Source organism: Canis aureus, chromosome 7, assembly GCF_053574225.1.
Source record: "Canis aureus isolate CA01 chromosome 7, VMU_Caureus_v.1.0, whole genome shotgun sequence".
NCBI lineage: Eukaryota > Metazoa > Chordata > Mammalia > Carnivora > Canidae > Canis > Canis aureus.
In genome coordinates this window covers 14815151-15103508 of record NC_135617.1, presented here as the reverse complement: position 1 = coordinate 15103508, position 288358 = coordinate 14815151, and the positions used below count along the sequence as shown (strand labels likewise).

Sequence of the window (288358 nt, the reverse complement as noted above, 5' to 3'; positions counted from 1 at the left end):
AATAATTGGTCAGATTTCTAGATAGGATTTCAAACATCCTAAATGTCTCTATGGGTCTTGACATGCCCTTAGGCCCCGCTGTCTTTTGCCATTCATTGCCAGGCGTGTCTGGGTGGAACACTTAGTGACAGGATTTGTATTTCTAAAGCCCTCACTGCAAATCTATGACTTGAGCACATCTTAGCCACTTTACCCTAATCTACCTTCCCAAGGCTCCTTCGTCATCTACAAAATGGGAATCATACTTCATTGAAGAGGTACAAAAACTAATTTAGACACTATCAATAGAAAAGGAAATTGCTCTGTCATCAGGCCTAGTACCCCCCGTGAAGGTCTTAACATGTGTCCCGCTTCCACCCTCTCCTTTTCTTCTCTCTACTAGTGGATATCACTCCCCAAAAGCTCTGAGGGGCACACTGGGCAAGAACTAAGGGCAGGAGGGCACCTGGGTTGCTCAGTCGGTTAAGTGTCTGCCTTCGACTTGGGGTCATGATCCCAGAGTCCTGGGATCGAGCCCCTCACCAGGTTCCCTATTCAGCCAGGGGTCTGCTTCTCCCTCTCCTCTCAGTCACTCTCTCCGTCTGTTTCTCTCAGATAAGTAAATAAAATCTTAAAAAGGAACTAAAGGCAGGAGAGGGGAGGATAACATATTCAAAGACCTGTTTTTCTACTTAAAAAACATTCGTTTGAAATTCTTATCCAAAAGTTATATGGCTAAAAAATTCATTACCTATGTTTTAATTATACAAGAGCCTTACAAGGAAAAGATCTTCCCAAGCATCTAAGAGACCACCACTTAACAGTATGTTAGATGCAAAAATTTCAGATTTTCCTCCTGAGGGTAACGTTTAAAACATTCAAATTTGCAAAAAGAGAAGCAAATGGGAATAAAGACATTCACAGCAAAGCTATTTCATAACCACTAGTTATCATTTACACATCAAATACATACAGCATTGAGACCAAATGTACAGAATTTCCACATTTATATACAGTAATCAACATAGTGCACAATTCAAATCTATCTTACAATCAAGTGTACAAGTTTAAATATGGCTTTATAAACTACTAACAATAACTGTGCTAAAGTAACTCATAGGTCCAGAAATAAACACTGGAATGCCACCTCCACACGGAGGCCCTTTGTTCAGCAAGACGCTATTTGTGTTTGCGAAACAGATGGTTCAGGTAAATGCTTCCAGGCCGGCCGTGTCCACCCATCAGCCCCCAAGCAGTTGAAATGTGGGTTCAAATTATACCAACATCAGTCCTTCCTATCTCAGACATCTGAAAATAAATCTGTGCATCTTCCACACATTTGCAGACATGGGGTTACAAACAAACAGAAGAAAGATATATAATCAGTGAGATGATGGTTACCAGGAATTAGCAAAACATGCTTTTCAGATTCGTACTGGAATTCTCAAGCAATACATCCCATATTTGCATTGTTTTTTTCCCCTCCTTTCTTATTTTGCTTAAATCCATGGACTGTGAAATCTTTCAGAAATTTCCGAAACATTCCAGATCAAGTGGTCCCAAAAAACAGGATCAAAAATGGCTCTTGTAAAGGGGATATCTATGTATTCACTATTCTCTTCCCCAACTAAAAATGTCCATTTTAAGTAAAAATAAATACACGCAGACATACATTCCTTGACCTACGATCATGCGCCCATGCCTATTTTACATATCACTTTGCCGCAAATGTTACATACACATTCTTTAATCAATGGCAGCCTTCTAGGTGCTACCCCTAAATACACCTTGCCCTGTTCCCTAAACTCTTATTGAGTGCGGGAGAATATGAAAATTTCTATGTTTGCCATGGTTTTTCATGTACGTATCAGTACAGCAGTGTGAGCAGTGTGTGTGTGTTTATAAATAAATATGCTAACGAGCATGCTCAGAAAGTTTTACTGTGGAGTGAATGAGCACAAAGGTTTGGAGACCCCTGCCTAAATACCGATGATTTGGGGTGTCTCCATTTAAAGGACATCAACGAAACAAATAGACATTACTTTGTACATTTTATACGTATAAAATGGAAGCCATATGCCACAAACCCTTTTGAGAAACTAGAAGGAAGTTCCAGAATCAAAGGAACTGGGTGGAGTCCAACACTCTGCTCTTACCTGCTCCCCTACTTCCTTGGCTTTAGGTGGGACAATCCTGGAGCTCGAGCATATAAATTAAGACAAAGATCAATGTTACTCCAATGCTTCCTTCACCGGTCTTCTGTATATCCACAAACAACCCTTCCCTACAAATTGCATTTGTTTTTGTTGTATAAACCTGGATTTTGTATTGTGTTACTAACACCACCACTGAGACAACTTTTGACGTGCCGGACACATCTCTAACACGGCCATACCACGTGGCTGCCTGAAGCCACCACATCCGTCGCCCTTTTCTCCTCTCCTCCCACTCCATGAAATCCTCATACCATTAACTGAAGGATTCAGACCCTCATCTTCCCAACCATCACCACCGTCTGAGCTGTCAGACACTCTGCAGGATGCACATCTCTGGGGAAAACACATGTTTACAATAAGCATGATCCCATGAGACTGATTACTTGAGGTAATCATTTTGACAGGAGTAACACAAACATGTCGCCCCTACTGAAGCAGAGATTCCTCAAAAATTTGAGCACTGTTTTTAATCTTATTGCTGCAAAAGAATTCAGATACAATTTGTTTAAAGTAAAAATACAATCATTTGGACATGGTTTGTGTTTGAATAAGCCAAATGTGATCTCTTACTGAAGAGAGAGAAGAAAATATGACACAACACTTCTAATTCTGAACAACTGTTAAAAGAAATCCACAGATCTGTTTCGTTTTGTGACTGTTAAGAGGAGGGAGGTGGCAAATATCCAAAGCATTGCATTTCTCTTTCCTAGCCCTCCACTTAATTGTATTCCTTCTGCTTTTTAGCCACAGCTAATTAACATGAAAATTTAGGAGCTGAATCCTATTGTTTTTAAAGCCATAAGTAACTTTTAAAAATACTAAAGAAAGGAAAAGTTTTAAATATTATTGATAAATGAGTTGCTCTATTCCAAAGTCACAAAGTAAAAAAAAAAAAAAAAAAAAAAAAAAAAGATGTTTGCTGTGGTGGGGGCAGGGTGTAAGTTATTCATATTTAATAAAATTAGCCATTATCATAAATACATATTGCTCTACAATTAGTGGATTGCTTCAAAATATTTAAAGCTACTAATAGGGACAACAATTTTCAAAAATCCAAGAAGGCCATGAAGTTCATTGCTGATGTTATTTAATTGTGTACAGAACACTAAAGTCTCTACCAATCTTTTATTCTAGGTAACTTGTTTCTCCTACTAAAATGATCATGAGTGTTGGTGCTGGGTAGACCACATTCATAAGTTAGTTTATTATTGCAATGGGCCCCTTTATTTATCTAAAGGTTTTACAACTTGGAGCAATAATCTTGAATTTCGAGCATCCCACTTTGTCATAATCTAGCCAGCAATAAGTTTCAGAGGGCCTTGTTCTGGGGACAAGTTCCCTGCCTTGGCAAGAGCCAGAATGCCGGAGGGGATCACACTGTCAGCCCCAAGAGAGCTGAGTCACTTTCCTTTAAGCTATTTTTCAGTTTCCTCTCTAACCATCTCTAAAGACCAGGTCAATATGTTACTCATCCCAGTTATCTTATCCTAAAGGTTAAGGAATCTTAAATAATATCTTCCGGATATTCTTTAAAGTCAGGGACTAAAAACTCAAGTTTCTGGTAAGGAATTCAAATGACGAAAACATTCATGATGTGTTTGCATTTACTCCCAGCACTAGCAAGAGTACTCCAGGAAAGTGGGACCTCCTGCCCCACCCACTAAGGGGATCCTTTCAAACTTCACCTAGTTTCATCCAGACCACCGGAAGCAAGTGAAAGAAGGTCAAACACTCCACAATCATACATAATTGATGGCTGGATCTATTAAAGATGGGTTGCCAGAGTTCAGCATTCAGACTTCGAAGTATTTGTGATCGAATGTACCTTCATCGGTTCTTGTTCAACTTAAACAGCACTGCACATAACGGAAAGCAAAGGATCTTGGATCATAGTCAGGAGCAATGAAAATAACTTCACCCTGTAAAAAAAAAAAAAAAAAAAGAAGACGACAAAGACGACGACAATAAAGAAAAACCTGAGTAGTTACCTATCAACAAAGGCACCATCCTTTTATTGAAAATACACTCAACAATTATCCTATGAATGAATTCATGAATAAATGGATGGATGAGTACAGGAAAATGTGACTGTGCACACCTTTTTCCTATAAGGAAAAATCCAGCCTCTTCTCTCCTATCTGAAGCCCCCAGCCAGTCACCCTACCCACGCAGAAGTGGTGGATTCAAGGGCTGAAGTGAAGCTCATCTGGCCCTGAATTGATTTTGATAAACTAACTTTTGGATAGTTTAAAGACAACCGACAATGACAACAATAAAATCTTGTCAGTTTCGAAAGGTCGAATCTGTCAAGACAAAGACACTTTATCAATTAATGTTAGACTGCTCTTCTTCCTTCCTTCCCTGTCACTCAACACACACTCGACATGGACAATAAGAGATTGCTTTTGCACGTACATCCCAGACCAATTTTTCTCCTCTCTGAATACATCAGAGGCAAGAAAGAATGAACACTAACAACAGTAACTTTTAAAGACTTTCTAATAGGCTTATTTGGCTAGGGTCTGTGAGATCCCTAAGGAATCCATGAATGATTTCAGGCCTCTAAAACTGAACTTATATGTAAAATTTTGCATATTTGCATATATGTATTTTTCTGGTAATAAGGTACAGGATTTTCATTAGATTGTCAGTGACAGCCCCAACACAAAAAATTTAAAACCACTACTTTTTAGTGTATGGCCTGCTTTCTGGGCATACCTTTCCCATGTAGCCATCATGGAAGGAAATGATGAGTGCTGTGTTTCTAGAGAAAGGAGAGATTATAATGGGCTGGGAAGTCTTGCAGAATGGATGAATGGGCCTCAAGAGCTGGGCATGAGTTGGACCAGCAGATAGGAAGGGCAGGCATTTCAGAAGAGAGGCTAGCATAAGCAGAGGCAGAAGAGAGGCTAACATAGGCAGAGGCATAAGCAGAGGCAGACAGACACGAGGCCTATTTAGGCAGTGGCAAAGAGACCAACCCAGATGCACTGGATGGCTCACAATGGAGGAGCCCTAGGAGACACAACAGGAAATGAGATGAGAGAAGAGGTGAGAATACCATGCCCCAGGGAGTGGCCCTCATCCTGAGGCAATATGGCAGCCCCTCAGGGCCAAGGCTTTTTAAAAAAATTAATGGTGGTGGGTGGAATGGATCAGGGAAGCAACCAAGCATTTAAAAGAAGCTTTCAGAGAAGTCTAGGCAAAAAAAGGATGCCCTAAAACAAGGATGTCATGTCTGTTCTGTTCACCTCTTTATCCAGCATGGGTCCTAGGGCCAGGCAGAGGGTAGGTAGATGTTCAGTAAATACATAATAAGTGAACAAACAGGTATGGATTCTTTAAAGATAAATAACAAAGGATAAGGAGTCTTGGTGACTTAATGTCTTTCATAGAGTCTAGCAGTGTCTTGCACAGAGTAAATCCTAATGAAAGATCTCTTGAATTGGTCTGGATGGACCTGAATAGACATGGAGAACAAGAGTGGAAGACCCCAAGCACTCTTTAAGAGAGGCGGGGACGTTCTGGTTCCATAGGCATGGAGTGATTTCTCAGGGGACATGAGTTTTAAAAGGAAACCAAGTCAAAGTGGTATAATGGCAAGAACCATCTAAAGCAAGGTCAATGATTTCAGTTCAGGTCCTGCCCTCCAAATGAATGTGCATGTGACATAGAGCCAATAACCTCAGAGGCTCTCCTGTAAGGGGATTTCTACAACTAATCCATGGCCCCGCTATACATTGCTATGATTCTATACTTTCTCTCAAATAATCTAGGCAACACCCATGAAGCTAAAATCCCTAGCTCTTCCTTTCCTTGAACTCTTAACTATTTTAGGAAAAGATATCCTAATTTCTAACACCACAGTACATACAGGCAGGGTTCATTGGAGGGCCAGACTGCAGTTGTGATTCAAGTCCAAGTTGTTCTAAGTCTATGATCAGTCACCTGGGTGGCCTCCGTAGCATCACTGTTCACAATTCATTGTAACAACAAAATGGTAAACTCTGACAATATAGTTTACCTCTGCATAAATTTATATTGCCCTTATATCTATTCTGCCACATGTAGATTAAATCACACTGTTGCTGCTCTTCGATCCTGATGAGTGGGGATAAGTGACAATGGGAGAGGGATGGAAGAGCAGAATTTATTTTTACAATGACAGGTAAAAAAGAAACAAACAAAAACAGGTGGCTAGTGGGTCTTCCGATCAACCAAAAAACATCTGTTAACATTAAAGATCACACTTCCTTAAGTTACTTTCCAATAAAAAAGAAACACAACTTGAACAAGTAAGCCAGATAACCAAAATATCCCCTAATTTCTTGTTATTTTTTCTTATAAGTAGCACCTGTTCACCATATTGGAGAACATTTCAAATCTGGGGAGCTTAAGAATGAAAGATAAAAATTAAAAAGATAAAAATAAAGCCATCCCATAAAGACTACCCAGGTCATCCACACCACAGCGATTCTCTCTTGGTCCTTTTGTTTCTATAATACACATTGGAAGGTAAAACCTGGGTATATTCCAGGGTTCCAAATCAGGTTACACCTACAAAATGCTGTATAGTCAGTCATGAGCCATCAGGCTGGTACCCAAGACTCCAAGTGGTAATGTCCATTCAAGCCCCTGTGACAGGTACCTAGATAGAATGACTTATTTTACAACTTCACAAAAAAACATTGGCTCTCCATGTCCTTGCCAAGCTATGCACAATAAAAAAATATGTGACTCTACACAGGCATAACTTAATCATTCTTGAAGTGAAGATATAACACACCTGGTGCTATATAGTAAGAATAAATTGTTGGCAAAATTTCAAACACAACTCTTTCCAGCTAAGGGTGGGAACAGGGCAACTCGGTCTTTTTGCGGACAGGTCTATAGTCCATCTGTTTATTTCATTCACATTTTCAAGCCCAAAATTTCCCTAGTCAAAGTATCCCTAGTCACTCAGAACTACCACCAGCTGACCCTGGAACACACGTTAGAGACAGAGATGACCAATCCTCGCACACGACGCTGGAGATAAAACACGCTCATCCATTCATTTCTTCTCCACCACATTTTCATCAGGCACAAACAGTCTCCTCTGGAAGATGAAAGGTTTTAATAAGATACTACCAATTGGGTTTCCTGTGCAACAAGAATTTCTAACTCAGGGCATCTCCACATTTCTTCCCAGTTACATATATCCCACACAGTTGCTTCAATGGTAAGCGGCCTCAGCAACTCTCCCCCTTTACCTCTTTGTGAATCCACCACATTTTAGGGTTGTTTTTGCAAAAGCCATATTCAAAGAGAGTCTTTTTCAAGCAAAGTATGTGAACTTCTCAGCACAAGTTGCTGTCTTTTAAGCAGTGCGTCTTTGGCCCTACAATGAATAACCATTACCCAGTGAGTCCATTGTGATCGGAAGCAAAGCAGTTCTGTTTGCAGTAGTAAATCTTAACACCGACCCTCCTAGCCCAAATCCACGGCCATCACCCCAGCATCTTCACCCCATATTTCACTGGAAAATGTTTTAAGTCAACAAAAATAATGTCTTCAGAGATGCCTTGGTAAATAGAGTAACCCCAAGGATCCATGTGCTCTACGGGGAAGGAGAGGGAGCACAGGGAGACTATGGGAAATCCTTAAGAAATATTAAGATTTGTCCTCAGCATTGCCTTCCTCTCACGGGGCAATGGCTGAGAACACCAGAAAGGTTGCATTAGTAAAACTGCATAGAGTCTACACTGCACAAAGTGCTTTGATATCAGTAACAGGATCCTCTTCATACTTCATCTTTTCAATACTTCTTGCAAGGTTTGTTTTCAAAAAGACATTACATGTTGGTAAGCGACTGCTTAGAAAAATCAGTCAAATACCTTCCCCTTCACCCCTAAGAAACCTATCATATTCCTGAGCTTTATTCCCTTCAAATAAACCGAACACAGGCAACTTAACACTCGGGAGTCAACAAAGGACGACATTCCAGTGTGCGTTCAGGCAACAAAAGAAAGACTTCTGCAGGTCCACAGAATTGAAGACTGTGTGTAGCTGTTGATGATCTGTAAAAATATTTTTCAAGGCTCTTTCAACAAAAGATTTCGATTCAAGCAAGATCACAGGGAAGAACGATGACAGAGTCCTAGCTGTGCCTTTGCATGTTTCGTCTGCTCGGCTTTTGCGAGTCGACTGTGGCTGCTGTTGGCTGGATATGGAATTCCTCTGCCCTCGAATCTTCATACGTCGGAAGCACAATCAAGAAGAAAATGTTGCGTTTATGTCACACCCCTTCCAAGAGGTTTAAAGCGCCGAATGTTACCACGTGAATCCTCACAACACCCCTGTGAGGTAGGTAGGTGGAGAGTATTGGTATCCCCACCTTACAGGTGGGGGAAATGAGGCACACAAGAATTAAGGGACTTGCCCGAAATCACACAGCTAGTCACTGGCAGGACAAAGAAAACTTATACTGATTAGCACCTAACACAGTGCTTTGCACGTAGTAGGTGTTTCACTGAATATCTATGGATTTTATTTGAATTATCTCAACATACAATATACACAAATAAAATACAAGCAGCCACCATAGAACATCTGTCTCCTACATTTCTCCTGGCGACTTGTCTCATTGACTCTGAACCCAGGTAGATGCAGGATGTTCAAGACTCCATCTCACAGCTAAGCCCTCCGGTTGAAGAGGATCTACGTAAACACGATCCATAGACAACCTGCTCTGGCACCTGCTCTACCACAGAATGTAGTTTTCTAATGAAAACAAAAATGGATTTCAGGAACCATGCTGACTTTTTTTTTTTTTTTTTTTTTTTTTTTGCCTGTTTGTTTTAAATGGAGCCATCTGAATGGTTCTGTGTTTTTGTTTTGTACAAAAAGAAATAAGGCTGCTATAGTCCAGTTAGCTTGTGAGAAGTGTGCCGAGCACGAAGATCTCCTCCCAGCTGAGATGGATTTCTACCCAGGACGTCGGGCCAACCCCAGGGAGTGGCAGCTCTAGCAGAAGAGGGTCAGCGAGGCTGAACATCACTTGCACTGTTCGTGGTCTGTGTAGTCATCCATGTCCACGTCAGAATCAAAGAGCGAGTGTCCAGTGAAATCTGTATCTGGGGTTCTGGAAAAACTGTTCTCTGCTCCCTCATCTTCAAAGGTCTCTGTCCTTGAGTAAAAGCTGAAATCCAGCAGGGGCGTGTGGGTTTTGCTGCCCTCGCTGCTCTCCTCAGACTCATAGATGGTGTTGTCATCATCGTGGTGCCACTCGGGCCAGAATTTCCTCCTTATCCTCTCACAGTACATGGCAAGGTTGATCAGCTCACCTGCAGGGAGAGGGGGGTGGCAGTAAGGAAAGCCAGGGTTAATTCTCAAAGGCAGCAGCTTAGCTTTATGGGGGAATTGGGAAGAATGTGGTGGGGGAGACATTAACAATGTTTTTCTCCATGGGGACTATCAAAGATTTAGATGTTCATGCACATAAGAAGAAAGGTGAGTGAGAAAAGTTAAATCATAAATGGGCTGAGCGAGATATAGGAGAGAGTCTTATGGTGATGATGGGGGGTGGGGGTAGAGTATCCACAATGGCAGCTAAACTACCATCATTTGGCTTTGTAAAGCATTTTATTATTTCATGTTTGCTTATCAAGAGAACTGGTGCTTTGACTGGTTCATATTTAAATTAATTTATAGCCCATGAAAATACACCAACTGTTAGTTGGGGTAAGTCAGCCAGAAGTAATCATTCATTCTACAAATATTTGCAGTGTAATTAAGGTCTGGGTACTAAGCCAAGTAGTTGAAAAAAGTTATGTTAAGATGTTAGTTTTGCCCTAAATAATCCTAAATAAAATGGATAACTCAGAATTGTCTATGGATGAGTGTGCCCACAGGCACTTTTAAGTAAAACAGGTATTTTGTTAAAATTTTTTAAATTAAATTGAAACGTTATACCCATAATTAGGTTCCTACCCAGTCACTGGGCTACTTTTCACGTGAATCAAAGGAACACTTTGGTTAAGTCACTAAACTTGTCCAGGTATTGGTCTGAAACATGACACAGAATTTGACATGCATTTCCTAACTCCCAGGGAAAAATGAAGAGGGTGAGTTTTTGCCTTTGATCCACCAGATGGCAACATTGCTTACAAATACATAATTTGTCACTATTCCTTACAGGATCTCATTGCCCTAAGAGTATTCTTCGGATGTTTGTTTTTTAAAAGCTCTATAAACATCTACTTGTTATATAGGTAATCCATGTTTTATTGTAGAAAATTAGAAAATGTGGATACGCAAAAAATAAAAGTTACCAATAATCGCATCCACTGTAATAACATTTTTGTTTATGTTCTTCCAGAAATGTATATACTTCCATATACATTTATATATATTTACATTTGCTATTTAGCATATATTATATATTGTTTCCTATGCTACTTTTTTCCACTTAACATCCTATAATGGAAAAATTTCAATTTCACACTATCATCTTGATAGCTGCACAGCAGTTCATTATTTGGATGTACCATAGTTTCATTTTGTTTTTTACCAGCCCCCCTTTGTGGCCCTTTAGGTTGTTTCTATATTAATGAGTCTCTTGATTATAGCCTTTAACTACACTATTTTATTTTCTATCAAAGATAATATACTCTCATTCCGGAAAATTAGAAGTCTGTATATAGAAATGGTATAAATAGATAAGGAAGAAAACAAAAGGCACCTATGCTCTCATCAATCCAAGGTCATCACAATTAACATTTTGGTGCAATTTATTTCTGCATATTTTCTATTTAATTATTGTCATTGTTACCACTTCCTGTTACTTTGCATAACATCATTATATGCATTTTCCATGAAAACTTTTCAAAACTTGATTGCTGCTCTGCTTCAATAAGCACATTCCCTACAAAACATAATAAAGTTTTGTCCTACTCCATGGAGTTAGTCCTACTCCATGGACTAGTATTGGTTCCAGGTCACCATTTTCAGTTGTCTCAGATCCTAACACTCCACTCATATTACGGAAGAGTCCCTCCTGATTCCCTACTCAAGGATTTTACATACATACCCAGGAGCCAGAAGCCAAGGAGCCAACATCAGTGCTCCTTGAAAAGATGCAGGCAAAACCTTCCCTTAGACTCTTCCTCAGGGAAGCAGTCATGAAACACCTCACCAGGTATTGCTGCCCTTCACAAGTAACCAAGACTCGGACAAAGCTGTGGAGGCAGCACCAAGGTTTGGAGAGTGGGGGGGCGGAATCAAAGATCATGGTCACTTCACAGTAGGGTCTGGGGACAGCTGTGTTTGCCTCAATCAACACCATTCCCTATTAACAGGTTAGTGAGCATCTAGAAAGTCAGAATCTAGTCACAGAATCTACACTATATATGGTTCTATCTGCCTCTTGTGTGGCTGTTTCTCTACTCTCGGTTTCTTTGCTTTTCTTCTAGGAGAGCTGCCCTGCCTTCATAGTGTGTGACATTAATACCATTTCAGTGTGCAATAATAAAAATTAATAATAATAGTAGCAAACATGCATATAGTGCTTACTGCGTACCAGGCACTGTTTGAAGTGCTTTATTCATGTGTTGAATTAGCCCTTGCAATAATCCTATGAGGCAGGAATTTTTATTATCCCCATCTGTCATGGGAACACTGAAGCAACAGAGAGGTTAATTAACTCGCCTAAGGTCACATAGCTTGAAAGTGGCAGAGCCAGGATTCAAACACCAGCAGTCTCCAGACACCATGCACTTCGCCACGAATCTGTTCTCTCCCTCTCTACTGATGAGCTGACAACCTGGCTTGGGAAGTACTAGCTGCGCACTCTCTGTCACAGAATTTCTTCCTGTAATTCTTCCTGGGGTCTCAAGAATTATGAGGGGACAGGTGCCGCCCCTCAAAGATAAAGAGTTGTCAAGAAAAAGTGATGATTCCATCATGCAGTCCAGAAAGGGACTGCTTTTGATACACAAAAACTAGGAGCCCACATATCCATCCTCATATCCTGCCACCAATAAAAAGAATGGACTGAAGAATGAAATTTTATGGTTGAGTTCTATCCTTGTCTGGCTTGGCCAGTCTCTTCTGTGCCTAGATTCTCCATCAGCTAACCCATTCAACATGCCACCAGCCAAAAGAATAGAAAAAAGTTGGCAATAGAAATAGGCTCTGTGTATATGTGTGTATGTGTGTGTCTGAGATATGACTGTGTTAACATAAAAGCCTATGTTGAAGGTGTAAACTTTGTAAAATTATAGGAAAACTGCCATTTTTTTCAAAGTGTACTTAATAATCAGATAACGATTTCGTACATCAAACCAGTAAAAATTAAAGTCTGATAATATCCAATGTGGAGGGTCAGGCATTGTAACTACATGTCTCATGGAATTATAAATTGCTATACACTTTTTTGGAAAGTAATCCAAAATCTCCTGTTGAAATATTAAATGTATATATCTGTTGGCCCAGAACTCCACTTTTATTTCTCCAGTCTACTAAAAGAAAAGCACCAGTATATAAAGATATACGGGTATGGATAGCAACAGCATTGTGTCAGTAAAAAATAAAGGTGAAAACAGCCTGAATGTCATCAATAGGGATTGACTGAATGAATTATACTGTATCAATTTTATATATTCTGTAGCTGTTAAAAAGACATAATATTGTATTAAGTGGAAAAAGCAAGTTATAATGTGTATAATACAGTTCTACTGCTTAGCTTAAAAATAGTAAAAACAAACCAAAACTACTATATACACATATGTAAATTTGCACATGAAAAAGAAAGGCACAGAAAGATTCATCCCAAATTCTTAATATTGGTTATTCTATGGGAGTGATATTGGACATGGATGAGGGGGACAGCATAAATCTTTTAAAATATTCAGGGCCAAAAAAAAAAAATCAGGGCTGCTTAGGTGGCTTAGTCGGTTATGCATCTGCCTTGAGCTCAATTCATGATCCCAGGATTCTGGGATAGAGCCCTGCATGGGGCTCCCCACTGCTCCCCCTCTTTCCTACTCACACTCTCTGTTGCTGTCTCTATGTTTCTCTCAAATAAATAAAATATTTTAAAAAATTGTTTTAAATAAATGTTTTAAAATTTTCCTATATAATTGAACTTATTATGACAATCATGTATTTTTAAATTTAAATTTCCAATAAAAGGGGCACCTGGGTGGCTCAGTGGTTGAGCATCTGTCTTGGCTCAAGTCGTGATTTTTTTTTTTTTTAAATAAGAATATACACAGCTACAGTCTTTCTAACAAGCAATTTAGCCATGTAGACTAAGAGCTTAAACCTTTTAAGGTAGAAATTCCCCAACCAGAAATTTAGCTTAAGGAAATAACCAGAAATAAGCAAGAATATGTATTTATACAATATTCACTATAGAATACTGGTTTAAAAAAATGTGAAATAACCCACAAGTCCAGAAAAAGAAGATTAATCACATCAATTACAATGTAGCCATGGGATAGAATATTATGTTGTTTTAAGGCATATTTAATGACAAGGGAAATGGTCATAATACATAGTTCATTAAAACTATAGGTTTATAACTGTATCAGCATCAGGATCCTAATTTTTAAAAATATACACATACATGTACTTCTTGAAAGATGAGGACACATGCTACAATATTAACAGTAGTTCTCTGTGTGTGACAGGGGGCACAAGTTATTTTTTTTTAACTTTTCTACTTTTTGAAATTTTCTCCAGCAAGAAAATAATATTTCATATATCTACATCTATCTATATATATATATATGCAAACACACACTTATGTATATTTTAAGAATTGCTGAATATTCAAAGTCCCTCAACTTACTCACCTAAATCAAGGCAAATTTCTCACTATTTTAGATGGCTCCAGTACACTGTGTGGCTAGATACTGTAACTAATATCTAGGACCAAAAGCTAATATTTACACATATGCACTCACACACTCACACATGCAGTGAGGCCAACAGTGCCCTGGCGGCTCCAAAGTTAAGGCAGAAAATTGCTTCATCCAACCAAGCATTCACACTCCTGGTTTTGAGCCAGTTCTAAATCATACAGGTTCTTAGTTGTTTCTGCTTCTCCTTCCTCTTGTTACTTCTTAGGGAAGTCTCCACCACAGGAAGAGCAAAGACGGAGAAAGAAGTAGAGGCGAAAGTAGTAGTTTCCCTTCCTATTAGCAGCTCCAGTCAGAAGGTTTAGAAGAAGAGCATGGAACCAATGACCAAAATGTGATTTGGAGACTCTCTAGGGACTTTAATGATTCATGCGACACCATTCCCCAGGGAGAGCTGGAAGCTGCTAACTTGTTTAAGAATCAAGTACATGCAACCATGTGCCAAAGTCCCTCACGGATGATGGTGTCAGATTCCCTCAAATGTGTGGGCATTGAGTGGGACTCAAAATCAATCCTTCAAAAAGGCTGACCCATTTCTTTAAAAAGAACAATAAATGTCTCGAGTCCTTCCAGGAAGTGAAAGAGAGAAGGGCCAAGTCATAAATAATTTAATAAAAGATGGTTCATCCCTGCAAGAAAGGATTCCATAGAATTTGATAGTTCTACTTATAATGGATACCTAAATGCTTCTGAGTAATAACAGATGATGTCAGTTGTGTGTGCACATGCACGCACGCGCATGAGCAAGCACTTGGTACAAATACAAGTCTGTGTGTACAAGTGAGTGTGTATGGAGTATGTACATATAGAAGTATGTGAGTATAATACCCAGTGCTCATTACAAGTGCCCTCCCTAATGTCCATCACCCAGCTACTCTGTCCCTCCACCCTCTGCCCTTCCAGCGACCTTCAGTTTGTTTCCTATAAGACTGATGAATCACTGAGCTCTACCTCTGAAACCAATAATATATTATACGTTAATAATTGAACTTAAATTAAAAAATTTTTAATCAGGGGATCCCTGGGTGGCTCAGTGGTTTAGTGCCTGCCTTTGGCCCAGGGTGTGATCCTGGAGTCCCAGGATCGAGTCCCGCGTCGGGCTCCCAGCATGGAGCCTGCTTCTCCCTCCTCCTGTGTCTCTGCCTCTCTCTCTCTCTCTCTCTATGTCTATCATGAATGAATGAATGAATGAATGAATGAATAAATAAATAAATCTTTAAAATACTTTTTTAATCAAAAATTAAAAAAAAATAAAGAATTATGTGGACAGATGTAACAGTCTGTGTACTCACCAGTGTGTAAAAGTGGTGTGCTGGGGAAATGGAGGGAGGGAGTAGGAAGTAACAGGAACAGAGGGTACATATAAAACATACCTCTAAATGAACTAAAGGGAACCAATATATTTTTAGATAATTAAAATGAAGAGAAACTATGTTAAATGCTACAAATGTCACCATTAGGATAACATTCAATTTAGGTAAGTTTTAACATATTGTAAGATAAAGAACATCTCTGTGCTGATTATTTAGGAAATTAAGTATCAGTGCATACTATCCCAGGCCTCACTCAGCTGAAGTTCTGGAAGACCTTCAGCCAGTGCCTGACCCATTCCAACCAAGTCTGGTAATGTAGCTGAAGCCCCAACCCCTCCAATAGGAGGATCTGGAGAATGACTTCTGTCCTTAGCCTGGTCTGAGCTTCTGGGCATGCACATGAATACACACACACAGACACACACACACACACACACACACACACCAGAGTGCCATAGCCTTCACCAACCTTCCTATCCACCTACCTGTGACCACCACACAGGAGTATTCACCTGCGTCATGTTTCTTGTATCATTCTGCCTTGGTTGGTTCCCAACCATCATCCATCCAACATTAAAAGCATTCTATATGCTATTCACTGGTGACCTCATCTACACTCCCAGCCTGCTCAGTCAGGGCATAAATACCCTGGTCAATTCTGTCACTCCCCTTCTCAAACCCAAATATTGGACTTTGAACCCTCTATCCCCAGCCCCCAGGCACTTGCTTAGGTACTTCTTCAAATTGGAGAGGACTCCAAACAGTTCCCACCCACCAACACAGGGGAAGCCTCTCCCAGGGGCCCAGCTTCCTTGTACATCCCACCCCTTCAGTCTGCACCCCTCAACGTACACACACGCCAAGGTCTGGTCCTTGACATCAACTCACTTTGATCTGACTTTCCCTGCCCCCTTGCTAACATGAATTTTACTCTTGGCTTACCACCCCTACCTCCACCCACCCCCACACATATATTCATTCCTCCTCTAGGTCTGGTCCTATTCACCCCTACTTCTACTCCTCCAGTCCATAATGAAACTCTGGCAGGCCTTACAGCCAAGCTCATACTACAAAAATACAAGATTGTGTTTCTTAGGCAACATACACAACTACTACAAGTAATAATATCTTACATTGTATCTGACTTACGAAGCATTTGTTGACACTTGCCCCATTTTTCACAATCTTGAACTTTCTAGCTCTACTACTCTCAATATATGACCTGTAGACACCCACTGGAATAGGAGAAAAGAATATTTTGAACTCCAATGATGTAGAAACGTATGTACTTATACCTACACGTGAAATACATAAACCTGCTCAGACTCAAAAACAGCATGGAGATGGGCAGTGAGTCCATCAGCCCCAGCCTACCATGTTTGCAGCAGCATTAGATATATCAGAAAGTGGTGAGCCACCTGTGTCCCAAGGAAATTAAGAAAGCCAACAAAACAAAAGCACTAAGTGGAACTCAAGCTCTGTATCAACAAGTACTAAGTCCACTACGTAGGAGTTGAAAGAAAAGCCCTGGTGTGATACACAGTACAATTTGTGTCAACTTTGTTGAGAACATAGTCTAGGCAAGATTGCAGCCTGGTCTCTCCTCAACCCCTAAATATCATGAGCACAGTAAACTGACCCTGGCCCTAGACACCACAGCCTGGTGTCACCATGAAACTTAGTCAAGTTCACAGGCATTGGCCTAGAATACTTCATTGTGTTACCCCTACACACCCCTTCATCCCACAGCAACTCCCAAAACCCGAAGAGGTTTGTAGGACTTGCCTTTGATCAGCCGCTCAGGTCTTGTCCCAGGTAAGGTCCACATTGCCTGTGCCAAGTGTCCGAAGACAGTGGCATCAAGAGTAGAAAGCTTGGGCCCCATGATGTACTTCTTATCACCTGCAGCAGACAGAGCAGAGAGGTTATTGGGCTGGCCTGCACTGCCCCACATGGCCACCATCACATAAAGAACAAATTACATGTCCATTTAACTGTGTGTCAAAAGCTTTGCAGAGACAAAATGCATGCACCCTCTTTTTCTTAAAAAAAAAAAAGAAAAAAATATATATATTAGAAACAAAAGTAAAACAGACAATTCTGTGGTATATCAACCCATACAGCAGCAAAACAGAGAAGTAACTGGGAACATATCAAGAAAAGCAGGTGAGGGGGGAGGTTCATGGGGTGAAGGGAGATGTGATCACCCACAGACCTCTGGAGGCACCTCCTCGTCTCAAACTCTGGTAACTAAAACTTGAGATGCTTAAGAACACCTGAAAATTTGCTTAAACCATCTCAAAGGTACCCCACACCAAGCACACCAGCCTCAGGCACCTACTTTATTAAATTAATACATTTCCTTGGAAAAATTCAAGAAGCCTAAGCTAGGTGGCAAGGTTTTCCATGTTGCACCATGGTCTTGGCAATGGTCTCACACTGAGCACCAGCTTCTGAAGGAAGAGCTACACAGAAACTATGAAATTACAGGCCTAGGGATTGGGCTCACATACAACGATGTGTTGCACTTCTGCTCCCATCTCTCCTTTTCCATCACTACCGAACTACTGGACATCTGACCTATTAAAATTGCCCCAACTTGTCTCCCGAGCTAGTGTCAGGCGCTGTAGCATACAGAGGCAGCTCAGGAGGAACTGGATCCACCGTATTCAGATCCCAGCAACATCAGTAATCCCTGTGGGAGCCTACTCAGTACTTACCCTCCCAGAGCCTCAGTTTGCCCATCCGGAAAATGGGGATGACATAAACAGTGCTCATTTCTTAGGGCTATCATCAGGATGAATGGCATAATGCACATGAAGTACTTAGCACCATATGTTGGTACCTCAAGCCTTCGCTTTCATGATAGCAGCCCCTTTGTTTCTGCAGCACATTCCTATCCCACCTGACTTAAATCACTAAAGTACTCTTCACCATGTCACTCCCCTTCACAACTACCATCAATGGGCTATGATATGGGTTATGAAATAAAGTCCAAACTCGGAATTCAAGGCTCATTATGCTCTGCCTCCAACCCATGTTCTGGCTTTATCTGATGCTCCTTCCTTACTCTGGCAAGTCTGGGGGGGACCCCCCCCTTCCCAGCACACTTCATGCTTCCCAAGGTCCCATCTTTTCTTATGCTGTACCTACCCCTTTCCCTGCCCTCCACAGTCTGTATGTGCTCCCCACTTCTCTCCATCTGGTAAATTCTATCCATCCTTCCCGGTCCAGCACAAGCCTCCTTCCAAAGCTTTCTCTGTCTATTCTATCTGGTGGTAACAAGAGTCTTCAGTTCAGACAGTCCTGAGTTCAAACCTTGCTATTAACATATGACCTTGTAGGACTGTAAGGCCTTTTATGCCTACTAACCTCAATTTTTTGAACCATAAAATGGGAGGAATTGCTGGTAGTTTAGACGAATAAGTGAGGTGACTTGAGAGCACACAGCAGAGGCTCTTCTCACCCAGCCTCTTGGGTGGCATTTCATCCATAATGAACTATGTGCTGGTTGGGTATGTTTTTGTTTTTATTTTGTTTTGTTTTGTTTTTCTTTTGGTTGTTTGTGCATTTTATCTTTCCAATTAATGATACGGTCTTTGAAAGTAAGAATAATTTCCTATTTTTATTAAACAAATTCTAATGAAATATTTACTACATACCAAGCATGCTTCTAAATGCTGTATGCTACAAATATCTACCCATTTCACTGCTCTTGAGTGGCAGGCTGACAAAATTAAGTATCTGATGACTGTGTATAAACAAGCTAGAAGGAGAAATGGCTTGAGTTGGGAATGCAAATTAACAGACCAACACAGCACAATATGAACATATGGAAATGTATCAAATCAATACTCTGTACACCTTAAACTTACATAATGCTTTATGTTACTTATATCTCAATTTTATAAAAACAACCCCCCAAAAAACAACAACAAATGGAGCTGGAGATCATCTTTAAAAAATTCATTTCTACTCTATATTCTACTGGGACCAAGAAATGCCCTAAATATGCCCTAACCAAATTGTCTACTTGGTGAGGACAAGCAAGTTAGATGTCCATACCAGAGGCCCCTAAGGTGTTTCCCACTGTCAACCAATCTCTCCATTATTTGAGCCTTACCCTGGGATCTAAGCCCTCCATCCATATACTGGGAATACACAGGAAAACACTAGACAAAAATAACAGAGCGAACCTGGATAAATCATTTGTTCTCAAGAGTGTCAGTTGTTTCCGTGGGATGCCTCAGTCAGTTAAGCATCTGCCCTCAGCTCAGGTCAAGATCCTGGAGGCCCTGTATTGGGCTCCCTGCTCAGTGGGGAGTCTGCTTCTCCCTCTGTCCCTTCCCTCACTTGTGCACATTCGTTCTCTAATAAATAAAATCTTAAAAAAAAAAAAATCTCTCTCTCTCCCTCTGCCTCCCCTTCTGCTCCTCCCTACTACTCTTTACTTTCTCACTCTCGATCTAAAGTAAACAAACAAAATCTTTAAAAAAAAAAAAAAAGTGTCAGTTATTTCTTAATGCACCCTGCTGGCTCCATGCCTTGGCCTCATGGAGTGGCTGGCATTAGTGATGCAGGTTGGCTGAGCGACCCTGACCCAGAGCTCTTGTGCCATCCTACAAGGGCAGGAGGGGTGAGCCAGTGATCCCTATAGGACTATGCCAGGGCTTGGCCCAGTCAAGGCCCAAACATAAGGAAGCCCACAATGCAGAAGCCATGAGACAGTTTTAGGGACTACTGTGAGAAGGCCCACACAGTTTCAGAGAGAAGAAAAACAAGACAGGACAGCTGGGGATGCCTGGGTGGCTCAGCGGTTGAGTGTCTGCCTTTGGCTCAGAGCATAATCCTGCAGTCCTGGGATCGAGTCCCACATTGGGCTCCCTGCATGGAGCCTGCTTCTCCCTCTGCCTGTGTCTCTGCTTCTCGCTCTCTCTCAAGAATAAATAAATATTTTTTAAAAAAGACAGGACAGCTGTAGTAGCTTCCTGCTTGAAAGAAAAAAAAAAATGTTGATCTCTTTGATTTAAAAAAGAGAGAAAGAGATTGTCTAAGGGAAATGCCAGAGTGAAGTGTATAAATTGACAGCTGTTGTAGAACCCAAAGACTTTGGAGACAAGAGGAAAAAATACAAAGGGATAAAAATAAAAAAATAAAATAATTTTAAAAAAACCAACCTTAGGAACCTAAAAATAAGAGCACATGGGACTTTGATAAAAAAAAGAAAAGAAAAAATTTAATAAAAAATATAATCATTTGAATCCATACATCAACTAGTACATGCAGTATTCAGCCCAAATTTCCTATTTGGCATGAGAACATTAACACTAAAAATTCACAGAGTTAGTTAGTAATAGAACCAGACTAAGAAGGCTGGCTCCCAGGTCTTCTAACCTCTGGCCTTAGGCTCTCTGCTCTGTGTAATATGCCACATGGATCATCATCCCAGAGATTAACACCCCCTGGAACAGCAGGAGGGTTGAGCTGTGATCCTTTACCAAAAACAATGCTTTAGAGAGGAAGGAATTCTGAATATAGGAAAAAAGAAAGAAAAAAAGCCTAGGGCTTTTTAAAGATGCTTCCAAAAAAACCAGGACGGAATTCGTGGAAAATGATGAACGGTAGATACAAAATTACAAGTGTATACACACACACAACAGTCATAAATTTAAAGAATATCAAAATATACTCTGTTATTGAACAGTCCTCAAGTACCAAATAGCAGGAAGCCTTTACAAAAATTTTATTTTGAAATGATTTTAGACTAACAGAAAAGTTGCAAAAAAAAGGAGCTCCTCTATACCCCTCAAACAGCTTCTGCTAATATCAGTATCTTATACAATCATAGTACCTGTATCAAAACTAAGAAATTAATATTAATACAGTACTGTCAACTGCACTATAGACTCCATTCAGACTGTATTAGTTTTTCAACTACTGCCCTTTCGTGTCCCAGGATCCGATCCAGGATTCCATCTAGGATCCCACACTGCATGTGGGTGTCATGTACCCTCAGTCTCCTCCAATCTGAAAATTCCTAGTCTCTCCATGTCCTTCATAACCCCAACACTTTTAAAGAGTACTGGTCAGTTCTTTTGTACAATGCTCATCAATTTGAGTTTGCCTAAGTTTTTGTATGATTAGATTAGGTCATGCATTTTTGGCAAGAATACCACGGAAGTCATAATGTAACCTTCTGTGATGGTTAATTTTATATGTCAATGTAATTAGGCCACAGAGTGCTAAGTTTTTTGGTCAGTTTATTCTGGGTTTTTGTGAGGGTGGGTTTTTATGTTTGTTTTTTAAAATGTTATTTATTTATTCATGAGAGACAGAGAGAGAGAGAGAGAGAGAGAGAGGCAGAGAGAGAGGCAGAGGGAAAAGCAGGCTCGCTGCAGGGAGCCTGATGCAGGACTTGATCCCAGGACCCTGGGATCACGCCCTGAGCTGAAGGCAGACGCCCAACCCCTGAGCCACCCAGGTGCCCCTGTGAGGGTGTTCTGAATTAGGTTAACACTTAAGTGTCAGACTGACTACAGCAGATTACTCTCTCTAATATGAGTGGGCCTCATCCAATTAGTTGAAGGCCTTAATTTTTTTAAAAGGTGGGGGGAGGCACCTGGGTGGCTGGTTAAGCATCTGCCTTCAGCTCAGGTCATGGTCCCAAGGTCGTGAGATGGCCCCACCTCCACCAGGCTCCCTGCTCAGCGTGGAGTCTCCTTCGCCCTCTCCTTCTTCTCCTCCCTCTGCTGTGCTCTCTCGCTCTTCCTCACTCTCTCTCAAATAAATAAATATAATCTTTGAAAAAAAAAAAAAGGGCTGACTCTCTCCAGAGTAAGGGAGGATTCCTTCTGCTTAATTGCCTTCAAATGCGGACATGGACTTCTTCCTGCCTTTGGACTCAAACTGAAATATGGCTCTTTCTAGGTGTTGAGCCTGCTGACCCAGCTCTCCTGGGTCTCCAGTGTCCACTCACCCTGTAGATCTTGCAACATGTCAGCCTCCATAATACAAGAGCCAATTCCTTATACTAAACTTTTATATTAAACATATACATACCAATGTATATATTTACCTACGTCCTATTGATCTGTTTCTCTGAAGAAACCTGACTAATATACCTTCTCAGGGCAACCTATCAGAGGATCCATAATTTCCATGTGTCTTCTTAGTTGTGATGTTAACCTTGACTATGTGGTAAAGGTGGTGCCCACAGATTTCTTCACTGTAATGGTACTATTTTTCCTTTGCAATTAATAAACTTGGAGAGATATATTGAAACTCTATAAATATCATATTTCTCAGCAAACTCTGCCCCACTGATTTCAGCATCCACGGGTGGATGTTATCTGAAATAGTTACTACTATGATGTTTGCCTCGTCAGGATTTTCTATTTTTCTCATTCCTTCTACATGTATTGATTGGAATTCTACTATTCCCTACATCCCCTATTTACTAATGTATTCAATTATTTATTTATGTAAGTATGTATCCATCAATACTTCTTTTATTCCATGGCTTATAATCCAGTACTATTAGTATATATTTTCTTGCTCAAATTGTTCTAGCCTTGGCCTTTTGGACATTGGCAGGAAGTAATTTTAAGAGGGAAATTGAATTTAGATTTGACTCTACTTAGAGACAGAGGCCAAGCTAAGGTCTCAAGACTGGAGCACTCCCAGCTTTCACCAATTGGTTCCAGATCTTGCGGTCAGACATTGCAAAAACAAAACACTAAAGGCACTTCTGAAGGGCACTGAAGGAACAGGCTTGGGGGACAAGGTAACTCAAGCTTCACTTTCAGTAGGTAAACTATCCCCACTACTTTCTATAGGGAGGGACTCAGGTGGCTAAGAGATACCTGAGCACCTGTGACCCCCTGCCAGCTTCCAGGTTGGGAGTGTGGACCAGAACCACTGGTGAGGGCAAATGAAGGTTGAAAATATCAGAATCCCTGGGAGGTGAGGGATACCAGACTCCCTGAGGGATGCTCCACCAGAGGTCACTTTCCAAGCAGATAGAACACCTCCATTAGTGTGCAGAGCCCTTCTGATTGTGAGGGTGAACCTGCATCGCAAGAGAGTGTGGAGTATATCCAGCCAATGAAGGCAGGGTGACTTCAGGTGCCCAGGGTGATTTCACAGAACTCCATGCCCGGATCTTCAAGTGGCCACTAGGGAGCAGAGACCAGTAAGGAAATGCAAGGACGGTGAGCAGCCAGCCAGAGAGGAGAAGCCATGAAGAAGAAGGGCCCACAGCAGGGGCAACAGGCGTTGGCTCCACTGAGGGCTAGGGAATGCTAGCTGGTCCTAGACATTTCTAAAATCTGATCCTACCTCTCTTGGGTGGTTTGGGCAGCTCTTCTCCATGGCAAAAGCCATGACACAGATGCATTAACCACTGGGGCACCCAAGGATGTCACAAATTGAGTGGAGGTTGCTAAGTAAAGAATAACAAAACTGTTCCAGAACCCTATAGCATATTTGCTCTTGAGCTGTGATTGGATTTTACAAGATCACTGGTCAAAATCCTAAGCAACCCCATTAATCCAAGGCCGCTTATCCTGACCTTCAAGCCTGATCTAGCTCTTGCCACCCTATCTTCCACTTCTCCTGTCATGAACAGCAACACAGAGCTGACCAGGAGACACCAGGACACAACAAAGATGAAAGTATATGAAAGAAGACTGACCATGTTCGTTAGGTTCCTCACCCCCATTAAGGACTGACTGAGGTGATGATGGGTGGATGATGACGGAGAAGGGTGAATATGGAGAGCAAAGGAACACGGTTGTCCAGAAAGAACTAAATCAACATGGAGTCTGAGAAGAATGGTCAGAATCCAAGCCTGAAGATTCAGGCCAAACTGAGAGAACAAGCTGTATAGTTGAAGCAAGCCAGGCGTGGTGGGTAGGGGAATGAAGGGAAGAGGAGAAAATAGAGCAATAATGGGTCTTAAAAGTCCCACTTAAAGGGTGGGACTATATAACAGCGCCAACTAAGAGAGTACTCCTGGTCCTAGGCTGTTTGCCTGCTGCCTGGCTCTCAGCCTCCTCCTTGCGGGGAGCTGCTAACTTGCCCCCAGTCCCAGGCAGGACAAGCCAAGGTCTAGCTAGCATGAATGTTCTACTTCAGTCAAACATGCTGGGTGCTCACCCCATCCTCCCTGGCCTCAGATAACCTCCTCCTATCCAACCTAAGCCTTCCCTCAGATCAGGTTCTCCCTCCTCTACTCAGTGAAGATCACCCTCACCGTCCCAGCACATGAGTATCTCTCACTGCCCATTCCTCTGCTAAACCCCTGAGGCACAACTGCTTAGAGCAGAGCTGCTCAAAGAGTCTGAGCCCAACAGCTAAACAAATTCTCAGGTTCCATCTACTGAATCAGAATGCCTGGGAGTGGGACTAGAAAATGTTTTAATAAGCTTTCAGGTCAATAAAAATCACCTGGAGAGCCTGAAGTTCTTGGGCCATATTTCAAATAGCACTGTTCCAGATGTAATTTTAATATATATATATAGTAAACATATATATAGTAAACATATATAGTAAACATAAATATAGTAAACATACATATATATATGTTAACTAACTAGAATTTAAATAAAAACTTGAAAAAATTTTAAGAAAACAAATAGCACTGTTCCAGGTGACTCTTAACATGCCAGAGTTTGAGGAGTATTCATCTGGACTAGATCCGTGGTCTTAAAATTGAGCATGCATCATAATCACCTGGAGGCCTTTTGAAAAACACTGATTGATACCCCCACCCCCCACCAGGAATTTCTGATTCAGGAGGTATGGAGCAGGACACAAGAATGCACTTCTATGGGGCACCTGGGTGGCTCAGTCAGTTAAGCTTCCAAACCTTGATCTCAACTCAGGTCTTAATTTCAGGGTTTTTTGTTTTTTTTTTTTAAGAATTTATTTATTTATTCATGAGAGACATGAGAGACACAGAGAGAGAGAGGCAGAGACACAGGCAGAGGGAGAAGCAGGCTCCAGGCAGGGAACTCAACGTGAGACTCGATCCTGGGTCTCCAGGATCACATCCTGGGCCAAAGGTGGCGCTAAGCCACTGAGCCACCCAGCCTGCCCTTAATTTCAGGGTTGTGAGTTCAAGCCCTGCATTGGGTTCCATGCTGGACATGGAACCTACTTCTAAAAAAAAATTTTTTTTTTAAAAATTTGCATTTCTAGCAGATCCCAGATAATCTAGTGTTGCTAGTTCAGGGACCACCATTTAAGAACCACCAACCTAGCTCATCATCAAGTATTTCACACGTGCTATCTCATAGTCTGATTTGTGTGTATGTCCTATCTCCTCAAGCAGGTCTTTGAGGGCAAATAACTCTCAGTTTTACTTTTCTGTCCATCTGGTACTTATCACAGTAGAAATTGTCAATTAGGTGATATTACCCTTAATTATGTTTAGTCTCTGTCCTTTCTTAAAATGGAGAGCTACTGTGACGATTAGCAGATATAATAATGTAAAAGTACTTTGCAAACTAGAAGGTATAATAATGTAAAAGTACTTTGCAAACTAGTACTTTGCAAACTAATGTTATTTTTAACATTAGAAATAATCTTCTACTCATCACCAGTAATGAGAACAAGTAGTGACTGTGGACAGAACCAGTCCAACATCTCTCCCACTGTAGACATCCCTTCTCCATCCCTTCTCCCACTTTCCTACTACAAATTCCCCAGCGCCAACCCTGCTAAGGACGTCTCTATCACTTCTTGGGCAGGACAGACTATTCTACAGTTAGTTCCTTACATTGAGACAAAATAGAACACCTTAGAATTTCTGCCATTGATCCCAGTTCTTTCCGCTGGGATCACACAAAGAATTTATGGCCATATTTATCCGTTCCTGGGAAAGTAAATCTCCACTAACATACTTCTAAAGCAAAAGCTGACCACTTTGCATATATATCACGATGGCATCGTGGATAGAAAGTTTACTGGAGGGCTTTGGAAATAGCTACAGAAATGAACTTCTGACTCACATCTATTCCCTCCCTTACTAATTTTGTTCCCATTTTGCAGTGGTCACTATCAACTCTCCTGCCATTTAGTTAAATTTCCTATAAGTGGCAGAAGAGAAAGGGCTTTGCTAGAAAATATAAGTTCAAGAGAGAAATTAAAGAAAACAGTCAAAAAATGTTCAAGCTCTCATTTTTCTCTTAGTCTAAGAAATAAAGGGTAATTGTGTATTTCAACTATGGGCTTTCTTATACTCGAGCACTGATATGACTTATAAGCAGATAATTCCAGTGAAGTCAATGAGGACATCGCTCGTATTTCTAGTTGTCCTTCCCTCGCCTTTAATTAACTGGTAATTTGAGGAAAATTGAGAAACAAAGATTTTTAATACTTTCCCCAAGGATAGCATAGGTCACAGAATCTTACCAGCCAACTTCAAAGAATACACGTTAAGCTCTTTTTCTGCATATGAATTACCAAGAGCAAAGCTGCAAGGGAAAATAAAATCTACTTTCTGTTCTCTTACACTCCTGATCAGACTCTCTTTGTTGGGCCACTTCCTTTAAAGAGCTCTTGTTCACATTCCCAGCATATCCTAAAATTGCCATGTATGTGATTCTTTCAATTATGCAGAAGAAAGGGGTTACTATCCTATTTGTGAGGTTATTAACCATCGGGAGATAGACCAGAAGAGACACCTGAATTTAATCCCTCCTCAGATTTAACTCTGGGAAGCAACCAGATACTCCTGCAATTTTCTGTAAGATTCCCTAAAAGAACACACGAAAAGAGTTTTTCTCAGCTTGTATGAACTATCTTGACCCTGTCCCCACTGACCAGCCAATCATCTCACCTCTTCCTCTTTGCTGATGCCCCACCTCTTCGGATTCCCTAAGACGAGACACAAGTACATCCCTTCCCCACTACAAGGAATGAGTCGCACTTGCTCTTTTTTTTTTTTTTAATATTTTATTTATTTATTCATAAGAGACACAGAGAGAGGGGCAGAGACACAGGCAGAGGGAGAAGCAGAGTCCCTGTGGGGAGCTCAATGTGGGACTCGATCCCAGGACCCCGGGGCCACGACCCCAGCCAAAGGCAGATGCTCAACCACTGAGCCACCCAGGCGTCCCTGCACTTGCTCTTCTATACTTCAGCCCTCTTAATGTGTCTGAGCACCTTCTGACCTCTACCCACCCAAAGCCTCCATGAGCATAAACTCTAACTTTAGAAAACTGGGATAGAGGATTTGCACCGGTTGTGGGGGAAAAAAACTTCCCACGTGGGAAATTCAGAAAAAAAAAAAAAAGTATTCCTCAGGAGGAGGCAAATGCCAGCTCAGACTCACATCATAGTTTATTATCATTAAACAGCAGCTCCTGGAAGTCAGAAAGAACTACAGCTAATATCCCTAACGGTGATGTAATGTTACCGACTCACCAGTGATTGGCCTAATTTCTCTCTTCTTGAAGTTGCTGCAATATTGTTGCTTCTCAGTTCTGCTACACACTGGACTGAAAATCTGAGGGGTATAAAAGTCACATGGGTTCCCCAGTCGCCCCTTCCCAAGTATACCTTCTGAGGGTAAAGAATATAAATCACTCAACTCAAACTACATCCCGGGAGAGTCTTTCCCCTTAATTTCATTTCAGTCTTGGCTGCCCTGTATCTGGGCAAAGGAACCAGTTGTTCCATCTCTTTATCCCATAAAGACTATCTGGTAGCTCCCACAAGTCTGGTTTGGTCAATGAAACAACACATCAGGCAAAACTCAATGCCACATCAAAATTTAAGTTCAGGGACGCCTGGGTGGCTCAGCAGTTGAGCGTCTACCTTCAGTTTGGGGCGTGATCCTGGTCCCAGGATGGAGTCCCACATTGGGCTCCCCGCAGGGAGCCTACTTATCCCTCTGCCTGTCTCTCTGCCTCTCTCTGTGTGTCTCTCATGAATAAATAAATAAAATCTTTAAAAAATTAAGTTCAAATCCTTTTATAAGGAACTTTTACTTATAAGAAAGTTGACTAGTAATAGATTCTCATGGTTTTGTGTTTGGCCATCAGGGCCATGCAAGCAAACTCCACAATCCTGAAGAACTTTGGTCATTTTACGGATCTCAGGTTTCACCTCAGTTGGAATCCAGGCTCCTCAACCATTTTTGAACATCAGACCAAGCACCAAAAACTGGTAAAGATCTTTAACCTCCAGAACTGTTTAGGGCCCACTCAGAGTGATGAATCTTACTCAGATTCACGCACTAGGCACAGATCCCTGGGGGTGAAATCAAATTGCTACAGGCTTTACCTTTAAAAATGGGAATCTGGGGGCACTTGGGTGGCTCCATCAGTTGATTTCAGCTGAGGTCATGATCTCAGAGCCATGAGATCGACCCCCACGCTGGGCGTGGAGCCTACTTGAGGTTCTCTCTCTCCCTTTCCCTCTGCCTCTCTACCCCTCCCTTTATAAATTAATTAATTAATTAGTTTTTAAAATGGGAATCCTAAAAAAAAAAATGGGAATCCTGTACATCCTTTTTTAAATTTTTTAAATTTTTTTAAAGATTCTATTTATTTATTCATGAGACACACACACACAGAGAGAGAGAGAGAGAGAGAGAGAGGCAGAGACACAGGCAGAGGGAGAAGTAGGCTCCATGCAGGGAGCCTGACGTGGGACTCCATCCTGGGTCTCCAGGATCAGGCCCTGGGCCAAAGGTGGCGCTAAACCGCTGAGCCACCAGGGCTGCCCTCTATACATCCTTAAATGATATACCCATGACTATGCTAAACATCACATCAAAATTCTGTGTGATGCTCAGTGCAGGACTGAGTCTTTATCCTACTTTAGAGGAGATGTTATTACTCCTTTACTGAATGCTTTTGCCCACATATCCTGGCCATTAAATGGGTTTAAATGTGCCACATAGCTCTCTCCCTAGAGAGACTGCTTTCTCAAAGATCACTAAATCCAGAGACAGAAACCTCCCGTGTGGCAAGCTCTATTACTTTGGCATTGATACAGATTTCTTCAGTGCCAAGATGAAAATAATCCTTTAAGAATCAGAATGGGCAATAATGATAGCATCTTGAGAGAAAGATAAGATTCTACTTCTAAAAGATGTAAAAACCTTTCATTTAAATAACTTGAGGCAACTGAGATCCAATGCCTGCCACCTACCATTGCAGGATAAGCACTCTCCTCTGCTGACAACCTGGCTTCACTCTTCACAACTCAGCAGCAGCTGAAAGAGTATCCTATTCGGGTTAATAGGATTGGAGCTATGTAGGTGTACTTATTGATTGCCGAAAAACCGTTTACCCCAAAACTTAGCAACTTAAAACAACAAACACTTATTTACCTCACAGTTTCTGTGGGTCAAGAATCCAGGCAGCCTCAGCTGGGTGCCCCTGGCTCAGAGTGTCTCACAGGATATAATCAAGAAATTATCCAGGGTGGCAGTTATCTTTCAGAAGTCTTTTTATAACCTCGTTTTGGAAAGGATATCCCATTGCTTTTGCCATATTCTATTTGTTGGAAACAAATCAATAAATCCAGTTCACACTCAGGGTTAGGAGATTACACAAGAGGATGAACACCAGGAAGCAGGGAACACTGGGGGGGCATCCTGGAGGCTGTCTACAAGGGAGGAATCTATCAGAGCTACATTCAAAAGTGCCTGGAGGTTAAATATCATGGTATCTGTAATTTATTCTATAATGCACACCAAAAAGGAAAAAAAGAGCTGAAGCAAATATGACAAATTATTAACAACTATGAAATCAAAGTGATGATTATAAAGCTATTTGTTGGACTACTATTGTACTTTTCTGTGTGTCTGAAAATTTTCCTAATTAAAAAAAAAACCAAGACCACCTGATCTTGTTCACTAACAATGGATCAAGGGGGAAAATTGCATCAACTAAGCTAACTCGTATGTTAATGTTAAATTATAGCACTTGGCAGATGTCCCTCAATATTTAAATGGCCCATACTCACCACCCTCATCTAACAGGTGAATGAACTCAGCTACTTTGGGCTTATTTGGTTCCTAGAGGTCCTGACAGTATCACTGGAATGGTTCCTTGTGACTTTGTCCAGATTGTGAACTCAGTGAGAAATCATACTAGACGATGAGCCCTACTTCAGTGCTAACACAGTACCTCCAGTACCCAGCCCAGTGCCCCACACACAGTAGGTACTCAGTAAATATATTTTTCAGAGAATGGCAACTATTTTATAATACCTTGCCCTTAAATCTTTTGGACCAAAGTTATCCCTCCCATACCTGATGGCACAGAACTCTAGGATCTAGAACTTGGGCCCAACCAAGGGCTTGTATAGGTATTTGAGCTAATAGTTGTTGGTGAAGAACTGTTGTGGCCCAGTCGCAGGCTGCTATAGCTCACTGTTCCATGGAGGCAAGATGGCCTTCGAACCAGGGATCCCAACAAGTCAGGGCCTTAAGTTCTCATGAGAGAACATCCAAGCCTGGATCACCCGGTTTTTAATGCAAGGAGAATTCTTTTTAACCAACAACATGGAAGAACTATAATCACCATAGAATTAAATGTAAAATAGCTGACTCAAGCAAGACTAGCTGAAGTTTGCCCTCAACTTCTCCGCTCCAAACGAACTTATACTAAACAGTGGGTCTATGGTTGTAGGGTAAGCTGTCAAAACCTTTAGGCTTTTCAAACTCCACCCCTATAATAAATTGTATCAGAAAAAAATATATATATATACATAGGAACTACAGTAAAGTAGGTCCCCAGAAAAATGCCTGGGATTTGGAACAGCAATTCAGTGTTAACCCTTGAGCTTTTATTAAGGAAAACTTTTACAAATGTTTACATTCAAAACCCTGTCTATAAGGGGCTCAGTCCATTGAGCATGTGGCTCTTGATTTCAGGGTCATGAGTGCAAGTTTCCTTTTTTATCTTGGTAGCCAAAAAACTCAAAGTTAAATTGGGCCCAATTCCAGGAATAAACTCACTCCAAGAACATGATTTTTTTCACTTGGTTTCTAAAAGTTTTATGTGATGGTTGACTATCCCATCTCTTATCTCTGGATTACCTCAAATTCCTTTTGGAAGCTACTACCCATTCAGCAAACAGTTACAGAATGCTTACTATTTACCAGGCCTTCTGTTAGGTACCAGGGCCAGAGGGAAGCCAGTCAGCCAATTTCTTCAAAATAATAATGTTCTCAGGTAAGGATGAGGGAAAGCCCAGGTGGAGGGGCGGGGCATAGAAAGAGCCTAGACATGTACAATATAGTATTTCCATGAGGGAGGTCTGCATGAAATGAAACAGGAGAGAAAAGAAACACCCAATGTAGGTAGTGCCAGGGGACTGGAGGAGGTCGAGGAGACCATTAGGAAAATTTCTAAGTAGAAATAAAATTTGAGGGGCATCTGGTTGGCTCAGTCGGTTATGTGTCTGCCTTCAGCTCAGGTCATGATCCGGAGGTCCTGGGATCGAGCCCCACATCGGGAGAAGTCTGCTTCTTCCTCTCTGTGCATGCTCTCTCTCGCTCTCTTTCTCTCTCAAATAAATAAAATCTTTATTTGAAAAAAAAAAGAAATAAAACTTGAGAATCAGTGGAATGAAGCAAGGCAAAGGAGACCGCAATCTGAAGGCATAGAACCGCAAAACAGCAGCGTGTGCTACTGCGATCCCAGGGTCATTTGGCGTGGGAGAAATAAATGTGCGCGAGAGGGAGAAGTGGGAAACCAGGCGAGGCTAGAGATGTGAGTGGAATTCAGGTTGTAAAGAAAGGGAGTTTAGATTTTAGGCCACGCGATCGGGAGCCAACAGTTCTGATTTACATGTTAGATTAAACACTAGTAAAATTAAAAAGGAAACCTGGAGGCTGGGACATCAGCTAAGAAGCTGTAGCAAAATCCAGACAAGAGACATGGGGTGCCCCCTCCTCCGGCTGTGGGGTGGAGAGGCCGCAGGAGAGGAAGGTGCTTGGGGAGCACCCCGGTGATGAGGCACAGCCATTCCCTCGGGGGGTGAACACGAACAGCCTCAGCTCTAGAGACCGATGCCTGGGTCTGAGCCTGACCCCATCCTTTATCAGCTCTGCGGTCTCAGGCCGGTTGGTTAACCACTACGTACCTCAGTTTCCTCACTGGCAAACCAGGCATAGTATTACTGATGCTAATAACAATACACCTACCCTCCAAGAATGAATGAATGAATGAGAATAGTTCCTGCCTCATTTACTTCTCACCAAATCATAGGAGCCTAGGTATTGTTATTCCATTACTGGGAGGATACACACACACACACACACACACACACACACACACACGCATACACATATAAGTACATTATATATTATAGATCATAGATATTTTGTATCATATATGTTAAATTATACATTATGTATATAATTGTGAAAGTAGGGATTATCACATGAGGGTAAGTAATATATATATTACTATTTGTTTAAGCACATTGGCAATGCTCCATAAATGACAGCTCTTGTCAATATTATTTTGATTATATGCAAGACAGCTCTGGATGCTTGGGCTACAGGGACTAACAGAACAGACAAGGTCTCTGCTCTCCTGGAGTTTACATCACATGGAGCGATGATAAACAAATCAATCAGTAAGTGATAAGTGCCATGCCGAGAATTAGAGTAAGGTGTCGTGCTAGTGGGTGACTGACAGCTGCATTAAACAGCTCTGTTGGTCAAGGAAGGCTTCTCTGTGGAGGTGGTATTTACCCAGAGTAATGAATGTCAAGGAGGATCTAGCAACGCCAAGATTTTGAGGATGAGAATGGTAGGCACAAGGAATGGCTCAGACAAATGTCCTATGGTAAGAACAAGCTCGGTGGGTTTGTGAAGCAGAGAGAAGACCAGTGTGGCTGGCATATAATAGGCAAGGGTTTAGAAATGAGATTGGTGGGGTGCTTGGGTGGCTCAGTCAGTTAAATGTCCTACTCTTGATTTCGGCTCAGGCCATGATCTCAGGGTAGTGAGATCAACCCCTGTGTCAGGCTCCAGCTCTATGCTGGGCATGGAGCTTGCTTAAGATTCTCTCTCTCTCCCACCCTCCCTCTGGCCTTCCCATCCTTTCTCTCTCTCCCTCTGAAGAAAGAAGGAAAGAAAGAAAATAAAAAAGAAAGAATAATAAAATAATAATAAATAAATAAATAAAATAATAAATAAATAAATAAATAAATAAATAAATAAATAAATAAATAATAAAATAAAATAAAAAAGATTCTCTCTCTCTCTTCCCCCCTCTGGCCTTCCCATCCTTTCTCTCTCTCCCTCTGAAGAAAGAAGGAAAGAAAGAAAATAAAAAAGAAAGAATTGGAAAGAAGGTTCTGCAGTATAGGGCTTTGAAAGCCAGGTAGGAGACAATGGACAAGGAGAAATCTAGAATGACTTTTTAGCATCCCATCTGAATAACTAAATGGATGATGATGCCATTCCCAGGGAGGTCACAGAAAGGCATGTTGGTTTGGTTGGGAGGGTGAGGAGTTCTTTCAGGATGTGCTGAATTTGAGGTGGCTAAGGGACATCTAAGTGAAGATACAGAAAAGAGCTGGACTCTGGATGGTGGGGGATGGAATCCTAGGAACTATTGCAGGGGCCAAGGGCAGGCTGCCCCAAAATGTGCCACTTTGGCCTATTGATTATTTTGTATAACAGTGACCTGAGACGGCCTGTGCAAGCACACTCAGCCCCTCCTCCTCGGCCCCCAAAGCAGGAAATAAATCTCCCACGTGGAAGGCATCCTCCTTGAACCAGAAGCTAAGGAGAGTGTCTCTTTCCCACCAGAGGCAGGAAATTTAGAGCAAGAGGGCTGTGTTGACAACTAGTGTTTTTACTAATCTATGACCTCAGCCCAAATTCTGTTTAGAATTCCTTACTAAATGGCGCTCCCATGGTTTTCTTTTTCCTATCGGTTCCTCAAAGATTGATTGTCTCGTTGTCTAAAAAGTATTAAAAACTGCCTGCCTTGGTCATTTCTTTAGATCTCAATTTCATTACTAGGTCGCTCCGCACATATAACTTTTTCTCTTCTCTTGCTAATCTATCTCAAATAAATTTAATTTTTAGTCCATCTAGGAGACCTTAAGGATAAAAAAGAATAGGGCAGCCCTGGTGGCGCAGCGGTTTAGTGCCGCCTGCAGCCCAGGGAGTGATCCTGGAGACCTGGGATCAAATCCCATGTCGGGCTCCCTGCATGGAGCCTGCTTCTCCCTCTGCCTGTGTCTCTGCCTCTCGCTCTGAATAAATAAATGAAATCTTTTTAAAAAAAAAATGTAAAAAATAAAAAATAAACTCCCATTCTTATATATATATATATATATATATATATATATATATATATATAAGGATAAAAAAGAATATCTCATGCCCTTTGCCATCAGTATTTAAGGAACCTGTGAAGGAAAAGCAGGAAAGAAGGGTCAGACAGATCCAGTAAGTAAGGTAAGGGCTAAAACGGTGTTCAGCAGGGGCCTCTGGCTTCTCCCAGATGACTTAGTTCAAATCTAAGCTCCACCACTTACTAGCTGGGTGTTCCTGGGTAAAGTACCTCTTTGTGCCCAAATTTCTTCATTGAGAAAAGATCATTACAGCTCCCTGCTCTGCGGAGGGTCTGCTTCAACCTCTCCCGCTCCCCTTGCTTGTGCTCCCTTACTCTCTATCAGATAAATAAAATTCCTAAAAAGAAAGAAAAACAAACAAACAAAAAAACTAACTGCCTGCTCATTTTGGTGGGTTATAGCCAAGAACCGGGGCAGCACCTAAAACAGCAAGAGACTGATGGCCCCTCACTGGGTGCCTGGGAATCTATGGAGTTGAAATTGGAGGATGAAGTCTCCAGAGACAGAGAGCTTGAATCCCTTGTTCTTTTTTTAAAGATAGATAGATAGATGATGATAGATGATAGATAGATAGATAGATAGATAGATAGATAGATAGATAGATAGATAGAATAAGATAAGTGATAGATTTATTTATGAGAGCGAGTGTGCATGCGCACAGGGGAAGACTAAGGGGGAGAGAGAGGGAAAGAATCTTCAACAGGCAGAACCTGGAGCCCAGAGCCCAGAGCCCGGACTCCAAGGCGGGGCTGGATCCCAGGAACCCAAAATAGGGATGTGAGCCGAAACCAAGAGTTGGTTGCTGAAGCAATTGTGCCACCCAGGCCCCCCTATTTTTTGTTCTTCAACACACCCAAGACCTGGAGGAGTGTTTTTAAAGAAGGGAGAGGTTTATATTGGTAAAGTAGGAGGAACCTGTAAAGAAAGTTGAAGAGAGAAAAGAAAGAATGTGAACCCAAACTTCCTGAAGAGGGAAAGAAGGGAGGGGGTGGGACTCCGCAGAGCGAGGCTGACCAGGGGGACGGGAGCCCTGCTGGATGGGGAAGGTGAGGGGATGGGGGATCCTACGGATGAGAACAGCTTCTATGATGGAGCTCAGAGGAGGCAGAGAGGCAGTGAGGTCAAATAGGGGGAGGGGGGCTGACAACGTGGTGGGGTGGGGAGAAGATGAAGGAGAAAGGAGGCTGAGGCTGAGAGGCAATCCATTATCAAGTGTGGGAGTGAGATGGGCTACCCAGGCTGCTCTAGGACCTTCGGAGGTCCTGGTCCGAAGTCAATAGTCCCAGGTGCCCCCTGAGTCTGGAGCTGGCCTCGGGGAGGCGGTGGGCAGCTCCATGGAAGGAGCAGAGGTCCTTCCTCTGCAGGGTTGGGTTCGAGGCTGGAAGATGTTGGACAAACACCCACATGAGCACTGTGGATGCCTACAGTAGGGTCAGAATGGACGAGGAAAACCATGAATCAGACTGTCCATCTGCATGCATCTTTAAGATTCCAAGCAAGACTGAGAAAATATTTGCTTCAAATATCACTGAGTAGATCTGTGAGATATAAATAGATCAATTACATTTTAAGGAAACCTCAAATTCAGTGGAAAAATGGACAAAGAATTAAAACGGCTAAGTCACATAAGAAACAATTAGGACAAATAAAAAACCCAAAAACAATTAGGACAATTAGGGAAAATAATTCTTACAGGTGATTAAGGAACCAGAATACAGAGGAACCTGAAGATAAGAGTTCGTAATGAATAAAGTGGTAAATGATTTTTTTCTTTTTTCTTTTCTTTTTTTCTTTTTAAGGAATCAGAACAGTTACTGGTAAGCCTTCAGTGAAACTGGGATCTCAGTCTTTTACTGGTCCCTTTGTAAAATCTGTGCTTCTCTTTTGGAAAACACCATGGCAATGCCTAGGAACAGACCTAACCATGTTCATAAACTTTCATCTAGTAATTTTACTCCTAAGTCTATTTAAAGTAATAATTCCTCAAAAGTAAAGCACGTTTAATTTTGGCATTTGCTTTTTAAAAAAAAATGAACAGAATACAAAGAGATGTGTACATCAGAAATGATATTTCCTAAAAATATGCATGTGGGAGATACAGGGAAAGAGAAAACTGTTACTGAGTTAGGTGATACAATGATGAAAAATATCTACATTTTCCCCCAATGTTTTAAATGCTGATTAGTTTTTTTAATATAAATTGAAAATTTTATGGGGATCCCTGGGTGGCTCAGTGGTTTGGCGCCTGCCTTTGGCCCAGGGCTTGATCCTGGAGTCCCGGGATCAAGTCTCGCGTCGGGCTCCTGGCATGGAGCCTGCTTCTCCCTCCTCCTGTGTCTCTGCCTCTCTCTCTCTCTATGTCTATCATAAATAATAAATATTTTTTAAAAAAATTTTTTAAATTGAAAATTTTAAATAAGAATGTTGGTGGGTTCACCAAGGACTTAATGCATGATACATCAGGTCATCATTTATCTATAATTCCTCCCTGAGTTAGACAGTCTGATTCCATGAATTTTATGCAGGCAAATCAGCCCAAACAGAACACAAATGCAGAAGGGCTTCCATATCTGGCAACACTAGGAAATGATGTGTACTGTAAAGATTTTAAAAGCCTGTTATCTAAAGGGTGCTATCTTGTGAATTTTTCATTCTTCTAATCATTCAGGACTGGAACCCTGAAATTTTAAATGCAAAGTCAAAGACACTTCTCCCAGAGGAAGAAACAGCCAGCATGCCCCCAGAATAGAGACCAGGTCGCTTCTGTCACAATTATACCAACCAGTTTGAGTTGTGAAATAAGCTGCAAAGATTTCTAAAAACTCAGTACTCATTAGCATTTAATTTTATTTTGCTAAGTCTTTTTTTTTTTTTTTTTTTGGTCTTGTTTTCATGAATAGCCAATGTATTTGTACCCACTGAGATAGCAACAATGAGAATGGAAAAGAAACAAGCCACAACCTGGGCCCCTGACTGCCTAGTTCCCTTGTGGGTGCAAACACCATGAGCAGGACCCAGCCCCACTAGCCCCTGGCTAGCCATTCCTCCCTCCTCCCTCTGAAAATCTAGATTGGAGAGGATGCCTGAAAAGAAGAGTTGATGCCATTAGTGGGCTGCAAGCAATTCAGAGTTACTGGATAATATGTATAGCCCTTTCAGAGTAAATCACTTCCACTCAGGAGGTGAGTACAGGATTCCTTCCTATAGGAGCTTGTAAAAAGCTTAGGCACTCCCTGGAGTCAATATAGGTAAGAGTAGAATTTATGGTTTCCAAGCCCAGGATTACTGTCCCTGTGTGTGATCTTAACAAGCCATCAGTGCAAACATTCCAAAGTTGTACTAGAGCCAAAGAAAAGCATCACCATTAGCTGAGCAGCCTGAGACCCACTTCCTCACCTCTCTGACCCTTGCTGGGCTTTCTTATCTGTAAAATAACTTGCTCTCAGGGGTGTTGTAAGATATAACATTTTGAAGATGCTGTCAAAAATGTTTAGTGTATCTGTCTGAAAGTCCAGCACCATGTGCACAGACCCAACCAGGATTACCCTGGAGACAAAAATGAATAGGCTCAGCTTGTTCTGAGTTTTCTCCCTTTTGATATCTGCCTAAACCAAGGCCGAGTGCCTTCTTGGGGCCCCTTCCATGATCTTTACCCACCCAGTCCTCTTCCCAGCACCTAGCACCCAGGCCAGCCCTTCTGACCTCCCCAGCTGCCCAGATTACAGACATATTTGAATCACCTGCTCAGTTGAAAAAATACCTTTCCCCAGACCCCACTCCCAGAGATCTGAATAATCTGGCCTGGCATAGGGCCTGTGCAACTGTGTTTTATAAGCCCCTGAGGTGATCTAATGAGCAATCAGGGTTGAGAACCACCATTATGCTAGGGAGGTGCCTGTAATTTGGAAAGGGCTTAGAACCCCCATTAGGAAACACTGCTCTGAGGTTCCAAAACATTCCTTTTAGCGTCTATTATTTTCTTCTTTTATCTGTGTGTTTATCTTTCTAGCTAGATTGACAGGCAAAATTACTTCTATGTCTTTCTTCCTCTTCCCTCTGTTCACACTCAACATATGCTAAATGTGCTCATGTGTGGTAGATAAAACCTAATGTTTCTCGTCTTTTTTCTAGTGCCTAGTCCTGAAGGCTTCCCCGCCCACCTCCCACCCTGTCACTTTCACTGGGCGGCGCTGTGTGTGGCTGCTATGTCCCAGGCGACTCCCACCCTAGGCCAAAACACCTACTGTAATGCAGTCAGTGCTGTTTGCATAATATAATTAAACAGGGTAGGAAGAGCAGCTATTAAAATAGCCTATTCCCAAGCTTGCTTCAAAACAAAACAAAGCAAAATCCCCTCCAAAAGCCTTTGAGTGAAAAAAAACTTTAAGAAAAAGAAAGTAAAAAAAAAAAAAAAAAAAGTAGAAGATTGGAAGAGAGGTTTATAAAGCGCCGGGCCCTCAGAAGGCAGGAGTGGCAGCCTAACATAAATCACAATCCAAGAGATCAACCAGAGCTCGAGTGATCTCTACTTTGGCCTCTGCCTTGTTTTGTAACTTGGAAAGCCATCTCTGCTCCCCTCTCTGGACGATGAATATAAAATCATGAAACCATGAGAACTGGAAGGACGTGCCAGAGACCATCCCTAGTTAAAGATCTCAGCACCTGTGATGATGGTTGATCATGGCAGATGGTTGAGGCTGATGGAGGTCATCAGTCTCACCTTGGAGTAATTCCGAAGAACAGCCACTCCTACCACATCACAAGACAAGCCCTTCCAACTCAGAACCCATCTGTTTTAACGTGCTCCCTTACCCTGAGTCGTAATCTGTTGCCTTCCCCCACATACCCACCCCACACTCTCCTCTCCCCAAATACATCCATCATCTGCCACAACACCTAAATCAGTACCCACTTCCAATATTTGAAAAAAGCTGCTAAATGACCCATACATCATCACTTCTGCAGACCATCCTCCCCCAGGATCCTCAAATTCTTGCATAAAATTATTTTGAGATGAACCCCCTTCCTAACCACCCTTCTCTGGATACACCCTGGTTGGGTCAAGTTCCTTTAAAAGATGGATCCCAGAACTTAACATTTTGTTGAACTCCTTTGTTCAACAAACACTTGCTTAGGTACTTGGTCACACCCTAGAGACAGAAATGAAAACACCAGGCCTGGCACAGTCGAGCTGAGGAGACTGCCAAACCAAATCATTAAAAGAAGGTACAAGGAAGGAAGGAAGGAAGCACCAAGTGCCTCGGGGCAAGGAATAGGTTTGCCTGACACAACGAAAGATCCAGAAATGTTTCCTTAGAGAAACAAGTGTTAATTTGAAACACTGTATTGTGTTAAACAGGCTAGGTTTTTATTAACTTCTTTGACAGCCCATCACACTGGTGACATCCTAAGACTGAAATCCATCATAATCCTAAAGTCTCTTTTTCACATGTCTCTCCCTCACCCTATATTTGTGCAATTCAGTTTGGAGACCTAAGTACAGATTTTGACATTTCTCCCTATTAGGTTTCTTCCTGCTAAGATTCAAAGCTTTGATTCCTAATTTTCCCACCCAGTTGTTTAGCTAGAAACATTCAAAAACCATGCCTTTGAAGTTGTCAACTGGTCACTGAGAAAAGTCAAGAACAGAGCCCCTGGAGAGCTCTCTTTAGGTGATATCAAGCCATTGATTGGCAGAGTAAAGATACAGTCACTCAACCACAAATCCACTAGTTAATCCGGGGACTTTCAAATTTTTTTCTTTTGTAGGAAAAGTTCTCTATCAAATCAAAATGCAATAGATGTCCAATATATAAACAGGTAACTAGGGAGCTGTTCTAGGTAAAACAGGTGGAGAGAGTCCAAACTGCTTGGGCTCCCTCTCGTCCCTATTGGAGCACTCAAGGAAAGTTGGTGGCACCATATGCCCCCAAGAAGCCCCCTTTGAAACCCAACCATCTTGCCCACATGAATATCATGAGAAAAAAAAATAATAATTTAAAAAAAAGAATATCGTGAGAGATGGTATCCAAGGATTTGAATAAATCAAGATATAGTCTATCCAATTAGTAAGTCCATGTCAAGAAGACACAGTAGTCACTTTTTGGTATGATTCTTTCACAATAAACCAAGATAGTTCTTTGTGAAAACTAACCATTTATTTAATAATTTATTCTAGTATTTTATTTCACTATCAGAATCTACTTCTTCCTCCCTTTTTGGAAATAGGGACAATTCCATCTACAACTTCTGACATGCTCCTATTCTTCCTGTTTCTGAAAGATTACATTCGAAATTCCAAGATCACATGGAAAATTTTTCACATCTTAGGACATTGTTAGGGCTGAGAGACTCGAATGTTACTGGTTTATAAGCTTCTTCAAAGTAGAGACCATTCTTATTCATCTTTGTTTCCCAAGAGCCCAACATTCATTTAGTGTGTAACTAATACAAAAATAACATTCAGGGGATGCCTGCGTGGCTCAGTGGTTGAGCATCTGTCTGCCTTTGGCTCAGGGTGTGATCCTGGATCAAGTTGTGCATCGGGCTCCCTACATGGAGCCTGCTTCTCCCTCTGCCTGTGTCTCTGAGCCTCTCTCTGTGTGTCTCTCATGAATAAATAAACAAAATCTAAATAAATAAATAACATTCAAATAATTAGTTTGCTTGTTAGTCTTTTAGTTGTTTGAAAATACCGAAGTGCTCTTTTGCGACCTTCTCACCTAGTTTAGATTTCAGTTCTTACCTATATAGAAGCAAATTATGAATTGAGTGCTTTGACCTTCTCCGTGTTGTCATTTAACTTTGTACCCTTAAAATAAAAAAGTTTTAGCTGTCCCAAGCTGTTTTACAAACTACAAACCTCATTCCACTGGACTCCCACCTCCTGACACCACAGCTCACTGCTTCGCCCTTTTTTTTTTTTAAGATTTTATTCATGAGAGATATTTATTCATGAGAGACACACAAAGGGAGAGGCAGAGACATAGGCAGAGGGAGAAGCAGGCTCTGCGCAGGGAGCCCAATGCAGGACCTGATCCCAGGACCCCAGGATCACGCCCTGAGCCAAAGGCAGATGCTCAACCACTGAGCCACCCAGGCGTCCCTACTGCTTAGCCCTTTAGAAGATCCTCTGAAGTAATAATAATTTCCTTAAGTATGTCTGTGACCAAAGAGGACTGATGAAATGATACCATTCTAGAGAAAAACGCAAATTACTCACAGGTGAGCACCTCAAGATACACTAATTTATATGTGTCCTGTCTTGGTTAAACCTTCAGAAGCCACCCAGCTGAAAGAAGGGAAAGTTGACAATAGGAGTGGAGAGAAGAGGATGGGAAAGACAGCATCAAGTGCCTAAAGTAACTTCAGTCTCCCATTACCATCACAAAGACTAGGGACCCCAAACAGAAAACCCACATTATTAATAACTGTTAGATTGCAGTGTTTGGGGAACTGGGGTGGCTCAGTTGATTAGGTGTCTGCCTTCGGCTCAGATCATGATCCCAGGGTCCTGGGATGGAGTCCTGCTCAGCGTGAAGCCTGCTTCTTCCCCTGCCTGCCACTTCGCCTGCTTGTGCTCGCTCTCTGTGTCAAATAAATACATAAAATCTTGGGAAAAAAAAAACATTGCAATGTCTCATAATCCTGTTTATAAATAAATCTAGAGACACCATGCTGCGTTAAATAAGCTAGGTTTTCATTAGCTTCCTTGATAGTCCATCACACTGGTGACAGAGAATGAAATCCACTATAATCCTGAAAGTCTCTCTTTCACATGTCTCTCCCCCCACCCTATATTTGTGCGACTCAGTTTGGGATCCGAAGCACAGAATTTGACATTTCTCCCTTTTTCTTCTTGTTAAGGTTTAAAGCTTTGATTCCTGATTTTTTGAATTATTTAATAAGTAAATATGTAAAATATTATGGCTTTTGAAACTGTGGAACTCAACTTCAGGAAGTATGTACTAGTTTTTTGGGTTTTTTTTTTTTAAGATTTTTATTTATCCATTCTTTTTTTTTTTTTTTTTTTTAAGATTTTATTTACTTATTCATGAGAGACACAGAGAGAGGCAGAGACACAGGCAGAGAGAGAAGCAGGCTCCCTGCGGGCAGCCCAGTGAAGAACTTGATCACAGGACCTCGGGGTCAAGCCCTGAGCCAAAGGCAAACGCTCAACCGCTGAGCCACCCAGGCGTCCCTGTACTAATTTTTATTCCTATCAATAGAGTATATCAGCGCCTCCTTCACACCCCCATCAATGCATCACATTAAAGGAAAACAAAACAAAACAACTTTGCCCACCTGGCTGACAGAGTGGTGCCTCATTTGTTAACTTGCATTGCTCTGATTACTAAAGAGGCTGAACATCTTTCATGTATTTATTAATCATTTGTGTTATCTTTGCCAATTCTCTTTTTATGACTTTTGCTCAGTTTTCTCCTTCAAGTATTCACTTTTCTTACTGATTTATAGAAGTTCTTCAAATGGTTAATTAATTCTTTTGTCACATGTTGCAAACATTTTTCCATCTTTCATTTCCATTTTAATTTTATTTATGGTCATTATTGACATCCAGGTGGCTTTATTTTTCTCAAGAAATCTAGCAATCCAACTTTTCTTTTGTCACTTCTCCCTTTGGTACCATATTTAGAAAAGCTTTCCCAAGTTCAAGATTATATAAAAATCTCCCATATTTTAACCTGATACCATTAGGGGTTTTTTTTTTTCCATTTAAATGCTTAATCCATTTGGAATTTATTCAGGTGTATGACATAAAGTCAGGGGGACTGTACTTATTTTGTCCCAAATGGTTAGCCAGCTGTCGCAACACCATTTACTGAATTAATCTGTCTTTTCTGTACCAATTCAAAAGGGCACCTTTATCATATGCTCTGTCTCCACTTGTGTCTGTCTCACATGGATCTGAGACTGCGTACTCCCACCTGAAATTCATGACCTTCCCCTCTTCTCCAGCATTCTCCAACTCTGAATATTTCGTTTACTAAGTGTTCATGTCAAGAATTTGGTTATTCCTAACCCCGGCCCTCTCCATCACTGCCTCTTCTCCCCACACACACATCTATCAAGTTACCAAATTGTAGTCAATTCTGCTTTAGAATATGGCTCTAAACCATAATCTTACGTCCAACTCTATCACCATAGCTTATCTTTCCTGGACTGCAACAGCGTCCTCCCTGGGCCCCCAAATCCACATTTGGCCCCTCCAGTGCATAAACATAAATAAGGTCATGCTGCTGCCCTACTTTCAACCTCTGACAGCTTCCATTCTTGTTAGAACAAAGGCCAAACTTATTTAAGCGATATAGAAGACCTGTGTGATCTAGCCCCTGCCTACCTCTGCCTCATGCCACACTTCAGTTCTCACATGGTTTCCAACACACTAGAGCCATCTTTTCCTTCTGGTTGCTTTTCATGTTACAGCCTTCATATGTGATGTCCCTTCTACGTTCCATGCTAGTCTCCTGTCCCACAACGTCCCTCCTCCTCGCACATACACCTGCCTAATTCTAGCTTTTCTTTCAGAGGCTGGAAGTGTCATCTTCTCAAAGAAGCCTTGCAATAACTGCCCCCCACCCCACCACCACCACCATCATCACGCTAGTCTCTCCTGCAAAAGCTCCTTCCTTGCACCTAGTACTTCTCTACGTGGTACTTCTCACAAGTCTTCCCATTTTATAAATGTTTGTGACTATCTCCCTCAGGTGGTAGCTCTAGCAGCTCAGGGCTGTGCCCAACTTGTTCACCAACTTCTCTTTTTACTGTTTGTGTAACTGTGGGCAAGTCACTCAACCTTTCCATGCCTCAGTTTCTTCATCTGCCAAACGGGTGGTATTGCCACCACCATGTACCAGATTCCATCTTCTTTCTTACTTCCCCTATCAAATGATCAGAGCCGGAGATCTCTGTAACTCAGGACACACAGCTGTATTCTTATTTTCTTATATTCATTCTATCTTATTTCCCTTCCACGTCAAATTCATACCTATAGACTCAGGATTAATGGTAGAACAGAAATATATAAAGAGGCAAGGCAAAGCAGGGTTTTGGCTGATGAGTTTTGTGTCAGTTTTCACAGCATCAAGTGTGATACCTGGCACATGGCATTACATAGTATAGAAAAAAATATTTGCAATATATTGAGGAAAAGACAGGTTGGAAAATTACGTGTATGTGTGCATCTACAGAAATATATGTGTTTCAAAATTACACATAAAAATATTGAAAAGAGGGGATCCCTGGATGGCGCAGCGGTTTAGCACCTGCCTTTGGCCCAGGGCGCGATCCTGGAGACCCGGGATTGAATCCCACGTCGGGCTCCCGGTGCATGGAGCCTGCTTCTCCCTCTGCCTGTGTCTCTGCCTCTCTCTCTCTCTGTGTGTGTGACTATCATAAATAAATAAATAAATAAATAAATAAATAAATAAATAAATAAATAAATTGAAAAGATGTGTACCAAACAGACAATGGTGGTTAGCAAGCAGTAAGTTATAAGGTTACGGTGACTTAGTTTCCTTCTCTGTGTTCTTCTGAACCTCCCCAAGTTTCTACAATTAACAAATGTTAAAAATCAGAGGAAAGGTTTTTTCACGCTTTTTTCTCAGAAAACAATGTTCTTGATTGAGTCCTGGTACATACAAAACTTGTGACCATGATAATGATAATAGCTAATACTTCTCAGCATTTTTTATGGGCCAAACACTATGGTTAAGTACATTACATAAATGCTCATTGAGTCCTCGCACTCTATGATGTAGGCATTGTTCTCACATCCATTTTGTAGATGAAAAAGTTCAAGTTGTTCATGGGAAGTCACAAAGCTGCTAAGTGGTGGAGCCCAAGATGCAAACCCCGAACCCTGGGGATCTGACTCCAGAAATCCCTCTCTCCTGTGGCCACAAGATTTCCTGTCTCCAGCCACACTGCTTCTCAGAAACCTAACTTTTCTGTTCTTGATTTTTATGTCTTCTATGCTTTTTCGATTCTTATCCCTTGGGGAAGGGATAGAAATAGGCAATATATGCAATTCTCACACGAGGTGAAAGGCATCCACTATGTGTGGTATCTCTGCTTCAAACACACACACCTGCCCCAAGGAGACGTGGGAACATGCCCAACTGGAGACTAGGCAAGCCTACGCCCATCATCAGCTCTCGCAGCACCACAAACCTCTGCTTCCTGCCCTTGTTGCAGTTGTGTTTTACACTTACTTGTTACTTGATTGCTTACTACCTGCCAGGCACTATTCTGGGCACGTTACATGTGCTCTTTTTCTTTTCAGCATTTTACACATAAGGAAACCCAGGCCTAGAGAAGTTAAGAAACTTGCCCAAGGTCACAGAGCTAGGAAGTGATGGAACTGGGTTTGATCTCTGGCTTAGAGGCATCACTCTCAAATGAATGAATGAAAGTATACTCTCTATTTTCTTTTTTTTTTTAAGATTTTTATTTATTTATTCATGAGAGACACACAGAGAGAGGCAGAGACACAGGCAGAGAGAGACACAGGCTCCCTTTGGGGAGCGCGATGCGGGACTCGATCCCAAGATCCTGGGACAATGCCCTGAGCCAAAGGCAGATGCTCAACCGCTGAGCTACCCAGGCGTCTCTACTCTCCATTTTCTAAAAAAACTTTCGATCTCTTATTAGGACTACTTAATTTTATTTCTGTAGGGCATGAATATTTCTCATACATCATATTTCTAATATTTTAATATTTCTAATCATATTTCTAATATTTTAATATAATCATATTCTAATATTTTAATATTTCTCATATATCATATTTCTAATATTTTGATTTTATTATTATAAATGGAAATTTCAAATTATATTTTCTAATTGGTTATTTGCGATATCAAGATTTACATGTTTGTAACTTTGTAAACTTTTCATCATTTTATCTTATCATGATGCATGTACTCTTTAATCCCCATCCCCTATTTTCCCCCTCCCCCACCTACCTTCCCTCTGGTAACCATCAGTTTGTTCTCTATTGTTTTTTTGGTTTTGGTTTTGTTTTTTAAAGATTTATCTATTCATGAGAGACACAGAGAGAGAGGCAGAGACACAGGCAGAGGGAGAAGCCTGCAGGACTTGACCCCAGGACTCCAGGATCACTCCGTGGGCCAAAGGTAAACTGCTGAGCCACCCAGGGATCCCCTTGTTCTCTATTGTTAAGAGTCTGTTTCTTGGTTTGTCTCTGTCTCCTTTTTTGTTTCCTTTGCCTGTTTGTTTTGTTTCTTAAATTCCACATATGAGTGAGATCATATTTGAGATTTTATTTGTCTTTCTCTGACTTATTTCACTAACCATAATACTCCCTAGCTCTGTCAATGGTATTTCAAATGGCAAGATTTCATTCTTTTCTATGGCTGAGTAATATTCATATATATATATGTTTGTATACACACACATATATACATCTCATATCTTCTTTATCCATTCATTTATCAATGGACACTTGGGCTGCTTCCATAGTTTAGCTATTGTAAATAATGTTGCAATAAACATAAGGGTGCATGTATCTCTTTGAGCTGATGGTTTTGTATTTTGGGGGTAAACACCCAATAGTGCCATTCCTGGATCCTAGGGTAGTATATTATTAACTTTTTGAGGAACCTCCATACAGATTTCCACAATGGCTGCACCAATTTGCATTCCCACCAAAGAGGGTTCCCCTTTCTCTACATCCTCACCAACGACTGTTGTTTCCTGTGTTGTTGATTTTAGTCATTCTGACAGGTGTGAGGGAATATCTCATTGTGATTTTGATTTGCATTTCCCTGATGATCAATGACACTGAGCATCTTTTCATGTGTCTGGTGGCCATCTGGATGTCTATAATTTTGTAAACTTACTGAACTGTCTCATTAACTGTAATTTTGATTCCCTAGTATTTTAGCTATATAATCCCATAAATTCTATAAATAATTTTGTCTCCTCCTTTCCAACATTAAGATATCATCTTTTTCAATTAATTTTTTTGTTTAAATTTAATTTTTTATTTTAATTTAATCATAAATTTTTAAACTATATCTATAGATATGTACTATTTTCAGTATCTCTTTACCACTTGCCCACTCAGGCCTAAGCCATCTGCTATGACACCAACAGAGCCATTTTTCTAAACCACGAATATGGTTCTTTCTAATACTCAGAAGTCTGCACCACCTCCATGTTTTCTGTATGAAAAAGTCTCTCAGCATAATTACTACCTTTGATAATATGGCCCCAAACTACGTTTTAACCTTCATTTTGACCACGATTCCAAAATGCCCCTCACTCATAACTCCTTTTCTTATGATTTGCCCAGACGGTTCCTCCTTATTTTCTTCCTTGGGACAACTGTTTACTTTCTGAGGCCACATGACTGCCGCCTCTTCTCTGGCCCTCCCAAGCTCTCCACCCCATTTCACCCCTGCTCCTGCCATGTCTCCAGAGCACCAAGCACAGATCTCTGTCAGGGAACCTGTCACAGCCCAACCTAAACATGGGTACTCATTTAGAGCAGAGGTCAGCAAACTTCTATGGAGCTTTGGATGATAAATATTTTAGGCTTTCTGGGCCACATTTGATCTCTGTTGCATTTTTTCCCTTACATTTTAATAATGTAAAAATGATTCTTAGCTCATAGGCTCTAAAACAAACAGGCCACATCTCTGATGTTCAGCCAAAGAGCCTCTCCCTCCCCAAAGGCAACAAAAGTGCTTCTCCTATGAGAGCCTAGAGTGTTCTCCAGGCCCGCCCATGGAAGAGAACTCCAGCAAACTCCTGCTTTTCATGTAGCCGAATCAATGTCTCATCTCAGGAAACCATCTAGACTTGATGGTGTTTGGAATACTTGCCAGGTATCCAACCTAGCTACTGACAATAATCTATCTCCCATCTCGCCGTAATTGGGGAAGAAGCATTTTGCTAAGTCATTAAGTGTCAGAGAAACGTGGGCAGTTATCATTGTTCTTTTCACCGTCCCCCTGTTCCCTGGTTCTCCCAACCAGAAGTGCTCCAGAAAAGTGATGATCACCCCTCCCTGGTTAAGGAACCAACACTATGAAGTTTTTAGAAAAAAACAGCACTTTACTGGCATAATCTCTGGCTTAACTTTGAGGACTCAGTATCTGGCTTGCCGGGGCTCCCCACAGTGTGAGCTGGAAAGGAAGCTGGGAGCAGATAAGCTGCTCCCTAAGGAGGAAATGGCCCACGTTCTTGTGAGGCTGCGAGTCCAGTACTGTTTCCATGGGAACAAAGTGAACTTGAAGCTAATTCTACTCACACCTCCTTCAGGCAGGCCCTTTGGGGCCTAGAAAGGCAGAGCACCAGAAGGTCTGGATAGCATCAACCCCATCCCCACAAACCAAAGCTGGCCGAGAGCTAGATCTGCTGTTGGGATCTCCACCGGCAGGCCAGGGCTCAGGGGAGGACACCAGGCCCAGTAAGCATCTGGAGTCCAGAATAGGGAAGGAGCCAGTCAGAGTGAGTCACCCTGAAGGGGGCGGGTCCTACCTAGCACAGCTCCCAGTTCCTGGAGCACTACATGGGTTTCAACAAAACAAACCCCAAATCCCACTCCCTAGAGGAGGTGAAGAATACAATACGCTCTAGAATGGAAATGAGGATGCCAAAAGATAGCAAAAGCCCACCTTCCCCAGGAGAAATACGCGGTCCCAAGGGGCCAGGTCACATGACTAGTCTCATAGAGGGCTTGGCTCCCTGCACATTAGTTGTCCCCAAGAGAAACCATCATTTCACACACAGAAGCTCCTGAATTCAAGTGATGTATTTCTGAACTGACAACTAACAGCTAAGACTTGAGCTCTGACCAGCACAGAGTCACATCGGCCCGGCCACCTCTAGCCAACAAGGTGAGCAAGGACACCTAACTCCGCTCTCGGTAGCCTTGCCCACCCGGACACAGGCTGCTCCAGGCTTCTCTTTGAGGGGCTTCCCAAGCACAGCTAAACCTACCATGGGCAATAAACACAAAATCAGAAGACTCACAACGTGCTAGTTAGAAGACGACTAAGATTACCAATGGAAACGTAGGGGTGAGAGATGCCAACGTGGCACGTGCGCCCGGAATGGGTCAGAACCAGCACTGCCAGCCTTTCTAGCAGCTCGACGTCCATGGATACACAATCAACTCTGCAAGCAGATGTGTTACCAAGCAGCCCTTTCACCCTGGCCTGTGTGAGGAGAGCTTCCTTGCTCAGAATCACCCTTGGCTCACAACACATTCCGAGTGGCCAGCAGCACTTCCAGCCAGGCAGTCAGGCCGAACCCCGTCCTACGTTCTCCTGGCGTGGGCCTCGACACACTAGACTGCCTGGCACTAGAGATCAAGAGGAGAGACGCTTGCTCCTGAAAACAGGGGACTTGGTTAAATGGTGGGACTGCGACCTACGTGTGCAAAGAAACCAACCCAAATGAAACTTTAAATCAGTCAACTAACAGTGCTTTACTAATCATGCAAAAAAGTAAGGATATAAAATATAGAATAGAAGGTGTGGTACATTACCCAAAAGCCCTGCCAAGGACCGCATGTCCTTCTCCATCAGCATGTAAATCTCTTCCTCTGAGAAGCGGCCAATGCCGTGGCCGTGCATCTCGCGTTTCACAATTCCTTTCGTTATGTGGCACACGACCCACCTCAGCAGGTTACTGAAGGGACCGCCACCACTAAGAGAGAGCATCTTCCGGGTCTCATTGAGATTGTCCACCCACTGGCAATAAGCTAACGTCCTGGAATTGTGTGGAAACAGGTTACTACTGGGCATTAGACACACGTCCGCTCCACAGAGTCCATTTCCAGTGAGTGTGTCAGGAGGGAGCACACTCTGGAGGAAATGAGCCAGAGCAGCTTTCACAAAGAGCAGTCTGCATGGCACATGTTACAACAGTTTCTGGTCAATGCCTAGGCTTCAGGTCTGCAAGAGAAACTAAAACAAATCCAGATAACGATGCCATGCTACAATTCCACCAACCTCTCCTGGCACCCACCCTCAGATCCACGCCCCCACCCCCCCACCTCCCCAAGGCCGAGCTCCTGCTTCCGCCTAGGCAACCCCACGGAAAACAGTAGAAACCCACTTCAAAAGGTTTTTAGGCAGAACAGTGCATACCTATGGGGACAAGAGGAAGGAGGCACAGTGACTGCAGTGCTGGCTTCCTTGTCTTTTTTGATCTAAGTCATGGTTATGCAGGTATATGCTCTGTGTTAAGTAAAAGTAAGCTGCATTTTTTTTATTTTGGACAATTAGTGAATGTGGGGTTTTTTAAATGCATTTTATATTTTACAACATCAAAGAGCTTTTTCAAAAGGTTTTTGCCTTTTTGACAGAGGAGTAGGGAGGAGATATACTTGTCTGTGTTTAGTATAAACTACACAAAGTGTAAATATTATGTATATTATTTGCTCTCCAGAAAGTCTGGAGAACTGTTTCAGTTTGTTCTCCAGAACTCTAAAGTGAACACAAATACCGAAGGAACTCAGTTGAGTCATTTTTCCCATCTGGGTGGTGCTTGCGGCAAACTCTCCCGGTGTTCCCATGGGACATACACAGATAGCTCAGCAGCTCTTCCCTGTTTGCGTGGTATGCTGGCTACAGAACTCAGGCCTTGACTGATGTTGGTCTCTGTACCTGTGCAATTGCAGGAATGTTTCTATGGCTAATAGTGTTGGTAGACAGAAGTTAAAAGGGTTTTCTCCTGAAGGCTGAGAAAAACGTAGCTGTAGGAGTGCCCACATAAGATATTTTAGTTTTTCCCCATAATGAGCAATAAAAGATGTACTGACAGTCATCTCTCCTCCTATGTTGGTCGATATAGCAATAATGGCCATTTTGAAAAAATCAGAAGAGTGAAAAACATTTTTACAGAGAGAACACAAGGAATTACAATACATTATAACTACTTTTCCACCTCAATTTTTTTAAAGAAAAAAAAAGTCCCTGAAATGTTGATCATCTTATATAGTTTTATTCTTTCCAGTGTTCGTTCTTCTACAAAAAATAAAAATAAAAAACAGATTTCCCTAAAAATTTTTAAGCATTCCTGATTTAGGATTCCTGAAGTCCTACAACCAATTTCAACATAATTCTCTGTACTGTACCCATTACTCTTATTATTTTTTAAGATAATGCCTACAAATCTTGTTAGAGAGCTTTATACTTGTTTTTTTATAAATCTCTCAAAATAAAGTCTTGAGTCAAGAAATGAATTTTGCTGAAAATAGGAAAAAGTACATCGCAGTGGTAACTAATACATACAGTCAGAGAAGTCAATGGATCTTTTGATATAAAAGATCTCACATTTACTCTAGTAAATTCTTTGTAAACATGCAAACTAAATACTTTCCTGTTTGTTCTTCTTTCTACACCTGTAGTAATTAAAGTATCAATTTTCATATTCTATTAGAATAATTCAGCTCTTTGATTCTAATTGTACTAGACTGAAAGGCACACAGAAAAGAGCTATCCCATCCTTGATTATTCTGCAAGTCCATGAACTGAGAATAAAACTAAATTATCCCCAAATAAGCATAGCTAGGTCATAACAGCATTTAGGAAGCACCAAAAGAGTAAAAATGAGGAATGTGGTGGCTCCAAACTGACAGGTTGATGTGAAAAATATATATGTATTCTTCGTAGATGGATTACACAGATTTTATCATAATCATAACTGATCCCAAAGGATGAGCAGAAGCTCACCAGGCAGAGCAGAAGAGGAATGGTATGCGTGAGGAGCACTGGCTGGGGTGGGTACAGGATGCCTTGGGAAGCAGCTAAGAGTAAAGGCTGGAAGGGTGGGCCAGGACCAGATCTGGATGGGCCTGAGACAAAGGGTGGTGAGCTTTAACCACTGAAAAGTGATAAGGGGTCAAGAAACATAATCAGGTTTGTGGCAATATGAAGGAAGGGCTGCAAATGGAGAAAGCACTGGGAGGAAGGCTGCTTGGAAGACTATGGCAAGACCTAAGGACAAGGGCAATAGTAGAGGTGGTGGGAGGGTGTGCAGGGAATGCAGAGGAGAAACTCTGAAATATGAGAAAGAGTCTACTGATCAATGGATTAGGTATAAGGAGAGATTAGGTATTTTCTCTCAGGCTGATGACTTGAGTGGATGATAATGCCATTAACCAATAAGGGCAGACACACAGATTTAGATGATGAAAGACACATCAAACGGTTTCATTTGAGGATCCCATGGAACCCCCAAGTGAGAATTTCCAGAGGTTGAGGACTCAGGAGATAGTTTTAGACTCAAGATAGAGAATTTGCGGGTGAGGGTTTGTCAGTGTGAGTGCTAAAGCTGTCAGAGGAGAAGGGTCACGTCACCTAAGGAAGTTTCTAGAGTAAGGTGTGGTGTTAGGTATAAGGCTTACACAAGTCAAGGGCAAATTAGAAGGTGAGAAGGCAAGGCTGGAAGGGCCAGCATAGAGAGAAATAGAGACGCCCCTTGCTCTGAAGAAGAGAGGTGGAGAATGTTGTAAGAGAAGGGGCTGCAGAGAGGTTCAGAATTCCTGCCTAGTGACTCCGGTTTCCACCATCAAGCAGGAAATGGGGGCATGCGCACAGGATGAGGATGCAGTGATGGAGAGAGAGCTTTGCACAACTAATGAATTCAAGTAGCAGATGGGGATGGAAGAGGTAGCTGTTCTGGGCCACACAGCTAAGCTGGAAGAGACCCCACCAATACAATGGTGTAAGGTTCTCTACCTGCATTAGTGGGTTGAATGGAGGGCACAGAAGGAGGAACACTAGGTTGATCTGGAATTTTGCAGCTAGAGGTAACCTAAGAAACTGTCTGAAAAAAAAAAAAAAAAAAAGAAAGAAACTGTCTGGTCTTCCTCTCTTCTCTTTGCCACCCTGCTCTTGACTTCTTCCCTCTTTCACTCCTTGTGCCTAATCCTGAGCCCAGTGTCAGGGAAGAGAAGCAAATGAGGGCCAGGCAGGCTGTGTAAGGGTCAACCCCTATGAAGTGTACAACCCCTATGAAGGGTACAAACTTTAAATACCAAAGAGAACAAGTAATTCGTGGGATCCTAAATCAATCACTACAGGCAGCAAACCTCATTTACACACACTTCCATATTCTCACAACCAAGAACCCACCTCCTTCCGTGACCAAGCTTCCAGCAAACTATTCGTACTTGACCAAAACTATTCTCATCCAAATCAATGACACCTCCTTGTTGCAAAATCCAAATAAACATTCCTTATTTTTTGTTTTCAAGTAGGCTCCATGCTGGGCATGGAGCCCAACATGGGGCTTGAACCCATGACCTTGAGATCAAGACCTGAGCTGAGATCAAGAGTCAGACACTTAAAAAAAAAAAAAAAAAAGAATCAGACACTTAACTGAATGAGCCATCCCAGTGCCCATAAACCTTCCTTGTTTATTTATCTTTCTTGAACTCTCCTCAACGTGTAACGCTGTTGGTGTCTCTTGTAGAAGAGCTCTCCCCTGGCTTACTCTCTAAAGCTCTCTACTGCTTTTCCTGCATGTTCACGCAAGTTCCCAAGATTTTCATCACCATTCTTCCTACTTCTTACTCCACCGTCATGGCATGATCTAATTCACACCCATGATTTCAAAGTGATGACTCCCAAACCCATACCCAGCCCAGACCCTTGTCCTGACACCCAGGGATCTCTGTGAGGGGTCCTTGGGAACTGCAAAGCCTATATCCAAAACTGGACTCAATGATCTTCCTTTCCTTTGAATCTGTCTCTCCTCACCCAAGCCCGTAAGAACCCCAGGATGTGTTCTTTGCTGCTCTCTATCCCTCACTCCTGACAAGCCAGTCACCCTGTGAATCTGCCCTTTTCTCTAACTTGATTATCATGTAGCTCAGGCCTCCATCATTTCTCAACCCCTAAGCACAGCAGTCTCCTAGCAGGTCTCCTGACATCCCGTCCATGCCCTTCAGCAAGCCATTTGTCCCAAGGCAGCCACAAAGATCTCCTAAAACACAAATCTAATCCCATCAGGCTGCTCCTCAGAGTCATTCATTAACTCCCCATAGCCCGTTAGCTTGGCACGCAGCCCTCCTACAGTCTCACCCAGGCACGGCTGGCCATCCCCTGGCCCCATCCCCCTGCACTGCCTCCTGTGTACCTGCCACACAGAACCACCTGTGTCTCCCCAGGCTCCTCTGTCTTGCGTCTAAACTTTGGCAGATGCTGCTCCCTCTGCCTAGATATCCTAATCCCCTGCCACCCAGCCCCTTTCACCCAGCCCTGACAGTCCCCAGCTTCTGTTGGGGTACCATCTCCTCTGGGAAAGCCTTTCCCCCATCACTCCAGCAGGTGCTGGCTGCCTTTCCTCAGGTCTTCAAACTCTTCCCCCAGCACCCACCATTATGATGGGTCAATGTCTCCCTCAGCCTGTGAGTCACCTGAGGACGGAGACAGTGTCTTGCTTCCCCCCATCCAGCATGGAGTATGGCCACTAGGAGTCATTCATTAAGTTTACTGAAAGAATGAATTATTGATTGAATGGTAAAAAAGCTTTACTCCTGAGCCAGCTACTGCTAAGTAGTGTTTCTAAGGGCTGACAATATTTAAATAGGACGAAGGAAAAACAGAAATGCCTTTGAAGAATGAAGAAGGGGCTGACTGTTCTCTTCTGAGGCCCGCGTCACTCTCTACTGGGAAGAGCCCACTCCATGAGGAGTCGTGAATCATCAACCGGCAAGGGCAGGGAGAGCCAGTTTGGAAACTAGACTAAGCTGAACAATTAATTCATCATTCTGAGAACCTCTTTCAGAAAGTTGATTCTCATTTCCTTTATCACAAATGATGTACCGGATCTCTTCTGCAAAACGGGGTCAAGGTTTCTCTTAAAAATTGATTATCCTAGTCAGAACAGAAGAATAAATACTGTTCAACATTTTTAAAGGAGATCAAGAGTACAGGAAAGAAGCGCTGACCCCTGATGTTTCAATGAAGATCTCTCTTGTTATAACCTAACATGAGGCCTGGCCCATAGCAGAGATCATGCTAACATGTGGAAAACTGCAACCCTCGGAATCTACTGTTTGATGACTGAGTCTCAGCATGTGGCCTTCCTGACCACAGATGCCTTTCTCCATATCCTGCTACATCCTGTCATCTTTCGGTTGTCTTCTAAATGCATGGGGGTGCAAGAGCGTATGATAAGCTTCTATGATTCCACCGAGTTGCACAGCCCCTAGACTAACCCTTCCAAGCAGGACCTTTCACTACATCTGAAATCAGGGGGCAAGGGGAACAGGGAAGAGGGGATCACATTAATCCAGTTTTAATCATGGAGAGAGACTCCAGGCTTTTAGACAAGATTTTGGGTAAGTCATTTTAGTAAGGACTCCACCTCCCCCATTTAGTGAAACTATACCAAAAGCCAACCTCAAAATTGAAAAATCATGGCCAGCCTAGATGCAAATTTGTTCCAACACCTATATTTTAATGGGTCAAAGTGGTATGGCCTGACCACAGTGCACTACACACTTCCTTGTGGGGCTATAAGACTCTTGGCGCACTAGTGTGTCATATAGATGAAGCTGTAGTGTCTGTTACCAGAGCTCAATTTCATTCCACTAATTTGACCCCGTGTCTCTCGTATTTCCCTTTATACCAACTTCCATGCGTTGGATCTAACTTAAGCACTCAGTGGAACAAAGAGGATAGAAACCTGTCTTCTCCATGTTCAATCATAGTTATGCAAGTGGGACATACTGGTATGGATTTCAAGTTCAAGAAAAACTCGTTATAGCTAAGTGTGCTTATTTGACCAAACCTGAAGCAGAGCCCCAGGATGATGTGATGGTATTTACGTAACAATGCCAGCTTTCCATTGTCTTCGCTTTTCAGAAATATCACACCTGGAGCGTTCTTGCAATTTTGGACCAAAATAAACATTATCTGAAAACTCCAGATAATTCGAATCAATTGATTCAAATAGTGGATTTCATCTCCTCCGCTGTAAACACAGACACACCTTGGAGCTCAGATTGTTAGAATTTAACAAGCTCTAATGAAAATCTCATCCTGTAATATTTTCCTATATAGGGTGGTCCATTCCTCATGCTGGCCCCAGTTTCCATGGGTGCACATTCTGTGTGTGGCCTCTGAGACAAGAAAGTGGGGAGCAGGAGAGGAACCTGACAAGGAGTGTCCACAAACTCTGCCTCAGGCATTTTCTTACTGGAGGGACAGGTGTCTTTTCTCGTTTGGGATTTAGAGCTCTAGGGAATGCCTGTTCAAAGTCTCCCCAAAGCAAGAAGATAGCTAAAGGTTAGGAAACCTTATGAAACAGAGGAAGGTTTGCTTTTCCTTCTGCTGCTAGGGACTGAAGGGAATTGAAGGAATTGGGAATTTTTCTTTGAAAGTTCACTGGAGGGCAGCCCAGTGGCTCAGTGGTTTAGTGCCACGTTCAATCCAGGACATGACCCTGGAGACCTGGGATCGAGTCCCACGTCAGGTTCCCTGCATGGAGCCTGCTTCTCCCTCTGCCTGTGTCTCTGCCTCTCTCTCTGTGTGTGTCTCTCATGAATAAATAAATAAAATCTTTAAAAAAAAAAAGAAAGAAAGTTCACTGGATATTTTTATCTCTATGAAGAAGACCTGACCTCCCACCTTCATTATATTTTCCTCAAAATAACCTTTGAGGAGACACAAATGAGACACAGTAGCTAGCTCCCGCTCTGAATTACAAAATGTAATTAAAAAGTGGATTACAGATACAAAATTATCCTTAGAAAGGTCTATGTACGACCTAAGCAACTCCCCCAAGCACTTGTGTGTTTATGGTCCATAAAATTAAGATTCTTCCACACCAGGATACCACCTCCCAACTCTCCCACTCACTTCCCACCCCCCAATACCTTTCCCTCCACCACCTAGAGCTGCCTCCCATCATGTATTAGCTGGGGCTGTTGAAGGGAGAGAAGGGAAGGGAAAGAGCAGAAGATGAATTTCTACCAGGGAGTAAACATATAAAACGTCTCCACACACCAAGAGAAAAAATCAGGGACAGCTGGTACTTGGGAATCTTGCTGGATCAAAGTCTTTCTAACTGGAATGTACATTTTATGAACCACTACAAAAATCAAGAGTTGTAGCGCAAGTACTAATGAAAATGTAAGGTGACTTTCAGCTTCTTTCCATGCAGCTCACAAAGCAAGAGCTCTCCACATTAATGGGCCCATCAATCAAACAAGGTAGCACTTTGGAGGGCTGCATCAACAGAAGGCACAGAGGGTCAGGGTGGCCCTGTGCTGGTTCTTCATTTCTTTCAATTGCTGCCAAGTGGGGACTAGAACCTCTTAAGAGATGAGATGGGCTCTGTCCCACAGGCTTTTCCCTGAGACTAAGCACACCACATGCAGTCATTCACTTGGCCCATGCTGTAACTCCTGCGCTCTTGAAGATAGGAGCCCCATCAGTTCTCCACAAGTACCATAAAGAAAAGACCTGGGTGCTTTCCAGGAACACAGAGTCTGTGATTACTACCATGCTGATCTGCACCCCTGCCTCTGCTCTCTGCTGGGTTCCCTCCTTGCCCCCACCCCCTTCACCCCTACAGTGAGAGGGGGGAAAAGAAGCGGTGCTTTGGATCTGCCCTGGGATAAACGGGGCAAGGACTGTGAGCAGAAAAAGAAAACAGAAATAGAGAGTCACTTAAAATCCAAGAGAGGGAACAGCAAGTTTTCCATTTAGAAAGAACAAGCAAGTTTCCATGTAGAAAGAGAGCTGAACTGATGAAATAGGACGGTGATAGGGAAGACCTTCGACAATCAACCCCACACTGAGTGTGGAGGAGGCAAAAGCTACTGGGTGAGCAACTGACCCCTTAATAACAATTAATGCCCAAAAAAGAGGGCTTAACGATTCTTAATTAGCTCTTTGGAACAAGATAAGTCTAGAGAAATCATAGAGAAAACTCATCTACTGGGGTGTATAGAAAGGTGCTAAAACTCCAGGAAATGGATGAAAGACAAAAGGAAAAATCCCACATGACGATGAGTTTATAAGCCAAGAAGCCCTGTGCCTGTTTAACTCACATGTCACAGCCAGCACAATGGCACATGCAGAATACAGGCAACTCATCCACGCAGTGTGTGAGGCTTCAGACAAGGGATGCAACCTAGGGGTCAGCCAGGCGGGACAAGAGCACTCAGAAAGCAGAAGTACACTTTACTTCTGGAACACAGAGAAGCTCTTGTCGTCTAAGGAAAACTGACAATAATTTTACAAAGCTTGAATAATTCATTTCACTTAAAACTTCTAACCTGACTTAGTCTTCTGTTCCCTCCTCTGGGTGTCTGATATAATAGTATTTTAATTCAGCAGTTTGGACTAGTAAAGAGCAGAGTCAGTTGAAATATCCTCTTCACCTCAGTGAGGTGAGGTCTAAATCAGGGGTCAGCCAAACACAGCCCATAGGCTAATAAGTTTTTACATTTTTAAATGGTTGGAGGGGTGCCTAGATGGCTCATTTGGTTAAGGGTCCAACTCTTGGTTTCGGCTCAGGTCATGATCTCAGGGTCATGAGATCGAGCCCCATGCTGGGCTCTGTACTCAGAATGGAGTCTGCTTGGGATTCTCTCTGTCCCTCTTTCCCTCTGCCCCTCCCTCCACTCACATGCACTCGTTCTCTCTCTCTCTCTCTCTTTCTCTTTCTCTAAAATAAATTCATTAACTAATTAATTAAAAAATTAAAAATACATTTTTAAATGGCTGGAGGAAAAAAATCAAAAGAATAACTTTTCATATTAAATGAAATTCAAATGTCAGTGTTTTTATTGTTTCATTGAAACAGAGTCATGCTCTTCATTTCCATGTCATCTATGGTTGCTTTTGCACTACAATGGAAGAGTTTAAGGAGTTGCAACAGATCCATGGCCCCACAAAGCCTAAAACATGTGTTAGCGAGGCCTCTACAGAAAATGTCTACCTTTTTTCTAGATACCTAGAAACTTATCGGTTATAACTTTGACCCCTAAGTCGGTCAGAATGTAGAAATTTTTGAAAAGGCTGGGGAATGTCTGAAAAGTGAAACAGAACTTGGGCTTACTCCAAAGGCTGGGGACAGGCCCTGGGCACTCACCCAACACGCCTGGGGGACTCACCAGTAGAAGTGCTCCTCCACCATCTTGGTCACTGCTCTGGAGATGGCTCTTTCATGAGGGCCAAGGTTTTTGTTTAAATTCACTCCAAGTTTCTCTTCCAGAAAGTCAATTATGAATTCTGTGCCAGAAACTTTTTCATGATTATATTCAATCCAAGGCATTTTCCCTTGAGCAGAAAGTTTTCCACCAAAATAATTCTAAGCAGAGTAAATTTTAAAAAGAGAAAAGCAATGTTTTATTTAAATTTCACTGTATGGTTAACAGAAAGAAACATTCCAACCCTTTATTTGATAGTGACTATACTGTTCAAGTGAATGAACTCAGCACATAAACTCTTTAAGACAATAAATAGTTACTCTTGGAGAAATAAAAATACCTCACATGAAGATATTACTTTACTCCCATAGATTTTATCATGAGCCCTGGTATATTGTTACAAAAAAGACCAGAGAGGAGAAGTAGTGTTGAAATGATCTTGGTAATAGTTGGTTTAGTTAAAAGGTTAAGAACAAGCCACAAATGCAAAACAGTGAAAATAAGCCATAATGGGGCTTGCACTGGTGAGGCTACTAACCGAAGATCTCATCTGAAACCCAGCAGCTTATGCTTGAATAATGCTTAATACCATGGCAAACAAGCGGCCCCATAAATTATAACACTTAGGTGTAAGAAAGTGCATCCAACAGACTCAACTCTAGTGTTGGTTAAAATGTAGATTCCTGGGCCCCAGCCCAGACCTCTGCATCAGAAGCCTGGGAATGGTGCCCAGAAATCTGTGTCTGTGCTAAGTTCCCCTTTGATTTACACCCATGCTAGAATCTTACAGTGTCTCAGAGGACATGATCCCAGATGGAGTGGAATGGGGGTGTGGAGTCATACACTTTATGAACACTGGGAATTAGAGTGACATTTGCTGCCTCCACTCCTTGGCCAGGCACTACACATTCCCCTTGATGTGGACCAGAAGAAATGTTACAAACCTCGAAAAGTTGTTAGTACATCAGATATTCTTGTAATTTGTACACTAAAGATGTAAATTTACCATATAACATAGTACCTGTTTCAGATTAACTCTTGATATCACCCATATCAACCTAACACATCCCTTTCAGGACTTTTGTCATTTGCAGATGGATTCTATCCTACACACTGACATCAGAGGAAACTGTTTGAAATGCAAATGAGATGCAAGATCTCTATGGCTCAAAATTATCCAGTGGTTTTTAATGGATCTATTCTAACCCCTTTCACATACCAGTCTAGACCTATACCACCTAGCCACTGCCCACCTACCCAGCCTCTTTGCTATCAATCTCTCCAGTCTTCTGAATTCCAACTGCACACATCCGAACACATCAAGGTCTTTGCCACCTCTCTGACTTTGTGCACTCTTTACTTTTTATAGGAGTCTCTTTTCCCAACCTCTGCCAAGTCATATCCATCCTAAAATATTTAGTTCAAAGTTCACCTTGTTGGTGAACAATATTTCCTCAAGGTGCAACCATTACTTCCTTTCCTCCATGCTTCCATTGTACAGTGTATATTCCTCCCATCTTATAATATTACCATTGGTACCTTTGCCTTTCCCTCTAGGCCATGCCCCCCCCACCCAAGTATTTGGTACATTTTTATCTAGACTCCTTTTAAAAACTGGAGTAACAAAAATTAATGATTGATTCTTTTTTTTAAAGGGATTTATTTTATTTTATTTTATTTTATTTTTTATTTATTCAGAGAGAGAGAGAGAGAGGCAGAAACACAGGCAGAGGAAGAAGCAGGCTTCATGCAGGGAGCCTGACGTAGGACTCGATCCCAGGTCTCCAGGATCACACCCTGAGCTGCAGGCAGCGCTAAACCGCTGTGCCAACAGGGCTGCCCTTAATGATTGATTCTTATGGAAATGAAAGTTCTTATAGGTTTTGTCATCAAAAATGTTAGTTTTAGAGGCAGAAAAAGTATTTGACAAAATTCAACATCCATTCATGACAAAAACTCTCAATGAAATGGGTATAGAGGGTATATACCTCAACTGAATAAAGGCTATATATGAAAAACCCACAGCTAACATCATACTCAATGGTGAAAAGCTTTCAGCTTTTCCTCTAAGATCAGGAACAAGACAAGGATGTCCACTCTTGCCACTTTTATTCAACATAGTACTGGAAATCCTAGCCACAGAAATCAGACAAGGAAAAGAAATAAAAAACAACCAAAATGGTAAGAAGTAAAACTGTCATTATTTGTAGATGACCTGATACTATATATAGAAAACCATAAAGGCTCCACCGAAAAATCTATTAGAATAAATGAATTCAGTAAAGTTGTAGAAACAGCATTAATATACAAATATCTGTTGCATTCCTGTACATTAATAATGAACTAGCAGAAAGAGATATTAAGAAAACAATCCAGGATGCCTGGATGGCTCAGCGGTTGAGTGTCTGCCTTCAGCTCAGGGCGTGATCCCAGGATCCGGGATCAAGTCCCACAATCGGGCTACCTGTGAGGAGCCTGCTTCTCCCTCTGCCTATGTCTCTGCCTTTCTCTCTGTGTCTCCCATGAATAAATAAATAAATCTTTAAAAAAAAAAAAAAGAAAATCTCATTTACAACTGCATCAAAAAAGAAAAAAATACCTAGGAATAAATTTAACCAAGGACATGAAAGACTAAAAATCTGAAAACTACAAGACACTGATGAAAGAAATTGAAGACAACACAAATAAATAGAAAGATATACCACAATCACGGATTGGAAGAATTCATTAATATTATTAAAATGTCAATACTACTCATAGCAATCTATAGATTCAACTCAATCCCTAACAAAATAATGTTAATATTTGTCAAATAACTAGAATGAATAATCCTAATGTGTAGAGAACTATAAAAGACCCTGAACAGCCTAAAGCAATCTCAAGAAAGAAGAATGAATCTGGAGGTATCACACTCCCTGATTTCAAACTATACAATACTACAGTAATCAAAATAGTATGGGTACTGGCATAAAAATAGACACACTAATCATTGGAACAGAATAGAGTGATCAGAAATAAACCCATAGTTAAATGGCCAACTAATCTACAAGAAAGAAGGTAAGAATATACAATGGAAAAAAGACAGTCTTTTCATTGACTGGTGCCTGGGAAACCTAGAGAGCTACATTAAAAGAATGCAACTAGGGATCCCTGGGTGGCGCAGAGGTTTAGCGCCTGCCTTTGGCCCAGGGCGTGATCCTGGAGACCCGGGATCGAATCCCACGTCGGGCTCCCGGTGCATGGAGCCTGCTTCTCCTTCTGCCTGTGTCTCTGCCTCTCTCTCTCTCTCTCTCTGTGACTATCATAAATAAATAAAAATTAAAAAAAAAAAGAATGCAACTAGAAAACTTTCTTATGCTACACACAAAAATAAACTAAAAATAGATTACATACCTAAATATAAGACCTGAGACCATAAAACTTCTAAAAGAAAAGATGGGTAGTAATCTGTTGGACATCAACTTTAGCAGTATTTTTCTGGATCTGTTTCCTCAGGCAAGGGAAACAAAAGTGAAAATAAACAACTGGCACTACATCAAACTAGAAAGCTTTTGCACAGCAAAGGAAACCATCAGCAAAACAAAAGGGCTACCTACCAAATGGGAAAAAAATATTTGTATATGATATATCCAATAAGAAGTTAACATCCAAAATAAATAAAGAATTCCTATAACTCAATACTTAAAAAAAAAAAATCTAATTTTTAAAAGGTCAGAGAACCTGCACAGGCATTTTTCCAAAGAAGACATACAGATGGCCAACAGATGCATGAAAAGATGCTCAACATCACTAATCGTCAGGGAAATACAAACTAAAACCACAATGAGATATTATCTCACACCATCCAGAATCGTATAAAAAAAGTCAAGAAACAATAAATATTGGCAAGAATGTAGAAAAAAAGGAGACCCTCATGCACTGTTGGTGGGAATGTTAAATGTGCAACCACTATGGAAAATAGTATGTAAGTTCCTCAACAAGGGGCACCTGGATGGCACAGTTATGTGTCCAAATCTTGGTTTCAGCTCAGGTAGTGATCTCAGGGTCATGAGATTGAGCCCCCTGTTGGGCTCCACACTTTGTGTGGAGTCTGCTTGATTTTTTCTCTCCCTCTGCCCCTCCCACCATGTGCTTGCGTGCCCGCTCTCTCCCTCAAATAAATAATAAATCTTTACAAGAAAAAAAAAAAAAACACCATACAATCCAGTGATTCCTGTACTAGGTATTTACCTAAGGAAAACAAAACACTAATTTGAAGATATATGTACCCCATGTTTATTGCAGCATTATTTACAATAGCCAAGGTATGGAAGCAACCTAAGCGTCCAGCAATAAGCAAATGCACAAATAAGATATGGGATGGACAGATAGGTAGATGGACAGACAGACAGGATGCAATATTACTCAGCCATAAAAAAGGATGAAATGTTGCCATTTGCAACAATATGGATAGACCTAGAGGGTATTATGCTAAATGAAATAAACCAGACAGAAAAGAAAAATACCATATCATGTGTGGAATCTAAAAAAACAACCAAACCAACCAACCAGAAACAGACTCATGAATACAGAAAACAAACTGGTGGTTGCCAGAGGGAAGAGATGTAGGGGTTAGGCAAAATAGGTGAAGGGGATTAACAGGTGCAAACTTCCAGTTATAAAATAAATCAATCATAGGGATGAAAAGTACAACATAGAGAGTATAGTCAATAATATTGTAATTATTTTGTATGGTAACAGATGGTAGCTACGCTTATTGTGGTGAGTACTTTGTAATGTATACAATTCTCAAATCAGGGACGTCTGGGTAGCTCAGTGGTTGAGCATCTGCCTTCAGCTCAGGGCATGATCCCAGGCCTGGGGATCAAGTCCCACACTGGGCTCCCCGCAAGGAGCTTGCTTCTCCCTCTACCTATGTCTCTGCCTCTCTCTGTGTGTCTCTCATGAATAAATAAAATCTTTAAAAAGAAAAGTAGGAGACAACACTTTAGAGATACTATGATCATATCTAATTTAAAAATTAGATAAATGTTTAAAAATATTTAAAAAAGAAACACAAAAACATCTGAAGTAATTGGCAATAGTATGAGATACAGATGATCTTTCCACGAATTTCAGTCTTTCAGAATTGGCTATATTACTGTTAAAATAAAAACATTATCTTTTAAAAATAATACTTAGTTTTCCTTAACTTCCTAAATATATTCAAGAACTCCTGGCCTATCTTACTTAAGCAATTGAAGTCTGACTGGCCCACTAACGGTGGTTTCTGAAAGTAATTTTGAGAAGAATCATGAAGAGATAAACCTTTATATATTTTGTGAGCTTTAGTTTCCTCCTGCAAGTTTGTCCTAGGTGAAATTAATCTACACTTCTACTATATTATTAACACAGCAGTGAAAGCTATGGGCTTTGGTTTTAAAAATCTCATTCCATCACTTATTCAGTGTGACCCTGGTCATCCCTGGATCTCCCTTATCATCCTTGGATCTCTCTGGGCTTCAATTTCCTTATCTACAGAATAGGGATACAAGAGTTGTAGGAGGACTACTACATGCATGAAGGAGTTTGACAAGTCCCTTCATCAGAAATATTAACATCACCATTACCATTTTGAAATGGAGAATTAAGACCCTAAAAAAAAGGGCAGCCCAGGTGGCTCAGGGGTTTAGCACCACCTTCAGTCCAGGGCCTGATCCTGGAAACCCACGATCGAGTCCAACGTGGGGCTCCCCTCATGGAGTCTGCTTTTCCCTCTGCCTATGTCTCTGCCTCTCTCTCTCTCTCTCTCTGTCTGTCTCATGAATAAATAAATAAAAGCTTTTAAAAAAAAATCCCAAAGTCTTGGGACACTGACTTGCTACACTAGCCATGGTACCCCCAACTTTTCAGCTAAATGTATATCCATTACATTCACTGCACCCCTGGAGCCATCTTGAAAGCTCTCCCACTGGCTAAATTTGAGACAATTTGAGCAACTTTTATAGATTATAACACATTGGCAAAAAAAAAAATCTACACAACCACTATTATGAAATAATTAGAAATATATATGTTGGTCTCTGCCCCCAATTTCCAGCACAGAGCCCCTAAAAGCCTTATAAAAATTCCTAAGTGATAGAGCACTAGGAACATTTTTGTCTTAATGAGGTGACTCTGGGTGGGCTCCTTGGATGGCTCTTGGAAGGTGCCAGGTTACTAGAAAGACCAAACCTTGATGAGCAACCATGATTTTCAGTCCTGTCCCCCATCCTCCAAAGATGGGGCTGGAAATGGAGTAAATAATTGCTCATGCCTATGTGAGGAAGCCTCCAAAAAATCCCAAAAGTATGGGGTTCAGAGAGTTTCCAGATGGGCAAATACATCCATACCGGGGAAGGTGATGCATCCAACTCTACAAGCTCCTGAACTGGGACCGTCCCAGGCCTCACCCTATGTACCACTTCATCTAGCTGTTCATTTGTATCTTTTAACGTATTCCTTAGTAAACTGGGTATAAACGTGTTTCCCTGAATTCTGTAGAGGGGGAAGGATACAGTCTATGAGACAGAGTCCTTAACCTATGGGATGACACTGTCTCCAAATAGCATGTCAGAATTGAATTAAATTGCAGGACATGCAGATGGTGTCACAGAGAGCTGCCTGGTGTGGGGTGAAAACCTCCCCATATCCAGTGACCATAAGTGTCAGAAATGAAGTGTTTGATGTGAATAGTAAAGGAGACTCCCAGGGAAGAAACACACAGTAGGGAAAAGCTGGGTTTTGTCCCACATAGAAAGAAAAAAACGAAGTCCTTCCCTTTACAACTATGTATTGTAGTTTTGTAGGAAAAAAAGTCCCTATTTTTTGAAGATGCATACTGAAGTCCTGAGGGGTGAAGTGTCATGATTTCTGCAGCTTATTTTCAAATGGTTCATTTAAAAAATTGTTTATATAAAGAGAAATAAAGCAAAAAAGGCAGTAATTGGTCAATTTAGGTGAAGAGCATATGGGTATTCACAGTACTAGGCTTTGAACTTGTCTGTGGCTTAGAAAGTTCCAACACAAAATGTTGGGGGAGTGGGGGAACACACAAGATCAGCAAATAAGTAACAATCAAAAGTTAGGGCTAAAAGCCAGAGCAGAGAATTCCAAAGGAGCCATTCTCTTTCTTTTTCTCTTTCACATTTACAAAGTATTATTGTGTGAAATACAGCTTTCTTATACAACCAGTTACAGCAAACAATGTTGGCATCTTTGTGTGTGTCTGGAAAAATGTTTGGAAGGATGGCCCAAAGTATCAGTAATGGCAATGGCTAGTTAGTAAGATGCCAGGTGATGTTCATTTTCCACTTACACTCTGTGTATTGTTTGAAATTCTTATAAGGACTATATGTCATTTATATGTAATCAGAAAAAGATGATAAAGCTATTTTCATTTTGAAAAAAAAATTAACCATATCCGCAGGACCTCCTTGTTGTACCTTTTCTGCAACTTCCAACAAATCTATAATTACTACAAAATGAAAAGTTTTCAACCTACCAATATTTACATCCTGATTTTAAAAAGATGAAAAGATAGTAACTGTGACCAATAGATCAGGCTTTTTAAAAAAAGCCTTTGAGTTTCTACTAATGGTCATCAAATATTTATTCCAATCTCTCTTCTGTTAAAAAGTAAAAAAAGCTTCAAATATAAAGTTGTGTTCTTGGGAGTATGGCATTTTAATCTTTTCTTTTTCAAGGCACAGGGCAAAGAAGGGGCAGAGAATAGAGCTCCCTGGATCTCGGACAGAATGCCTCTATACTGACGAGTGCAGGCGATGAGCCCCACCTGCACTTCCCAGGCACCCACAACACAAACCCTCATCGAGGGCACCCAGGTCTCAAGGCACCCATGGCGGGCACACAGCATCCTTCCAAAACACAGGACCATTTTTCTCTTACCTAAATCTCTGCTCTGAGCTGAACACCCCCTGCATTGATTTTCCACAAAGTCCTCACAGAAGAAAAAACACTCCTATGCCTTTCTTTAAAAAAAAAAAAAAATATATATATATATATATATATAAATATTTATATATATTATAAATATTTATATATATATAAACTCCTCCTGAGAAGAATCCATATAGATAAAACCACTTGACTACAGGAGGCCCGTGACTCCATTCCTACAGAAATCAGAGAGACTCCACAAGAGCTAACACATTGTGCTGTGTATGGATCTGTTCATTCACAGAAGTTAAAGCCTCCAGTCTGGTAAATCTCCAGATGGTGACCCATAACAACCCCCAAAGAAGCCCCAAAACAAATGACTATCAACACCCACCAGACCAAGCCATGACTTCTCTGCCCCACCGTCCATTCAGATTTCCTAAAACTTAGATAGCAAGGACTTCTGGAGCCCTGGGGCAGGGTCAATGTCCCATGCCAGCATGAAGTAGTTACAGAAGATGGATCATCACCCATTTTCCCATAAAAGATTTTAAGGGCTCAGAATCCTTGAGGGGTGAATGTTAGAGACAGTTAGTTAGGGTCTAACAAAAATACTGGAGGCCAGCAAAGAGGAAGTCATGGCCAACTCTCAGGAAAGCCAGAGGCTTCCTAGCAGCACTCAACAAAGCCACAAGCAGCCGGGTTGGCTAAATTCTGAATCAACACACTATGAGCAGCAAAGCTGAGGGAATAGAGTGGAGAAACAGAGTAGCTAGGGGGAATTAAAAATAAGTGCTGTGAAGTCCGGTGATGCTGGCAAGGATTTTTTTTTTTTTTTTTTTAATGTAAGAACAGGGACACCTGGGTGGCTCAGTGGTTGAGCATCTGCCTTCTGCTCAGGGTGTGATCCTGGAGTCCCAGGATCAAGTCCCCACATCGGGTTCCCCAAGGAGCCTGCTTCTCCCCCTGCTTATGTCTCTGCCTCTGTCTCTCATGAATAAATAAATAAAATCTTTAAAAATATATATATACACACACACACACACACACACATCAATAAGAAATCATAATTTTGGAAAAGGGGAAGTGGTCACCTCCTAGAAGGCCTGTGCAATAGCTTCAGGTTTCACGGTGAAACATGTGTCCTGCTGGCCCAGTCACACTACCTAAAAGCAGCTGCTCTGCAACATGAGCAGAGGAAGTTAGGCTCCTGGTAAAGCCAGGGCCGCAGCAGTCAGTACTTGCAGGCTTGAAGGCAGGAAGAGCTAGGGTGGCACAGCCCGGCAGCTGAGCTGGCCCCTGCAAACAGCAGTACGGCTCCATCAAGGTGACAGGGTCCAAGAGATCTAGAAAGCCATCAGGGATTACCCAGCACAAAATTCAGGCCTGGTGCCCTAACTGCCCCCAAGCTGTCAAGGCTAATTGATATGACTGGGTCAAGAGTGATGACAGAATAGAGACAGGCAGCTGGTGGGGAGCACTCTCTTCCCTCAATGTGAGCCCCTGGGTGACATGGATCTTCCAGTGCTGGCTGCCTAACACCAAGCTCAGCAACCATCTTTCAAATCTGATCTGCTGCATCTAGATGCTTCAAGTTCCGTCTGTCTTCAGGGCTATCTTCTCCTCTATTCAGGCTTAGAAAGTCCTGAATAATCTCCTTGTTTCTAGGGCCCTCCACCCGAAGTCCAGGTTAGGTGCCCCGCCATCATATCCCCAGCGGGGCCTCCATCATAGCATTTACCACACCAGGAAGATGCCCCTCATCTCATCCCAGCATTGGTCTCTCGGAGGGTCACTGCCACCCCCCATCCCCTCTTCTGCAGAGAAATTGGCTCAGAAAGCACAGGCCAGGGAGCATCAGGGGATGCAGGGCTAGAAGCCTGGCCCCGCTGCTCTGTTACCAGCAAGGGAGACCACTTCCTCCCAGTGCCACCACTTTGGAAGAGCCTGAAGGTGAACCCCTGGCCAGCAGGGGCCACTTGGAGGAGTGGCAGCAAACCAGAGGGACCATTGGTTTGGGGGTACCTGGGTCTCCCTTCTTACTTTGCTTATATCCCCTCAGAGGCAGAAACCTGAAGCCTAAGCTTTGGCCCTGGCTTGGTACAGATTCCCAGGCAGGGAAGCTGCATCTCCGGAAAAAGGAAATCTCAAACCAAAACAGACACCAGAAGGGTGCAACCACCATCACAGAAGAGCAACAGATGAATCCATACAACATGGAGCACGACTGTGCAGACACAGACCAATTTTAATTAGCATAATAGATATCCTCTAAGGTACGAAAGCAGAAATGATAAAACAAACCAAGGGGAAACATGAAGAAGAAAAATATAGAGTTAAACACAATAGATAAGTAGTACAACGGATGCAAGAAGAGAACAGAGTGATGCAATGGAATTTCAGAAAGACGAATCCACACAGAAGGGAGAAGAAAAGAATGAAGGAATATGTTCAGAGACAGAGAAAATAAAAGCAGAGATTTCAGTATCCAGATAATAGGCGACAAGAAAGAAGAATGGTGAAATAAACAAAAAAGAAAGTATTTGAAGAAAATTAAGAATTCCCCAGAATGAAAAAAAAAAAAAAGATTCAAGACTTCAGACTAAGAGTTTAGAAAGGGCCAAACAAGATACATAAAGACCCACACCAAGGCACAGCATAGTGAAATTTAAGTATGTTGAGATTAAATGCAAATTCTAAAAGTTCCAGAGAGAAAGAGAGAGAGAAAGGATCAGGCTAATACCAAATTTTTCAATAGCAATACTGACACAGAAAGACAAGGGAGTAATATTTTTAAAGCCCTGAAGGGAAAGAACTTTGAAGGTAGATGTTTCCAATGTGAGGGCATAATAAAGACATCATCAGGTGTGCAAAGCTACTGGAGGTTTGCTGCGTAAAGGCTCAATCTGAAAATATGCATCAAGGAAGCACTCAAATAAAAAGATAAATAATCCTGGAGGAGAAGATACATAGGAAATAAAAAGCTAGTCAGAAGTTTAGTAAGGTTTGTTGCCTAAAAAAGAACCAGACAAAAAAGGAAGGGATTTCCAAAATTCCAGGATTAAAACATTAGATGACAACAACACACTTGGGATCAGGGCTGGGAAAAGAGAGACCCAAGGTTCATGGGAACCTGTAAGATACTTGTATTATCCAAGGGCCAACACAGCATTTGAGAAGTGATAATAGGGAAAAATAAACTCAAATTTGGATCTTAAGAGCAACCACAACAAAAATAGAATTTGTTTTAAATGAGAAGAAAATTTCTTTTTATCTTATCTGTTAGAAAGCAGGAAATGAGAAAAAAAACAAGTATAATGAGAAAAATATTAAATAAGATGTTAGAAAAATAATAATAAATAAGATGTTAGAAATAAGTTGTAGTTAAACAGTAATTACAAGCATAAATGAAAAAACTCACCAATTAAGGACTCTTAGATTGGCTACAGGTAATACATTGGCTAGGAGAGACAGATACATAAAAAAAAGAGAAAGAGGATGGAGATGGATATCCCAAACAAATATGAACCAAAAGAAAGCTGGAGAATCAATCTCAATATCTGATAATATAAAATTCAAGGCTAAAAAAAAAAAAAAAGCAAGGGACACAGCTGGGTGCTATATTCTGGGAAAAGAAACAAGAGAGTACAAATGTGATCTTCCATAGTATTATATACCTAACTATATGATCTCTTACATAAAGCAAGAACAGGATGGCAAGAAGAAAAGATAAATCAAAAAATACCCATGGATATTTTAACCCACTTCTTTCAGACGCTACTAAAACAGGCAAACAAAAAATAAGCAGAGATATACAAGATCTAAACAATACACTAAACAGACGCTCAAGCAAGTAAATCTAGAGAGAGCTCATCACCCAAACAGAGAATAGGTAATGATTTTCAACATTTATAAAAACTAGCCACACACTAGGCTAAAGCCTCAGTAAATTTCAGGGAACCAATACCACAGAGGCTCTCTGCTCTGATCATAAAATTAAAAAACAATAACAAAAATCAAAACTTGTACATGGCTAGATACTAGATGAAAAAGAAAGATATTTTTAAAAAATACATAGAATTGAATAACAATGAAAACACAGCCTGTCAAATTTGTGAGACAAAATGAAGTCACAGTAAAATGAATCCCATTAAATGCATCCCTCTGTTTGTTCTTTAATGCTGAAATGAGCGAATATTTCCCTGAAAGTCACCCAAACAGAACACGGACCACTGTAGAAAAGTTTCCCCCAAATCACAACTATCTCCCTGGTGACCTGCTGGGTGCTCTGCCCCCCAGGATTCATGAGAGACAAAAAGTAATGCTGTCAAACCTAAAGGAAAAAACCACCTTTATTAGGAGCTGCCCAGGAGGCCTATCCAAGCTAAACCAAGGCCTATTCTATGTCAGGAAAAAAAACATTGTGACCCTGAAACCTGCAAAAGTCCATACCCTTTGGGTGCCCCATTAAACTGAATGTAAAAATCAATGGCCCTTAGAATCCAGTCTCTCCTAAGTATTTCCTAAGGACCAGGCGCTGCTAACTGCATACCCAACCCTCCAGGGCCAAGAGCAAGCCCTTCCCACCATGTGAGATGAGGAACTCCCCTTCTGATATTACTGCCATGAGAATAAAACCCATCTGTACACAAGTACCTGATAGGGTAAGTCGGCCATCCTTAAGTAAGTTTCCATTTTCAAACAGAAAGGAGACAAACTGGGGACACCATTGTTAGGTCTTGCAAACTGATGCAAAATAATAGCATCTTTGGAGTCAATCTCTTGCTGTTTCCTGCCAAAACCAAAACAGAGATCAAGAACAATCCACGTTGTTATACACATTCAATTCCCTTAGTTCCCCAGAGGTCCCTGGTGGGTCGTAGCTCCTCAGTGAACAAGCAGATCTGTTTGTCACTGGGGCTCACTCCAGAAGAGGAGTGGAAGCTTACCCAAAACACAAGAGGACCTTACAAACTATCACAGGGACTCCAAGGGCTTCGAGCGAAACTTGTGTATCAACCTCCTTCTGGTAACTATAGCCTATTGGGGCAGGAAGAGTACTTTGTGATACAGGCCCACCTCTTCTCCAGCTGGCTATGTGTAGGGGCCAGGGACAAGCCGGGCGGATAAAAATAATGGTGTGTGCTTACTGGGTGTCAGGCATTCTTAGGGCTTCACAGGTTATTATTTCATTTAATCTTCACAATGACTTTATGAGGGAGGTACTACTGTTATCCATGTTTTATAGATGAGGAAACTGAGGCAGAGGGGATGAACTTGCCCAAGGTCACACTGCTACTAAATGGCAGAACCTGGACTGAACCAGGCAGGCAGAGGCTATGTTTCTTGACCCATGGACCATACCATGAAACTGTCCCTAGAATCCTAGAATAACAGCGTAGGTTTACTCTGCAATGAACCAAATCTACAGGGAATCTGAGACTGCGAATACTCTGGTCCCTGTTCCAAACTATGGGTGCCTTCACCTGGCCTTTCACCTGGATGATGCCAAGGAAGCTGGCTCCCGGACTCTATTCCATCTTCTCTAGCTTTCCAGGTCCCTGCTCTCGCTGCACAGCATAGAACTTAATACCCCTGCCTCTTCCCTTTCTTCTATCTCAGCCACACATCTAGTTTTCCCTTGGCTACTTTTTTGGGTCAGAGGATTTCCCTGGGACAATCTTTCAGCAGATACTGTATAATAGAGAACATGCTAGATTCCAAGTGTGGATGCCTGCAGTCAAATCCAAGCCCTGCTTCCTACCTGCCACATTACCCTAGGCCTCTCTGCCTCTCCCACACAGAAAGTGAGGGCCGTACCAATTCTGCATCATTTAGCACAAGGATGAAATTTTTAACATCTGTAAACATTTGTGGAGCTATCAAGCATCATGTTAGGATTGTAGAATCTATTCTCATTCACAGAGATATGGTCTTACCCCCTTAAACTACAAAATCTCGTCATCCTACCGGGCTTCGATCTTATGCTACCCTCAAGAACCTTTTGCAATTATCTGCCTTTCACTCAATCCAACCGCTTCCCAGACAGATAGGCCTCGCTCTTCCCCTTGGCCTTCCCTGAGTCTCTGGTTCCTTCACATCACTCCCAGTTTAACCCCACATACTTCCACCCAAGCAAGAGCAAGCTCTTTGTATCATCGTCCCATGGTGCTCACTTACTGCAGCAATGGCATTCAGTTAAAACCAAACTCTTCTGGAGAAATTTACCAACAAAGCGCCCCTTCTACTTAAAGAGTTATGAATGACACTCACTTTGCAAACACTCGTCAAGTCAAAAGGATACAAGTATTTGCTGTTTTCTGGCAATCTTTGCTATGTAAAACAAAGATTTTCTCTTTTAGATGAAATGTTGGGGAGGTCAGATGGTTCCCAGAGAGCACAAACTAGATTTGACAATTAACTGATCTTGTCCAGTCAAATATTTCAAGTCACAGAGAGGTATTTTCACGTAGAGTAGCCAGACAAAAATTTAAGAACTGGAAAGATAAATATAAAATCTTCTGCTCCACTGCCCAGAAACATCTAACGCTAATGGTTTACTTGGGCCATATTCTAAGAATGGGTGTGACAAGCGTATGCTATTGACTTTGTATTCATCATGCATATTAATTTATTTCATTCCAACAGTAACACCAAGGAGTGGATACTCTTATAGTTTAAATTTGGTGTATTATGGTATACAATAGATAACGGAAACTAAAGCTTAGAGAGGTTAAATAACTTGTCCAAGGAACATCACTGTAAGATTAGGTCATTAAGAGCTCTTAAGCCCTTCTACTACACTGAAATGGGCAATTTCTCAGTAAACTATCAAAACCACCAGTTTGACTCCAGCCACTCGAGCCTGAAACTTTCTGATGGAAGTTATAATAGCTAATGATGGCCAGCTTTAATTGAATGCTCACTTACGTGTCAAACTAAGCGTTCTAAGCGTCTCATGTGTCCTAACTCAGTCAACTCCATAAGGAAGGCTATCATTATCCCCATTTTACAGATGAGAAAGCCAAGCAGCCAAGAAGCTCATTCTCATATCCAAGTTTACATGGTTAAAAGCAAAGTGAATCTGAGCCCGCTGTGGCTCCAGAGCCCTCCTTCCACACATCAGAAACTACTCTCTAACTTAGGATCAGAAGAACAGGTATTTAATAAAATACCTTGGACAGCTCTACTTTCTAAAGTGGCTTTATAACGAGGGTTACATAAGAGAACACCGACTGGGCAGCAAGACTAGCCCCAGCTCCCATCACGAAGGGTATCACAGATGACCAGGCCTCGGTGTGCGGCTGGTGAGCTGTTAGTTTATGGAGATCAGATGTTGGCTGACCTGTGGGCTGCTCTGATTCCATAAGTTCTCCACGACAGGCTGAGCCCAAGTGCCCAAAGTGCAAATAAGCTACCAACAACAACATCATTATTTATTCATTTGATTTACAAACAACACATTTTCAAATGGATTGAATTTAAGACAGCTGCTAGGCTCTCACCACTCAGGGGAAGTAAAGAAGAGGGTTGAGACACTATTTGTTTAAAAATACTGCAGTGGGGGGAAAAGCAGGCATAAAATCCAAAATACCTCTCTTGGTTATACTCACTGATTAAACTTCCTAAGTAATTCTCACCAGTCAACTTTCTTTCATACACTGGAGACATGGCCATACACGAAGGTTAAGTCTCTCCAGCAGAAAATCCTAGTGGAGAGGTTACAACTTTACCATGGCCCGTGACCTCAGACACTGTGATCATTTCAAGGTGTGTTTTCCATCCTGCAGATTCCGGATTGTTTTGTTTTGCCTAAACTACAGAGACAACTGACACTTAGATTTCGCCCTAAATGGAAGTCTCTGTCATGTAATCTCTGACTCACAGTCCCAGACCTTGTTCAGTCTTCCCCAGCCCCCATCTTTCTGTGCCCCTAGGGGCTGTCAAAAACTCAGTTCCCTGCCACAGGCCTGTCTTCCCTGGGCCATACCCCAATTCTTTACACTTCTCTTCTTCTCCCCCCATCAAGGCTTATTTCGGCATTGGTACTTTCTAGGAGGCAGCGGTTAAAAGTGCAGACTGCACAGACACACATTTCCAGGCCTGGATCCTACTACTCTTACTGTGTGATCTTGGGCAAGTAGTTTAACCTCCCTCCCTCAGCTGTAACTGCCTTATCTAGGAAATGGGAATCAAAGCATCCAACCATAGTTGAGAGAGATAAATGCAAGTAAAGAACTTCTCTACAGAATCCCTACTAAGGGATCCAAAAGGGGCAGCCTTTTTATCATCCGCATTATAACACGGTTTTCTACTCCATTATAACCTATTTCGTACCCAGGGCTTAAACATCCATCAAGAAACAAAAGTGAATAAACGAAGAATGAAAAAGTCCCAATCTCAATAAGTATCCAAGCAGTCTGCTAAGCGGGGAAGGACACATCTGTGGACAGAGGGCTCTTCTGTGTCCAGCGACCACACCTGCCAGGGCGTGGCCTGCTCTCAGGATGAGCTCTGGGCTCCTCACTATTTCTGCAAGGTCATTTAAGCAAGGTTTAGACTTGGTCCTACGAGGCCGTGCCTTCACTCCCACCACAAAGTGTTAAACCAGTGAGAAGCCACATGGTTCTGGATCCTGAAAAGGTTCTGGACTGGAATATAATTGAGAAACACCCGGGTTACCATTTAAAGTACTGCACAAATGTTTTCGGTTCTCATACAGCTTGAAATCTAACTTGAAGTGGAGTTCTAAAACTAGCAAAAATAGGAAATAATCTGGAGAAATAATTCACTTTAAACATTTTTATTTGGTTCAGCTAGATGATTCAAGGTACTGTGCTGAGAGAATTCGGTGTATATAATAAGCTTAGAATGAAACTTCTCAATTATGGCCAGACTAACAGTGAAAGCCAACACATTTCCTCAGACCGAAATGATTTCCCACCCTCTCAAAGACAGGAAATATTCAAAACACCTAAGTTGGCCTGTCACAATGCCCTGGAATCCCTGCTGGCCTGTTAAAGGTCACCTATCACTGTCTTTGTTTATAACCTATTGTGTAGGATTCCCCCGCTGGAAAAAGGCAGTGTGAACACATATACTGGCCAACTGGGATATTCTGAGCCATTGAAAACAGCCCGCTTCTGGTCATCTCCCAGTGACAGAGGGCTCCAACGCATGGGAATTTTAAGCCTAAACTGATGTTATCAGTGAGCCAAAGGACCATCCCAGGAGCTTACGGTATTACCCTACTCAAACAAAGATCTCATGTCCTTCTGGATGTACCAACAGTAAGGGGCCTCCATTTTCTGGCATTTCCAAGGCAGTCCTGTCAACATTCTGCGGCAGGCAGCCTATGCAAGTGTTTACGGCACTGGGCTGACTCCCGTGTTCCTGTCAAACACGCCCATGTGCTAGTCCTGTCCTCGGATCTCCTGCTGCTCTCACAACAATGGCTCTGAAAGCCCACGATGGTACTTAGCTTTAGACACCTGATCAGCAGACAACCAGGTTAAGGCTGCATCACAACTGCACACTACTATACTTGACCATGCCTCTCTAACAGGGACCCGGGGGGGGGGGGGGGGTGTCCCTGGAGCTTTTGCAAATTTCAGCCTTTTGAGGATGTTGAAATTTGGGGAGGGAGAGTGGAGAAACTAACCTTTAAGATAAGGTCAGCGGTTACCATTCCAGCATTATTACCTATAAACAAATAAGGCATTTGCGAAAAGTGTAACTTAGGATCTCTACAAGGCCTCATTCTATTGTTGCAAACATTGCACTTAGCATCTTACCAAAGAGCATTTCCGAGTAGACTATTTCGCTCCACAACAACCCAGAGAATTTTCGCTTTTTAGCACCGAAGGACTGGGAGACCAATGTTCTCCCCCCTCCCACGACCAGTTTAATTCTCCTGGCAACTCGAAACTGCCCCCTCGGGCCAGGTGACCACGGATTGATTGCCTCTAGGGAAGGGCTGGGGCAGGATTCTCGGCTTCTGCGCGGCGTGACCTAGCGGCTGGCACGGTCCCCCCTGGCGCCAGCCCTGCCCTGGCCAGGTGCCCCTCTCGGCGCCCCTGCGCGGGGCCCTCTCTCCGGCTCACCTAATGACCAGGAGTTCGTGGAGCAGATACGCAGCTGCGGCCAGCAAAGCTCCCCCGGTCAAGTAAAGTGTTTTCTTCCACCAGGGATCGGAGCCCAGCCCTGCCATGATCCCACCGTAATCCTGCAAAGGGAAAGCGATGATGTCCCCATAAAAGGAGAAAGGTTCCTCGGACCCGGCCCACCAGCCGAAGAAGGAGACGCTCTGGTTCCAGCTCAGGTCCACCACGCACGGCCTGGACGAGGCAAAGCCAACCCCCCAGTGCATGCTGCGCGGCTGGCTGCGGGCGCCCCTCCCAGGCCCGCGCCGCCCGCAGGGGAAGGGGCCGGCGCGCGGGGGGCGCGGGCTCAGCGGCGCGCGGGGGGCGCGGGCGGCGGCGGCGGCGGCGGCGGCGGCGGCGGAGGAGGAGGAGGACGGGCGGCGAGGGCGCGGGCGAGGGCGAGGGCGCGGGCCGCGGGCGGCGGGCCTGGCCGGCGGGGCCCCGGGGCCCTGGGCGGCAGCGGCGGCCGCCGGCTCCCCCCGCAGCGGCCTCTCCGCGCCGCTCTTTGTGTCGGCGCCTGGAGCAGGCCGCGTGATGTCATTGCTCCCCGGGGCAGGGAAACAGGCGGGATAAGTCACCTACCCCGCGCCCTGCCCCCGCCCCGCATCTCCGCGGTCCGGCGGCCTCCGCCCCGGCCGGAGCTGCAGCGCTGGGCGCGCCCCGAGGGCCCCGCGCCTCCAGGCGGCGCGGCCGGGAACGGCTCGGAGCCGGGGCTGGGGCTGGGGCTGGGGCTGGGGCTGGGGCTCGGGCTCGGGCTGCGGGGGAGGGGGGAGGGGGGGCTGGAAATGCGGCTCCACCGGGAGGAAGCTGCAGTCAGGGCCCGGATCTCCGTCCCCCGCCCCCCGCCCCCCACCCCCCGCGCCGCCGCTCCGGCCCCTCCCGCGGGCCCGGGAGCGGGGAGCGCGCAGGACTCACCTGGGCCGCGGCGAGCGCCAGGCCCCCAACGCCGCCCGGCGGGGCTGGGGACGAGGGCCCGGATTCAGGCCGGGAGTTACCCTCTTCTGGCCATCGGGAAGGCGCTGCGCATTTGCATAATTCATAAAAACACTCTGATTACAGCGCACAGTTCCCTAGGTCTTGGCCGTGCGCTCACGCTCACGGAGAGGAGGAGACGTCTGGTTGGACAAATACCAACAAAAATGCACTCTGGAGGGCTTTCCCCTCGGCCGGACCCAGCTCGGGTCTTTTTCCCCTTTGAAATCATTATGGGGGAACTTGTACATGTGGGGTGTTTTGGTTTGTGTCCCTTTTCTTTTCGGTGCAGAAAATCTGCTAAATGTGTGTGTGTGTGTGTGTGTGTTCGATTTTTTTTCCCTTAAACTTCATTTTTAATTTCATTTCGTAAAGTTGGTTAAGTCTCAACAAGAGGGCCATGTTTCATAGTTTTATGATAACACGGATTTTGGCAAGAGCATGAATAGCTTAAAATTGTTTGGAGGAACTGAAAAAAAAAAAAGTAGTGAATGCTGTCATGTTCCTAAATGCGGGCCTTTTTTTTTTTTTTTTTTTTTTTTTTGCCAGCATGAAGGAGCAATGGAAGGGGCTGGCCATGCAGCAGCGCTTGCAGTGTCCCATACACCACCGTGTATGGACACCTGACCTGTCTGGAAGTAGTGTACGCGCTTGGAAGCAAAAGTCCCATGAGCAGGTGGCAAACAGTGGAACCCAAGGGCCTGCTGGAGTGATAGACGTGGTCACTAGATTATTCCAGAGAGAGGGACCAGAAGGCTGCAGGGTCTTGTTCACAGGAGGTAGAGCGGTAAGCTTGGAATCAGAGCAGGAATCCTCTGTACTGGCTACTGGCTGGCTCAGTCAGTACTGCAAGCCAGCTCTTGATCTTCAGATGGTGAGTTCAATCCCCATCTTGGGTGTAGCAATTCCTTAAATAGATAAACTTTATTTAAAAAAAAAAAATTAAGGGCAGCCCTGGTGGCTCAGTGGTTTAGCGCAGCCTTAGGCCCAGGGCATGATCCTGGAGACCCGGGATCGAGTCCCACATCGGGCTCCCTGCATGGAGCCTGCTTCTCCCTCTGCCTGTGTCTCTGCCTCTCTCTCTCTCTCTGTCTCTCATGAATGAATAAATAAAATATTTTTTAAAAAAATTAATAAATAAACTTTAATAAAGTGCTCTGTGCAGAGATGGGACAAGGAAGACCAGCAATCCTTCATTCTTCTTCTATGCCCTTCCCACATAGCACCAAGCCTTTGCTCTCATTAAATGTTGAGCCAGTATTTAAAGAGTGACAGTTTGTTATTTGGTCCTGAATTATTTGCCTGAGCATCCAGATTCAGTCATGGGGATGAACATAAATTACCTTCAGTGAAGCAATATGGAAGGCCAAAGGGAGAATCAATACTGTCAAACTCTATGTCCAGGAAACAAGTTAGAAACCAGATGAATTTAATGTTTTGGTCCCAGAGAGCCACTTACCCATTTTATTCTCATACCTCTTGTGGTAGGCAGACCTGCCCTGCCCACTCATGGAGGCTGGTGACCAACTGCTGCCTCTTGGTCCTATCAGATCATCTTTGAGTATTAAAGATGCTCATCTTTAAACCATCACCTTGAGCATCTGGTCTTTAGTTCAAATGTGGTTTAAATTTTCAGAGACAAAAAAAATTTAAATTAAAAATAAATAAATAAATAAATTTTCAGAGACACCATGAAGTGAACATCTTTTAGATGTACATGTAAATAAAATAAAATTTCACGGGAAAAGCTAAAATAGAATCTTAACCTGATACAGATTAAAATTTAGCTTTTAGACCTGTGGCATAGAAGAAAGATTATTTAAACTCAACTTGTATAAAAGTGAAAGGAAGCAGAGTAATCTATGAGGAGTCAGTAGACGTAAGAGGTGGACCAAATGAGAATGTCAGTGCAAAGCTATGGGGAACAAGGAAAGCAGCCACAGCTGTGAAGGCACAACAGCCATGCAAGCCTTAACCAACCTTTGTGCAAGATCAGATGAGCCCTATGTGGAAAAGCTGCTCCACCACAATGGGATGGAATCCAGCCACAAAGAGAAGGAAGACTTTGGCTCAGAGTCAGGGGCTCAGCTCCAGAGGAGTAGGGGTAGTATAATTAACAGCCAGAGGGGAACTGAACAGCATTGAGTCAACAACTGACTCTTTTGAGAATGGCTCCTCAGAATAGCCTGTGTAGAGCCAGATCCCAGGCTGAACCCACGGTGAAGCTGTAGGGAGCTAAGTATGTCTGCACTCCAGCTCCCCTTCCAGGGCTCCTTCAGCTACTGAAATGATATGAAGACCACAGGAGCCAAATGGGCATCTTTACTGCACCTCTTCCACACCACCACCAATCCTAACAGCCTTGGTGTCATAACCATGGACATTAGCTTCAAGCTAGAAGGACCTTGTCATTTTTCTTTTGTGAGGACTTTGTTTTACTAACTCTAATTGGGGCTTTACAAGGCCAGAAAAGGGAAGGGACTAATATTTATTATACACCAACTGCCTGTCCGGTGATATTTTTTTCAGTAACTTCAAAACAACCTGTGTTAGTTAAGTATTGCCATCCCCATTTACAAATGAGGAAAGTTAGGCTAAGGTAGATAAATTAACAAGTTCAGTTCCCAGAGCTGGGTAATGATATATAGCCAGGGTTCAAACCCACTGTGTCCTACACCAGCAGCCCTTTGTGCTTTACAGCATAGCGTCTATGGTATCTCTCATGTACCAGGACTGGAGCGCTGTCCATGGTATTCCTTCTTTACACCATTCTATTCTGAGCTATGTCTAAATCCAATGGCTGGGATGCCTGGGTGGCTCAGGGGCTGAGCATCTCTGCCTTTACCTCAGGTCATGATCCCGGGTCCTGGGATCGAGTCCCTCATTGGGCTCCCCGCAGGCAGTCTGCTCCTCTCTCTATGTCTCTGCCTCTCTGTGTCTTTCATGAATAAATAAATAAAATCTTTATTTAAAAAAAAATAAAATAAGCCCAATGGCTATAAAGCCTCAAATACCTACCAGCTATATTGTCATCTTTTGAGAAAGGTGGATTCAGACAGTTCCTTATGCTAATACTGCTATGCCTATTTATGCCTGGCTATGATGATATGACAAGGGACAAGTAAATCAGTGCTTCCCAAACGTGTATATGTATCAGCTGGAACTCTGCCATGATGATCAAATAAGGGACAATTAGATCAATTCTTCTCAGACATTAGTGTGCATATGAATCATTTGGGATCTTTTTAACGTACAGATTCCAACTCAGTAGTTCTGGTGTGAGGTCTGAAATTCTGCATTTCTAACAAGGTTCCTGGTAAGACTAAACCATACTTTGATTAAAGGTGACCTAGACTAGGAGGCCTGGGTGGCTCAGTCAGTTAAGTGTCTACCTTCGGTTCAGGTCATGGTCCCAGGGTCCTGGGGTTGAGACCCACAGCCAACTCCTTGCTCAGCAGGGAGCTTGCTTCTCCTTCTGCCTCTGCCTGCTGCTCCCCCTGTTTGTGCTCTCTCTGTCAAATAAATAAATAAAATATATTTTTTAAAAAGTGGTCTAGACCAACTGAACTCTACATCTGAAACTGATGATACACTATATGTTAATTAATTGAATTTAAACAAAATAAGGTAATAAAAAATGTTTAAAAATAAAAGTGGTCTAGACCACCAGCTTATTAAGAGGATCAAAGACTCTGCCCAAAAGGAGCCCCCCTCCCACGCTCATTCCATGTTGGATGGTTCTTTTTCTTTAATATTTTATTTATTTAGGGGCACCTGGGTGGATCAGTGATTGAGCATCTGCCTTCAGCCCAGGGCGTGATCCTGGTGTCCTGGGATCAAGTCCCACATCGGGCTCCCTGAATGGAGCTTGCTTCTCTCTCTGCCTCTCTCTGTGTGTCTCTCAGGAATAAATAAATCTTTTTTTAAAAAATTATTTATTTATTTGAGAGAGAGGGCACACACACACACATACATGAGTTGGGAGTAGAGAGCAGAGGGAGAGGGAGAAGCAGACTTTCCGCTAAGCAGGGAGCCTGAATGAAGGAGGGCTGGATCCTAGGACCTGAGATCATGACCTGAGCCTAAGGCAGATGCTTAACCAACTGAGCCACCCAGGTGCCCTGCAGTATTTTTTTTAAGATTTTATTTATTTATTTATTTATTTATTTATTTATTTATTTATTTATTTATGAGAGAATGAGATAGAGAGAGAGGGCAGGGGTAGAGAGAGAAGGAGACTCCTCTGCTGAGCAGGAGCCCAATGTGGGGCTTGACCCCAGGATCCTAGGATCATGACCTGAGCCAAAGGCAGACGCTCAACCACTGAGCCACCCAGGCGTCCCTGTTGGGTGGTTCTTAACCAGCCCAATCACATCACAGTTCTTGATGAGTTTAAACACAAGACATACAGATAAAAGGGTTGGTATAGCAGAATCAGACATGGAAAGAAAGTGAATCAAGACTCCAGAAGAGCTACTAGAAGAGACGTAATGCATATCCCTTTTGAGAGGTCCTAGTTTAAGTGCTAGATGCTGGCTGAGGAAGCCATGGGGCAGGAGAGTTGGGGGGGAGGGAGTGGTAGGGAGGGAAAAGGAAGAGAAGACGGGATCCTGGGAGATTAGTGTTAGCACAGCAACTTTATCAGATGCCAACACTAAGAGCATAAACAAATGAATATAATTCTTTTATAAATTTCACTGATACTTGAAAAAATTTATATTGTATTTCATGATTCAAAATAGTTTAAAAGATTTAAGACCTTGCTGCTGTGGTAATAAGTGGATGTGATGTTGGTTTTACATAATAAAATTTAAGATGCCATTTTATTAAAATATCTAAAAATTAAAATACTATTCAAAGAATAAACAATATAATTGGATTTTAACTGGATTTTACTGTAGAGCTTCTGCTTTCTTAGCTTGACTTGTGGAGAAGAGATCTAATACAACCCTACCCAGGCATCCCAAATCCTCACCAACATTACAGCTGGAAGCTACTATATTGCCATAGGTGACATTGACTATCTACTTTCTGATTGGCTGGCCTTGTGCATCTCATAAATATGCAACTATTAGAAAACACTTTCTGCAAAATGGAGTTGATGCTGAGAAAAGATCTGCAAATAATAATCAGGCTCAAATGAGTAAGGGGCAATTGAGAAGGTAGGTCATAAGAAGGGCTTGGGAGATTTTGAGCTTGAGCAATACATTAGTTTGCTAGGCCTGCCCTAGCAAAGTACCATAGCCTGAGTGGCTTAAACAACAGAAATTTATTTCCTCACAGTTCTAAAAGTGAGAAGTCCAAGATCAAGGTGTTGGCAGGGTTGATTTTTTTTCTGATGGCCATCTTCTCCCTGTGCCCTATATGGTATTTCTTCTGTATGTCTATGTCCTGATGTCCTCTCTCTCCTGGAGAGAGAGAAAGAGAAACTTATGTATGTCCTCTTCTTATAAGAACACAGTCATCTTGGATTATTAGGTACACTCAAATGACCTCATTTTACCTTAATTGTCTCTTTGAAGACACACACAAATACAGTCACATTATGAAGAGCGTCAACATATGGATTTTAGGAGAACACAATTCAGCCCATAATAGCCTGAAGAATGTCCAAGTGGAGATGTCTCCCAAGTATTAGGTTTAGAGAGAGATTTGGGCCTGGGATTGAGATGAGTGGGGGTCATTAAAGACAAGGGAGTTAGAATGAGAATGTGAGAGTCAATGCTATGTGAGTGGGCCAAGGACAGAACCCTGAGAACACCACATCTAAGAGGGTGGCCAAAGGAAGAGAGGCCTACTCAGAAAATTGAGAAGGAGAGGGAGCCAGGAGGGAAACCCGATGGGTATTGGGGCTGTAGAAACCAAAGTGTCTCAAGAAAGTGTGAAGTGGGATCAATAGTCTTTTTTTTTTTTTTTCTTTTTTTTTTTCAATAGTCTTATATGCTCCCAAAAAGCAGAGTAAAATAAATTTAGCTAGCAGTACAGACATCACTGACGTTGGAGCCTGAGCACATTCAAGTGTCAAGGGGTCAGAAGCCAGGCTTGAAAAATGAAGGGAAGGATGATAAGTGTAGATAACACTTGGCATGAATTTGGCTGTGAAAGAGGAAAGCAAAGGTAATAGTTGGAGGGGGAAGTAAATATTTGTCCATTCTTTAAAAGAAGAAATTACATAATTTATTTTTAATATAAATACATGAACACAGTACAAAATTCAATGGCTACAAAGAAGAATGTAATGAAAAGTAGATCTCTGTTCCAGATACTCTCCCTTTGCCTCCAGATCTGTTCTGACTCTTCTCTGCCCTGCTCCTCACCCCAGACATCAGTTATTTCCTTGCACCGTGGTTTCTGGTTGTACGCACTGAAACGGCCCTCTTGGGGTTTGCCCCACGACAGAGGTTGGAGGACAGGAGGAGAGTAAGGAAGGGATGACTAAGCCATAGGGTCTTCTGCAGTCACTTGGGCCATGGCTCCTATCAGGCAGCTCTCTCCACATTGCCACCTTTTGTGGGTTTTCAGAACCAAGTCCATACACATCTCCTTCAGCAGGAGAGGTGGTAATGCCTTCCTGCTGCTGCCTGCCCTGGGATGCTGCAGCTTTCTAGCTAGTCCTTGTTGGCCCCTCTTCAAAATACCCACTTAAATGTACCTTCTGTTTCTTGCCAGGCTCTAAGAGACAGTCTCCCTCCTAACTGTTCTCATTACCCAGTTCCCTTCCCCAGAGACAAATACAGCCATCAGCTTCTGTGTGTATTCCCAGAGATATTCGATGCATTATAAGAACATTTTCTATATATACATGTACCTGTATGTATGTATTGCTTTGCATTATTTTTACACAAAATTGCATCATTACCTGCCCATCCTACACATGACTTTCTTTTCTTATCTTAAATACAGAACTTCTAAGCTTCCTGGTTTGTTTTTATAGCTGCATAGAAAATAGTGGTTATACACATACACACATAGATACATACATAGATATTTCTAGAAGTGTAATTTCTGGGTCAAAGGAGCCATGCATTGTAATTATGATATATAGTGCCATATTGCCCTCCATGGAGGGCAATTCTTACTAGTTTTGAAAGCGTCTGTATCCTCATATGTACCCTTACCACATATATTCTTAAATGTTCGATCTTTTCTAATTTGGTGGGTGAGAAAAGTGTCTCATTGTAGTTTTAAATTTGCATTTCTCTTGTTATGTGTGAAGTTGGGTGCATTTCTTTAAAATGCATTTGTATTGACTTTTCCATGAACTGTTCATTTTTCACTGGGTTACAAGTATTTTTTATTGATTTATCTGAGCCTCTAATTGAGAAAAATAACTCTTTGTCTGTGAATTGACTTGCAAATATTTTCCCCAGCTTGTTATTTTTCATTTTTTTTTTCTATGCCTTCTTGGTTTTCTATCATAAGAGAGGCTTCTTCCTCTGAGTGGGGTGTTTCAATCCACAATTTCAGATGTTCTTAGGTCACCTCAAGTGCTAGATGTGTCCATGAAGGTAGAATCCTCTAGAACAAGGTCCTGTTGCTGATAAGGTGGGACACAAACTATCCACACTGGAGTTTCCCAGGAAGATGGGAGAACATGAGAAGGGGAAGAACTAAAAAGATGCTGTGACTGATCAGGAGTAGAGCTTGGCAATAGAGAAGTAGAGGACAGGACAGCTAGACTTGAGGCTTAGAGACATAAGAACTTTTATACAAGAGTTTTGGCCATGAGTAAAGAGGACACAAACCCCATCTCTCAACTCTGAGAATGTGAAACTTCCTCTCAAAATGGCTCCAGATGAAATCATATCCTCAGAGGACAGCCAGTTAAAGAAAATTGCTATGAAGACTTGAAAAGGAGTGTAATTGGTAAATCATGAAATGGGGCTTCTAAAGGTTGCAACAGAAGTGTATAAAGGAGCAGTGAGATGCAGAGTCCCGCAAGAAGAACTCAAGAAAGAGTCTCAAGGAGAAATTGTAGTAAAGAATCAGTATGGGGTATCTAAATCTTGGTCAGTGACTATGGTTAGCAGGGATCCTTACTGGGCTACAAGAATGTCAAAACCATTTGGCCCCAGCAAATCCCTGGAGCGCCAGTCATATGGGGCCAAACTGATGGATTTCAAAGGAAGATGTCATCTCAGGAACACAGAGAGATTTGCCTGCAGAAGAGTTAAGTTTCAGCCTCCTTTGGTTCTGGGTACAAAACTGCCAAGTCAGTGGGTGCTCAAGTAAATAAGAAAAGGCCGCATGGGCAAAGGCCTGGTCACTTTAGAGTGGGTCTAGGGGCCACGTTGTGGTATGCATGAGGGAGGGAGGTGAGCTGGATTAAAGCCATTCCCTTAAACTCTTTGATAACAGAGTTCAGTATTTATCATACAACCATCCATCCATCTGTCCATCCTCCACCTAGCCGTCTACTTATTAATCTATTTATCTCCATTTAAAATCAGCATTATGAATTGAAATTCTTTTTTTTTTTTTAAGATGTTATTTATTTATTCCTGAGAGGCACAGAGAGAGGCGGAGACATAGGCAGAAGGAGAAGCAGGCTCCATGCAGGGAGCCCGATGCGGGACTCAGTCCTGGGACTCCAGGATCACGTCCTGGGCCAAAGGGAGTCACTCAACTGCTCAGCACCCAGGCGTCCCTGAAACTCTTTATTTTAAAGATTTTATTTATTTATTTGAGGCAGGGAGAGGAGGGGCAGAGGGAGAGGGAGAGAGTCTTTTAAGCAGACTCCATGCTGAGTGCAGAGCCTGACATGGGGCTCAATCCCACAGCCCTGAGATCATAAACGGATGCTTAACTGACTCTGACACCCCAGGCACCCCTATGAGTTGAAATTCTTTAAACATTGCATAAGTCTGATTATTAATTTAGGCTCACCTGCCACCATGCAAAACTAAGTCTAAAAACAGAATCCCAGGACATCTCTTAAATTCAGTATAAAAAGAATGACCAAGGACGGCCCCAGTGGCTCAGCAGTTTAGCGCCACCTTCAGCCCAGGGTATGATCCTGGGGACCAGGGATCAAGTCCCGCATTGGGCTTCCTGTGTGGAGCCTGCTTCTCCCTCTGCCTGTGTCTCTGCCTCTCTCTCTCTCTCTCTCTCTCATGAATAAATAAATAAAATTAAATTTAAAAAAAAAGAATGACCAAATATGGAGCACCTGGCTGGCTCAGTCAGTAGAGCCTGTGACTCTTGATCGAGAGGTTATGAGTTCAGTCCCCACATTGGGTGTAGAAGCCGAAAGAAAAGAAAAGAAAAAAAAGAAAAGAAAAGAAAAGAAAAGAAAAAGAAAAAAGAAAAGAAAAGGAAGGGAAAAGAAAAGAAAAGAAGGAAGGAAAAAGAAAAGAAAAGAAAAGAAAAGAAAAGAAAAGAAAAGAAAAGAAAGAAAAGAGAAAACCAAAAGAAGCAATTTAAATGTCCCAGTTTTTCCTTTCACAACTTTTGACAGCCTTCATGTTCACTTTTACAAATTACAGGCAAAAGATAGAGTGACCATATTTTTCCTTTTCCTGACATACTCTGCCAAGTAAAGGCTATATTTCCCACTGCAGTATTTTAGTACAGTAATTTTTAATCTTTTTGTGTGGTCATAAATCCTTTTGAGACTCTGATGAGAGCTATGGGATGGTCTCAGAAAAAAAATAAAAAAGCATGCATACACACATTTTTTTTTCTTTTAAGGTAAAAGAAAAAGATTCCATGAGCAACTATAGCTCAGATTCACACCCCCAAGATCAAACGCGGAAAGCTCTACCGACTAAGCCAGTGAGGTACCCCCTCTCCAACAATTTTGTTCCCTATTTCAAGGGTTCCTGAAACTTCAGAAGCCTGTATGTAGACCCCAGATACTACATGTTGTAGAGTAAGGAAAATGAATAGAGATCTCACATGATATCCATGAGCTTCCATTAGGTTCTGTCTGTCAACAAGAAACAAAAATTCAAGAAGTGCCTGGCTGGCTCAGCTGGTAGAGTATGGGACTCCTGATCTCGGGGTCATAAATTCAAGCCCCACTTTGGGTGTGGAGCCTACTTAAAAAAAATTAAAGAAAAAAAGAAACAAAAATTCAACTTGAACAAAATGGAAACATCTGGTGTCCGTATTTACCTTGTAATTCTCCCGCTGCCCTCCCTATTCTCAGCTCTGGCACATCATCTTGAGAACATATTGTTTTCTTTGGGTCCAAATGGTGCCTTTCAGCTCCTAAACAGTGGCTCATTCATAAGTGCTCATCCTTTTCTTGCTGGAATACAAGAGGTTTATTGATCTCTTAATAAATTATTTTGCTTGATTTCTATGCAAACCTTCAGTGTTGGAACTTTTTTTTTGATACAGAAAAGGCTAGCATGCCATTTGCATCTCATTAGTAATAATCAACAAAGCGGGATCCCTGGGTGGCTCAGCGGTTTGGTGCCCGCCTTTGGCCCAGGAAGCGATCCTGGAGTCCCGGGATCAAGTCCCACGTCAGGCTCCGGGCATGGAGCCTGCTTCTCCCACCTCCTGTGTCTCTGCCTCTCTCTCTCTCTCTCTATGTCTATCATAAATAAATAAATAAATAAATAAATAAATAAATAAATAAATAAATAAATAAAATCTTTTTTAAAAAAGTAATAATCAACAAAGAATCTCTCTTCTAATAAAGTCACACTGTAAGTTAATAAAAGCAATTATGTGTCGGTTATACTAACACTTTCTTGCATTTGGTCTTGTTTCCATCTTCATTTCTACAACGGTATTTTCTTGGGATTCTTAGACTTTTGGACCTATTTCTGTAAGCCTATAATGATGCAAATATGTTTTAGAGAATTGCAAGGACTTCATCAGTCCAAGTTTGAAAAATATTTCCAGGAAGCATAACTTACCCCTGTGCCTGGTTACCGAGCAATCTCTCTGAATCTCTATTTGATGCCTCTCAACATTGTGTGTTCTAGGCCAACAGTAGCACGGAAGTCCTCACGAGTATCCTTGGTACGCATCATAAAGACTTTTCAAATAGTGTCCAACATTTTGACTTTTTTGCTTGATTAAGATATTTTTGATGTGTAATATTTTAATACTTTTCTTCAATTTATCATTAATACAATAGCAGAACCTATAATATAGAAAGTTAGGATATCATTTTATTCTGGGTCTTTAAAGCATTTTATCAAGTTGCAATTAGTAACATGTTTTAGTTGTAGAAAAGTAATGAAACTCTAAGAGTCTGAGCCACATAGCCCAGGCTGTAAAGCTTGTGAAGCTCTGTTTGATTTCAAAGCTTTGAAGATGTTACCTTGCATACAGACCATTCAGGTATGTGATAAGCCATTGTGTGTGGCCATGCTACTACTATGACCATATGAGGGCACAGATACTAGGTACAAGGATAAAAGTAGTGAAGTACACAGGCTTAGGAATCAGACTACTTGCATTCACATCCTGGTTGAGTCTTTTTTTTTTTTTTTTTCTGGTTGAGTCTTAATAATTGTTTGACTCTGAACAATTTAACAGCCTTGTGAAAAACTGCAGTGGACAGTAGTCCCTACTTCATGGGGTTTCTGTGAGGTTTAATGAGATAATGTGAGCCCTTTGCACAGAGTCTGGTGTTACATAAAAGTAAAAGATTACAGTAAGTGACCATTATTACTTCTGAATTGTTTTTATAAAATAGTATGAGATAGAATTTACACTAATTGATGCGGAATTTCTCTTCTGGGCCAATCTAATATCACAGTATCACTCACATTTTCTTTCTATTCTGAGACTTTCAATCTTATAGTACAATGAATACATGTACACCTTTCATCAAAATTCACCAATTAGTAACGTTACTCCATATGCTTTCTCTGTATTTATATGTAAGCACACACTCCCAGAAACCTAAATAAATATAGCTTTTCCCAAAGTCCTGAAAAGTATTTAATCTGTCTTTATCTAACTGTTCTCATTTTCCCCTCATCCTTTTTTTTTTAATAATATGGCCTGTTTTCATTTTTAAACCGTTTGAATGTGAGTTGCAGATACCTTGTTTTTCAGTACCTACATTCCCAATTCTATGCAGTTCCTAAGAATAAGGACAATGTCTTTCATAAACACAATGTTATCGCACATAAGAAAGTTCATACTTCAATAAAGTTATCTCAAATCCAGTCTATGTTCAGATTTATGCAATTGTCTCAAAAATATTTTAGAGCTATTTTGCTGTTACTGTTCTATCCAGAATCCAATCAAAGTTCTTGCATCTCATTGACCTACATTGCAGTTTACATCAGTTAACTCATAGAAGTCCCACATTTTGGATTTGTCTGACTTTTCCCTCATAGAAAGGTTCTTTTAGCTTGCTCCCCTTTCCCTTGTAATTCTTGACTTACTACACCTAAAGCAGGCCACTCTTGTAAGGATCCCTATATCACTGCTTTCCTTTGTGTGGGATCTTCCATTCAACAAATGTTGGTTTAGGTTCTTTATCCCCATCCACTAAATGGTAAGATTGACTCTAGATCTGGATATTATGGTAAGGCAAATAAGTTAAGATCCGATTTGGCTGTGCTAGAAAAACAAAAAGCAGTAGCTTAAGCAAGCTGATATTCATTTATTCTCTCTCCCTCCCTCGTTCTCCCTCTCCTTTTTCATCCAAGTCTAGAGGTAGACAGCCTCAGGTTGACATCATAATACACATATCTGTCTTCTCTGTCTCTTTGCTCCAGCTCTAGGGCTGAGCTGACTGTTCCACCTCAAGCCACCATGTCCCCTTTTCAGCCAGCAGGAGGGAGGAAAGGGAAGGCAAAGGGCTCTCTCCCTATTGACATTTCCTGGAAGTTACAAGTACCATTCCCATTCACATAATTAAGTTATATGGCCACATCTAGCTTCAAGGAAGGTCAAGAAATGTAGCTAAAATAATAGGTTCCACTGCTACAAGAGGGAAGATGAGATTCATTTTTATTTTTTTTTAAGATTTTATTTATTTATTCATGAGAGAGAGAGAGGCAGAGACACAGGCAGAGGGAGAAGCAGGCTCCACACAGGGAGCCCAATGCAGGACTTGATCCTGGGTCTCCAGAATCACGCCCTGGGCTGAAGGCGGTGCTAAACCGCTGAGCCACCTGGGCTGCCCAGAAGATGAGATTTAGGGGACATCCACCAGCCATGGTCAAGTTTATGGACAGGCAGGTGGTTCAAGAAGGTCCCTGAGAAGTCATTATTGGGGAAACTAAAAAAGGAGGTTCTCCCAGCATTGGAAATGGCATGACTTACTGTTCCAAAAGATGAAAATGGACCTATTCTTAGAAAAATGGAAATTGAGGGATGCCTGGGTGGCTCAGCGATTGAGCATCTGTGTTCGGCTCAGGGCATGATCCTGGTCTGCTATCAAGTCCCACATCAGGTTCCCTATGAGGAGCCTGCTTTTCCTTCTGTCTATGTCTCTGCCTCTCTCTCTGTGTGTGTCTCGTGAATAAATACAATCGAAAGAAAGAAAGAAAGAAAGAAAGAAAGAAAGAAAGAAAGAAAGAAAGAAAGAAAGAAAGAAAGAAAGAAAGAAAAACAAAGAAAAAGGGGAATTGAGAATAAAGACAAGTGGATTAAGTACAGAACCTCAAGAAAAACTGTATTTATTTATTTTGTTTTGTATGAAGGTACTAGTACCACAGTGAAGTAAATGTAAGTGGCCTATCATTTTAAAATAACCTGTAATAACCTGTTGTAAGTCAAGTAACCCAAATTACTTTACTTTATTGAAATGTCATTGAAATATATTACCAGCATTTCATTCACTCACTTTCCCATTCAACCGACAAATATCAAGTGCCAGGCGCTGAACTGGGTCAGGGGATATAATAGTGAGTGAAACAGAACAATGGTCCAGCCTACATAGTGTTTATATGAGACAGGTTCTAATCAACTATTCACACAAATAAATCTAAAACTGTACTTGTGATAAGGGATAGGGGAAATGTGGTACAAAGTTAAAAGTGGAATTTGCCCTAGGCAAGACAGCCAAAGAAACTTTCCCAGAGGAAGTGATGCTTGGGTTGCGGTCTGCAAGAGAAGTACAGGGAACTAAGTGGGGGGGGGGGGGGGGGGGAGGATGCTGGCTAGTAGTAGGGATCTGAATGTTTCTAAGTGGAGGGGGGACTGTGCAAGGGCTCCAAGAGCAGAACATAACAATGCAAAACTTGAGACAAAATGTAAAACAGTAGTATAGTGTGCCATCTTTCTTGTAAGCAAGACAAGAAATAGAAAAATATGCATGTATCTGCTTATTTGTGCAAAATGCACATGCACACATATATGTGATAAACCAGAAAAGTAAGAATGGTTACCTACAGTGATTAAGTAGGAATGGAGTAGAAAGAATGGGATGTAGGGCATCCCGGAGTAGAAGAAATATGGGGGAGTAAGAGGTCTCTGAGTATAACTTTTTGTACAGTTCTGACTTTTAGAGCCATGTCGGTGGCACATACCCCAAAAGTAAATAAATTTAAATCAGCCAGGATGATGGAGAGGGAGAATCCAAAAAGAATTATAAACAGTAACACATGAACCTAACTGAATACAAATGAAATACAAATTACAAATGAATTACAATCAACAACATAACCAGACTGAAGTGAATGGGGAAGAAAAGAACAAATTCAATGTAACTTCGGGAAACAATATCTAATTATATATACTGAGGTTACATTTGTTTAGCAGTTGTGAAACTATGAGTATTCTAGGAACGAGCAAGTAAGTAAAATAAAGTGGGAATGGTGGAATAAACCCTGTGATGTGGTACTGCAATCAGAGCTATCAGTATGAATTCATGGTGACACACACACACACACAAACACACACACACACGGTGTGGGGAGAAACAGGTGTAGACGTGTGCAGGTGTATGCATTCATATACCTCCTAGCTCTGTCTGAAGAGAAGGCCTGGAAGCAATGACACTCCAGCAGTAGAAGGATAGTTAGTGCTCAGATCTTGGTTTCTAAGTACTATTCTCCAATAAGAGGAATTGGGGTTGCTTGAATTCCTGGGCTGAATTGAGACAAACACAAGTTTAGCCTGGAGTACCCTGTGATGCCAGAAGTAAGGAAGTCCTTGAAAAATTATAGGGACATGAAAGGACACAGGAAGCGTTCCCAATAGCCAAAGTTGGGACAGTTTGAGTAATGAAAATGGTAGCTGTGGGTTATAAGCCATAGAAGATAATGTCCATGAGTCCATACTAAGATAATTAAATAAATAAATGAGGAAATGGGTGAGAAGCAATAGTTCTTCCTTTCAGAATTCCATCAATGGTGTAGAAAGAAAATGAGAATTAGCGCGCCAAACACCAGGCATAACTGTTTCGAGCAATAACCATCAATGGATGATAAAACTAGTAGGCAAATTATGAAAAACACAGCATTTACATATTCTTACAGTGTCTCACTGTAAGATAATTATTCATTATAAAAGGGAAAACTTACAGTGAAGAAATCTGGTAGACATATTGACATCATGAGTCTCCTGATAGGATCCACTGAGAACTCAGAGCACAACATTACCTCTGTGGTGTTTTTGCCAAAAATGCATTACCTGGATTTAATTGTGAAGAAAAATAAGAAGAAAACAAAACAAAACAAAACAAAAACCAAGTTGGGGTACATTTAAAACAAATGTCCAGTGTTCTGTCATTGTCAAAGTCATGAATGACAAAAACAGAATGAGGAATTGTCCCAAAATAAAGGAGACTAAGACATAGCAGTTTAATGCAATGTGGGATCTTGTTCCCCCCTAAAAAAGACACTAGGGGACAATTAATAAAACTTAAATAAGTTTTGTAGATTATAGTGTTGTATCAAAGTTAGTTTTCTGGGTTTTATCATTATATTGTGGTTAAAGATAGCATTTGGGCAGCTAAATAAAGGGTATATGGGAATCCTCTGGATTACTTTTGGTACTTTTTATAAGTCTGAAATTATTTTATAATTATTTATAAATGTAAAGTTTAAAATAATATACAAGAATTATAACTAACTCTACTGTTATTAAAATCCAACATACTTGGAGTACCTGGGTGGCTCAGTCAGTTGTGTGCCACTCTTGATTTTAGCTCAGGTCATGACCTTAGAGTCATGGAATCAAATACCCTTCCCTCGGCTCCTCATCCTGCTTGTGCTATCTCTAAAATAAATAAATAAAACCATTTAAAAAATATTCAGCATACTTGTCAAAAATAAACAATGAGGATTGACAAGCAGGCAGGGCTAGATCATGTCAGGACTTGGAAGCCATGGTAAGGAATTTAAGTCTTCTACCTTCAGAGCAATGAGAAATGATTAAAGAGTTTTATTTTTTCTTAAAGATTTTGTTTATTTATTCATGAGAGACACACAGAGCGAGAGAGGCAGAGACACAGGCAGAGGGAGAAGCAGGCTCCATGCAGGGAGCCCAACATGGGACTCGATCCCCAGGATCACACCCTGTGCTGAAGGCAAGCACTAAACCCCTGAGCCACCCAGGCTGCCCAAAGAGTTTTAAGAAGTTAGGAGGAGTGCCTGGGTGGCTCAGTAGCTTAAGAGTCTGCCTTGAGCTCAGGTCATGATCCCAGAGCCCCAGGATGGAGCCTCACAATGGGCTCCCTGCTCATGGAGGAGTCTCCTTCTCCCTCTGCCCTCACCCTACTTGTGTACTTGCTCTCAAAAAAATAAATAAATAAAAAATAAAATAAAGTCTTAAAAAAAAGAAGAAGAGGAGGTTGGGAGTGGGTCAGTTTATCAGTGAGGGCCCCAATGGGAAGCAGATGGCCCATTGAAACAAGAAAATCTGAGGAAGATTTATCTGCAGGAGACTATAAAAGTATGGGTATAGGGAACCATCCAATTAAAGCCAACAGGTGGGTGGGTAGAGCAAGAAAAGAGAATTTAGGCTGACAAGGAGTGCTGTCAAAGAGGGTGAAGTCATGGAAATGAAGGAGAACATTTCAAAGAGGGAGGTAATTAACAATGGCAGGGAGCAAGAAATGAGCTGAAAAAATGGTCTTTGGGTATAGTCATATGGCCAATCTGTAACTTCGGTGAGAACTGTCGCAATGAAACAATGATGGAGGCAAGCCGACTGGAGTGAGTGGGGAAGTGAGAGAATGACAAAATGGAGACAATCCTTTTGATGTGTTTGACTGTGGTGGGGAGAGGAAACCTAGGACACCAAGTCCATCTGCAAGCTTTCCAATTATCCATTTTGAAATCAACTGGAACAGTGGGAATGCCTTTAGCAAATTTTCTAAAGCAACGCAAGTTCAAAGAATGGCTCTTCGTGGAGTCTGAGGCTTATCTAAAAAATGACTTTGTTAACAAATCACAATCATACAGGATGTTCAACTTTAGTGCCCAAATGGCACCCCTGTTTTCCAAATCCAAACATGTTCATCAAAAACCAGAAAGTTTCCTAAGATCACAAGTTGCAACGATACTGACATTTTCATTTGAGAGCACTCAGGCATGATTTCAGGGGAAAGACAATGTGGTAGCATTTTTAGTGCCTCAGCAAACATCTAGATATAAAAGATTTAAAGACAATTCTTTTGTGATGTTTGGTCTTCAAGAAAATTATAGAACACACAAATACAGCAACATTTTATATACCTGCATAGTGCTTATTTACCCCAGAACAGAGCAACTTTGGGAAAAATCAAAGCTTTAGTGGTAATTGCAGTTGCTTTTTATTCTAGTCTCCTAACCAGGTTAGTTTCTGGAATCCTGTTTCCAGAGGCTCCTCCAGGTTCCCAAAGGGTTTGGCATGTATGCGCTGGGTGCTGGATCCCACTGTTTGCAGAAGTTTTGGGAAAAGCTACATCATTTGATATCGCTCTTGTCACCACCTGCCTTGCCATGTGACTCTCCCTGCCATCATTTTTAGCTACTTCTAAGTGCTGAAAGTTTTGCTCTCCTAGTGCCCATAGCCCTTTGAGCCAACCTAAATGGTCTGGCAGTATTTGTAATTACAGCTCCGCTGAGCATGCTGACTTCCTTTATGACCACAAAAAGGTGGTCAAGGTCATTGCCCAGCTTCCTATGGTTGTTCCCCTTACACCAAATTAAGATTGTCTACAAAGTCATATTCTTGCTTTCTCAGACTGGTTCTTTTTTTTTTCTAAGACAGGTTTATAGTCTCTTTTGCTGGACCATTAGTTATAAAGTCTCCCTCATTACTTCTTGCAGGGCACACTCATGAACCCAGAGTTACTGAGGGAAGGTGTGCAGATTAAACTCCCCAGCATAGCCCTAAATGCTAGATTACTGCTTTTCAAAAGTTAGTAGTTCCGTATTCAAAATTTTCAGCTGGGCAATCCTTACTCTACAAATATCCACTTAAAAAACTGTAGTATCTTTTTGTGCCTATTTCTCCTGAAATTGGTCTGAAAGATCAAATTAGATTATACATGGAAGCATGAAATTTTCATCTCTTCCTTCCATTGGAAGTTAAGTGAAACAGAAATAGCTATTATTGAATTACCTGTATTTCCAGCACTTAAGAATATATTTTTAATAACTGAAAGTGTTTTTTTCTCTAAAATAAATGTACTTGTTTGGGGAACTGCTTTTTAATCAATTCCATTACATTGTTCTTAATCTTGTATACCAATACTTTTTTTTTTCCTGATAGATAGAACTACTAGAATTTGGACTAAGAATTGAACTGTTAAATGGAGGCCAATGGAAGCTCCTAATTTTTAACACCCTAGTTACAAAATAGCAAGTGAAGTTAAAATTATTTTTATTCTTCAAATTTCAGTTTCCTTCCCTGAAATGCCGCTGAGAACAAGCAAATATTAAGCTAAGGTAGCTAGAAAGTGTTTGCCTGAGGAGCTAAATCTAACAGATACTGACAAAGGAATATAGAAAAAGTGAGCGTAAAAGTGAAAAACGAGAGTAAGTAAAAAGCTGACCTTCTATCTGGGTCATATGCATCCAACCCATGTTTGTCACACTGGGTCAACAGCCTCTATGAATGTCTTCATATAGAGCATCTGGACTTTCAGAAAAAGCCAGAGACCCACATACTTCAAGAAGCATAAAAATACATTTCAAGTCAGTCCCTTCAATTATAAAAATGTTAGCCAAAGAAGAAAATTTCCATAACTGAATTTTTAATTGAGTTTTAAAAAGTCCTCTCTACTTAAAAAAAAAAGTCACAATAAAACATTTATGGAACTGTATAGAAATATGTCCAACATAATCCGAACTTCTTGATTTTAATGTTTGAATCCAAATGCAGCATATATTTAACAATCCATTTGCTTTCCAACAAACTAAAACTTAAAGGAAAAAATACATTTTATCTTCCCAAATATAAGTGGCATAAAATTATATTTGGTTTTCATAAGCCAGAAGCATAACTGCCTTTGGCTAAAACTCAATAAAGAGCATAGATAATGCAGATTCCTTTAAATTAAAACACATTACGGCATAAATGTATGTGCGTACATGCTGGATGAATATATATAATCTGTAAAGTGAAGTCAAATATGCATTCCCTATTTATATAACAAAGGCTGAGGAATTTAGATGCCTAGATTACACAATACCTTGCCAAAACTTTTTATCCATAGAATAATCCCTTGAAAGTGGGTATTAAACAAAATAAAGTTTTGCCCGAGGTTTTAGCCCTTTTGGTTGGACTTTTTTCTTCACGCTCCACTCGCAAAAGATAAATTGTATATTTTTTACATATGTAAACATCAGACAAGCAGTATTATGCAGTCCTTGGAAACAATTCATTTCTTCAACTCTTCCTGTACACCTGGGTTGGTGGAGTCTTTGTCTCTGAGCTCTTCTGTTTCCCCCTTAAAAACAAACTCAGCAGGTACTGGGTGTTCCTGTGCCTTGGATTTCACAGCGTGAGCTGCATAGTTAAGGCTGGTATTTTCACTCCAATGCCAGTAACCTGAGAGGGGGTTGTAGAGCATTCCTGTCACAGTTTGAACTGATAGACCATCTGAAAAAAGCAATCAGAAGGGGTAGATTTAATAAGTAATTGCCTTCCAAATGCCAAGATTCTAATGTGACTCTAAAAAGGAGTCCTAAACTCAATGGGAAAAAATACTTTGTAACCAAGTACAAATCATTCTTCACTGTAGCACAGAACATAAACTCTAAAGCCAACTGCTTGGGTTCAAATTCCAGACTGGCACCTATTAGATGGTGACCCTAGGGAAGTCACTTAACATTTCTGAGTCTTAATTTTCTGTCATGTAAGGAACATATAGTCCTAGAGTTGTTAGAATTATATGAGATATGTGTATAAAGTAGCATAATGCTTGGAATTTGGTTAAAGTACTTAAGAAACATAAGCTTTTATTAGAAAATATCTTTCAGCAAGTGATTGTTCCTATACAGCATCTTTACAATACTTTTTTCTACTCTGTTTTCAATAATATTTATTTGCAGAAATCTTTAGAACTTCTTATATTGATATGATTGACAATGCTCCAATATTCCAAATCAAGTTTACTGATATACTGTTATATGAACAAAAAGCCTGAGACATACAAGAGTTAAGTACTCAGCAGGAATACCAAAAATCAACTAAATGTTTTTACTTGACAGGAATTCAACATATAAATCAAGAGCTCACAATGTGTAAAGCAGGGATAGGCACTGCAGGGAGTACAGTTTTCCTCCAAAGAGCTTACAGGCCAGAAAGGGGCTTAAAAACACCAGAAGAACCATAATATAAAGCATGCTATAAGTAGCACAAAAGACATAAAAGGAGACAAGGAAGTTCAAAGTATACCTGAGTATGGAGGAATCAGAAAAATATATATATATAATAAGCTGATACCCGCAGGGTATCAACAGGACAAACTGAGGATGAGTAAGTAATAGACACTTGTACTTCATCCTCTAACAGATGAGGACTAAGCAGCCAAAAAGTATTCACTGATCATCTGTGATTTGCTTGGCCCTAGGTTAGGTGCCACAGGTGAGAGACATGTGGTATTTAATACTTAATCCTAACTTCAAGGAGTTTGTGATCTATTTGAGAGATGAAACCAACATCCAGAGAATAGGCCCATTTAATTCAGTGCCAGGTTGTGTGATTAATAATTATAGATACATTAAAAGTTTGCTAAAGCCTTGAAAACCGGAAAAAATTCTTAATACTTACTTGATTCCAGAATGCTCTCTAGCTTTTCAGGTGAAATAAACTTCTCCCATGTATGAGTACCTTTTGGTACAATACCTGCAATTTGCTCTGCAAAAACAATTCCCAAGGCGTAAGACAGCTGTGTTTTGTTGATTGTAGTAATGAATAAAGAACCACCAGGCTAAAAAATATATATATATGGAGAGAAGTACCATTTTAGATGTCACGAGTATCAGTTAGGTAAAGCCTTGGCTTCCCCCACCCCCTTCCTTCCTTCCAAATAATTTAACTGCAATTAAGATGCATAAATATAAATAAAGTATAATTTACCAAAATACTTTTTTCTTTTGGGAAATGCATTATTAAAGGTAGTCTACTACAGATGTATTCACTGGGTTTATTCAACAGAGCTTAGAACTCTTAAAATCAAGCTGTGACATATTATGTACTTTCTTTTGTACATAACAAATACTTTATAATAAAAATATAGGAATGAGATCAGGCTACACTTCCATGTTACATGTCCACATTTACAGTCTAATGTGTCAACACTGTTTTCTCTTTGGATGCGGAGTCTAACTTGTTCTGTACAGCAGACAGTGCCACATCTTGTATAGGTGAGTAATGCCAATAAGTGTTCTCTGACAAAAACATTAATGATTGAGGTGGGACTGTTTTGTTTTGTTTTGATTTCATTAGTATAAAGAATATGAAAACATCAAGATAAACCCTTAGATGAATACAGACCATTTATGGGACTCTTTGGGCTCTTTTTTTTTTTTTAAGATTTATTTATTATATGAGAGAGAGAGAGAGAGAGAATATGCACTCGGGAGTGCTAGCACAAGTGGAGGGAAAGGTATAGGGGTCGGAGAGAGAGAGAATTTCCGGCTAGCTCCCCACTGAGTGCAGAGCTGGGTCTCCCGAGCTCAATCTCAAGACTGAGATCTCAAGACTGAGATCATGACCCGAGTCAAAACTAAGAGTCAGATGCTCAGTCAACTGAGCCACTCAGGCACTCTGAGTCTGCCAGGTTTTAGTGGCTGTATTTATGGTGTTTCCTATATTTACTCCCACAAATGACAAAGATTAATGTCTGTTCCCTCTTCTACATATTCTCATTACCTTGATGGGGATAAAATGCCAAAAAGTCCTTCTAATTATTACCTATATGTGTATGTGTGTATATACAGAGAGAATATATCTCAAATATCACCCCAAAACCAAAGAAAAAAAAGAGGAGACCCTGAAATGCTATAATGTGCCCTTTAATTATAAACTGAAATATAGGGCAGCCCCGGTGGTCCAGCAGTTTAGCGCCGCCTTCAGCCCTGGGTATGATCCTGGAGACCCAAGATCGAGTCCCACATCAGGCTCCCTGCATGGAGCCTGCTTCTAACCTCTGCCTGTGTCTCTGCCTCTCTCTCTCTGTGTGTCTGTCGTGAATAAATAAATAAAGAAAATCTTTTAAAAAATAAAAAATAAGTAAAAAATAAATAAACTGAAATATAGGGATGCCTGGGTGGCTCAGTGGTTGAGCGTCTGCCTTCTCCCAGGTAGTGATCTCGGAGTTCTGGGATTGGTTCTGCATTGGGCTCCCTGTGGGGAGCCTGCTTCTCCCTCTGCCTATGTCTCTGCCTCTCTCTGTGTGTCTCTAATGAATAAATAAATAAAATCTTTAAAAAAAAATGAATATCTAATCTATGGCCTACGGAATCTTAGTCTATGGAAACAGTGATAAGCAATGGTCATTTTCTTAAAAGGCTTTCCATAAATGCAAAATTAGTTTTAAATTCCACAATGCCAGCATTCCTAATATGTGTGAAAGAACCTCCATTCATACATACTGACTGACACACAACACAAAAAGTAACGATTAAGGGGTTTTGCTTGGAAAATAGAAGATAAGCCTAGTAAAACTCATTTAAGAGGAAACACCAAGAAACTATTACATACTGAAGGAAACTAAGAAGACACAGCAACTAAATCCAACACAGAATCCAGGGCTGGATCCTGACCAGAAAAATGACATTAGTAGAAACACTAATGAAATTTAACAAGGTCTGTAGTGTAGTTAATAGTATGATGTCAAGGCGCCTGGGTGGCTCAGTCAGTTGGGCATCTGCCTTTGGCTCAGGTCATGATCCTAGGGTTCTAGGATCGAGCCCAATGTTGGGATCTCTGCTTGGCAGAGGGCCTGCTTCTCCCTCTCCTTCTGCCTACTTGTGCTAGTGCTTTCTCTGGCAAATGAATAAATAAATCTTTTTTTTTTTTAATTTTTATTTATCTATGATAGTCACAGAGAGAGAAAGAGAGAGAGGCAGAGACATAGGCAGAGGGAGAAGCAGGCTCCATGCACCGGGAGCCCGACGTGGGATTCGATCTCGGGTCTCCAGGATCGCGCCCTGGGCCAAAGGCAGGTGCCAAACCGCTGCGCCACCCAGGGATCCCTGAATAAATAAATCTTTAAAAAAAAAGGTATGATGTCAATGTTAATTTCTCAATTTCGAGAAATGTACAATGGGTTACATAGAAGTCTAGGTTACATAGAAGTCTAGGACTCTGGTGAGGCAGGTGAGGTGCCTATGGAACAATATGGAAGGATGCACTCACTTTCTGGAGTGTGCAAATGCAGGGCTGGCACCTCAGCTTGAGTGTCTCCTTCCATTTTGTGCCCGACATGCCTCACTCGCCTCACCCTAGCTCCTATCCTTATTGTGTGAAATGTTAACAGTAGGAGAAACTGGGGGAAGGATAGATGGGAACATTCTGTACTATCTTTGTAATCTTCTCTAAAACTAAACTTACATAAAAAAGTATTTCTAAAAATTCTATTTAGGTAAGGGCTAAGCATTTCATCCTTTTAGCTCTTGACCTTAGGGTGTTACCTCCATTAACAACAGAGTCAATATAGTAACAACAACAACAACAACATTTTAAGGGACTTATTAAAAAAAAAAATTGGAATCACCTTCAGAGGACTACATTTGTGGCAAATTATGTAAGCATAATCATATAATGGGAAGAATCAGACTTGGAATCTACAGATTTGAACTTAAGTCCCACTTAAGTGTCCACTGAACTTTGACATAAAGACCAAGTGACCTCTGGATTCTTGGGAGAAGATGGTAAAGTTGGAGCTCACCTCCTCCCATGGACACACAAGGCAATAACTACATATCTTCCATGACTAAAGACAGAGCAAAAGCCACACTGAGAAAGGCAGAAGGGGCAGGGATTTGGTAGGGAACCAAACCCCTGGCACAGCAACCTATAATTGGGAGGGATATCACAGGCACAGAGGTCCACCCTGAGGAGCCAGGGGTTCAAGCCCCACTTTGGGTACCCCTGGTCCCAGGGACCAGCACTGGGAAGATGAGCTCCCATAATGTCAGCTTTGAAATTCAGAGGGGCCAGAAGGCTATGGAAACCAAGACTCTACTCTTAAAGGACTAGCACAATACCTCACTCAGGCTGACATTCAGCACAGAGTCAGCAGTTTGAAAAGCACCATGGTTATACATGAAGGAGATTTACTGACTAATTTTAGGGCATGTGTTGGAAAGGCAGGAATCTGCAAGAAGCTTTCTTCAGGAATGGAAATACTGGGGGACATATTTTTCTTGCCCTCCTTCAGCCTAGCTGGCCTGATTCTTATGGAACTAGTTCTGACATTCTCCATCTATCTAGCTAGCACTACTCGCCCTACTCTGGCATTCCCCCGTGGACCCCCCTGCCCTGGAGAGTGCCGATCTAAAGTAACTCCCACTCTGCCACACCCAGGAGGCAGCCTTGGTCAGATCAGTATTCTCCCAAAACAACTACTGCCCCACCACATCTAGTGGCATCCCCAGCCAGGACTGGGGCCCCTCCAAAGAAATTCCTTCTCTGGAGAGAGGATGGGCAGCCCCACACACCAGCTTGTGGGTACCAACTGCCGCTGAGCCACTCAAGCCAGCCTGCCTGGAAACCAGCTCTGCATCCCAGTAGATCTGCAGAAGTCACAGCTGGTCATTGTGCACAGCTGGGCTGAGGATCAGCTCTACCTACAGTGCTTGCACAGAGTTATAGCCCAGTCACAACCTGAGGCCGCACATAGCCCATACAGGGGACACCCCCAGAATGTCTGCTTCTGGTAATTGGAGGAAGGCACTACAGGGCCCACATGATGCCTTTTTGACACAAGGCCACTACTTTCAAGACCAGGATACATACCTGACATACCTAATACATGGAAACAAACACAGAAAGTGAGGAGATAGAAAAATATGTTCCGGGATGCCTGGGTGGCTCAGAGGTTAAGCGCCTGCCTCCAGCCCAGGGTGTGATCCTGGAGTGCCAGGATCAAGTCCCACATCAGACTCCCTGCATGGAGCCTGCTTCTCTCCCTGCCTATGTCTCTGCCTCTCTCTTTCTTTGTGTGTCTCTCATGAATTAAAAAAAAAAAAAAAAAAAAAAAGTTCCAAATGAAAGAACAAGCCAAAATTTCAGAAAAATACAAACAATGGAGATAAGCAATCTATCTGATAAGGAGCTCAAAGTGATGGCAATAAAGATGTGCATCAGATTTGAGAAAAGAGTGGATGAACTCAGAGTTCAAATCAAGAAAGAGAGAAAAAAACATAAAAAAGAACCAATCAGAGATGAAGAATACAATAACTGAAATGAAAAATACACAAGAGGAAATCAACAGCAAATTAGAAGATGCAGAAGAATAGGTCAGCCAGTAATCTGGAAGACAGGGTAGTAGAAAGCAGCTAAGTTGGACAATAGACATATGAAAAGATGCTGAATATCGCTGATCACCAGGGAAATGTAAATCAGAATCACAATGAAATTTCATCTCATACATGTCAGAATGGCTAAAATCAAAAACATAAGAAATAACCAGTGTTTGTGAGGATGCGGAGAAAAAGGAACCCTTGTGCACTGTTGGTGAGAATGTTAACTGGTGCAGCCACTATGGAAAACAATATGGATGCTCCTTAAAAAATTAAAATAGAAATACCATAGAATCCAGTAATTCCATTTCTGGGTATTTACTTGAAGAAAACAAACATTAATTCGAAAAGATGTATGCACCTCACAGATGGGAGAGGGGGTTAAAAAAAAAAGATACATGCACCTCTATGTTTACTGCAGCATTATCTACAATAGCCAAGATATGGAAGCAACCTAGATGTCCATCAATATATGAATACATAAAGAAGATACGGTAGATATATACAATGAATTATTACTTAGCTTTAAAAAAAAGAATGAGATCTTGACCTTTGCAACAACATGGATGGACCTAGAAGGTATTATGCTCAGTGAAATAAATCAGATAGAAAGACAAATACTATATGATTTCACTTACATGTGAAATCTAAAAAACAAAACAAGTGAACAAACAAAAACTAGAAACACACTCATAAATACAGAGAGCAAACTGGGATTGCTAGAGGAGAGGGGGGAGATAGGCAAAATAGGTAAAGGGGACTATGAGGTATAAATTTCCAGTTATAGAACAAGTAAGTCATGAAGATGAAAAATACAGCATAGGGAATGTGGTTAGCAATATTGTAATACCTTTTTAGGGTGACAGATGGTAAGTACACTTATTGTGATGAGCATTTTGTAATGTCTATAATTGTCGAATCACATGTTGTACACCTAAAACTCATATAATATTGTATGCCAACTATACTTCAATTAAAGAAAACAAAAAAGGGGGTGCCCACATGGTGCAGTTAGTTACGAGTCCAACTCTTGGTTTCAGCTCAGGTTACAATCTCAGGGTCATGGGATTGAGCCTCGTGTGGCCCTCCCCACTCAGCAAGGTCTCTGTTTAAGACTTTCTCTCCCTCTGCCTCTGTCCCCTCACCTCTCTCTCTCAAATAAATCAATAAATCTTAAAAAAAAAAAAAAAGAAAGAAAGAAAAGAAAAGAAAAGAAAAGAGAAAAGAAGAGAAGAGAAGAGAAGAGAAGAGAAGAGAAAAGAAAAGAAAAGAAAAGAAAAGAAAAGAAAAGAAAAGAAAAGAAAAGAAAAGAAAAGAAAAGAACGTGGATGGAACTGGAGGGTATTATGCTGAGTGAAGTAAGTCAGTCGGAGAAGGACAAACATTATATGTTCTCATTCATTTGGGGAATATAAATAATAGTGAAAGGGAATATAAGGGAAGGGAGAAGAAATGTGTGGGGAATATCAGAAAGGGAGACAGAACGTAAAGACTGCTAACTCTGGGAAACGAACTAGGGGTGGTGGAAGGGGAGGAGGGCGGGGGGTGGGAGTGAATGGGGGATGGGCACTGGGTGTTATTCTGTATGTTAGTAAATTGAACACCAATAAAAAATAAATTAAAAAAAAAAAAAAAAAAAGAAAAGAAAAGAAAAAACAACCCAACAAATAAAAAGGCCATGGGATGCCTGGCTGGCTCAGCAGTAGAGCATCTGCGTTGGGCTCAAGGCATGATTCCTGAGTCCAGGATCGAGTCCCACTTCAGGCTCCCTGCATGGAGCCTGCTCTCCTTCTCTCTGTGTCTCTGCCTCTCTCTCTGTGTGTCTCTCATGAATAAATAAATAAAATCTTAAAAAAAAAAAAAAACTGGCTAAGTGACCTTTGACAGCTCTCAAATTCTGATCTCTTTTGGTCCAAGTTGGTCACAACAGTACCTGCTTACCTTCCTTATCTGGTGGTACAGAAAATCAATGAGATCATATATATGAAATATTCCTTTATAAGCTGAAAGCTGTTATATATATCACATACAGAGTTACTTAAGAAATGTTATCTAAATCAATTTATATAAATTAAAAATGTTTGTTTTTTAAGTATCAATCCAAATCAATTTCTTAGTAACTGTCATTCAATATCTATTAGGAACTTAATCCAGAGTATACCAATGAAAAAAAGCTTTAATTCCATTGTTTGTAATTATGTTCAGCACCAACACTTTTCAAGATTCTGGGATATCAGGATACTGTATCTGGAAAAATCCCAGTATTGAGTGCAAGCTGAGAAGCAAATGTAATCTCCAGCAGAGATGCTATCCCCTAATCCTAGCTTCCTGGTTTCAAGTATTATAAAACTTATTTCTATGGATACATACACACACTCAAAAGAAAAGACAAACAAGTAAAACCAAGTAAGGCTTACTTTTAACACTTCACAGCAGCACTGTATAAATGTTTCTAGATCAATCACATGTTCTACAACTTCGGAAGCTACAACGGCATCAAATGTTTCTGCTGTCTCTTGCACAATCTCTTCCAGAGAACACGCTCTGTACTCTATTCTCTTATCTAGGACTGGATCAAATGATTTATGGTGCTGTGCTGTCTTAATGTTCTCATCCACAGGATCGATTCCAATAACTGAAGCTCCAAGCCGCCCTAGAGGCTAATTGGATAAAAAAAAAAAAGCTATTATCTTCAAGAAGAAAACAGAATACATGCTAGCAATAAAGAACTTATCAAAAAGGAAACAAGCTCAATCGTGAGGAACTAATTACTGGAGATTATTTATGAGTACATGGAAGTTCATTAGACCATTTTATATAGTTTGTACACATTTGACAATTACCATAATAAAAAGCTTAAGAGTGAACAATAGTCACAACAACAAAAAACTTATGAAGAACTATTTGAGAACAGCGGGGGAGGAGAGTTCTATATCCTATAGTACATTTACATGCACATAGTAGATTATTAACATACTTAAAGTGCACAAAAGTTATTGTGTTGATAGAAGACTACAAAAGAGAGCTGCAGGGCCTAAATACAAGTTTGCCTCATACAAGTTGAGGCAAGTATCTTTTTATAGGGGTGAATTAGTATTCTTCCAAGCAGTCCAAAGCACCTAAGAAGGGGAGAGCACCACAAGCAGGCAATACTCTGTTAGGTTTTGATACCAAAGCAAGTACAAAAGAATAGCTTATCATTGCATTTAAACCAGTGGAAACTGACTAATCTCTTAGAACAGACAACAAAATTTCCAAAGCTATTTGAAAGATCAGTGCTCAATTTTGTGCAAAAACAAAAAACAAAAAAACACCAAAAAAATCCTCCTTCCTGTGATTTTCTGAAATTTCTATATATTTTTTAAGAAAGTAAAAAGCATATATTAGTTTTATGATGGTAAAAACATTAAGAACGTTGTGCATTTCTCTTTTTAAAAATAAACAATACTATTTGTTAAAATGTTAAATGAATCATAAGCCTACATTTCTCAATTATTTTACCAGTTAAAAAATGGCAAAAAAATTGTAAGCCACCTAAAAATTGTAAACCACTTACTTCAGTTAACAATCCACCACCACAGCCAACGTCAAGTATCTTCATCCCAGACAAAGGTTTTCCTGGCTGGTGATGAGCAACTGTTTTTAAAAGATTGTCTCTTTTTTAAAAATCCAAAACATATAAAAACAAATTATTAATTTTGCTAATAAGATCTTAAAAGCGTACAGTTTTCAAGGATATATTAAATTCTCATTTTATTTTATTTTTTTTAAGATTTTATTTATTATTTGAGAGAGAGAGAGAAAGAGAGCATGCACAAGTAGAAGGAGAGGCAGAGGGAGGTGGAGAAGCAGTCTCCCCCCTGGGCAGGGAGACCTACACAGGGTAGTGGGTGATGGCAGGCGCTTGATCCCAGGAGCCTGAGATCAAGACCTGAGCTGAAGGCAGACACTTAACTGACTGAGCCACCCAGGCACCCCCAAGATTTGCATTTTATTTTATTATTTTTTTAAGATTTTATTTATTTATTCATGAAAGGCACAGAGAGAGAGAGAGGCAGAGAGAGAGAGAAGCAGGTTCCATGCAGGAGCCCGACGCAAGATTCAATCCTGGGTCTCCAGGATCATGCCCTGGGCTGAAGGCAGGCGCCAAACAGCTGAGCCACCCAGGCGTCCCTAAGAATTGCATTTTAAAAGACTTAGAGCTTCCAGAATGTTACCTAATAAATGGCACCCTCAGGTCATTCATAGAATGAAGAGGTGCATATACTCCTTGTTCATCCCACCACCTATGAGCCAGGGCCAGGAATGTTTTTATCTCGTTGCTGTCTACAGTAGTTTGAGAAGTACTGTATAGTCTTGTCCAAGGGTACCTAAGAGGTCAAAGTGAAGAGCCAGGCAAAAACAGACATTTTAAAAAATGTCACATAAGATCTATTATGTATATTCTAATTAACAATGTATCAGCTTCTAACTACATGTATTGCTCATTTTTGATGCTTTAAAACCAGGTTTTCTCATATAATCACACAGCAAATAAATATATTCACAGATGGAATGAAGTTCCATCAACAAAGTTAATTTGCTTTCAAAGTAAATTACAATAAAAATGGAATGTTTCAAAACTTGGCCTTCTGGGTCACATCTAATAGTAAGGATAATAATAACAGCAACAGTAGCAGAAGTAGAAATAGTAATAGTAACCATTTATTTTGCACTTACTATATGCGGGTACTATTTAAGAACTCCATATATGTCATATGTTACCTTATTTAACCATTCTGGCAACTCTATAAGGTAGGTACTATCATTATCCCTATTACACAGGTAAGAAAAGTGAGGCTTAGAGAGATTAAGTAAATGGTAGAGCCAGGATTTGAACCCAAGTGCCCCCATCTTCTCTTCATTTCTATTATCATCATGGTCTAAGATACCATCATCTCTTACTTGAACTATTTGTTGCCCTCATCTGCTTGCTTCCTACCATATCCCCCTTCAGTCTGTTCCCTACAATGGATCCAGAGGGTTCTAAAATATAAATATGATCATGCTATTTTCCCACTTAAAATACTTCCATGGTTTCCTAGTGATATTAGGGGAAAAAAAACCTCAAAATCCTTAGCATGGCCTATAGTGCTCTAAATTATTTGTTCCCCATTTTCCTCCCTCCCCAAATGTACTTTCTACTACTCTCCTCATCCTCCCCTTTCCAGTCCATGGGCCTTCTTTCATTTCCTTGCACTGACCCCACTTGTTCATTCCTCAGATACTTTGCATATGTTGTTCTCTCTACCTGGATCATTCTTCTCACATTCCCTTCCTTCCTGGCATACCTAATTAATTCCTTTTCATCCTTTAGATCTTAGTTTAAATGGAATGCCATCTAAGAAGTCTTCCCAGACTCTCAAAACCTGGGTTATATTCTCCTATTTTAACTCCCATATAACTTGGTATTTCTTCATGGAGCTATGTGACAATTTGATCATGTTTCCCCATTAAACACCATGAGGGCAAAGTATGGACTATTTCATTTACCATTTTATTCCCAGTGATTAGCACAGTTCCTGGAACACACTTGGTACTCAGGAAACATTTGTCAAATGAATAATCTAATAAAGAAGGCCCAGGATAGTATATAATTCACCTAAATTAAAAAAAAAATCAAATGGGATCAAGCAGGGACTAAACAGATCAGACATTATGCCAAATTCCATGTCAAAGTATATGACAGGAAAATCCTACAGAAGTTCTTGGGTAAAAAAGGATAAGATTGTTACATTAGAATACGTAATGCCATTAAAGTTTTCTTTTCTTTTCTTTTCTTTTCTTTTCTTTTTTTAAGATTTTATTTATTTATTCATGAGAGACAGAGAGAGAGGGGTAGAGACACAGGCAGAGGGAGAAGTAGGCTTCTCGCAGGGACTCAATCCCGGGACCTGGGATCATGTCCTGAGCCGAAGGCAGATGCTCAAGCACTGAGCCAACCAGGAGTCCCTGCCATTCAAATTTTTACTGTGTTTTTCTTAGTTACACAGAGTACATTCTACATTGATTACTTACTATCCTTTTGAGATTTAAATATGTTTCTTTAATATTATCCTATGAATATTATCGTCTTTTTTCATACTTCATGCAAAGCCTCAATAATCAATGACTAACATACCATAGGTAACAGTAGGTGGTTGCTTGGTTGTCTACAAATGATTTCACATACACCCAATTTGATTTTTTATTTTATTTTATTTTTAAGATTTTATTTTCATTTATTCATGAGAGAGAGAGAGAGAGAGAGGCAGAGACACAGGCAGAGGGAAAGGCAGGCTCCCTGTGAGTAGCCCAATGGGGGACTCGATCCAGGTCCCAGGACCCTGGGATCCCTATCCCAGCCATAGGCAGACTCGTAACCACTGAGCCACCCAGGTACCCCAACACCCAGTTTTAAAAAGAGCTAGCTTATTTACAAGAAGCAGCACATGCACAGAGTTCATACCTTAACTCTATGAAGCATTTTTCACAAGGTTAGAAATTGGTTTATAAAATACAAATACAAAAAGACATTACTTTGGAACGCCTGGGTGGCTCAGCAGTTGAGCGTCTGCCTTTGGCTCAGGGTGTGATCCCGATCCAGGGATCAAGTCCCCACACTGGGCTCCCTGCGAGGAGCCTAGCTGTCCCTCTGCCTGTGTCTCTGGCTCTCTCCAGGTGTCTCTCATGAATAAATAAATAAAATCTTTAAACAAAACAAAAAAGCCAAAAAGACATTACTTTGATTCAATCTTACCAACTGGAATTGTATAGTTATCTACCTTATAGTATTTATTGTACTCAAATCATTTATGATTTTAAGCACTGCATTGGCTGTGTCTTGTCACAAATGAGGAAGTCAAAAGTATTTCTCCAAGTAATAGTCTTACATTAAAAATAAAAGCTACCTTTGAATATAGATATTCAAAGGGTATGTACTAGGTGCTTGCTGTGTTACAACTTTTCTGTAAGTTTGACTTTCTAAATGTAGAAGTTGTTGGAAGAATATTTAGATAAATAAAAGATACCTTAATAAAACTACATAAGCTATTTCATACTAACAATGTTTATTAACATAATCGATACTACACTATTCTTGTACATGATTTTGTAAATATTTGCCACAGTAACGAATAAACTTACCTGTGAATTTTCATTCTACTCAAGCAGGCAAAAGTCCTTCTATAGGATTTGAACCACATGATTCTGTAATCACTGAAAACCCATGGTTTTGTTTGTGGGGTCCAATTGAACTGAATCTCTGAATAAATTGAAAAAAAAATTGTTAAGTAATCTCTACATCCTATGTGGGGCTCAAACTCACAGCCCCAAGATCCAAAGTCATATGCTCTACCTAACTGAGCCAGCCAGGCACCTCCGAAAATAAAAATTAGATGTCTAGAGAAAGCGCTGCACAGTATAAATTCCTGATATGCATGTAATTGAAGAAACTATTTTACATGGCAATCTCATATTACAATTGATAAACAAAAGGGTTTTCCCCTTAATTTTGGATTTTATTCTAAAATATAAAATAAAGGCCTTGCAGTCTGCCATCTAACTCTAATCAGAAATTTCTCCAATTTTATTTTTCAAAAATATATATATATATTTTTTAAATTTATGATAGTCACAGAGAGAGAGTGAGAGGCAGAGACAAAGGCAGAGGGAGAAGCAGGCTCCATGCACCGGGAGCCCGACGTGGGATTCGATCCCGGGTCTCCAGGATCGCGCCCTGGGCCAAAGGCAGGCGCCAAACCGCTGCGCCACCCAGGGATCCCTTCAAAAATAATTATATGTAAAAGTTTTTCATACCCTCCGTTTCCATACCAATATTATGCTGAACAATTACAAAAAAAAAAAAAATGATACTCAAAATAAAACTTTTAAACTAGGACAACACTAATTCTGAGATTAGTCAGAACTAGTTCAAATTCTGTCACGTTAGCTACATGAAATGGATTTATACATACGCTCAAACCCTTTTGCACAGAAGAAAAAACTGTATGTATGTGTGTGTATATATACATATCATCCTAAGATAATCACTCATCCAGTCTGTATGTTCACACTTACTAGAGACTTGCTCTATAAACTGGTTATTCTGCTGGACATTCGAGCGTTCAACAAACATTTAGACAAAGTGGACCTTACAGCAAAGAAAATTACCAGAAACATAAAGTTCACCCAGCTGATTTTTTTGACACTGGTGCAAAAGCAGTTCAATGCAGGAAAAATAGTCTTTTCAATAAATGCTGTTGAAACAATTGGATACCATAGGCCAAAAAAGGAAACCTTAAACCAAGGTCTCACATCTTGTACAGAAATGAACTTAAAAAAGGCCATGGATCTATTTTTGCAACTTCTCCCAAGTCTTAAATCATTTCAAAATTAAAAATCATTTAATTTTTTTTTTAATTAAAAAACACAAAAGGGCACGCCACAAAGCTCCCCTCCTACTTTGCTTTTTTTTCTACCTATCGGGGTATCTCGGAGATGGAATCATTTTTCCATGTGGACACACGTGGGTTTAAATGATCATTTCTGTCGGCTGCACTGGTTTTCATTCTATTACAGCACCGATTCTCAACTCTATTTGTGGGCCTGTGAGTCTCCCGTCGGATCCATTGTCCTAATTTCAGTTCTAACATTTTTTTCAGAGACCCCAGGGGCAGCACTCACAACCCCGGCGCCTGGGCTCGGCGGCCGGCTCCGGGCTCGGTCTCCGGTCACGGGTCCAGGGGTCAAGCCCCTCCCCGGGCTTGCACACTCGCTCTGGCTTTCTCTCTCAACGTAAATAAATGAATCTTTAAAAAAAAAAAAAAAAAAAAAAATCCCAGGGCCTAACACCCAGCCCCCGTTACAGGAGTTCCACGTAAAGGGCAAACTTAACTTTGTGGTTAGTATTAGGAGTTAAATAATCAAACTGTCTTCTACAAGCAACAGGGTCAGAGAGTTATTTTCTTGATTTTTATTTGCCCAATGGGGTTTGTGGAGTCCACAAAATAAAGCGGTATGGCTGCGTTAAACTCTTTCTGGAAAAAAAAAAAAAAAAAAAAAAAAGGTAAGCCTAGCGCCGAGAGGGCAGAGGCGGCGACGGCGCGGGCGGGCCCAGGCAGGCCCCGCGGGGCAGACGGCGGAGCCCGGCGGCCGCGCGCTCCTCGGCCAGGACCCCGCCCCCCCGCCGCCCCCCGGGAAGCCGGGGCCGAGGGGCCGAGGGGCCGAGGGGCCGAGGGGCCGAGGGACGGCCGAGGGGCGGCGGCGAGGAACGCGGGCCCCGTGGCGCTCTCGCGCGGCCCGAGCGCAGCTCAACTCCGGCCCCCTCCGGCCCGCGCCTGCGCACAGCAGCGGCCGCCACCCCGCGGACGCGGGGAAGCGACACTCACCTGCCCGAGCGGTGAAGCGAGCAGCCTGAGCTCGTGCGCCCCGGGACCTCGGCCCAAGCACTCCTAGGAGCCGATTCCCGCAGGAGCTTAGCTTGCGGCCTCCCCACATCGTGACAGAAGGGACCCGCCCCCTTTCCGGTCCCTCCAGCAAAAGATCCCCAACACAAAGGTTCCGAGATCCACGCGCACCGCCTGGGGCCAGCCTAACCACGGTGGCATTAATGGGGGTTAGAGACGCGGGACTCCACTCAGGCCCGACGTCCTTCAAACCGCGCGTGCAGCTAGGTTTCTGTGATCATAAAGGAACTTCCGAAGTCTCTGTTATGCCTGTTTCTATACGACCACCTCAAGCCTCACGGCCAAAGTAGTCCTGGATCCCGCTACTTCGTACCACGTTCACTTTTATTCTCGCGTAGCTCTGTATTCAGCAGAGAGCTCCCCAAGATACTTCTACTCCTGTAGGCCACTGACCCTTAGAATCACAGATGCATGGAAGCACCTCCTAAGAGTAGAATCGCTTCCCCTTTCAAGGCACTCAAATGTCACATAGAAGGGGAGGAGTCTAAACTGAAACTTCAGTTTCTCCAAGTAACCTGGGAATATTCTGGGCAGGGAATACATTATGTAGTAGGTCTGTTAATCACTCAAGCTAGGCAAACTTCATTGAAAACTAAAAACGGTGATCAGTATCACTTTACTTCTAAATGTACAAAAAGCCCTTCCTTGAGTAAGAAGAGCAATGATACATTTCCAAGATTAAGAGGCAAAAAATCATTGTACATTTTCAACAGGCAGGGTCAAATTGGTAAAGGGTTCTTTGAATGAAATTTACTGATCAGTAATAGTCTTTCACATATGGCTTCTTAATTGACCTCCTCCTAAGTGGCTGCAGATTTTTGTTATGTCCTCTTCAGAGTTCCTCAGGACACATGACCATCTCTCCAAATGAAGGCACAAAACTCTGGCACAAAAGAACATTTAGCACGTGTTATATTTGTTGGAATGACAAATCCAAGGAAAAAGCAAAGTACAAGTATGATTAAAGTTTTAAAAGCTTTATTTAAATGTACTTTGTACCACTTCCCTAGGCTTCAGGGTCTTCCCATTACCTTTTCAACAACAAAGGCAACAACAAAGGCAATTTATAATTATTTGCCTTAATACTGACAGGAAACAAAAGCCTCTTGAATATCCACTAGTTTGGCCCTCATAAGCCAAACTAGCTCATTATACTTTTCTCTATAAAAATCAACAAAGGCTTTTTCAATGATGCTTAAACCTGAGTTGTGTTGGAAAGACTAGCAGTTGTAGTATGATGGCCATTGTTGGGAGATATTTCCTAGACCAATGCTATGGCCTTACCCAAATGTTGTAAAACAGAGTCTACAATTTATTTTACTATAAAAAACTATTTAGTATTTTGAAACTTAATATTTATAAAAACTTTTTTCATTCAAATTAAGTGTAAAGTGCTCCCTTTACAGCTAAGTTTTAACCCTTTTGAAATGATGTATGCCTACTCAAGAGTTTAACTGCTGTATTTTCATATTTACAGAATTCCACATAAACTGGTAACACAGCATAATTTCATCTTAGTTGACACTATCATAATCAGAATTGTGGCAGATTTGATCTTTGTGTAGAGGAAAATACTATACATGACAAACCTTTAGGGTATATAATGTAGCTCATCACACGAGTTATGTTAAGGGCTAATAAAAAGCCTATTTTCCCATTCAGTGTTAGACATTACAGCCAAATCCAACTGAAAACCGAAAAACTTAAGAGCTAGAAGTACTCAATCAACACCTTAGAAATAATCAAATTCCACCCTTCTATAGTTGAAGAAATTGAGGCTCACAGTATTTACAGGATTTGCTCAAAATATATTAAGCAGCAGTCAGGACAATCCAACGGATCTAATAGTATTTCTATCAAACCATGATTAGTACATTTTAGAAACGTCAATAAATGAAAATAGACTTTAATGTATATAAGAGAAGAAAAACTCCATTTAAATGTAAACGTTTCCATAAGACAGTATTACAGGAATTTTGGACCTTATACAATTCCTATGTAAAAATTCCCACATAAAACAAAAAGTCTCACCTACTACTTATACTTCATGTGTTTCTTTGAAGAAACAGTAACTTAGACATTGAAAAAAAATGAATATTTGGGAAATTCACCTATTGTGTATTATACCATTAGAAACAGATGCTAAAAAAAGACATTTTACAATGGCAGAAAACATACACTGAGATTCCACACCAGTCTTTATTTATATTTTGGGGCCTTCATTAAACAAATCTTGTAATTCCCTCTTTCAAATTACATTTTATTCTCTTAATGGTGTGGTATAACCCCCATTGCACAAAAACAAGTATGATTAATACACTAGAAATACTTTAAAAGAGAAACCCAAGACAGTTTTATTAATCAATTCAGACCCATGATTGTCTCAAAAATCGAATCTACTGATTTTCTGGTGGTGTCATTTTAGAAGATTTCATAACCAAATTAAGTATCTAGTCAACTTATGTGTGTTAGCATTCACATCCCAAATCATGGAAGCCCTATTTCAGAAAATCTTACCATTAAGGTAAACATACTTCATTACATGTCAGTGAAATGATAATTTCTCTAAATTATCCATAAAACCCGAAAAACCCAAATATCTAATTATAACACTGATGTATCTACTAATAATCACATATATCATGACTGTGTTTTAAAAAATATCTACAGATTTAAATAAGAAGCTTGCATATTATGGCAGAGTAAATAAAACTGTCAAATACTATTTTTGGCTCTAGTCATTTGTCTTGCCCAAAAATGTGCATATCATAGCCAACAGAACTTTTCTGTAGAATTTTATTTTGAAAATATTATTTCACCTGAAGATTGATCTAAAAAACATTTTAAGATATGAAAATGTTATACAACTTATCTATTACAAATTAATCTGATAATTCTGCAATTAGGTACATTGTGTTAGCTCACCTACATAAAAAATATTGCACATTTTCATTTTGTCTCCACGTGACTGATGTCTAAACTATATAGAATTCCAAACTATTTAAAAGTTATTCTGTGAAATATCAACTTTATAAATATCAGAACTAAATGCACTGTAAAACAACCATTTTGGTAAACATGCATTTATTCACAGTTGATTTATTTCCTCTAGATAAATGCATAACTGCTCAAAATTTAAGAACCTATGTAGAGGTACAAGAGCACACTTACAAATCTATTTCTACCTTCATTTTGAAGAAACACTGATCTTGGCAAAAATCTGGCTTATTTTAAAATGAACTATTGCTGGTAAGAAGGCATTACTTTAAAACTTTTCCGTGACCTGAACTTGTTCTTTTCCTTTTTAAACTAAAATGTAAAAGCGTTTGTTTTCAGAGATGTATCTATTGTGGCATAAGTGAATAATCACATAAAAACAGACCCTGAAAGCAGTTGAGCATTTAAATGCCTGCAGAGCCTCATTTTACTTGTAAGTTATGACTGCCTTAAATAGCTAGACCACTCACTGATCATAATTGTAAGAAAGTGACAAAACCAAATCATTTTAAGGTCATGAAATTGACACAAACCTGCATAATACAGCATTCCTCCACTGAGCTGAGGTCATATTACACTTTAAAAATATAAATATACTGAATTGTGAGTCTTATTTCTGTCATACCCCAGTGTTTAAAATACGCTTCTAAAACAGAAGTGGATAACTGCAGAATACAGTTCCAGACTTGACTATTAGTGTCAAACACAATTGTTCCTTATAAATAACTCTAATGATGCACTGGCTTGATTGATTCCAGCAATTTCATTGTACAGAAGAAGTAAACCATAGTTTATACACAGAAAATATATTACTTGAAAATCCTCAAAATAGGAAGAAAAGTTTAGAAAGCTTTCAAATGTTTCCAAATGAAAAGTAAAGATCTATTTTTGGCCCTCTTCTACACCCTTAAAGTTGGAATTTGACAAAAATCCATGGGTACAATTTACAAACTTTGACAAACTACTAAGTTAAAACCATTTTCTTTGGGGAAGATGAGAGGAAGTACCTTTAAAACCTGTTATACAAAATTCCAGCTGCCTTTTTATAAAAGTACGTTCCTTAGATTAAAATCATAAAATTAAGGTGCAAGAGGTTAACAAAAATGAACTGAAGAGCTTTATTGACATCACAGTACATTCAAGAATAATTTTAAGAACATTACAGCTGAAAGAGAATGGCATGTTTATAGTCTTATTAAGCACTATTTTTTTTTTGAAAAAAATGTAATACAAAGAAATCCTATTAAGTAACTTGGAGCAGCATTTGGAAAAAGTACACCTATTTACAGATTAAAAAAAAAAAAAAAAAGATTCTGGTTTCACCTACACAGCCACAATGTGCCTCTATAATGAGACAAGCCCTTAAAACTCATGGAATTTTTTAAACATCATGGCATTCTTGCCACATCATTCCTCAGCGTTTACGACGGGGAGGGGTTGTTGATCTGAAAAAAAAAAGGGAAAAGACAAATTTAAAAATAAAAATGTATTTTAAACTAAAGAATCTGCAATTTTTAAATAAATATTATTATATAGGATTTCTAAAATTACTTAAGACTATGATCATTTATCAAGTACCAAACTGAGTTTATTAAAGAGAGAGAGAGAAAGGACACTTTCAACTTTGAATAAATTCAGTCAAATTTTTTTTTAAAAATCAGACAAAATACTTTAAAAAGTATACTACCTTGATCGGGACTTAGACTTGTGTTTGCGGCTTGCCTTCTTACCAGACCTTTGAGATTTCTCCATGGATCGCGATCGACTATGTTTAGGCTTCTTAGCCTTCTTTTCTTTGCTACTTCCTGGAGATTCAGAACTGCTCCTTCCACTAGAATCAGAGCCTGAATGTTTTTTGCTATCTTTGGTAGTACTTTTCTTACTATCCTGTCTAGAATCATGTCTGATAATTTTAACAGATATAGAACCACTCCTAGAGAATGTTCTTTCACTTTCTCGTTTCCTTTTTAACCTATCATCCTGACTACTGAACTTAAAATCTTTTTCTTCCCTTTTTTGTTTCTCTTTTCTTTTATCCTGTTCTCGTTCCCTTTCTTTGTCTTTCTTTTTCCTATCTTTATCTATACTTCGGCTCCTCTCCTTTTTTCTCTCTTGTTCTTTAGCCTCACCTTTATGCTTATGACTGCTCCCACTAAGATTTCCACGTTGATCATCAATTTTACGCCTATCTCGACTCCTACTGCGACTGGACCGATTGGTTCGCCTATCCCTCGAGCGACTTCTACTTCTACGTCTCTCTCGAGAAGGACTCCGATTTCTTCGTCTTTCCCTTTCAATGCTATTTCTATTAGATCTCCTCCTATCTCTAATCTTTACTCTAGCCCTATTGCTCTCTATTTTTATTCTGCGTGAGTAACTTCTACTTCTACTCCGTCTAGCTTTAATTGTTGGAGATCTACTCCTACTATGTCTTTTTTTCCTTTTAGGAGAAGAAGATCGAGAAGAAGTGCGACTACTACCTGAGCTAGAACTATATGAAGAGCTAGAGACAGTACTACTAGTACTACTAGTTCTGCTATTGCTACTGGAACTACCACTACTAGAACTTCCTGATCTACTCCTTCCTTGTTTCTCTTTCTCTTTATGCTCTTTTTTTGGTTCTAAAACTGACGTAGTTTCATTTGGAGTTCTTTTCTTTTCATTAACCACATCACCATCTGCTTCTCTTGCTTCTAGTAGTGATAAACTATTTTGCTCTTTATGGATAAATTCATTCATCTCTTTTGTAACCCTTTCTGTTTGCTGCTTTTCTTCTGAAACAGAAAAAGACAAAAATACTATGAAAAGTCAATTGTATAATGAAAATAACTCCCAAACTACCGAATTTCAAACTATCAGATAATAACAGAACAGCATTGTTCAACAGAAATAGGATACAAGCCATAAGCAATTCAAAATTATCTAGTGACTACTTTAAAAAAAGAAAAGGAGATGAACTTAATTTCAATAGTTTATTAACCCAATATATCAAAAATATTACACCATTTCAACATGTAATAAATTTAAAAGCATACTAAGATATTCTGCTATGGGGGGGGGGGCACAGAAAATCTTTCAAATCTACTGTGTATTTTATACCTATGGCATATTTCTATTTAGGGTCAGCTACATTTCAAATGCTCAATACACCAACTAGAGTACCAAAGTGTAAAGGTACATTTGAAGCAATGAGAAAAGATTTCTCTTTTGTCCAATAAGGCAACTTAAATAAGTTAGGTAATTTATAAGGAATTTTCAACTGCTAACTCAATAATTACCTTTCCAATTGTCCAAGTATGACTTTTTCAAAAACTTCAAACTATTCCTGCAGTATTCCTAGTATTATATAGACTATAAAAAACTAGTCATATGTAGTATTTTGCATTTAAAAACTTCTATAAAAAGCCCTCTATTAAAAAAAAGCCCTCTATTTTCAAAATATTACTAGCTGCATGTTAAATATCCTAGCTACAAGTTATTTTTCAATAGTTTTACCAATAGATTTCTGCCATCTCAAAAGCTTTCTTTTTCATTTTTGAGAACTTTAGAAAGAAATAAAAATACCCTAAATAGCTTAACTTACAGCTACTGAAATTAATATCTTACAAAATTAGACAAAGTTTACCTTTTATAAACTACATATTTTGAATACTAATTTTGAGACTCCAAATAAGCCAAAACCTTGGTTTCGGTTGTATCACATAATGTCTATATTCTATCGTTAATTCTATCCTTGTTATTGTTAGGTTGGTTAAAAAATAAAAATACAAATAAAACTGGACAAAAATTAAGAGAATCTAAAAGGTATACCTTCCATCTGTTTATCATGTAACAGCTGCTGTTCTTTTTCTTTTCTCCAAAAAGCTTCCTGTTTTTGCCGGATTCGGTGCCGTAATTCCTCATCATCAGTGTCAGATGACTCAGAGCCTCTGTCACTCCTCTCATCTTCACTGTCTCCCGATCCATAACCACCCAGTCCACCTGTGTGTATAAAGCGCAGTCTATCATATAGAAAAATTATTCTATACACTAAAAAAAATTTTAAGGTCTGAGAAGAAAGCTAATTTCTTTTTTCATTGCCTTATCTTGGAAGGATATGCTTATTCGGGGTGGGGAGAAGTATAAATTCTAATTCTTAAGGAGTTCATAAGCCCTCCTGAAAATTAATAGAATCTCATTCTTCCTGGAATATTTCCTATATTTCTCACCATGAAGGAATGGTGTAAGGTATAATGGTATAAAGAAAGGATAATGGTTTTGTTTTACTGTCCATACTAATCAACAAAACCATTTAACAGGGCAATAACAAAGCCTCACTAGAACCAGTCAATTCAACTACCAATGATCCTAAAAATACTTCTAAAATTAATCCTTTCATTGTTCAAACCTCAAAAATCCCAGGTAATACAATTCTCAAAGGTACAGAAATGGTATAGTGCTAAAACTACTCCCCACCCTGAAGTGACCTAAATAGTAATCATAACAAAATCACATGGGCATTTGGTTCTACCCATTTCTGTTGATCCCCACAAAGATTAATTTGAAATGATGCGGAAAAGGCACATTCAAGCTTTTATATACTTGAGAATATATCATGCAAAGAGCAAATTATGAACACATCACTACTATTATACTATGATAAAATAAACTCCTTTCCTCTATGTTAAAACTCAACTTGCTACAACACAATCTAAATAAAGGTGCTTAAAAGCATTAGTGGATAGGTTCTTCCCTAAAGCATGGATGCAATAATTTTGAAGGTGAGCTTAAATATTATCACAGCTTAATTATGAACTATTACAACTTGCCCCAATAAACTATGAATTAGTCACATTTATAATCCCTCTGTGAATGCTTTAGTAAAAAAAAGATAGACAAACCTTTGAGAGACTGATATAACCCTAAGACCTAGATTTTATAAACTGAATAGGAATAGTACAGTTTCAAAACAGAACATGTAGAGAGACAAGGTAAGTGTGATTTTCCCTTTAAGGCCCTCTCACAAATAAGGAAAACACTTACCGAGTCCAGTGAGGGAAGCCAGTGCACTGGACTGTGCCAGCTGTTTTGCAGGAGCTTTGTATCACATCAACAACAGGAACAACATGTTAACACAAATAGCCACGATTTCATAGTCATGAGAGTCTATGGTATTGTTAAATCTACTACTATTGCTGCTTTTTGGGGAGAGAAGAAACATTAAAAACATAACATTCACTTTAAACCAGTAGCATGTCTGGCCTTGAAATTTTAATTCTGAAGTGAGCTGAAATTGGTTTATAACGAAGAAAAATGTTGACCAGTACACATCAGTATTTTATTTTTGAGGTTATGGCCCATAATTTAAAATCTGCTTTTGATATATTTTCTAAGTGTTACTAAAAATATGGGAGGTGGGGATGGGTAAATTTCTTGCTTCTGTAAGAACTACAAGTGGTAAATTGTGAAAACTAAAGGTTCATAATCCATTAATGAAACTAAACTGTATTAGAAGTTATACACCAATACCACAATATCTATAAAAAAAAAAACTCTGAAATAAATTGAACATCAAGAATTTTTCCACTACGCTTTTTATGGAACAATAGCATAACTGCTCATTTGTGCTCAGGCAAGTTGGGTAAAAGAAAAATATTTGTATACTTGTATAGTTTTAATATGGTATCTACAAATCTAACCTTTCCCAGAGAGTTAAAACATGCAAGAAGAAATATTCAAGTATCTGCTAGAATTCAGCAAGGACAACAAAAAAAAAAGTCCAAAAGAGCCACCAAAACCAAAATACTCCCAGAAAAACAAAACTAAGAACACCCACAATATACCTTTCGTTGCTTTCCGGTGTGCATCTTTGGCTACATAATAAATTTCTTCATCTGTGACATCCAGTAGAATTTCGGTCAGAAGCATTTTTGTCAGCAACATCTATGAAAGGGTATTTTATGTGTTTATAAAAAATTAATAGCCAAAGCCATTTTATAAACATTTTTTTAAAGATTTATTTATTAATGAGAGAGAGAGAAAGAGGCAGAGGCAGAGGCAGAAGCAGGCTCCATGCAGGAAGCCCAACGTGGGACTCTATTCCCAGGTCTCCAGGATCACGCCCTGAGCCAAAGGCAGACCACTAAACCGCTGAGCCACCCAGGCGTCCCGGAAAGCAAGTATTTTGAAAATTATTCTAAAATACAAAAACTGGGCAACCTGGGTGGCTCAGTCAGTTAAGCACCTGACTCCTGATTTCAGCTCAGGTCATGATCTCAGGGTTGTGAGATGGAGCCCCATGTTGGGCTTCATGCTGGGTGTGGACCCCTCTCTCCCTCTGCACCCCCACCTTCCCCTCTCCAAAAAATAAACAATAAAAAAACAAAAATTTAAAAATCCTATACATGGTAAGAAATTTAACATTCTACCATTTGATACTCTTTCTCTTCTTCAGTCATCTCTGGTTCACTCTGCTCTTCTTGAGGAACTGGAGATGGACTTCTGGTGACTTTTCCACTACTAGCAGCTTCAACATTTTCAGTGTCTTCATCTTCCTCATCACTATCCTAAAAAAAAGTAATAGTATGGGTAGCCCAACTTCAGGCTTATAATATAAAATCATTCTCTTACACATTTTTTTAAAACCCCAAATTAAAAAGTCTATGAAACAAATATATAAAAATGAAATTTCTAAATTATATTTTGGATATAATTTAGAAGTTATAGTATGTAACTTAAGTTAGTAGTATAAAGTTGTTACCTGAGAGGAAATGTAAGATTATGAGATAGCTTATAAGAATCAATTATTTTAATTACTTTCCAACTTTTTTTCCTTAGTCAATTTTGACTTTATTTTACCAGTAAGTAACTAGGAATATATCACGCCAAGACTGATTTAATATCGATTATATATGATGGTACTGAAATGAGTGGCTTGTAAAACTTTGGATAAATGGACCACATTCATGTTATTCAGTATAACCTTAACTATAAATTTAAGCTATTTACCTAAAATCATGTGACTTAAAATTCTGTAGTTTCTAGATCTTAGCTGGCTCTGAAACTTAGTGAAATTTGCCCCTTTTCACTGTAAAACGGACAGGTAAGAAATGAGGTCTACTTCAGATAGGGAATGCCAGCAGTCTGTTTCTAGCTATCAGTTTTCAGTACCCAAATAGCACACCTTAAAAAGAGAACTCTTCTTTAGGCAAACTGTCCTACAGTTACCCTTAAAAATCCTAAGTAAAAGGTGATCATTGTAATACTCCAACAAGAAAATACAGATTTGTTTCTCAAGGTGAGATCTATCTAGCATCCCACAGAATAATTCCTCTCTGAAAAGCTGAAAAGAACATTTTCAAATTGAACTCCAATGAAAAAAAAAAAAAAAAGAACATTTTATAAGCTTACTGCTCCTTTCCTCCTTATTCACCCTCAATAACAACATACACAATCATAATTCTCAAAATACTTACTAAAAGTAATCTCAAGAACATTATACTAATACTTTTCTACAGGCTCCATTAGTTTTTTCTTTCAATAATTTTCACACATAAATGACACAGACTTCCATGTTAAGTGATTCTAATACTCACAAATTTACTTCTCTGAGGTAAACGAGGGCCATCTCCTCCTTCAGCATCTTCTGTGGCCTTCTTTTCTTTTTTGGACAACTGTGAACGTTGTTGCTCCATTCTTTCTTTCTCCAACTTCTTTTGCTTTTCACGTTCCATTTTTTCAAGACCTTCTCGAATCCAAGCTGGAAGAGTCCTGCGTTTTACTGCATCTGTTTCACATGGAAAAAAGTACCTGTAAGCTAGTTAAGTAAAAATCATAAATGCAGGAGTTCCTTATTCTTGAATTTCTACAAACTTTGTGAGTAAATTAAAGAATTCTGAGTAAATAAAGAGTGCTTATAACTATCATTCTCTACTAAGACAGTGGTAAAGCAACCCATTAACCATTATGCTTCTCTTTAAGATCATTTTTAATGATAGCAGTGAATATTGTGTTAATGCTTATAATGAGCCAGGCAATATGAAAGCACATTAAATTATCTTGCTTAATTCTAAAAAAAATAATAAAAAAAATAAAAAAATCACTATTATTCCATCTCTTTTTCAAATAAGAAAACTGACACTCAAAAAGATTAAGTGATGTGCTCAAAATTAAAAAGACAGTAGCAGAGATGTGGGCTAATTCCAAGCCAAACTTACACTACATTGCTTCTTAAAATATGAAAATAGAACAGAGTCAAACAAAAGTATAAGTCTATTTTCACAATGAGAATTCATCTGAACAAATATGATTCCATAAGTTAAAAAAGAAATTAGAATCTTCCTAAAATATCTACTTTGTAATAAAAAGTTAAGACTTAAACGTTCTGGTCTATTAAGTGTTTGATTTGGATTTCTAGATATAAAGTAGTGTAAGTTTGTAACTTGTCATTAGACCTAAATTAGTTGTAATAAAATGATGAAAATTTAAATCTTCTGCCAAAATATTTCTGGAAAGTGAAATAATAAAAGGAAAATTAATCTGACATTAGTGCGTCAGATGAACTGGGAATGGAAAGAGACCAGAGACAGAGAACAACTAAGAAGTTTTTAAAGGAGAAACTTCATATACTGGCATAATGTATCAAACTGTCAACAATGAAAAAAATATCAAGATGCTATGGCCATAGGGCGCCTAGTCGCTCATTTGATTAAGCGAATGCCTTTAGCTCAGGTATTGATCCCAGGCTTCTGGGATGGAGCTCTGCACTGGGTTCCCTGCTCAGCCAAGAGCCTGCTTCTCCATCTTCCTCTGCCCCTCTCCACTGCTCGTGCTCTCTCAATCTCTCTCAAAAAATTAGTAAAATCTTTAAAAGCATAAATAAGACCAAAAAAAAAAAAAATGCCATGGCCATGATAAATTTAAAATTCATAACAAAATCTGGAGTTTAAGGTAACAATTTATCTTAAAATTATTCAGAATTTTTTATCTTTTAGACCATTATCTTTTTTTAATTTTAAAGGTTATGCCTATAAAATCATAGGGTTTTAAACTATCAATTCCTAACATATCAAAAGTATAACAAAACTTAAGAAAACAAAACATTCTCTTTACATGATTAAGAAATCATGTCAATTGTGGTTCACTAAACTTAAATAGCTACCAATTTGTGGAGGCTCCTGCTTCACAGGAAGTGCAATAGGTGATCGCTGCCGATCCCTGAATGATGATGGCCTTTCTCTTCGATTCTGGGGAGGTGCTGGAGGTCCTGGAGGTCCTGGTTGCCAATAAGGAGGATGAAATCCACCTTGCGGTGGACCAAAAGCAGCCCCATGCTGAAAGAGTATTGCAGTTTATTTTTCTTCACATTAATACAATATACTCTCTGGGACACACGTGTGTTATGAACTGGGACAGTAGAAATCCATGTGTGCAGCAAATCCAAGAATTCCATGGTTCTAATATCCACCGATATTTCTGTAGCCCCAAGACCTAGGCTTACTTTTTCTTAAGAAAGGTAAAGATTTTCTACCTATGTAAATGCAAAGAGCCATCTAAAATTCAGCTAATACACTATTTTCAAGAAGTATAGAAAAGGATATATGTATGCCCTTTTTCATTCTGAATCCATTTATAAACTAATCCTTCCACTACCAAGAAATCAAATGTGAATTTTTCTGGAACTAGAAAATACAGGAAAAAAAATTTTTTAATCAATTCCAACTTATTTCTTATGGGAACTTAAACTGTTTCTATAATCTAGCAAGAAGTATCTATTTTAACAAAATAAAGCTTACTATCATTAAATATTTTTTGCAATTTTGCGATTTTCAGAGGCTTTTCTAAGCCCATTGCCAACGGAGCTGTCTTGTTAACATAGGGATCTATCAAGATAATAGGGTGTAAGTAGAAGCTCCTACTACTACATTTCTTCAAAACCAAACCAAACAGTCATATCTGTATACCAAGTATGAGTATACCACAATTATGTGAATATGTATGAATAAAGATTATTCTTAAGGTGAATATTTACATTTGTCCATTATTAATCTAGTTAGTGAAACAACATATGGATTTTTTTCAAAATTTTAAATTATACTAGCTCAGTTTATAAGGTAACAACTGCCATCAGTTATTTCAAAATGACGCCTAGTACCATAATTTAAGGGTGGACCCTTGGCAGAGTAGTTAGAGAAAATAAAGCCCCACATAATAATACTATTCCCCATAGAGTTCTATGTCCCTAGAAATGAATTAGATGCTACAAAGGAAATTATGTACAATTCCATTAACATGTCATGTCAGAATGGAAAAAAAAAATGACATCACTAGAAAAAGTCATAATTCTACATAGCAGAAGGAACTGCATTTAGGAAGATGATCTGTTCTTCATGTATTTTATTCATGTCTTATCCATAATCTATTATTGACAAATAATGTATTCAACTACTGCACATTTTCTAAACTTTATTCAACATTTAAATATACCATTTTGAAATTATTAGAAAACAAAACATCATATAGCTATTGAACTTACACATTTTTCATTTTATCCAAATCTTTCCTAATGATCCTTTATATCATTCTCCTAAGCAAATCAAAAACCAGAAAATAAGCATCTAATGATTTTAATACTCAAAAATTGGTAACTTTTCTGAGACATAATATTATGTGTTTATCTGTACAAGACTGAAAAGTGAAACACAGATCTTAGGTACTCTTGATGAGACACTTCCAAAGAATGGATTACGTGCACATCTACAATATTAAAGCAACAAAATATCTTTCACCTGATAGTCAAACTGGTTCACTGGCCCCACTGCAAAATTATCGGGTGGTCCACCAAAGTTGTGATTGTTCTGGTTAAATATATGCCTGTTGTCAGGGGCAAATTCCCCACTGTCCTGACTGTTGCTGTCTTCGGAAGGAGGAACAATGTCCATTGGGCCTGGTGTTGGTGGCATCCATGGCTGATCTGGAGGGGGGTGTGGGGGCTGCTGATGCATTCCCCATTCTATTTAGGATTTAGGCATAAAAACATTCAACAGGGGGTTATAACAAAATCAACACAAATTTTTAAGATCTCAAGAAAGATTTTTCAGCAAAGAAACAGATTTAAAAATTTATGACTTCTTGGTCAAATTCCTCTAGTATATCTTTAAAATAAGCAATTAATTAAACTAATAAATAATTCAAATGAGCTAACTCCACTCTAATTCATATCCTAAACATACGGAAATCAAATGCCTCATACTATTTTTTTTAATAAACGTAACAGAATCCAAAGCAATTTTTTTGTTCAATTTTTCTATTTCTGTTCAGTAACAATACCATAAAAAATAACACCTTGAGATTTTATATATAATTTCTTTCTCGCATGAACACATTTATCCTCACAACATCCCTGTGAGGTAGGGAGAAATCAGGTATTATTTTTGCCAATTTCAGGAGGGGAAACTGAGGCACACAGAGGTTAAATCACTTGCCCAGGTCACAAAGAAAGCCAGTAGAATAAATTGGGGAGTGGGAATGCCAGGGTGAATCATTTATGAACTTGAACTTGGGAACCAAAACATTTTCAAACCTGGGGAAATTTGGGGTAGCTTCGAGGAAACTAGAAATAAACTACCTCACAGTATCAAAGATTAGAATACTCATTATTCTTTTAAAAGTGAGGTTAGAGTATTACCTCGTAAGTTTTCCACTCTTACATTGAGGAACAGTAAGTGTCAATAGGGAAAGGGAGATAAAAACTTCACCATCAGCATACTCAAATGTAAGATTCCTCTATAAATATTTTAAAGTGACTATTAAAAAGTTAAAAATAGCATCACAAGACATGGAAAACTGAACTAGCATCAAGAAATCTAAATCATACTGTGAAGTAAGAAAGCAAGCAAACAAACAAAAAAATAAAACATAAAAACTTATGGAAGATCTTCACTATCTGAAAAAAACAGGAAGAAAAAGATGGGTGGATGGTAGGGGCAGAAAATATTTGACAGACTAATTTGTCACATAGTGACACAGTATTTCTTTAATTAGAGGCTAGACATGTTTTGCTCTGCCAGTGCTGCTTCTGAAAAGGCCAGAGGTTGCAACAGAGAGACATAGAATGCTCTCTTCCCTAGATGCCAAGTGAGGTTTCCAGTGTTCCCAGCCCCTGTCAGCCTAGGAATGAAGAACCGAGAAAAGAATCAAACTGAGTGCCACAATGCTAGCAGACTGAGTACAGAATAAATTTAACCATAAAATTTCAAGGTCAAATCTAAATGAAACTGCCTATTCTTTAAGGAGCATTAATTTCAAGAAGTCATAAAACTAAACAAATTAAAGTTTCATTTAATCCACATTTTATTTTTAAAATAGTCCTAAAATCTGGATAACATGAAATAACAAACCTGGTTGCCACATTCTGTTAAAGTTTGAATCCCCTTGGAAATTCCCATGATTGTTTGGACCAGATTCCATTGTAGACATGTCCTGTCCATTTGGCATCATTCCTGGTGGCTGTTCTACCATACTCTGCTGCCCTGAGGCTTCTCTTTGGGCAATCCAAGCTTGAGCCAACGCAGCCCAGTCAATCTGGCCTGTAATTTACCATAGCAGAATTTAACAGTCAGAATTTAAGAGCTAAAAGAATAGTGCCTCAACGTAAAACAATCATCTCAGCTATGCCTTACTAGAGATTTTAAATATTACAGAATATTATGGCTGAAAGGATGCTTAGAAAATAACCCATATTCGGGCTACATAATAATGTAACCATAAAACTTTCAGAAAACACTCTTAACTGATTTCTGACACTAACTCAAAAGAAATTTACCCCCTGTATCTTAGTTTACTATAAAAACCAATGATCAGGGGCACCTAGGTGGCTCAGTCAGTTGGGCGTCTGCCTTCAGCTCAGGTCACGATCCCAGGGTCCTGGGATCCAGCCGCACCTTTTGGGGGGGGCGGGGGGAGTGTCCCTACACAGCAGGGAGCCTGCTTCTCCCTCTCTTCCCTGCTCATCTATCTCTCGCTATTTCTGTCTCTCTCTTTCTCTCTCAAATAAATAAATAAATTCTTTTAAAAAAATGATCAAACTCAATTCTTCTTCCAACAGGTCCTATTTAGGCCTATACTGGAGCCTCAGACTTCAGAGGAGTATAGTTACCTATTCCTATTCCTCCTCACAGTCACCCTTCTTTACATATAGCTCCCTTCTCTAGTCAAATACATCTCCCTTAACAATTTCCTAGTCATTCTTTACTCAAAATGTATTCCCTTGCTACATTAAAGGTCCTCTTCCTTCTTCAATATATATACATAATATTTTAAGATCTTATATTTTTAATAAAGAAGACAAAATAGAATACAATGTTTTTTTAACATCTCAATAAAGATCAAATAAGTATTCTCATATATTTTGGTGGAAACAGACTGGCATAACCCAGGTGGAGCTGAACCTGGGCAACGTGTATCTGATATATCTAAAACTTTTCACATGTGCAACATTGATGTAACAAACCTAGTTCTTGGATGTTTTTTTCCCCTCAGCAAATAAATGGACAAGTACAATGCAAAAACATGTATACAAAATTATGGTTATTATTTCAAAAAGTAAAAAGCTACACCCAATCATCCAAAAGTGATGTATTAAACTATAGTCCTGTAACAGAATGTTATGTAGCTATTAAGAATAGAAATAGTATCAGATTAACCCAATAAAAGGGCAGTGGAAGGGGTCACGTTAATGAAATAAAATTATGGTGAATAACTGTTAAAACTAAGTAATACATGGGGGCTCCCTATATTCTTCTCTATATCCATACATGATCAAAATACCCCATAATAATAAGAAATTTTTAAATAATATCTATAACATACCATCAGTCGACTATGAGTTACATAGAATTGTAAGACCTGGCATTAACAACAGAAGTATGCTTTTACTTAAGCAACACATTTAAGGAAGAGTTTCCCCTTTCTTGTGAAAAGCAAGAACTAAATCAGTCTTAAAATGAAAAATATTTGTGAATCCTTTTACTCTTTGGGGAAGTCCCCTAAAGAGAAATCCATTCCCTAATATGTACGCTATGTAATAGTATTTCCAATAAACCAATTCCACTTCCCTTAATCCCATGGCCTATCTCCTACTCATCTCTATCTCTCCTTCCCCAACTTCCAATTCAATTTGTTTCCTTACTTGGATCCTGCTGGTGCTGGAATGACTGCATCCACTGTTGCTGGTTCAAGGGCCATTGCTGCCAAGGCTGTCCTCCTTGATCCCACATGCTGACTTTTAAAATAGATCTGATTTTCTACCTTTAACAAAATAAATAGTTTAAAATGAGAATGAGAGTTCTTTAATTTTAAAAGCTCACACATCAAAATTATAGGATGATACATTTATGTGATCAGAGCTCTAAAATTCTGGTCAACAGGTTGCCAGAGGCAACTGGAATTTTTAGGTTGGCAAGCAAGAGTATAAAATCTCATGTTAATGATGGTATCAGAACTTAATGGCAAGCATAACTTTAATCAATTTAGCTCAAAAAGATGGAAAAAAATCTATTTTTTTCCAATACAGATCTCTGGAAATGGAGTTATTTTAAAGATTATAGGGAAAAAAGTGATTTTAATCTCTCCCCAACCAAGACTCACTAAAAAGGGTAACGAAACAGCTCTAGCTGATGAAGGAAAACTCTTCCTTATAAATAATTACAGCTAATGAATGCAGAAGTAGAATAGACTTAGAAAATCACCATATTACCAAACCTAATGAAACAACTGATTCAGGAAATCTTAAAAGTTGATAGGAAATCACAAAATCAAAGGGTGCTGAACCCTACAAGGAGCCTCCCTCAAGAGGTACAGCATTATGCCCCCAGAATCACTATGAATATTTTCGCCAAAAGTGTTTAACTGAATCCACTGGAGTTTTTTTTAATATTTTTTATTTTATTTATTCATGAGAGATACAGAGAAAGAGAGGCACAGACATAGGCAGAGGGAGAAGCAGGCTCCATGCAGATAGCCCAATATGGGACTCAATCCCGGGACTCCAGGATCACGTCCTGAGCCGAAGGCACACGCTTAACCACTGAGTCACCCAGGTGTCCCCATTTGAGCTTTTGGATCTCACTTTCAGGATAAAGAAGTTGCAAGGAACAAAAGAATGACATAAACAGTATCAAAAGAAACAATCCGACAAATCCAGAAGGTGAGATAGCCTACAAGACCAAGTTTCTTAAAATGTAAATAGCATGGAAAACAGAAGGAGAGAGAATATATGTTAGTAACTATTAAATCTAGCTGATGGGTATGAGGAAGGGCTTTCATCACATAGTCTACTGTTCTCTAAACTACTTTGAAAACTTTCATATTAAAAAGTTTAGAATTCAAAAATAAATAAAATAAAATAAAAAGTTTAGAATTCATACAAATCTAGTATTTGTGCTTTACCCAATACTGATATACAACCAATGACATACATGGTAAGTAGGGTATGTTTCTTTATTTTTGTACCCTAAGGCAGAGAGCAGGGATTAAATAAATTTTTACTGGAACACCTGGGTGGCTCAGCGGTGAGCATCTGCCTTTGGCTCAGGGTGTGATCCCAGAGTACCGGGATCGAGTCCTACATCAGGCTCCCTGCATGCAGCCTGCTTCTCACTCTGCCTGTGTCTCTGCCTCTCTCATGAATTAAATAAACAAAATCTTAAATAAATAGATGTTTATTAAATGAATCTTTTTAGACTGACCCTTTCCTCTATTCTAAAAAACAAGACAAAAGCAAGCCTTATCATTGCAGGATCACAAAAAATACGTCAGATTAATAAGCAGTAAGAAACACCCACTAAAATAGGACAACTGACTGTTACAATTCAGTCTCTTAAGAGTATGCAGCTCTAGTCCTTGCAGCATTCATAGAATGTTAGAGTTCTATCAAAGGCAGATTCTGACCTTTCAACTGAAGAACACCGTAAATTAGGAAAGATGCATTCCTTTGTTACCTTGACTTACTTATAGTCAAGTGCACTTGACTTCTAGTTACACTAATAGTCTATTATAATGACTTCACTGGACTTTGGCAAAATAAAAACTTAATAGCACCACACCTGAGACCAACAACAGACTGGGTATCAGTTGCAAGCTACATATGCTTCTTTTTCTAATCTCTCTTCAGATTTTCTTTCTTCTTTCCTTTTTCCCCTCTCCTCTTTTGCAACTCTACCTTTAAACACTTTAAAAGCTATACAACTTACTAGAACTCTTTACAACTTTAATGAAGAGATAACAGTAAATAAAATGGAAACACCCAGAAGAAATACCAACTGCTATTTTGACTGACCTCAGAGGTTCACCTTCTGTTTAAAATTTAGGTTGATTCAGACTACAGCTTGGAAGCATAGCAGCAAGATTACTTATGCCCTGGGGGGGGGGGGGGGGGGGAGAAAAAGAGTATATGTTTACTCTTAGATTATGAAGTTATTAAAATTAATAAAAATAAAGTCTAGAGTTGCAACATAAAAGTGCGATCATCTCCAAATTAATTTGGAGCTTTTTCTTCTATTTAACTTTATAATGAGAAACTATTTACCATTATAAAGTTAAGGGAAATAGATACATTACAAATGAGAAAACTTTTTAACATTTTTTTCCTCTCAAAATATCTATTTACTGAAATAATACAAAATAATAATTTATGTACTGTCATATATGCTGAGAAACAAACATTTGAAAAGATCTCATCCACCTCGTATTAACTGAAATGGCACAAAGAAGTAATACAATGCATTAATTTAGATTTTTCTATAGAATACTAAGTTTAAAAATTAACACCAGTAAGGTGAAAAGTTTGTCCCTCAAACGTTTGCATTTTATTCCCATTAAATCAACAGCTTTTAAAAGTAGATAGAAGTTGTCTATTTGTGAATAGACAAATCTATTCACCTTTTTATCTTCCAGCTTCTCGCACACAGCAGTCATTAAATACCAACTGAAAAAATGGAACGGTCTCTGGCTCCATTTACTTTTAAAGGTTAATGATAAAAAAATTTTGTATTTATGAGAACCAAAAAGCTAGTGGAAGCATGGTTTGCTGTATTTCCAAAGCTCTAATGGTATATCAGAACTCAATGCATAGATTTTTCTGTCATAGGTTATAAACTCATACAGCATAGGCATTATAACTAGCTATATATACAGTGCTTACTAGAGTTGCAAACAGATGTGCACTCACTCGCTACCATCATTTCCAATACACATATTTACTTCTCTAAAAATAACTCTAAATGAAGTTGCTTTTACCTATTCATGTTTACTGGTTGTAATGAACAACTTTTTCTATTCTCCTTTTTAGTTTTCTGAACATCACTTGTAACTTGACCTTCAGAGCACAAGCTCTGTCTGGTTCATCATGCTACCTAAACCATTCACTAGCTGTCTGAACATGGGCAAATTATTCTCTTAGTTATCTCATCTATAAAACGGAAGATATGTGTCTACCTCATAGAGCTCTTGTGAGGATTAAATGAGAAACACATGAAAACTCAGCAGAAGAGCCTTCAAAAAGGTAGAGTTTAATTCACCATAAAGATGGTCTCAGTATCACTTTAGATAGCACTCCTCAAGTTTACAACTGGGCTGGGAGCATGGGGGACTGTAGAGTTGGTAATCAAGCCATGCCAATTCTACTCAACTCGTTTTTCTTCTTTAAAAGCAATCTGAGACTTAACCAGATTTCATTTCGTATTTTGGAAAAAATCTCTGCCTGTCCCTACCTCTCACAATATCATAAATTGAAGCTTTTATTACTTAAAAAAAGAAGAAACTTCAGAAGTTTCCTTATGCACAAAAAATTTTTATTTGCATATTTTCAGGAGTTTAATTTGTATTACTTGTAGCCATTTTTGTTTGTTGACCAGTCACTTCTACTTTTACTATGTTTTTCAATGCTTCTTGCCCCAAGCTTTTATGGAAGCTACTATTCATATACAGTGTTTAATACACTTAGGCTGAGAAAAATACAAGAAGAGAGGTGAGGTGAAATTGTGAGAAGCAGAACAGAAAAAAAATACAACAAAGAAGGCAACAGTAGAAGTCAAGGAAGTAAGAAGTTAGGTATTTAATAGAACGCTTCAATTCAGTCTGCAGTTGAAAAACTTGACTTGTCTACAGAAGATGTGTGTTAAATGAGGAAATAGGTAAAATACCAAATGGCTAGTCTTTTTGGGAAACAATTTAGCATTACAGTATTTTCTCAACATTGTAAATGCACATTTCTCTGACCCAGCAATTCCACATAAGAACTTTAAACCGAGTATACTCCCCATGTTCCTCAAAAACCTGAAGCATGTTTATAACATGGAACATCTGCTTTTAGGGTCACTCAGAGGCAGAGATAAAAGTGAACCATACGGTGAATTGTTATTCAGCCACTAAAATGAGTAAGATAAGACTTTTATATGCTGACATATATTGATATATAAATTGCCTTAAGAAGTAAAAAAATAAATAACTTATGATACAGCATGAATAATTCTGCCACTTGAGGGTTTTTTTCTTATTAAGGATGCAATTTAGTGGTGCGTGAATGGCGCAGTTAAGTGTCCGACTTTTGGTTTTGCCTCAGTTTGTGATCTCAGGGTCATGAGACAGCCCCACATCAGGCTTCACGCTCAGTGCAGAGTCTGCTTAAGGTTCTCTCTCCATCTGCCCCTCCCCACCACATACACACAAGACACACACACTATCTCTCTCTCAAATAAACCTTTTTTTCTTTTTTTTTTTTTTTAATGAATGCAATTTGGCATAGAAAATTCCCACATTACAAAAACTCTTAAAAACTAGTGAGCTCTGGGAAGCAAAAAGAGACCAGGAAATGTTGATTATTTTGTATTTTTCTCTTCTTTGAATTATTTTACCATAAGTGTATATATTTAAGATTTTATTTGAGAGAGAGAGAGCACCAGCAAACAGGGGGGAAGAGCAGAGGGGGAGAGACAAGCAGACTCTGCACTAAGCACTGAGCCTAATGTGGGTGGGGCTCAATCCCACAACCCCTGAGACCTATGACCTGAGCTGAAACCCAAGAGTTGGATGCTTAACGGACTAAACCACGAGTGTGTATTTTTTAAAAGTAAATCTACAGATTTTTAAAAGTCAAAGCAGCAGCTGATCAGCATAGCCCATAGTAGCTGATACAGATAATAAACAACATACAATGTAACTATGAGACTTTGGTTAAATTACCTAACCTCTGTCTCATTTTCTTATGAAGGATTTAGAGTAAATTTCTATAATCTAGTTAAAAAGGGTTATCTCTGGTCATGAGAATAAAATGTAGAGATATGCTGAATTTTGTAAAGGGATAGATTTTAAGAAAAGACTTAGTATAGTATACTCAGATATTTAATATAAACTTTTATGTATGTTTCAGCATCTATCACAATGCTTGATAAAGGGCTTCATTAATTATTTCCTGATGAAAGAAAAGGACTGATTACAAGTGATTTGAAAGCAAGGATTTAGAAACCCCACACTTTCTTCTTCACCATATAATCTTTTTTACTAATAAACATAGCAACTGCAAAATCTGGAAAACAAGACTATGAAGTCACATACGACAATAATAAAAAAATTTATCTTGTGGGCAGCCCCAGTGGCACAGGGGTTTAGCGCCGCCTGCGCCCGGGGCATGATCCTGGGGACCCGGGATCGGGTCCCGCTTCGGGTCCCGCGTCGGGCTCCCTGCGTGGGGCCCGCTTCTCCCTCTGCCTGTGTCTCTGGCTCTCTTTCTCTCTGTCTCTATGAATAAATAAAATCTTTTTTTTAAAAGATTTTAAAGAGAGAGAGGCAGAGACACAGGCAGAGGAAGAAGCAGACATCATACAGAGAGCCTGACACGGAGTCGATCCAGGGTCTCCAGGATCACGCCCTGGGCTGCAGGTGGCGCTAAACCGCTGCGCCACCTGGGCTGCCCTAAATAAAATCTTAAAAAAAAAAAAATTAATCTTCTAATTCCAGTATTTTTCAATGAAATAACATAGCACTGTATCATTAAAAACGACATTTACACATTGGTTTAATAATAACTTAGAAAATATTGCTAACTGTTAAAGATGAGTGATAAGTACATTATGGTTCGTTACATTCTACTTTTGCACTGTTTGAAAATTTCCATAATGGTAAGTTAAAGATGATTCAGTGTACAGTTACAGAGACTTACATTAAATTCTTTTTTTTTTCTTTCCTCAAACAAGATCTTCTTGAGGACAATCTTATAATTATTTGGATTCTCCATGGTGCTTTGCCCATATTGAGTGGTAAAATATTTTATTCTTCACTGAAATTTATTATCAAGTAAATACACTAGTATTCAATGAAGAAAATAACATCCTAATACTGCTACTCTGATTTTATAGCATCAAAAGTCAATTCCAATTTATCTGTCCTTCCTTCAGTCTTAATATTAAAGATCCTTAGGCACAACTTCTCAAGTTAGGGAAATTTGATTACAGATTAGCCAGGCTGCAAGCCCTTTCCTTTATGGGATTAAATTAACTGCCATCTCCTTGGAAACAATTGGGATTTAGGAAAAACAAAAGGACAGATAACCATGGTCTGGTTCAGATCATCCAAGTTATCACATATGGCTAGAAAAATCTAGCTCATGACAATGATCACTGTTATGGAACGAACTGTGTCCTCTTAGAGAGATATGTTTAAGTCCTATCCACACTCCCATAAACTTTGAGTGTGACCTTATCTGAAAATAGCGTCTCTGCATATGTATTTTCAAGATGTGAGGTCATACTGGATTAATGTAGGTCCTAATCTAATAATTGGTGTTTTTATTAGAGACACAGACCCACATAGGGAGAACACCATTATGACTGGAGTGATGTGTCTACGGCTAAGGAAAACCAAGAATTGCTGGGAACCACCAGAAGCTAGGAAGAGACAAGAAACGATCTTCACCTAAAACAAGGGTGGGGAGCTGGGAGTGGAGCAAGCAAGTATGGCCCTGCAAAAACCTTTATTTTAGACCACTAGCCCAGAGAACTGTGAAGAATAAATTTCTGTTGTTTTAGGCCCTCAGTTTACGGTAATTTGTTACAGTATCCCTAAGAAATTAATACAACCAGAAATGATCATCATTTATCTATTTCTTAAATGACTATATTAGAACATTTATTGCTCTGAGGTTCTTAAATTTACTTATTTAAATGACAATCATTAATATTTGCAAAAGTCCTCTCATAGACTAACAGAGATGAGTGAGGATGAAAATGCAGTGTTTGGTTTTTTTTTTCAGTGTTTGTTTTAAAGCACTTAAACATCAATTGCAAAATCAGAGACAAAGAAACACATCTATCCTTTAATGCATATGGTGAAACGTTTCTCACAACACACACACAAAGTTTAGAAACCACAAAATTCAACAGTCCTCTTTTCTGCCATTTCAGGCCTACAACACCAGGTGACTGACCTCAAAGCCAAAAAGAATTCATTTGTTCAATTCAGGTTAGGTGGAAATGGCCCCAATAGAGACTAACCTTGTAATCATTTAAAATGCAGTAAAACTTTTGCTACTTGATGGGACATATGTTCTAGTACATATTGAAATACTTTGCAGCTTGCAGATCAAAAGAGGCACTCAAAAATATTGGAAAATTGGATAGTTTGGTAATAAATACAAAAAAAGTGATAATTGAAAAATAAATGTAAAGAGAGAGAGCAAGTCTAAAGGAAATGACATCCCAGGAGCAGAAAGCATACATATCTTGGTTCTAATACCACTCCCCAATAAAGAGAATCAGAACCCTTAGAGAAATAACTGATTCTTCAGAGTGAGGAAAAAACATACAGTATGATCCTGGAGCATCTTGTAGTGCCAAGAAGAAAACCGCTAAAAAAAATTTCTTTCAATAAAAAAATTTTAAAATTTAAAGGATGGGGGCATGTCACAGTAGACAACTGAAAGAGCTCCCAATGTCCAAAGCTGTTAAAATTTGAGCAACAAAATAAGGTTAACACTGCATTACAACACAAATTAGGACATAAATATCTAAATACTGATGTAAATAAATGATTAAGTAAATTGGCAGGGACAAATTTTCCATGCAGAAGAATTCCAAATAAATTGTGTAGATACTCCACCCTAAAGGGAAAACATAACCCTCTAATCCTCAAATGTAAACTGTGCAAAAGGACTTCCTTCCAATGAGTACAGTATGGAAAAGAGGAGGTGAATAGGAAAGAGTAACTAGAGTGTAGAAACTTGACAAACACTACTTTAAGCAGGTGATCAAGGTCAATATCAATGTGATAAATCACATTCATATTACATACCCTTGATAGGATGTCCTGAAAAAAGCACTGCTCCTCTGCGATCTTCCTCTCAAAAACTCCTAATGCCAGTCTTACTATGAGAAAAACATCAAATTCCAGTAGGAGGGCAACCCACAACATATCTGACTAGTGATCCTAAAAACTGTCAAGGTCACTATTATTTTGCTAGGGCTGTCATAACAAAGTACCACACACTATGTAGCTTAAAGAACAGGAATTTATTTTCCCATACTTCTGGAGGCTAGAAGTCCAAGATCAAAATATCAGAAGGGTTGGTTTCATTTGAAGGCCCCATCTCTTTGGCGTATAGTCCGCTGTTTTATATGATCTCTACTTATAAAGACACGAGTCATGAGAGATTAAAACCTACTCTAATGACTTCATTCTAGTTCTTTAAAGACCCTATCTCAACATACGGCTACTTTTGAGGTACTGACTTCAACACATTTTTTCTTTTGTTTGTTTTTTTGGAGTTCAATTTGCCAACATATAGCATAACACCCAGTGCTCATCCCGCCAAGGGAGGTGGATGGGGGGTTGGGGTAACTGGGTGATGGGCACTGAGGGGGGCACTTGGCGGGATGAACACATTCATTTTGGAGGGACACAATTCAGCCTGAAACACTCATCAAAAACTAAGAAAGCCTGAAAACTGTCTCAACCAAAAGAAAGCTAAGGACACATGACAACTAAACATCATATAGTATTCTAAATGGAAGCCTGGGACAGAAAAAACACATTAAGTTAAAACTCAGGAAATATGAATAAAGACTTCAGTTGTTAATAATGTGTCAATATTAGTTCATTAGTTGTAACAAATGTATCACACTGACCTATGTTAATAATAAAGAAACTGTGTGTAAGGCAGGGATGTTTATATGGGAACTCTGTACCATCTGCTCAATTTTTCTGTAGATCAAAAACTTTATTTTTTTTTGTTTTTTTTCAAAAACTTCTTAAAAAATACAGTGTGTTAATAATTTTTTTAAAAATACAGTCTCGTGAACATCTTCCAATAACCAGTTTACCGTTACTATCCCTATAGCCCCACGACAGTCCCACGGGTGAATCTTTAGCGTTCAAGTTTTGTTTTTTACTTTTGCTTGGCTGCACTTGTCACAAATTCCAAGTTAATTCTGCTCTTCTATGAATTAACCACCAACAATCAAAATCCGTCGCGTGCCCCATCAAGTTCAGATAATAACATTCACCACAAGATAACACAACTGAAGTATTGGATACTCCTCTTTCCCTTGTGAAGCTTAACACATAATGCCCATCGCTGGATAAAAAAACAGCAAAAATTCCAACTAGGGAGCCTAATTGTAGTTAACCGGAGCGTTTGCCCTTGGCTGCGCCTGCGTAGTCAGAACTCAACAGCGCAAAAGGTCCAGGTCCGGGCCCCCGCCTCCTCCGCCCCCCAGCACCCCCTGCCCATAACGGGGGGGGGGGGGGGGGTTCCCACTGCGCACGCGCAGTGCTTAACGGCCGGTCAGGAGCCCAACAATTAGTCCCTTCTCATCCGAGAGAAAACTCCCATAGTTAGAGAAAGGGGTCATGAGCAATCTCTCTAATAACCACGTTTCCTTTTCACTAAGAGCACGGCTCTGACTCACCAAGTCGGGCGGACACCGCCGCTTTAAGGAGATGAGGTTCCAGCGGTCGCGCCAAGAAGCGTACGCAGCCTACGTGTTTAAGTTATGCTACCTTCGCCACAGAAACTAAGAAGGCTGTAATGGCCTGCCAAGTCCCCACGCGTAATTGTTCTCCACCACTTACCCACTCTGGTTCCGGAACACCGTTGTCGCCACCGTTCCGGTAATACCTCTCCAAACCTTTCGATGCTTCTACTTCTTCACGAACAAGACAAGATGGCGCCCGATTGGTTGCACCCGGAAGTGAATAATAATAACATCCGCTTGTCATCTGAAGCCATATTGCCCCCCATCCTGGTCTTTGAGCACGTGACTATTCCCCCATTTACTTGCCTCGATGCCATCTTTGTTTTGGGCAAAACCGCCGGGACTAAGTAGTCCCCATCATGCAAGTGTCTGAACATTCCTGTAGGACACCTCTTAATCGAATCATGCTGAAACCCATTTTCAGTTTTACAATGGTCAGAAGGCCAGGAGCTTAAGCGGTCAGTACAGAACGCCCTCAAATTTATTTATTTATTTATTTATTTATTTATTTATTTATTTATTTATTTATTTATTTATTTATTTTTACTTCAGCAACGTGAGCCTCCTTCATAGGGGAAGTTAAGTTCCCCGCCAGGAGCATTTTCGCTTCGGAAAAGGGGGCTGAAGTCGCGGCGCTACTTTCAGACTACGGAGGGGCGTCAGGGTCAAACCTAACCAACTCGGGCGAGTTGCTACGTAAAGCCCACAGCGGCGCGTTTCTGGTCGGGACTCGTGGAGCGCTGGGGTGTCAGGAGCGTTGCTGACGGGCTCCGCCTCGGGGAGACCGGACGGGAGCGACTGCCGTAGACCTTCCCTGGACCCGCGGCGATTGCTCTTTGTTAACCTCGGGACATCGCGCCCCCTCCTGGCGACATTTACTCGGCTCTACGTCACCCGGTTAGTCCCGACATGTCGTTCTTTACCCGTGACCCTTGGGCGGGGGGAGTGGGGAAATCCGTTTCTGTCCTTTTGCCTCCTTTCTCTCGCCTGCAAGATGGCCTCCCTGATTGCTGCGGTTGCACCGCGTTTTTAATTTTTTTAATATGAACGACTTTTAAGGTCTCGAAAGGATCTGTTTCCGGGCCAGGAGCTACAAGTCATACAAGAAAACAAGATCATCACGGAGATACAGTGTATATTTCTCAACGAAATCTTGGAAAGTGCCTTCCTGGAGAGGAACGTGAAACTTTTGCAGAACTCAAGAGTAAACAGGGTTATTTCACTGGGGAAGTGTGGAGGGGGGAAAAAAAGGCAAATTACAGCAGAATAAAATGAAGTGCATCTAGATAGATATGGATGTGAGGATATAGACGCCACTTGCATGAAATTCCGTCTTCCTTAATAAAACCCTTGAAACCGAGATAGCCCTGGATGAGCATGAGAAGAAAGTCCTAGCTGAAAAGACGTGCCGGTCCTCAAACCCAAGTGGCCTTTGCAATAAAAATTTATCTTGGGAGAGACTCTTAGAGATCACACACCTGGCAACACCATGATGGGAGTGCATGAATATTATTACTACGGGAAGCAAAAAAAGACTCATTCTTTTAGCCCTTTTCCCTAATTTTCACTTAGCACAGAAAAAGACTACCCAAGTAGTCTAATAGATTTTTAAAACCAAAATTGTGGGGGAAAAAAAAGACATACACCACATTTTATCAAGTGGTTCTCTCTGATTTTGCTCTGTGACTTTGTCTTCCAGATTTTTTTGCACAGGGCGTGATTTTCAAATTTGTTTCTCTGAGAAATTATTTTTTTGTTTTTATTATTTAAAAAAAAAGATTTTTTTCATGAGACACAGAGAGAAAGAGAGAGGCAGAGACACAGGCAGAGGCTCCATGTAGGGAGCCTGATGTGGGACCCGATCCGGGGTCTCCAGGATCACGCCCTGGGCTGAAGGCAGTGCTGAACCGCTGAGCCACCCGGGCTGCCCAGAAATTCTTTTTTTAAATGATTGAGAGAGAGAGAGTGTGTGTGTGTGTGCATGTGCATGAGTGGGGTAGGGGCTGAGGGCAAGAGAGAGTCTCAAGCAGACTCCCCAGTGAGCACAGAGCTCTACTAGGGGCACCACCCCAGGACCCCAAGATCATCTGAGCTAAAGTCAGACACTGAAGGCCCCCAGGGCCCCTCTGAGAAACATTCTAATCAGAAAAAGTGCTCTGTGAAACCTGATTCCCCTACTGAAACTATCACACCATCCTACATCCTATAATCATGTTGTAATTGCCTGTTTCCCTAGTTAAAGAAATTTTCTGGTACTGTTACCCCTGCCCCCATCTCTGCTCTCCAACCAGTTAGCATACTGCTTATCATAGAAGTTTTTTTTTAAATTTTATATTAGGAAGAGGGAGCACAAGCAGGGGGGACTGGCAGGGGGAGAGGGAGAAGCAGACTCCTGGGCAGGAATCATGGTGTGAGCAGATGGCAGATGATTAACAGACCCAGGTGCCCCCATATAAGAATTTTTCCATTTGTCAAAGGGCTGAATATTGAACAATCCCAATCATTTTGGAGACCCATTGTCAAGTGGAGATAATTATTAAATACCTCATGGTTTGTTCCTGGTGCCAACTCAAGACACTTAATCCCTCGTTAACAAGTTGGGAAATGAATTTTATAGTCCCACTTTCCCTTGCCTCACCACTGTCATCTAGGATTGCTGGGTAATGTTAGGATCTGAAGGAAACATCACACACATATACGTATTGCAACACCAAACTTTCAGAATGTTTCTGTATTAAAATGTCTGTTTGAATAGCAATTGTGTACGTTTTCTGCTGCAGTCTGGTCATTTCACACCTTGATCAGAAAGTGCTGAAGCAGCCACCACCTTGCCAGTCTTGGCAATATGCTGTTTAGAACTAATAGGTTAGCCAACTTCGTAAATTAAATTTTCATGAACTTCCCGTTTGCATTGTTTGAACTAGAAAATTCAAAGGGAGGGTATGTTCAAGTTAGTACTTTGCATGATTGTGGAATCAAGTTAGCCTCAAAATTAAATGGGAAAAAAATTAAGATGTGGAAAAGATGCAGAATTTGGAAGTATCCCTATCATTCAAGACATGAATCTTTAGTGCTAAATTCCACATAACATTCATCTTAACATTTAAGAATAAAAGTATTTAAAGCTGTGGTATATACATACATACAATGGAATGTTATTTAGCCTTCAAGACAAATTCTGATACATACTACCCTGTGGATGAACTCTGAAAAGATTATGCTAAGTGAAACAAGACAGCCATGGGAGACTTTTTTTTTAAGACTATTTATTTAATAATGAGAGACACAGAAATTGAGAGGCAGACACATAGGCAGAGGGAGAATCGGGCTCCATGCAGGGAGCCCAGTGCGGGACTCGATTCTGGGACCCCAGGATCATGCCCTGGGCAGAAGGCAGATGCTCAACTGCTGAGCCACCCAGGCCTCCCTGGGAGACTAACCCTTTTTTACTCATCCTACCCATCCCTCTTTGCAACTAGACAGGGCCATGTGACTTTCTGGCCAATGGGTTGTGCGACATCCAAGATGAATTTAATTGCTGATGACTGTTTAATGCTCTTTTCCCCTGCTAGAGTAGGGAGACCTGGTGTTAAAATGATAGAAGCACAATATAAAACCCTGGATTACAAAATCATCAACTGGAAAACGGTTGTACAGACTGCAGATTCACAGGGGGTACTTTGGATGAGGAAGAAATAATGGGAAGTGTGGAGTTAACTTGTTACCATAGCAAAAACTAGGCTGTCTTAATATATATTGGAATGCAAACATTTTGGCTATTTCTGCTAGAGTGCAACTTTATAAATGTATGAAAATGGCTTTGGGGAGTAGGGTCCATGAAACCTCTGAAATTACATACAAAAATCTGGGTTATATGTTTTTCTGAGACTATATAACTGACAAAATGTCCCTACCCAACCTCTACATTGTCATGAACAAAAGTGAAGAGAGGGCCTCCAAATTAAAACCCTCCTCCTTTCCCCAACTCATAGCTTTGATAAATACTTATTAAATTATTGTGCAAATGAAAGATGGTCTATAACTTTAATTCTAATCTCAAAGAGCTTCATGACCCAAAGAGTTTAAATCCAAACAGGTAGATGAAACATTTTCTAATAAATTATCCTGTCTAAATAATCCAAACATTTTGAGAAACATCTGAAAGGATGAAGACTCAGCCATGGTAGATACTGAAATTTGAGTGAAAATGACTATAAGATATTTTGCTCTGAAATAGTTTCTAAAATGCAAAGGATATTTTGAATGTACAGCTAGATAAGGAAATAGTGTTGATAAATATCAATAATGTGAATTGCAAAAACTCCAGGACCAATTGTGAAATAATTTAATGTTTATTATCCATTTTTATACAGTAACATCAAAATAATGCTCAATAAGTTACATAGTGATTTTCTAAAAACACTGCAAAAAAGTAAAGATAAAATAGTAGGAATGCTATATAACCAGCATTACTCAAAATTTAAAATATAGTCATTTATCTTTTAAACATTTGAATTGATGACTTCTACATGAACCAAAACATTTTATATATCTAAAAATCATCTTTCTAAATGCATTATATAATTTTATTGCACATAACATATTTGGTTTAAGTTTATTTGATCAGGTAACATGCAGATTATGAATATGATTTTAGGAAAAGTAGAATGTTATTTTGTACTATAAAAATTGGATGAAAGTGATACATTTCACAGCTTAATCTTCAGGAAATTTTATTCAGCTATTGTGTAAAATCACTGACTAAACGCACTGTACATGCGAACTAGGAGCTATTATATATAGTAAAATAGCTGTTGGAGCATTTAAAATAAGAAAACAGGAATCAACTCATGGAACTGACACCAACTACCAGTCTCCTTGCCACCCAAAAAGGTGGTTTTCACATCTGTTTTAAGAACATTAAATAACAGAATCTTAAATACAGACATATTTGGCTATGCCAAAAAATATTCACATAATTGACACAATCAAAATTTCATCATCTTAAATAGGAAAAACTAGAGGAAACTGGGACTAGACATACCCTGTAAAATAGTTTCTATATACAGTTAGTGAAACTTCTGATTGGCCAAGCACTACTGTAGTTGTTTCAAGAACCTGTAAACATTTCTCACTTATTTGTATGGTTTCCTGAGGTTATCTAGAAACTATCATTATAGAAGCTCCACAATTTTATACCCCTGCATATGTACTTTCAAAATGTTCAGAATAAAAGCAAAAATTTAAATGTAGGCCCATGTGTCACTTGACATACCTTCCCTATTACAAATCTTTAGGAAATTCTTAGATATCAAAATCAAATTTATTCCATTACCAGCAGACCCTGAAAAATATTCATAAACTCTAGGCCATTAAAAAAAAATAGACTTCAGATTCTGCTTTTTTTTTTTTTTTTTTTTACCATGAAATGAAAATAAACTTTCTTCTTTGCATTTTACTTCTGGAATAATGTCTAAAACATATATAGGCCTCTCCATATTAAAACATGTTAAAATAGTGTCAGCACAGCCCCTGATCCATAGTAGGTATTCAAAAAATACATATTTCATGAATAAATGTGAGATTAAGCATAAAAACTATTGCATTACTTGAGTATGGAAGTAATGTTCTGAAGCTACAATGTATCACTCAATGAACAATCACTGTTAACTGGTACTCAGAATAAAGGTCAAAAGGTCTCCTCTTTGATAAATACAGTACTGGTCCATTTCCTGGCATCCTATTAATGAAAAGAGACTTGACCTGATTCCTGCCCTCGCCTATCTCACCATCTCTGACTTTAGCTGTGTAAGGAAGGATAAAGCCAAGAGGCAACAGAAAAGAATGTTCTTGTTTCTTTCCTATCCTGTTTTCTTCTTTTCCCTGTCTTTCCTTCTCTCCCCTCTCACTTTTTCTTTTGTCTATCCATCTATCAATGAAAACAGGTGACCACCCAATGAAAAATATATGCCTCAAAATGGTATCTTTTTTTAGGAGAAAAATGAGGTGACTTAATATTTACATTTGGGGGAAAGGATGGTAATTGCCATTACCAATATGCCTAACTTGAATACAGAGATTTAACTACTATTTTTCCAAAAAGTTGACTGCTCTGGTACTGAAAACTTCAATTTTAGTGGATTACAACTAAACATAAAACACTTATTTACCTCCCAAAAAAAAAAAAAAAAAAAAAAAAAAAACATAAAACACTTTAATTTAAACAGCTTAAGCTACTTTTTCCAGGACACAACCTGAGTTTGCAGATTTTAATTTATAAAGATATATCTCTCCATATTTCAAGTTAAAAATCAAGAAAACACTCTTATTGAAATTTCAATACCTTAAAAATAGAATTTGTGCACTGATATTTTTAAGCTCTGAGTTTTGTATATTATTGCCATCTTGAACACTAATCACACTAATCTTCAACACTCATTCACATATTAAAAGACAGCACTAGCAAACCTGACAATGTTATACAACCTTAAATGTTACGAAGGGTCAGAGATTTGGTTAAAATTTTCTACAGCCACTATTCTTATCCTTCCTTCCTAAGAGGAGAATGAACTGAAGCTAGGCACTTATCCAGTAAGTAGCTGCCTGTATATGATGTGTTGGCACTAATGATTAGGATGTTTGAACCATGCAGTTATGTGTTTTGATTCAGTAATGTCAGACCCAAGTAGCCATATGTTTTAAAAAATTTTAAGCCTAAGTAATAGTAATATTTTCATGTCAAGTTTTGACAGTTTAATAATTTGTATTTGGGGGGGTAAACTATCATATTTTTGCTATTATTTAATTACTTAAAATCTGAAATGCCAACTTTTACACCCCATTAAAATATAAGCTAGACCCACTTGAACTTATTGATGCTTGTAAATGACAAGGAAAAGTGATCTCAAACCTCAAAACCATGATTAATATTTACTGACCCTACAGAACTAGAAAATGCATATTTCCCTGTCAAGTATAATAAGAACATAATTCTCTGTCCTTTACAAATATAATTTGGTAATTTATATTTCAAAGGTATCCAATGGTCTATTTACCAATTCTGCATGTTACAATTATCAATAATTATATTATGACTTTGGCTAATTACATGCAAATTATCTTCAACTTCATCATGAATAGGCTGCAAACAATATGTTGATATGTTTCAATATTTTTTCTAGTTCTCAAAACCTGAAAGCAATAAGCTAATCAATAAATTACTTGTAGACCCCTATGATTGAAGCTACAGTGGTATCATTTTATATGGCTGAATCACACAAAATATGATGAGGTCACTGTGCCTACTGTATATGTTATACCAGTGTTTCCCACACAGTGGTATACATACACCACTGGACAGCCCTGAGATGATTTTAAGTGGAGTGGTACATGGGTGAACAATTTTTCTTCAATAGTTACATATTTATGTTAATGTTTATTAAAAATAATGTGACTAGCACATAAAATGTGGATACTCAAAACAAGGCTATGTTTAAAAATGTAAGGCTAAAAAAGAAGATTAAAAATAAGTAAACAATGGCATAGGAGATAATATACACACATATATAGGACATGAGAATGGTGGTATGTGACTCACATTTAGTAAACACTGTTTTAAAGAACAATTTGATTAGCCAGCATCATTTCTGGATGTTTGGAGTAATAAGCCACATTATAAGGAGGTTTCCTTTACTGCTCAAAATCTGGGCTGTTTGTCCAGGACAAATATTCCTTAAAAACATGTGTTCACATATATTTTAAGAATATACATTTGAAAGCATTGAGTAAATTTAATTTGCTTTAAAAAAACACCAAAATGGTAAAAATCTTCAGGAGCATCTACATGCTATTTCTACAGAAAAGACTACAAAGGCACATTATGCATTATGGTTATCATTGCAGCATTTAAACAAAAGTGACCTAAATAATCATTGCCACTAATTATTAACAGATAATTATAATATCCTTTCATAAAAAAGAAGGTATGCTTGTGCACTAAGTGCTCTTGATTCTGGAACCACCTGCACGTAAGTGTCACTAACATGGACCCACTGGTCTGCTGATTCACCATCAGGTTCTTTCAAACCTAACAAGGCAAAAAGAAGGATAATTTTACAATAAATATATTCTTTTTCCACATTATAAACAACAATATATTCATCACAAGCTATATTTATCTAATGCTAGATCTTATTGTGTGTATTTCTTCTTGTGTTAAAAATCTTCCAAAATCAACTAACTCTTTCTTTTTTTTTTTTTTTTTTTTATTGGTGTTCAATTTACTAACATACAGAATAACCCCCAGTGCCCGTCACCCATTCACTAACTCTTTCAAAGCATTAATATTAATATCATTTCATTTTTTAAAAGATTTTATTTATTCATGACACACACACAGGCAGAAACATAGGCAGAGGGAGAAGCAGTCTCCCCATAGGTAGCCTGATGTGGGACTCGATCCCCGGACCCCAGGAACACATCCTGAGCCGAAGGCAGATGCTCAACCACTAAGCCATCCAGGCATCCCAGTTATCATTTCACTCTAAAAACCTAGTGAAACATTAGATATACTTGTAAATACTTATTTGCTCAAGGAAAATAATCATTTTCACTGAACTAGAAAAAGGAAAACAAAGTCAGCTTGCTGATCCATAGGCAAAGATTGTAAATTTTTGACCCCAACTCTATTCTGAGGATCTGCTAGGTCTTCAAAATCTTTTGTTGTTAAATAAAATGCTACTACTCCACTGCAATACTCAATGACTTAACACCCTGAAAAACAGAGTGTCACTTCACATCATCTAGAAGGGTACAGTCTTATGATATTTAAGGTTCTCTACAATTATTTAAGTACTCCTAAAAGTGTTTTTCACTTAACTTTAACAAAGTGAATCCACTTGCAGTATCCATGAAACAGCTTACCTCTTCCAGAAAAGGAAGGATACATTCGTTTTTTTAAGAAGAACATAAACTTAGGATGCCATACCAGGTACATTTTTCTCGCCAGTGATATGTTCCAATAATTTCCTGGAGGGTGTTCTCACTTTCACATAAGCCGTGTAGTGACCTCCTCTCATTGAGCCACTATGTTCCACTACGCCGTAGAGACCATAGAGAACTTTATCTCCCACACTTACATTCTTTTAGACAAAGAAAAAAATGAAATTAGTAATATATAGTGAAATAAAAAGGAAAATTAAGTCAAATCTATGTCCTGCTTAAACTAAGAAAAACGCATTGTTAAAACTACCCTGAGATGTGTTTGCACATGTATTAGATGGGCAAAATGCAAAAGCCTGACAGCATTTTCTGTTGGCTGGGCTATAGGGAAAAAAGTACTCACACACATTGCATGTGGGAACGTACAGCCCCTATGCAGAGGTATTTCATGTTATCTAGCTAAATTACACAGGTATTACTCTTGGATTTATCAATCCTATTTGTAGGATCTATCTTACAGGCATATGAGCAAACTGTAAAAAGACATACTATTTATTATTTTGGCTACTAAATGCAGGAATATTTGTAATATTAAAAACTGGCAACATGGGAACGTAATGTATAGTACAGGGAATACATTTAATAATACTGTAACAACTTTGCATGGTGACAGATGGTAGCTAGCTTTATTGTGATCACTTTGTAAGGTATATAAATATTAGATCATATATTGTATATTGTATACCTGAGAAGAATATATTGTATGTCAACTACACTTTAATTAAAAATAAACTGGAATAAACCCAGATAAATTGGTCATTAAATTGGGGACTGGTTGAATAAATTATGATGCACTGAGTTATGTACTTGAAAAAGAGAGTGCCAGACTATCTCAAAATACTGTTATGAAATAATCTCCATGCTATAATGTTAAGAGTAAGGTAGAAAAAAAGATATATATTGTAAGCTGTGATTATTTAAGAGTGAAGATGCACATACACACACACACATATATATATATACACACACACACACAAATATATGTGCTTATATTTTTAAAAATTACAGAGGAATAAAACAATTTTTAGATAGTTATATATAAAGAGAAGGAAGAAACAGGTGGAATGGACATGGAGAAAAGCTATCCTTATTTAAATTTACCTTGTTTTATACATTTGATTTTGGAACTATGTAAATATTTTATGTATTTTGTAAAATTTGAAAAATTTAAGTTTAAATTTAAAAAGCAAACCCTAAAATGAAAATTTAAAAATTAAAACAGGTGACTAATATATTCTAGTTGGTAGCATAATTGTTCAGAGAGAAACCACTATGGTCACATCAAAAGAACCCAGAAGCCAGCTGGAAGTGGCTTTCAGTAGCCAAACATGGATCCACATTATACTAATATATTAGACCATAAATAAAAAGTACAGTAAGTTGAAACATATTTAATGTATTCCAATCCATGAATTAGTAATGCTAAATTAATTGATCATAGTTTAAGAATGCTAATGAATTAATTTATTATTCTGAAACTGGTTTAAAGGGGGGCAGGGAAAGAATCGAATATTTATCTTGCCTTTTCTATAAAAACTATAAGATAACTGAATAGATTAAAGGAATTTCTCTTTATAGAAATGCTCCAGCTAATAAATGAAGGAGTAACAATTAAAATATCACCATTCTATAATTCTTAATGAACTCATGGATCTAGCATTTGAACAGCACTGGTTGCTGGTATCATAGAAAGATAAGTGGCATAAGTACTACCTGATAAAAAAAAACAGAACATGCCCTATAAATAGCCTTAGCAAAAGGGAAAAAAGAGCATCAAACCTGAATCTGTTCAAGCGTCTTAAGAGCCAACTATCTAGTTGTAGGATAAAGAGGACAGGGGAGGAATAATCAAAATCTAAACCATGGAAACTACCAGAAAGAGGACTCCATTTCTTAAAAAAATAACTTGCAAGAGAGAGAAGGGGTGAGCGATGGGAGAGGGGAACTATACATTAAAAAAGACTAAAATACATTATCCAATCATGTGTAACCCTTGCTTGGATACTATTTTTAAAATTTCATAAGACAACTAGAAATATATACATCAGATGATATGAAGGAATTAGTGTTAACTTTTTTTTTTAGTGTGAAAGTGGTATTGTGGTTATGTTCTTACAAAGGAGGAGGGAGTGATTTTTATCTTTTATAGATACATAGTAAAATATTTATGAATGAAACAATGCCTGATATGGGAAAATAGTAAGGAAAATAATATGGGAAAGTAGTAGGTGTATGGATACAGTAGGACTGGCCATGTGTCTAAGGTTTTAGAGCTAGGTGATGGATGCTATATAGGTTCACTGCACTGTTCTGTCTACTTTTGTGTATGTTGGTAATTCTCCATAAATAGTACCTTTTAAAAATGTGTTTTTATAAATTTAAAAACTTGTTAAATTTCAATTTAATTTCAGCTTGTTAAATTTCATTTTGTTTACCACATTATCACGTTCTATGAATACTGAGTGTTAATTGATAGATGGTGCTGGTACTCTACAGCAGATAAATTGGATTCACCAAATAATTGCTTTTAAGATATGTCTGTTTTGATGAATCAATGTATTGAAAATATTAAGGTCAGTAAGCATTCCATTACATACCACAACCTAGACTGCTAACCAATAATCATGAACAGAACAATATGTGACCCCATTCATAACATTTGGTTCCCTCAAGGAAGGCAAAGTCATTGCTCTCACCTACACAGTTCTTCCATGTAAATACAGCAATTATAAACCAGCCTGCTTTCTATACCTAATTATCAAAGTATTATAAGTTTTATTTTTTTTAAAAGACTATTCATTCATGAGAGACACAGAGAGAGAGAGGCACAGAGGCAGAGGGAGAAGCAGGCTCCTTGCAGGGAGCCTGATGTGGGACTCGATCCCAGGTCTCCAGGATCACGCCCTGAGCGGAAGGCAACGTTCAACCACTGAGCCACCCAGGCATTCCATAAAGTATTACCAATTTTAAAGTATCATACTCAGAGCAGCCCGGATGGCTCAGCGGTTTAGCGCCACCTTCAGTCAAGGGCGTGATCCTGGAGACCCGGGATGGAGTCCAATGTTGGGCTCCCTGCAAGGAGCCTGCTTCTCCCTCTGCCTGTGTCTCTGCCTCTCTCTTTCTCTTTGTGTCTCTATGAATAAATAAATAAAATCTTTAAAAAAAAAAAAAAGTATCATACTCAGCTCACAAGTATGCTATTTTCAGCAGTATACATGAAATGTAATGAAAAACAATGCATGGGATCCCTAGGTGGTGCAGCGGTTTGGCGCCTGCCTTTGGCCCAGGGCGCGATCCTGGAGACCCGGGATCAAATCCCACATCGGGCTCCCGGTGCGTGGAGCCTCTTCTCCCTCTGCCTGTGTCTCTGCGCCTCTCTCTCTCTCTCTCTCTCTGTGGCTATCATAAATAAATAAAAATTAAAAAAAAAAAAGAAAAACAATGCATGAGTATATTGACTCACAAAAGAGAATGAACTCCACAAATGCTAAAACTGTTGTCCATTAAGCCACGTCATTCACAAGGAACAGAGAGGGCACAAAATCTGCTTACTTCCCTCAGCAACTCTCTGCTACCAGTAGCACTGACAAGCAGCATTATCTTCCTGACCACCGTGCCTCATGGTTTACACATCTGTTCAACTTTCCCTCATTCTGTCTCTCAAAGGACAAAAGTCATATTCACTGTGTTAAGTTCCATGTTACAGATTTAACTTCACTAACTATAAAATTCCCTTTCAGGGACACCTGGGTGGCTCAGCGGTTTAGAGCCTGCCTTCGGTTCAGGGCGTAATCCTGGGGTCCCAGGATTGAGTCCCACATTGGGCTCCTGCATGGAGCCTGCTTCTCCCTCTGCCTGTGTCTCTGCCTCTCTGTGTCTCTCATGAATAAATAAATTATTTAAAAAAAAATTCCCTTTCAGAGAAGCTTAATGGAAGGAAGGAAGGAAGGAAGGAAGGAAGGAAGGAAGGAAGGAAGGAAGGAAGGAAGGAAGGAAAGGAAGGAAGGGAGGAAGGAAGGAAAATAAAAGGAAAAAAAGGAAGGAAAGGCCTAATACTTTTTAAGCATATTATTTACAAGTCAATTAAACATCTTAATAACGTACTAACCTTACAAGTAGCAGAACAGAACGGTGCTAAATCAAGGATAAGTGGAAAATCTACATGTCTGTTTACTTTTCGAAGACTCAAGCCAGCCTTAAAAAGACCAAAAAACAATTTTTAATGCAACAAACTATTCATCTAAAGCATTGTGTTTGTTAATAAATCCAAAAGAGGAATCTCAGTGGTTTTTTAAATAGCTATAAAAAAATGACTAATGAATAATCCAAAACTGATATATAAGCTCGAGACTATTCATTAGTCTGTGAATGAATTCTTTCTGTAAGTTCCTAAATTGAGATGCAAGTGCCAAATATAAAATAACTGTGGCACATCACGAAATTAGCTTCTCAGATGTGACACAACCCTGTCTTGTTCACACAACATGTACACCCTTCACTAGGCATTCTTAGGTAATGAGACACGATATATCTGCTTCTGCCCTCCACGGCCATTTCACTTCCACTGAGTTTCCACATTCTTGGCTAGAGAAAAATCAAGAATTTAGTTTAATTTTTCTGTGGATATGGAAGGAGGTATGTAGAGAAAAATCTCTTCCCTCCTGTGGCCCACCTGAAATGTTGCAGATATATAATCAAAGCTCCTAATCTTTTCCCTTGAGAGTTCATGGGTTTTATATGTAGGCAACCTTCCTCCCAGAGGTCAGATTAATATTAATATTCATTTAAGTTTTCTTCTAGTCTTTTGATGATTTGTTTTATATGATTAAAATATTTATCTGGAAATACTATTGATACATGGTATAGAAAGAAGCTTTACATTTTTTATTTCAGTTCTTTTTCCTAAATTATTTAATGAATGATCTACCCCTTGGGGCACCTGGCTGGCTCAGTTAGAAGAGCAAGGGACTCTTGCTCTTGGGGTCAATCCTGGAATTGTGAGTTTGAGCCCCACATTGGGTGTGGAGATTACTTAAACTAAAAACCAATTAATCTACCCCTTCCCAACTGATTTGAGATTCTTCCTTTATCATAACAAAAGAGCTTTAAATAATACGCATGTTTTATTTATTGACAATCTTGACCATACTGTTTTAACTACTATGATTTTATTTTTAAACTGGTGTCAAAGAAAATCACCCATTCTAACTTTTCCAAAATGTTTTAGTATTTTACTTTATTCTTTCAGAGAAACTATAAAATCATTACATCAAATTTGAAAAAAAAAAAAAAAAGGCAAGGCATTGGATTAACACTAAAAATAGAGGGAAAACCTGACGCATGAAAAACATTTAGGTTCCCTTCTCACCATAGACCCTATATTTGCATTGTGCAGCCCTTTTTGTATTCGTCCAAGCCAGCCATGCCCAGCCCACTTAGCCCTACCCACTGGGATCATGAGAGCTCAGAAACCTATGTGCACTTTGCTATTTACCTGCTTCTAAGGATTCTTAATAAATTTTATTTTTCATTCTCCCATACACACACACACACACACACAAAACTTAGGTTCCTACCACCTAAATCATCAAATACAGTATTATGAATTAAGCGATATTAATTAGAAAAGTAAACTATTATGGCTGAAAAAGCAGTAAATCCCATATGACAATTTTTTACATTAAAAAAATTACTGTCAAAAAAAAATAAAAATAAAAAAAATAAAAAAATTACTGTCTAATCCTTGACGGCATTTTACAAGATGTAGGGCTCTGCAAAACATATGATTACATTACTATAGTGCTACTAAAGGGACTTTTTACCTGATGGAATCTTTTAAGATGGAGAATTAGGATAGCTGGAACAGCAGAAATGAGCAGTTGCTTCCTGGCATTAGTATAAATGGATTCAGCTTTCTTTTCTGAATAAAATATAATAATTTATTTTAAAATTTCATTTTATACATTATATACCACATAATATAGTTACCATTTATAAAGAACCATCATACCATAGTATTGAATAAATTTTAACATTGAAAATATTAAAAAAGAAATTAGACTCTGGTTACAGGGGTGCCTCTATACTCCATTCCAAAACTCCACTGAAATGGAATAGTTTTTTTTTTTTTTTTTTTTTTTTTTTTTTTTAAAGCACACACAAGGACAAAGAATAGGGGAGGTGACACTTGCAACAAAATTTTGGGAGCTGGGAAGCAGATGGACTATCGTGACTTATGTCAATGCCCTCTAGCTAGAGACCACCAAAAACACCGCTGGAGTTGAAAAAATTGGGTCATTACTCATCATAGTGAAAGGAGATCACGTATCATGCATGGGAACTGCAGGGCATTTCAGTAAGAGGCTGTTAGAAAGTACTTGGGATGGGATTTGAATATGGTCAACAGCGTATTTAATTTGGATCAGTGTAAGGTGGTATTTCTTCCTTCTCTCATCTAGATAGTTCTTTAACTACTAGTGTATTAAGCATAGTGTATTAAACACGTCTTTATTCTGATACTTTGACACCTGAGGCCTTGCTAATATTATAGGGAAGGCTTCTGGCAGAACTAGCAAACTCCTAGATATAATAAACGATATAAATGTACCTTTCATATGCAAACCAACCAATCCAAAGTCCATACTCAATGCCCTCCATTATTGGGTTCTGATACTCTAGACCACCATCCACCTGCCCAAATCCCAATAGGGCCTGGAACACACAACTGAGACCACCCACAATGCCCCAGAGCCTACTGAATTTATTCAACACCAGTCAATCAATCCTAAAACTTGTTGATTCCAATTCCTTCCCCTGAAACCACAACAAAGGCTCTTGTCCATGTCTCCTCACTCTTTTGCCTCCTGACCAACCCTGGTGCTTCCCCATGTGGCCCTGCATGGCATGGCTTGGGGTGCTCCCTCTTCTTCTGAGCTGTACGTAACAAACTATCTTATCGGGAGCAACTGTCTCCTGGTCTGTTGGCCTCACCATAACTGAATAATCATAAAGCCCGCCTTTTGAAACAGCCAGTCACTAAGAATCGGAGCATTCTCTCCATATCAAGGCTAGAGATGCAGTAGGGAAATTTCTTCTGGAAAAAAGATTTCAGATAGCTAGTCCCCCTGAAATACGATTCTGTGGATTTGCAGTTTTCAAGGCCGAGGTGGGGACTTCCTGTTCAATTTACTTCACCAAACATCTATTTAAGAAGTCCAGGTACTGTCTTCAGGGCTGAGGTGCAACTATGAAAAAGATAATCCCTGCCTCCCAACAGCTAAAGGGTGGAGACAAGGTTCTTGGGTTCCCCTCTTTGGGATCTACAACCCACTGGTCACTGACTATCGGACACCCCACAAATACTAAAAACCTAAATACTGAGCAGCCTGGGTGGCTCAGCGGTTTAGCGCCACCTTTGGCCCAGGGCGCGATCCTGGAGTCCCAGGATGGAGTCCCGTGTCAAGCTCCCTGCGTGGGGCCTGCTTCTCCTTCTGCCTCTCTCTCTCTCTGTGTCTCTCATGGATAAATAAATAAAAATCTTAAAAAAAAAAAAAAAAAAAACCCTAAACATTCTCACCTGCACAACTGGTTGCCTTGCGGTGCCTCTGTTTCTTTGCAGTGCAATTCTCACACAGAAGCTTGTTATTCCCCATCAGCAGTTCCATAGAGGTAAACTGGTAGAGGCAGGACTGCACGGAGCATTCTCTGGAGGCGGTCACGTAGCTGTGAGAAAGGGTCTGGAAAGCATCCTGGGGGCCGGGAGCCAACAGGTGCGTCTCCTCCGAACACGAAAGGTCTGGAGCATCCGGGGGCTGGTCGTCCCTCTGGGCCGCTCTAGGTCCGGTGACGGTGCCGCTCAAGTGAAGCTCGGAGAGGGCCTCGGCCGCGCGCGCAGCCTGGCTGGTCCGGGGCGCGGCGGGGCGCCCTCCCGCGCTGGTGCTCCCGCGGGGTCCGCGGCCCGGCAGCAGCCCGGCGCGCTCGGGGCCCGAGCTCGGCTCCGAGGCCTCGCTGTCCGCGTCCGCGCTGCCCTCCGAGGCGCCGGCCTCTCCGCCGGCCTCTCCGCCGCTGGCCTCGGGGCTCTCGGCGCCCTCGGGCTTCCCGCCCGTGACAGCGGCTCCGGGCCTGCCCCGGGCGAGTTGACCCTGCAAGTGACAGTGTTTTCAGAGAAGAGGATCTCGTGGCCTTACTGGAAATGAATGCCAGGAAGGCTCATTTACACGTCCCACAACTGTTTTCTCCAGTGCCTCTGAAATCCTAAACTACGATCATTAAGACATAGAGTAACAAATAGTTCTAATTTAAAAATTAATCTTTAGGGACGCTTGGGTGGCTCAGAGGTTGAGCATCTATCTGCCTTTGGCCCCGGGCGTGATCCTGGAGACCCGGGATCGAGTCCCACCTTGGGCTCCCTGCATGGGGCCTGCTTCTCCCTCTGCCTGTGTCTCTGCCTCTGTCTCTCTCTCTCTCATGAATAAATAAAAAAGGAAAGAAAGAAAGAAAGAAAGAAAGAAAGAAAGAAAGAAAGAAAGAAAGAAAGAAAGAAAGAAAGAAAGGAAGGAAGGAAGGAAGGAAGGAAGGAAGGAAGGAAGGAAGGAAGGAAGGAAGGAAGGAAGGAAGGAAAAGAAAGAAAGAAAGAAGAAAGAAAGAAAGAAAGAAAGAAAGAAAGAAAGAAAGAAAGAAAGAAAGAAAGAAAGAAAGAAAACTGAGCATGCTAACAGAAAAAGCTAAAAAGAAAAAGCTAAATCTGGGATCCCTGGGTGGAGCAGCGGTTTAGCGCCTGCCTTTGGCCCAGGGCGCGATCCTGGAGACCCGGGATCGAGTCCCACGTCAGGCTCCCGGTGCATGGAGCCTGCTTCTCCCTCTGCCTGTGTCTCTGCCTCTCTCTCTCTCTCTGTGTGACTATCATAAATAAATAAAAACTAAAAAAAAAAAGCTAATTCTGATTATGTATCAAGTTGCCTACAAATCACATAAAAAAAAGTTTTTAAAAAGCAAAGCGCAAATTTAGATTGGTTTCTTTAAGTTTTTATGAGATAATTCAACAACCAGTTGTGTCCTTAGTGAATCAATGGGTCTAGACAATGGTCATCAGTGACTGGTGACATCAAAGATTAGACATCAAACTTATATGCATCTCCTTGATGGCAGTATACACAGCCAGTTAAAAGTTTTCTTGCCATAAAAAAAAAAAAAAAAGTTTTCTTGCCATAAGGCGCTGATTCTTTCTTAAGAATTGTTTTTAAAGGTTTTATTTATTTATTCATGAGAGACACGGAGAGAGAGGCAGAGACACAGGCAGAGGGAGAAGCAGGCTCCATGCAGGGAGCCGGATGTGGGACTTGATCCCAGGATCCTGGGATCAGGCCCTGAGCCAAAGGCAGATGCTCAACCACTGAGCCACTCAGGCATCCCTAAGAATTTTTTTTTTTAAGATTTTATTTATTTATTCATGAGAGACACACACAGAGAGAGAGGCAGAGACACAGGTAGAGAGAGAAGCAGGCTCCATGCAGGGAGCCCCATGTGGGACTCATCCCGGGTCTCCAGGACCACACCCTCAGCTGAAGGCAGGCACTAAACCCCTGAGCCATTCAGGGATCCCCAGGGTGCTGATTCTTGATTGTAGCTCAGGTCATGATCTCAGGGTTAGAGATGGAGCCCTATTGTCAGGCTTCACACTGGGCATCCAGCCTGCTTAAGATTCTCTTCTTTTCCCTCTGTCCCACCCCCACCCTAAAAAATATATAAATAAAGTTTTAAATAAATGTTTTCTTTCCAAAAGTCAAATAAATAATAGAACTTGAACCTAATTAAAATTGCTTTTAGACAGAACTGCCTTAGAGAGGAAATAAAGGAAACAAAGAAACCTGTAAATACCATGGAAATGCAATAGCAAAATAAACTACTGTTGAATGTGGGAAAGTGAAAAATTACTGAAAAAAAAAAATGACCTGATTTCTTCAACAAATACATTACAAGGAAGAAAGGGAAGGGGAAATCTGTAGATTGAAAGAGATCTAAGAAACATGCTATTAAGAGATGGCAATCAACTGCCATCTATGGATCTTTTTTAGATCCTAAATTCAAGTACACCTTAAAAAGCAAAAACAAAAAAGGTGTTTATGAGACAACTATAGAAATTTAATTACTGGATGTTGGCACTATTAAAAAGTCATTAATATTTTTAGGTATGATAATGTTCTATGGTTATATCTTTAAAAATACTATTTATCTTTTATATTAGAATCATTTCAAAATAATCTGAGATGGAGAGAAGGAGAATGTGGGATAGATATAGACAAAATATGATTAGTCATGATCTGATAACTGTGAATCTGAGAAAAAGGTACATGAGAGGTTATTATATACTGTCTTCTCTATTTTTGTATATTTTTGAAACTTTTATTAAAAAGTTTAAGAAAACAGATGTCTCACAAATGCATATAAATCTTACCTTATCTTTAGATGAAGACTGGGTGGCTCTGGGTTGATGAGTAGTTTCTATGGTAACAGTGTCACCGTACTGACCATCATCTGTCACTTGCAAACTTCTACATTTACTCATTCTTCCCAAAAGTACAGGTTTTGAAACCTATGTAGATGCCATGCATATAACACAAAACTTCTTTAGGAAATAAATTCTGGATATCATCTACTTTTTAAAATTTCTAACTCATTTTCCTTAACATTAATTCTCAAGCTATAAAACATAATGGTTTGAAATCCCTGAGAGTAAGAACCATATCATAACTCATGCACATATACACAAACCCCAGTATCAAATATACTATATGGGGATCCCTGGGTGGCGCAGCGGTTTGGCGCCTGCCTTTGGCCCAGGGCGCGATCCTGGAGACCCGGGATCGAATCCCACATCGGGCCCCCTGTGCATGGAGCCTGCTTCTCCCTCTGCCTATGTCTCTGCCTCTCTCTATTTCTCTCTCTGTGACTATCATAAATAAATAAAAATTAAAAAAAATACTATATGAACGCCAGTATTATATATAAAAATGACTCTCAGATAATGCGGTAATATGCTCAACAAATGTCTAAATATATGAATGAATAAATGCTCTTCACAAAAGACTCATTATTAAGCTTTTTTTCTCCTTACCCTTTCTTCTATTATAGGAAGTGAAATATCAATAAAAGGATCATTCACTGAAGAGATCTTAAAAAGAAAACATATTGAGAAAATCAGTTAGAATTCTAATATATACAAAGTAGTCCTGTAAAATCTTAAAGAAATCAAACTTCCCAGGCAACTTAGAATTTCAAGTTAAAAAACATCCCTGGAACAAACAGTGATTTTAACTTGGTACAGCAGCACATATTGTTAATCAAAACAAGATATCTCAAAACCTCAACATATGCAACCCAGTTGAATTTCATAATATTGCCAATATGACTAACTTATAATATTTAAAGTAACTTAAAAATAAACTATGTTTAATAAAAATGATTAACTAAAAATATAAACCTATTTTTGGTGAAATTGTGTCAGAACATAAATCAAATAGAAACATTAAAAACAATTTTTTTAAAAAGCCGTGAAGAAAAAAGCCAGAGAGCTTGACTGTGTTTTGTAGATTCTTTCAGGTTAATTCTGTTTAAAAAGATTCTCTCTAGCTTGTGAGAGAGAAATCAACTTCTATGTTGAATATACTAGAAACTTAAGTAATATCATGTTGACAAGTGCTGTGCTTTAACATGACAAGCTAGAAGAAAATGTAACATATGATCCTCATTTTATAAGACTAGAGAGAAAAGAAAGGTACTCTATAATCTGGGACAGGAAAATGCACATAAAGACTATTCATTTTATGATCAAAATCTAACAAAAGTTGACGCCTATCATACTCTAAGCCATATAATTTCAGAAATATTCTTTGCCAAGTAATTGAAAACCTATAAAAATGTTTATATATTTTAAGTTGTTAAAGTACGGATGTCATTCAAAATAAAAATGATCATTTAATTCAAAGGTGTGTGTACTTTCAAAAAACTTCTAGTTTTACAGAACCTACATCAAGTTATATAAGTGTAAACTTTAAATAAAATGTGGTAGATCACCCTAAGTTATGTTACCACATTAAGTTATTTCTATCAGAATCACATTTTAGGGCAATGCATAATTATATAACATAGTTACTCCCTTCCCAGAAGTTTCTCTTGCATTTCAATCCAAACAAGTAGCTAACACATTCCTCCAGCAGAACTTCACAGGTTTGTTAAGAGGAAAAATAACATTTAAAAAAGTTATAAATTATGTTTCTTCTCTGAGAGTAAAGATATACTCTAACGACTTTCAAAAACTATTATGTAGTTATCTGTCACAAATAAAAACAAATGCTGATGATTATATGTGAAAGAAAACAATAAAAATGATATGACTGTAATCTATTCCGTGTTGAAGTGAATTCCAAAGCACCTACATTTGCACATTCTTCACACATGACTGTGCTAGTTAATTCACCAATAAAGATCCGATCTATGAAGTTCATTTTCACACCTTCTCTTCCATACGCTGTAAAAATAATACTTTTTAATGCAAAAAATACGTCAGCCATCAGCCTAACAATGTAACATGCTTTTTCTCTGTTGACTCAAAAGAAATCTGAGACAGATGTCCAGTACCACATTAATATATTTTATTATATGATGTTATAATGTCTTTCTCCTTAAAAATTCTGTAGGCAAAATTTGATTATCAACTATAGTAGTCTTCAAGAAATAATGAACTGTTCTTAAACTTGAGGCAAAATAAGTAGACCAATTACCACTGTTCATACCGTACCTCAACTGTTCCCATTAAACGCTTTAAGGTCTCTGTGCCTAATGTGGAGGTAGGCAGAGGAATGAGAAAGAAGATAATACTTTTAGGGCTACAGATGCCTGAACCATAACTATGGAAACAGCAGAGTAGAAGACAAGTAAACACAGCATAGTGTAAAGAATTAATTTGGGCAATTAAGAACTCATTTATTTGTGTGTAAGTTTGATATAAAAATGGTAAAATTATTGTTTGGGAAATATTTATAAATCAAAGAAAATTATGCCCAAATAGGACATTAATACACCATGAATTCAATATAGTTTGAAATGGCTGATGAGTACACGAGGCTTCATCATACTATTCTATTTTAATAGACATTTAAAACTTTTTTTTCTGCAGCAAATCATGAGAAGAAAATATATTAACAAACATCACTCCTCTTTCAAGCTTCTATCTTTTTTGGATCTCTAACTTCAAATTTCATACAAACAACATTTAAAATCAGCTTAAAACATTATTTGAAGCACTTAATGACACAGTCGGCTTATAGCTAGATATATCAATAAACATTTTTAATATAACAGTAACTATTTAGAAGTTAAGGTGACTAATATGTTTCATTAAGAAAACTGTACAAGGATTGAAAATAGAAAAGATTATACAAAAGTGGAAACCAGAAAGAAAAACTGGGCAGTTATTCTAAACATGCACTAGATGGCACTATCTCAAAACAAACAGGCAAAAAAAAAACCCCAAAGCATACTTGAGAATCCACATTTTAAAAAATCTTGAACCCTTCACATGAAACTAATATAGCATTGTGTGTCAACTATACTTTAATTAAAAAAAAAGCCTTGAACCCTTAACTGCATACTGTTTGGGCATGTACAATCAAAACGTGTATATTTGTTTATGAATTATAGACATGTACTATGTATATATAATACTACAAAAAACAAGTTAGAAAAGAAAATAAATAAAATGCAAATAATATTTCTAAAAATCATCTTCTAAAAATGATGCCTTTGTACTACCGTTAATATCTGAAGACAGAATATACAGTTAGGACACGGTAAAGCACTCATACTATGACATAGAAGCCCACACTTAAATATTGATCGTTATAAATGATCAGCTTTGATTAGATAATCACTGGCTTTGCCTCATACTTTGGCTGATGAAGAGCTGACACTAGGAGTAAAGTAGATATGTATGCTTGATTTAGTACTTTCTCCAATAAATGGTTGCCTTGTAGGAATCTTTGGACTTAAGCATTTTGACTAGTCAAAACTATATAATATCCATAAATCCACTTATCCAAGCACATACCAACTGCAAAATGATACAATATGATGAAACTGAACTTCCAAGTGAGGGTACTACTTTCAACCCCACATTAGTGTATCAGTGTCAATCCGTATATCTGATACTTGTTTCGGTTTTTAAAGTTCACATGGACCCATTCTCACATTTTCTCTGACTCACTAGACTATCTTATAGCCCCTGGAGTATGTACATTCCCCATTTAAGGCCACTATTTTACAGAATTGGTTCACATAATGCTCAGTTCTTTTCCCCTTGGGAGAACAGTTTTAACAGTGAAAGAAGCGACATACCTTTGACTTTTTTTCTAGTGTCCTCATCAGCAGTTTTAGTAGTTGGGTTGTTAAATGCTTTTAGAATGCTAGCTTGTATTCTCTATAAAACAAATAAGAATTTACTAAGAATCTATGGTTGAATGTATTCTTACAGGTTTAGAGTAAGTTCTCCCTCTTTTCCCTCCCCTCCCTCACTCCGCCACTGTCCCTAAAATGATGTATCATTTTAATCAGGACAAAAAGTAACAAAGACACCATGTGGAATTTCTTATCTATTGAAGAAAATCTTAACATATAAAAAGCTATTAAACTGGTCACTATGACCTTCGTATAGATTATTTTATTTATACACATACATCAGTAAAGTCCAGAACATCAAATAATTTCCACAGCAAGAAGAATACCCCAAATCTTGATTAGTTATCATTTATTTGAATTCAGTTGTCAATAATAATTATTAATGTCTTTAGCAGCTCTTAGGAAATGACAAGATTTATGTTTCCATAGCTCTTGTGTATGTTTCAGGAAAGATCTAATATCCCAGAAAACTTTCAGAATGAAATAAAATCATATTCCAAGAATAAAGACATTTGAGCTAATAAATTATCACCTTTTATACTAATAATGTCCCTACTTAGTGGATTAATTTAATCCTAATTCACATTTTGGCAGTGCAGTGACAAGAATGCTTGTGAATTATCCTCCAAAAGTTTTTAAGTAAAGTCTTAATCACAGATTTTCGTATGTGAGACCGCTGTTTGACCTGGAGTCTCTGGTGTGAAAATGATACCTAATTCTGTTATTAAAGAAAAAAATCATATCAAAGAGATAGGAAACTCAAACTGCAGACTTACCAGAGAATAATAAAGATTCTACATATCAGAATCCAGATACTTTCCACTGTTCAGAAGAAAATTCACAGCCTTAAATATTTAAATCAATTAAAAAGCATGAAAACAAATGAGTTAAGTAGCCAAGTCATAAATTTAGAAAAAGGAGATCAAAGTTGAATGAAAGTAAATAACAAAATTCAACAAAAGAGTTAATGAAGATAAAAGCATACAAATTGAAGAGATTAATCAATGAATCAAAAGCTGATTCTTTGGGTGGGGGACAGATAAACCTACTAGCCAATCTTAATCAAAGTAAGGATGAAAAGCATTAACATTGTACCTCAGAAGAAGGAAACCACTAACAAAGTCAAAGACATTTTAAGTAATCATGAAAGAGACTACTTTGCTCCACTTTCATGTAATTACATTTGAAAAATTCAGAAAAAATTAGATAATTTTCCAGGAAATGAGGCCCAGAAGAGATAGAGTATCTTCCAGCTTTCATGGGATCAGGGAATGGGCAGAGAGAGAAGAATGGTGTTACACAGTACTCCTTACAAAAAGCTCCAAGCCCTAACAATTTCACAGAAAAATGCCACTAAACATATGTTCCAGAACATAAAAAGGGGAAACTTTCAAATTATGTTCATGAAGCATAATATCGGTACCAAAGCTGACAGAGAATATATACAACACACACCATATCACGTATGAAAAAAATTCAAAATACAGAAGCACGTTAAAAGAACAGTATTTATAGTATGATGAAGACTTTTGTTCTAAAAAATCAATCTGAGAAAGACAATTTTCATATGATCTCACTCTTATGTGAAATTTAAGAAACAAAACAGAGGATCATAGGGAAAGAGAGGAAAAAATAAAACAAGATGAAATCAGAGAAGGAAAAAACCCATAAGAGACTCTTAATCACAGGAAACAAACTGAGGGGCCCTGGAGGGGAGGGAGTGGTGAGGATGGGGTAACTGGGTGTTGGACATTAAGGAGGGTATATGATATAATGAGCACTGGGTATTATATAAGACTGATGAATCACTGACCTCTGCCTCTGAAACCAATAATATATTATATGTTAATTAACTGAATTTAAATTAAAAAATTTTTTAAAGATTTTTGTTCTACTAATGCAGGGATATTAGGAAATCTATTCATACAAGGCATATTAACAGATATAAGAAGAAAAACATTGTAAGATTAAATCCCTTGATTTATTACTATCATTTAGCACTGTATTAATGTTCTAGTCAATGCATTTGATAGAAAATTAAATCTCAGAGGTATAAAAATTATAAAGGAGATAAAAATCATTTGCAGATGATGAAACTTTTTACTTGGAAAAGCCCAAAGGATAAACTGAAATGAAAAACTACTATAAATAATAAAAGAATTTAATATACGATACATAAATATAATGAAGTCAATAGCCTTTACACACACAAACAAAAACCAGTTGGAAGCAATGGAAAAGGGGCACCTGATGGCTCAGTGGTTGAGCATCTGCCTTTGGCTCAGGTTATGATCCCAGGGTCCTAGGATCAGTTCCTTATCAGGCTCCTTGCAGGGAGCCTACTTCTCCCTCTGCCTATGTCAATGCCTCTCTCTTCAGTCTCTCATGAATAAATAAATAAAATCTTATAGATTTTATAATAGATAAAGAAGATTAAGAATTAAAAACTTCCAGTTATAAAAAAATAAGTCATGGAGATGAAAAGTATCGTATAGGGAATATAGTCAATAATATTGCAATAATGCTGTATGGTAACACATGGTGACTATACTTACTGTAGTGAGCACTGAGGAATATATATCACTGCCAAACCAATGAACATCTGAAACTATTATGTCAATTACACTTCAAAATATTAAAAATTGAGAAAAAATGAAATGAATAAATATACTGCAGCATAAAAAAAGAAAAAGAGGGAGATGCAATTCTGAAGTGCTCTCTATAGACTCCTTGCCTTTGGAAAGGATAGAGTGGAGTAAGATAATAATGATGACAACTTAAGATTTCTGTTTAGTCCTTTTCAAAGGGAAGAAAGTGTATCAAGAAGCAGGTCCCACCAGCCATTAATGAAGAGATTCCATATATAGAGAAGGTTGAAAGTCTATGCATGGTCTAAAGTCATGCACTGATGCATGAAAGTAAGAGAAAACCACCCTGAGAGGCATTTTCCTACCTAGCAGATTGGTAAAAATTAGAAAGTTTGACAAAACACTCTTTTGGTGAGGCTGTGGGGAAACAGCCTTACATGGCATGTAGCTGACAGACGTGAATACTGTATGTCTATGGAGGATATCAAAATTACAAATTCAGGGATCCCTGGGTGGCGCAGCGGTTTGGCACCTGTCTTTGGCCCAGGGCGCGATCCTGGAGACCCGGGATCGAATCCCACGTCGGGCTCCCGGTGCATGGAGCCTGCTTCTCCCTCTGCCTGTGTCTCTGCCTCTCTCTCTCTCTCTCTCTCTCTCTGTGACTATCATAAATAAATAAAAATTAAAAAAAAACAAAATTACAAATTCATATATCATTGGGTCCAGCTATCTCACTTCTATATGTATACAGATATACTTACACACATGCAAAATAACACAAATACCTTATTCATCACCGCTTTTATGAATACATAAAAGCAAAAATAATGGAAACATACACATAAGGGAGAATCAGTAAGATACTGGTTTGATATGTTCAGGTAAAAAAAAAAAAGAGAGAGAGAGAGGCCTTCCTACTTTCTGATATGGAAAGATTGCTACAATTTATTAAGTAAAAAAAAGAGAAAACTACAAAACTGCAGAAAGTGCACGTATAGTATATGCCACCTTATGAATAAAGAAAGGAGAAAAATACACACACACCCACACACCAAATGAGAGCATAAACCAGAAAGACAGCATAGTTTACAGGCAAACAGGAGGGCCAACACATAAGAGAAGCAAGGAATTCCCAGGAGCACAGAAGGAATTCCAGAATGATGCTTGTACATTAAATGTGGGAGACAACCAACCCAAACTGAAGCAGTGAGACCAGGAGACAGACATAATGTCAACACCAAAATTCCTTTTTGCTACTGTACTATGTTTTATTTTTTTATTTTTTTTAATTTTTATTTATTTATGATAGTCACACAGAGAGAGAGAGGCAGAGACACAGGCAGAAGGAGAGGCAGAGACAAAGGCAGAGGGAGAAGCAGGCTCCATGCACTGGGAGCCCGACGTGGGATTCGATCCCGGGTCTCCAGGATCGCGCCCTGGGCCAAAGGCAGGCGCTAAACCGCTGCGCCACCCAGGGATCCCTGTACTATGTTTTATTAAAAAAAAAAAAAAAGATTTTATTTTTTCATGAGACACAGAAAGAGAGGCAGAGGGAGAAGCAGGGTCCTCGCAGGGAGCCCAATGCAGGACATGATCTCTGGACCCTGGGATCACACCCTGGGCCAAAGGCAGACACTCAACCTCTGAGCCACCCAGGCATCCCTGTGCTATGTTTTAAATCTGAGAACTGGGATCCCTGGGTGGCTCAATAGCTTAGCGCCTGCCTTCAGCCCAGGGTGTGATCTTGGAGTCCTGGGATCAAGACCCACATCAGCCTCCCTGCATGGAGCCTGCTTCTCCCTCTGCCTGTGTCTCTGCCTCTTTCTCTCTCTCTCTCTGTCTCTCATGAATAAATAAGTAAAATCTTAAAAAAAAAAAAAAAAACCTGAGAACAGAATATATGGGGAATGAGCTGCTAATGTCCTTATTCTTCTCCCCACGCTCTGCTATAGATCAGCAGAGGATACACATTACTACCCAATGCTGTTCTGCTTTGACCTATTCCTGAGAGCAAAGAGGTGGGTCCTGAACTCAGGAGCAGAAAATACAGAGCAGCCTCTAACCCTTTTAGAGAGCTAACACCTGGTCACTCCTGTAACTGTAACTCTGTCAGTTGCTTTGATGCTGACAAGCATGGCTCAGAACACATTCACGATCTTGCCCACTGACTTCTCCAGAAAGAAGTCTTAGAAACTCTGGGAAGCCAAAGCCAGACTATGTTCCAAAGATTCTCTCAATCCTCCTTCATCCAATAATGGCAATAGGTTTGTGCTTGCTAACCAGTTGTGCAAAACTAAACAATCTATTGTTTAAGCATAAATAGGTAGCTCTCAAAACTGTAAGAAAGGGCAATGAAATGATTACTGTAAAAGTAAAAAAAAAAAAAAAAAAAAGTGGTTTCCTCTGATGAGGATGACATGTTTGAAAAGAAAGAACAGGTGGCTTCTATGGCACTAAAAATATCCTATTTTTTTAAACTCTGGGTGTGATGGTGAGGAAGGGTCCTGGTGGTAAATGACTTTACATTATGCTTTAAACTGATGTATACATCTGTATACATTCTTTTGCATGTAGAACACATTTCATGGTAAGTTTTTATTTAATACCTTCTCCCCAAAATTGTAAAACTGAGTTTCATTTATTAGCTGGCCTATGATCAGCACATTATATTTCCTAGAACTGCTCACTGTTCTCTTCAAGCATATTTTGAAAGTTGATGCAAGATTTGAAAACTTAAATATATATAAAGGATATAAAAGTAAACATACAGCAATCCACGCCATGAAATACTGTCTTGAAATATATATGAAGAAAATCAAACTCATACAATCTATCCCAAAAGCTATTATATATTAAATCATTTCCATTCAGATGCAATAAATTTGAAAATCTAATTCAGATACTGTCTGAGCTAAAGTTGACTTTTATACCTTCAGAAAAGAAATTTGTTGAATGAAAATAAGCAAATTAGAATGGTATGAATTCCATGCAGAACGGAACTACATAAAGATTCCAATAAATATCATGTTCACCTGTAAATATTTAATATAACTATAAAAAGCCTCTCCATCTAGTACAGATAAGAACTTTAACCCAGGTCATAAATCTATAAACTTACTTTACAATTTGAATATTCTACTAATTCAAACACAACTTTCAATATGACTTAATGAGCCTTTGCCATTATAGCTGAAATGTAAGCTATAATGTCAAACTCTTTAGAAAAGGAAATCAGGGGAATCCCTGGGTGGATCAGCGGTTTAGCGCCTGCCTTTGGCCCAGAGCATGATCCTGGAGTCCCAGGATCAAGTCCCGCATCGGGCTCCTTGCAGGGGGCCTGCTTCTCCCTCTACCTGTGTGTCTCTGCCTCTCTCTCTCTCTCTCTCTCAAATAAATAAATAAAATCTTTAAAAAATAAAATAAAAAAGGAAATCAATGGAGTTGTTTAAATTATTAACTTTTAAACTATTAAACATTTGTCTTACTGTATCTTAGTCACAAATTTATATTCTCTAAACTATTAGAGGAGTTAATTAATAGGTAATCCATCAAGTTGAATAAAATAAATAAGTTTAGGTCCCTGTACAGCCTCTCATTGTTAAGAATCCTGCTTTGAACCATTTAAGTTAAAAAAAAAAAAAAAGCGCTAGAGACACACACACACACACACACACACACACACACTTTGGCCAGGGAACTGCTAACAACTGCAGCACATTAATCAATTAGCAATGTCAAGGTCCGACTATTTCAAATCTCAACCATAAACTTCTTTCAAAAATAAAAATGTATAACACTTATAGTTTAAAAGTTAGCTGAGACTTTAACAGTCTCATCAATAAAATAACTCTCACCAATAATATATAGTGATACATCTTTGAAAATAAAAATGTAGTATCATTAATTGGTGATAGCTCAAAATTAAAAGCAAGATAGTGAAGAAGCGCATATTTGTAAGTTGAACAGATCGCCTATAAAAGAAGTTCTTATAGTCAATTTGATTTTATTTTTGTCCATGAAAAATTTACTATTTTTGCACAAATGATCCCCTTTAGCACTCTATTTGGCAAGAGCATGTTGTATCCATCAACTCTATAGTCATAAGAAAAAAAAAAACTTTAATGAAACAGTATGAAAGGAGGTCAGTAGTTTTTAATCATTACTAAAAGATTCTGGTGGCAGACATAACACTGTAGCCTTTCTTCAATCAAAAACCACATGGCAGTGACAAACTACAACAGCAGCACGATTAACAGCTGTGGAGTTCCCAGGCCAGACAATGCAGCTCCTGCTTGGGTACTCACTGTAACTGACTGGCACGACTGTCCTTGCTTCCGAGACTGAATAAATCCACAGACTTGACATTTTAATTTTGCCACACCATGTAAAACCCTCAAATAGAGGAAGATAAGAGCTTTTAAGAAAGCAATGTTTCCCACTGAACTGAGTTTTTAAAATGCTGTGAATCCTAATGCACCATTATGACAAAACAATAATTTAATTGTAACAAAGAATGTCATCAAGTAATAGAAGAGAGCCAAAAAAAAAAAAAAAAAAAGACAGGGATAGATTTTATAGTTTTATTTTAATATGGACAGAGAAAAACAATGTAGGTAATTTTTAATTCCATTTATGATACAAGACCATGTGGTAAACATATTCTTACAAAATCATAGTAGAAAAGCAATCATTCTAGAAATGGATAATCTGAATTAATTTAAAGTAACACCTGCATCTTCTGTAGGCTCAGAAGCATCAATATATTTATCAATTAAGATAGAAGTTTCTGTTTGTATCTCTCCCCACCTTGCTACCTTATATCAACTCCCTCAAAAAGAATATCAATATACCAAAGTCACTGAATCAGATTTAATACTACTTCAAATAGTGAAATAATTATGGTTAAATTATAAATAGCAAATTAAAAATGTATTATTTATACTAGTCACTGATGACCAAGTGTTAAAACTAAACTTTAATAAGCAGTATTGTATAGAATTAAATTCATTTGGTAATCAGAAAGACAGTTCAAATCTCCCATTCTAGGTATCAATTTCTATATCAAAGAAAATAAGATCAAATATTAGCTCAGGAGGATTGTGCTAATGTTTTCAAAAATTAATTGTAAATCCTTGAATGGATTTTTCAAAACAAATTACAGATAAGAGGTAATGTATATTATCCTATCAGTTTATCAGTTTATAATACTCAAAATAACTGCAAATCCTCAAGAAACAATGATTTAAGAAACTGCTTACTTTTTTCCAATTCAAATTCTCAACAGAAATTGTCCATGTATTTAATTTAATTATTTATTTATTTTAAGATTTTATTTATTTATTCATGAGACACACAAAGAGAGAGGCAGAGACACAGACAGAGGGAGAAGCAGGCTGCATGCAGGGAGCCCGATGTGGGACTCGATCCTGGATCTCCAGGAGCATGCCCTGGGCCAAGGCAGCGCCAAACCGCTGAGCCACCCAGGCTACCCAGAAATTGTCCATTTAAAGGTTAAGTACAGACAACTTATTCAACATTCACCAACCACCTACTATGTGCAAGGTACGTGGGATACAGAGATAATACACAGTGTCATTCCATGAGGAGATCACAATCTAAGAGAGGTGATGAAAACATAACTCTAGGAACACCTGGGTGGCTCAGTGGTTAAGCATCCGCCTTTGGTTGACGGCGTGATCCCGGAATCCGGGATCAAATCCCGCATCAGACTCCCTGCATGGAGCCTGCTTCTCCCTCTGTCTGCCTCTGTGTGTGTGTGTGTCTGTCTCTCATGAGTAAATAAGTAAATCTTAAAAAAAGACATAACTCTAAATAGAAGATGATAAGGTACATAATTGAAATATATAGAGTATATCCAGGAGGGTAAATGGCGGTGGAGTAGGAGAACCCTAAGCTCACCTTGTCCCATGAATACAACTAGGTAACTATCAAATCATCCTAAATACCCCAGAAATCAACCTGAAGACTGGCAGAACAAACTCCACAACTAAAGTGAGAGAAGACACCACAATGGAGAAGGTAGGAAGTGCAGAGACCTGGCTTGGGAGAAACAGATCATGGCCGCTGAAATGGGGAGGCATCCATCGCCTTGGAGAAGGGTGAGAGACTAGTGCACAGTGGCACACACAGAGAAAATAAATCCTCATAGCAACTGGCTGGGAAAGCAAGAGGGCCTGGATTTTGTGAGCTCTGGCAACCAGTGGGACTTAAAATCTAGAGTTTTTAAAGGTCAGAGGGCTTGGCTGGGATAGAACCCAGAAGTCACTGTGCTGCTGTTGAAGAGAAGGCAGGCAAATAGCACATGGACATATAGTGCGGAAACAGTGATCTGAAGAGTACCTGGGGCACACAGTAGGGAAGTTATTTGCTTATCTTGGAGTGCATCCCAGAGAGACAGCATTTGAAGAGAGACCCCTCTGGGAACAAAGGAACTGGCAGGCACCATTTTCCTCCCCCACTCCTTAACATAAGCACAGGGCCACCTGTGGGAGCCGCTCACTAGCTAACTTGCTTACACCAATACTTCTCCACCCCCGCCCATGGAACAGCCCCTTTAATTCACATTTACCTTAGTCCCAGGGCAGTGGGCCCCCTCCCCCCAGAAAACCAGTCCAGTCCCTTGCCCACACCTTATCTCCCCATGTGGAAATTTTGCCGGGCCTCAATTCTGCCAGCAGCGGTAACAGGTCTCAGCACAAACCAACCAGAGCACACCTAGTTAAGACCTGACACATCTGAGACACATCCGGCTAGCTCAGTTGGAAGGACATGTGACTCCTGACCTTGGGGTTGTGAGTTTGAGCTCCACATTAGGTGTAGAGATTATTAAAAAAACAAAACAAAACAAAAAACCAAACACTTGACACATTCAGACCAGGGACCAAACACTGCCACAACAGACACAGAGGGCATCTGCAGATGACTGACCTCAAGGATAAAGTAGCCAGGACACAACAATAGATTGCATGCAGCACATGCTGGACATACTCCCTGAAGTGCCAGCCCTAGATAATAGGGGACATTATATAATAAGGCATTATATGATCTCTCCACAAAGCCATTTGTGGATAATAATACTCTCAAGAATAGGATACATAGCTGACTTTCTTAACCCATAGAAACAAGCATAGGGACTTAGACAAAATGAGAAGACAGAGAAATTTGTCCCAAATGAAAGAACAGGACAAAGCCATGGCCAGAGATCTAAGTGAAACAGACATAAGGAACATGCCTGCTGGAGTATTTAAAGCAATGATCATAAGGATATTCACTGGATTTGAGTAAGGAGTGGAAGACATCAGTGAGACCCTTAACACAGAGATTAAAAAGAACCAATCAGAGATGAAGAGAACAATAAATGAGATTAGAAACACATCTGATGATATAACAAACAGTATGCTGGAAAAAGCAGAGAAATGAATTAATGACCTAGAAGATAAAATAATGGAAACTAATCAAGCTGAAAAAAAAAAAGAGAGAGAGAAAAGAATTACACAACATTAAGAACAGACTTAGGGAACTCAGTGATTCCATCTAACATAATAACACTTGTATTATAGGGTCCCAGAAGAAGAAGATAGTGAAAGGGGGACAGAATATTTATTTGAAGAAATAATAGCTGAAAACTTTCCTAATCTGGAATGGAAACAGATAAACAGATCCAAAAGGCACAGAAAAGCCCCCAAGAAAATCAACAAAAGCATATCCACACCAAGACATATTGTAATTAAATGGGCAAAATGCAGTGATAAAGAAAAAAATTTAAAAGCAGCATGATAAAAGAAGACAGTTACATAGGAGGGAAACCCCATAAGGTCATCAGGGGATTTTTCAGCAGACACTTTCCAAGTCAAAAGGGAATGACATGATCTATTCAAAGTGCTGAATGGGAAAAGTCTGCAGCCAAGAATACTCTATCCAACAAGGCTATCATTTGGAATAGAAGGAGAGAAAAAGTTTCCTAGACAAATTCTAAGAAGGATGTATGTACAGGCGTACCTCAAGAAGCCAAAAAACTCTCAAATAAACAACCTGACCTTACAACTAAAGGAGGTAGAAAAAGAAAAACAAACAAAACCTAAAACCACCAGAAGGAAGGCAATAAAAGAGATCAGAGCAGAAATAAATGATATAGAAGCTAAGAAAATGAAACAAAACAATAGAACACCTCAGTGAAACTAGGAGCTGGTTCTTTGGGGGGGAAAATCTATAAAATTGATAAACCTCTAGCCAGATTTATCAAGAAAAAAAGGGAAAGGTCTTAAATAAAATCACAAATGAGAGAGGAGAAATAACAACCAACACCACAGAATTACAAAAATTATAAAAGAATAGTATGTCAAACTATGCCAACAAACTGGACATCCTAGAAAACTAAATTCCTAGAAACATATAAACTACCAAAAGTGAAACAGGAAGAAATAGAAAATTTAAATGGATTACCAGCAAAAAAACTGAACCAGTAATCAAAAAAACCCAACAAACAAAAGTCCAGGACCAGATACCTTCAGAAGTTAATTATATCAAACATTTAAAGAAGTATTAATATCTATTCTTCCCAAACTATTCCAAAAAATAGAAAAGAAAGGGAAATCTCCAAATTCATTCTATGAGGCCAGCATTACCCTGATACCAAAACCAGATAAAGACACCACTAAAAAAAGAGAACTATAGGCTAACATCTCTGATGAACATAGATGTAAGAAAAGAACCTCAACAAAATACTAGCAAACCAAATCAACACATTAAAAAAAAAATCATTCATCATGATCAAATGGGATTTATTCCTGGGTTGCAATAGTGGTTCAATATTCACAAATCAAGCAACATGATACATCACATCCACAAACATAGGATAAAAACCATATGATCATTTCAATAGATGCAGAAAAAGCATTTGACAAAGTACACCATCCATTCATGATAAAAACCCTCAAAAAGTAGGTTTAGAGGGAATATACCTCAACATAATGAAGGTCATAATATGAAAAACCCACAGCCAATATCATCCTTAATGAGGAAAAACTGAGAGCTTTTCCCCTAAGGTCAGGAACAAAACAAGGATGTCTACTTTCACCATTTTTTATTATAGTACTGGAAGTCCTAACCACAGCAATCAGACAAGAAAAAGATATAAAAGGAATCCAAATTGGTAAGGAAGAAGTCAAACTTTCACTATTTGCAGCCAACGTAATACGATATATAGAAAACCTGAAAGATCCCACCAAAAAACTGCAAGAACTGATACATGAATTCAGTAAAGTTGCAGGATACAAAATCAATATACAGAAATCTAGGGTGCTTGTGTGGCTCAGTTGGTTAAGCATCTGCCTTCGGCTCAGGTCATGGTCCTGGGGTCCTGGAATTGAGCCCCACATCAGGCTCCCTGCTCAGAGAGGAGCCTGGTACTCCCTCCCCCTCTGCCTCCCTCTGCCTCTATCTGCCACTCCTGCTTGCGCTTGCTCTCTGTCAAATAAATAAATTGAATCTTTTTAAATAATATACAGAAATTTGTTGCATTTCTATTTCCATACACCAATAATGCAGCAGCAGAAAGAGAAATAAAACAATCCCAGGGAGCGTGGGTGGCTCAGTCAGTTGAGCGACTGACTCAATTTTGGCTCAGGTCATGATCTCAACGTCCTGGGATCAAGCCCTGTGTCAGGCTCACAGGTCAGCAAAGAGTCTGCTTCTCTCCCTCTCCCTTTTTCTCTGCCCTTCCTCCACCATGCATGCTTGTGTCCTCTCTCTCTCTCTCTCAAATAAATAAATCTTTAAAAAAAAAAATCCCATTTACAATTACACCAAAACCAAGATAGCTAGGAATACACCAAATCAAAGAGGTGAAAGACCTATACTCCAAAAACTATAATAAACACTGATGACAGAAATTGAAGATGACACAAAGAAATGGAAAGACATTCCATGCTCATGGATTGGAAGAATAAATATTGCTAAAATGTCTATACTACCCAAAGCAATTTAACATTTAAAGCAATCTCTATCATATCTCTATCAAAATACCAACAGCCTTTTCATGGAACCAGAGTAAAAAATCCTAAAATTTGTATGAAATCACAGAAGACTCCAAGTAGTCAAAGCAATCTTAAAAAAAAAAAAAAAAGGAAATCTGGAGGCATCACAATTCTGGACTTCAAGTTATATTACAAAGCTGCATAATCAAAACAGTATGAAACTTGCACAAAAATCAACACATAGATCAGTGGAACAGAATAGGAAACTCAGAAATAAATCCACGATTTTTAAAGTTTTATTTCTTTATTTGAGATAGAAAGTGAGGATGAGCAGGTGGGACAGGCAAAAGGAAGGGGAGAGAGAAACAGACTCTCCACTGAGCAAGGAGCCAGATGCAGGGCTCCATTCCAAGACCCTGAGATGCTTAACCAACTGAGTATCCAGGCACTCCTGAACCCACAATTATATGGTCAATTAAACTTTGACAAAGCAGGAAATAATATCCAATAGGAAAATATTGTCTCTTCAATAAATGGTGGTGGGAAAACTGGACAGGTACATACAAAAGAATGAAATTGGACCACTTCCTTACACCATACACAAAAATAAACTCAAATGGATTAAAGACTTTTAAATGTGAAACCTGAAACCATAAGAATCCTAGCAGAGAACACAGGCGGTAACAACTTGACATCGACCACAGTAACTTCTTTCTAAATATGTTTTCTGAGGCAAGAGAAACAAAAGTAAAAATAAACTATTGGGACACATTAAAATAAAAAGCTTTTTGCACAGCAAAAGAAATAATCAAAACTAAAAGGCAGTGTACAGAATGGAAGAGGATATATATTTATACACACACACACACACACGCACACACACACACACAGAATATTATTCAGCCATAAAATAAAACAAAATTTTGCCATTTGCAACAACATGGGTGGAACTAGAGAGTATAATGCCAAATGAAGTAAGTTAGTCCAAAGACAAATAATATGATTTTACTTATATGTGAATTGAAGAAACAAAACAAATGAGCAGAGGAGAAAAAAAGACAGAGAGAGATAAATTAAAAAACAGACTCTTAACTATAGAGAACAAACTGATGGTTACCAGAGGGGAGGTGGGGGTGGGAGGAAATAGATAAAACAGGTGATGGGGATTAAGGAAGTATTTGTTGTAATGGACACCAGGTGATGAATGGAAGTGCTGAATCACTACATTGTACATCTGAAACTAATAGAACACTGTGTTAACTGGAACTAAATTAAAAACTTAAAAATATATACATATATAAAATGTATATATAAAACTTAAATATACACACACATGTAAAGTGAGAGATGGCTGAAAGGAGTGACACCTTCAAAAGTTGAATTCAACTAATTTAATATGAAAGCCAATAAATAGCCAATTAAGAATAGGATTGTAATAAACATTGTTTGGTAGCAGGAGGGAGTGATTAACTTTAGAAATTAACTAAATTGTCTTTAAGATAATTTACAAGAAAATATGAGAGCCCTACCTCTGTCTTCACTGAAAGCTGGAATATTACAATTGAAGGAAGAGTTAAAAAAAGAAAAGAAAAAAGAAAAAAAAAAAGGAAGGTCCACCTTGCCTAGCAACATAGTAACAACGACCACAAGCATAAGTACTTCATTTTCAAATGTTTGCTTTCCTACATATTAATAGAGATTAGGAAATCTGTTTACTTTGAATGGAAAACAGGATTTCACCTACTATGACAATTATGATTGACAGGGTCTGCCTGCAGTGCTAGGTTGAGAATGATTCTGAGGCTGAATCCAGACTCAGCAGAACTGTTATGAATGATTAATAATGTCTGCTATGAGTAAAAATGGGGCAGCGGGCAGGGGAATGGAAGATATATGCTATGTACTTAACGTCTTTAATATCTTGCATTTTCTCTGAAAAAATTGTATCCTATTTGCAGGATCCCACAAAAAAGATGAATTTAACTCATTTAATATTAAAGTCAACTACCATCAATCAATCAAGAGATAAGATTACAATGAACACTGTTTGGGGAAATCTACCCAGGCCATAAGCCATTCTTTCTTTTTTCAGAAACAATCCCTGATCCAGGAGGCTGGGATCCCATGCCCCTAGTAACAAGTGACTGATCCCTGGGTGTGTCCTAATCCAACATGGGGTAACAAAGTTTCTCTCTTAAGAATTCAGAACTGGGATTCATAGTCGGTTTTGGTTTTATATACGCAGAACTGCAATGTATGTAAAATACGAAGATAATGTGCTACCATTCAGAGAGAGAAGCAGAGAAACTACTCATTCTGTGAGGAGATGAACAAAGAAAATCCAGAGCCAGAGAAACTAGGGAAATAAGGAGAATATCTTCTGGATTCCTGAGAACCTTCCTGTCCCTGTATCCCCAACCTGTACCTCCCTTCACCTAGATTCTTAGATTCTCTTTTCTTTATTTAAGTTAGCTCACACTGATTTTTATTTATAGCCAAAGGATATTAACTAATAAAGGATAATAGGGTTGCAAAAGGGTAAAAGAAAATATTATTTTAGAAGAAGAGGAAAGAAATATATATACAAGGGAACAAGTAGAAAGAAAAAAAATCAAATTACTTCTTAACCTACATTAAAATGATGGCAGAAATTAATTCCTTCAGTTTTGTACCCTCTTTTTAAAGAGTATATGTGATAAACTTAACAAAACCTGACCTTTGTTTCTTCTGTCCTCACTGCATCCAGCAGATAATGCAGAAGTTCCTGACTATCCTGTTGCTGGAAACTTTTAAATCGAGGGGCCCTATGATTTAAAAACAAAACAGAAAAGAAAAAAAAGGTCATTTCATCAACAATATATTACTACCATCTAAAATCATTTTTAAATAACACATAGTCAAAGATTCAAGTCAGTCTTTTTCTACTAACTAAACACTGCTCCAATTAAGATGAGATCTTAGGTACACAGAGATTAATATGGCTATCATTTATCAAGCAACCACTACATGCAAGCATAGTACATACGTGTTAAGCTTTATATATGAATGTCAAGTCATAAAATTCTCAAACAAGCTTGGGAGGCACTATTTTCTCCACTTTAAATACCAGGGCTTAGAGGGATTATTTACATAATTTATAAAGTCACAAAACAAGCAAAAAAACAGTATTCAAACCCAACCCCCCATGATCTATTTTCTTCCTATCCTGAAAAACCAAAAGAAAAAAAAAAGAGGTTATTTAGATTAAAATAAAGAACTATAAACTGGTATCTCTGTGAATATATTGATTTTAAGGATTTAGCAATTAGATATCATTGTATTAAGTAAAGGATCAGGTGTTATTTCTGGAGACATCATAACAAACAAATATTTAGCTGATTTCAGTCACTTTAAAAAGTAGTATTTTCTGCAATAAACTCTAATACTAAAATAAGCATTTTGCCTTAAATGAAAATAAGTACTAAATTTAGATAGTGCTCTAAGCTGGAGAAAGAATTTTGTCCAAATAATATAAAACAGTAAGAATATATTATGGCAGTATAAGTTTACAATGGTCTCCTTAGGATATGTGTAACATATCTCATTTGATATGCACAGCAGTGCTGTTACAAAATTCATAATTAATATAAACTCTGTTTTACACTTGAGAAAACTGAAGAACAAGCTGAGTGCCTGACATAAATCCAGGTCTTCTGATTCTTAAGTCCAATACTTTAAGTATTATTCCTTATCTCATAATTAATATTCACTCCAATAATGCATTAATGGGAGTCCCTGGTGCCAAAAAGCTATCCGAAATGGTAGTGAGTCTAGCCTGTAACAGGAGCCGTAAGTTCAGTTACTCTTAAGTAGCAAAAACAGCATGATCTTGAAAAGACTTTGACTTACTCCCCTTGTGGGCTTCTCCTTTTGCATGTGGTGGTATTGCTCACCTTCTAGATCAGAGTTGAGGACAGAAACCAAGATGGACACACATCCCAACCCTATTTGGATTCCATGGCTGGAGTCCATGAAAGGCTGAAATTGCATGACATGACATTTGTGCTGTAGGCATCAAGGAAGGCCAGTGATTTAGAAGAAGAGTGCAAGAGGAAACCAGGGAATCCTTCAGAGATTCTTATCTGCCTGGCGGCAGATAGGAAGAACAGTCTATTGCTTTCAAAACAGATGCACAGGATAGAAATTATCCCTGAACAAAGGAGAAACTGTTTCCACCATGTCTCTGCCTATAGCTCCATCTCAACTATGCACAGAGCAATTACCACCTTCTAAACCACTCAAGAAAATTTAACAAAGCTAGATTTTTTTTCTTCTTCTACCTAGGACTGGGTAAAAAATTCTATGATGACTTATAGAATCTCTAATGGAGCTTATCTGAACTACTAATACCAAAGAGATTTTCAAACCTAAAAGAAAAATCACCAAACATGAAAAGATTCATCCTATTCAAAATGAAGGGAACATGAAACATACACAGGAAATGTACCTTAGTAAAAGTGTTATCGTGGGAAAGAGGAGAAAACTTAAAAAAAAAATCTCAAGTTGTAAGAAGAAAATGTATACATACTCATGAAACAGGAACAGATTATCAAGAAAAAGAAAGTTAGGAGCACCTGAGTGACTCAGTGGTTGAGCGTCTGCCTTTGGCTCAGGTCATGATCCTGGGGTCCTGGGATTGAGTCCCAAATTAGGCTTCCTTTGGGGAACCTGCTTCTCCCTCTGCCTACGTCTCTGCCTCTCTCTTTGTGTCTCTCATGAATAAATAAACAAAATCTTAAAAAAAAAACGAAAGAAAGAAAGAAAGAAAGAAAGAAAGAAAGAAAGAAAGAAAGAAAGAAAGAAAGAAGAAAGAAAGAAAGAAAGAAAAAGAAAAAAAGAGATTTAGAACAAGAGAGAATTTGTGGAGATGTCTTGTGGATGAAGATGAATCAATCTGTTGATAATCAAAAACCTCTCTCTAGTCAAAGCATATTGACAAAATATAAAAAAAAAAAGTTAAACAAAACAAAAAACAAAGGCATAACCTGAATTAAATACAAAATAAATCCCACAGAGCAAAAATAGAACAAAATAGCAGAGGTAAAAACAGACTTTATGGGTTAAAGGCCTGAAAGAGCTCAGCTCTGAAGAGTAAAGGAAATGAAAAATACTCCACCTCAGAAAGGAACCAGAACTGGGCGCACTATTTAAGGTTGGCTGACCTTGCTAAGAGCTTCAAAGGAAGCCCTCAGGCAAACGTCTAAAGCTACAACAGAACACAGACATAGCCTAGGGACTTGAAACTAGGCCAGACCTTCTACAGACTCTCCTCACATCCCCCAAAGTGGCAGGCAGCAGGGTAACTGTGAGCCAGTATGAGACCTGGATCTCCAAGGCCAGCCCAGAGTGCAGAGGTTAGTTTGTATTTGAAATTTTTATGCATAGAGGAGAGGGATATGAGGGAGGGAGGCCATGGAAGGGAGAGGAGGTAAAGAAAATGGCAGGGAAGCAAGGAAGGGTAGAGGACATGGAAGAAAGCAAAGGGGGCAAAAATGGCGAAAAGGCAAAACATTCTACTCAACAACTGTGTTCACTTTGGCAGCACATATACTAAAGAAAAATCAGTAACTGAGGTGAATTTTCTTTACTCCAAAATATTTTATAGAACTGTCCCAAAGATGTTACAATATGTTAAGAGTGTACAAAAATCTAAAGACATAACTGTCAAAGGCCTATATATTAGGAAAAGTAGGGGAAAAATTTTAAAAGGACAAATAGATACTGATACATTAGCCAAATGAAAATATTAGAAATAGGAAAATAAAACCACAAGTATAAAAATACAAAAGATGGGATAAACTCTAAACTATACACAGTGGAAGGGTCAATTTGTAAATTAAAGATATAATATACTATACTTTCACTCTATCTTAAGAATTTGTTGGCACTCCGTAAGGCACATGACATACCACAGAATATCACAGAACTGAGAATATATATTATAGATAATGATACAGATGTGTGTGTGTGTGTGTGTGTGTGTGTAAAAGACTGAATGCTCTGCCCCTAAGATCAGAAACAAAGCAAAGATGCCTACTTTACCACTCCAACATTGTACTGGAGGTCCTTGCCAGTTATATAAGGTAAGAAAAATGTATAAAAGGATACAGAGTGGAAAGAAATAAAATGGTCTTTATTTACCAATGACATTATTGTCATAGGAAATCCCAAGGAATCTACATAAACTTATTATAACCAGTAAGTGAATTGAGCAAGGGAGCAAGAAACAAGACCAATATACAAAAATCAAGTGTACTTCTGCATATTAGGAATGTACACTAGAAACTAAAATTTTTTTAAAGTACCAATTTACAATAAATAGTGTTTAAGAATGTGAAATTCTTAAGGTAAATCTAACAAGATAGTGCAGAATTTGTAAGCTGGAAACCACAAAATCTGATGAGAAAAATCAAATACCTAAATAAGGGAAAAGATATCTCATAATCATACATTGGAAGACTCAATATTGTTAAGATGTCCTCTCCAAACTGATCACCAAATGCAATCTCAATTAAAACAAACTGATTCTAAAATTCATACAGAAAAGGAAAGGACCTGGAGTAGTTAAAAAAAAAAACAGTTTGAGCACTCACACTATCCAATTCTAAGACTGACTATGGAGATGGGTGGCTCAGCGGTTGAGCATCTGCCTTTGGCTCAGGGATCGAGTTCCACATCAGCCTCCCTCCGGGGAGCTTGCTTCTCCCTCTACCTGTGTCTCTGCCATTCTCTCTGTCTCTCATGAATAAATAAAGTCTTAAAAAAAAAAAGACTATGAAGCTACAGCAATGGAGACCGTGCAGAACTAGGGTACAGACAGACATGCAGATCAATGGAACAGAAGAGTCCAAAACACAGACTCAACATATATGGCTTTAATCTTCACCAGATTTTTTAAATATATATATTTTTAAAGTAAACAGAACAAAGCAAATGCAATTTTTAAATTTTTTCAAATAGTGTTTGATCCAATAATTCTATTTATCCCACAGATGTACTCTCCCAAGTGCAATACACACACATTAAATAAGTCACACCCCCGCATGTGCTAATATGGAAAAATGTAAAAAACATATTAAGCAAAACAAGCAAGTTGCAAACAATTTGTATATATATCTGTGCATGGAATCACTTTTGAAAAAATAAAAAAGGTACAAATAATAGCACTTCGAACTTTTATCCATGAGCATCTTTTATTTTAACAATTAAAAAAAATCTATAAATCTTTGGGAAAGCTGGGTGGCTCAGTGGTTGAGCGTCTGCCTTCGGCTCAGGTCCTGCAGCAGGCTCCCTGCATGGAGCCTGCTTCTCCCTCTGCCTATGTCTCTGCCTCCCTGTGTCTCTCATGAATAAATAAAAAATACAATCTTTATAAAAAACAAAAAAAGATACAAACAAAGTTATTTTTGACAGAGCCAAAACAAATTTATGCACATAGAATCCTAAAAACTTTTTAACTCTGTGAGTATCAATGTCTGACACTTTTACAGAATTTTTTATTCTTCAGGCTTTGAAAAAACAGCATTTGCCAACCAAATGAAACATATAATAAACCCTCTATATTTTGTACTACATTTAAAATATCATGGCACATGATGCTAAGTGATACGAGCCAGTCACAGAAAGACAGTGTGATTCCATTTATAGTCAAATTCATAGATCAGAGTGCAACAGTGTCTACCAGGGGCTGGAGTGAAAGGGAAAACGAACATGCAGGCATAATCAGTGGGCATAAACTTTCACTCAAGCAAGATGGATAAGCTCTAGAGATCTGCTGCTGAGCATTGTACCTAAGTCAACAATAATACATTGTCCACTTAAAAAATTTTAAGAAGGCAGAGCTCATGCTAAGTGTTCTTTCCACAATTAAATTTTTTTAAAAAAATTAACATTGGTACAGTTCTATGAGATAAAGTACAATATATTTTATATATACCATGGCACAAATAACTAGCTTAAATTGAAATCTTAAAGCCTTTACACAAAGATACACAAAAATGCAAGTTTCCATTTAAAGAATTTTATTTCTAACTATTTTAGTAATTGTGGACTGGGACCTAGGTCATGAGCTCCATGACAAGGTCTATTTTTAATATATTATACATTGTGTACCCTTAGATTCTAACAAGTATCTGACATAAATAAGCTCTCCATTTTTTAGATGAAAGAAAAAAATGAAAGAATTAAAGTTAAGTCAGCTCCTTTATAGTATATATTTATTCCTAAGCACACAGGATTTTGTTTTTGAACACAGAGTACTATCTTGAGAAATCCACTGAAATTCTGTTTGCCTCAATGCTCAGCTTTAAAAATAAAGACGGTACCTGGCTGGCTTAGTCAGTAGAGCATGCAACTCTTGATCGTGGGTTGTGAGTTTGAGCCCTACATTGTGGGTAGAGTGTACTTAAAAAAATAATAAAATAAAAGTAAAAATAAGAAAACCAAATTTAGATGACCTATTATCACACCTTTTAGATTTTATAATTCTATAATGTTCTTACTCTTTGTTTTTTTTTTTTTTTTTTTTTAAATTTTTATTTATTTATGATAGTCACAGAGAGAGAGAGAGAGGCAGAGACACAGGCAGAGGGAGAAGCAGGCTCCATGCACCGGGAGCCCGACGTGGGATTCGATCCCGGGTCTCCAGGATCGCGCCCTGGGCCAAAGGCAGGCGCTAAACTGCTGCGCCACCCAGGGATCCCTGTTCTTACTCTTTGTTATTACATCTTGGGCTTCTGAATCAGGACAAAGCTCTATTTGAATCCTGGCTTTGTCACTATAAAGCGACGTAAGGTACTCAGCTTCTGTGAATCTCAGTTTCCTTATTTATAAAACGAGGATAAACAAGCACTTCTTTAGAGTACTATAAAACATAATTTACATAAAGCACAGAGCTGCAACTAAATAAATACTAGTTCTTTGTTTTGAGAGTCTAGACAATAGCGATGCTTCAGTAAGAAGCATCATATTATGTGATACAACAGAATTTCATAACTCGTAATTATTTGTATCAAGAAATTAGATGCACCCACTTCTGACATAGCTGATTAAAAAGAACTTTAGGAGAAAGTGGTCCTTTTTCAGTCTCCTTCATGCTGTGAAGAAACAGGAACAAGGCTGAGGTCAATGGTCCAGGGCTTGAAAGTTCCACTATTAATGGGTCCTTTAAAAACATGATCAACTCTATGTCAGAAATATGCAATTTTAAAATTAAATATTATTTAAAAATCTAAGAGTTATACTTCGCTTACATGATGACAATTAAATTGCCTTAAGTGAATTAACTTTATTCCTATGTATGTAAAATGAATATTAGAAAATAGAAAATGGAATTAAATGCCTTACCTTGAACACAAGTATACTCATATCCTCTGCCCCTTACTTAATAAAACTATTAGCTAAGAGTGAAATCACCAATCTTTAGTTGCTTATAACTTAATGTGCTCTCCTAGGGGTGCCCGATGGGCTCCGTCATGCAGCTTCATCTCAGGGTTGTGAGTTCGAGCTCCACAATGGGAGCAGAGGTCACTTAAAAAAAACAAAATCTTAAAAAAATGTGCTCTCCTAAAAGTAAAATTACTTATCTACTTGATATTTGTACATCTTTATTTGTCATCACAAATTACATTTATTACCAAAACTCCATACCCTTCTTTTCCCCAAAAATTATACTAATAAAATAAGGAATTGGAAAATAGGTCACAAAATTGGTATGTCACTCTCCCTCTTTTACAAGAGTCATAAAGCTTGACAAGAGCAGCTAAAATTGTGTAAAGAAGAAACCCATTCTATTCTAGAATTTTTTCCCCTCCAGGTTTTGCTTTCTAAAATGTTATCTTCACCAATAACCCTCTCTTCTTACAATGAATAAAAAGCATATCCCAAATATAATCTTAGGACACTACAGAATGTTATCTTCTAAGACAACTGTCAAATACATTGTCTCATTCATGTATCAATGAAATACATGTTACATGGATATTTTCTACCAACTATCCTTAAAGATCTACCTTCTAACTAAAACCTCAGAACAGACAAGCTATAATTTCCCATAGCTTCTGAATATCAAAAGTGCTCTCTGCCATGCTGAAGACATGAACAGACATTTCTCCAAAGAACACATCCAGATGGCCAACAGACACATGAAAAGATGCTCAGCATCACTCATCATCAGGGAAGTGCAAATCAAAACCACAATGAGATAGCACTTCACACCTGTCAGAATGGCTAAAATCAGAAACACAAGAAACAACAAATGTTGGGCCAGGATGTGGGAAAAAAGGAACCCTCATGCACTATTGGTGTCAATGCAAACTGGTATAGTCACTGTGGAGACAGTATGGAGATTCCTCAAAAAATTAAAAATAGAACTACGGTATGATCTGGTAATCACTCTACCTAAAGAATACAAAACCACTAATTCAAAGGGATATATAAATCCCTGTTTATTGCAGCATTATTTACCATAGTCAAATTATAGAAGCAGCCCAAGTGTCCATTAGTTGAAGAATGGGTAAAGATGTGCTGTACATACAGTGGAATATTACTCAGCCATAAAAAAGAATGAAACCTTGCCATTTGCAAGAACATGGATGGACCCTGTCAGCATTATGCTAAGTGAAATAAGTCAAACAGAGAAAGACAAATACCATAGGATCTTACATGTGGAATTTAAAATAAAACAAAAACCCCAAAACCAGCTCATAGGCATAGAGAACAGATTGGTGGTTGCCAGAGGCAGGGGGTGAGGGGATGAGTAAGATGGGCGATTGAGGTTAAAAGTTACAAACTTCCAGATATTAAAAGAAAAAAAAAAAACACCTATGAAAAACCTACAGTTCACTAACATCAGGAATGAAGTTAAAGACTAAATATTCCCTTACTCTGGGGATTTTAAGCAAGGAGTTCTGCTCTCATCATTTCTATGCAATATGTTACTAGAGGTTCAAGGTACAATAAGGTAAGGACAAGAAACAAACGGCATATATAATTTACAAATTATATATGTAATTTGGGACTTGATCCCAGGGCCCTGGGACAAAGTAAAACTCGTGATTCAAGGAGTAGTGATCTACACTGTAGCCCTCCAGCTCAGGTCAACTCTAGGTCCCAAAGACTTAAGTTCTAAGATTGAAACTCTCCTCTTAGAATAACACACACCCAAAGGGTCAGCTATCTCAAATTGCCTCACTACACTTCAGAAGAGGGCATTGGGATCTGCCATAAAAATTTTAAGGGGTTGAACAGGCAATAAGCTTACAGGCTACCTTTTCAATAAAGCAAAACAACAATACTGTCTTTCAAAATGCCTCCTTGGAAGAAAAAATCCAAGATTACTCCATTGGGCTAAGAATTTTTAGAACTCCCCTTTCTTAAGTGTTTTCAAAAGCCATGAACTATATATACATTCTCTTCCTCTAAAACACACACAGACATATGAATCCATTTCTAACTAAAAACGTTATTACTAGTGTCAGTGCTCTCCGGCCAAAGACTACCAGGAACACACTGGTAGTTGAAGAGGGATGTATTACTTGCTGCATTTAGGGAGAACACACACCATGGGAAAGCACGGCATGTCTCAATAAGAGGGTACTGGAAAGAACGGAGATAGGATTTGGGCTTTGGCTGAGTAAGCTGGGGAAGAGTATAAGGAAGCAAAAGTTTGCTCTCAATTGAGTGCTATCAGGGGGAAGCAATTCTTGACTGAGTAACTGGGTATCTTGATAAATTTTATCTCTGAGTTAGGATAACCGAAATTCCAGTTCCTTTGGGAGATAAGAATGAGGCTAAAGCTGTAACTAGTAAAGAAGTAGCAGTCTCTCACCTTGGTCAAAAGAGGGTGCTTGGGATCTTTCTAAGTGGTAGACTAACCCTGTTTTTGTCTGTGTTTAGAAAAAATTATGAAGGGGACTTGCTTTGTCTTATTTTATCAGTCTCTGAGCAACCTAGCCTGAGGTTGGCTTTCTCTGAGATTGTTTGAACAATATGGCCTAACTGGGTGCCAGGACAGCTTCTCAATGTTAAGGGCTGTTTTTTGTTTTTTTTTTTTTTTTCTTTTTTCTTCTGTTCTCACTAGCTTAAAAGCCTATTTTCAGACTAGGCTCCAAAAAACCTTTTGATGCTCACTATTAAAATTAAATCTACCTCTAAAGAACTAAAATGCTGTATTTAAGCAAATGTTACCAATAACTACAAAACAGGAGTCCCAGACATTTTGCTCAACAAAATCCAAACCCCTTTTATTTGAAAGCTGCCTTAAATGTTTGTATTGTTAGACCTCTATCTTGAAGATATAACTTTAGAATTTTTAAATCTAAAAATTTCAAACTGCTTTTGAATTATTTTTTCAAAAATTTTTTTCAAAACGTCATCTCAGTTAACAGTGCTGAGAAATATAAAAGAGATTTTGGCACCATCAGTGGTTCATCTAAAATGAGCTAATATCCAGGTATTCATACTTCTTACCAGCTGAGAGTCTGAGGGAGGAAAAATCTTGAGTTTTGTACCATTTTCTTTGTTCTCATTCATCAGTTCCATAAGAATGTAAGACTGGGCCAAGTTCTAAAAGAAAACAAACGTAAAGTCTTGGGATTTGGTTGTAATATGCCTCTGATTCTATGGAATAGTCTCTTAGACTCTCACATGTCATCTAGCATCGCAAAAAATATTTTTCTTAAGTTTTAAAAAACTTTACTGAGCAAATTTCACATTTATTTATTATTTCTTTTTTTTAATTTTTATTTATTTATGATAGTCACAGAGAGAGAAAGAGAGAGAGGCAGAGACATAGGCAGAGGGAGAAGCAGGCTCCATGCACCGGAAGCCCGATGTTGGATTCGATCCCGGGTCTCCAGGATCGTGCCCTGGGCCAAAGGCAGGCGCCAAACCGCTGCGCCACCCAGGGATCCCTTATTTATTATTTCTTAAGATTTTATTTATCTATGAGAGGCAGAGACACAGGCAGAGGGAGAAGCAGGCTCTCCGTGGGGAGCCCAATGAGGGACTCGATCCCAGGACCCTGGACCATGACCTGAGCCAAAGGCAGACACTCAACCACTGAGCCACCCAGGTGCCCCCACATTTCACATTTAATAAATGTCAGTATTGGCGCAGCCGTGTGGCTCACCAGTTTAGCGCCTGCCTTCAGCCCAGGGCATGATCCCAGGGTCCTAGGATCGAGTCCCATGTCAGGCTCCCTGCATGGAGCCTGCTTCTAACCTCTGCCTGTGTCTCTGCCTCTCTGTCTCTGTGTGTGTGTGTGTGTCTCTTGTGAATGAATGAATAAAATCTTTAAAAATAAATAAATAAATAAATAAATAAATAAATAAATAAATAAATAATAAATGTCAGTATGACAGACAGAACCACAATAAAACACAGAGAGAAGGCCTTTGGAAGCAATGTGTGAAAAGGTGGTGTATGTATGTAAGTAGCAACAGTTAAAGATATCCTAAAACACAAGAAAACAGAGAAATTTCTAGGGGAACGTTTAGCAGTCATTAGCTAGTTTATAGATACGTCAATAAATATAAATTAAAGTTATCTTTTATATTTTACAAAGATTCCTGATGGCTCTTACCTGCATGACTGCATTAAAAAAGCAAGTATTTCCTAAATTTGAAATTCCTTTCACAGCTGTTACACTGCTTCCTTTTCTTCCCTTCTTTTCACCTGTTTCACATTTTTCTTCACAAAGTTTCAGGATTCTAGAAAATGCACCTAAGTTACAGAACACATAACTAACATAAGATGTAAATTAAACGTATACATCTATACATAAATCATTTGAAATAATTTAAATACATTAATTAAAATTAAGATTTTCCCCTGAATCGCTGTCCCTGAAAGGCAAGAACACAAACACAAATAAATGTCTCTGGCTTGTATCTTAACTGCTACACATTTATACCACATACCACACTGAAGAATAAATTCCACATGAATTAAATAGTCAAGCATAAAAGAATAAAGTTGAAAAAAATCAAGAAGGAAACATCCAGATCTTGGTACCTAAATACCATTTCCCACTAAAAGAAATGGTGACTTCTTGAAGAAAAGGCTGATTCTCAACCTAGGGTGGCAAAGAAACAAAGTAAGCCTAAAACATTTTTATTGTGCGCAGAAAATAAGGAAGTGTTCAAAGAAAGTGATGACTAGGTTGAGATACTCATGGACCACTCCGAATAGGCTCCCACTGGTCCAACGTGAATATCAAAATAAAGAAGGGTAGTAATAGTTTATTATTCACTGAACAAAATGAGAATGAGTCAGAATCAATAATATGTTTTCTAAATGGGAAGAAAAGGGAAAAACTCTTCCATACAAGAAAATGCCAACAGGGACACCTGGGTGGCTCAGTGGTAGAGGTCTACCTCTGGCTCAGGTCGTGATCCCAGGGTCCTGGGACTGAGTCCCACATAGGGCCCCCAGCGGGGTTCCTGTGTCTCTCATGAATGAATAAATAAAATCTTAAAAAAAAAAAAAACCTGGGGATCCCTGGGTGGCTCAGCGGTTTGATGCCTGCCTTTGGCGCAGGGCGCAATCCTGGAGTTCCAGGATTGAGTCCCACGTCGGGCTCCTGGCATGGAGCCTGCTTCTCCCTGTACCTGTGTCTCTGCCTCTCTCTCTCTCTCTATCATAAATAAATAAATAAATCTTTAAAAAAAAAAAAACTAACAAGAAAATGCCAATGAACACACAGAAGAAATATTGGAATTGTAAAATCACCATACAGAGGCAATTTTTTGGTATCGTTCTTGCAACTTTTCTGTAAGTTTGAAACTGTCAAAATGTTTTTAAAATTACGGAACTATATCATAATATAAAAAGTAAAATGCCTATATGTACGATACATATGTGCATCTTTTGGGCTCACTGGCTTACATAATTTATGAAAATTTGAAAATTATAATATCAACTCATTTTTCAAAACAATATGAAAATGAAGAACAACTTCTAACATTTACAAACTGACATGATTGATCATATCTATTTCAACAGCACATAACTTGCTGAATCAAAATATAATTTGGGCTCTTGGGCTCAGTCAGTTAAGTATCTGACTCGTGATTTCAACTCAGGTCATGACATCAGAGTGGTGAGATTGAGCCCCAAGGTGGGCTCCGTGCTCAGCACAAATCCACTTGAGATTCTCTGCTTCTCCCTCTGTGCTCCCCTTTGCCCTCACTCATGTTTTTGCCTTCTCAAATAAAAAAATCTATTAAAAATATAAACATATAATTTGGAGTTTGACAAAAAATTCCCAAGTTCTCAAGTCTTTTGGTTTTAACTGAAATACTCTTTTAAATTCCTTTCAACCCTCAGATTTTGTAGTTCTTTGCAAATATATGCTTTATTCATCTAATACTGACATACTGCCTTGCCTTGTTAATTAATTTTTAAATATTTGGCTGTCTCCCCAACCAGACTGATGGAGATCAGAAAATGTCTTACTACTGCTCATTGTTTTGTTTTTTTTTTAAGATTTATTTATTTACTTATTCATGAGAGACACAGAGAGAGGGGTAGAGACACAGGCAGAGGGAGAAGCAGGCTCTATGCAGGGAGCCTGATGTGGGACTGGATCCCTGGTCTCCAGGATCACACTCTGGACTGAAGGCGGCGCTAAACCACTGAACCACCCAGGGTGCCCTCTACTGCTCTTTCTTTACAGGGGTTTTGTAATGTTGAGGAGAACACACATAATAAAAATTCAATATAAATGAAAACATATCAGATTAAACAGCAGATTCAGTAGCATCTTGGCCCTCCATGCTTCTGATGAATTCTTAAGAGTAAATGAGTTAAGACATCCCCTCCCTTCCTGCCCTTTTATGCAACAGCATTAAGGGATATGAACAAGCTGGAGGTGGCTCTGTTTTCTGGGACAGAAACAGGGAGTAAACACCATAAAGAGAAACTTGAATCTCAGGTATGGGCAGACTGATATCATTCACAACCTATTGGTTGTGTGTGACCAACCTTTTGGTCAAATAAGGCTTGGCATCTGCGACTTTTGTCAGACAAAAGGCATCAATCAAGGGGGAGGCTCTCCCCCTAATTGTTGTTTGTGCCAAAATCCATACCTTCATAAGCTATTCTTCATGCCCATCATTTATCTGTCCTCACTTTTTTCTGCTCTTTAATCATTTCCTGTAACTTCCTGGGGTTTTGTCCTCAAGCTTATCTCTTATTTCTAATTGATTTTCTGAATTGCTAATATAAACTTTGCCTTTTATATCGACTTTGTGGTTTTCATAGCTTCTTGGCTTTTCTTTTAAACAAATGGAAACATGTGACCTCATTGAGAAAAATGAACTGGTGGTTTCTAAGGTTTTTTTTTTCATTAAGTAAATCTACTGCAGGGAAAATATTTTTCTTTCAAGTCTTAGCAACTTTTATCTGTGACATAACATTTTCCCATAGAATTTATCACCCATTTTATTCCTTTATTCCTTCTTTTTTTTTAAGACTTATTTATTTGAAGTGGGGGGGGCACGCAAGCAGAGGTAGGGGCAGATGGAGAGAGAACCCTCAAGCAGACTCCCTGCTGAGCACAGAGCCCAAAGTGGGGCTGGATCCCAGGACCCAGAGATCATGACCAGAGCCAAAATTAAGAGTCAACTGCTTAGCTGACTGAGTCACCCAAGGGCCCCTGTTGGCTTATTCTTTAAACATTAGCCATTGTTCCTGGATGTCTGTTGTCTAGGTACTTACGAGTTGTTTTTGACTCCCAAAGCTAGAGTTCTGAGTTAACACCAAGAAAAATTAGCAAGATAGATCTCTTCTCCTGCTTCCATATATTAAAACAAGTGATAAGAATTAAGCTCCATATTACAGCATGGGGGAAAAGGCTGGTACAATCAATGGAGAGGTCACTGAAGTGCAGGGGCAAGGCATGGAGGAAAGCAAAAGCAGGAAAAAGCAAGACAGTACTCAAACCTGCAAGTGGATGTAAATGCAAATGAAAACAGCCAGTCAGGGGTTAAGAAGCACTACACAAACAAGAAGAGGCCCCATATGGGTCCTGGCTGGGTTTGCAAATGAGTCCACCTCTTCATTATAACTGAGATCCCAACTAGAGCCTAGAATTGGCTGCGTTCAGCTCTCGTTACAGTTGTTGCCACTAGATGGCTTCCTAGTGATTTTTAAGATCGTTAAAACGACAGAATAATTACATCCAAGCATTAGCCCATCTTTTTGGCAAGGTTGTTCCTCTGGCTTTATGTTTACAAAGCTCAGTCTCCAACAGGTTAAGTGATTTGCCCAAAATCACAATGACAGTCTTTTCAATACAAATCTATTGCCATTTTATCACCTAATTTCTCTCCAGTGATTTATGCACAATAAGAAGAATTATAAAAGATAGGAAGGCAAGAGTCTTACATATCTAGATATACACAGCCCTGACAAATGACTCCTCAAAAGTATTTTGTTTAGTTCACTTTGCCATAATATATATATATTTTTTTTTATTTTTATTTTTTTTTTTTTGCTTATTAACATGAAAAAATGTTGGGGAAAATAAACTATATAGATTATAGTAACCATATATAAAATACGTATTTTTGTATTTTAATATTTTTCATTCGCTGGATAAATACTTCCAGAAATAAATTATATTTTATTCTTACAAGAACAAATAACATTTTTTAAAACTGTAACACACAAATGATTATCTGTGTACCACATTTACCCATCAGTTTTCAAAACATCTGGGATAGCAACCTAAAGTAAACAATGTTCATAAGACCATCTGGACAAAACTGCGGGCAAAAAAAAAAAAGCATAAACATATGGAAAAACAGATTTTACCCTTCCCTTCAGCAGTAAGGGATGACAAATGTCGAACCTAGATATATCCACGCTTCACTGTGCGATGCTTTTCAGCACCACCTGGCTCTCCATGCAGAGCCACCAAATATGGATAGCACTGCCAGAAAGAACATATCCACAGGGCAACAGCAATAAAAATAGTTTATTTCATGGTTAAATAGCCACTTCACACAAGTGGCAAGGGTCTGTTTATTGACTTTTACATGTAAGTCTGTGAGAACATATTCAAAATTAATTATGCTATTAGACTTAAATAGATGAGATAATTTAAAATAAAATGACATTCTCTAAGAACTATTTAAACGTGTTTTCAAAAAATTCTTTGAAGATTTACTCACTTTAGAGAGCGAGCAGGCAAGCACTGGAGGGAAAGGGGTAGAGGGAGAAAGAGAATCTCAATCAGAGTCCCTGCTGAGTACAGTTGCCAACACACAGGGCTCCATCTCACACCCCTGAGATCATGACCTGAGCTGAAATCAAGAGTTGGACACTTCACTGACTGAGCCATCCAGGCACTCCAAATATGTTTTAAAGTGCAAGTCTTTTGTTTCACTAAGTAGTCCACTTATGTAACAATTCAAATTCAATTGATTTATTAAATTTCCACTGTGTGTCAGGTACTATATGAACTACTAGCTGTAACTTCATACTTAGTTGATTAGGATTTATAAATATAAAGACTGATACACAGGGAACAGCATAGAGATATTAAACCTCATATTCATGATAATGTCTTAGCAAAACTTTTAGAAACCAAGTAGACATGCACATTTGCTTATTAAGAAACTGTCAGCTGAGAATTTAAGATTCTGGTTTAAAACAAGGGTATCCAGGGGCGCCGGGTGGCTCAGTAGGTTAACCATCTAACTCTTGATTTTGGCTCAGGTCATGATCTCAAGCTTGTGGGATAGAGCCCCCACGTCAGGTTCTGCACTCAGCTTGGAGCCTGATGGAGATTCTCTTTCACCCTCTCTTTCTAGCCCCTCTGCCCCATCAAATAAATCTTAAATAAATAAATAAATAAATAAATAAATGGGTATCTGAATCAGTCTCTCAAGAATTTGACATACAAACGTGTGTGTGTTTTAATAAAAAGCAATGTATTACTTCTAACAAAATGACTATAGATCATTTTGTCTTTAGAGACAACAAGCCTTTCTCAATCTGGCATTGACTTTTATTTTTTATTTATTTATTTATTTTTTTGGCATTGACTTTTAGATCACGTTCACTTTAAGAACACTTCCTTTATAAACACAGAACCAAATGCACTAAGGACCGAACTTCAAGATGTTTGGAAGTATGGGATAATTAAAAGGATATGGCTGTTACGGCAATAACAAAAAAGACAAACTAAATAAAATTTGATTACCAATTATTTATTTAGTTCTCAACTTTTATCTGAAGCCATGAAATGCCCATAATTTAAAAGAATAATCAAAGATGTTCAGGGTTACAAAGTTACTATATCAAAAAGAACATACTCTATCTCACCTCACTTATCTCTTTTATATTACCAACACTGTCATCAGATGTTGCACTTAGGTAATGAAATAAACAAAGACCCAGAATGCAAAGAACATTGAGAGAAAGCTTTAGGCATTCCAGGTAAAAAAATGTTTAAAGCTCTGTAGTTACCCTTAAAGCCTATAATATGAATACTGAAAGAGTTGCTGGTTAACCAAGTAGACCTGATAAGTTCTATACATACCTCAGATCTTGCAAAATAGAAAACTGGGTGAAGCACCATCAAAGAAAAAAAATTTTTTTTCAGTAACTTAGCTAAGACTAGACTATTTAAAAAGTAATCTTAAGTACCTTAAGTACCTCAAATTTTTCTACCATAAAAATGACTCCAATATAAAGATCCTATGGTTATATTTTTTAAAACCAAATCTAAAAATATCATATCATATATAAAAGAGTAATATACAAGAAATTGTAGGTGAATATTTTCATAATAGTGGAGTACAAAAGTCTTTTCAAGGCATAGCCCCCAAAATGAAAAAAACTTTTACAGAAAACATTGATGGATCTGGTAATGAGAACATTAAAAACTTCATTATTGCCAAAAAATAAAACTCCTAAAAAGATAAACAAAGCTAAATATGGAAAAAGAGGTATTTTTGTCACTATACCCTTTGTATAATCTTTCTGGAAGGCAATTTAACAACAGGAATCAAAATTTAAGGTGTATTTCTAAACTGGCCAAAAATTTCCAAAAAAAAACAAAAAAAAACCAGTAATAATCTATAGTAATAAAGAGCAAGTACAAAGAGATGCAGCTTTCATGGGAGAAAACTGAAAACAGTGACTAAGTAAATTCATTGCCAAGCAGTATTAAATGTCTACCTTAAAATTATAAATATTTGTTATTACCTTGGTTAAACTAAAAGAGGAACACTAGTGATTCTCAAGTTTCTCACGGGTACAGGGAAAGTAAACTTATTTTGCAGTTTGCTTAAAGAAGAAGATTGAGAGTATTATTTCTTCTGAAAATTGTCCCCACTGTAGATCATGAAATTGAGGCACCCAGTTAGTGATGGAGAGGAGATTCACATTCAGGCAGTCTGGCTTCAGATTCCACAAACTTAACCATTATGATCGACTATCTGTCTGGGTAACAGTGGATAAGGTTAATAAGTGTGAGAATTTAAGAGACTAATGAAATGCTAGTGGTTATATGAAAGAAAAGGCCACTACTCTTTAGCGAAAGCTGGATATAATCAATGGCTGGATGTCCTTGGTGTGAATTTATACCTTTATTAAAGTTTATAAAAATAAATAAATAAATAAAGTTTATAGCTGCCCTTCTCAAAAGGTTCCTGAAAAGAATTCAGCCCTAACGCCCTAAGCACCCACCATATGCAATTAACTGCTCCCTATATATTTTGCAAAGGTACTAGTTAGTGCCATCTTTTCGAGAACTGAGAAAATAATCACTCAAATAATTTCCCGTGTTCTGAAGTTTGGATGGAGAACTGTGGATTTATATCCCTATGATTAACAAGTTACTTTTTAAATGCCGAATATCTTTTTGTCCCTAGCCCCTTTTACCCACGGAAATAATTATGTTTAGTACTTATTTCTGAAAATGCAAATAAATTTATTAGGTGTATGACTGTCACTTTATTTTTTTTTTTCTTTTTTTTTTTTTTTTATTATTATTTTTTTTATTGGTGTTCAATTTAGTAACATACAGAATAACACCCAGTGCCCGTCACCCATTCACTCCCACCCCCCGCCATCCTCCCCTTCTACCACCCCTAGTTCGTTTCCCAGAGTTAGCAGTCTTTATGTTCTGTCTCCCTTTCTGATATTTCCCACACATTTCTTCTCCCTTCCCTTATTTTCCCTTTCACTATTATTTATATTCCCCAAATGAATGAGAACATATAATGTTTGTCCTTCTCCGACTGACTTACTTCACTCAGCATAATACCCTCCAGTTCCATCCACGTTGAAGCAAATGGTGGGTATTTGTCATTTCTAATAGCTGAGTAATATTCCATTGTATACATAAACCACATCTTCTTTATCCATTCATCTTTCGTTGGACACCGAGGCTCCTTCCACAGTTTGGCTATCGTGGCCTTTGCTGCTAGAAACATCGGGGTGCAGGTGTCCCAGCGTTTCATTGCATTTGTATCTTTGGGGTAAATCCCCAACAGTGCAATTGCTGGGTCGTAGGGCAGGTATATTTTTAACTGTTTGAGGAACCTCCACACAGTTTTCCACAGTGGCTGCACCAGTTCACTTTATAGCAAAAGAAAATGTATTCCTTTTTTTAAGAGTTATAAAGCATTACATTATATTAAAATTGTTACTATGAAAGGGCACAATATTATTTATCCTCATTTTATTTGATCCCAAACATGCCATTTACTTTATTTCAAAAAATATACAGCACACTTATTCCTAATAAAGCCAGAAGAACTAACATAACTCATGTCTTTTTTACCAAAAGCATATGCTTAATGAATTTTTTTAAGGTTAATGAATTTAACAGAATATATTTTATGCCCTCTTTAAGCTCTATGAAAGTGGCATCCCACCAGTATTAAAATTTATTCAGAAAAGAATGTGGGATTGTCTATCATCTGTCTAGTTTACAAAAAGCAAACCAATATTGAATGATATTATTTCACCAGGAAAACCTATATTCAGGAAGTGTTTGTAGAATATTTACAGGACATTTACAAGACTATCAAAGTGACAAATCTCTTGAGCCCTCAGAGAACAATGGCCCATTTTTAATAATACATATTTCTCTGTTTTCACAATCAAGTTTTCTTGCCTTTTTTTTTAATCTTCTGTTATATGTGACCTTCTTATTATGCTTATTGTTTTTAGTTTTCTGGTATGTGTTTGAGGGGGAGGTATGGACATTTCTTTTTTTAAGCAAATCCTAGCATCAGATGTGAAATCTACACAGCTGTAAGCATTCTTATGGGAACCTGCACTGGGATTTCCTCAATTGCTTAATGCAATTACCTAAGCCAGTCATGTAGTATTAATGTAATTTGCCCATTTCTACAGCTGAAAAGTTTAATCTTTAAAGAGTAAAAAGACAGCACTTGCCTGCCCCACTACTCCTGTACCTTGGAACCAAATGATTACTTCACTTGTCTATTTTCAAAATTCCACTAACTCCTAACCATCAGCCTTAAAAAAAATCTTTAGTCATATAATAAATTGATACTGCACATGAATGAGTAGGTATACATACAAAGGCATTTCTATCTATTACAGTTAAGTGGTTTTTCTAAAATACAAAACTGATTATCCACTTCTCTACTTAAAAATCCATTAGTGGTTCCTAACTGCCTATAGGATAAACTCTAAACTTACAAGGCCCTACAATATCTGTTCCTACTTACCTCTAGTCTCACCCTCTCACCACCCCCCAACATCACAAAACTCAACCTGCAGCCCTATAGAATTACCTGAACATTATCAGGCTCCCTCATCAATGAGCTAGTTCCTCTGCCTGGAACACATACTCCTTTCCTCCTTGTGCACCTAATTTCTACATACCCTTCAGCTCTTGGCTTCGAAGGCTCTTGCTCTAGGGGTGCCTGGGTGGCTAAGTCGGTTAAGTGTCTGACTTTGGGGTGCCTGCGTGGCTCAGTGGTTGAGCATCTGCCTCCGGCTCAGGTCGTGATCCCGGGGTCCTGGTTTCAAGTGCCACATCAGGCTCCCTGCAAGGAGCCTGCTTCTCCCTCTGCCTATGTCTCTGCCTCTCTCTGTGTGTTTCTCATGAATAAATAAATAAAATCTTAAAAAAAAAAAGAAGCGTCTGACTTCGGCTCAGGTCATGATCTTGGGGTCCTGGGAGGGAACTCCCACTCAGCGGGAGTCTGCTTCTCCCTTTCCCTCTGGCCTTCCTCTGGCCCTCCTCCTCCCCCTGCTGATCCCATGCACTCTGAAGCGCTCTCCCTCTTAAATAAATAAAATCTTAAAAAAGAAGAAGAAGGAGGAGGTTCTTGCTCTAAATAAAAATAGCTGGTCTACATTAGATACTACTCCAAAGGGTCCTCATAGTCCCCTGCATTTGCTGCATCACAGCACTACCTAAGCAATTATTAAGCAATTAAGTATGAATTGTCAATATTCCTCATCTGACCAGAAGATCTATTAAATAGCAGAAACAGAAATAGATCTCTTTCATTCACTATTGTATCTCCAATACCTAGCACAGCATTTAGCACGAGGTAGTAGCTCAGGTATATCAAAAGCTGAATGGATAAGATAATTTTGAGATTAGTAGTCAGGACTTTTTTGGTGAAAATGCAAAGCCTATTCTACTTCTCAGTAAAAACTAGTCACATGAAAGCTCCGTTCAAATCAGCAAGTATTTACTGCTTAGCCACATTGAGAATCAAAGAGAACAGAACCGCAACTTAGGACAAATGAGGGTGAAAACAGAAAGTACAGACAGAAATGTGCTAGTTCAGCAGTTCTAAAAGTGGATCTGAAGACACCCTCCTCCTTTCCCCGTCCATAAGGTCAAAAGTATTTTCACAATAACCCTATATTATTTGCTTTTTTTTTTTACACTTTCACTCATTCTCAGTTACATAATGCAGTTTTCCAGAGACTACGCACCATATCATAGACTGAATACGAAGTAGATAGGAGAATCCAACGGTTTTTATTAAGCTATAGGTAAACAATGTAAAACAGTGCCACTTATGAAGTTTGTGTTGTTTTACAAAATAGTTATCTTTCCTAAAAACATATTATTTGTGTTAACATATCATGGAAATTATTGCTGTTTTTCAGTGATTTCATAAATATTGTTGTTTTTAAATTTCTAATACATTAAATATTGATAGATATAACCTACCTAAGCAAAGCTCTTTAAGTCTTCACTAAAATTTTAGGACTCTTTTTTTTTTTTTTAATTTATTTATTCATAGAGACACAGCTAGAGAGAGAGGCAGAGACACAGGCAGAGGGAGAAACAGGCACCATGCAGGGAGCCCGACGTGGGACTTGATCCCGGGTCTCCAGGATCACACCCTAGGCTGCAGGCGGCGCTAAACCACCGCGCCATGGGGGCTGCCCAAATTTTAGGACTCTTAACGGGCTATTGAGACCAAAAGCTGAGATTCACTGAGCTGGTGGTATTTACAAAAGGATGGGGCACTGGCCTAGATTTCTCTGTGCAGAGTAGCTAAATTAGATGTAATAGACATTATTAGACATGAAATTGTTCAGGATTTGCATAACTTAACATGTGTCAAGTACAGATAGAGGCTTTTCTCAGCAGTTATTTTTCTTAGAGCAAAATATAAAAAGAATCCTTTAAAACCATTCTTATCCTCCCACCTAAAATACAGTATAGTTTCATAATCTTTTTTAATTACCATATTCAAACATTATTATATTTCTACAGTCTCTACAACTGTCATTTAAAAATAGTTGCATAGGGGCACCTGAGTGGCTCAGTGGTTGAACATCTGCCTTTGGCTCAGGTCGTGATCCTGGAGTCCGGGCAACGAGTCCTGCACTGGGCTCCCTGCAGACAGCCTGCTTCTCCCTCTATGTCTCTCTCTGCCTCTCTCCCTGTGTCTCTCATGAATAAAAAAAATAAAATCTTAAAAATAAAAAATAAAATAGCTGCATAATCATAATCCAGCATTCCTACAAACCTCAATAAAAACTTTCATATCTGATTTTTAATGTATTTTATAAAAATAAAGCCTCAGACCAGAAAGAATATTACAGATTACTATCCCAAAAACCTTACTTCTCAAATGCCAACAGATCTTATTTTAAATCAAACTTGCCTGAGAGATATTGTAGCATGGAACACAAACAAAATGACATTTTGACCTGGAACTTCTGGAAACCTTGAATTCAGAACTAGATATCTCCCTAACTTTGAAGGCTTGACACACTCTCAAGCTCCCTCAAGAACCTGTTTCCCACCATTCCAGGTGCTACCCATGGTTCCATCCATGGTTACAGTTAAGGGTTGCACCGGTGCTTCCCACTACTCGAAATGATTGCTTTTCTAACCTCTACCTACCCAAAATTCTTCAGCCTGAAAGCCAACTCATTCACAATTCTTTCTCACTTCCTTTCAATTGAATATTACAACCCTTTTAGAATATCTGAACATCACTCAAAATATAACTCCATTCTGCTTATCATTATTCTTTAGGACAGGAACTGTCTTATCAATCTCTATTCCCTGAAGCACCATGAAAAAGACGGAGGAACTACTGAGGAAAATGAGGCTCAGATGAACTGTAACCCACCCCAGGTCACATAGCCAGTGACTAAAAGAGTCCAATATGAATGCCAGACCCCACACTCTGACAAGGCCCATGGTCTTTGTACCATTTCATTCCATGCTCCCAACCTTATATACATTATGATAATAAATATTCAAGAAATCTGTAAAACTGGAATGAAATCAGACTGGCTTTATTCTTCAAGAAACGTCTAAGGTGAAAAAAAAAATCCAGATAAAACATTTCCTACAACTGGACTTTTGCCACCGTGCCATCATATCCCTACATATCTTATTGTGGGGGGAAAAAAAACCCACATTAAATGTGCGGTTTTCAGGAGGCAGCATTAAGACCAACATCTGTTCCTGAAGTGTGTTTTTGCTTTCGGTTTTTTTTTTTAAGATTTTATTTATTTATTCATGAGAGACACAGCGAAAGGCAGAGACACAGGCAGAGGGAGAAGCAGGCTCCCTGCAGGGAGCCTGATGCGGGACTCGATCCCAGGACCCTGGGATCAGGCCCTGAACCGAAGGCACATGCTCAACCACTGAGCCACTCAGGCGACCCTTTCCTGAAGTGGTAAATGTCTATTATCACCATATTTTCTTGGTTCTTTATTTGAGTAGAATTGGAGCTCTGACTTGTATGCCTGAGACAGACTAAGGTTTCAATAAATGTTTGTTGAATAAATGAGTGAATAAAATTCATCATTTCTTCAGCTGTCCGAACCTGTGCTTACCTTCTCCAATTCCTTTGGTATTTGTTTGCCATTACTGTCTCAGAGCAATAGCTAACAAAAACAACTATATATTGGGCTGTAGAAAATAGAGCTTAATCTGTAAGATTAGTGTCAGAACTGCACTATGATTATGTAACAAATAACAGATATCATTTCAGAAATATGTCCTGGGCATTATATAAGTATTTTTAAATACATTATTTCTCAATTTTTAGAAAACACTTTCTGTAAGCCTCACAATAAGCCCACACAATAGAAATATCATCCTAATTTTTAAAGTAAACTAAGTAATTTAAGTGGAGCCCAAAGTCAAACTCAGCACTGTGTGACTCCGAAGCCCATGATCCAGTCACCACCCTCTCTAGCTTCTCATTTTAGTTATGTAAATACAACACAAGATAACATCACAAGATTGCTACTTAGGAATGCATGGCACTTGTGTGGAGAGGTCACAGCAAAAATTTAAGGCATTATTTATGAACTTATAAACTCTATAATGAATACAGAATATCATACTTTAATACAAATTTCTTTTTTTGTTAATTTTTTTTAATACAAATTTCTTTAGCAACTGCTTAACTTACTTGTTTGTGTTTTAGAAACATGTTTCTGGAGAAAATCAACTGTTTGAGCCAAAACCTTCTTATTACAATGTGTTGATAGTTTTTCATCACATTCATAACACCTGAAAAAATATAAATATGTAAGCAAATATTATGAAAGCATGTTCATTAATGTTGTACACCAGGTAATAAAGTAATAAAGTTGATAATTATCCAATCTTGTCTTGAAATGGCAGGGGAGAGTATATTTAGAGTGAGGCATCAGGTAATTCTAGAGAAGACAGTTCATACAGAGCCTATCATTCGAAATAAAGTTTTGATACTTTATCCCAAGTGTAATGGAAAGCCATGAGGAAATCTTTAAGCAGGGAAGTGATGTGATCCAATTTATATTTTATTTTATTTTTTTAAAAATATTTTTAATTAATTTTTTCATGAGAGACACAGAGAGAGGCAGAGATATAAGCAGAGGGAGAAGCAGGCTTCCTGCAGGGAGCTGATTCGGGACTCGATCCCAAGCCCCCGGGATCATGCCCTGAACTGAAGACAGCTGCTCAATCACTAAGCCACCCAGGTGCCCCCAATCTATATTTTAAAAACATCACTCTGACTAATGTCAGATGGAGGAAATCAGGAACAGAAGCAGGTAGATCAGGGTAAAAGCAGTAGATCTGGAGAAAAATGAACAGATCTACTTTACACATATTTCAGGTAGAAACGGGGAAGTATAAAATAATTGCCATGGAAAGGGGGAAGTGGATGTGGGGTAAGTCCATGATTCTCAAACAGGAGCAATTTTGCTCCCTAGGGAACATGTGGGAATGTTTTGAGACATTTTGGTTGTTAGAACTGGGGAAGCTGCTACTGGTATCCACAAGGTAGACCGTGCTAAACATCCTTTGATGTACAGGATGGTCCTCTCACAGCAAAGAATTATCACCTCAAATGACGACAGCACTGAGATTGAGAAATTCTGGTCTAGAAGAAAGAAGACTTGCTGTGAGTTGGGAATGTTTAAAGCTGGGTGGTGGGTATAGAGGATTTCACTATATCATTTTGTTCACTTTTGTTCAAGGATTAAAAAATAAAACAAGATAAAAAGGGAAATAAAGTAACTGCTAGGCTTCTGGCTTGAATACTTAAGTGATGGAGATGCCACTTGTAGAGATGGGGAAGACTGGGTAAGTGTTTTATTTTCTTTGGGGCTTAGGTGGGAAGAGAAAGTTCCCAAAGAGATTTTTATTTTTATTTTTTTAAAGATTTTATTTATTTATTCATAGACACAGAGAGAGAGGGGCAGAGACACAGACAGAGGGAGAAGCAGGCTCTATGCAGGGAGCCCAATGCGGGACTCGATCCCGGGTCTCCAGGATCACACCCCAGGCTACAAGCGGCTCCAAACCGTTGTGCTACCGGGGCTGCCCCCAAAGAGATTTTTAAAAGCACATTCCTTTTTAGAAAACTGCCCTCCATAAGTTTACTCATTAGTGCATTTAGTATTAATAAAAATTTTTTCTATGTATTCTTATTACCTGTTTCCTTTATCTTCATAAGATCCAATGGTCAAATAAAAACATATATTTGAATGTATTAAAAGTGTTTTAAAATATGTGTTATAGCAGCATCACCTTACATAGTCACAATCTTATAATTACTAGTGGTTCTGAGATTAGAACCTATAGATTAGAAATCTATAAATTAGATTTGAGTTTCTTTTCTTTTTTGGGGGGGTTCTTTTCTAAACAGCACTCAAAATTCAAATATTTATTCTTACTCAAAATACAAGTATTACTCTATCACTTGCACACAGAAATACATAGATTCATATAGATAAATCTGTGAAGGAAACAAGTCACGGAAAACATTCCTAAAACATCTTTTCTAACAGACCATGATGGAATTCAAATAATGTAATTAGAATTACCAGGCTTACACTATAATAAATGCTCAAAATTTACTAATGTAAAAAAAAAAAAAAAAAAAAAAATTTACTAATGTAATTATTGCCCAAACTAGCAAAAATTGCTCATTTGCAAAATATTGAAATGTCAAGAAATTTTTATTGACATTGCAATCTAATTTTTATTCAGTATAAAATATATTGTAACTTTGAAGAGTACAAAAAGAAAATGTAAATTAAAAAAACACAATAGCAGTGAATTTGAAGAAAAGAGGACAGCACAACATAAATTAATTTTGTTTCCATTAGAAATAACAAAAAAAAATGTAATTGAGCATCTACTTGCTATAAATGCCTTACATGCATTTTCTGGTTTAATTCCTCACAACAACCAAAAGAATATTATCATCTTAAAATTAAACAGCTCAGGGATCCCTGGGTGGCTCAGTAGGTTAGCGCCTGCCTTCGGCCCAGGGAGTGATCCCAGAGCCCCAGGATCGAGTCCCATGTCAGGCTCCCTGCATAGAGCCTGCTTCTCCCTCTGCCTATGTCTCTGCCTCTTTCTGTCTGTGTGTCTCTCATGAATAAATAAATAACATCTTAAAAAAAATTAAACAGCTCTAGGGATGCCTGGGTAGCTCAGGGGTTAAGCATCCTCCTTTGGCTCAGGTTGTGATCCTGGGTCCTAGGATCAAATCCCGCATCAGGTCCTTGTGGGGCACCTGCTTCTCCCTCTGACTCTGTCTCTGCCTTTCTCTCTATGTCTCTCATGAATAAATGAATAAAAATCTTTTTTAAAAAATTAAAGAGTTCTATATAACAATATAACTGTTAAACTTTTTAAGGTTCAAGAATTAGATGGGAAAAAGAAAATAGTCCCAAACTTTAAATTTCTGTAAATACAAGTGACCAACTTGAATTTCTTCCTTAGAATGGAAAATAATTTTACAGACCCCCAAATGTGACTTAAATTATTTTCATTATCATAGAAATCTCATTCTCACAAAATGATCAATAAATCGGTCATCCTTATAACTCTATGTATCTATGAAAGCAAAATTATACAATTAAGCATAAAAACAAAATTATAAAATCAATAGTGTTAAAATTAACAACACTATTGTGCTAGGTAAGGGGGTTTTTTTGGTTTTGTTTTTGCTGAAATTATATCATCATTCATACCATGATGTGGTCCTATGAGCCACAATAGAAGTTCTGATACAGGCTCACTTGAAATCAGCCTATTCTAACAGGTGTGACTCAATTCTCCCTCTACCTTCCTCTATTCCTGTGGTCCTCAAACTGTGGTCCCCAGACCAGCAGCATTGGCAACACCTAGGAACTTGTTAGAAATGCAGATACTTAGGCCCTACCCAGGAACTACTAAATCAGAATCTCCAGGCTGAGGCCCAGCAATCTATTTTAACAAGCCTTCCTGGTGATTGTGATGTGCCCCATTGTTTAAGACCACTGCTCTCTTCAGACTACAGAGAAATATTTCCTAAGCTGCCACACTATGGCATCATCCTCCTCTCCCTCAGGCTCCAGTGTATCATGCACAGAGTAAGCTATCTCCAAGCTTTCCTCCTTCTCCGCAGTATTATTACTTGGGGCCAACCAAAACAAAAACATATGCAGCAAGTACGTGACCTGTGCCACAAATTATGATTATCTGTTCTGTAAGCCAAAATATCGTTATATAAATTTTAGAACCCAGAAGTGAAAACACAGAGTTAAGATTTTTTTGTCTTAAAATTGAAAATCTCTTGGGACGCCTGGGTGGCTCAGTGGTTGAGCGTCTGCCTTTGGCTCAGGGCATGATCCTGGAGTCCCATGTCGGGCTCCCTGCATGGGGCCTGCTTCTTCCTCTGTCTATGTCTCTGCCTCTTTCTCTGTGTCTCTCATGAATAAATAAATAAAATCTTAAAAAAAACAACTTGAAAATCTCTTTTCAAGGAAAACTTGAAAACTTTTGCAAATTCATTCAAGGAATCTATAGGAATCTATAGATTCCATTTAGAAAATTTCTGTTGGATAAATACATATATAAAAAAGAAAAGTTTATTGTAAAATATATGCGAAGCTTTTTGATACAGTATCCACTTATACCACTGAAGCCAGTGTGGTATGCTGGAAAGAAACTAGCAAATCAAAAGACTTGATTTAGTGCCTGGACTTCTACTTTGTAACCATAAAAGAGTAAATGATACTCAGTGTCTTTATATTTAAAATGAAGACACTGGATGTGGTTCCCAGCCAGGATTAAGTAGTAGAATCACCTGAGAGGTTTTTACAAAACTACAAATGCCCAGGCTTACCCCTTCCCCTGTAGGGAATCACCAAACCACTTGACTGCTTAAAGCACCTTCCTTCTCTAGAACTCTGGAATTCTGTATTAGCAAATTCATTACAAAAAATCAACTAGGAAGAATGTTTTCTTTATCCTATGAAGAAAAGGTTTTAAAAATGTAGAGGGATGACTCAATTTTTCCTTATTTAAATTTTATATCTATGGGTAATATTAGTTTTCTTAAAGCATTCCACAGGTTATGTTCAGGCTAAAAGGCATATGTTGGTATAACATCTCAAAATATCTTACCTTGGAAAGCTCAAAGAAAATGGTATTTTTTGTAGTGGACACAAGTTGTAACAACATCTAACTTACCATATAACCCACGTGCTCAGACTAATTGTAATACAGTGAGATTCTGTTCTCCAACTCTTGTAGTGCCTCAGTGAATGATGGTTCTCTGAGTTTCTACCACAACCCTAAAGAGGAACAGAATGTTATTTGTATGATCTACATATAGATTTGTTCAAATTAATCAAAACTTAAATCATATACAAACTTATACTGAGTTTTGGTTTTTAATTTCAAGCATGAAGGGGAAAGTTTCAGAAAGTAATACAGATTTTCATTAAACTTAATTTCTTGCAAAGAGGCTAATTCGCTTTTTGTTATACGGTATTTACCTAAAACAATTACGAGTCAAGTTCATTTTGCTATTATTTAAAAATGTGTACACTCAGTGGGGCACTGAGCATCCTCGCAGACCCCTTCTCCTATACACACATTTTCTACTATTGTCCGCATCTCCACCCAAACCCACTGGCAACTACTGAGACTCAGACCAATCCAGTAATTTCCCTCACCAGGTAAGTAAAGAAATGAGTTCCAGTTCTGGCCAATGCGACTCAAGGGGCAGTCTATTAGATGTTTCATGGAAAGTTTCGTACATTTAAAAACAAAAACAGGGAAAGGATGTACTTTTTGCCCTCTTTCTGGTCTTTGGGGATTGCTGTATGATAAATAATGCATGAAACATCTTTGGCCATAAAAAGCCATGAAAGTGAGAGTGGCACAAGAGAAAAATGGAAGAAACGTCAGTTTTCAATGTCCTTTTCATTGAATTAACTAGCCTTGAAGTGGTCCTACTTATGAACCATGTGAGATAATAAGGATTCCTCTTATTTTAGAAAAATTATACACATCTTAAATGTTATTCAAAGGATATTACAGATAGTAATACCTTCTAAGCTGTTCAGAAAATTTGTTTTGAAAAAAATCTTTTCATAGAAAAAAAAATTAATCTAATGAGCCCGGGTGGCTCAGTGGTTTAGTGCTGCCTTCAGCCAAGGTTGTGATCCTGGACACCCAGGATCGAGTCCCATGTCGGGCTCCCTGCATGGAGCCTGCTCTTCCTTCTGCCTGTGTCTCTGCCTCTCTCTCTCTCTCTCTATCTCTCATGAATAAATAAATAAAATCTTTAAAAAAATTAATCTAGTAAGATGTAAAAAAACTTGGATCCATTTCTTAAGTAAACACAAATAGGTAAAGGCAAGTAAGACATGAGAACTACTGCAGGTAGGTTGGATTCCCTTTCAAAGTATTTCTCTATACCACACATGATTACTTTCTAAAAATAACATACATTTTACTCTGCTTTAACAAATGTTTCTAAGTTCAGCCTTGGAGAGTTCTATCTAAACATGGAATAAATTTATCTTAAGTTCTAAACATTACCAACAGTCCAACTCACAATAAGCATAGAAGAAAAATATCTAAGACAAACTCACAGATAAAAATCACTTTTCTAACCTGAAATCCACACTTGAGGCACAACCAAACGTCAGAGGGAAGTACTGGCTGCCCATCACAGAATCTTCTTTCTTTTAAACATTCTGAGCAAACTGACCACACATTCTCAGCTATTGCTTTCTTCACATGATTCACACTGATAGCATGACTTATATGCTGGCAAGTAAAACCTACTGAATAAGACAAAACAAAATTTGAACATTTTCTTTACTAAACCAAAGTGCTATCATCAGTAAGCAAAAGTCAATAGCATTAAAATGCTGTAACTAAAAAGGAAAGAGATTTAAAAAAAAAAGTAACTCAAAAGGATACTACTGCATGGTTCCATTTATAAGGCATTCTTGAAATAACATAATTACAGAGTTGAAGAACAAATCTGTGGCTGCTATGGACTATGGATGGAGAGCAGGGAGTGTGGCTATAAACAGGTAACCCTTGAAATGGTGATGGTACAGTCAGGTATCTCAATTGTGATGATTATACAAAACTATACATGTAATAAAAGTGCACAGAATTATACCCACACAGACAGGCACACACACACACACACACACACACACACAAACGCACACACACGAGGCCTTGCATATCTGGTGGAATCAGAATAAGCTTTAAGGATTGTACTGATGTCATTTCCCTGGTTTTGATAGTGTACTATAGAAATACAAGATGTTAAATCAGGAGAGGCTGGGTGAAGAATGAATGGGACCCCCTTGTATATCTTTTTGAAGCTTCCTGTTAATTAGTTCAAAAATAAAAAGTTTAACAAATAAAGTAGATTATTTACTGAGCAGCTACTATGCCAAGCATTTTTTAATACATTTTCTTCTCATTAAGATACATACATAAAATTATTCCACAGAGCCTACCTCTGCTCTCAAGCTATTTTCATCACTATAGGGAGAAAGGAGAGAGGAACAAACAATGGCATAATTTACAGGAACAAGAACTCTCCTTAATGAATACTACCAAATAACAAATGACTTTGTGATGAATGGATAAAGAAGATGTGGTTTATGTATACAATGGAATATTACTCAGCCATTAGAAATGACAAATACCCACCATTTGCTTCAACGTGGATGGAACTGGAGGGTATTGTGCTGAGTGAAATGAGTCAATTGGAGAAGGACAAACATTATATGTTCTGATTCATTTGGGGAATATAAATAATAGTGAAAGGAAATAGAAGGGAAGGGAGAAGCAATGGGTAGGAAATATCAGAAAGGGAGACAGAACATAAAGACTCCTAACTCTGGGAAACAAACTAGGGGTGGTGGAAGGGGAGGAAGGTGGGGGGTGGGGGGTGAATGAGTGATGGGCACTGAGGGGGGCACTTGACAGGACAAGCACTGGGTGTTATTCTGTATGTTGGCAAATTGAACACCAATAAAAAATAAATTTATTATTTAAAAAAATGACTTTGCATGGTCCTTAGTTACCCCTTATAACAGAGTCCCACTGGGACTCCACTATGTGTAGACAAGTGGCCAAAATAAGTTAATATGTTTTTATTTCTTCAGATAACTGTATTCTTCTCCCAAGGACACAATAACACTTCCACTTCTCCCAAATACCTGAACATTTCCATTTCTCTACCTCAACTATCTCAAACACCAAAACCACAACTCTCTGCCAAAATTAAAAAACAAAGGGAAAGACTAACTTGAAGAGGGGAACAGGAGTATGTACATTTTGACTTCCTCCACTTCCCTTCCTAAGTGTGCAGCACTCCTTTTCACCAATTAGTGAACTAGAGAGAGGCTAAGCATTAGTTCCATTTCATCCTGAAGCCTAAGAATATGACTCCTGACAAGTGACTTGTGAAACATAATTTCAATAAAAATTATGTGTAAATCTGGTGAAAGATTAGGACTTCTAATTTCATACCAAGAGCAAGTTGAAAGAATAGACATAAAAGGGGTAATTCTGAAGTCCTATATTTGAAAAGCAAGGACACATGCCATTAAAGAAACGGGGATTCTGGGGAAGGCTGATAGATGACCATACCAGTACAGGACCTAGAAGTGCTTTACTAAATGTCATTGCTTTGAGTTTTTATATTTTAAATTTCTAAGGGGAAAAATCATTCCATACATCTTCTGTATTATCCCTGGGGTGGGATCTGGCCAGGGTACAACTTAACTATTCTCTGATTCTGCAATTCAGACTTATAAAACTGAAATTGTTAATGAATTCAGAGATAACTGAATTCATGATAAAAGGTTTCAGGCCTCTAAATTAAATCTATTACCATTTAAATGCTTCAACCATATACACTTATTATTAAGTAAATTTGAAAGTTTGATGCTTCCTACAAGAGCTAACCAGCGTTTAAATAGCATCCACAATCTTTTGTGAGGAAGAGCAGGGAAATGTAAAAAAATATTTATTTTTTTGTGCTCAGTTTTCTGTAACTTGTTTAGTCATATAATTGTCTAAATTAAAAAAAAACGTACAATTGTCTAAATTTCATCTGTCAAATAAGTCCTCTAGGGATTCCCGAATAAAACATACAATGCATTAAAGCCTATAGTTGTTTTGCAATAACAAGTCAAAAACAATAATTAAGATGTCCACGTTTTTCACTTTAAATATTAATAAAAACTTTACAGGGAGGTCTTCTAGTTTGCAAATGATGGTCTAAAATCAACACTTCCCCATTCTCCAGAAACTAAGGTCAACAAGAATAGAAAACAAAAACAACGAGTTCCTTTTCAGAAAAACCACAAGACCCCGTCATAAATTAAGTGGAAGGGTCCCACCTCAACGCAGCAGAGATCAAAGAGGAGTGCATACAGAAGGAAGCAGAGAGCATACTGCAGCTACAGATTTCACAGAGAACGCTGCATGCTTTGCAAACACAGCACAGAAACCTAAATCTCTGTGCTGCAACAACACTGGCAGGAGCTCCCCTATATCCAGTTTTGTTTTAAGAAGCCAAAAAAGGCAATTACTAATTCACTAAGTGACAAACAAACAAACAAACAAACAAAAAGCCAAATTCACAGGGAACAGTCTCATCTCTAAGTCAGTCGGGAAGAAGAGATACTTTGGATTCTCAAAAAACCCAGGGCTGCGTAATCCTGTTGAGTTGGAAAGGAGTAAAAGCTAACTGAGCTCACACTCAAAACTCCAGTGGTCCTGACAGTGCCCTGGCCCTCCTCACACAAATATTCTAAAACTAACTGGCCCAAGAAAGGTGACTTACAATGAGAAATCAAGGAAAAATCTAAGCCACAAACTCTATGGCAATAGAAGAAAACTGAAAAGCGTATGACACAGAAATCACTGTCATGAAATAAAAATACAAAACAGAAGCAAATGCACCAGCACGAGGTGGCAAAACAGTAGGAAGAGCAGTAGCAGAGCTCAGGGAAAAAAATGAAAGAAAAAATAAATGAAACCACAAAAAGGATGACAAATAAAAAGGGCAGAAAGTGAAAAATACTGCAGAAGACATTGTAAAAGATAAAAATGAAAAGAGCAAACAAAATGAAAAGGAAGCAGGAGTTTTAGAGGATTTGAGAAAAAATAATAAGAAGACAGGCAAGGAAGATCTAACATAGGAATCATCCCTGAACATTTTTTTTCAGGATCCCTGAAAGAAATCATATTCACAGAATAAAACAAATGTTTAAAGATATAATTCAGACTTCCCTCAACAATGTAGCTATCCTGAAACACTGTCCAAGTTAAAAACACTTAAAAATGGAAATAAAAATTTAAAACACCTTTTTAAATGGAGAGCTGAACTGGTGAGAAAGAATGGGAGAATCCTTGGAGGCTGAAATGGAAGGCACGAAGCTCAGGAAAAAAGCAGGCCTGAAGCCAGCAGCTCCCCAGAATCTTCTCCCAGGCTTGAAAGGCCTGGCTTTAACAGGCCATGAGAAATGTGAAAACAAAAAGATGCTAATTTTAAGTTATTTTAGAAACTAGACAAAATCTCAATAAAAACATCAACAGGATTTTGGAACTAGACAAGGTGATTTAAAATTTCATGCAGGGGACTCCTGGGTGGTTAAGTGTCTGCTTTCAGCTCAGGTCATGATCCCAATGTCCTGGGATCGAGCCCCATGTCGTCGTGCTCTTTGCTACCTGCTGCTCCCCCTACTTGTGCTCTCTCTGTCAAATAAATAAATAAAATCTTTTTTAAAATCTTAAAAATAAAAAATAGATAAAAGTTCATATAGAAAAGAGTAAAAATAAAGAATAAAGGATTTATTGATGAAAAACATAGATGGTTATTTCCCCCAGTGCTATTTGGGATGCCAGATATGACAATTTACCAGGAATGTCGTCTGAAGAGTCTTCATCACGAGGTATAGCAGGCCTTTTATTTCTTTTGGCTTTCTCAGGCAAAGCTTTGGAAGGCTCTTTCACCCGCATCTGTTATTTACTGAAAAGGTTGGGGGTAGGGTGAAATGAATACATTTTAATCCTCAAAACTAAAATTTTAGGTATTTTACTTCATGTATATTAAAATGGAAATGACTTCAATTTTAGTTGGCTTGGTACATTAACAGAAGAAGAGAACATTAGATGTAACCAAAGAAATCTTTATTAAACCAAAATACAAATGCACATACTTGACTTTTGCCAACTACTCCCTAGATGATGTCCAGGTGAATGACAAAACTAAAGTTTTGACCAAGGGAATAAATGCTGCTTCTGGGTCTTGTGCTCCCCTTGCCCTTTCTCCCACCCCACTAGCTAGGAAATTAGTAGAAATTGGAAAAGCCACAATGGGGCAGGGAAGGAAGCCAGGTGCCCAGCACAGCAGAGCCAGCCTATCTGCACTATATGACCCAGCACTGAACTACTGAGAGAGAAATAAATTGTTTTAAGCTGCAGCATTTTTTTGGGGGGGGGTGAGGCTTTCCCCCACATTTTTATTATGAAAACACTTAAACATCCAGAAAAGTTAATAGAATATAATAAACACCCATATGCTTATTACCTAGAATCCACATCTAGAACATTTTGCCCTATTTGTTTTATCTAAATATCAGTATGTACAGATACTGAATATGTGAATATATTTACTTGTTTTTGCTGAACTACTTCAAAGTAAGTTGCAAAGAGCATGTATCTTTGTGCCTCCAGAGACCATACTTTCAATAGCAAGGTTGTATAACGCCCCACACTTAATTTGTTTCTTTCTTCATGGTGTTACTTACCTCTGTCCTTTCTGTTTCTTAAAAACCCAAAATTAATTGTTAAGATTTTATTTAATTATTTTTAAAGATTTTATTTATTTATTCATGAGAGACACAGAGAGAGGGAGAGACACAGCCAGACTCCATGCAGGGAGCCCAATATGGGACTCGAACCCGGGTCTCCAGGACCTCGCCCTGGGCTGAAGGCAACGCTAAATCACTGAGCTACCCGGGCTGCCCAATTGTTAAGATTTTAGATTAAAGATTAAGCATCTTTTCAAACCACTGTATTTGGAGTCTCTGCCTAAATCCTACCTAATATCATCTGTTCTATGGCTAAGCTACACTGCAATTTTCATAGCTATTTGTTTATTTGCTTTTTATTGATCAAGAAACTTTCAACTCAATAATAAATTCTGAATCTTGGGGTGCCTGGGTGGCTCAGTCAGTTAAGCGTCCGATTCTTGATTTTGGTTCAGGTCATGATCTCAGGGTCATGGGATTCGGCCCCATGCCAGGCTCCACTCAGTGGGAAGTCTGTTTGATATCCTCTCCCTCTTCCTCTGTCTCTCCGTGTGTTTGTGTACATGCTCTCTCTCTAAAATAAATAAATCTTTAAAAATGAATACAGAAATAAATCCTGAATTTTTTTTTCCTTTAAGATTTTATTTAGAGAGAGGCAGAGACAGAGAGAGAAAAGCAAGCTCCCCACAAGGAGCCTGATGCGGAACTCAATCCTAGAACCCCAGGATCACAACCTGAGCCAAAGGCAGACGCTCAACCACTGAGCAGGTGCCCTAAATTCTGAATCTTGATTCAGAATATTCATGAGAGACAGAGAGAGAGAGGCAGAGGCCTTCTATTCCACACAAGGAGCTTTTTCGTTTACCATTTTTAAGAGCCATTTCTTTAACTCCAGAGGTCATCACTCTTGAACTGAGCTGCAACAAATTATGGCCTTCAGGGTTAGAGATGCACAAGGCCTCTGAGTTCCTTGACCACTTCATTTCTGACTGCCTTTTCCCTCCAAACTTCCTCATCCACTCACTCTTACCGTCCTACCTTGCAAAATCACTAATTCAAGTATTCCATTCTCTAATCACAAATTCGAGTTCTTCCAGCTTTGCCTGTTCAGCCAATCCTATTCACATTTAGTGCCCAGCCTGACAAGAGGTTGCATCTCACCACGTGCTTCCATGATCACTATAGCAAGGCAGGGAGATGGGGAAGTAGCAAATGGAGTGCTGGGTCTTAAAGTTTCACTCGGACATGATGTATGTCACGTCTCCTCACATTTTAGCAGTCCAAGCAAGTCATATGGCACATTTAACTTCAAGTGGACATGAGTAGGGGGTAGGATGTGGGCTGTGTACAAAGAATGCAACCTTACTATGTACACAGAAGGACAAAACACGTGTGCACAGCCTTAAAGACTACCACATCACTCCTCTAACAGAACTCCAAACCTAGGGGCCCCTGGGTGGCTCAGTAGTTGAGCATCTGCCTTCAGCTCCGGTGGTGATCCTGGGGTCCTAGAATAGAGTCCTGCATCAGGCTCCCAGCAGGGAGCCTGCGTCTCCCTCTGCCTAGGTCTCTGCCTCTCTCCGTGTGTCTCTCATGAATAAATAAATAAAATCTTATAGATTTTATAATAGATAAGATTAAGAGTTACAAACTTCCAGTTATAAAATAAATAAGTCATGGAGATGAAAAGTATCGTATAGGGAATATACTCAAAAATATTGTAATAATGTTGTATGGTAACAGATGGTGATGCCAGGGTCCTGGGATCGAGTCCCACATCGGGCTCCCTGCAGGGAGCCTGCTTCTCCCTCTGCCTAGGTCTCTGCCTCTCTCTGTGTCTTTCATGAATAAATAAATAAAATCTTTTTTTAATAAATAAAATATTAAAAAAAACAACCCCAAACCTAAATGAACCCAATTAAACACTTTCACCATGTCTGCATCCAAACAGGCTGGAGAAAATCTTGTAAGAAAGCAGATTGGGTCCACCAAATTCATAATCTCAATCTCAATCTCAAATGGATCAAGACATGCCATTATATACTACACTTCCTGGCAAACCTACTTACTTACTCCTCACACAGCCATCTGAAACCTTCCTCATTCTCCCAAACCTTTAAAAATGAATAAATAAATAAATCTCCATCTCCCTACTTCTCAAGAGAGTATCTAGTCTTCTGCTTTACTGAGGGAAAAAAGATATAATCAGATGGCAAATGTCATCTTTCCACCGCCAAACTTACCGACTTCCCTCCAACTATTTCAACTTGATGTCCTGAAAATATAGGTGTAACTAAAAGAATCCAGGGGAAAAAAATGGCTCCTGGAAACTGCTCATACCTTTCCCCAGCTTCTCAAATCACCTCTTGATAAAGACAGGCAGCGACACATAGATAGTGCTTGCAGAATAACAAAAAGAACCAGGTATTTGACCTACATTCTATAAAAGGTCTGTAAAAGACAGTGACTTAACTTGGCCACATAGTCAATTTCTAGTGATTTTTCTGACACTTGCAGTATGTCTAAACATAGATATAACTTTGGACGGTAACCCACTATTCAGCATGTATCTGTATAGCTCTCTTTTTCTTTCCTTTTTAGGCAGAAAGAGACAAAATTAAAATCCAATTATTTAGATCTTCAAGTACTTCCTATCACCAATATTGCATCTGGGGAGTTCCAAGACCACCCTCACATTTGAAGATTCACTGGAAGGACTCACAGGACTCGGCATGTAGTTGTACTCATGGCTAACTTTTATTACAGCAAGGCAGTATGGACATACAACCTGAGCATAATGGAAAAAGACACAGGTGAAGTTTGCAGGAATCCATGTGTAGGCTTCCTTATGTCCTCTTCCTCCCAGAAAGGGTCAAACAGAGCGCATTCTTTCTCCTCAGTGAGGAAAATCCAGCAATGTCTGTGCAATGTTTCTGCCCAGGGAAGCCCATTACAGACTCACAGGCCAGGGTTTTTTCTGGGGGCTGGTGACTTCAACACAAACAGTAGTGCAAGGGATAAACTATATTGTTCCCAGACGCCAAACAAGGTGTAGGCTTGCAAGAGGATCTTTCTAAGGATAGCCGTCTCAGGCCTGGTAGGTTTATTCTTTCCAGGACAAATAAGTTCTGGCCCTTTCTTTCATGCGGTTTCCCAAACAAATCTTTCCAGCTTTCAACTTCAGTATTTCTCTAACATGTCTTTTCTCTGCTGTAAGATGTGCAACTGAATTGTTTAGAAATGTTTGATTTAAAAAATAAAAAAAAAAAAAAAACCATACTGGGGTGCCTGAGTGGCTCTAGGCCTTAAGCCTCTGCCTTCCACTCATGATCCCAGTGTCCTGGGATCCAGCCCCACCTCAGGCTCCCTGCTCAGCGGGGGGGTCTGCTTTTCCTCTCCACCCTACTCATGCTCTCTCTCTCTCAACTAAATAAAATCTTAAAAAAAAAATAAATTAAATAAATTAAAATTCAAAAACATGCTATACAAACAGAAGCCCATAGTCTCAAACAAATAAAACAACTTTTCCCCCACCCTTGGACTGTTGGGTAACCATCTTCAGCGCGGGGAGGACACAACTCTCCGTTCGGTACCAGGCTCAGAAAGATGAACAGCACTTACATACTTCTGCTGTGCATCACGCTCGGCTCCACGCACCTCAAAGACACTGTCCCACTGGATCACAACCACCTTACGAGGCAGGTCACTATTACTGCCCCCCCGTACACACTGGAAACAGACACACAGAGGGCAAGGGGCTTGCAGAGGTCGCCGAGCCCGTGGGCGGTGCACGGGGATCGAGACCCCGGCAGGCCCCCGGCAGCCCGTCTCCAAGGCGCCTACTGCCAGCACCCCAAGTTCCTCAAGAGAAAATGGGCGGCGAGGAGGGCGCGCGGGAGGGAGGCGGGAAGGCAGTCGGCGGCGCCGGGGTCCGAGCAGGCGGAGGCCCGGCCCCCCCCGCGGGCCCCTCCCGCCCAAACACCCTCGGCCGCCGCCCAGCCCCGCCGCACGCGCGCGGCCCCCGGCGACCGCCTGGAGCCCCCCGGGCTCGCGGAGGCGGGAGCGCCGAGGGGGCTCGCCCAGGCCCGTCCTGCCACCAGGCGCTGGGCAGAACCGGCGGAGACCCAGACGCTGCAGCGACCCCAGCACCGCAACCCGGACTCACCACGCCGGCCGGGCCGCCGCGACTACAACCGGGAGGCACTGCGCCTGCGCGGCCGACCTCGGGCCGGCAGGGCGGGGCCTCGTGTGTGCGCGCCCCACGGGAGCGGCGGAGGGGCCGTGCCCTGGGGGTGCAGCACCCGGGGTGGGCGGGGCATGGGGGGCCTCGTGTGCCCGCCCCACGGGAGCGGCGGAGGGGCCGTGCCCTGGGGGTGCAGCAACGGGGGTGGGCGGGGCATGGGGGGCCTCGTGTGCCCGCCCCACGGGAGCGGCGGAGGGGCCGTGCCCTGGGGGTGCAGCAACGGGGGTGGGCGGGGCATGGGGGGCCTCGTGTGACCTCCCCACGGGAGCGGCGGAGGGGCCGTGCCCTGGGGGTGCAGCACCCGGGGTGGGCGGGGCATGGGGGGCCTCGTGTGCCCGCCCCACGGGAGCGGCGGAGGGGCCGTGCCCTGGGGGTGCAGCAACGGGGGTGGGCGGGGCATGGGGGGCCTCGTGTGCCCGCCCCACGGGAGCGGCGGAGGGGCCGTGCCCTGGGGGTGCAGCAACGGGGGTGGGCGGGGCATGGGGGGCCTCGTGTGCCCGCCCCACGGGAGCGGCGGAGGGGCCGTGCCCTGGGGGTGCAGCACCCGAGGTGGGCGGGGCATGGGGCGCCTCGTGTGACCTCCCCACGGGAGCGGCGGAGGGGCCGTGCCCTGGGGGTGCAGCACCCGAGGTGGGCGGGGCATGGGGCGCCTCGTGTGACCTCCCCACGGGAGCGGCGGAGGGGCCGTGCCCTGGGGGTGCAGCACCCGAGGTGGGCGGGGCATGGGGCGCCTCGTGTGACCTCCCCACGGGAGCGGCGGAGGGGCCGTGCCCTGGGGGTGCAGCACCCGAGGTGGGCGGGGCATGGGGGGCCTCGTGTGACCTCCCCACGGGAGCGGCGGAGGGGCCGTGCCCTGGGGGTGCAGCACCCGGGGTGGGCGGGGCATGGGGCGCCTCGTGTGACCTCCCCACGGGAGCGGCGGAGGGGCCGTGCCCTGGGGGTGCAGCACCCGGGGTGGGCGGGGCATGGGGCGCCTCGTGTGACCTCCCCACGGGAGCGGCGGAGGGGCCGTGCCCTGGGGGTGCAGCACCCGGGGTGGGCGGGGCATGGGGCGCCTCGTGTGACCTCCCCACGGGGGCGGCGGAGGGGCCGTGCCCTGGGGGTGCAGCACCGTGGGTGGGCGGGGCATGGGGCGCCTCGTGTGACCTCCCCACGGGAGCGGCGGAGGGGCCGTGCCCTGGGGGTGCAGCACCCGGGGTGGGCGGGGCATGGGGGGCCTCGTGTGCCCGCCCCACAGAGGCGGCGGTGGCCTGGAGGTGGTGCACCCGGGGCGGGGCAGGGGCGGGCCGGCTCGCGGGGCGCCTGCGTTCTCGACGTCTGCAGAGCCCCCGAGGCCAGGCTAATCGCAGAACGACTGCAGAGCACTCCAGGCTGCCCCCCAAACAGTGTCCGGAGCGCGCAGCTCTGGTCTTTCCGGAGTCGGGCTTAAGTCGCACTCGTTGCTGAGAGCCTGAAGGCGTAGCCTCCGACTTCCCTCCGTCACACCTTTCTGTACAATAGTGACATCTGACATTTGGCATGTTATCTTGCATTTCCCCCCATTATTGCTGGCTTAATTTCTTGTCCTACACCTGTACACTTCGAAGTTCCATTATCCGTCAAAAAGTGGTCTGCATATGTTCAGTGAAAATAGTTGGCTTGAAAATATTTTATTTTTAAAGAGTTTATTTATTCACGAGAGACACAGAGAGGCAGAGACATAGGCAGAGGGAGAAGCAGGCTCCCTGCAGGTAGCCCCATGCGGGACTCGATCCCAGGACCCCGAGGACACGATCTGAGAAGGGGAGATGCTCCACCATTGAGCCACCCAGGCGCCCAGAAAATACTATATTTTAATGATTCTGCAAATATCAACACTAGTTGTGGGTAAGTCCTACGAGCTTTGTAATCTTTCACAACTCTTCAGCAAGGAGACAAGTGTGGCCTTATGGATAGAATCTTGGATTGGGAGTCTAATAAGATACCAGAGATGAACCAAAAAACTCTGACTTTCCCTTAAAATTTCTAATTCATTTCTTACGAAATACCATTATTTCTATGTACGGAACTGGCAAAGGAAGTTACTAGGTGTCAACATTGTATTTATGGAAACCACTCCTTCAATAAATGTAACTAAGTACAAATATGCTAGTTATTGTACCCGGTATAGGGATAAAGAATAACGTTTTGAAGTAGGAGAATTTTTTTCTTTTTTCTTTTTTTTTTTTTTTTGAGAATTTTTTTCTTTAGGGAGAAATATCTTTTCCCTATTTTCTTCTATAGGGAAAAAAATTCCCCAAATAAGAATAGGTTGTATTGTGATGTAATTGTGAAGTCAAAACTGTCTATATTACCAAAGTTTTCATTTATTGTAACATCAAATTTGAAATAGCACATGGAGGAAAAAAAGATATGCAAACTTGAACAAGCCTAAATAATTTCCATACTAAATTACATTGCTGTAAGCAGGATTTTTAAAAATGTATCATATACTGGACTCCCAATTTACAGTAAAAAAAAAAGGGGGGGGGACTGAATTAGAACATAGAAATTTAGGAATTAGGGGCTGCCCAGTGGCTCAGTAATCCTCTGCCTTCAGCTCAAGTCAGGATTCCAGGGTGCTGGGATGGAGTCCAGGTCAGCCAGGAGTCTGCTGCTCCCTCTCCCTCTGCTCCTCTCCCTGCTCCTGCTCGTGTGCTCTCTCTCTCAAATAAATAAATCTTTTTTGGAAAAAAGAAAGTTAGGAATTATGCAAACACCATACAATTTTTCTTGGAAATGACAAAGTTCCAAAGCTACCTTGATTTCTAGAGGTTTACATATTATTTTACAACTTGATTTTTTTCACTAGACAGTATATCTTGGACATAACTTTATATTAGCCTCATTCTTTTGACTAGTTGCTTTAAACTCCAGTGAATGGATGTATCATTTTTTTTTCCCAATCAGTTTTCTGTTGATGTACCTTTATCTTGGCCCACTTGTGCAAATACCATCAGAGAGATAGCAGTGGAAATGCTGAGTCAACAGATATATTCATTTTAAGTTTTGATAGAAACTCTTCCCCCAAAAAAGCTTCATGAAAAACAATACATTTCCTAATTATTCATTTGATTTGTCAAATATCTGGAGACTTGTGAATTTAGAAAGAAATGGGGAAAATCTCCTCCTTCCCAGTTGCCTTTCACTTATGTCATGCCAAGAAATAAACAAGTTGTTTGAGAATCAATGATTCATATCATCTCAGCACTAGTAGACCTTTCCCAGGAGAATTAAACTATTTTTCTCCCTTTCATCCCACTTTCAGCCTTCCTGACTCTCTCTGAAGAGAAGAACTTGGACACTTGTCCAAGGAACAATGATTAAGACTCTCTTTTGACAAGACTTTTTACTATAAGAACTCTTAAATAAACTACGTCTGGCACTGTGTTACGTACGGGAAGAGCTATTCATCTTTTGAGAGAAAAAATCCTGCAGAAAAATATTTCTCAAATAATTAGTCATGAACATTGGAAAAAGAATTCTTTCGTAATATGTGTTCTTGCAAAAGCCTAAATCAAATTGAATGCGATTTATTGAGACCAAGCACATTGTTTCATTGTTTCCATATCTGTGTTCATACTACCTATGGTTTTAATGTATTCAGGAGAGCATGAGGATGCCATGGAGAGTACATGAATTTACAATATATAATGACATTTTAGTTCAGGGCTAATTCACAAAATAGGTTATATAGAGACTATAGCTAAATTTTAAATAATTTGGAAAAAGATAATTGTAAGTGATGACACTGGCATAGAAATTTGAAATGGTGCTACTATTAAATCATTGAAAATTAAATAATATTAAAGTGCTTAATGAAATTATTCCTTGGACACATACTTTAATAATGCCATTTAGAAATTAATTTTTAAATTTTCCATTGTGAATTAATTTACAGTCAAATATAGCTTCTATTATGTTGGGGGACAAAATTGAGAATAAATTTAAAATAAGGTAATGAACCTCAGCAATTATAAACTCTTATGTGGTGCACGGAATAACACTCCCCGCCCTCAAAGGTGTTCTAATTCCTGGAACTCATGGTCACTTTACCTTACATGGCAAAAGGACTTTGCATATATGATTTAAATTAAGGATCTTAAGAGAGGGAAATTATCCTGGATCGTTCAAGTAGCCCTAGAGTTATCACAAAGGTCTTTAGAAAAGGGGGGCAGGAGGGAGGGTCAGAGGAAGAATAAGGGATGCAACAACAGAAGCAGAAGTCAGAGGTAGAGATTTGAAGATGCTAAACTGCTGGCTTTGAAGATGGGGAAGGGGACCACTAGCCAAGGAATGCAAGCAACTTCTAGTGGATATAAAAGGCAAGAAAAGAAATTCTCCCCCAGAGCCTTCAGAAGAACACAGGCTTGCTGACACCCCAATTTAAGCCGAGTAATCTGACCTACAGAACTGTACATAAATTTTGCTTGAATCCAGTACATTTATGGCAATTTGCTACAGCAGCAATTGCAAACTGACACATTTTGTAAAATAGTTGCACCTAACTCTGACAAGTTATGGTCCATTATAGTCAAATATCAAAGTTGTGGGGGAAAGATGACAGCATGAGATTACCTTAATACCGACATCAGTTGAACCAGCTATTGGAGTTAAGAGCAATTCTTAGAAAACCGTCCATGCAGTTTGCTTTATTTTATTTTTTTAATAATAAATTTATTTTTTATTGGTGTTCAATTTGCAGTTTGCTTTAAATTAATCTACAAGGGAATGCGGGGGCGGCTCAGTGGTTGAGCGTCTGCCTTCCGCTTGGGTAGGGATGTGGGGCACGGGATCAAGTCCTGCATGGGGCTCCCCGCGGGGAGTATGCTTCTCCCTCTGCCTACGTCTCTGCCTCTCTCTCTGTGTCTCTCATGAATGAATGAATGAATAAATAAATAATCTACAAGAACCCTATTATGGGGACGGCTGGGTGGCTCAGCAGTTGAACGTCTGCCTTTGGCTTAGGGGTGATCCTGGAGTCCTGGGATCGAGTCCTGCATCAGGCAAGCTGCAGGGAGCCTGCTTCTCCCTCTGCCTATGTCTCTGCCTCTCTCTCTCTCTGTCTCTCTGTGTCTCTCATGAATAAATAAATAAAATCTTTAAAAAAAACAAAAACAAAAAAAGAATCCTACTATAAAGTAGGAAAATGTGGAATAAATAGATAAAATCTTAAAAAAACAAAAAAGAATCCCGCTATAAAGTAGGAAAATGTGGAATAAATAAATAAAATCTTTAAAAAACAAAAAAGAATCCTACTATAAAGTAGGAAAAAAACTTACTTTAAATCTAGAAATTTCATCTCTCTCTTTTTTTTTAAAGTTAGTATTTATTTATTCATGAGAGGCACAGAGAGAGAGAGAGACACACACACACACACACACACACAGGGAGAGGGAGAAGCGAGCTCCATGCAGGTTGCCTGATGTGGGACTCGACCCCAGGTCTCCAGGATCACGCCCTGGGCCGAAGGCGGCGCTAAACCGCTGAGCCACCCGGCTGCCCTTCGGCTAAACTTCTACTTCCCACCCTTACACTTGTCTCTCTTTCGAAAATGATAATCCAAAAATGATAATAATAATAATAATCCAGACCAAAAGAGCAAGCCCAACTCTCCGTTTCTTTCCAAAGTCAAGTTTGAGAGGCGGGGCGCGGTGGGCTCTGCGGTGGGCTCTGCGGTGACCCGTGGCGCCCCCGGTTTCGGCCGGCGCGGGGCTGGGGGCGCGCGAGGGCGCGGCGCGGGGGGCGGGGCGGGGGGCGGGGCGGCGGAGGAGCCGGCGGAGGGAGGCGGGGGGCGGGAGGCGGGAGGCGGGGCGGCCGAGAGCGGGGACGCGGGCGCCGGGTGCGCGGCGGGCCGGCGGCGGCGGGCAGGGCGCGGCCGGAGCAGGGAAGCGGGGTCCGGGTGCGCCGCGGGCCAGCGTCGGGGTGCGGCGGATGGCGCTCTCGGGGCAGCTGCTCGGGGGTGCGCGCCGGGCGGTCCTCAGGTCGGCGGAGGCTGCGCTCTGGGGTGAGCTCGGGGTCCCCGGGAAGGAAGTGGCCCGGGTGGCGGTGCTCTCGCTCCTTGAGGCTACCGGTCAGACATGAGACCCATGATTCTGGGCCCCTGGGAAGACAGCACCCACTCTCAGTTCTCGTTCCTTCGGGTCCCGGGCTGCTTGGGTCTGGGGGTGCCCCCGGGGGCCGCAGGGAGAGGTCAGCGCTGCTGCTCGGGGCAGGCGCGCGGGAAGAGGCTGGTGCTCCACCGGGCGGCGAAGGTGGGCTCGGGACGCCGGGAGCCAGGGTGCCGGGGGAGCCAGGGTGCCGGGGGAGCCAGGGTGCCCGGGGAGCCAGGGTGCCGGGGGAGCCAGGGTGCCGGGGGAGCCAGGGTGCCCGGGGAGCCAGGGTGCCGGGGGAGCCAGGGTGCCCAGGGCGCCAGCTTCGCGAGCCACCCCTGGGACCCACTGGGGGGCCGCGCTCGGGGCTTGATGGCAACAGTCGCCTGGGATTATAACACGTTACAGCTATTGAAGTCCTATGCTGGCTTTACAGGCGGCAGAACAAGCCAGAGAAACAAGGGTGTTAGCGGAGGCCTCTGGTGCAGTACTCGGAGCAGGCTTCCTTCCAGTCCCTTCTTTTTGCTTCCCATGCTGCCTCTCTTTAGCACAATTTTTATTTGTGGATGCAGCTGCAGAGACTGGCATAACACTATGCCCCCAGCTCTCCCTCCCAGTTCTTCCACTTGAACTGTTGGTACCTCCTCTGTAGTTTAAAATGTGCTTTAAAAAAAAAAAAAAAAAAGATTTTATTTATTTATTTCTAAGAGACACAGAGAGAGAGAGGCAGAGACATAGGAGAGGGAGAAGCCGGCTCACGGGGACTCGATCCCAGGACCCCAGGGTCCCAGGATCACGCCCTGAGCTGAAGGCAGATGCTCAACCGCTTAGTCACCCAAGCGTCCCTAAAATGTGCTTTTTCTCTGCAAACTTGTTTGTTGAGCACCTAGTAATGCAGGCCTCCTGCTGGGGATGCAGCCTCTGCAATTCATGTCACAAGGAAACAGTCCCCACACATGGCCTCATGAGACGGCTATGGAAAAAGCTACGATTGTACGGGAGTTGGAGAAAGTGGTAGAGAAAAGGTGCATTTTCATTTAAAAAATTTTACTAGTGTGGTGCCTGGCTGGCTCCATTGGTAGAGCATGCAACCCTTGATCTCAGAGTTGTAAGTTCGATCCCCAGATTGGGTGTAGAGATTACCTAAATTTTTCAAAAAAATTCTACTAGTGATATATTATTATGTTCCCATTATATTCAAATAGACAATAAAGCACAGCCTGCGTTCCCCTTTATATACCCTCCCACATTCCACCCTCCTCTCCAGATGTGGTTTGGTACCCGTCCTTCTAAACACTTCTCTATGGTTTAGAATTTATGCCCCAGAATTCCTGTCCCTGCAGTCGTACTCCCCAGGAATAGTTTCACATTTCCTTCCAGATGTTTTTCTGGACATTTACGAAACCTAAGTATTATTGTGTCTTATGTGCATATAGATCTCAAAGGGGAAGCTTTTTCATTTAGCAATATGGACATCTCTCCAAATCACTAAATGTAGGTCTGCCTCTTTCCTTGTAAATGCTCCGTGGTATGCTTCATCATTACTTTAACCATTTCCTGTATGAACATTTAGGTTGCTTCCAATTGCCAGGATGGGTTTCTGATCTTTCAACCAAGACTTTCCAAAGAGAATGCAGTCAATCCTTGTCTTCTTCATGACTTGAGGCTGCTAACAAGCGAGCTAGTTACTTAATCAGTGACCCCTGTAACACTGAAAATGGCCTTTGTCTCCTGCATTCCCATGAAGACAAAAGCTTGCTGTCTACCTTTATTCTCTGAAGCTATCCTCTCAAATCTTTTTCTGCTAGTTTTGTTGTTCTTATCTTCCTTTTAGCTTCTGTTTAGACTTAGGCAGAAGCAGGATCCCAAATCTGACCTACTAAGTCATGTGCACTATAGCTGAGTACCTTCCTAACACACCTTTGTGGTGGCAGGAAGTGAGTGAACTCTGACGTACCCCATCCTGCCCTATCTTTGCCCTGAATTCTGACCTCTGTAAGATAATAAGTAGCTTTCTGGGAGGTAGCCAGGTTGTATACAGGCTTTTACAGGCTTTTACTTGATCCTTGTCCTGGGGCTACGAATAACAGTGGAGAACACAGAGGTACCCTTGTCAACATGAATCAACTGCCAGAGTAGAGGATGCTTTAAATAAGGAGGGAGGTTGGGGAAGGTGGGACCTGGGGACTTGTTGGGCTCTTTAAGGGAAAGTACTGTGATAAGAATAGTAAATGGAAATGGAGAAGACAAGTGACTTTGAGAAGTTGAAAGATAGTGTAAGGTGGTCCCATCTGGTGTTAAACTCACCATTTCATGAAGTAAACGCATTGCCTTACCTAAAACTTCCATCTTAACCTTCATTCACTAGGATGGTTGTTCACCTGCTTTTCATGTTTTGCTGTAAGTGGTTGCCAAAAAAATCAAAATATTTATTAAAGTGATTATATCAGAAGTTATAAAATGTTCACCCTAAACCCAAATACCCATTTGAGAAAGAAGCACAGCAAATGTTTTTCCTAATATTTTCTCTCCGAAGGAACAATCATTATTTCTACTATATTCTTTCTAGGTTATGTGTTGTTTATATTGACCATTACATGGTCCCTAGTATAGTTTTCAATATTCAACAGATACAGACATGGGTTTTCTAAAGTGTCAACATCCCAAAGAAGAGGAGGGATGAACCAGAGAATTTATTTTTTTTTCAGAGAATTTATTTTATAACTGTGGCAAGAGTGAGTTGCTATTATTATGATTGTTGTTATTATTAAACAAAAACTGTTATGTCAAATAAGTACATTTTTCTCATCAAAACTTTATTTATTTGAAACTATAAAAAGTATACCAAAATGAATTGGTAGGAAATAATGGTAGACTATTTCTTTTTTTTTTTTAAGATTATATGTATTTATTCATGAGAGACAGAGAGGCAGAAACAGGCAGAGGGAGAAGCAGGCTCCCCGCGGGGAGCCCAGTGCAGAACTCGGTCCCAAGACCCCAGAACATGACCTGAGCCAAAGGTAGATGCTCAACCACTGAGCCACCCAGGCTCCTGGTAGGTTATTTCTAAGAAATTTAGTTTAGTATTTTTTTTAAGATTTTATTTATTTATTCATGATAGACATAGAGAGAGAGAGAGAGAGTGAGGCAGAGACACAGGCAGAGCAAGAAGCAGGCTCCATGCCTGACGTGGGACTCGATCGCGGGACTCCAGGATCATGCCCTGGGCCAAAGGCAGGCACTGAGCCGCTGAGCCGCCCAGGGATCCCCTAGTTTAGTATTTTAAAGTACAACATATAGTATAAGACTATGCTATACAATAATATAGAAAAGAAGCTAAGTTTATGAAAAAATAAATTCAGAACCCAAGTCATGTAAATGGTTTCTATATTTAGTTTCCTTAAACATACAATTAATTAAATCGCATTAGGCTAATTGAAATTAAATAATTTAAAGGATAGGGGTGCCAGGATGGCTCAGTTGGAAGAGCACAGTGACTCTTGATATTGGTCATGAGTTCGAGCCCCAGATGGGTGTAGAAGTTATCTAAATAAATAAATAAATAAATAAATAAACTTAAAAAAAAATTCAAAGAATAATTGAATCTAGAATTTAGAAATAATGTTGAAGTAATCCTAAATTTCTTAAGCTTTTTGTTTGGAAAAAGTGCTTATTTCTTCAGGTCTCCTTACTAAAAAGACCTGATAATTATAGTAGAAAAGCAAACTTCTAAACATGTAAACAGTATGGATCAGAGCATTCTGAATTATACTAGATCTTCAATTTGCAAGTCTAATATGATGTGATTTTAAATATTTTTAGGTCATCGTACTTATTTCAAACTGAAATTTGGGTTGGTAGGTTGATTTAAAAAATTTTTTTGAACTGTAGTTATTTGAAAAACAGCAAATGCAGAGACAGGCGTTTTCTGAACTCCTCTTACCCATCTAAAGACAGATCCTCCAAAAAAGGATCTCAACTGTCATAAATTCCCTCCCCCAGAATTTCATCAACCAGGGAAGATTAACTCATCATAGGAAAGGAGATCAGAACTCAACACCACACCCAGATTTTGTCACAAACTGTCAAACCTTCCATCTCTGTTCCTCTTAGGGCCTATTCATCCTTCCTAAACATCATTTACTCTCCTCTAAATAGCCTAAGGCCCTTCTCCATTTTCCCTGTTAAAGATGAGAATTCTAGGGGCACCTGGGTGGCTCAGTAGTTAAGTGTCTGCCTTTGGCTCAGGTCGTGATCCCAGAGGGCCTGGGATCGAGGCCCACATCGGTCTTCCAGTATGGGACCTGCTTCTCTCTCTGCCTGTGGCTCTGCCTCTCTCTCTGTGTGTCTCTCATGAATAAATAAATAAAATCAAAAAAAAAAAAAAAAAAGGATGAGAATTCTAATTTTTTTTATCTAAAAAATATATATTTAAAAATTTTTACCTTTTCTACCTTCATCCATTTCTCCCACCCCATACTCCCTGCCTCTGGCAACCACTAATCTGTTCTGTGTCTATAAGCTTGGGCTTTGAGAGTTTATTTTTTTGTTTGTTTTAGGTTCCACATATGAGATCACACATTATTTGCTTTTCTCTGACTTAGTGTAATAATACCCATGTCTCAAATGACAAGAGTTCATTCTTTTTTACGGCTGAATAATATTCGTGTGTGTGTGTGTGTGTGTGTGTGTGTGTGTACTACAATTTCTTTATCCATTGACACTTAGATTGTTTCCATATCTTGGCTGTTATTTTATTTTTTTAAGGATGGATTTGTTTGTTTGTTTGTTTATTTATTTATTTATTTATTTATTTATTTATTTGAAAGAGAGAAAGCGAGAGTACAAGCAGGGGGAGACAGAGAAGCAGGCTCCCCACTTAGCAGGGAGCCAGCGTGGGGCTCCGTCCCAGGACTCTGGGATCAGGACTTGAGCAGAAGGCAGATGCTTAACAGACTGAGCCACCCAGGTGCCCCATATCTTAGCTGTTATTAATAACGCTTCAGTGAACATGGGAGTGCATATAGCTTTTCAAGATAGCATCTTCATTTTCTTCAGATAAATACCAGGGGTGGAAATGTTTGATCATATTGTAGTTCTATTTTAAATTTTTTTAAAGATTTTATTTATTAATTCATGAGAGACACAGAGAGAAGCAGAGACATAGGCAGAGGGAGAAGCAGGCTCCCTGCAGGGAGCCCGATGTGGGACTCCATCCCGATACCCCAGGATCATGCCCTGAGCCGAAGGCAGATGCTCAACCGCTGAGCCACCAGTCATCCCCCTATTTTTAATTTTTTGAGGAACCTCCATACTGTTTTCCACAGTGGCTGCACCAATTTACATTCCCACCAATAATGCATGAGGGTTCCCTTTCCTCCACATCCTCACCAACATTTATTATGTCTTATCTATGGATAATGGCCATTCTAGCTGGAGTGAAGAGATATCTCATTCTGGTTTCAATTTGCATTTCCCTGATGATTAATGATGTTGAACATCTTTTCATTTGTCTTTTGGCCATCAATATGTTTTTTTTTTTAAGATTTTGTTTATTTATTTGAAAGAGAGTGAGAGTGAGAGAGATCACAGAAAGAGAGGTAGAAAGAGAAGCAGTCTCCCTGCTGAGCAGGGAGCCTGATGCAGGGCTCGATCCCAGGACCCTAAGATCATGACCTGAGCTGAAGGCAGATGTTTAACAACAGAGCCACCCAGGCATTCCATCTGTATGTCTTTGGAAAAATGTCTGTTCAGATTTTCCACTCATTATGCTTTTGTATATCATATATAGATCTGTAGCAGAAATCATATATATATATATATGTATAATGTGATCTATTGTGCACACTTTTCTGCATTTTTTCTCACTTAGGTATTTAGAAGTTTCCATGGCAGTACACATAACTCTCTTAACCACTGCATGTATTCCATAGTATGGATTGCCAGTTTATTTAACCAGTCTCCTACTGATGGACATTTTGGTTTCTTTTTTTTTTTTTAATTTTTTTATTTTATTTATTTATGATAGGCACACAGTGAGAGAGAGAGAGAGGCAGAGGCACAGGCAGAGGGAGAAGCAGGCTCCATGCACCGGGAGCCCGACGTGGGATTCGATCCCGGGTCTCCAGGATCGCGCCCTGGGCCAAAGGCAGGCGCTAAACCGCTGCGCCACCCAGGGATCCCCGACATTTTGGTTTCTATTTTTTGCTGTTAAAAATTTTTTTCCAATAATTATCATTGTACATACCTCTTTGTGTATATGCACAAGTATTTTACTAGAATAGATACCTAGAAATGAAACTAATTGGGCTGGGGACAAGTGGCATTTAACAGTCTTCAAGGAGAGTAAGAGTGTGTCAGGTAGAGATGAGGAAGGGAGGTATTCCCTTCAGAAAGAAGTGTGCAGGGATCCCTCGGTGGCTCAGAGGTTTAGCCCCTGCCTTCCGCCCAGGGTGTGATCCTGGAGACCCAGGGTGGAGTCCAATGTCGGGCTCCCTGCATGGAGCCTGCTTCTCCCTCTGCCTATGTCTCTGCTTGAGCTCGCTCTTTCTCTCTCTCTCTCTCTGTCTCTCTCATGAATGAATAAATAAAAAAATTTTTTTAAAATCTTTAAAAAAAAAGAAAAAAGTGTGCATAAATCATGAAGGAAGGCGAAAAAATATACTTAAAGATTGCACTGTATAGATTATCTAAATTTCACAGCAACTCAGAAAGGTTAAATAATAGTATTCCTGTTTTACAAATAAGAAACTAAGTCCCAGAGAGTTTATGTAATCTGCCCAGGATTACAGAGCTAAATGGACAAGCCAAGATTTGAACCTGGTTTATCTGACTCTAGAATCCCTGCTCTTTCCATTGTAAAAATATAGTGAGAGCACATGTATACTTTTAACGTAGCTGGAGGGAAGGGCTATTGAGGCAGAGGAGGAATGAGGAAGAGGAGAAGGTGTGGTAAATTATGCTGGTAAAGTAGGTTGAAGGACATAATAGAACGTACTAAGGAGTATGGACTGTGTCCTATAATGTAGGCTGTAGGTAATAGCCAGGTGAGGCTAGATTTACCACTGTGCCAACAGCCAAACTGGAGTTTATTTAAAAATTAGGCTCAAAAATGTGAAAAATCAGGTACAGCTTGTGTTACTCTCGGGAATCCCTCAAGAAAACCTTACATCATCCCAATAAATCCCAAACAGACAGTTTTCCTTCAGTGTAGGAACTGATGGCTGTTTCTTTGATCAAGCAAAGGATGAAGTGGTTGATTTACAAGTAGAAGCCCCCTTGTACAAAAAGATACACTATAGCTTTACCTAAAGAATTAGTGTGGACTGGAGGCTCATACCGTGAGAGGCTTGTGGGGGAGCTGAGACTACTTAGGGGAATATTTGTACTTTGGCTCAGAGTGGAAAGCTAGGAAAACTATTCCTCACTGATTATAAACCTGTTTTCCAATGCCCCCCCCCCCCCACCAACAGTATAGCTGAATTAGAGAAAGTTCAAGGTCAATTGATTCTACAATATAAGAAAAACATAACTAGGGGTACCTGGGTGGCTCAGTGGTTGAGCATCTGCCTTTGGCTCCAGTCATGATCCTGGGATTCTGGGATAGAGTCCTGCATCAGGCTTTCGGCAGGGAGCCTGCTCCTCCCTCTGCCTGTGTCTCTGCCTCTTTCTCTGTGTCTCTCATGAATAAATAGATAAAATCTTAAAAAAAAAAAAAGAAAAGAAAAGAAAAGAAAAGAAAAATACGTAACCATCTCTGCTTCAGTGGCAGAGGTTACATGCTGAGATGATGTTTGCTTCCCAGCGTGAAGTACCACAGTCTTGAGTTTAACAGTTTTTTAAATTACCATACTTCTCCAGTTCCTAACAATGAGGAACTCAGTAACAAGTGTGAGCTCAGCCTGCTGACTTTTTATATCTGGGAATTCACAAAACAGCATGTTGAGTGAGAAATAGTTTTATCCCAGGCATTTTAAAGATCTAATCTTGTAGATAACATGAGCTGACTTTTCAAAATCTGAAGAGGATGGGGAAGTTTGTATTTGTATTTTTTTTATTTTGTTTACTGTGATAGAAATATACATAAAAAATATGTCATTTTAACCATTGTTGAATGTACAATTCAGTGGCATTAATTATATTCACAACATCGCGCAGTCATCACCACTGTATTTCCAAAAATTTTCATCACTCCAAACAGAAACTCAAGCCCACTGGGGAATAGCACCTTTCCCTCCAACTCCTGGTTACCTTTAACCTACTTTCTATGAATTTACCTGTTCTAGATATTTCAAATAAGTGGAATCATAAAATATTTGTCATTTTGTGTTTGGCTTACTTCACTTAGCATGTTTTCAATGTTGTAGTTTCGTGCTGTAGTTATGTGTTAGAATTTCATTCCTTTTTCTGGCAGAATGATATTCCATTGTGCCTGTATCCTACATTTTATTTACCCGTTCATCTGCTGAATGAGCTCGGGTTGTTTCCACCTTTTGGCCTTTGTGAGTAATTGTGAATAATGCTGTTATGAACATTGATGTCTTTGTTTGAGTCCCTGTTTTCAAATCTTTTGGGTACATACCTTGGAGTGGAATTGCTGGGAAACCTGTATTTCTAAATTATTGTATTTGTCCATTTCCCCATCTTTTGCTATCAGTGAGAAAGGCAAATGAAAGTAGAACAGTGTTTGGTTTTTATAAGAAAATATGGTGCTTCAGAACTCACTTTTGGCTTTTCTTAACTACTTAATAAATAGAACCATAAAAGATCTCTTTTGGCCTATGTGCACTGCAGGAAATTTACTGAGACGTAAAAGGATGAACCAAGGAAGAATGGGAACCTCTGGTTTATACGTGGTGTTTCCAACTAGTTCTTTACATTTAATGCTCTATTTTGGACTACTTACATTAAATAATATTCCATTGTATAAATGTACCACTTATAACCATTCCCTTATGGATAGACTTCCAGCTTCTTTCCATTTTTCAGTATTGTAGAGAATGCTGCCAACATATATATTTATACATATACACATTTGTATGTATTCACGCTAATACTTCTGTATTAAGATAGATTCCTAAAAGTAAAATTGTGAGGTAAAAAAGATATACGTACATAAAATGTCATTAGGGCTAAATTTTCCTTTCAAAAGGTTTTAACATTACACATTCCCAACAATGTACAAGAGTACTAATTTCCTCATACCCTCACTAATATTTGGTGTTATCAAATCTTTATTTACAAACCTGACAAAATTTGAAAACTTTTGTTTACATCTTGCATTTCCTTCATAAGTAGTGAGACAGGGCATTTTTTTACATTTTATTAACCATCTGTATTTTTCAAGTCAAGTCCCCTGTTCTTGTTTTGACTGTTTTCCTAGTGAGAATTTTGTCCTTTTCCTATTTGTACGGGCTCTATTAATACTAATGTTTTGTCTTTTCTATGTCACAAATATTTTGTTCCTGCCTGCCACTTGTCTTATTATAGCACTTTTATGAGATCAATTCTTTATGACTTTTGATTTTGCCATGTTTAGAATGGCTTTCTTATCCCAAGATTTAAATTATCTGCTCATGTTTTCTATTAGTACTTCTAAGATCCTAGTTTTTAGGTTGAAATTTTAATTTATTTACATGTAAGGAATGAGGCCATAGCCTGCTTAAAGTTTCTTCCTGATGCCTAGCTACATATTTATTGAACGAAATTTCCCCATTGGTCTGACTGTTACCAAATACCTAATTCTCATAGATAGTATATTGTGTGTTTCTGGACTTAGACATTTAAACCTTTTCCTGTGCCAGTTTATACTATTTAAACCAATTTCACTTTATAAGATCTTTAATATTTTAAGCAGCATTTGGAGCATTATTAGTTACCTTTTTTTACAGTGGTCATTTTGTTGTAAAATATTAGTATGTTTTATTTTTATCCTATTTTTAAAAATCTTTTGGGTTTTCTTTCATGTTTAAAAAAACAATTTGGGGGCAGCCCCGGTGACGCAGCGGTTTGGCGCTGCCTGCAGCCTGGGGTGTGATCCTGGGAACCCGGGATCGAGTCCCACATTGGGTTCCCTGCGTGGAGCCTGCTTCTCCCTCTGCCTATGTCTCTGCCTCTCTCTGTGTGTCTATGAATAAATAAATAAAATCTTAAAAAAAAAAAATTGGGGGGCAGCCCCCGTGGCGCAGTGGTTTGGCGCCGCCTGCAGCCCAGGGCGTGATCCTGGAGACCCGGGATCGAGTCCTGCGTAGGGCTCCCTGCAGGGAGCCTGCTTCTCCCTCTGCCTGTGTGTCTGCCTGTCTTTCTCTCTCTGAATAAATAAATAAATAAATAAATAAATAAATAAATAAATAAATAAATAAATAAATAAATAAATAAAAAAATAAATCTTTTAAAAAAAACAATTTGGACCTACAGAAAAGTTGCAAAGGTAAAAAAGAGTTCCCTTTATTCTTACTCAACTTCCCCTAATATAAGCATCTTACATAGTACAGTTCTTGAAATCAGGAAATATTGACATAATACTGTGAACTAATCCACAGACCTTATTTAAATTTCACCAATTTTCCCACTGATGTCTCCTATAGTCCTAGATCCAATCCAGGATCCTATGTTGTATTACACTGTATGACTCCTTAGTCTGCTTTAATCTGTGATAGTTCCATAGTCTGTGTCTTTCATAACTTTGACACCTTTTAAGAGTACTGGTTCTTTGTAGATTGAGTTTATCTGAGATTTTCTTCTGATTTGATTCAGAGTATACATTTTGGCAAAAATACTAAGGAAGTGATGTAATCTTCTTTGAGCATGTCAGAAAGTACGTGATGTCAACATTTCTTACTAGTGATCTTTGAATAATTGGTTAATGTAGTATCTTTCAGCTGTTTCCTTTTGTAATTAGTAGGTATCTCCTAGGGAGATACTCTCCTATTTCTCATCATAATTTCACCCACTAACTCTAGCATCCACCAACATCTCTTGCTGAAATAATTATTGGATTGTCAACCTAATGGTGATTTTCTCTTCATCATTCATTCTACATTTATAAATTGAAATAATCCCTTCTCCCCATTTACTCAATTATATCCTTATATCAATATGGACCCATGGATTTATTTTATGGGTTATTACCCAGTACCATATTATGTTACCAATTTTTTTTTAAGTTTTTATTTAAGTAATCTCTACACCCAATGTAGGGCTTGAGCTGACAACCCCAAGATCAAGGGTCACATGCTCTTCGGAGCCAACCAGGCGCCTCACCAATTATTTAATAGATAGTAACAGTGCCTGTAAGTACTTACAAGTGTAGTCTCAAATGTAAGGTTCCCACATCTAACATATGGCTTATTATCTTCGCTTGCAAGGGGAAATTAAAATTTTCTTAACATTATAACTTGGATCATGGTAAGACTTACAAATTATTTGCAAGATTCAGTTACCAAATAGTGAATGTGTACATACAAGCTCCACAGAATTAAGGACTTGGAGAGTAGAATATGAGTTGGCCAAGGCCAGCCATTATGCATGGAGGGTGAGACGGTAGGCTCTTACAGGGTGTGTGCAAAATACACAGTACAGTGAAGTCAAAAGATCAACTATAGTTAGCTGACTGGAGCCAGAGGGAAACTCCTTTGACCTGCTTTCCAGATATTAATAGCAATGTTATTTTGAAGGTGCCTAAATTATTTTATTCTTTCCAGGTTTGAAGTCAATAAAAGGAAGCTGCCACAATTTTTGTACTGCTATTTTTAAAGATGTCACTTATAAGGAACTTAAAAACCTCTTGAATTCCAAAAAAATTATGTTAATTGATGTTAGAGAGACATGGGAAATTGTCAAGTATGGAAAAATCCCTGGGTCTGTCAATATACCACGTAAGTGACATGTATCTCGAACTGATTCATCCCACAAAAGTATATATTGAGTAATTTACTGTATCTAAAATTTAATTCAATTCTTAACTTTTTTTTTTCAGTGGGTGAGGTAGGTGAAGCTCTACAGATGAACCCAAAAGACTTCAAAGAGAAGTACAATGAAGTAAAGCCATCCAAATCTGACAGTCTAGTGTTTTCTTGTTTAGCCGGAGTGAGAAGCAAGAAGGCATTGGACACAGCAATATCCCTGGGCTTTAACAGGTGCATAGATAAAGTATAAAAATGTATTCAAGAATGTGCATAGCAATGTTTCATATGTATTACATTTTTACTGGTCTACTGAAAAATTTCTTATAATTACTGTGTTAGTAATTATAGGCTCTTATATTTTCATCCTACTCAAAAGTAACTCTTATAAATAGGCTTGAGGTCTAGAGTAGTCATTGTATCTCTAAATCACTAAAGTTTCTATCAACCTTGTGTTATAAAGCAGGAGGAAATGTTTACAGCACTAACCTTGCTATATGTTTTCAGTGCTCAACACTATGCTGGAGGATGGAACGAATGGGCAACCTATGAATTTTCAGAGAAGAAACATGGAAATTGAATTCTGGAACACAAGTTGGCTCTTTTCTTGTATACATGCAGCCTAGGATAGTGAAATGAACAAAAGAATAACAATCTAGCCCTGGCATCACTGGCTAATGGGAAGGGGATTTTGCATAATTCAATTATTTGTTGAATCTTTCCCTTAACTATAAATTGAGAATACTACTTGCCCTTAGCTATTTCCAAAAGCTACTGATAATTAAAATAATGTATATGACTTGCCATGGAAATATAAGGTTGGGATTCTCGAATTTTTAAATAGTTTAGTATAGTACAATAGTTTTCCTGAAGCCTGGGTTACTTATAATACCTAATCATATTGTATGACCATTTGTGTTAGCATAGCGTCTATTCATTGAAGAGGCTATGAGCTAGACAAGTTATTTTTTTAAATGATTAAAATGCTTTTTTCCTTTGTAAATTTCCCCATTTTAGAAAATTCATAAAAGTTATTTTCCTATTATGATATACAGTACAAATATTTTTGTGGATCTACTTTTCACCCATAATGAGTATTTACTGAATGTTGAATAATATAAAACAGCTAGTAAGCATTTCTTGAACATCTTTTCTTAGTTTAGATCCTATGCTAAATATTCCAAATGCTAAAAAGATAATAAAAAAGATGTGATTCTTCTCTGAATATGTTTGATTTCTAGCAGAAACTTATAAAACTTTATCAACTTATAAAAATTAAATTTAAAAAAGCAGACTTAGTCTTAAAACACCAAGAACCTGAGATCCAGAATAGTAGGTGAGATATGAACAATGAAAATACATTAACACCACCCAAAGACTTATGGCAGTGTTGTAACCAGTGTGATAGTGATATGATCTGCAACTTAAAAAAAATTAATATGATCTATAAAGATAGAAATAACAACAGTGATTGCTTCTGTAGAGGGAAGATTAACTGGAAAAAGCAAGGAGGGAGATTTCTAGGGTGATGGAAATGCTTTAGATCTTGATTGAGGTGTTGGTACATAGTAATACATTCATCAAAATTCACTGGACACTTGAAAACATACATTTTCTGTAATTATATCTCAATTAAAAATAATGAAAATAGGAGGGAAAAAGTTTAAATGTAAAAGACTCTCACTAGCATGAGTATATGCCTTTGGAATGTCAAGTCCTATATTTATCAATGCCCTAGTGCACTGGTGCTTCCTTCCATCTGTGCCTTTCCAGACCCAAATGTGTTTGGTCTCTTTTATGTAGTCATTCAGACCACGTAGGCCTAGGAAGTAACTATAAGAACTTGGTTTGTCCTAAATGATATTATAAAGCCATGGGGAATCTGGGGTAGAGATGTGATGTGGCCACCTTGAACTTCTATTTCTGATAATGTCAGTCTAGTTTCTAGCAGAGCAAATTCCCTACAAGAACTAGAAAAGCTGGAAAAAAAAAAAAAACACCCGCACATATGCATGAATGCAGGCTCTTCGATGTTGGTTCATCCTCTACAGCTTTCCTTCTCTCTGGATCAAATAGCTCTTCAAATCCTCGCTGCCTTAGTAATTCCTTCATGGCTTTAAACTGATCTTATTGATATACCTATATAAACAAACGTTACTAGGACAAATATGCTAAGGTGGGATTTGAAGAGCCACAATCTGAGAGAGAAGGGAAGTTGTGGTTGAAGTAGTGGGCCCATCAAGAAATAAGAACCTGGGTAAATACACCAACCATTTTAGTTGGAAGCCCTGGGAAACTATACCCTAGGAGTAAAGGTGACCCAGAAATTGACCAACTCTCAGAAAATGTAAGACCAGCTTTGAATCCACTAAATCCCTGAATGAATTGAGGTGATCTTCCTGATACCCTGATTTACCAGCAGTAAATCTTCTTGTAAGAAAGATGTCATTAGCTGGAGCAAGGGGTTGGCAACAATAAGTATTTTAGGTTTATGGGCCTTAAGGTCTCTACTGCAACTAGTCAACTCTGCTACTGTAGCACAAAGCAACGAGAGACAATACACAAATGAGTGAGTGTGGCTGTATCTCCACTAAACTATGGCCACTTTGGTTTGAATTTTATATTTCATGTGTTCCAAATAATCTTCTTTTATTTTTCAGCCATTTAAAAATATGGCAAACATTCTTAGCTCAAAGGCCAGGCAAAGCTAGATGGCAGGTAGGATTTGACCCATGGGGCATAGCCATGAACCACAAATATTCCCTACAGTTCTTTATATTCAATGTTCAGAATTCTATAAAACTTATCAGAAATAGCAGTAAATAAGACCTCATGACTGAAAAAGTTGTTTTTCTTCTTAGGTAGAAAAAGAAGGAAAAAAAGACACAATAGAAACAAATCTAAAGATACATGTCAGAAAATAACTGATTTTAGGGCAGCCACTGTGGCGCAGCAGTTTAGCACTACCTGCAGCCTGGGGTGTGATCCTGGAGGCCCGGGATCAAGTCCCATGTCTGGCTCCCTGCATGGAGCCTGCTTCTCCCTCTGCCTGTGTCTCTGCCTCTCTCTGTGTGTCTCTATGAATAAATAAATAAAAATTTTAAAAAAATAACTGATTTTATATATTCAATAACTAGATGAGAAAAATTATTAAAGTAATGGAAACTACAAAAAGTATCAAATAGAAATTCTAAATTTTAAGAATACAGTAACTGAAATTAAAAACCCAGTAGATGGTGGATGGGCTTAACAGACACAGGTAAGGATTAATAAAAATGAAAAAAATGAGGTACATATTAACGTGATGACTCAGTGAATATTTAGAGAAATAAATTACAGAAACATGTACAATATAGTTTGAAACCATGCAAAGTACTGTTATTTATAAGTATATGTACATAAGTATAAATTCTGAGAATAATAAATAGCAAATTCAGAATAATTTCCTTTGGAGAGAGGGCACAGGAGACTTTTTAGCATGTTTGTTGGTTAAACAAATATTTTACATTTTGAATATATGGGATAGGAACTTAGTATCTCTAACTTGGAGGCAGGCAACTAAACCAGATTTTTATAATTATAATACTTTGGATTCCTGGTGCTTTTTAAAAGAAAACTTATGATAATGTTTCCTATTTACCCAAATATAATTGTACTTGTATCTTTTTGAAGATAATATATTTTATATTCTATATTCAAATTTATAAAGACAAGCCTCATTGTCAGTTATTCTGAAATAAAAATTTAACAAATGTATCTGAAGCTGCACTGACCTTTATACTAAAAGTCTTAAGAGTAAAATCATTACTAACTTCTATGGTATTGGATGCCTCAAAATATATAACATGATTTAATACATCATTTAACAAGTGGCTACATCATGTTTCAGAAATGTAGAATGGCCAGATTACTTTTTAAAATGCTGTATGGGGACACCTGGGTGGCTCAGTGGTTTAGCGCCTGCCGTTGGCCCAGGGCGTGATCCTGGAGTCCCGGGATCAAGTCCCACATTGGGCTCCCTCTGCCTGTGTCTCCCCCCTCTTCTCTCCCTCTGCCTGTGTCTCCCCCTCCACCACCCCTCTCTGTGTTTCTCATGAATAGATAAAATCTTTAAAAAAAATAAAATAAAATGCTGTATGTACTGCTCATAGTTCTCATAATGGGATAAAAGGAAGCTGTCCTAGAAAAAGTGGCAACAGTGGACAGGCTCAGAGTTCTGAGTTAAAGTGTGTCAGTTGGGGCAGCCTGGGTGGCTCAGCGGTTTAGCACTGCCTTTGGCCCAGGGCATGATCCTGGAGACGGAGGATCTAGTCCCACGTCGGGCTCCCTGCATGGAGCCTGCTTCTCCCCCTGCCTGTGTCTCTGCACCTCTCTTTCTCTCTCTGTGTCTCTCATGAATAAATAAATAAGAATAAAGTGTGTCAGTTTTCCTTCATTTACATTCTCTTACTTGCCTTATGAGCCCACTGAGGTCTCTTGCATTCTGATAATGCATCCCTTTGCTATCTACTATGTATATGCCATGGAAATACTTGATAGAGGTAGGATCAGGAGCTAACCTGTGAGAAATTGGTACTATTAACAAATGGAAAACTGAATGCTTCTACCATCAGTCAGTAAAAGTTATTTCTCAGTGTCTAAAAGGACAGCAATTAAATAACAGAAAAGTCTAATTTTGTCACCTTTTTTCAGTGCTGCAAGTGTCGCCAGGAGCAAGGACAGAAAGGAAAAAGGAAATTTTAATAAAAGTATCGTAATAGTAGAATCTGGCTCAAGTATATTCACATGGGGGATAATAGTATTGTTTTGAAGCTTACATAAGATAATGTATGCCTAGTATACTGTTACTATGTGGATCCGTACAATATGGTACTTGTTTACATAGGCAGCTGATATTTTAGGTTGCATTCATTTGACATTAATGGGTAGAGAGGTGAAACTTCCAGCTAAACATGTGTGGGCAAGAATGGCAGTGAGATCCCTTACTGCAGGTGGGAAGATAAAATGAAAGTGAATGCTGTACAATGAGATACCTAGGTCCCTGACCTCACTTGTCTCCAAGAACTCTGAATGGTCCAGCTCACTACCACCACACATAAAGCCAAAAGCTTCCTTTCTAGGAAAGCTGACTCCCTGGCAAAGAAAAAGCTTTAGAATATTTTGTTGGGGGTGGGAGGGATAATAACGAAAACATTTTGTTGTTCCCTGAACCTATAATGAGGCCCACCACTGTAAAGTCCTACCCATGCACATAGACCTCTCACTTATCATCTTGGGCCTTTCAAATATCAAGGATCCTGAGACAATTAAAGCAAGATTCTAACTTGAAAAATTATGACCACAGAAAAGGAACGTCAAGGAAGAAGTGTTAATGAAGGAAACAAAAATTTTAAAATGACTGAAAAGCCCGAATTAATATCTGTAGAATGATAACACACTGCATTCTCAAACAAGAACAAGGTGCTACTTAAAAAGCACCTTTTCTGAAGCAGCTAGAGGTGTAGTCCATTAAAACAAAGGCAAAGAAAAAGATAGGATTCCCCCTATCTTGGCTACCTAAACAAAGATGAAGGGCTTGGGGAAAAATGTTTCCTTGTGAGAAACCTAGGGAGTAAGGGAATAATAAGTGATTCTGGTGATAAATAAAAGATACAAAGTAAGCTGAGCAACTTACAACCAAGGAAATTACACTCCTTTCAGAAAGACAAAAATACTCTCCAAGAAAGGAAATATACCACAGTATATTACACAACACAATGTTATCTATATATACTTAATATATATTATTAATTTAACAAAAAGTGTACACTTAAATTGAGAAGACAATGGAACAGAAGTCTTACTATTATATAACCGGTTTGGTGGGGAAGCAGGAGAATAGATGGAGGTGTGTGAGAAAAAAGTGAAATCTTCATCTTCCAGAGTAGGAAGTTACTAGATAATTTTACTACTGAAAAAAGAATTAAAATAAAACACTGGAGGGTAAACAGAGGAGGCAGTAAGGTGAAGTAATTAAGAGCATGGCCCTGGAGGCCAGCTGCCCAGGTTTTAAGAATGAGAACCTAATCCAAGCTCTTGTCACTTACTTGACCTGTGATTGGTAAGTTAACTTTCTGTTCCTGAGTTTCCTCCTCTCTACAATAATTGTTCTGAGGATTAAAGTACTTCATAATATAGGAAGCTGAGAAAATTCTTGTCATCTAAGCGCTCAATAAATGCTATAATTATATGCTTGTTAATTGGAAATGTGGAAGTAACACAACAGCAAAGAAATAACCAAAAGTTGCTCTGGGGAGCAGGAATGAGCAGTAGGGAAAATGGGTCAGGGGTCTAACATTTTCCTTGCCTTACAGCAGCACAGTCCAACAACTATAATGCAAGCTGTTTAGGTGATTTAGTTGTCTTACATTTTAAAAAGAGGTGAAATTAATTTTAATAGTGTCTTATTTGGTCCTATCATCATTTAAAATGTGTAGCATTATAAACAAATTAGATATTTACTTTCTTTTGTTTTTGTCCTAAGTACTGAAATCTAACATGTATTTTTACATTTATTGCACATCTCAGTTTTGACTAGCCACATTTTCAGTGTTCAATAGCCCCATGTAGCCAGCTAGTGGCTCTCACACTGGGTAGTGCAGCCTACACGATTTGATTTTTAAAAACAATACATGTCATAAATGGCTGACAAATTACAGAAAGAGACAATCAACTATGATATGCCCTCTAATAGAAGATACCTTATACAGTAGTCTACCTTTTCAAAAAAAATTTTTTTTGAATCTGAACTTGATCAAGACTTACAGAAAATACTGAAAAAGGAACATGTTAAATGGCACCTCAAGGATACAATTAGCAAGATCCATATTGGTGGGATACTCTTAGTAGATAATCAAACCACAAAGGGAAATTTAAAAAGTAAATGGAAGAGGAACCATGAATTTAAAAAGATTTAAAGGATTTATCAATTAATTGCAATGTTTGGTCCTTATTTAGATCTGACTAGAATTATTTAACAATTTCTCCTGATAAATATAACTGAGAATTTCAACAATGAACATTTGATAGTACAACGTTATTTTGACTAATTCTTTAGGTATAATACTTCTGGTTTTTAAAGAGCCATTGTCTTTAGGAATATATACTGAAATAGAGATGAAAGATGGTATCTTGGATTTGTTTCAAAATATCCATTTTATGGGAAGCAAATGTGAGTTTAATGAAATGAAATTGGCCACGAATTAATCATTGTTGAAACTGGGTAACGAAACATGGAGTTCATTACACTATTTTATTTACTCTTGTATATGTTGTTTTAAATTTTCTATAATAAAAATTTGAAAACAAAACACCAAGTCATATGTATTGCTTTTCAAAATAAAAATTTTAAAAGAATAAAAGAGGGCTCAAATGAAAAATTAGGGTCAAGTCAATGATTGTGATATATAATCAGTCTGCTCTTCCAACCCAAACCCAACCTTAATCCTTTCAGACCCGAGGAGAGCTTTTTTTCCTCATTTCTTATCCTGCCCATAAGCCTACAAAACCTATATTTATCATTGGTATTGACTTTACACATAATCTCTCAATTTATCTAATCCTCTCCACAAGGAAGGAGAACTCTAAAGTCTGTTTATAAGCCATTTGAAATTACCCAACTTGACAAACTATAGAAGACATTAATACTGATCCAAAGGAAGAAGGACTCAGAAATCAAAAGGCAGATTCAAAAAGATAAATTCAAGACACTAGTCAATATAGCTGGAGAACTTTACTTTTATTCTTGAAGTTTTATACTAGGAAGTCAACATTTAATTTAATAATCCATTGTTCACAATTGATTTATAAAAAAATTTAATCCTTAAGTTGTACATCAATATCCTATGACTCCAAATTTTATCACTCTCCTTCAAATCTGAAGAAAATGATTATTTTAAGTTCCACAGACAGCACAGTCCCACTGACATAACATTTAGTTCAAAGTCCTACACTCATGAGAATTAAGAATAGCCAGTATCAAACTGGCCTGAAACCTGATTGTGTTCCTGGCTCAGGATACCTGTAGTAAATTTGTAAATCCACACTAAGACACAAAAATAAACTAGGGTGTGATGTCATATAAAAAACTTTTCACAGTAGAGTAAAAATTAACATTAAAATGTTACCAAATTTCAACCATATTATGGTATTTTATCCAATTAGCTTTCAAAATGCCTGATTAACTGTGAATCAAATGCAAAGAACATCATGTAGGATTTTTTTTTTTTTTTTAAAGTTTGCCCAGCACTTCAAAATGGTTACGGAATTAATATAACTTTTAAAATGTCAAAGTATGCTATACATATTGCACTTTTCTGCTAGGCTGGGCTAGTATCTTCCATGGCAAGATACTAAAACTATTGAATAAAATACACTTTTAAATCAATAGGTACTTGATTAATTTCCCTGAAATTATCAACATCATTACCAAAATCTTCCAGGATTTTGTAAGATTTGATTCCTTAAATACAGTTTTAAAGTTTAACTTAAGGAGGGAAAAAAACCCTCATATATTTGACTTTTTATGTCCTTTTTTGGTCCTTCAATGACCAAAGAGAATTTTAAACAAATTATGCTTCATGTTTCTTGACTTAATAAAAAGCTACAATTTCTATTATCCAAATTAAGAAAAAGTATACTAATCAAAAGCTATTAATTTTGAAATGTCTATGTAAGTCTGTCTGTAGGTCCCCTTAGAACCTTTCCAAGCTTTTATAATCAATTATAATCAATTTTAATCAATTATGTACTAGAATCAAATTAGGTAAAGAAAAACTTATTTTGCAAAAATAAAATCACTTCCCAATATGCTTGACAGAAACAAGCTATTCATTTTCATTTGTGTTCCATTGAAGACATAACTGAAATCTGTCCAATGGTTTATTTCCAACTGGTCCACTATGGAATTCTTCGGAATGTTTTAAGATTGGCTGTAGCTAGAGTTCTGACTTCCATTTGGACCCTGCTCTCCTTCACTGTTCAAGTGGGGAAGAAAGAGATTTTATACCAATTAAAAGACTCATTTTTAACACCCTGATAAGCCAACTAATTTTTAAAGTTAGTTACTCTGTGGTACAACTCTACAAAACAAAAGCATTCCTGATTGTAAGACACAGATATGGAAAATTAAAATACAGAAGACTAACATTTGGTTTTATATTTTTATTCTTATGTAACTTGGTGCCCTCACACATAACAAGCATTCTGGAAGTTAGTGTCCATATACACTCAAAAAATTTAAATAAGGGTATGGGATTTCATTGTCATTACAGGTATCACTCAACATAGAGATAAGAACTTCTTTTGAACAAATTTCCTGTAAAATTAAATCTTACATATAAAATCTTATATCTACTAAATGTGATAATCAAGAAGTGTTCTTTCCAAAAAATTACTGTCCAAAGACATAATAAAATCACACATAAATACAACAAACTATAAGTCAGAAAGAAAAATGGCAATTTCCTGAAAAATGCCGAATACTTAAAATAAAATTAACTAAAACTGAAAATACCAGTAACTGTGGCAATAGGATTATTGCCTTATCTTGTCCATCATCATCTTGCAGCTTCAGGCCCTGCCACTAGTGGAGAATCACTCAGGGAATTTCTGCAAAAAATGCATCCAAAGGTAGCTGTTTGAATGACTGCCTTAAACAGCTCCTTGTAGAAGTCAAATATTAATTCTTTCCAAACAGCAAGAACTTACTAGACTACAAATCTATCCTAATATTATATAACTTAGTTTTTTTTATCATTAAGATGGATAGCATTTCTTTGTTTCCCTTCTGACAGTTTTTCCTACTCCAAATGATCTGATATAGTGAGAGCTGGAAACCACTGAACTAAATGAAAAGATCCTATAAAAAACTACCAAAGAAAACCCTTTTAGCACAAGTGATTCATAGTTAGCAAAATTATGTTACTATGTGCCATGGATCTTCAGGTCATTTAAAAGCCAGAATTCCTTATTTATAATATCAGATTGATCACCTAAGTTTTTGAAACCTGCTATTGAAATTTATAAAACAGGATAATAGCCATTGGGGGGCAGGGTCACAGAGTCAAATGGACAGGAGATACTACACAATTCTTTATCTTTGAATTTCAGATGAACTAGCCTAATTCTGTTCTGTTTAAATTAATGTACAGTATATAGCCATATGTTGAGGGATACCTGTAAGAGACCTGCCATTACATCAGGAAAAGTTAACAAATGATCAAATTAATGTATTTTTTTAAAAAGAGACACTGTCAATCTATCATGTCAGATTTTTTTAAAAAGTCACATAAATCATGAAGTTTGGAAGAAATGTCATGAAAATAATACAAAATAATCTACGATAAAATATAATGTACATGAAAGATATAATTAAATGTAATCAATAATTAAAATCTACAAAGTACCTGTTTGGAGGAGGTTTTGGTTTCGGCATCTTACTAAGAATAGTTGCCATCTCTTTTCGCTCATCAAAATTCTTCCACTGCTCATACAGTTTTAAAATAACCCTGATTATTTCCAAAATCTAGAAATAAATATTTGAAAAGTTCTCAATGGCAATGTCAAGCAACATTTAGTATGTAAAAAACAGACATCCTCAGAAAAGAGTGAAAAGATAGTCTCTGTCCTTAAGTATTCAAGTTAAATTAGGCAATCTTGTTAAACTTGAAAGCAGTATTTTTACTGCACTGCTCTGTAGGCTTCTCCTTCTACCCTCTCATCTTTTAATAGGTATACCTTGTCCATCCTTATCCATCTCTGCAGTTAGTTTTCTTCTATCTGCTGATATCTTGAACTAAAAAATGTGAGATACTGGGAACAGAGGTCTAAATCATGAAGATATTCCTTCATGTATGTATGCCACTACAGAGTACACTCTTTTTTTTTTTTTTTTTTTTTCAGAGTACACTCTTCTAATACCGATTGGGTCAGACAATTCAATGGGAGTTGGTACATGAAAGACATTGTTTTATTTCTCTGTTAACTGCTCTACACAAGTTAAGGTGCTCAAAAATTGGCAGCTATAAATCTGTCAGATCCAGTTTATAAATTAGCCCTCTTTCTCATCTGAGTAGACCTCACACTGGATTGATTCTAATGCTATCAACATTTCAGGAGAAAAGGTAGAAAAAAGGGCAAAACCCATTTTGTCAGGAGACAGGCTGTGTTACAACAATTTAGAGTAGTATTTAATGGTCTCTAAGTAGCTTTTAAAATAATCCTGGAAATTAGAGGCAGCTTTGCAATTAAGCAAACCAAGTTTACCATTCTGTTTAAACCTAAACCCAAAAGAGAAATATCACCTAAATAGTCAACATCAACTCTTCTTACCAAACTTGTTTCTTAGTATTTTTTACCAAAAATCTTAGCCTGGTGAACATGATAGGATTTTAGACTCATGTTAAGTAAATATCATATTAACTTTAAAATGTCAAAGTTTATATTCAACCAAGGGAATTTTATTTTTATTTTATTAATTTATTTTTTAAATGTTTTAATTTTTGTTTTAGAGACAAAGCGCAAGAAAGGGAAGGGGAAGAGGGAGAGAGAATCTTAAGCAGACTCCACACGCAGTGCAGAGCCTGAAATAGGGCTCGATCTCACAACCTTGAGATCATGACTGGAGCCAAAATCAAGAGTGAGACACTTAACCAAATGAGCCACCCAGGCGCCCCTCAACTAAGAGAATTTTAAAGAATACCTTCTCCATATCCACAGAAAGCTCAGCAAACCACTGTCTGGCATCTTTCTGCTGAACAACACAAGCTACATGTAGACAAGCTAGAAAGAAAATGAGAGAAAAAGGCCCATGTTTAACCACAAATATGGAATGCAGGGACTTAGAACTAAAGATATTCACTTAAAATTTTCACGTGCATTTTCCAATATTCTTTTTAAAAATTACATAGATTTAATTAATAGTTACCAATAACTATCCCATCAATTTAATGTAATACAGAAAAAATTACTAGACTATATTAAGGTTCTTGACATCTCCAGCTGCTCACTGTGTACCAGTGATAGTACAGTTGCTCTGAGATTCAGGGCATGTTAGGAAAAAATTCAATAAGGAAACTAGAGCAGGGAAATGATCCCTGAACAAAGGAGTGGTCAGAATACATCCAGGAGTCAGTCTGACACACACACACACACACACACACACACACGGTGCCATAATATTCTGATAAATTTCAACAACTGATTATATTTTGATATTTCAATTATAAGCAGTGTGTGCCTATTTAAAGTTACCAGCACATGAGCAAGTCAGGCAAATACTGGGCACCCCAGTAACGAATTCAGTGTTACAATCAAATGGAGCTTAGAAAAAAATGTAATGCCCTATAGACAATATAATTACAGTTGACCTCTGAACAATATGAATCTTAGGGGTGCCAACCCCTCTGCAGTTAAAAAAAATCTGCAGGTAACTTGACTCTCCAAAAACTTTACTAATAATCTACTCTTGACTGGAAGCCTGACTAAATAGCAGATTAACACATATTTTGAGTATCTATTATATTCCTTACTCTTATAATAAAGGAAGCTAGAGGGAAAATGTTATTAAGACAAGCATAAGGAAGAGAAAATACATGTACAATACTATAAAAAAAAACCTGGCTGTAAGTACAAGGCCTGCACAATTCAAATCCATGTTGTTCCAGGGTCAACTATATACACATTACACACACTATAAACTAACATTAAAGGAGCCCAAAGAAAACAATCTACATCATAATTTTGCCTGATATAACTCCAATAAGCAGCTTGGCTACCCTGAACTCACACCAGCTTCGTAAGTTATATTACCCTGGTTTAGTTAACCATACGATTTTGTTGAGGATGACATTCTAAGCAAACAGTGATTCAAATGTGAACTGACATACTAGTTGCCCCAAGTTAAATGAAGCTGTAAAGTAGGGTGTAGGCCCTGATGGGACTGAAAAGCCAAAGAACTGAAATTAACAGGTAATTAAAATACAGTGGGAAATGTCATAACAAGGAAAACACAGAGTAAATTAGAAACAAAAAAAGACATCCTAAACCCAGACTGAGGTGATATAGGAAGTTTGGGCACAGGGAGGGTTATTACTAAAGAGGTGATATCTGATACAAGTCTTAAAAAAAGGTGAGAAAGTAAGCAGAGAATGGTATGTACAGGTTAAAAGAAGTTGTGTATTTTATCCAGAAATTGAATGGTAAAAGAATAGGGGGAAAATCAAGATGACAAAATCTTGGAAATCAATAGGAAAAAGAAAAAAGAAACTAATAAGTGCTTAATATATGGCAGGCATTACTGGTGTTCTAGAAGATATCTCATTTAATATTTGCAACAGTTCTGTATGTAGTATCCCTAACATTTTGCAATTAAGGAAACAAACTCAGAAAGGTTAAATACTTTTCCCACAACTGTAAAGAAAGCAAAGTTTAAACCTAGGATTATCTGACTCCAAAGACTATGTTCTAACTAGCCCATTACACTGCCTTCCACAGATAAATAAATTGGGAGCTAACTTCTCCCTCCAGCAAGGCACTGACTACAGAGACTCCTTTACTGAACCTCTGAGGACTGAAAATGGGCTCAGGAAATAAATGACAGGCCCAGTTATTCTATATAATTTACAAGTAATATTAACAGGCTTAATTCTGAACTTTTTCTCCTAAACAAAAATGTTCTATTCAAACACTGGTCAAAATGATTTTAAATGATTTAAAACACAAACTTAACAAGAGAGGGGAGTGAAAGGGGCAATAACTCTGACCTCTGAAAGTTGCATATTATTAAAAGTTCACATGCAAGGATTAGTCTATTATTTCATGAAATGTAAGAACATAGAGTATAATAGGGTGAAATTTCTTTTGGGATGACCTAAATAAGCTTATAACAATTTAACTAATAAAGAAATACCATGCTTACCTACCTAAAGCTATCATGAAAGGAGGATACAGTAGGCAAAGATCCGTTCTGTAGGTATCATTCACTATCCTCCTATAGAAATGTAAATCATATTATTACTGAAATCAGAACCACCTTATATGATTGTACATCTCCCTCCAGAGAGGGCCAGAGTTCCCATCTTTGTACATATTTATTTATTTTAATATTATTGAAGCATAGCTATAAAGGTGAAAACATCAAGAAAAAAAGATGGATACATGAAAATGACAATGAATAAGCATTTTTTAATGGATAAAATTACAGCTAAATAGATTTTAATTTAATTTTTTATTTTTTTGCTAAATAGATTTTAAAACTTAAAACCTTACAGTAAATTACAATATAATGATTTTTCCAATTTTTCAAAAATTAGAAAATCAGAGGAAACCAGAAATTATACAATATGTATGTTAAATACCAATACAAAGCATTCTATTTGAAAACCTGTCTTAATTTTTATGTAAACAATGTTTTTTATAAGAATCAAATTTTAATGGAAATACTAAATAAGAATCCTTACCAATTTAGCATTTATAAATATAGTTAATTAAAATTCAATGAGCAGATATTTCGCTCAACATACAATATCTTGGGGCACTAGTTTAATTACTTTAAAAATACTAAACTTGATATTCAGTTGTCAACCTTCCTAGCTAATAATATGTTACACTATGAATAACTTCTGTTCTAATTACCATGCAAGGGGAAGCAACATGTCTTCTTGGCCCATGTCCTGCACATACTGGAGCAAAGGTCTATAAGGATGATACACTATCAAGCAACAATCCTAGAAACAGTTTAAAAAATGTGTATTGTATAAAAACAGATTTATTACAACACAAAAACTTATCATTACCCAACTGATTTATAATTGTGTATTTCAAAATGTATTTCTCTAAATCATGCTTGCTTCCCTCTTATTCTCTTAAGCAAGCAGTATGGCAGCCCTAAACTCTACTATAATAGTGAAGGCAGTGCTCTCTCTGGAATATACCTTGGTAAATCGGTTGGCAGTCAGTCAGCATCCATTCCCTTAGAGACTCAAAGTGTCACATCTGCAACACACTGAAACCTCTTATTAGCCTATAAATCCATAATTCCCAACTGGAGGAGCAGAATTCTGCCGAAGACATAATCTATCTTTAAATAACACCACACACATACACAAATTGTGCAAATAATTTACAGTGGCTTAATGTCCTGACTGGTTTGCTTGTAATCCTTTTACCATAGTTACTATAGAACAGAAAAATTTTCCCATCCTAAGTGGGATATATAATTATTTTACAGGCTTGTGAGAGGATATAGGTGATGATACTACTAGATACTGTGATTTCACCATCATGTATAACTTGGATGGTTTTAAAATGCACCTCCCTACAAATCATTTCTTTAAATATTTCTGACTTCACTGTAGTTGAAAGTTTTACTCTATTAATCATAAGGAAGTAATATACTTACCATTAGTTCTAAAAGATAGAATTCACATTCTAATATCTGTTTTAAAAAAAAGATTACAAATGTCAACATGAAACAAATTAGATGAGTCTACTTAGTCTAACATAACAATTCATACATTAATGTAACATAGATTTTTACCAAAAATTTTTAAATCAAGAAAATATACACAGTAGTTTATATCAGAATGAACATGCCCAATAAAAATTACTTTTTTACTACCATACAATGCATGAAATTATTATTATAAAGGATTTTAATCCTTATAGAAAAGTCAGCCTCATGTAAGCATTACTACTTTAATTTAAAATATTCTGTGTAAACTTCAGATTTTCCAATACACCTTCCACTCAACAAATGCAAAAAATGCAATTATCTCTATTTATGTGTTACTCTTATATTACAAATCAATAAAAGGAAAGAATACTGAATACAAAACAAAAATATACAATTTACAGAGATGAAGAAATCTCTTACAAGTTAGAAAAAGGAGATGTCTATTAAAAATGTTAATAGAAACTCACCTTCTAAATTAATGTAAAGTTTCAAATATGGTTTTCATATTGTTCCATTATAGTAGTTCTCAGTCCTAGCTGCACACTAGTATTGGGAGCTTTTAGAAAATACCAGTCCCCAGGCCTCAAGCCTAAAAATTCTGTTTTAGTTGGTCTGGAGAGCCTCTGGTATTAACATTATTAAAAAGTTCCCAAAGTGATTTGATGGGCATCCAGGTTTGATAACCACTGCTATTAAGTACTTTTTTTTTAAAAAAAAAGTTAGAATTTAGCTTTAATTTAGAATTAAAATTTATATTTTTATAGTATTTAAAACTGCCATTTATAGGAAACTGTTCAATTTATTCTAACATAAAATGGAGCTAGCTTATACAGCTTTGAAAACAGGTTTGTTTTTTTTTTATAACACATACTTACATGGTTCATCCTATAAGGAAATTCCTTTGGAAAGGCATATGAAAATCTAGTTTTTACTGCAGAAAACAAAAAAATGACTTAAACTAAGAAAATGAAAAAGTAAATTAAACCAAAATTTCTTTAACACCGTGTAGAATATTAGAGGAAGGGCTAAATCACTTTTAGTAAGAGCTCTTAGAGATGCTTAGGGACCCAGATTTTGTTTTTTGTTCTCAGGCAAGTAGAAAGAACTAAGTGGCAGGAAGCCCTAACTATATTACAATTAAGAGAGAGCTTTAATTATATACTTCATGTCTTAAGAAAGGGTTCTGCTGCTTAAAAAATAAAGGGGTTGGATAAAAAAAAAATCACTTGGATTTTTTTCATCTCTAAAATCTTTCCAGCTCTAGAATGATATTGGTTTTATTTTTCAGTAATTTAGCTTGGAAGGAACACCAATTATATATGTATTCATACATACGTATATATGAATTGAAAAGATAATACAACCAAAGAATGTTAATAGTGGTCATCTGAGATTTAAGGATTTTAACTAATCTGTACTTTCTATAATAGATACTTTCTTATCAAAAGATACATTTTAATAAAAGTATAAACATACATCCACAATTCTCCAGCACTTTTCCATACCACGCACAAACATATAGTTATTACTCTTTTTTGTCACTAAGTACAAATGAAAAAAACTGTTGATTATCAATCCTCTATGTCCTCAAAATGATAAGTATACACATTTAAGTACTACTTGAGAAAACTTTATTCAAATCACTATGATGCCACATTTCATCAAGCGACTGACTACAGATAGTCTCTAGAGGATCTGTTCTGTGGTTTCTTTCATTTTTATAAAAACTAAGACCTCACAAGGATTTAAATTTTTTTTCATTTAGTCTACATACTTTATTTTCAAAAAGTTTTACTTTGGGGCAGTCTGGGTGGCTCAGCGGTTTAGCACCACCTTCAGCCAGGGGCCTGATTCTGGAGACCCAGGATCGAGTCCCATGTCAGGCTCCTTGCATGGAGCCTGCTTCTCCCTCTGCCTGTGTCTCTGCCTCTCTCTCTCTCTCTCTGTCTCTCTCATGAATAAATAAATAAAATCTTTAAAAAAAAAAAAGTTTTATTTTGTAAACTGAGGAATCTAACAACTAATTTAGATAGGTAACATCTGCCAAGATTTGAAACCTGAGCCATTTCAAGTTGACTTAGAAAACTTATACTTAAGCTTTCCTCTTCTTTATTTGAAAACATACCTAATATTAAGGTTTCTGAGTTTTACACATCCTTCTGATGTAAACAAGATATAAAGTATACAAGTAGGAACGCCTGGGTGGCTCAGTGGTTGGGTGTCTCTCTCCAGCTCAGGGCGTGATCCCCTGGTTCTGGGCTCAAGTCCCACATTGGGCTCCCTGCATGGGGCCTGCTTCTCCCTCTGACTATGTCTCTACCTCTCTCTGTGTGTCTCTCATGAATAAGTAAATAAAATATTTTTAAAAATTTAAAAAAAAGTATACAAGCAAAATAGGTACTTAAATGATTAACTAATCAACAAAGTAACATCTCTGTACATAAAACAAATCTACATCCAACTGAGACCTTGACACCTAACGTTAAGATTTACCTGATACTGTTAGCCTTTCTTCTATTCCATGATAAAATTGCTCTGCATTTTGATTTTCTATCATCTTCTAATTCTTTTCTAATTTGTGAGGAAAATTAGAATGAGATTGCTTCTTTCTTATTTGTATATTCTCATTCTCTATTGCTACCTCTACCACGTGTGTATTTGTTTTTCATCTGCTCAACTGACAGCCTGTACTTTTCTTTTTGTACCCTTAACCATTCCTCCTCCAATAAATCTGTCCCATCACTTATTAAATGCTCAAATTTCTCTTAAAAACAAAAACACATAAAACTTCTACCAAATTATATTCCTCTGCTTTTTAAAAGTAGACTATTTTTTAGAACATTTTTAAATTTATAGAACTGAAAGGTAATACAGAGAGCTCCTATATACTCCTGTTATGGGCTGAATTTTGTGTCCCCCCAAATTCATATATTGAAGCTGTAATCACCCTGTGATAGAATTTTGAGCCACCTCCAGATTTATGGAGTTAATTAGGTTTAGATGGGGTCATGAGTGTGGGGTCCCCATGACAGGATTAGTGTCTTTATAAGAGGAAGAACAATCTCTCTCTGCCATGAGAGTACAATGAGAAGGCAAGCTTGCCAGGAAACAAATGGCCAATCATGGAACTGATCAAGGCAGACACTTTGTTTGATCTTGGACTTCCCAGCTTCCAGAACTGTGAGAAATAAATGCCTATTATTTAAGCCACTTAGTCTAAGGTATTTTGTTAGAGCAGCTGGAAGAGACTGAAAGAACCTCCCATCTGATTTCCTTTGTTATTAACATCTGATATTAGTATGGTACATTGTTTAATTAACGAACCAATATAAATACATTATTATTAATTAAAGTCCATAATCCATAAACTATGGACTATCTCCTTAGTTTTTTCCTAATGTCCTTTCTCTGTTTCAGGCTCTCATCCAGGAGACCACTCTACATTTACTTGTCATGTCTCCTTTAGATTCTACTTGGCTGTGACATTTTTCCAGACTTTCCATGTTTTGATGACCTTGGCAGTTTGAGAGTACTGTTACTTTCTTTTTCAAGTAAAATTTTGTTGTTTGACCCTCTACTGGAATTTGTTTGATGTTTATTTAATGTTTAGATTGGGGCTGTGGGATTTTGGAAGGAAGGATGAGAGAAGTAAAGTGTCATCTCATCATATCGGATGAGAGCTACATGCTACTAGTGATTTATTACTGTTGAAAATGACCTCAATCACTTGGTTGAGGTAGTGTTTGTTGGGTTTCTCTACTCGGAGGTTATTTCCCCCTTCCCTTTTCATAAAATACACATTAGAAGGAAGTCATTATGCACAACCAACACCTAAGAAGTGGAAATTTATGCTTTTCCTCTTTGAAGGTGTAGTGAGCTACATAAATTATATTAAATTCTTTTTTTTTAATTTTATTTTTATTTTTATTTATGATAGTCACAGAGAGAGAGAGAGAGGTAGAGACACAGGCAGAGGGAGAAGCAGGCTCCATGCACCGGGAGCCCGATGTGGGACTCGATCCCGGGTCTCCAGGATCGCGCCCTGGGCCAAAGGCAGGCGCTAAACCGCTGTGCCACCCAGGGATCCCCAAATTATATTAAATTCTTATGTATTAGAGACTTATCTCTTCTCCCCCCATTAATTCAATAAATTATTTACATCAGTATAGACTCATGGATTTTTTTTTTATACTTTGGGTTACAATCCATTATTACTTTTTGTTATTGTTATTATACAAATTCTTCTATCTTCAGTCATTGAGCCCTTTCAGTTGAATTATTTGTCCCTTTGACATATCCCCATTAAGGTAGGTGTTTTGTTTTGTGGATTTTTTTTTTTTTTTGAGCACTTCCTTATTTATTGGCATTAATGCTCCAGGTCTGTCTTGTATAGTTCCTGTCCCAGTCATTTCTCCAAGGAGACCTAGTTTTGTTTTGTTTTGTTTCGTTTTTAATTGGAGAATGGTATTAGAAACAAAGATCTAGGCCCTAAGAGAATTCATTACTACTGGGATGTCATTATAGACTCCCTCTAAATCTAATCAATCATTGCATGGATCTTTCTGGTCTCCTCTTATTTGTATATTCCATTCCAACTGTGAGAAACCTGGCTCTCAACATCTGCCATCCATTTACCTTGGATGTATCTATTTACTGGAATTATTCAATTTCAGATACAAGTATAAACAGTACCCAAATTGTTAACTTGTACCCACATTAAGTATCAAATCTCTCAACTAGAGTATAGTGCTTACATCCAGTTCCTTTTGCCTTTAGTCTTACAAATGTACCTCTTCCCAAAGTTACTTAGGTCAGCAACTCCCCTTACCGACTTTACTGAAATTATTTCATATATTTGTAATATAGTTAAATTCTCCTTTTCTCAGCACCTACTCATTTCTTAGTTCTTGGCCATCTCGCTTCAACTCCTACCCCATAATGTCTAATGACGGCGACATTCTCTCTCAAAGATCACAAACCCAAAGGTCTGGTTTTTTTCCTTTGGTACTTATCTTCAAAGCAGCACAAAGACACCAGGCAACTCTTTCTCTTAAAATTTATCAAGTTCAAATTTCTGTCATTGGTCTCACATTTCTAAGAGGTTCTACACTTAGAACGTCCAAGACTAAATTCAACTCTTTCTAAAAACCCACTTATCTCTTCTGTACCACCTTCACATTCCCAATACCCAGGCAAAACACCTCAAAAACCATTTCTGACTTTCTTAAATCTTTGCTTTTCAAAAGTCCTGCTGACTCTATAATGCAAATCTAGCTTGCTTGTTCTCCTTGCCGGGGGCCAAAAACATCATTTTAAGCCTTCAATAGTACTCACCTGGGTCACTTCAATAACTTCAAAATAGTATTTTTCTACTTTAAACTTGTTAGGTTTTAATTTCTCACAGCACCCCGTGGTGATGGCACTGACTACAGTTTGCAGTTTTTTAAGTATTTCAGAAGGATTCTTTTGGGTAGTTTTTAAATTGTGGTAAAATACACATTATATAAACTTTATCATCTTTACCCATTTTTAAGTATGCAGTTCAGTATTAAGTACCTTCACAGTTGTGCAACCATCACCACAATCAATCCCCTGAACTTTCATCTTGCAAAACTGAAACTCTGTACTCATTCAATAATTCCCCATTTCCCCCCTCCCTCCAGCCCCTAACAGCCTCTATTCTATTAATTTGATTATTCACACTATTAAATGGAATCATATAGTACTTCTTTTTGTGACTAGCCTATTTTACTTACCCAAATGTACTCAAGGTTCATCCATGTTTTTTGTTTTATGAGATTTCATTTTTAAGTAATCTCTGCACTCTAAATGGGGTTCGAACTTACAACCTTGAGATCAAGAGTCATATACTCTACCAACTGCAAGCCAGGTGTCCCAAGGTTCATCAGTGCTGTAGCATGTGAAAAACTTGAAAATCTGTCTACCTTCAACTCACATTCTCCTCCAATTTAGCTTACATTATTCTGCCAGATTTACCTTCCTAATGCACAATTCTGGCATCATCCTCATGTTAAGAAATAAAGCCTTCAAAGGTACCATGATTGTTAACAGAACAAATTTCATGTTCTTCACTGAAGGCCCCCTATTACCTGGCCTTAGTCAGGTAGAGCTTTTCAGCAATTTCTTTATTGACCATTCACTGAATGTAACTCATTAGTTTTCTCTATTTTTGACCACACTATTTGATATTCCTAGACTATCTTTCTTTCCCTTACATTTCCCCAGGGTCAATGTCTATCTTTCTTTACCAAATTCTATTTAAGCCTTTCCAGATTCATCTAACATAACCTTTTACCACTCAAATATTCGCTGCAGTCTCTAATTCTCTATGCCTCTTATTTTTTCTTTTGTATTAATTTTGTATATGCATGTCTTATGTTCTTGTCCTTAAATTCCTTGTATTTATCTTGTATCTACCACTGCAACCAATGTGGTGTTTCTAGTGATGATAAAATAACACTGTTATTGATGCTAATGAGTAGGCACTGAAGTCTACTGAGTATTATGGACTGAATTGTGCTCTCTGCCCCTGCCAAATTCCAATGTTGAAGACCTAACGCCAATGTGACTGATTGGGAGATAGGTGATTAAGAGATACTTATGGTTAAATGTGGTCATAGGGGTGGGCACAAATTCTATAGGACTGGTGTCCTTAAAAGAAACATTAAGGGTGCACACCCATAGAGAAAGGGCCATGTAAGAACACAGCAAAAAAGGTGGCCATCTGCAAACCAGGAAGAGAGGGCTCAGGAGAAACTAATTTATTAACACCTTGATCCGGGACTTCAGCTTCCAGACTGTGAGAAAATAATTGTAGTTTAAATCACTCAGTCTCTTAACACTTTGTATGGCAGGCCTAGCAAACTAAAATGCCAAGCAAGATATTGTTTAGAGTTTTACTGATATTAACTCCTTTGATCCTCAAAACAAGCCTTGAAATAGATATTATCAATCCTCGTCTTGCAGATGAGGAAAGTGAGACACAGAGAGGTTGTATTTTGCTCAATTTGCCACACAGAAAGCAAGAGGGCTGAAATTTGAAATCTAAGGTATATGGGCCTATATAATAAACTAAAATTTATCAAATAAACAAAAATATTCTACTATGATAATTTCCTATTCATTAGTAACCAAACACTGTTACAAATATACCTTTACAGTTCTGCATGAGAAATAAACCTTAGGAACAGGTATCTTTATATATATATATATATATATATATTTTTTTTTTTTTTTGAGAAAGGCAGGGAGAGAGAGTGCACATGCATGAATTGGGGAGGAGTAGATGGAGAGAAAGAGAGAATCTTGAGCAGGCTACACACTGAGTGCAGAGTGATGCAAGGCTTGATCTCAGGACCCCAAGATCATGACCTGAGCTGTAATCGAGGTGGATGCTTAACCGAGCCACCCAGGCACCCCAGTATTTCACATTTTAAAAAATATACAACTTCTAAAAAATCTGGAAAACAAAAAAATGCCATTAAGAAGAAAATAAGGCACCTAAAATCCATTACTTACAGATAAGCACTGCTAACATTCTGGATTTCCTTCCAGTTGTTTTTGAATTTTTAATAACTCAATTTTACAGAGGGCAATTCAATACTTATCAATGTGATACATCTGCTATATAAAATTCTATGGCAAAAGTGATTACTACTCTGCTATCCTTAAAAGAGTAAAATATGGCATGGAAAAGACTACACTCTTTTCAGAAAATGGAATGACCCAAAAATATGAAAATTTAGTCTGCTTCACAAACTTAAAACCAAAAATCCTTCTGCCTCTTCTATGTAAGATCACATAAATTAAAAAAACAAAACAAAACAAAAAAAAAACTACATTATTTTTCATCTTTTGTTAGGTGCTACCTTTGTTCTTAACTCATGAAGATGGAGCAGAGCATAATGTTAATACCTTGTATACAATATTTTATAATCACTAGTCTATATTGTTATTTCCTTTAATGACATGACTCAGAGACAACTAAACCCCACCTTTTTAGAAAAAAAAACTAAAGCCAAGAGGTAAAGCTATTTGCTCAAGGCTATACGGCTGCTGCTTAGAACTGTGGCTCACTACTATAGTCAGCATTTTTTTTTTCCTGTACTATGTTTTTCAATATGAAGGCAAAATACATAATTACCATCAAATACATACACAATTACTAAAGAAACAGTTTACCCAAAAGAATGACACAATGGCTTAGTCATTATGAAGCAATAAAATATAAATAAAACTGGGAAATAAGTTTTTTCTTTACTTTTATTAGTTAAAATTAAGAGCCACTGAGCTGATGTTTTTGGACAATAGTTACTATCCATTTTTAGTATTAAAAATAATGTCCTGGACATAATTCTCTAAGTGGTCTTTTAAATTTTTGTATTTTAACTTTATTTTTAGCCAAATACACTAGCCATAAATATGACCACAAGAGATTTAATAAACCCAACCAATCTTTCACAGGTCTCATAAACTGAAAAGCATTAAGGTCCTGTGGCACTTTTTTAAAGAATTATATCCTTAAAGTAGTATCCTTTTACACTTACATACAGAAGTAGCAGCAGAAATCAATCTTGTATTTGAGACTACTCCAAATTCCTAGAGAAATAAAAGTGAATGAGATTCAGGTACATGGTAAGCCAATGAACCTAGAGGTATCTGGGATCTATTCAAAACAAAGTATTTCCTTTGCCCCCCACCATGTTTGTAGTCTGTTATTCATCGTCTACCTATTTGAGGCATAAGGTACTTAACTCTCTAAACATGTTACTTTTTTTTCCCTTATAATTGCTGCAATAGGACAAATATTTAAATAGTTTTGTCATTTAACATTGAGAGGTACCAAATTAGAAACCAAGCCCTAAAGTAACAGTGCCAGTTTCCTGCACTCCAAGTAGTTTCCAAAAAGTTTTTTTAGATTCTACACTTAATGGCAAGAAAAATATTAAGTATGCTTCAACTGAACCTTGACTAACAAATAGGTACTTTATGCTATTTAGTAATAAAGCAGTTGAATCTCAAAAGATAAACTTATACTATCACCAAAAGAATTCCAAAGACCACAGAATCTATTATTCTATTTGAAAGAAGAAGACAAGAATGATAGAATAATAGAATGATACAGTATAAGACTTTTCTCTTTTTTTTTTTTTTAAAGTAGGCTCCATGTACACCCAGCTGAACATGGGGCTTAAACTCAATGCTGAGACCAAGACCTAAGCGGAGATCAAGAGTCCAATGCTTAACTGACTGAGCCACCCTGGCACTCCATAATACAATTTTTTTTTTTTAAATAATTTCAGCCTTATCATAAAGCAAGGTTTTTTTTTTTCCTTTTTTGAGAGTGTGAGTGGGGATAGAGGGTGGGGGGGAAGGGCCGAAGAAGAGGGACAGAATCTTAAGCAGACTCTGTGATGAGTGTGAGCCCAACGCAGGGCTCTATACCACAACTCTGAGATCCTGACCTGAGCCGAAATCAGGAGTTCAACACTTAACCAACTGAGCCACCCAGGTGTCCCAGGACTTCTGTCAGGTCCCATTTCCTCATATACATTGTCTCATTTAATATGATTAACTAACCAGGACGCCTGGGTGGCTCAGTCGTTGAGCATCATGCCTTCAGGGCATGATCCCCAGGTCCCAGGATCAAGTCTGGCATCGGGCTCCTTGCGGGGCTCCTATGTCTCTGCCCCTCTCTCTGTCTCTCATGAATAAATAAATAAAATCTTTTAAAATAAATAAATAAACCTGAAACCACAGTAACTGAAACTAAAAAGTAGATGCCTCAGACATCTTAAAAGTCATTTCTACATAATTCCCATACAACTTGACAAAACACAGAAAGATTTGGTCACAGTTAAAATTTTAAAAATAACGCTATAACCAAATATGAAGGGATACTCTTTTTTCCAGGAATAATTCTTTCTTTTAAAGTAATCTGGACACCCAATGTGGGGCTCAAATTCATGACCCCGAGATCAAGAGTCATATGCTTTACCAACTGAGCCAGCCAGGCAACCAGATCCAGGAATTATTCTTTTTTTTAAAAAAAGATATCATTTATTTATTGAAATAAATAGAAATGAAGATATTACTAGCATACACCCCCAGGAATTATTCTTTATCCAAAATTCTTTTTTTTTTTTAATATTTTATTTATTCATGAGAGACACACAGAAAGACAGAGGTAGAGACACAGGCAGAAGGAGAAGCAGGTTCCATTCAGGGAGCCTGAAGTGGGACTTGATCCCAATCCTGGGACTCCAAGATCATGCCCTGGGCAGAAGGTGGCGCTAAACCGCTGAGCCACCCGGGCTTCCCTTTATCCAAAATTCTTAAAGTGAAAACTTTCACTCACTAAATCATATAACAAAAGATATTTAACAAACTAAACAAATTAAAATACCCAAGTTAATTTTCTAGAGTAGAAATTTATTAAAAGATTTTGTCTAAAAAATAAAAATAAAAGATTTTGTCTAGATTTTCCATACTGGTTGTGCTTCATAATACATCAAATGACATGGTAATATTTGGAAAAACCACCCCATAATATGACCTTTTATAAACACTTTCTTTTCCCACTAAAGAACTTAGTAACAACAACAGGGCTGGTTCTCTCCCTTTAAAATACCACTTGTAATTAGAAAATCATAAACCTCTAGAAAGTCTGTCTTAATATTATTTCCTAATAGAGTCAACTCTCATTACTTTAGGTAATATTTGGAAAACATGCCTTAAATAATCCTAAATAATGACTAGAGCAAAACTAAATAAAAATTGAGTGCCAAAAGGAATTATAAACCTACTAGGTCTAAATTACATTTATTTTTCAAGAATACAATTATGATTCTAAAGACATCTAAGAAACATAATACAAAGGTTTCATAACATTAAGAATGCAAATATTATGATGAAAATCAGTCTATATATCCTATTACTGTCTGGATTTTAGCTGTGCTCTCTCAAAATTACCGAAAAAGAAAATAAGGTGAGCAGAGATTGGGTCTCAGCTTCAAGTTCCCATCTCTCTTCCCTTTCCCTCACTTAATTTCTCTACCCTCACTGCCCTAATAATTCCTCATTGGAATCTATATGACTAGAGCCACACTCATCCTTGCTTTCCCTCCTGCTTTCTCTATGGTTTGGAAGGCAGCCATTATCAGGTGGCAGGGAGGGAAGACAGTAAGACATAGGAAGCATATGGTGAGAAGGAGGCACATGGGAGGAGGTACTATAATACAGGTTATAGTAAAGAAGCTGTGGCACTTATGGAATACTACTTAGTGCCAAACAGTAAATGTCTTAGAGAACCTAGAACAAAGCAGTTAAAAGCATGCAATTAGTAGCCAGACTCCCAGGGTTCAAAATACTGGCTCTGCCACTTACCAGCTCTATGAATTTAGGCAAGTTTCTTACTCTCTATGTAACTCAGTTTCCTCCTTTATGGAATGAAGATATTACTAGCATACACCCCATTGTTTGTTATAAGGATATTATGAGTCAGTTATAGTTTAAAAGGACTTAGAATAGCACTTACATTTACATAAGTAGTATTTACAAATTTACTAAGTAAATGCTACATAAGTGTTTGTTAAATGAATGTATAAAGACGTATATCTTTGATTTTGTATGAATTTCAATACTTTGCATAAAAAAAATCTCCATCTGTCATTATTTTTATACAGGTAATATGAAAACTAGGGCAGATTAACCAATGTGCATTGTGTATACTTCAATGAAGAACAGAAAACTATTTCATACCTCTACTTTGGATGCCAAAAACACACATGTAGGAGCCATTAATACAGGATCTATACTTTTCAGAGAATACCTAAAATATGATGAAAACAAAGTTAAATGTCATTCATATAGAAAACATTCGGAAAAACCAAGATAACTCAATGCAAGCACATGATTCATTTATTTATACTAAGGTTCATCAACATTACGTTAAGTGTTTCAAACAGGCGTAACATAATCTCAAAATAAAAGTCCTACCTGGCATAGAATCTCTTGAAATAGACCGTAGCAGTGGCAATAACTTGTTGTCTTAATTTAAGATGTTCACCTAATGCCTGAATAACTAAAAGAAAAATAATAAAGTTTTAAATGTTCTTTTGTTATCATTATGATATTAACATTGAACAATAACTTTCATGTGGTAAATCATAACTATATTAATTTTTAACAAAGAGAAAAACCTACATATGGTTTAAAGCTCTACTTGGATCACACTGGGTTAGGACTAGGATTTGCAAATCTGTTAAAAGAATATAAGTATGCATAAACAACAATAAAAAATAGAAACTGTCCCCAAAGCAAACACTATTCTTATATTAAGAAGATTGAATGATAGGTATTTCCCTCTATCTTCTAAGTATTTTCAGTGTTTTTCTTTTTTTTTTTTTTCATATTATCTTTAGAATAAAAGCAAAAGTAAAATGTTAGACAGCTATCAAATTCACCTCAACTACCACTTTATAAAGTTTATTAAAAAGTCCATAATGAATTCTCAAAATAATAGAAAGGCGGGTATGCAGAAAAGTGAACTGGTTTTAGAAAGATCAGGTAACAAAGCTACATGGCAGAGCAAGGATCTTCTGAGTCTAAACCCCCTTCCCTCCAAAGCAAACTTGTAAGATAAAAATGACCAACATAGGAGGTCAACCCAAAGAATCCATTTATCCTCAAAATACTTGCTTTAGCCAATCTTAAATTAGACTTAATAACATATTATAAAGGTTTAGAGAGATTAATGACACTTTCAAACTGTCTTGAGTGTCCCTGACATGTAAGATTCACAACAGACTTTATATCACTTAGAAAGATAAATATAAGTTATGAAAAGAATACATGTATAAATAAAAATGTTAAGTAGGGACTAAAACAGCTCACCATAGATTACTATACAAAAGTTTTTTTTTTTTTTTTAAAGATTTTGTTTATTTATTCATGATAAGTCACACAGAGAGAGAGAGAGAGAGAGAGAGAGAGAGGCAGAGACACAGGCAGAGGGAGAAGCAGGCTCCAGGCTCCGGGAGCCGGATGTGGGATTCAATCCCGGGTCTCCAGGATCGCGCCCTGGGCCAAAGGCAGGCACCAAACCGCTGCGCCACCCAGGGATCCCACTATACAAAAGTTTTAATTCAGAGGTAAACAACTATACCATTTCAGTTATTTATTTTTTTTACCATTTGTAAAAAATATTTGTAATTTCCAATACTCTTCTTCTGAGAGAAACTTTAAATCCTTCTGGCGTTCCTTCAACAGATCTTGTTTATCCAAAATCCATTGCAAACTACAAGAACAAAGATGTTAAGACACGTTACAGAAAATCAACTAAGTCACAAAAAACATTCTAAGACTGAACAAGTTGTGAACATTCTAAGAAATACAAAATGCCAGAAGTAAACTCTGAAGACAGGATTTTCTACATTTCTTGAAACTGAGAATCATCTCACTAATGAATGTAAATATGCTCTGAAAAAATTCCACTCTAATTTTGCCTTTTTCATTCTCTTTCTCACTACCTTACACTGTTTTTGCATTGGTTTTAAGACTCTGATATCAAGAAAGATCTTACAGTCAGTGATGCCTTAGGCTTTTAATTGGCAGCACGTTTATTTTTTTCCTAGTGATACATAAAATAATAGTATAGTTATTTGGCACTAAATGAGGATACCTTAGATTTGAAGTATCTTTTCTTAGTTGTTCATGAGTAACTACAGTATTTAATTTTTCGACTTCACAAATTCCAATCATGTTAAAAGCTGCTTCATAATTTATTACACTAATAGCCTCCACTTGCCTAGTTAAGTCTACTATTTTTAACCAGATATGAAATTGAAATGACCCAAAAAACCACTCTGCAACTTGCCTTTGTCACTCAGTATGTACTGGAAGTCTTTCCATGTCAACAAATTTGTTATTCAGCATCTCTTTAAATCGCTGCACATCATTATGGATGGATTATTTATTTAGTTAATTCCTATTAACAGATATGTAGCTTATAATCTTTTATAATTAAAAATAAGACTTTAATGAATATCTTTGTACTTCACCCTTGTACATTTGGTTAATAATATATTTAAAATAATTTCCTAGAAATAGAACTGATTGGTTGGTTTTGCTGATAACTTTTACATATTCAGTTTGTATTCCATACATCATACCAATTTCCATTCCTATTAACAGTACATGAGAGTGTTTTAAAATACTTAAACCCCCTATGGGTTACGGTTAATCTTTTAAATACTGTACAACTTAAAGGCAAAGTAGTATCTTACTGTTTTAGGGGATTTTGTTTTTTAGTTTACTTCTGAGGTTAAACATTTTTCCAGGCCTTATTGGCTAAATACAGTTCTTCTTTTGTACACTGTAATTCTAACAACAGTTTTTCTAATGGGATGGTCTTTTTCATGATTAAAAGATTCTTCTCATGTAATTTGCAAATTATGGTTAGTAAATCATTTGTCAAATACACTGAAAACATTTCCCAAGTTCATGATCTCTTAATATTTAATTTGTAATACAGAAATATGAACACTTAACACCAACCCATATTGTACTTTGATGTTATGCTTGTCACAAATGGGAAGGCCTTCCCTGACACAAAATGACTTAAAAAAAAAAAAAATCACCTACATTTTCCAATCACTTAAGGCTTTTTTCTTTCAATTTTTCTTATTTCTATGCCACGCTATTTTAAAACATAAAATTAAATTATTGAAAAAAAATTAAATTAATGAAATCTGGTATGGAAAATACCCTCCTTGCTGCTTACTATTCTTTAGAAAATTTCTACATATTCTATTACATTTATTATTCTAAGGCTTGAACTTTAGAAGTATGTTAAGTCCCAAAAAAGGAAACTCATTCAAAATTGTTTGGGATTGCATTAAATTTACACATCAATATAGGGAGAAATGCTATCTTTACAACACTAGAATTCAAACTCCATTTATTAAAATCTTTACTACTACATAATTTAAAAATTTTCTTCCTATAGATCCCGCACATTTCTTTAGTTTATTGTGTATTTCATATTTCCCACTGTTATTGTATTTTATGTTTCCATCATTCATTTAAAAGAAAGCTTTCCACTTTTTACATTTTGTAACTTGTCATTTTATTTTTTATTTTTTAATTTTTTTTATTTATTTATGATAGGCACACAGTGAGAGAGAGAGAGGCAGAGACACAGGCAGAGGGAGAAGCAGGCTCCATGCACCGGGAGCCTGACGTGGGATTCGATCCCGGGTCTCCAGGATCGCGCCCCGGGCCAAAGGCAGGCACCAAACCACTGCGCCACCCAGGGATCCCTGGTCACTTTATTAAATATTATTTATAATAATTTGTCAATTAACTGAATTTTCTGGTTAATTTTATCTGTATAGGATGACAATTTTGTCATTTTTTATATCTCATTCTATTAATTATATTGAGTAGCAATTCAGAACAATGTTAAGCAGGCACTCTAATTTTCCTAATGTTTCACCATTAAATATCTCTTATCATTCATGCTTTGATGCTCTTACCATGTTAAGAAAGCATCCTATTTTAGTCAAGAAGAGATGTTGAATTTTAATAGACGTCTTCTGATGCCTTCACTGTCTATTAACATATTTCCTAATATCGACTATATTTCTACAAAATCACTGCCTTTTTTAAATTACTAGTATGATGTTAGGCTCTACTTGTTAATACTTTATGATGTTTACATCAATATTCAAAACGGAGACTGTTCTTAGTGCTACCTTTGCTAGATTTTATCAATGTTATTGTAGCTTCATAAAGAGAACTGGAAAGCTTTTTTTCTGTGTGAAGTGATTTCAGTAGCAGATCCTCTTGAAAATGGGAAAACATATAACCATGAAATAACGTGGGTATGGAGCTTTTTAAATGTTTTAGCTTTCAACTTTATTACCATGGAGATAACCCAAAGGTACATTTGGGTTTATTTATTTTTCTCATTCCTAATTTTGTATCTTCGTGTCATCCCTCTTTTCCTTGATTCAAGTAGCTGCAGTTTAGTCTACTGTTTTGATTTTCCCTCCCAAAGAACTAGCTCTGATATTTTCTATTTTTTCTTTTAATTTGTTACTGTCAGTTACCTCTGATAAGTCTTTCCTTTTTTTCTCCCTAGGATTTATTTCACTATTTTCTTCTTTATATTCTTAAGTAGACTATTTTGATTTACTTTTATTCTTTCTGTTATTCTGGATTTTAGTTTATAACTTTGGCTTTGGCTACATCCCATAAGTGGATATACATTGATCTCATCATGTTATTTACCTGATATTATGTAACTTTATTTTCAGTTTCCTCTTTGATACAATAAAGTATCCAGGACGGATTTTGTACTTTATTTCTTTTACCTCTTCATTAGTTCATTCAGTGAGCCAGCTAGTATTTAGTGTCCTTCTACTTTTACTGCAGTAAGGTCAAAGAATGTGTTCTGCTTTATTTCAACTTTCCAGAAAATATTGATTCACTCTGTTCTGGAATTATTGTTAACTTCATCCTCACAGCCACTCAATGTTTTTAAAAAGATAAATTTCACAAATATTTAAGTTTTTTCTCACAGCACATAGAATGGAGGTTAAACCAAGAACACTTATAAATACAAATCTCCTGAAATTTAAGATTACATTTGTAAGATTCACCATTATTTCATGTGCTACTGAGAAACAAACTGTCATGCCCACTTCAGAAATGTTAAAATGTTCATCTTCAAGACATGACACACAGCATATTACGTGTCAGTTTTCCTCTTTTACCCCCCAATTTTTTTTTTTTTTTGTAATCTTCTTGTTGGTTGGTTTTTCCAGAATTAATTGCCTTGTCTTTTTCACTTGTAACCTTTTGTAGATCATGATTCTTAAGAGATCTCAGTGGCCCCTTCCTCCAGGACTATTTGAATTGGGAGGCAAGGACACTTTGAAAAAAGCACATTTAACATTATAACAATTTTATATTTCAAGAGTGACAAGAACAAATGTTATCGATCTTGCCCCTCGTTTGCTAAATGTTCTTACTATGCCAACAAGAAATGAAAGTATAATGAAAATACTTATCGAAAGGCAGGCAGAGTCTTTTTTTTTTTTAAGTCGAAAAATGTCTGTAACTTCTGATAATCAACAGCTAGCTACCTATCAATTCTTCCACTTTTTTTTCAAAGTTTATCAAAATGCTACCTCTTCTTTAAATCCTCTGTACTTTAATTTTGCCCAAGCCGTTATTACAGTGAGCAAAAACAGTGCAAAATAAGAATATGATCAGACGTAACGTTACTACAGAATCCCAACTCCGCAGCACCACTTTACAGCAAGAGGAAAATCCGCTTTTCTGAAAACAGGTTTCCAAACTCACTGTTTATTTTTTCTTCTCTTACGAAGGACTAGAAAACAGAATGAATAGGAATCCATCTTCTTCACAGAACCACCCCTTCAATCACAAGGACTAATGCTCTGTTGGCATTAAGATATATTTACGCTAAAATATTCTAGCAGCGGCTTCTGCTCGTCTTCCAACCGGACAGTGGAAAAAGCCTAGTCAAAGTTCAAGGAGTCCCATCACTCACCTTTCGCCCTAAACAAATGTATTTGCGGGAAAATTTTTTTTTTGTTTTTTTGTTTTTAACATTATTCTAGTTCTTTCGTGGTCACTAACAAAAACAGAAACTGATGAAACGGAAAAGTCACTGGAAAATAAATGTAAGGCACAGACTAATGAAATGGATAAATTTTGAGAGCGCTTGCCCTGTACCTTACCAACATACACCTCCACCTGGGCGTAAGGTAACGGCGGGAGGCGGTTAGAGAGCAGAAACAAGACTGAGTCTCCACCGTCTCCTCGGAGCGCTATCAGATCCGCTCAGGCTGGAAGGTCAATGACAAAAGACCACAAGGCCGACTCCGGGAGAAAGCCCCGGCAAAAGCGAACCGCAGCTGTCCTCGAGCCGGCCTCACAGTCCGGAGCTGTGCCCCACTGGCCATACCTGCGCCCACCCCACCCCATCTCACCCCATCTCACCCCATCCCAGTCATCTCACCCCATCCCACCCCATCTCGCCCCATCCCACCCCATCCCACCCCATCCCACCCCATCTCACCCCATCCCACCCCATCTCACCCCATCCCACCACACCCCACCCCATCCCGCCCCGCTTCCCGGCCTAGCTTATCCAACAGTCCCAAGTTAAACTCCTTCCTTCCAGAAAGACCGAACCTCCTTGGCCCCCGCCCTTTCCCGCTCACACATCCCCCCGCCCCCCCCCCACACCTACCCCCCGAAACGCTGCCAGGGGGCGGGGAGAGGGGAGTCGCCAGAGAAAAGCGCATCCCGCTTCCGGCCGCTGCCGCCTCCCGGGAGACCCCGCGGCGCTCGGGACAGGGGCCGGGATCCAGGCCAAGGGGAGTCGCAGGCCCGGTCCTCACCGACTCCCAACCACAAACCCCGGGAGAGAAGACGGAAGATCACTTACTAATGGGAGCTCTGCCAAAAGTTCCCTGCCATGGGACACAGCTTGCCCTGATAAAAAAGCACCAGCCGGCGGAGCGGCCCGCGGAGCGACCATAGACCCAGCCCGCCCGGTAACCGCGCTCCTGGATCTGATCTGCTCGGCTCCGCTCCGCGGCGGCTACGGGGAGAGGAAGAGGATGGCACTCTATTCTCCTTGACGCCGGCCGGCAACACTCTACACAGTAAACCCGTTCCTACGGATAAAAGTTCCGGCCCGCCCCGCGGTAGCGGAGGAAGCCGGCGGGGAGCAGCCAGCCTGTGGGCGCACGGGGTGGGGGTGGGGGTGGGGCGGGAACTCGAGCTCACGGAAGGCTCCCGGCGGCCGGGGGCTCTCGCGAGACTTGCGTCCCGGTTCCGGCCTGGAGCTCGGGGGCTGTTGTCCGCAAGCCACGTCCGGTCGCTGAGGGAGGAGGACGCGTGGGCCGCGTTGGGGTTTTTGTTCCTTCATCTTACAGGCCTCCCCTGTGGCGCCTCGTGAAAGTGTAAGATTTCCTGGCTTCGCTTCTTTCTCCTGCTATTGAGAAGACGGATGAAGATCATTTTGTCCTCAAGGACCTGTCAGAACCTGCCTGCCGCAGCCTGAATACGTCCTCAACCGGGTCCTTTTGGGCCGGAATGCAAACTTTTAGGGAGGCGGTGCTTTGCGGTTGCCAGAGACGGCCCGGTTTGCAGAACTGTGGAAAACATTTTTCCTTCATTCCATACGTATGTATGTGTATTCACCTCTAAGTACCAAATAGAAACAGCCAAAAATGCAATGATTTAATTTTCTTAAAAGATTTTATTTACTCATGAGAGACACACACAGAGAGAGGCAGAGACACAGGCAGAGGGAGAAGCAGGCTCCACGCAGGGAGCCCGACGTGGGACTCGACCCCGGGACCCCGGGGTCACGCCCTGGGCTGAAGGCAGGCCCTGAACCGCTGAGCCCGCCGGGGCTGCCCACAATAATTTAATTTTACAAGGTAAAATCACCTGTATTTCCCACTTTTATTATCACTGTGACATTGTATTTATTGTAAAAGTTACCCTTCTAAATAATCGGGTACGCCTGAAAGCTGTCCCTAGCAGGCCAGTGTGCTGAGCGGCCTACGTTACAGCTAAGTGAAGTAAGAGAAAGACAAATAGCATGTGATTTTATTCATGCGCAATTTAAGAAACTAAACAAATGGAGAAAGAAGAAAGAGGCAAAAAAACAAAAAAAAACAAAACCCATAATCTTAAATACAGAGAACAAACTGGTGGTTGCCAGAGAGGAGGCGGGTGGGAGTGAAAAAGATGAAGAGGATCAAGAGTACACGTACCCGTGATCAGCGTTGAGTAATTGCCACGGAGCCAGGAGCCAGGAGCCAGGAGCCAGGATGGTTCCGAGGCAAGGATATACGAAGACAGACTCAGAGCGGGCAGCCCGGGTGGCTCAGCGGTTTAGCGCCGCCTTTGGCCCAGGGCGTGACCCTGGAGACCCGGGATCGAATCCCACGTCAGGCTCCCTGCATGGAGCCTGCTTCTCCCTCTGCCTCTCTCTCTTTCCTCTCTGTGTATTCTCATGAATAAATAAATGAAATCTTAAAAAAAAAAAAAAAAAAAACAAAACTCGGAGGCTCACTGAATTTCAGTGTGGGGTTCCAAGGCCCGAGAACCCTCCACTGGAGGGGAGGCTTTGTCTCATCCAGCTTTTATTGAGAGAGCTAGCAGATTAGCTATAGGAATGATTAACCTTGGGAAACAGAAAAACACGTTCACTTCAAAGGGTGAATGAATTGTCCCTCACAATGCTTTTTTGCAGTCCTGCCATATGAGGTGTAAGGAGGCTATTAACTAACTCCTGGAGGAGCAAGTGGAAAAGCTGTCTCTGGAGAACAATGTGGTCAGGAGCCAGCGTGCTGGCTCAGGGCCTCCCCTAACCGCGGTGTGCTGAGGGTAACTAGATGCAGGGCTCAGGTAAGCTCCGCGGCAGCTTACCCACAAGCAACGTAGAGAATTACTGAATCCGTCTATTGTACATCTGAAACGAATATAACCCTATATGTTAATTATACTGGAATCAAAAAATTAAAAAGATAAAATTAGAAAAAATTTTTTAATAAAAAGACTTTATTTTTCACTTTGTGGGTGGAGACCAATTAGGATGTAGTGACATTGTGAGTCTGATAAGCATTTTCCCCGAAGGAACTAAAATACCAGGTATGTCAGAAACAGCAAGTATTATAACAGTATTATCTTAAAATTTTGATTCACATATATGCCTATGTATATGCACATATAATGTGCACATGTAATTACCATAAAGTCTGACTTGGATCACAATCACCTCCATGGTGGTTTACTCAGAATTTCAAGGATCTAGCATACTTATATCTTTCAGCTATTGCATCTTGGCTCTGGGCCTCTAGGCTTGAACCAGAAACATTACAATCACTTCCTCTCATACCTATTGACCAGAATAGGCCCATGACTCCCAACCTCACTACAAGGGAGGCTGAGAAATGTAGGGGAACATGTAGTATGTTTGAACAGTATTGTCTGCTACCCTGCAGATAACAATAAAAAAAAAAAAGTTTGAGAAGTGGTAACTTAAAAAATACTAGGCCAGGGCACCTGGGTGTCTCACTTAAGCTTGTGCCTTTGGCTCCAGTCATGGTCCCGGGGTCCTGTAATCCAGGACCAACAATGGGGTTGGGTTGGACAGGGAGCCCAACATGGGCCTGGATTACAGGACCCCGGGACCATGACTGGAGCCATGTTCAGCGAGGAGCCTGTTTCTCCCTCTGCTTGCTGTTCCCCATGCTTGTGCAGGTTCTCTCTCTCTTTTTCTCAAATAAATGAATAAAATCTTTTTTTTTTTTTTCAGATTTTATTTATTTATTCATGAGAGACACAGAGAGAGAAAGAGAGAGAGGCAGGCTCCACACAGGGAGCCCAATGCAGGACTCAGTCCCGGGGCTCCAGGAACACACCCTGGGCAGAAGGCAGGCGCTAAACCACTGAGCCACCCAGGGAACCCAAAATGAATAAAATCTTAAAAAACAAAAAAAAACAAACAGGCTATAGGCTACTTCACAGAGGCTCAGAGTTACTTCAACTCTGAGGTTTTTAGCAGTTCAGTATCTTTAAGAAGACAAGGACACTGCAACAAATTAATATTGTTAAATGTTTTGTTCTATGTGCCCCTATTATACTTTGTTTCTACTACTAGGGTAGCATTGTTTCATGTCTAAGTCTCCACTCTTCTTCCCTACCAAACTGAACTCCTTCATCTGTGTACCTCTTTTTGTTCAAGGCATAACACATGGTAGGCACAGAAGACACTGGTATTTGAAACTGAGGTATAAATGGGCAAGGTGCTTAAAGAGAAAATATGTAGTGTTATAAACACAGAGTTAGGTGTAAAAGGAACATGTAGAATGTAAAATAGAGATAAAACAAGTGGCTGAGGCCTTGGAGATTCAGGTCCCTTTCTTCTGTGAACTCTTTTAGGCAATTTACCACAAATGTCACATAGAAATTCTTTCCACATTTCTGCAACCTGGTTTCTGCTACCCAACCAGAACTCCACATAGCCAGCAGCTCCAGTGCTCCCTGTGGCTGTGTAAGTCAGGGACTGAATGAAGCTCAGTCTTCGTTAGCTTCAGGGCAAATCATCTCTGAGGGTACCCTGTAAATGTAGGTTGAATTGAACTGACTTGAACCAAAAGCTAACTTAATTTAAGGATTTCTGTGGTGGGATAGAGCAATTTATCAAAGCTCTTAAAATGCCTGGAAATCCCAGTTTACCTGGATGCAAGAGATAATGAGCCATATAGATTTGCTTAGTTTTACTGATAGTTTTTTTAAACTTTTCTTTATAATTTTAGTATTGTTTCTCAGTCCTCACTACTCACTTTATCACCTACTTAATTACTTAAGAAAATCAATCAGTCCTGTCCCTTCTAATTTTTGACTTATACATTTCAAATAGAGATACAATCAATAAATTCTTTTTTTTTTTTTTTTTTTTTACAGATTTGTATTTACTTATTCATGAGATACACACAGAGGCAGAGACATAGGCAGAGGGAGAAGCAGGCTCCATGCAGGGAGACCGATGTGGGACTCGATCCCAGGACCCGGGGATCACACCCTGGGCTGAAGGCAGGCACTAAACCGCTGAGCCACCCAGGCGTCCCACAATCAATAAATTCTTGATGCTAGTATTGATTCTCCTGTGATTTAAAAAACATATTTATCCTTTTTCCTACAGTGCCTTCTCCAGAAGTATGAATGCTATTTCTCAAAAACTAGAGCCTATAAATATAGTGGCTTTATCAAGCTCACTTAGCTGGCTAATGGCAAAACAGCAAGAGTCTAGTTCTTCAGATTCCCAAAACAATGAGCTTTTCACCCAACAATACAGTTTTAATAAAACTATAATGACTGGGATGCCTGGGTGTCTGCCTTCGGCTCAGGGCACAATACTGGAGTTCCTGGACGGAGTCCCACATGGGGCTCCCTGCAGGGTGCCTGCTTCTCCCTCTGCCTCTTTCTGTGTGTCTCTCATGAGTGAATAATAAAATATTTTAAAAATAAGATAAATAAAACTATCATGACTAAGGTACTGTAAACACATTATTTCAGGTTTGTAGAAGTTTCTCTTCCTAAGCACTTGTATTGGTGACCACTCATTACTTTTAATTAAATTATTATTGTAATTTGCTTTGGTACTAATAGGCTTTATTATGAAAATATCCTTTCCTCTATTTAGTCATTCACTGTGCTTCCCTTTATTTTAATTCCTGGAAACAGATTTGTGGAAGATGAGTAAACCTCTAACTTATGGTAAAACACATACAGTTAATAACTCAGTCTCTAAGTTAGACTGATCAAGGTCAGGTAATAGCTCTGCCACTTACTAGTTGTATAACTTAGCTCAGACTGCTGTAACAGAATACCACACACTGGGTGGCTTCAACAACATACATTTATTTCTCAGTTCTGGAGGCTGCAAAGTCCAAGATCAAGGTGCCAGCAGATTTGATTCCTGGAGAGAACTGTCTTCCTGGATTGCCGTTGGGTATCTTCATGGGGCAGAGAGAGACAGAGAATAAGGATACTAATCCTATCATCAGGGCCTCACCTTTATGATTTCATCTAAACCTAATTAACTCCCAAAGGCTCCCCCTCTAAATACCCCTGCGGGTATCAGAACTTCCACATATGAATTCACATTCAGTCTATGTGAATAACCTTGGTCAAACTACTTAATCACTCTGAACCTCAGTTTCTTCATCTGTAAAATAGGGATAATCATAGTTCCCAACTCACAGAGTTCTGGTGAGCTATAAATGAATCTTAAATTGGAATAGTGCCTAGAAAATGTAAGAGCTCGATAATTCTTACATTTTACTTATTTTTACTTTTAGCTTCCATTGTATAAAACAAGTTTAGATTCTACAATCTGGACTATAAAGAACTCTTTTCAGAGGTAAGGAAAATAGTGCTATCTTGGTACAAAGATGTACTCTGCCTCTTAATACTAGTCCTTGACACTTTTAACAACTGCACTCCACAGAGAATAATAATAAAATATGTTGATTTATAATGTGCCAGTTTATTTATGCCATTAGGTGTTTGTTTTGCCCTGTATACCTCTAGGTTTGGAATCTCCAAATTTTTTAGGGATTCCAGAATTCACTCTGGTTTCAGGTCTCTAGGATGGCCTTTGAGAGAAGACAATGTGTATCTTAAGAAACCTGAGAGCCAGAGGCTAGTATCCTTATTGTATGAAGATTCCCAGGACCAAAAAAATGGGCCCCCCGAAAAAGGATTTTATTTATTTGAGAGAGAGAAAGAGAGCAGGTGTGGGGAGAGGGAGGAGACTTCTTACTGAGCAGAGAGCCTGACATGGGGCTCCATCCCAGGACTCTGGGATTGTGACCTGAGCCAAAGGCAGATGCTTAACCAACTTAGCCACCTAGGTGCCCTGAATGGCCCATTTTTAAGAAGATTCCCCAGAACAGAAAAAAGTCCAAATAATTGGTGATTGGCCTTCAGTCCAGGCAAGGGGATTCATTTGGGGAAGCCTATCAGGATTATGATTGCAACTAAAAGTTAACAGGTAATTATGTCATTTTGTTTAAACAAGAAAAAAAAAAAAGGAAAATTTGTGGAATATATAAATGGAAGTCAGAATGGTTAAATTGACAGAGTGTCTCTATGAGTTTCTCATTGCTGCTATAACAAATTACTATAAACAGTGGCTTAAAACAACACATTTTTTTTTTCATCTTATAATTCTAAGGTCCTAAATGAATCGGTCTCACTGAGCGAAAATCAAGATGTCAGCAGGGCTGTGTTCCTTTCTAAAATCTAGAGGAGAATCTGTTTTCTTGCCTTTTCCAATTTTCGGGGCTGCCCACATTCCTTGGTTCATGGCCCCTTTCTTTTTTTTTTTTTTTTTTTAAGATTTTATTTATTTATTCATGAGAGACACACACACACACACACACACACAGGCAGACGGAGAAGCAGACTCCATGCAGGGAACCTGAACTCGGTCCTGGGACTCCAGGATCAAGCCCTGGGCCAAAGGCAGGCGCTAAACCACCCAGGATCCCTCCCTTTCATTTGCAAAGCTAATAATGCCAACTAATTCTCACGAACCAGAACTCTCACATTCACCTCTCTTTTTTTTTAATTTTTATTTATTTATGATAGTCACAGAGAGAGAGAGATAGAGAGATCGCCTCTCTTTTCTATACTTAAAGCTTGTGCTTATTATATTGGACCCACCTGAATAATCTAGAATAGTCCGTTTAAATTCAACCAATTAGCAACCTTAACTCCATCTGCAGACTTAACTCCCTTTTGCCATTTAACATATTCACAGGTTCTGGGTATTAAGATTTGGACATCTTTGGATGGGGGTGGGTGTATTATTCTGACTTCAGCACCTTCGGTGGCTCTGGCTCACAGACTTAAGTATCTAAGCTCTTCAGCAGGTAAATTCTTAGAAGTGGATACATCTGAGTGTTGTAACTTGCTAGCACTAACTGCAGCTAGCTCCTCTTGATCTAAAGATTTTATTTATTTATTCATGACAGACAGAGATGGAGTGAGGAAGAGACATAGGCAGAGGGAGAAGCAGGCTCCTCACAGGGAGCCTGATGTGGGACTCAATCCCGGGACCACACCCTGAGTCAAAGGCAGACGCTCAACCACTGGGCCAGCCAGGTGTTCCAGCTTCTTTTGATCTAAATTGTATACCTATCAAGAAATCTTCCAATAGTAATTTGGCTTTTCACATGGATTTGCCTATAGAAATACAATGCTCTTAGAAGTAAACAAAAATACCTGATAAATTTGGCAACTATTGTCCACATAAACCAATACATTTATACTTGGTTTTTAATATATGAACTTCACTGGGGATGATTATTGTGTGTTCACACCTAAGAGATGATCTAGATGATCTAAACCTAGCTGGCAGCTCAGGTTTCTGAGTCTGCACGAATGAAAGACAGATTCCCAAACCCTGTGGAAGTCCAAATGCCTTAGTGGCCTTTCCAAATGATCAAATATGACTTTAATATACTCTTTCTCTTCAAACCCAAATGCAGAATGGATCTTATCATCTGGCTATGGACTGGATGCTCTCTTCTATTACATCCTTAATCCCTGCAACACTGGCCAATTCCCTTCCCTCTTTCATTCACTTTTATTTCACATCTATATATTTTAATTAGACTCTTGGTTACTAAGGTTACTTCCAGAAATTTACAGTTCACTCTAAAGATATGATTGACACTAGAATTGTATCTAGAAAACTGTCGAAAATTGAGGCGTATTTCTCTGTTTTCTGTTTTCTTGTCCCCAACTGGCCTATATAGTCTCCCCACTATGTGTCTGCTTCATCGTTTCTGCTCATTATAACTTTAGTTTGTATGTTCTTCAGCTTTTGTCTACATCATAAACTTTCTTTTTTTAAAGATTATTTATTTATTTATTCATGAGAGAGGCAGAGACATAGGCAGAGGAAGAAGCAGGCTCCTTGTGGGGAGCCTGATGCGGGACTCAATCCCAGGACCCCAGGATCACGACCTGAGCCAAAGGCAGATGCTCAACCACTGAGCAACCCAGGCCCTACATCATAAACTTTCAACATCAGTTCCACTTTACTTCATTTTCTACTTATTTCTTCTGTTTGCCTGTTTGTTTACATAGATAAAGGTCATACACACAAGCAAGATATAGCCTTGATTAGATTGACCATGATTGGCTTAGAGTGGTGATTCTTAACCATGACTATACCTTAGAATTGCTTGGGTTGCTTCTACAACATTCCATTTCTCAAACTCTAACCCCAGACCAAATGAGCAAACACACCTATATAGTATTCATATTCCTGTGTGCTTATTTATGTTTGAGCAAGGAGAAAAATAGGAATATACATCAAGGCATTAAAATGATAATGGGATTAATGGGAAAGAGAACAGGGCCACTGCTAGGGTGTGGGGTTTAGGCAAAAAATTTTGTGGGGTTCTCTCTCTATAAACGTTCTGATTAAAAAACGTACTCCACTGGAACCTATAAGGCTAAAAACAAAAAGAACTGTATGTAAACACTGTACTCTGGGGATCCCTGGGTGGCTCAGTGGTTTAGTGCCTGCCTTCGACCCAGGGCATGATCCTGGAGCCCCGGGATCGAATCCCACATCAGACTCCCTGCATGGAACCTGCTTCTCCCTCTGCCGTGTCTCTGCCTCTCTCTCTCTCTGTCTCTCTCTCTGTCTCTCATGAATAAATAAATAAAATATTTAAAAAATCACTGTACTCTTGTTTGTACATCTGTTTCTCACAGGAGTATAGATTAACAATTTTGAACTTGTTTTACATGCATGCTGAGGTTGAATGCATAAGTAAATGGATAGTACATAATGGGAACCAGGTTTCTCACTGTCAGAGAAAGAAGTTACAAATCATCAAGTGAAGAAAGATAGAATGAACTCTCTGGTAACGAATTAGAATCAGAGATTACAGAATTAGCTCTGCTCATGTATATACACAGATAGGTATGGAGTAGGTATACATAAGTTTGCATACGTGTATTAGTATATATATGCTAAAATGTATATATTAAAACATATATGTTTATAAAACATATTATGTGCTGAGAGGAGTTGGAAGCACTTATACCCAATTGTAATGAGCATACTCACACCCAAATCTTGGCTTGTAAATACCACTCTCCAATAAAAGGAACCCAGGATCCTTGAAGAAATGGGTAATTTTAAGACTGAGTAGAGAAAATACAAGGTGGTTCTGACACATAATACCAGCGAGGAAGGAAAGTAGTCCCAAAACAAAAAATTGGGATTATGTCAGAAGAACACAGGAGTCAACCTGAAAGAGACCCCAATAGCCTAAACTGAAACAATGTGAGCAAAAACAACAAAATAATGTGGGATTATAACCCACGTAACAAAATACAAACACTTGAATCAATACTGATATATAATTGAATAAATAGATAAAAAGAGGTAAGACTTTTTTAATGAAGAATTCCAAACAACATATGTAAATATCATTCCCACCATGAGATGGAACTTAATTCCTCTCCCCTTCAGTATGAGCTGAACTTTGTCTTGCTTCCAAAGAATGGATTATGGAAAGAGAAAAATAGTGACTTTATAATGGAGATACCCAGCAAACACTACTTTAACTAAATGATTAAAATTGACAACAGCAGTGATAAATCATGTTGATAGTATATATTCCTGACATAACATTATGAGAAGAGCACTTTGCCTCTGTGGTTTTCCTTCCAAAGGCCCATAACCCCAAATTGGTCATGAGAAAAGCATCAGACCCAAATTGAGAACCTTTCTATGGAATGCCTGGCTAGTATTCTTCAAGATGTCAGAGTCTTCAAAAACAAGGAAAGACTGATAAATTATCACTGACCAGAGAGAACTAGGGAGGCTCTATGACTAAAAATAATGTGATATTCTGGGTGGGATCCTGGAATAGAAAAAGAGTATTAGTGGGAAAAATCTGAATAAAGTGTGGAATTTAGTTAATAATAATGTACCAATATTAACCTCTTAATTTTGACAAATGTACCATAGTTACATGAGTTGCTAATATTAGGGAGAGAGAACTGGGTAAAGGATATACAGAAACTTTTTGTACTATCTTTGCAATTTTTCTGTAAATTAAAATTATTCTAAAAAGATTTATTGTAAAAACTATATATACTCTAAATTACAGGGCCCTGAAGCATGGGCTAGAGCAATATTTCCCTTGACTAAGAGCAGTGCCAGCTCCCATTTGCCTTGCATGTGGTTGGTTGAGGCATGAGCATGTGGTGATCCTGGCCAATGCAGTAGAGGAAAAATCTACTGAGAGCTCCTGGACAAGGTCTTAAACTGTAGTATTTGGAAGGGGAAAAAAATCAGTCTCTTTTCTGCTGCTGCTGATTATTATTTTCTGTATGTTGGTGGTTCTTAACTGGGGGTTATTCTGACCTTTGTGGGCCATTTGGGATTGTCTGAAGACATTTTTCCTTGTCACAGCTGTGGGTAGGGCACCCTAGGCATCTGTTGGGTAGAGGCCAGGGATGTTGCTAAACATTCTACAATGTTTAGCATGTTCAGGACATCCTCCCCACATCAGTGACTTATGCAGCCCCAATAGTGCCAAGGTTGAAAAACATTATCATATTTTCTTTTCTTCTTTTCTCTCTTTCTGGTGTGATAGGAGGAGGGATATCAAGAAATATAGCACATAATGAAAGCCTTCAAATGGTCATATGGGACTATTTATTTAACTAGAGGTGATTAGTGGCAACACTGGAGGCAAAAGAATCAGGTACCCATGGTCCGTAAGGTAATTGCCTTGGATAAGCTGACTTAAAAGTTTAATTTGGAAGCCATGGTTCAGTCAAGCTGCAATAGAAAATACTTGACTTTGGTGAGTTATTGCTCTAATGCTATCTCTCCTTACAAATGATAAATATAATAATGATTGGAAACACTTTTATTATGAGTTTTCTTTTAAATTCACATTGTTGATTACAGAAATCCTTATTCAGTTGTTGGGTGATCAATTCTTGATCTTCTATCTATGTGAAATCGAATTCAGCCACCTGAAACATCACTATATTTAAAATTTTTACACGTACATATTTTATTTAGTCCTCTTGGCAAACCTATTAAGTAGATATTATGCTCTTTTTATGGATAACAAAGCTTGACCTGAAAGATTAAGTGAGGAGCCAGGTCTACATATATAGTATGGTGGAGCCAGGATGAAAACCAATCTGTGTATCTGGAGTGTGTATGACTTCTGTGTCATATTGATACTGCTAAGAAGTAATAAACTAGTTATGTGTCAACACTGAATATATTAGGGGCCAGCAAATATCACATTCCCAAAGGCCCTTGCACTTTAAGTAGGCATTTAATTACTAGCAACCCCTCAATGAATATGTATTGATTACACTTTTTAAAAATGCACTTAATGGCATGAAGAGTTAAGCATCAGGCCAAGAGACCAACAAGAGCTCTTCAGTGAACCAATCACAGAGCTTTGGGCAAATTACTTAATTTATCTGAGACTCAGTTTTAAATTCAGAATGACAATACCTGCTGGGCCTACTTTGCAATATTGGGACCATTTACTGGGAAGTTCTTTGGAAAATGTGATTTGTTCAATAACTGAAAGGTTTTGCAGTCTCAAATTCAAAGAATCCCATTAGGTAGGGAACCACTCTTTTGGAAAAAACAGCTCAGCCCAGCTACATAGACTTGATTATGGTATAAACCTACCTCAACATCCCACCACAAGTCTGGCTAATATTTCATTCTTTCACTGGATCCTACTTCCCTGAACCCGTTTTTCTATCTTTTTCACTTGATTCCATCACCACTCCATCCAAACTAATAAACTTCTTTTTCAAAGTCCTTTTCTGGAGCTGAAGAAAAGGAAGTATGTGTCCAGAGGTTAGACTCTCAGAGGAATTCTGGACAAGAAATTTCTTTTTTTTTTTTAATAAATTTATTTTTTATTGGTGTTCAATTTACCAACATACAGAATAACACCCAGTGCTCATCCCGTCAAGTGCCCCCCTCAGTGCCTCTCACCCATTCACCCCCACCTCCCGCCCTCCTCCCCTTCCACCACCCCTATAGTTCGTTTCCCAGAGTTAGGAGTTGGACAAGAAATTTCTGTCTTTTTTTTCTTACCTCAGGCTGTCATTAATCATATTTCATATTTTCTCTATCATATTTTAACATCTCAAAAAATCCTTCTGGCTGGGGACAGACTGCCCTTATCAGGGCTAGCCAATTTGTAGAGATTACAAAGGGTCTAGCTCAGAGCATGCCTGTGACATGCAAACTAACAAATCCAGAGCCATACCTTCATGACCTTGCCCTTATACCCCAGGAGGTAATATTCCTCTGTCCATCATCCCACGGCCAAGAGCCAGGCAACTAGGAACCACCAATATAGCCCCAAACCCAAGGAAATTATTCAAACTACTCAGTCTTAAACTGTTCACCCTGCCCTGTCTTACCTTTCCCAGAGGACCCCAAATAGAGAATCTTCCTAAACATACTGATTGCTCCTGCCTTTGCTTCCTGACCCAAACCTGGTGTTCCTCTGGTGGGCTTGTGTGGTGAGCTATGCCTCTTGTTTGCAGCGGAACTTTGAGTAACATTAATTTTCTTTCAATAGCATTGACCTCTGTGTCATTAGTCACCTTTACAATAAGATCTAGGCACAGAACACAGGCCCAGCAGATCTTTTCAAAGCCAGAAGCTAAGGTAGCTTAAAAAGGAAGTGGAGTCACTAGTATTACCAAGACTTCCACTTCACGGTCAGATTCCAGGGCGAGGGCGTACTTACTTCATGATTCTAATTCCCTTAATGATCAGTCCTTGATCTAGGTTAGAATAGTAAAGAATTCATATGCTTAAATACAGTTTCTTTGTAAGAAGGGAACACGGGACATAGTGTTAACCAACCCAACCCCTGTTCTTTTTGTTTTCAGTCCTTGCACTGAACTCTTCTCATTCCCTTTCTTCACCTTATTTATTGTCTTTGTCTTAATGTCATGAGAGCAGAATGGCAGATTATTTTTTTAAGATTTTATTTATTTATTCATGGGAGACAGACACACACACACACACACAGAGAGAGAGAGAGAGAGGCAGAGACACAGGCAGAGGGAGAAGCAGTCTCCATGTAGGAAGCCCGATGTGGGACTCGATCCCGGGACTCCAGGATCATGCCCTGGACCGAAAGGCAGGTGCTAAACCGCTGAGGCACCCAGGGATCCCAGAATGGTAGATTACATTTAGACCTTAAAGACAGACTTATTTCTCTAGTATATATAATATCCTGACCATTTTATTCCATTCAGAATGTTATAACAAAATATCATGCACTAGGGTGGCCTAATAACAGTAAACATTTATTTCTCACAGTTCTAGAGGCTGAGAAGTCCAAGATCATGACCCAGACGGATATCTGGTGAGACCCTACTTCCTTGGTTCACAGAGGGCAGCTTGTCTTTTCCTTGAATCCTCACATGGCAGAAGGGGAAGGGATCTCTCTAGGGACTCTTAGAAGACCATTAATCCCATCAATGAGGGGGCCATTCTCATGACCTAAGCACCTCCTTAAGATCTCACCTTCTGGGATCCCTGGGTGGCGCAGCGGTTTAGCGCCTGCCTTTGGCCCAGGGCGCGATCCTGGAGACCCAGGATCGAATCCCACGTCAGGCTCCTGGTGCATGAAGCCTGCTTCTCCCTCTGCCTATGTCTCTGCCTCTCTCTCTCACTGTGTGCCTATCATAAATAAATAAAATTAAAAAAAAAAAAAAGATCTCACCTTCTAATACCATCACACTGAGCATTACTTTTTTTAAAAGATTATTTATTTATTCATGAGAGACACAGAGACAGAGGCAGAGGGAGAAACAGGCTCCATGCAGGGAGCTTGATGTGGGACTTGATCCTGGGACTCTAGGATCACTCCCTGGGCAGGAGCTTAACTGCTGAGCCACCCAGGCGTCCCTGGGCAGTAGGTTTCAACATATTAATTTTGGGAGAACACAAACATTCAGACCAAAGCATCTTTTAAAAAATTTTTTTAGAGATTTTATTTTTCATTTGAGACAGAGAGACAGCATGAGTGGGGAGGAGGGGGAGAGGGAGAAGCAGACTCCCCCCTGAGCCAAGAACCCTATGTGGTACCCCATCCTTGACCAGAGATCTTGACCTGAGCTGAAGGCAGACAGCTTAACCATCTCAACCACCCAGGCACCCAGACCAGGGGATTTGATACCATAAGAAAATAGGTAATCTGCCCACAGAACACAGAGCTGATCACTGCAGGAGATCCCTCCTGTCATCTCTTACTTTATTCCCTTCCCCCTGCAGACACAAGAAAGAGGGAGGTGATGGTTCTAGTTCTATCCCCCTGACCCTGTTTTCCTTTCTTATCCTTTTTGAGGTGACCTGTGGAAAGGTGGCCAAGTGGTGCCATCATCTTTCCTACAGCTGTTCTTGATACATGATTCTGCATTCCCTCAACTAACTGTAAATGGAAGCGCGTGAGGTCAGATGCCTGGCCAGTGTGGTTCCAGTCGGTATGGGTGCCGGGCACGCAATGAGCACTCCACCAACACTCGTTAAATGAATGAGCCATTATCTTACTGCGAGTTTCTGTGCGCTGGTTACAGCTCCAAGAGCTGACAAGAGGGAAGTAAACCCTACGCTGCGCTTCCTTGGGAGGCTGGCCCTGGGGAACAAAAGCAGTCGCGTAGTACTCTGCCCAGCAGAGGGAACCCCCTCCCGGCGGAAACGGGCGGGGCGGCGCTGGGTGGCCTGCGCGTCTGCCGGCTCCGTGGCGTTCACGCTCCTCCGGCTCCCGCAGCGCCCACCGATCCGCAGCGCCGGCAGCAGGCCCGGGAGAGGCTTACCCGCCAGATGATTCCTCCGGACCGGCTCGCCCGGGGCGTTGCGCTCTGGCTTCCAGACGCCTCCCGGTGCTCCGGGGTTCGGCGGCACACACCTGTCGACCGCGTGGGCCCAGCTGCGGCTCAGTCCCGCCAGGACTCCGGGGAGCGGTGCCCTCCCCCGCCTCCACCAGGCTGCGGACCAGATCAGCAGCGGGGCCTCCAAGAAAAACTAACCGAAACCGGCAAATGCACCCCTAAGTTCTTCCCCGCGACCTCACCCACTTCGCTCTGCGGATGGGGCGAGGACTCGGCTTTGAAGCCGGAGGCAGGGCCTGAAGCGCAGCGTCGGGGGCGGCCGGGGCCCTGCGCGGTCCTGCGCTGCTTCCTGCAGGTCCCCTCGCTGGGTGCTGCAGTGACCTTCGGGAGGTGCTGCAGCTTCCCTCCGGAGGGGAGAACCGAGGCTGTGGCGCTTCCTCTCCAAGCCTCAGGATTTATTTATTTTATTTTATTTTTAAGACTTGATTTATTTAGAGCAGCCCGGGTGGCTCAGCGGTTTAGCACCGCCTTCGCCCAGGATGTGATCCTGGAGTCCCGGGATCGAGTTCCACGTCGGACTCCCTGCATGGAGCCTGCTCCTCCCTCCGCCTGTGTCTCTGCCTCTCTCTCTCTCTCTCTCTCTCACGCTCTCGCTCTCGCTCTCACTTATTTATACATGAGAGACACACAGAAAGGGGCAGAGACACAGGCCGAAGGAGAAGCAGACTCCCCACAGGGAGCTTGATGCAGGACTCGATTCCAGGACCCGGGGATCGCGACACGAGCGGAAGGCAGATGGTCAAGCGCTGAGCCACCCAGGTGCTCAAAGCCTCAGATTTTAGCTGGAGCCAGAGAAACCCGCCTGTCCAGAGGCCCAGCGTCACGGCGAAATTCCAGAGAACTTGAAGTTCTTGGATCTTACCCGGTGAATGCTAGGGGAGACCCCAGGACGGCGCGGGGCTGGCAGGGGAGGCGGTGCGTGAGTCTCCTTTCTGAGCCAGCTTTTGCAGACCTGCCGGGGCTCAGAAGCCCAGGGAACCTACTATCTTTTACTTAAGGGTTCTGAAGCCCCATTACCCATGTCTGACGTCTCCAAACACGACCAACGCTAACGTGACTGTGTGGCGAATTCGGGGGTGGGACTGGGGGGGGGGGTGGAGATGGGATTAGCCAAGGAGAAATTAGGGCAAGCGAAGGAAAAAGTAATTTCTCACTAGGTTTATTGCCTCTGCACTTGTGTCTCTGTCACTCGTGTTTTACCTAAGGATAGTGTTAGACTTTACCAGCTATGTCAACTTGACAATTTCAACATTTCAACAAAAGTTTCCTAAAGAAAAAAAGCCCTCCTTCTTGATAAGCATGAGTTCTTGTTTGTGTTTCATAACAGACAGAATAATATTGTGCACCACGGACACAGGAAACCGATCACTATCTTTTACAGTCACAGTCATGGATTTTCTGTATCTATCCTTAGGATGGAGTAATTAAATTGACTGCAGGTTTTTTTTTTTTTTTTCCCAGCTGTGGTTTTAACTCTGTGACTAAGGAGAATTAATTTTACACATTCAAACCTTTTTTTTTTTTTTTAACAAAAGGACTAGATAATTATGATGATAATAGTCTTTGTAAACTTCCTGGTCTTGCTCCAGGAACTGACTGGGCGCCAAATCCCTGACT

At 39.1% G+C, this 288358-nt stretch overlaps 6 protein-coding genes and 3 long non-coding RNA genes across 28 annotated transcripts; 3 read left to right on the top strand and 6 right to left on the bottom strand.

Annotated features, from left to right (window-relative positions):
• Positions 1-909: 909 nt before the first annotated feature.
• Positions 910-79087, bottom strand: FAXC (failed axon connections homolog, metaxin like GST domain containing). 6 transcript variants are annotated; one of them, XR_013382965.1, is made up of 7 exons: positions 77944-78261; positions 72497-72632; positions 59888-60084; positions 50294-50517; positions 17197-17313; positions 7448-9520; positions 910-4114 (listed from the first exon to the last, which is right to left on the bottom strand). XR_013382965.1 is itself a non-coding variant. In XM_077902993.1 (7 exons), exons 2-7 carry the CDS (start codon positions 78048-78050, stop codon positions 9231-9233), a joined length of 1071 nt encoding a protein of 356 aa, XP_077759119.1. In that variant the 5' UTR covers positions 78051-78065; positions 78898-79033; the 3' UTR covers positions 910-9230. The 6 variants fall into 6 exon arrangements, 5 of the variants coding, with proteins under 5 accessions (XP_077759119.1, XP_077759120.1, XP_077759117.1 ...); XM_077902993.1 differs by adding an exon at positions 78898-79033 and having other exon boundaries at positions 910-9520; positions 77944-78065; XM_077902994.1 differs by adding an exon at positions 78565-78682 and having other exon boundaries at positions 910-9520; positions 77944-78065.
• Positions 79088-81874: 2787 nt separating this feature from the next.
• LOC144317089 (uncharacterized) lies at positions 81875-90454 on the bottom strand. Its single transcript, XR_013382968.1, has 3 exons — positions 89826-90454; positions 89071-89206; positions 81875-82466 (listed from the first exon to the last, which is right to left on the bottom strand). It is a non-coding gene; the product is annotated as an uncharacterized LOC144317089 (long non-coding RNA).
• Positions 90455-98048: 7594 nt separating this feature from the next.
• COQ3 (coenzyme Q3, methyltransferase) lies at positions 98049-114351 on the bottom strand. The gene is made up of 7 exons (XM_077902996.1): positions 114194-114351; positions 111951-112068; positions 109004-109156; positions 108343-108442; positions 107204-107446; positions 100087-100246; positions 98049-98913 (listed from the first exon to the last, which is right to left on the bottom strand). Exons 1-7 carry the CDS (start codon positions 114300-114302, stop codon positions 98693-98695), a joined length of 1104 nt encoding a protein of 367 aa, XP_077759122.1. The 5' UTR covers positions 114303-114351; the 3' UTR covers positions 98049-98692.
• A 505-nt stretch (positions 114352-114856) lies between these two features.
• Positions 114857-141501, bottom strand: PNISR (PNN interacting serine and arginine rich protein). Of its 9 annotated transcripts, XR_013382963.1 has the most exons (15): positions 141368-141499; positions 133584-133663; positions 131436-131554; positions 129646-129834; positions 128035-128258; positions 126408-126579; positions 124843-125033; positions 123676-123813; positions 123091-123190; positions 122291-122344; positions 121079-121249; positions 118956-120042; positions 118596-118713; positions 117802-117845; positions 114857-115154 (listed from the first exon to the last, which is right to left on the bottom strand). XR_013382963.1 is itself a non-coding variant. In XM_077902979.1 (13 exons), exons 3-13 carry the CDS (start codon positions 131521-131523, stop codon positions 118683-118685), a joined length of 2445 nt encoding a protein of 814 aa, XP_077759105.1. In that variant the 5' UTR covers positions 131524-131554; positions 133584-133663; positions 141368-141499; the 3' UTR covers positions 116447-118682. The 9 variants fall into 9 exon arrangements, 6 of the variants coding, with proteins under 6 accessions (XP_077759110.1, XP_077759105.1, XP_077759107.1 ...); XR_013382962.1 differs by lacking the exon at positions 117802-117845; XR_013382961.1 differs by lacking the exon at positions 114857-115154 and having other exon boundaries at positions 116059-117845.
• On the top strand, positions 141057-144028 carry LOC144317088 (uncharacterized). Of its 2 annotated transcripts, XR_013382967.1 has the most exons (3): positions 141085-141728; positions 141823-142167; positions 142330-144028. It is a non-coding gene; the product is annotated as an uncharacterized LOC144317088 (long non-coding RNA). The 2 variants fall into 2 exon arrangements; XR_013382966.1 differs by having other exon boundaries at positions 141057-142167.
• Positions 144029-146617: 2589 nt separating this feature from the next.
• On the bottom strand, positions 146618-219711 carry USP45 (ubiquitin specific peptidase 45). 5 transcript variants are annotated; one of them, XM_077902986.1, is made up of 18 exons: positions 219576-219711; positions 214517-214626; positions 210228-210400; positions 208794-208897; positions 204250-204350; positions 190926-191065; positions 189812-189907; positions 186376-186506; positions 180021-180108; positions 164662-164743; positions 162705-162796; positions 161384-161440; positions 160724-160861; positions 157847-158411; positions 156093-156190; positions 154379-154465; positions 150257-150410; positions 146618-149356 (listed from the first exon to the last, which is right to left on the bottom strand). In XM_077902986.1, the coding sequence occupies exons 2-18, from the start codon at positions 214614-214616 to the stop codon at positions 149226-149228; spliced, it is 2337 nt and encodes a 778-aa protein (XP_077759112.1). In that variant the 5' UTR covers positions 214617-214626; positions 219576-219711; the 3' UTR covers positions 146618-149225. The 5 variants fall into 5 exon arrangements, 4 of the variants coding, with proteins under 4 accessions (XP_077759112.1, XP_077759113.1, XP_077759114.1 ...); XM_077902987.1 differs by having other exon boundaries at positions 210228-210397; XR_013382964.1 differs by having other exon boundaries at positions 149224-149356; positions 150193-150410.
• Positions 219712-225533: 5822 nt separating this feature from the next.
• Positions 225534-241422, top strand: LOC144317083 (thiosulfate sulfurtransferase/rhodanese-like domain-containing protein 3). The gene is made up of 4 exons (XM_077902978.1): positions 225534-225678; positions 237466-237639; positions 237741-237900; positions 238174-241422. Exons 1-4 carry the CDS (start codon positions 225606-225608, stop codon positions 238244-238246), a joined length of 480 nt encoding a protein of 159 aa, XP_077759104.1. The 5' UTR covers positions 225534-225605; the 3' UTR covers positions 238247-241422.
• A 4002-nt stretch (positions 241423-245424) lies between these two features.
• CCNC (cyclin C) lies at positions 245425-271965 on the bottom strand. Of its 2 annotated transcripts, XM_077902977.1 has the most exons (13): positions 271665-271965; positions 266371-266477; positions 265178-265262; positions 264941-265010; positions 261727-261778; positions 254035-254090; positions 253106-253141; positions 252340-252431; positions 251628-251695; positions 249407-249486; positions 248112-248230; positions 247220-247314; positions 245425-246680 (listed from the first exon to the last, which is right to left on the bottom strand). In XM_077902977.1, exons 1-12 carry the CDS (start codon positions 271694-271696, stop codon positions 247263-247265), a joined length of 849 nt encoding a protein of 282 aa, XP_077759103.1. In that variant the 5' UTR covers positions 271697-271965; the 3' UTR covers positions 245425-246680; positions 247220-247262. The 2 variants fall into 2 exon arrangements, with proteins under 2 accessions (XP_077759103.1, XP_077759102.1); XM_077902976.1 differs by lacking the exon at positions 247220-247314 and having other exon boundaries at positions 271665-271719.
• A 32-nt stretch (positions 271966-271997) lies between these two features.
• On the top strand, positions 271998-286388 carry LOC144317081 (uncharacterized). The gene is made up of 4 exons (XR_013382960.1): positions 271998-273643; positions 277102-277163; positions 285168-285213; positions 286198-286388. It is a non-coding gene; the product is annotated as an uncharacterized LOC144317081 (long non-coding RNA).
• Positions 286389-288358: the final 1970 nt, after the last annotated feature.

Excerpts from the sequence above, each read along its gene's own strand:
- USP45 (XM_077902986.1), bottom strand. The coding sequence starts at position 214,616 with ATGCGGGTGAAAGAGCCTTCCAAAGCTTTGCCTGAGAAAGCCAAAAGA. Across the intron at positions 186,507-189,811 it reads CTCCCTCAGACTCTCAGCTG|GACCCATTAATAGTGGAACT; the intron begins GTAAGAAGTATG and ends ATGTTTTTAAAG. Across the intron at positions 154,466-156,092 it reads ATCTTAAAAGATTCCATCAG|GCTGGCTTGAGTCTTCGAAA; the intron begins GTAAAAAGTCCC and ends GGTCTTTTTAAG.
- FAXC (XM_077902990.1), bottom strand. The coding sequence starts at position 78,209 with ATGCACTGGGGGGTTGGCTTTGCCTCGTCCAGGCCGTGCGTGGTGGAC. Across the intron at positions 72,633-77,943 it reads CACGAACTCCTGGTCATTAG|GAAACAGCAAGAGATTGACT; the intron begins GTGAGCCGGAGA and ends TGGTTTTGGCAG. Across the intron at positions 50,518-59,887 it reads GTGGAGGAGCACTTCTACTG|GACGTTAGCTTATTGCCAGT; the intron begins GTGAGTCCCCCA and ends ACACAATTCCAG.
- LOC144317083 (XM_077902978.1), top strand. The coding sequence starts at position 225,606 with ATGGCGCTCTCGGGGCAGCTGCTCGGGGGTGCGCGCCGGGCGGTCCTC. Across the intron at positions 225,679-237,465 it reads GGCGGAGGCTGCGCTCTGGG|GTTTGAAGTCAATAAAAGGA; the intron begins GTGAGCTCGGGG and ends TATTCTTTCCAG. Across the intron at positions 237,901-238,173 it reads ATATCCCTGGGCTTTAACAG|TGCTCAACACTATGCTGGAG; the intron begins GTGCATAGATAA and ends ATATGTTTTCAG.
- PNISR (XM_077902980.1), bottom strand. The coding sequence starts at position 131,523 with ATGTGGGATCAAGGAGGACAGCCTTGGCAGCAATGGCCCTTGAACCAG. Across the intron at positions 129,835-131,435 it reads CCAGCACCAGCAGGATCCAA|GCCAGATTGACTGGGCTGCG; the intron begins GTAAGGAAACAA and ends GGTAAATTACAG. Across the intron at positions 122,345-123,090 it reads ACACCGGAAAGCAACGAAAG|CTCCTGCAAAACAGCTGGCA; the intron begins GTATATTGTGGG and ends TGTGATACAAAG.
- COQ3 (XM_077902996.1), bottom strand. The coding sequence starts at position 114,302 with ATGTGGGGAGGCCGCAAGCTAAGCTCCTGCGGGAATCGGCTCCTAGGA. Across the intron at positions 100,247-107,203 it reads GCTGCTGTGAAGTGTTAAAA|CCTGGTGGTTCTTTATTCAT; the intron begins GTAAGCCTTACT and ends TATATTTTTTAG. Across the intron at positions 98,914-100,086 it reads AGAGAGCATTCTGGAATCAA|ATGGTCTATCAGTTCAAACT; the intron begins GTAAGTATTAAG and ends TGCTTTTTTCAG.
- CCNC (XM_077902976.1), bottom strand. The coding sequence starts at position 271,696 with ATGGCAGGGAACTTTTGGCAGAGCTCCCATTA. Across the intron at positions 265,263-266,370 it reads ACAAATATTTTTTACAAATG|TTATTCAGGCATTAGGTGAA; the intron begins GTAAAAAAAATA and ends TTTTTCTTTTAG. Across the intron at positions 261,779-264,940 it reads TTTTGGCATCCAAAGTAGAG|GAATTTGGAGTAGTCTCAAA; the intron begins GTATGAAATAGT and ends TTATTTCTCTAG.